Source organism: Mauremys mutica, chromosome 13 (assembly GCF_020497125.1).
Source record: "Mauremys mutica isolate MM-2020 ecotype Southern chromosome 13, ASM2049712v1, whole genome shotgun sequence".
In the NCBI taxonomy this organism is placed as follows: Eukaryota; Metazoa; Chordata; order Testudines; family Geoemydidae; genus Mauremys; species Mauremys mutica.
In genome coordinates, this window is record NC_059084.1 from 24,217,406 (window position 1) to 24,503,988 (window position 286,583).

At 47.3% G+C, this 286,583-nt stretch overlaps 8 protein-coding genes across 29 annotated transcripts; 2 read left to right on the plus strand and 6 right to left on the minus strand.

The window, feature by feature from the left end:
- Positions 1 to 13,706: 13,706 nt before the first annotated feature.
- Positions 13,707 to 54,346, minus strand: LOC123348907. Its single transcript, XM_044986608.1, has 2 exons — positions 54,307 to 54,346; positions 13,707 to 15,147 (listed from the first exon to the last, which is right to left on the minus strand). Exon 2 carries the CDS (start codon positions 15,094 to 15,096, stop codon positions 14,353 to 14,355), a length of 744 nt encoding a protein of 247 aa, XP_044842543.1. The 5' UTR covers positions 15,097 to 15,147; positions 54,307 to 54,346; the 3' UTR covers positions 13,707 to 14,352.
- Positions 44,119 to 48,344, plus strand: LOC123348905. Its single transcript, XM_044986607.1, has 2 exons — positions 44,119 to 44,267; positions 46,954 to 48,344. Exons 1-2 carry the CDS (start codon positions 44,247 to 44,249, stop codon positions 47,746 to 47,748), a joined length of 816 nt encoding a protein of 271 aa, XP_044842542.1. The 5' UTR covers positions 44,119 to 44,246; the 3' UTR covers positions 47,749 to 48,344.
- A 5,656-nt stretch (positions 54,347 to 60,002) lies between the features above and the next one.
- MYBL2 (MYB proto-oncogene like 2) lies at positions 60,003 to 99,382 on the minus strand. 5 transcript variants are annotated; one of them, XM_044986097.1, is made up of 16 exons: positions 99,146 to 99,382; positions 89,368 to 89,582; positions 85,062 to 85,155; positions 84,313 to 84,384; positions 82,051 to 82,143; positions 81,255 to 81,287; positions 80,024 to 80,244; positions 79,721 to 79,877; positions 78,527 to 78,799; positions 75,775 to 76,149; positions 72,237 to 72,376; positions 70,605 to 70,704; positions 69,640 to 69,753; positions 68,197 to 68,313; positions 66,175 to 66,330; positions 60,003 to 60,295 (listed from the first exon to the last, which is right to left on the minus strand). In XM_044986097.1, exons 2-16 carry the CDS (start codon positions 89,526 to 89,528, stop codon positions 60,167 to 60,169), a joined length of 2,235 nt encoding a protein of 744 aa, XP_044842032.1. In that variant the 5' UTR covers positions 89,529 to 89,582; positions 99,146 to 99,382; the 3' UTR covers positions 60,003 to 60,166. The 5 variants fall into 5 exon arrangements, with proteins under 5 accessions (XP_044842032.1, XP_044842034.1, XP_044842033.1 ...); XM_044986099.1 differs by lacking the exon at positions 89,368 to 89,582; XM_044986098.1 differs by lacking the exon at positions 81,255 to 81,287.
- On the plus strand, positions 90,310 to 95,329 carry LOC123348574. 4 transcript variants are annotated; one of them, XM_044986103.1, is made up of 2 exons: positions 90,310 to 90,431; positions 93,856 to 95,329. In XM_044986103.1, the coding sequence occupies exon 2, from the start codon at positions 93,894 to 93,896 to the stop codon at positions 94,743 to 94,745; it is 852 nt and encodes a 283-aa protein (XP_044842038.1). In that variant the 5' UTR covers positions 90,310 to 90,431; positions 93,856 to 93,893; the 3' UTR covers positions 94,746 to 95,329. The 4 variants fall into 4 exon arrangements, with proteins under 4 accessions (XP_044842038.1, XP_044842039.1, XP_044842041.1 ...); XM_044986104.1 differs by having other exon boundaries at positions 90,364 to 90,431; positions 93,821 to 95,329; XM_044986106.1 differs by having other exon boundaries at positions 90,389 to 90,431; positions 93,859 to 95,329.
- Positions 99,383 to 104,706: 5,324 nt separating the features above from the next.
- Positions 104,707 to 127,919, minus strand: IFT52 (intraflagellar transport 52). 3 transcript variants are annotated; one of them, XM_044986275.1, is made up of 15 exons: positions 127,767 to 127,919; positions 126,351 to 126,475; positions 125,484 to 125,571; positions 124,753 to 124,882; positions 123,943 to 124,018; positions 123,784 to 123,855; positions 122,686 to 122,812; positions 120,947 to 121,063; positions 116,013 to 116,099; positions 114,622 to 114,690; positions 112,119 to 112,273; positions 111,586 to 111,673; positions 107,880 to 107,988; positions 106,727 to 106,872; positions 104,707 to 104,860 (listed from the first exon to the last, which is right to left on the minus strand). In XM_044986275.1, the coding sequence occupies exons 1-15, from the start codon at positions 127,782 to 127,784 to the stop codon at positions 104,813 to 104,815; spliced, it is 1,455 nt and encodes a 484-aa protein (XP_044842210.1). In that variant the 5' UTR covers positions 127,785 to 127,919; the 3' UTR covers positions 104,707 to 104,812. The 3 variants fall into 3 exon arrangements, with proteins under 3 accessions (XP_044842210.1, XP_044842212.1, XP_044842211.1); XM_044986277.1 differs by lacking the exon at positions 127,767 to 127,919 and adding an exon at positions 126,057 to 126,096 and having other exon boundaries at positions 126,351 to 126,481; XM_044986276.1 differs by lacking the exon at positions 120,947 to 121,063.
- A 569-nt stretch (positions 127,920 to 128,488) lies between these two features.
- Positions 128,489 to 165,378, minus strand: SGK2 (serum/glucocorticoid regulated kinase 2). 8 transcript variants are annotated; one of them, XM_044985650.1, is made up of 16 exons: positions 165,105 to 165,371; positions 159,628 to 159,835; positions 157,548 to 157,634; positions 146,839 to 146,908; positions 144,831 to 144,888; positions 142,847 to 142,896; positions 142,011 to 142,068; positions 141,314 to 141,397; positions 140,390 to 140,521; positions 139,062 to 139,174; positions 138,284 to 138,320; positions 137,201 to 137,287; positions 132,142 to 132,237; positions 131,653 to 131,808; positions 130,802 to 130,891; positions 128,489 to 130,262 (listed from the first exon to the last, which is right to left on the minus strand). In XM_044985650.1, exons 2-16 carry the CDS (start codon positions 159,677 to 159,679, stop codon positions 130,095 to 130,097), a joined length of 1,338 nt encoding a protein of 445 aa, XP_044841585.1. In that variant the 5' UTR covers positions 159,680 to 159,835; positions 165,105 to 165,371; the 3' UTR covers positions 128,489 to 130,094. The 8 variants fall into 8 exon arrangements, with proteins under 8 accessions (XP_044841585.1, XP_044841586.1, XP_044841589.1 ...); XM_044985651.1 differs by lacking the exon at positions 165,105 to 165,371 and adding an exon at positions 160,065 to 160,425; XM_044985654.1 differs by lacking the exon at positions 132,142 to 132,237 and having other exon boundaries at positions 165,105 to 165,378.
- Positions 165,379 to 169,638: 4,260 nt separating this feature from the next.
- On the minus strand, positions 169,639 to 231,178 carry L3MBTL1 (L3MBTL histone methyl-lysine binding protein 1). Of its 6 annotated transcripts, none has more exons than XM_044986449.1 (23): positions 230,817 to 231,178; positions 228,070 to 228,157; positions 215,545 to 215,707; positions 211,063 to 211,286; positions 209,848 to 209,992; positions 208,874 to 209,012; positions 207,919 to 208,045; positions 207,110 to 207,197; positions 205,740 to 205,831; positions 205,011 to 205,115; positions 203,507 to 203,642; positions 202,728 to 202,828; positions 200,985 to 201,136; positions 194,320 to 194,396; positions 193,480 to 193,565; positions 191,322 to 191,432; positions 190,683 to 190,797; positions 189,502 to 189,601; positions 187,795 to 187,992; positions 179,904 to 179,950; positions 176,242 to 176,399; positions 175,167 to 175,229; positions 169,639 to 174,191 (listed from the first exon to the last, which is right to left on the minus strand). In XM_044986449.1, exons 3-23 carry the CDS (start codon positions 215,678 to 215,680, stop codon positions 174,057 to 174,059), a joined length of 2,535 nt encoding a protein of 844 aa, XP_044842384.1. In that variant the 5' UTR covers positions 215,681 to 215,707; positions 228,070 to 228,157; positions 230,817 to 231,178; the 3' UTR covers positions 169,639 to 174,056. The 6 variants fall into 6 exon arrangements, with proteins under 6 accessions (XP_044842384.1, XP_044842383.1, XP_044842382.1 ...); XM_044986448.1 differs by having other exon boundaries at positions 228,070 to 228,162; XM_044986447.1 differs by having other exon boundaries at positions 228,070 to 228,179.
- A 16,838-nt stretch (positions 231,179 to 248,016) lies between these two features.
- Positions 248,017 to 253,294, minus strand: SRSF6 (serine and arginine rich splicing factor 6). The gene is made up of 6 exons (XM_044985544.1): positions 253,057 to 253,294; positions 252,606 to 252,754; positions 250,670 to 250,803; positions 250,227 to 250,435; positions 249,710 to 249,793; positions 248,017 to 249,575 (listed from the first exon to the last, which is right to left on the minus strand). Exons 1-6 carry the CDS (start codon positions 253,161 to 253,163, stop codon positions 249,218 to 249,220), a joined length of 1,041 nt encoding a protein of 346 aa, XP_044841479.1. The 5' UTR covers positions 253,164 to 253,294; the 3' UTR covers positions 248,017 to 249,217.
- Between the last annotated feature and the right edge of the window lie 33,289 nt (positions 253,295 to 286,583).

Here is a 286,583-nt window from a genome sequence, read left to right on the forward strand (position 1 = left end):
ACTGATATTGGATGGTTAGTTTGGGCCCTAACAAAAGTAAGCTCCATAAATAATAACAGCACTTAGCATCTGTAGAGCTTAAAGCCTTTTATAAAAGACAGGTAAACATTGTTATCTCCATTTCACAGATAGGGAAACAGTGATATAAAGGTCAAATTTAGCTCAGCATTAGCTAACATGAGCTAAATACCCCAGCCTACACTCAACCATTTACCTAATGGCAGTGCCTCGGCACCTCTGGGCTTGGCAGTTCATAGCCCTGGCACCTCTGGGCTTGGCAGTTCATAGCCCGTGCACTTGCTGCGTCAGTTATAAAAGTTTAAAAAATTGCTTAAGTCCTAGCATCTAATTGCTTGAGCCCTGGCCCCTCTCATCACAAATTAAGCACTGCCTAAAGTAGATGCATGGGAATATCCTTAACTCAGTTTTACCATCTTGAGTTATCACTTATGCTCCTGCTAGTCAAGACAAGTCCTTTATTTTGTATAGGGGATGGAAGTTTGCTGGGGGGAAATCCTGCTTATTGGGTTGTGTTAGGCGTGAAGTTTCGGGGGAGATTTGTGCTGGTTTTGTTGTATTGTTGTTTGAAATAATGTTAAAGGCTCAGAGTAGAGTCACAGATTTTAAAGCCAGAAGGGACCATTGTGATTATGAGGGAGGGTTCTGTGTAAGCTCGAATGCTTGTCTCTCCCACCTATAGAACATGGCCCAATAAAAGATATTACCTCACCCACCTTGTCTCCTTATTCTGACAATACTGTGCCCTTCCTTAGCACTTTTCAGCCTTAGGTCTCAAAGTCCTGTACTGGGAAAATCTGCCTATCTAGGTGCAGAGTGTCAAACTCATTTTGTGGAGAGGAGTGAATTACATTTTTAGTTACGGCCATAGTAAGGTCTACCAAGTCCCCTTAAACCAAAGCAGGTCTCCTACTGATAGGGGGACATCTGAATCAAAGTTGAGAATAGCGTATGGCTCCTGCACAGTAGCTGCATTTTAGTTAGTAAAGTGACGGCTGAGCAAGTATCACTTACAGACAAGTACAAGCCATGTGACAAGTAGAGCTGGGCAGAATGTTTTCATCTAAATGGTTTTTGGATAAAATGATGCTTTTGTCAAAATCAACATGTTCTGAAAATGTGTCCATTTCAACACAATTTGCTTTAAAAAAATTAAAATTAAGCATAAGAATGAAATATCTTACTTTGACATTTCCCTAAAGGAACAGTTCAATGTTTCATTTTGAAATCTTCTGGAAATAATTTTTATATCTATAAAAAACATTTACAAACATTTTAAAATGTCAGCATTGGAACAAAATATTTTGATTGAACTGACCTGAAATTTGGGTCAATTGCAGACCCAAAACCAATTCTGGGGGGAAATAATGATGTTTTTTGTTTTCATTCCGCTTCAGAATGGGGGAAAAAAATCAAAATCATGCAGTTTCCTGCAAAACAGAAAATCCAGTCCCTGCCCAGCTAGGGGTCCCCTGACCTGGCTGTATTAGTAAGCCCTAACTGGGTTTGTTAACACTGTGAACTCCAATGACCAACGAGCATTTTGGAGAAAGTTTGTCTGAAGTAAAAATGAAACACACTGACTCAGGATCTTCCAGTCAAGGTTCAGAGGCTCACAATAGATATGCTCTGAGCACACATACTGACTCTAGCAAAACCAGAACACACCAGGCCTGAGATTTCTCAGGTAAACAATAAGCAGAAAGGAAAAAGAACTTTTTTTAAAAATTCCCAAACTTCTAAGCCTCCTTCTGTATCATAAAGCTCCAGAAAAGGGCACATGCCCTTTTTTTTCCCAGTTCTTTTCCATGTTAGCCTATTTCTCAAGAAGCACATTCTGTGCGCTTGCTGTGACAACACCCCCACTCAGTGGTGAAAGCCGAGAATGAGTGTGCACAAGTGAGATAATACTAATCAGCGGAGAAAAATAATCTCCTGTCTAACACAGGACCAGTCTGTAAATCGGTATGTTAATCTGTCTGTATCTCCATTCAGCACAGCCTTTTAAAGAAAGATTTGAAGATCAAGGGAATAAAACCCATTTTTATACTTTGAGGGGAGGAGGGGCATTACTTCCTTGATGTTTGAGTGTTTTCTTGGAAGAAGGTTAATAAGTGGTGCTACTGTGCAGGCAGCGGAATGGAGCTGATGGTTCTGATGCAGGAATCCCCCAAGCCACACACCCCTGAACTGTGGGAGAGTTCAGCTTGTGATCTGTGTCCAGATGCAAATACTACATAGAATCATAGAATGTCAGGGTTGGAAGGGACCTCAGGAGGTCATCTAGTCCAACCCCCTGCTCAAAGCAGGACCAGTCCCCAAATGGCTCCCTTAAGGATAATATTTTGTCCTATTTTTTTAAAATGGAGATATCCTATCTCCTAGAACTGGAAAGGACCTTGAATCCAGCCCTCTCCCTTCAGTAGTAGGACCAAGTCCTTAAGTGGATTCCCTCAAGGATTGAACTCACAATGCTGGGTTTAGCAGGCCAATGCTCAAACCACTGACCTATCCCTCCCCCCATGTGAAGCCCCTCTCAAAGATATGTCTGTTCTCTGCTGGTTTCTTGGTGGGTTGCTGTTTGAGGGTGACCTGCAATGCTGGTGTAACAGCTACACCCAACCAAAAAGCCTAACCAGTCACATGCCATCACTCAGAGGTGAAACAGATGCTGGGACAAGAGCAATGTTCAGGATTCCCTTATGCTGGCTGGCTGATGGGCCACTATAGATTTTGCCCAGCCACACCCACGTTACACCCAAGTTCCCTACACTCACTGACCATCAGTGGCTGTGACTGGTCAATTATCTACCCTCACACTGAATCCCTTTGTTCTGAGACTCTCTTACCAGGCTCTGGCTCCATGAATTCTTTCACAAGTATCTGGATCTTGGAGCTGCAGTGGTCTTCACCCACAATTGATAAGAACAGTCACTCCTGGGAAATAAAAACCACAGTGCTCAAGGAAGAACCCTGTAGTGGAGCCCGCTGCTGCTCCCAAATTGGTGCAGGTTACTTCTGTGCAGTAAGTGGCATCCAGAGACCTATTGCTGAGGGAAGTATTAGGCAGAAATTAGTCCGTAATAAAAATTTTACAGCAACAACAAAATTCATTGATTTTGTGTTCAGCTACTTCTATGAGGCCTGAGTTATGACAGATTTAGAAGTTAACTGCTGCAGTTTTGGCTTAGTTCAAAAAAACAATTTACGCCGTGGCTAGAAATAAACAAGTGCATCAGTGGAATTGAATCTAAAATTAATATATTTCCTTATCTGGTCCTTTTGGGCAGATCTGACATGGATTTTGGCATCCACTACCTGCTGCACAATTAAATTACAGATAACAGGGTTTAGTCTTACTGGGCTGTAGCTTCTAATGTGATATCAGACTTTTAATACTAAGAGTAGATGTAAGCAGAGTCTGAATGAGCTCTCCCCTGACATCTAGTGATGAGCTGTGGAAGAGGACTGCAGGAGCTCATCTCATTGCATAGGCACACCCACCCTGCCTAGGTGCTCAGCAGGATGGGATTGCTTGCCCAAATGATCCCTTTTGGCTGGTGTTGGATCCCTGGTGGAGAGGCATGGTGACTGGCTGGCAGGGAGGGGTGGCGAGTGAGTGCCCCAGCAGCAGAGTGCGTAAGGTGCCTCCTTACCCCCCTTCTACCCAGAGTGGGAGATGAACTCTGCAGATAAACCACTGAACTCTGAGGCTGCACTAACCAAAGACAGCAACTGTGAGTTGGGTGTAGTGAAGGGTTGGGCACGTTAAAGTGACTTTTGGGTTTGCTGGACTTAAAAACCTGAGGGGAAAAGGACACTGCCCAACTTACTTGGGGGTGGGTCTTTTGCTCATGGTTTGTGCTTATGAATTCTGTTTGCAGAGTTTTCTGAATGCTGAGTTACTTCCCTCCTTTTATTAAAAATGTTTTGCTACATTCAGACTGTGTGCTTGCGAGAGGGGACATATTGCCTCTTAGCCTTGGTCTACACTGCGGGTGGGCGGAATCGATCTAAGTTACGCAACTTCAGCTACGTGAATAATGTAACTGAAGTCAACATTCTTAGATCGATTTACTGTGGTGTCTGCTTGTGCCTCTTGCAGTACTGGAGTACAGGAGTCAACAGGAGAGCACTCGGGGGTCGATTTATTGCATCTAGACTAATCTGACACGAGCCCTGCTGGATTGATCACTACCCACTGATCCGGCAGGTAGTGAAGACATACCCTTAGAGGTGCCCAGGGGGTGGTGTATAATTGTCCTAGGTCACTGGGTGGGAGCTCGAGCCAGTTGTGTTGTATTGTTGAAAAGGAACCCCTAGATATTGAACCCAGCCCTTGTTGCTGCCACCTTTGACTGGCAGAAGGGTTACATATATTTGGAACTGAAATAACTCAGAGCATAGCTCACTAGACAAATTTATCAGACAGCACCCCCTGGTGTCTGGTACCTGCCTTGCTGTTCTGAGCCTTGCACACAACCCCTCAGTGTCTCTCTCTCACACACACACACACACACACACTCTCTCTCTCTCTCCTTCTGCCACTTGAAAAGACAAGAACAGTAATCTCCTACTTTACATGCAGCAAAGAATCCTGTGGCACCTTATAGACTTCGTCGGATGCATGTAGTGGAAATTTCTAGAGGCAGGTGTAAATGTGCAAGCAAGAGTGAGTCAGACTAGAGATAACAAAGTTAGTTAAATCAGGGAGGATGAGGCCCTCTTCTAGCAGTTGAGATGTGAACACCAAGGGAAGAGAAACTGCTTTTGTAGTTGGCAAGCCATTCACAGTCTTTGTTTAATCCTGAGCTGATGGTGTCAAATTTGCAGATGAACTGAAGCTCAGCAGTTTCTCTTTGAAGTCGTCTTGAAGTTTTTTTGCTGCAGGATGGCTACCTTTAGATCTGTTATTGTGTGTCCAGGGAGGTTGAAGTATTCTCCTACAGGTTTTTGTATATTGCCATTCCTAATATCTGATGTACATGACTCTCTTCATTCATAGACTCTAGGACTGGAAGGGACCCCGAGAGGTCATCGAGTCCAGTCCCCTGCCCTCATGGCAGGACCAAATACTGTCTAGACCATCCCTGATAGACATTTATCTAACCTACTCCTAAATATCTCCAGAGATGGAGATTCCACAACCTCCCTAGGCCATTTATTCCAATGTTTAACCACCCTGACAGTTAGGAACTTTTTCCTAAAGTCCAACCTAAACCTCCCTTGCTGCAGTTTAAGCCCATTGCTTCTTGTTCTATCCTTAGAGGCTAAGATGAACAAGTTTTCTCCCACCTCCTTATAGATACCTGAAAACTGCTATCATGTCCCCTCTCAGTCTCCTCTTTTCCAAACTAAACAAACCCAATTCTTTCAGCCTTCGTTCATAGATCATGTTCTCTAGACCTTTAATCATTCTTGTTGCTTTTCTCTTGACCCTCTCCAATTTCGCCACATCTTTCTTGAAATGCGGTGCCCAGAACTGGACACAATACTCCAGCTGAGGCCTAACCAGCGCAGAGTAGAGCGGAAGAATGACTTCTCGTGTCTTGCTCACAACACACCTGTTAATGCATCCCAGAATCACGTTTGCTTTTTTTGCAACAGCATCACACTGTTGACTCAGATTGAGCTTGTGGTCCACTATAACCCCTAGATCCCTTTCTGCCATACTCCTTCCTAGACAGTCTCTTCCCATTCTGTATGTGTGAAACTGATTGTTCCTTCCTAAGTGGAGCTCTTTGCATTTGTCTTTATTAAACTTCATCCTGTTCACCTCAGACCATTTCTCCAATTTGTCCAGATCATTTTGAATTTTGATCCTATCCTCCAAAGCAGTTGCAATCCCTCCCAGTTTGGTATCATCTGCAAACTTATTGGCATAGAAAGTATGCTTATTATCTGAGTCATTGATGAAGATATTGAACAGAGCCGGTCCCAAAACATTCTTGAGAGCAGCTGTCTCACATAGCCCTCCTCTGGTATACTCAGCGTTACTTTTGCAGTTTGGGACACCTGGGGATGTGGTATCCGCAGTCCCTCTGCCTTTCCACTGCCAAAAGCCCTGAGGCCCTTGGAGGCCATTCTGAGCTGAGGCCCATACAGCTGCCTTCTAATAAAGGAAGAACAGTTCTGTGGCTAATGCACATGATGGAGAGTCATTGGTCCTAACTCCGCCACAGACTCACAGGGCATAAGTGCAAGTCATGGCCATGCTGCACCTCAGTTTCCTCATCTATCAGATGACGCTAATACTTTCCCAGACTGTTAGGCGGGTTATGAAGTTAAATAAACATTTGGTTTAAGGGATACCCGAGATCCTCCAGTGAATAGGGTACAAGTACAAAACATTAAAGGAAGGCCCTGCTGTCTACTCTTCAAATGCAACCTGGTTACAGCTCAGCTGTCTCCTAACCTGGGCACCAATATGATTATGATTTGTACCATAGACTGGACCTTAGCTCTGGGTATGTCTACACTGCAGTCAGAGGTGTATAATTACTGCAACGCATGTAGTCATAGGAACTAGCTTTGAGCTAGTTGCAGCATGGACTGTTAAAATCCAACCCCCTCCTGGACCCTGGATAGATACCCTAGTGGTCAGCCCATGTTCCCACAGCATCACTGCTTTGTTCCTGGAGCTGGCTAGATCAAATTATCAGGGGAGGCTACATGTGCTGCAGTCACACCCCTTATTTTTCACAACCAAGCTAAAGTAAAGTATTCATCAGACCAAGCCTTAAAATGGATAAACTTGGATTTCAGGCTTGAGAAATCAAATTATTCATATTCCATAACCAGCAAAACCACACTACCCTGGTATTTCTCACAGAGTTTTCTATGGCATCTGTTAGCTGACACTTTTCTCCTTTGTAAAGCGCCAGGTTATTCCAGACTCGCAATCCCTCTGCATAGCTCTATACAAAAAAAATGTTACTCTGAAACTACTGGAGTCCACAGTATGGATTTCAGCCATCAGAGGCCAGCCAATGGTAACCTTACACCCATGCATACCACTGGTATAGGCGGGCAAAACCTCAGTAAGCCAGGATTTGGGCCAGTGCAGTTTATCCTGGTTTGAAGCCAGTGTAAGCTCCCCAGCACAAACATCAGCATTTCTATACATCATATCTACAGAATATAGTAGCATGACCAAGCTGTCCGCAGACACCCAAGGCATCTGGTCACCCCACCTGCATAGGGGTGGGAGATTCCACGCTGTGGGAAGCATACCACATACACAAGAGACCATTCAGTTGTGTACATTTTCTAATGTGCAGTTTTATTTCAAATGACTGGAACATCTACCCCCAGTAGCCGGCTGGATCTGCCAAGCCAAAGAACAATGTAATAGTTATTGATTTCAATCGCCATAAGGAGACATCTCCCTTAATACCCCACTGAGATGAGTGGGGCAGTTCACACCTCCTTGGCTCTTGAGGCAAAGCCAATTGAAGTTAAGTAGAAAGACTCCCAAACAGGTTTCAGAGTGGTAGCCCTGTTAATCTGTATAAGCAAAAAGAAAAAACAACAGGAGTACTTGTGGCACCTTGAGACTAACACATTTACTTGAGCATAAGCTTTCGTGGGCTAAAACCCACTTCATCGGATGCATGGAGTGGAAAATACAGTAGAAGGATATATACACACAGAGAACATGAAAAAATGGGTGTTGCCAAACAGTTTCACTTTCTCCAGAACTGTGAATGTCCTTTCAGAATGGATCATTGTAGTGATGCCTCCCAGCAGGAACTTGCTAAATGTAGGGGTTGAAATTCTGGCTTCATTAAAGTCAGTGGGAGTTTTACCATTGACTTCTTAAGATGGATAGAGTTTATTCTGTTATTTTTAAATAAACATTCCCCTGGGGCGACCTTTTATTGAAAGACAGAACGAAGTGAAAAGGACACAATTAAGAGAGTGACACTGAACAATCTGGTTTCACTCTTAACCTGAGTGAAAGTAAAGTAATAACAATGGCATAAATGCAGAGAACACAACGGAAGCTTTTCAATTGCTTCCTGGTTGCTGATGTTACCATTAATAACGAGTCAGAATTTTGTACAAATAGATTTTTTTTCATCTAACAGGTTATAGAAGATTGCAGGAGAGAAAGGAGCCATTGCAGGGAACACCTGTCTACAGATGTAACAACACTGAAACCACCACTGCCATCCAGTCACAACACAGGTGTCTAGTTAGCAAGCAAGGTTGGACAAGGATCACAGGAAGTTCTGGAGCCACTGCTGATCATCCCAGGTCTGCACAATGAGTTAGAGTATGTCTACGATACAGAGACATCGCCATAGCTATGCCGGCATAACCCCATGGTGTTGACGCAGCCCACACTGATGGAAGTGTTCTTTCCATTGGTGTTGGAAAATCACCTCCCCAAATGATGGTAGTACGTTGATGGAAGCAACATAGCTGCGTCTACTCTGGGAGTTAGGTGAATGTAACTGTGTGGGTCAGGAGTGTGCGTTTCACATCTCTGACCAATGTAGCTATGTTGGCCTAAATTTTAAGTGTAAACCAAGCCTTAGTCTCACCACTCTGTGTTTGTGGTCCTGCTCCAGAACTGCTGATCAGCACTGGGAGATACCAGAGCTATTCGAACCTGCATTAGCTCCAGTGCTCATGTCTGCAGGCAGACTGCATGACCTCATTATGGCCCGCCAATGTCTTTTCAGGGCAACAAGTTGCTGCCGAAATTCCCTCCATTGTGTCATGCCCAGCATCAGCCTCCTGGTTCTGACATGAGAGTTGCATTACAGCTAACAGCTGGAACAGGATCTAGCCCTGAGCTGGATCCATGCCTTGTTATGGGTTAGAAGGGAGCTTGTGGACAGAAATATAGAGCGTACCAAGCTGGAAATGGTTTGCTTTACTGAGTGGGTGGGCTAAGACCACTTCCATCCAGAGGCCCAAAAGGAATATACAGGTTCTCCCACAATGTACTGCAACATAATTCATAGAGCAGCACAGCATCATGCGGGCTATGAACCATAGGATACGCCCCCAGAAGTCTTGGCGCTTCACAGTAGAGAGTGCAGCACCAGGCTGGATGCAGCAATTCAGATTACTCTAGGATCACAATCCCGCTACACATCTCTCTACGAAAAAAGTGACCATGAAACTACTGGCATCTATGCTGTGGATTTCTGCCATCAGAGCCAGCCAGTAGTGAGTGTGAGTGTGTATACACACACCCCTCTACAACGCAACCCGATATAACACGAATTCGGATATAACGCGGTAAAGCAGTGCTCGGGGGCTGTGCGCTCCGAGGGATCAAAGCAAGTTCGATATAACGCGGTTTCACCCATAACGCGGTAAGATTCTTTTGGCTCCCAAGGACAGCGTTATATCGGGGTAGAGGTGTATATGTAAGTGGTCTGAACATTCTGGAAACACGGACCCACTCAAGCCTGAAACATTCCCTGTTATCCTCACAAATATAGTTCAAGCCACAGCACACCCCTAAAATGTACATACCCATGTTTCCCATTGGGCAGTCCAAGTGGGCTTGTAGACATCTGCACCTTGCCTTCAGCCCATGCTCTACCTCCATCCTGCACCTGCTTAGTGTAGAGCTGAACCACCTTCTACCAGCAATCTGCCCATCAGGGGATGCTTGCATAACCCATGGTAGGACAAGAGAGGCAGGGTCAACCAAAAGAGCAGTGGGCACAGAGACCATCCATAGCCAGGCCACGAGTACTGCACTTCCTGCAATAACTGTGTCTGAGCCTGCCCATGGGGAAAGGGATGCACAGACTCCAGTCCTGTAAGCCCCACACCATCCTTAGTCCTAGATGTCACCGGAACTGGGGTTGTTCTTCACACTTCCCATGAAAGGGTGGATACAGGCAAAAGCTTGGGGCTGTGGAAGGTAGTTTGACTAAAGGAATGACATCCGGACTGCCAGAGCACAGCCCTGTTCTCCTTCCCAGGTTGTACTTGTTGCATTAGCAGTGATTCAGGTCTCTAGTGTAGAGGCAAACACCCATTGGGGTACTGGTCCATAACTAAGGCTCCTATGTGCTATGGTAACAAATACATAATAATAATAATACAGCCTTGGTCCTTATCAGGGTTTGGGGCTGTAGCATAGTTTGTGCTTCAGTTAAATTGATAAGAGAGGGATCAATCAAAAGAAAAGCGTCATCACAGGATTTTGTATTGGGTCAACTAAATCAAACTAAAACCACAGCTTTACTTAAACTGGTACAACGTTGTGTGTGGAAACCTGCTAGATTTTCAACTGTCTTGTGGCCAGCTCTTCTGACCATTAATTTCCCACCGTGAACATAGAGAGGACCAAAGAAACTTTGGAAACAACTTTGGCTACAGTTCTTCTGGCAGTTGCATTACTGGGACTTTCCACTGAAAGACGATCAGCAGCAATTGAGGCTGTAGACACAATACTGCTTTGAATGGTCTGCAATTTATAATTGCAAAGCAGGTCTGCTAGTGAGGGTGCTCTACCCAGGACTAGCCACCCCAAACAATTCAAGGGTGTTTACCAACAGAGGAAACATTAGACATTCTAATGTCTACATATAATTCTAAAGAAGTATTATATAGTTATAGATAAAGATATATAAAAACAAAGGATATATGTTGTGTTCTTCTTTAGAATTTGATGTGTGTGTCTCTATATATTTTTAATTTAATATAGCATAATTAGCCATTAGAACTCAGGGAATAAAGCTCCCACTCAATGTATAGAGATCAAAATTGTTGTAAAGTAGCTTCTACCAAGTTTTGTTTAATTTAGCGATTTAGCTATCAATTAAGCAGTCTCTTTTAATTTAATGAAAATGTCCCCAACTTCAAGCTTATATCAAACAAATCAGTTTAAAAAAAACCCATAAAAGTAACTCCCTTACATCAGAAACTGAAATTACATTAAATACTGGAAGAAACAAAAGTGACTGTTCTGGAAATGAAAAATTCCTGCCATTGAAGACTGCCCACTCAATTTTCAGTTAAATTGCAGTATTTTACAGAAGCTTTAAATTTGATTACGTGAAAAGAAGAAGTGCATTAGTGCAGCTGCATTTTTCTAATAAATTACTGACAAACCTGCCACAACACAATGTATCATTACTATAATCACTACACACAGAAGAATAAATAGAACATAAATCTAGCAAATGCTCCACATTAGTGCTGCAATCTTAATATGCTTTCTGAAACCATCAGACAGTGGCAAGTTAAGCTAAAAATAGAACCTCCACACCACTATTAAACAATTATTCTTAGCTTTATGCGCTGCAATTTACTTTGCAACATGCAACTGCACTAATTACTGTGACATTGTGTGTGTTCGCAAAGCCAATGGGGTAATGCCTATGACATCTTAGTAGAGCCTGTTTCACATATGTGCGCTAAAATTACACATTGATCCTTTCCAGCCTCTGGTATTTTTACCCTACCCCGTGTCACTAATATATTCCCCTTGTCCAGGTTTCAGTTGAATAGAAAATTTGACTAATGCCATGAATGTAATTATGCAAAAAGACAAAATTCACCAGTTTCCGCTATCTAATGACCAGGGTCATAGGTGGAATTTCCATGGCTGCTGAGGGTTTAGTGTCTCTCATGGATTTTTTTGTGGGGGGGGGCGGGAAGGGGGAGTTTTTCATTTAAAGCCAAAATTAAATTTCCAGCCCTCCTCTTTGTGAGCATGAGGTTGTGAGAGCTGAGACAGCTGCTCCTGAGCTTCAAACAGACACACTCAGACAATACCGCTGAAAGGTGCTAACCAATGCATTCATCTCTGGAACTTGAGACTGAATTGTAACAAATTCAAATGCCAGCACTGTTAACTGTCACAGTTCGTCACGGTAGAGACTTCCGCTGTGGCTGGATGTCCAGGAAGCCCCAGAGGAACCAACCTTAAAATGTTAGCAAAATTCCAGTATCGCCAATCTCAAATGTTGAAAAAATAATGAGTTCAGTCCCCAAAATGCCATGAGATTTATAAACTAATTAGATAAATAACAATAATTACGTGTAGGGTTCAGTTCTTTGTTTTTTGGGAGCATTTGGATCACATTTTCATGCGTTACTAGGCTACCATGAGGGCTGGAAAAGCTTTTTTTTTTTTTAAATGGAAGCTGAGACTGTAACATGATCACTTGATTCCAGGAACTGGGGATTCAGGTATAACATAAAATATTGCAAAACTCACAGTAAAATGATGAGAGCGGGCAATGCTATGTCTTCAGTTCTCCAGTCTAAGAAACCTCTGGTTACCTGGCACGTGCACAGCCCAGATGCAGGCTGCACAGTGAAAAAAGACTTTGTGCTCAGGAACGGCCCTGGCTAGCTATCGGTTGCCAGCAATTGGGCTACTTGCCCCAGTCCTACAGCATCTAGACAAGAGCAAACATGGTTTGTCTTGATCACACTAAACCCTGATGAGCTCAGTTGGTGCAACCCTGGCATGCCTTTATCTTCACAGAGGGATCAGCACTGATTAAGCACCATGGATTGCTGGCTCCTGCTGGCTGCTAAAGGGCTACTCCTGTATAGAAAAGGCCAAATCCTTGGGTGCTGCCCCTGAATGCTAGAACAGCCCCAGATACTCTGTATTATTGCAAGAGGAAACAGTTACTGTAACTAAGCCAGGTCATATAAAAAAGACACAGCTAAGCAGTCTGTAAAATCTGCTCTCAGAGCAAGAGCAATATCCCAAACTATATGCATGTGTAGGCTGATGCTGGTAAGACCGGGCTTTTGGTATGTTCTGTATCACTGGTACAGAAATACCTGCTCCACTAAAACCCTCCCTTGCATAGACACAGCCCTGGGCTACCCTAGGCTTTTCCCCTTCCAATTCCTCTCTGGAGCAGCTCCACTGGTAACCCTATTGGGAGCCCTAGTAGAGACAAGGTGCTGCCATTCTAAGCACTATATCTTCTCTCTAGATCCTCCCTTGAGCAGGGTTATGTGCATGCTGGTTAAAAAGTGAGGAGTTTCCAGTCTACCTAAGTGCTAGCACCGGTGGAATTGCATGGCTGCTAGCAATGGTGGGAAATGCCTAGCGTGGATGGACACAGCCAAAATCAGAGGCAATGAAAGCACTGGTGAAGGTGACAGGTCAGAAAATGGAATGTGGCTGTAAATGGGTGTAATTTACAACCTAAGGACGCAGAAGCAAATTTTATAAAATCTCCTTAAGCACTTGCAAAGATGCTGGAGCGATTGGATTTCCCATTTCTCTGCCATGTAGGCTATGGTCCTTCAAAGGTACTGCACAAACTCCCCAGATCTAATAAGCCCCTGGATCAGTACATGGGGCTTTAGCAAGCCTGATGGAGGGTTGTGTGCATACGTGGCACACACTTTGGCAAGTGACAAATTCACCCCATAAGATCAGCAAACTATCTGGCATCAGACTGTGCTGAGGACCAGCGTAAGATCTATTTAACGCACTAGCAAAACGGATTGTGTGACTCATCAATAAAAAATGGGACTGATTTTGGATGCTTTGAGGATGAGGTTTGCAAGAAGGAAGAGTCTGAGGCCTAACAATGGTTCCCAAAAAAGTTTAGGTCAAATCCAATCAAAATGAATTTGCACAAAAATCTGAGAACTAATGTAAATGCCCCGTGTTTAGTTTTAATAACAATGACAAGCTTTTATACAATTCAGGCAAACACATTTCACTGGTAATAAAACCAGTCTGAATGCTTGAAAGCAGTTTGCACTTTTATTGAAGAATAGTTTCAACAAGGACTTTATCATAAAGCCAGAAGGAATGAGACAGTGGCACAGTGATCTTGCCTGCAGAACTTGCTCTAGTCACATTCATTGGACTCATTTTGAGGTCTCTCCAGCCTTTTGTTAGGATCAATGTTTTTTGTTTCGTGCCCTTATTACCAAAGTATGATTATATTTCTCTCAGCACACCAATAACAGTACTACAAGCTCTGTAGACCTGATTCCTAGTAATTTTTACCTGCACCAAGAAGATATCCGACATTAACATGCAAAAAAACCCTTCAACCATCTAATCTATTGAGACATGTATGTAATGCTCATCACCGCTGGCATGAAGGTCTTATCAATATTTGGAAAATATCTTTTGGCAGCACTGTTACAATTGACCCCTCCGTGTTGTAAGTGGGATAAATCTGTGGCCTCCCAAAGACCAAACACATGGGATTTGTACCACACTGACTGCCTGTTCCTGATGTCATAACTCAGGCACTGTTCCCATTGAAGCCATGGGGAGATTCCCAGTGCTGACTGGTTTCCTGGGATTTCCTCTACTCTTCTATCGGAAGGATCCAAAGCCTGGGTACCGGGGGAGCTGTGCTGTTACATCTGCCCTGTAGACACAGCCAGGCTTCTGCTCTTCCGGGATCGCATGAGGTTGTTGATCTGGATTTTGATGTTACTATAGTCTTTGCCTGCCAGCTTTGGCTTCCACCTCTTTGCTGCTTTGAACGCTGCATTCACCAGATTGGGTGACAGGGCGGCTTTCTGGTGTGTGCCAGACACATTGGCCTTTCCCCGCCACCGCTGGTAATAATCCTGCGGCATCGTGTGTCTGAACACTGCCAGTGCATACTTGGCAATGTCGCCTTCGGCCTCCTCAAACAGTCTCCTGTCCTCCTGGGGGGAGATGCGCAGGAGGGAGCTGTCAGGGATGCTGGCTGCTGCAGGAGGGTTATGGGGCAGGGATTGTCCCTCAGGAGTGGATGGAACCTCTCCCGATTCCACAGCCTCAGGGTGTCCAGCTGGCAAGTCAGTTCCAGTTCTCCCACAATCCATTACCCTCATTTCATCCATCTCTGCCAGGGGTATCTGGATCTCTCCCACCTTGGGAAGCAGGAGAGTGCCTGTGGAGTGGCCAGTCACATCTGGGAATGGGGCTTGCACGAGACCAGCCAGTCTGGACTCCATTGTGGACACTTTCTTTGTCAAATCCTGGACACACTCACCTAGACTCTGATTCTCTCTTATCACTTCCTGCAGTGCCTGGGTCAGTAAGCAGACAGTTGTATTCCCACGTGGCAGCGACGGTTTGACAAAGATGCCTGCAGGTGGTGATTCCTCCATCCTGGGCAAATCCTTCTGGGGGGCTCCACTCTCAGCAATAATTCTTTGCAACTGAAACGCATATAAATAATGTATCAGATTAGCGTGCAGCCCGTGTGAAGCGCTATAGTCCATACACCTTGTGTTTGGTGTGTTTAGGGTCCCAATAGGGGTGGGGTGGGTGACAGGAACACACAACATCTATTCACCCAGGCCAGTGTCCTGCAAGCACTTACACCTGTTCTTCACCTGATGCACATGCGCAGTCCCATTGTATATGCTTGCAGGATTGGGCCACAAGCTGATAGAGGACAGGCTCCCATTGCATTACTTGGTTTGCAAAGGGCCACACGGAGGAGCCAATGCTGTCTTAGTCTGTGATTTCAACACCAGCATCACTGCCTACCACTCACTCCCTGGTAGCACAAGTACTACTTAAGCTTGGCCTGTACTAGCCAAAGCCCCAGTTTCTAGCATGGGGGGGGCCAATAGAGGGAACAGCTGAACGCTGTCTGTCGACGGCTATGCTTGCGGTTAACCTGCCTCCAGCCCTGGTCTGGCTGCAGACACAGGTATAATTTGTGGAGCAGAGCAGCCCTGTAAAGTGGAGAGATCAAGTATAAGTAGGTGGGAGGGTAAAGGGACAGGTCGTCTGCCTCGTTATAGTTCTAAGAATAGCAACCACAGCCTCCCTGCAGAAGTCTTGGCCCATTCCCAACATGTGTGTGCACCTGTACGTATTCAGAGCCAGCACAGATCCACCATCATGGCATGGCCAGGAGTGCAGGGAGTCCTGTGTATGTGCACTCCACCGCCTCCACTCTCCAGTCATGGAGGGTTGCTCAGGGGTGTCTGCAGCACAAAAAGGTCAGCGGGAATCCCCACTGGTTGGTTTGGGTTTTAGTTTTGGAACATAATTTCCTCAAAGGAACGTTTCAGTCACTGCTGAATTACACATCAGATGTAAAAACCAACAACGATAGGGCTAGAATTATGACCCTAATTTAAACAATCTGGGTAAATTAACATGGTTGAATTTTTGCTTATCTGAACAGTGACAGTAGGCTGGTCAATTTCAGTAGTTTTAAGTCAATTTCATATCAATAGCATACAGCCCCAATTAACTTCTCCATTCGAACAATGATCCTTTCAAATAAGAAGAATATTTAAATAAAAAAAATAAAATAAAAATAAACTGCATTCATTCACTTAATGTCATGAAAACATTTCTATTTATATCAGGGATTTTTACCCAGAAATTGATACAGGCTTCTTTAAAAAAATAAATAAATAATAATTAAAAAAAAAACACACACACATGGGGCCAAATTAAAGATAACCCTAAAAAAAAATGAGGGTAGAGTGAGGCACGTCTATCTCCCCCTAAAAGTGAAAATATTCCATGATGATTTAAAGAATCGTTCCTCTGCAGTATTTACAACTCTAACATTACAAGGTCTTACTGGTGTGAGAGAACCAGGAGGAAAACTCACTACCGTTTTTTCTCTGGGCAAGCTAAGAGAAAGGCATACAGGAAACAGCATAAACAGCTAAAAGGAAACTAGTTTTTAAAGTTGTTTAACTGCTCTGTAATGAACAGCATAAGATTCATGTATAACATTTACTCCAAAGAAAAGTGCATTAAGAAAATATTTATAAATACACCAATAGGTACATCTGATTACAGATAGGAGGGAGTCATTGACAGAATGCCTGCAATATCACATAGGAAGCAGATAGTCTGGTAGAGTAGGACTTAAGGAAATGAAGCTCCAAACTGAATGCGTTAGAAAACAGAACTTTCACAGCTGTTTCAAAGTTGTAAACTAAATTATTTTAAAAGTCCTGTTAGCTGCAAATATCTCCTGCATTTCTTTGCAATCGAATAGACACAGCAATTTCTGATCCCTTACTCTACATCAGAGGTCAGCAACCTTTCAGAAGTGGTGTGCCAAGTCTTCATTTATTCACTCTAATTTAAGCTTTTGTGTGCCAGTAATACATTTTAACATTTTTAGAAGGTCTCTTTCTATAAGTCTATAATATATAAACTAAACTATTGTTGTATGTAAAATAAATTAGATTTTTATGATGTTTAAGCTTCATTTAAAATTAAATTAAAATGCAGAGCCTCCCCGGACCAGTGGCCAGGACCCAGGCAGCGTGAGTGCCACTGAAAATCAGTTTGTGTGCCGCCTTTGGCATGCGTGCCATAAGTTGCCTACCCCTGCTCTACATTATCAGGAAAAAAGTCCTGTTGGGGAGGAATCAATAAATCGGCTGCTTCTGAAAGACCTGAAGGAGAGCTCTGTGTAGCTTGAAAGCTTGTTTCTTTCACCAACAGAAGTTGGTCCAATAAAAGATATTACTTCACCCACCTTTTGTCTCTGAGACCATTCAGTTATGGAGAAGGTAACGCAGTAAAGCGTTTTGAGAAGGAATCATTTTAACATGCAGTGAAACCTACCTAAGATCATTTATACTGCAGTACTGCCCAAAAGCCATAACCAGTTTGGGCCTCATTGTGCAAGGGGCTGTATAAATTCATACAAAAGAGCAGTCTCTGCCCCAAAGGCAATAAACAGACTTTTCTTCGTGCCCTAGTGGCTGCTTAAGTTATGCTGTATATTCCAACTTCGTTTAGGATTCATCTGCCATTTTCATTTTTAAACAAAGGACACGTCAAATTTGTCCTGCTTGGTTTCAAAACGCCAGTGAAATGTATTGCTATGACAACCCCAAACCTGTACCATTAGGAAACAAAGTTAAACTGAATAGAAACAGAAGTGAGAGGCCTTTGCGCTTCGTTCACCTCAGACAGCTATACCCCGAAGGCAGCCAGTTTCCCCCAGTCCCTTGCCCAACCAAACTCACAGTGGGGTAAACAATACTGCAGAGAGACGATTACAGTATAGATATTGGAATAAAGAAATAGCTCATACCTTGCTCACCCAGAACAGGAGGGACAGCCACAGCAGCAAGACTAGCAACAGGACTCGAGTGCTTTGAGGCCACAGAGGAACTGACCAAGGTAGTTGTGCTTTATACAGGACCAGGCATTCTATGCTCCCATTCTGATGCAATCATGTCACCATTGGCTGGATTTGAATCCTGGGGGCAGGGCTTCCAGAAAGTAACCAACATGCCGGAAGCTAGAGTTTTTACCCTTTGATCTCAGTTCTGAGGTGCTTACTGAGACAAACTGCTATTGACAGTAGATTTGGCCTTCTTGGATAATAGGTTTGGGGGCTGAGTGGCTTGGAAAAGCCACTTTCACTTACGCCTCTAATGTAAGAGCCTGAGGGCTTGGCTACACTTGCAAGTTGCAGCGCTGGTATAGGCTTTCCAGCGCTGCGATTAGTAACCGTCCACACCTGCAAGGCACATCCAGCGCTGCAACTACCTGGCTGCAGCGCTGGCTGTACACCTGGCCAGGTTGGGGTGTAGCGATTGCAGCGCTGGTGATCCAGCACTGCTCATCAAGTGTGGACACACACCAGCGCTTTTATTGGCCTCCAGGGAATAAGGAGATATCCCAGAATGCTTTTAACTAAATTACTCCCTTTTTTTTGTTATGCAGCCTCTCTTTGTTTTGTTGTGAACCTCCGGAGCTCCGTTTCTACCGGAGCTGCTTATCAGCTCCTGTTTGCTGTGATCAATCTGTGAACAATCAAATGAGATCCTCCTCCCTGTTGTAAACGAGCTCTGTGGAGCTCCTCCGTTGCTGCTGCTGCTGCTATCTAAAAAACAAACAGAGCTCCTGTTTGCTGTGATCATCTGTACCTGGCTGTAAACAATCAAATGAGAGGCAGGCAGGGAAACAGCGGGGAGTCGTGTTGCCTGCAGGCTGTTTGCAATTAAGAGTTAAGACTAAGGGGTCGGAAAAATGTTCTGATTTTTCAAGTCAGGAAGCTAAACACACAGTGTTGGCTCCAAAAATCCACTCTCTCTCTCTCCCCCCACTCCGTCACACTAGACCCCACTCCACCCCCCTCTTTTGAAAAGCACGTTGCGGCCACTTGAACGCTGGGATAGCTGCCCATAATGCATCACTCCCAACAGTGCTGGAAATGCTGCAAATGTGGCCACACACCAGCGCTGGTAGCTGTGAGTGTGGCCACACACCAGCGCTGCTCCTACACAGCTGGACGACCAGCGCTGCAAACTACCAGCGCTGCAAACCGTAAATGTAGCCAAGCCCCAAGACAGTTATTTTTACTTGGACACTGTGACGGAGCGATTCTGGCAGGACCCAACTGAGAGTGCCAAATCAGGACCAATTGCTTAAACAGGGCAGTCACAGTGGGGTTTTTCCACCTCTAAGGCAAACCGAACCAGCCAGACAAAAAGGACTTTGGTCTCACCCCACTGGCTAACCACAAGTCATACAAGCAATTTCCTTAGACACTCCAGTCTCCCAGCATCACCACCAGTGCACTCGTCCTGGGGATGAATGGTTATGAAAACCAACACCCCAATAAAAGAAAAAGGTTCTCTCAATCCCAAAGGACCAAGCCCCAGACCCAGGTCAATATACACATCAGATCTTACCCACAAATCACGCTGTTGCCAATCCTTTAGAATCTAAAATCTAAAGGTTTATTTACAAAGGGAAAAAGGTAGAGATGAGAAGTAGAATTGGTTAAATTGAATCAATTACATACAGTAATGGCAAAGTTCTTAGTTCAGACTTGCAGCAGTGATGGAGTAAACTGCAGGTTCAAATTAAGTCTCCGGAATACATCCCCCGCTGGGATGGGTCTTTCAGTCCCTTGTGTAGAGCTTCAGTTTGTAGCAAAGTCCCTCCAGAGGTCAGAAGCAGGACTGAAGACCAGATGGAGATGAAGCATCAGCCTTATATAGGCTTTTCTAGGTGTAAGAATCTCTTTGTTCTCACTGTGGAAAATCACAGCAAAATGGAGTCTGCAGTCACATGGACAAGTCTCTGCATACCTTGCTGAGTCACAAGGCGTGTCTGCCTTCTCTCCATAGGTCAATTGTGTAGCTGATGGTCCTTAATGGGCCATCAAACAGGCTAGGCAGAGCTAACACCAGCTTGTCTGGGAGGCTTCCCCCAGAAGCACAGCACAAACTTGAAATACAGACAGCATAGAGCCAACATTCATAATTTCAACTAAAAATTATACAGACATACAGACAGCATAATTATAACCAGCAACCCATAATCTGGTCTTAGACACCTTAGATGACCCCCTTTATCTAAGATTTGGTGCCACTACAGGACCTTGGTTGCAACCCATGTTCTATATGGTCCCAATTTATATCAATAACATCACAGACACTTTGTGACTCCTTCAACCCATCCTTGTTTGCTCAATGTGCCACTCTATTTACAAACTTCCAGCAAGGCCATGTTCTCGCTGCTTTGCAATCCTTGCACAAAGTGACCATCCCATTAGCCACAGGGTTTGTTAATCACCGTATCTGTTATCCCTGCAAGAGACCTGGACATTCCCAAACTGTATTCAGCCCCGAAGATAAACAAGCAGTGGAGATCCTTTGTCCGAGCTTTAAGTCAAGTCCTTGGAGCAAGGATATGGAGCAAGAGTTTTGGCAGTCAGAATATTGCTTTGTCAGGGCTCCTTTGAGGAACATTAAACATGGGCTGGTTTTGCTGAGCCTGAAATTTTGCATTCTGAGAACGCAGTTAACAAGGGAACAAGCCCCAGAGTCCAATATTTTCTTATGGGAGTGAATGAACTGTTGGTGACCCAAGGGAGTGAGAGAAGCAGCCCGAATCTGAGAGTGGAGGTTGCTATCTGGGGATGGTAGTCCAATCTGACAGTGATTAGCAGGCCCTGGTACTACGGCCTGGCTTGAACCAGGCTGTCTTGCTGAGCCAGTGAATTGGAAGCAGGGGCGGCTCTAGACATTTTGCCGCCCCAAACACGGTGGCACTCTGCCGGTCGCCGGTCCCGTGGCTCCGGTGGACCTCCCACAGGCGTGCCTGCGGAGGGTCCGCTGGTCCCACGGCTCCACCGAGGGAGGTCCACTGGAGCCGCGGGACCAGCAGACCCTCTGCAGGCATGCCGTCGAAGGCACCCTGCCTGCCGCCCTCCCTGCGACTGGCAAAGTGCCCCCCGTGGCATGCCGCCCCAAGCACGTGCTTGGCTTGCTGGGGCCTGGAGCCGCCCCTGATTGGAAGTTGGGGATGAAAAGCCTGGGGCTCACCTCACTTTATGGGACGGCAGGGGAGCCAGAGTTGGGATGGGAGGCACGGATGTGGGTGAGGGACACAGCCTCCTCCCCCTGCATGCCCTTCCCCTGCCTGGTATCCCTGGGAATCCCCACAGCAGGTTGGGGCTTTTCAGGCCAGGTGGGGGCAGGCTGGGAGTAGGCAGTTTCCATGGCTTTCTCCTCTCCTAAGACATTGGGCATCTCAGTGCAAAGCTATTCTGGAGATAACACTGCTAGGAGCAGCAGTGACTCCTCTCCAGGCCTGCTGGCCTGCTTCAAGGAGAGGGGAATGAGGAGGGGTCCAGAAATGGGCAACTGTAGAAGTGGGGCAGGATTGAAGTTGGGGAAAACTCCTGAGGGATTCACTCTTTGCAGAGATGTGTCAAGATCTCAGCGGTACCGCGAGGTTTCCAGACTGCAGGCCCTACTCCTGCAGAGGGACCAGTGGAGAAACCCTGCCCCATGCCCAGAAGTGTCCCCTCTGACCTCTTCCCTGAAATGCAGAATGCCAGTCCCTGGTAATCCCCTTCACCACTACCATCTTCAAAGCCCTCCCCAGTCCTGGGACCTAGGCCCTGTCTGCCATCAAGGCCAGTCTTAACAAAAAACACACTTCTCCCATGATGCTGGTCAACAGCGAGAATGGCACAAACAGTCCCCTACCCATTTGCCAGCAAAGCCATCCCCCCTATATACTTCCTAATCCACCTAGGCCTGCCTATTAGGCTTCAGTCCTGCATGAGGAGCTCTAGTGCAGATTTGGAGCCTGTGAAGAATCTCATTAACATGGCTCCACACCACTCAATCTAGTAGCAAGATGGGCCCTTGGGCTGTAAGCTCTTTGGGCAGGCTTGGCTTTTACTTCCCTGCCTCATACAGCTCTGTGCACATTGCTGGTGCTAACCAAATAATAGATGCTGCAAAGTTTCCAGCTGACTTTCCCCTCTCCCCTGGGCGCTCTCAGGAGTGGAGACAACATGGCTCTAAGGAATGATGGCTGTCGTCTGCCAATTCAGGCAGAGGTTTTGAATCTCAGGGATGGTGGGATTTTCACAAGAAATACACTTCTGTCTGAAAACACACTTTCGATACTACTCCCAGTCACACCTCAGCTCACCAGGATAAGAAATCAAAATGAAATCTCTGCTTGGTCGGTGTCTTTACTCGGTCAATACAACGGCACTTTGTCTGTAGTCACTTTCACTCAGTCTCTCTCCTTTGTTGGGAAGGATATCAATGAGCAGTTTCCCTGTTGTGAAGTGGACTGTAGCCCATGAAAGCTTATGCTCAAATAAATTTGTTAGTCTCTAAGGTGCCACAAGTACTCCTGTTCTTTTTGCGGATACAGACTAACCCGGCTGCTACTTTGAAACCTGTTGTTCCTGTGAGTTTGTCACAGAAAAAGGGGAGAAAAACTTTATTTTTTATAAAACCACAAAAATTATAAGGGAGGATGAGGAGCAGGATGAGTCCCTGCAATTCATTTTAAATAATTATTTTACTCTGGTCAATTTCACTTTGGAAGCGTCATGTTAATAGATAGAATCCTGGTGTTGGCTGTTGTATTGAAAATTATCTTCTGAAATCCACCTCATCCAATTTTCTGTTGAATCAATTAATGCCCCTGGCCCTGCTGTGGATGTGAAGAGTTCTTATTTCCTGCTCTCCCCAGGGATTGCTACAGAAGGTAAGCCTCAATTTAAAACACATTTTATAATAATTTCTGAGCCCATCTGTTCATAAATAAATCCTTCAGTCTGTGACCCAAAGCAGGGCAAAAATAACTAACTGCCTCTACAGGACAATCAGCCTTAAACAGCTGAGAGGCCTGAGTTTGTACTGAAGTTAAAAGGAATCTTGTTATGGACTTCAGAGGGTGTTGGATCAGCTTCTAGCAGAGGTGTGAACTGCCCAATTCATCTCAATGGAGTGTTAACTGTGAAATTGTCAAGCAGCTGAGGTGGCCTCATTGATAACTTTTTCATGGCTGTTTGCTTTGGTGGCAATATCCAGGCTGCTGCTGAACTTTTTCCACTGGGGTTTCATTCATTTGAAAGGTTTTTGCAGTGTGAAGTGGGGATGATATTGACATCCTCTGGGCAGGAGGTTTGGGGAGGGGGTGGGATAAACGTCTCAGGATTAACAGGGGTTCTCAAAATTTCCCCCCCCAAAATTGAGAAGGTATTTTATTAGAGCTATGCACCGCAATGACAAGCTTTTATACAATTCAAGGGAATTCATTTCAGTGATGCACCAATGACAAAAAAAAAAATAGTACTCTGCTCCTAACATTACTTTTCTTGGAAAAAAAACAAAACAAAGAGACAAAAAAAACCCACCCTGTACACACGTAAGTTAGGATCCTTGGAGCTAGAGGGGTGCCAAGTAACAAATCTTAAAGCATTTCTGAATGCTGGAGAGCAGTTTGACAGAACTTTATTGAACAAGAAGAGTTTCGATAAGATGCCTAGGTACTGGAACTAGGGGTGCTGCCCCACCTCTGGCTTGAAGTGGATTCCATTATATACAGGCTTTACAGTACTTCAATGGCTCTCAGCACCACCCCCAGTATACAAGTTGTTCCAGTGCCTCTGATGAGACGTTTATCATAAAACAGCAAACCAGCAGGAATAAGACAGTGACACAGTGAGCTGAACTGCAGTTGCTCTGCACACATTCATTTGACTAATATTGATGTCTAAGGCCTGTTCTTCTTAAGATAATTTCTTGTGTGCTTATTGCCACACTATGATTCCATTTCTCCACACACATCAGTAACAATAAGAGGAGACGTTTTTAAAAAATCGTTCTTACACCCTATTAAAATGTGCAAAAACCCCTTCAGCTATCTAATCTATCTAAGGCACCATACTGTGCTCATCACCATGCAGAGTGAAGGTCTCACCAACATGTGGTAAATGTCTTTTGGCAGCACTGCTTGTCCCCTCCATGTTGTAAGTGGGTTAAAATTGTGGCCTGCCCAAGAGCAAACTCATGAGAGCTGCACAACTCGGAGTGACTGGTACCTCAGGCACAGTTCCCCTTGGAGAGATTCCCAGGGTTTTCTTAACTCTTCTATAGGAAGGATCCAAAGTCCAGGTACTAGGAGGAGCTGTGCTGTTACATCTACCCTGTAGACTCAACCAGGCTTCTGCTCTTCCGGGATCGCATGAGGTTGTTGATCTGGATTTTGATGTTACTATAGTCTTTACCTGCCAGCTTTGGCTTCCATCTCTTTGCCCCTTTGAACGCTGCGTTCACCAGATTGGGTGACAGGGCGGCTTTCTGGTGTGTGCCAGACACATTGGCCTTTCCCCGCCACTGCTGGTAATAATCGTGCGGCATCGTGTGTCTGAACACTGCCAGGGCATACTTGGCAATGTCGCCTTCGGCCTCCTCAAACAGTCTCCTGTCCTCCTGGGGGGAGATGCGCAGGAGGGAGCTGTCAGGGATGCTGGCTGCTGCAGGAGAGTTATGGGGCAGGGACTGTCCCTCAGGAGTGGATGGAACCTCTCCCGATTCCACAGCCTCAGGGTGTCCAGCTGGCAAGTCAGTTCCAGTTCTCCCACAATCCATTGCCCTCATTTCATCCATCTCTGCCAGGGGTATCTGGATCTCCTCTACCTTGGGAAGCAGGAGAGTGCCTGTGGGGTGGCCAGCAACAGCTGGGGCTTGCTTGAGAGCAGCCAGCCTGGACTCCATAGCAGACACTCTCTTGGTCAAGTCCTCAACACACTCCCCGAGACTCTGATTCTCTCTCCCCACTTGCTGCAGCTCCTGGCACAGCGTCCAGACAGCTGCATCCCAGGAGTGTAGTGTTGTTTTCAAGAGGACACTTGGAAGGGATGTTTGCTCTGGTGGGGATGGGTTACTCTGTGGATTCTTATTCTCGGTTCTCCGCTCAGCTGGGAGGCTTTGCACTTGCACCTGAAAGGCACAGAGTAAAGTGTCAGAATAGCATTCAGTCTGTGTGAAGTGCTGTCGACCTTCCACTCTGCTCACTGAGCACAGATTCCTAATACAGGTGGGGTGGACAATGGGAACACACAGCACCTATTAATCCACTAACACTCATGCTTTGCTTAACACATGTGAGCGGTCCCATTGTAAGCACTATTCAGGATTGGGCCCCAGGTCATGGGGGCAGGCTACCCCTGCATTACTTGATTGAACAGGGACCATACGGATGAGGCAAGGAGGTCTTACCTTATGATTTCAATACCAGCAGCGCTGCCTACAGCTCACTCCCTGGCACTCCAGATGCACCAAGAACAACCTAAGCTTGGCCTGGCCTGGCCTAGCCTAGCCTGCTATGGTTGTCAGCTATGGATGCAGGTGAACACTGTCCTTGTCTGCACTTGCAGATAAGCTGCCTCCAGCCATGGTCTGAATTCAATAGTTTAAAGATTTAGATGTAAATGATCAGGGTAAAAAATAATACGTCTGCATATAACTCAGCTCGAATAACGAAACTAGAGGGGTCAGTTTTAGGGAGCAGGGCTGCTAAAGTCAATTTCATATCAACATCATATACACCAAGTTCACTTGTTGATGCCAACAATAGGGTCAAATAATGCAAAGTTTTAAGTACATGAGAACCAGGGGAGAAACAAGCTACTGGGCAAGCAGTGAGAAAAGCAAAAAGAAAATAGCAGAAGAGTCAACTCATTTTTAAATTTTGTTCAAATACTCTGCTATTCCCAACATAAGATTAGTGTGTAACATGTACTACAACATTGTCTATTTAAAAGTGCACAACGAAAATATTTATATAACACCACTAATCACTGAAAGAGCAGCAAAGAGTCCTGTGGCACCTTTATAGGCTAACAGACGTTTTGGAGCATGAGCTTTCGTGGGTGAATACCCACTTCGTCAGATGCATGTAGTGGAAATTTCCAGGGGCAGGTATATATGCAAGCAAGAAGTAGTCTTGACTAATCACTGAGTCACTGACAGAGTGTCTGCAATAACAAATGCAGTCATTTGTAGGGAAATGCAGTTCCTCTCTGAATGCATTAAACAAAAAACAAAAAGAGAGAGGGAGAGACCTTTCAAAGCTTTTTCTTTTTTTAAACAAAAACAAAAAACACCTTGCTCTTACAACAGTTCAAAGTCCTGCTTTCTAACCACAGATCTCCTGCATTTCTGTGCAGTCAAAGAGGCACTGTAATTTCTAATCCCATCTCTGCATTATCAGGCAGAAGATCTTGTTGGGGGTGGCTCAATGAACTAGCTGCTTCCCAGGGCCCATTCAGTTAGGAAGAAAGCAATGCAGTAGAAGGTTTTGAAAAGGAAACATTTTAATGTGCAGCAAAGACCACAGCAGATCATTATTACTGCAGTATTGACCAAAGGCCATAACCAACTTGGGCCCCATTGTGCTCGGGCTGTACAATTCCCTAAATAACAGTCTTTCCCCCAGAGCATTAGGAAACAGAGTTTTCTCAGTCCCTCGAGTGTTAAATTACAGTGCCAATTCTGATTTAGTTTAGAATTCATCTGTAATTTGCTTTTTAAAAAGGACATGTCAGATTTGCCCTGCTTGATTTCAAAATGCCAGTGAAATCAGTTGCTATGACAACCCCAACCCTGCACCATTAGGAAACAAAGTTAAACTGATTAAAAACAGAACATATTTGTGCTTCACCTTAGCCATTCATGTCAGGAAGGAGGCCAGTTCTCCCCCTCCCCAAACCAAACTCACTTTGGGGTAAACAATCCTGCAGAAAGACAAACAGCAGCAAAGGCCTTGAAATCAGGAAATGACTGTACCTTATTCTTAGGAGGCATCCTGCAGCCAGAACAGGAGGGACAGCACCAGCAAAGAATGCAGCAACAGAACTAAAGTCTTTGGAGGCCGTAGAGGAACTGACCAAGGTAGCTGAGCTTTATACAGGACCAGGCTTTGTTTTCTTGAAGAGCCCATCCTGATGCAATCAAGTCAGCACTGGCTGGATTTGATTCCTGGGGCGTGACTCCCACACAGTTTTATACTCCAATATTATCAGTATTTCCTACATGCACTTTTCTTTTACATAGACAATACTGCAGCAAATTTTACCCATTCATCTTAACCTGTGTTGCTAAGACCTTGGCTACACTTGTGAGTTACAGTGCAATAAAGCCTCCCAGAGTGCTGTATCTCGCTCCCTGTCCACACTGGCAAGGCACGTACAGCGCCATGTCCCCATGGCTACAGCGGTGCTGGTACTCCACCTCCCCGAGAGGAATAACGTTTGCTGCGACTTGGCTACCCGGGTAACTTACTGCGCTGTGATAATCCCCTTATCAAGTGGCCACTCTTCTCATTGTTGTGATCTGCTGCAGGAATGCAGAAGTGCTGTTTCAAAGAGAAAAAGCAAACATTTTGCTGTTTGCTTTGCGAGAGAGAGAGGTGCAGGGGGGTCTGAACTTACAGGGCAGCCGGCTGACACACTCAGCACCCCAAAAACCTACTCTCCCCCACACACACATTCCCTGTCACACTCCACCCCACCCCTTTTGAGAAGCAGGTTGCAGCCACATGAATGCTGGGATAGCTGCCCATAATGCACTGCTTCCAATGCAGCCATGACAGTGCACTGGCAGCTGTCAGTGTGAACAGACTGCAGCGCTTTTTCTACTCAGCTGTACGAAGGCAGGTTTAAATCACAGCGCTGTACAGCTGCAAGTGTAGTCAAACCCTAAAGTACAGAGCATTTAAACTGATTTAAGAACTAGTTCAGGGTTTCCTTTTTGCCTTTCAGTTTGGCCAGTGAAAACCCAGTCGACAGTTTCTTTCCTGGGTCTCATGCACTAGCAAAATGCTGCAATGTTTGAGTTGTAAACACTGCAAGGGAATGACTATTTAAATCATCTGGGAAGAACCCCACCCTCCTCAACAAACATTATAGGCTTATCTTTAGTTAGACCCTGCCTGTACATACAATTTCTTTTAAAAGAAAGCCTACATCAACTTTTAGTTTAGAAACCCTTGCCATAAATAGAAATGTTTTCAATTAATATAACTGAATGAGTAACTGTCCTGTTATTTTTAAATTCAATTTAAAAAGGTACCCCCTAGTATTGTTAGAATCAAGAAGTTATTTCACATCAATATCATACAAACCTAGCTGATCTAAAAAATACTGAAACTGACCAGTCTACTTCTACTGTTCCAGCTGAGGAAAATACAAACATCTTTGTTGCCCAGATTGTTTATATTAGGACCTTAAAACTATTCATATTTTACTCAGTCCCTATCAGTAATGGGTCAGGGCTGGATTTATTTCATGTCTGAGGTTTAACAGGGACTGCAATGTCCCTATGAGAACCAGCTGGCAAGGGTCTCCACGGCCATTTTGTGCTGCAGGCATCCCTCAGCTGCCATCCCTCAGTGACTGGAGAAGGCTTACCCAGGAACCCGAGCTGTGTCCCTCTCCATGACAGGGCAGTGGGATCAGTGGTGGGCCTGAGATGCAAACACACAAGCAGGAAGCTGTTGGGAACAGGCCAAGATTTTTGCAGAGAGGCTGTCAGGGGTCAGCTTTCTAGGAGCTGTAGCAGGGTCAAGGAGTTAACCCTTTACCCTCTCCTCTACTTACATCTGATCTTTCCAGCCTCACAGGGCCTCATTACAAAGGCTACAGCCTGTGGGAGGGCTGTTGAGCAGGAACATTTCCATAGAGGAGGACGGAGTCTCTCCTGATTCCACAGCCTCAGGGACAGGTGGCCAGATTACAAGTTGGTCTCCGTCTCCCCACACTCCATTAGCCCTGTGACATCCCCACTACCACGGCCCCTGTGTGTGCAATGTCCTTCCCATCTCTGTGCTCCAAGGCCAAGAAACAAAATAAACACTGCCCTCCATGATGCCGACCAGAAATGACAATTGCACAGACAATTCCTAAACCCTAAGGCTTAAGCCTTCCCCCACAAGGCCATCACCCACCCCCCGGATTTCAACCTCTTAGTCTTTAGTCCTCAGTCCTGCAGGAAGAGCAGCTAGTACATACCCCTGCGCACGTGGAGAATCTCATTGACAGGACTCCACACCACCAGGATAGCTAGCTGCAAGCTGGGCCCTTTGACTGCAAGCCAGGCCCTTGGGCTGCAAGCCCTTTGGACAGGGTTAGTTTTTACTTTCGTGCCTTGCACAGCTCTGTGCACATTGGTGGTGCTAAACAAATAATAGATGCTGATAAGTGTCCAGCTGACTTTCCCCTCTCCCCTGGGCTCTCTCAGGAGAGGAGACAAAATGGCTCTAAGGAATAAAGGCTGCTTTAGGCTGACCTAGTCAGAGGTTTCAGATTTGTTGGGGTTTTCCACACTTAAAAAAAAAAATTAAAACACCACACACTTGTGTCTGAAAACTCACTTTTCTTACTACTCCCAGGCACAACTAAGGTCACCAGGATGGCAAGATATCCCGATGAAACCTCTGCTTGCTCAGTTGTTTACCGTGTTCATTATCAGAGGGGTAGCCGTGTTAGTCTGGATCTGTAAAAGCAGCAAAGAGTCTTGTGGCACCTTATAGACTAACAGACATATTGGAGCATGAGCTTTCATGGGTGAATACCCACTTCGTCGGATGCATCACCCACGAAAGCTCCAATACGTCTGTTAGTCTATAAGGTGCCACAGGACGCTTTGCTATGTTCATTGGCTGACACTTTGTCCATCATTTTCACCATTTCCCCTGAACTGTGAGTTACTTCTTTACTGGACAGGACTCTGGACAGCAGCAACCTGTTCCCCTGTTGTTCTGTGAGAGGGAGAAAAAACATCTTTTAGGGAGGAAATGTGATTGTATTTCCTGGTCTCCCCGGTGTTCTCTACAGAAGGTAGAGGGTTCAAAAAAGAATTAGATAAGTTTGTGGAGGATAGGTCCACCAATAGCTATTAGCCAGGATGGGCAGGGATGGTGGCCCTAGCCTCTGTTTGCCAGAAGCTGGGAATGGGTGACAGGGTATGGATTGTTTGAGGATGACCTGTTCTGATCATTCCCTCTGGGGCACCTGGCATTGGCCACTGTCAGAGACAGGATACTGGGCTAGATGGACCTTTGGTCTGACCCAGTATGGCCACTCTTATGTTTTTATGTTCAGCTGACACACATTTTATATTAATTTTCTAGCCCATCTGGCTGTAAACAGAGCCTTCAGTCTGTGACCCAATCAGGGCAATGGACAAACCTAACTAACCTTGCAGACAAACAACCCAACAACTGGAGAGGCCTGAGTCCACTGATGTCAAAAGGAGTCATTATGGACTTCAAAGGGCTTTGGTTCAGTTTCTAGCAGAGGTGTGAAAACTGGCCCATTCATCTCAACGGGGTATTCACTGTGAAACCCTCCTTCTGGCAGCTGAGGTGGCCCCATTGAGAACTCTTGCACTGCTGTTTGTGTTGGAGGCAATATCCAGGCACTGGGGTTTGCAAGTTTCATTCATTTGAAAGGTTCTTGCATGGGAATAAAGCTTGACATTAAATGTCAATGGTAGACTGTTCTATCCCACTTACCCCTCTGTCTGGGACTTCCCCATCCCCGCTGCTCTGGTCTCTGGGAAAGCCTTGTCATTACTGTTATTTGATAATGTCCATACCAGTGATGGAACAGCTGGTTTTGTGCTGGGTGCTCCGTTAGGGACTAAAAAACAATGCTTGATGTCCCTCTTGTTCTGGCCCCAGGATGCCTCATGAAATAGCAAGGTACTGTCATTTCCTGATTCCAAGGCCTTTGCTGTAATTGTTTCTCAGCAGGATTTTTTCAGTGTTCAGCTGCACCCACACCTGACACCCCGTGTTAGAAACTCAAGTGTTGGCTAGTGCAGGTTGTACGTATGCACCCGGAGCACCAGGGCATGAGCTGCAGGCTGTGATGCTGGTGTTGAGATCACACACTAAAATAGCACTGGCGTCTCTATATGAGCCCTGTTCCAACCAAGTAATGCAATGGGAGGCTGCCCTTTATCAACTCGGGGCACGATCCTGCAAGGACTTACAACGGGACCAGTCACATGCATCAAATGAAGCATGGATGTAAGCGCTTCCAGGATACAGGGCTGGATGAACAGGTGTTCTGTGTTCCCATTGCCCACACATTTTAGAAACCTACACACAGAATGAACAATGATAAGGCCTATCGTGTTTCACGCAGGCTGCACACTAACCTGCTTTTTTTTTTTAAATCGATGTGTTTCAGGTGCCAGGGCAAAGCCTCTTAGCTGAGCCTAGAGCCAAACCAAAAGAATCTGCAGAGTAACCCACTAACCCTGGGGGAAACGTTACTGACAGGTGTCACCTTAAGCCATTGCTGCTTTCTAGGGATGCTGCCATCTGGATGCCATGCCAGGAGCTGCAACAAGAGAGGAGAACCAGAGGCTAGAGGGGCATGCTGAGGAGTTGACAGAGAAAATGTCCACAGTGGAATCCAGACTGGCAGGTCTCAAGCAAGCCCCAACCCCAGATGAGGTGATACACACCACAGGTGTGGTCCTGATTCCCAAAGTGGCAGAGGTTGATGACACAAGGCCAGTGTACTGTGAGGGGACTGAGACATGTCAGCTATACACCCTGAGGATGTGAAATCAGGAGAGGCTCCATCTGCCTCTGACAAGCAATCCCTGCCCCATAACCCTCCTGCAGGAGCCAGCATACCTGACAGCTCCCTCCAGCGCATCTCCCTGGAGGAGGACAAGAGACTGTTTGAGGAGGCCAAGGGGGACATTGCCAAGTATGTCCTGGCAGTGTTCAGACACACAATGCAGCAGGATTATTACCAGTAGTGGCAGGGAAAGGCCCATGTGTCCAGCACGCACCAGAAAGCCCCTCTCGCCCAATCTGGTGAATGCAGTGTTCAAAGCAGCAGAAGCCAGAGCTGGCAGGCAAAGACTATAGTAACCTCAAAATCCGCATCAACAAGCTCATTCGATCCCAGAAGAGCAGAAGCCTGGTTGCATCTACAGAGCAGATGTAACAGCACAGCTTCCCCAAGTACCAGGGCTTTGGATCCTTCTCACAGCGGCATAAAGAAAATCCTGGGAAACCAGTCAGCTCTGGCAATCTCCCCGTGGCTCCAAGGGGAGCTGTGCTGGCAGGATCAGGCATCAGTGGGTTTGTTCTCTGGGAGGCCACAGCTTTATCCAAGTTAAACCGCAGAAGGGACAATTGTAGCAGTACTGCCAAAAGATATTTGCCAAGCCTTGGTAAGACCTTCACTCTACATGGTCATGAGCACAGTACAGGTGCCTTAAACAGATTAAATAGTTCAAGGGTTTTTGCGTGTTAATATTGGATACATTTCTGGTGGAGGTAAATATGATGAGTAGGAAGTATGGTTAGAAAATCTCCTGGTATTCTTATTGGTGTGCTCCAGAGAAATGTAAGGGTACTCTGGAAATTAGCAGTAGGGGCACAAAAAAGGATCCCAACAAGAAAAGGCTATAAAGACATGAACACGAGTCAAATGAATATTTGCAGAGCAAGTTCTGCTGCTCAGATCACGGTGTCATTCTCTCAGACCTGCTGGTATGATAGGTCTTATTAAGATTGTTCTGGTTTAGTCAAGATCTGTCAAACTGCCCTCTGGCACTGATAAATGTTTTCAGTGTGGTTACTAACCCCCAGCTTCCCTCTAGCTCAGAGGTGGGCAAACTACGACCCATGGGCCACATCTGGCCCGCGGGACTGTCCTGCCCAGTCCTTGAACTCCCGGCCGGAGGCTAGCCCCCGGCCCCACCCCTGCTGCCCCCCCTCCCCTGCAGCCTTAGCTTGCCCTGCTGCCAGTGCTCTGGGTGGCTGGGCTGTGAGCTCCTGCTGCTCTGAGTGGCATGGTAAGAGGGCAGGGAGCAGGGCATTGGATAAGGGTCAGGGGGTCCCGGGGTGCAGTCAGGGGACACGGAGGAGGGGGCGGTTGGATGGGGCAGAGGTTTGGGGCAGTCAGGGGACGGGGAGCAGGGAGGGTTGGCTAGGTATGGGAGTGGCCTCCCATGGGGTGGGGGTGTGGATGGGGTCAGGGCAGTCAGGGGGGGTTGGATCCTGGGCAGGGACAGTCAGGGGACAAGGAGTGGGGGGTTGCATGGGTCAGAGGTTCTGAGGGAGGCAGTCAGGGGGCAGGAAATGGGAGGGGACGGATACGGGGTGGGAGCCAGGCTGTTTGGGGAGGCACAGCTTTTCCTACCCAGCCCTCCATACAGTTTCAGAACCCCGATGTGGCCCTCAGGCCAAAAAGTTTGTCCAGTCCTGCTCTAAGTGGTCTCAGTGCCACTAGATGGGACACACACCCAGAAAAGTGTGAGAGTTACAGTTGCACCACTGAAAATTAATTCCCTTGCATTGAATAAAAGCTTGTCATTGTAAATGTGGTGTGTGTAGTTACAATAACTACACAATAATTTGATAAGGTATTTCCGTGGATTTGACCTAACATTTGGGGAACCACTGTTAATCCTCAAACATTTACCACCACCACCCACCCAGTCCTACCAACAAAGCATGTCAACATCATTCTCATCTTCATAGTGCAAAAAAAAACCTTTCAAAGAAATGAAACTTGCAAACCCCAGTGGAAAATCTCATTTGCAGCCTGGATATTGTCACCAAGGCAAACAGTAGTGAAAAAGTTATCAGTGAGGCCACCTCAGCTGCTAGGAGATTTGACAGTTAACACCTAATTGAGATGAATTGGGCAGTTGACACCTCTGTTAGAATTTGACCCAAAGCCCTCTGAAGTCCATAAGACTACTCCTCTGGACTTCAGTGGTTATAGACTCAGGCCCCTCACCTGTTTCAGGCTGATTAACTGTCTCTACAGTCAATTAGCCCTGCATTGGGTCACAGACTGGGATTTATTTATGAACAGATGGGCTAGAAATTATAAAATGTGTTTAAATTGAAATTTACCTTCTGTAGCAATCCCAGGGAAGGGCAGGAAATAAGACCTCTTCAAATCCACAGCAGGGCCAGGAACACTAATTGATTGAACAGAACATTGGATGAGGTGGATTTCAGAAGATATTTTTCAATACAACAGCCAACACCAGGATTCTACCTGTTAATGTGACCCTTCCAAAGTGAAACTGACCAGAGTAAAATAAGCATTTAAAAAGGACTTTCAGGGACTAATCCTGCTCCCCACCTCCACCCCACACCCCCGATTATTTTTATGGTTTTGCCAAAGCATGTTCTAGTCCATTTTTGCTGCGACCAATCCACAGGTTTGACTTATGTATAAAGGTAAAAAGTGACTACAGACAAAATGCCATTGTATTGACAGAGTAAAGAAATTGAGCAAGCAGAGATTCAATTTTGATTTCTTACCATCCTGGTGAGCTGAGGTGTGACTGGGAGTAGTAAGGAAAGTGTGTTTTCAGACAGAAGTGTATTTCTTGTGAAAATCCCACCATCCCTGAGATCCAAAACCTCTGCCTGAATTGGCAGACGACAGCCATCATTCCTTAGAGCCATGTTGCCTCCACTCCTGAGAGCGCCCAGGGGAGAGGGGAAAGTCAGCTGGAAACTTTGCAGCATCTATTATTTGGTTAGCACCAGCAATGTGCACAGAGCTGTATGAGGCAGGGAAGTAAAAGCCAAGCCTGCCCAAAGAGCTTACAGCCCAAGGGCCCATCTTGCAACTGCATTTCCCTACAAATGACTGCATTTGTTACTGCAGACACTCTGTCAGTGACTCGGTGATTTGTCAAGACTGCTTCTTGCTTGCATATATCTATCTATCTGCCCCTGGAAATTTTCCACTACATGCATCTGACGAAGTGGGTATTCACCCACGAAAGCTCATGCTCCAAAACGTCTGTTAGTCTATAAGGTGCCACAGGACTCTTTGCTGCTCTTTCAGTGATTAGTGGTGTTATATAAATATTTTCGTTGTGCACTTTTAAATAGACAATGTTGTAGTCCATGTTACACACTAATCTTATGTTGGGAATAGCAGAGTATTTGAACAAAATTTAAAAATGAGTTGACTCTTCTGCTATTTTCTTTTTGCTTTTCTCACTGCTTGCCCAGTAGCTTGTTTCTCCCCTGGTTCTCATGTACTTAAAACTTTGCATTATTTGACCCTATTGTTGGCATCAACAAGTGAACTTGGTGTATATGATGTTGATATGAAATTGGCTTTAGCAGCCCTGCTCCCTAAAACTGACCCCTCTAGTTTTGTTATTCGAGCTGAGTTATATGCAGACGTATTATTTTTTACCCTGATCATTTACATCTAAATCTTTAAACTATTGAATTCAGACCATGGCTGGAGGCAGCTTATCTGCAAGTGCAGACAAGGACAGTGTTCACCTGCATCCATAGCTGACAACCATAGCAGGCTAGGCTAGGCCAGGCCAAGCTTAGGTTGTTCTTGGTGCATCTGGAGTGCCAGGGAGTGAGCTGTAGGCAGCGCTGCTGGTATTGAAATCATAAGGTAAGACCTCCTTGCCTCATCCGTATGGTCCCTGTTCAATCAAGTAATGCAGGGGTAGCCTGCCCCCATGACCTGGGGCCCAATCCTGAATAGTGCTTACAATGGGACCGCTCACATGTGTTAAGCAAAGCATGAGTGTTAGTGGATTAATAGGTGCTGTGTGTTCCCATTGTCCACCCCACCTGTATTAGGAATCTGTGCTCAGTGAGCAGAGTGGAAGGTCGACAGCACTTCACACAGACTGAATGCTATTCTGACACTTTACTCTGTGCCTTTCAGGAGCAAGTGCAAAGCCTCCCAGCTGAGCGGAGAACCGAGAATAAGAATCCACAGAGTAACCCATCCCCACCAGAGCAAACATCCCTTCCAAGTGTCCTCTTGAAAACAACACTACACTCCTGGGATGCAGCTGTCTGGACGCTGTGCCAGGAGCTGCAGCAAGTGGGGAGAGAGAATCAGAGTCTCGGGGAGTGTGTTGAGGACTTGACCAAGAGAGTGTCTGCTATGGAGTCCAGGCTGGCTGCTCTCAAGCAAGCCCCAGCTGTTGCTGGCCACCCCACAGGCACTCTCCTGCTTCCCAAGGTAGAGGAGATGCAGATACCCCTGGCAGAGATGGATGAAATTAGGGCAATGGATTGTGGGAGAACTGGAACTGACTTGCCAGCTGGACACCCTGAGGCTGTGGAATCGGGAGAGGTTCCATCCACTCCTGAGGGACAGTCCCTGCCCCATAATCTTCCTGCAGCAGCCAGCATCCCTGACAGCTCCCTCCTGCGCATCTCCCCCCAGGAGGACAGGAGACTGTTTGAGGAGGCCGAAGGTGACATTGCCAAGTATGCCCTGGCAGTGTTCAGACACACGATGCCGCAGGATTATTACCAGCGGTGGCGGGGAAAGGCCAATGTGTCTGGCACACACCAGAAAGCCTCCCTGTCACCCAATCTGGTGAACGCAGCGTTCAAAGGGGCAAAGAGATGGAAGCCAAAGCTGGCAGGTAAAGACTATAGTAACATCAAAATCCAGATCAACAACCTCATGCGATCCCGGAAGAGCAGAAGCCTGGTTGCGTCTACAGGGTAGATGTAACAGCCCAACTCCTCGTAGTACCTGGACTTTGGATCCTTCCTATAGAAGAGTTAAGAAAACCCTGCGAAACCAATCACCTCTGGGAATCTCTCCAAGGGGAACTGTGCCTGAGGTACCAGTCACTCCGAGTTGTGCAGCTCTCATGAGTTTGCTCTTGGGCAGGCCACAATTTTATCCCACTTACAACATGGAGGGGACAAGCAGTGCTGCCAAAAGACATTTATCACATGTTGGTGAGACCTTCACTCTGCATGGTGATGAGCACAGTATGGTGCCTTAGATAGATTAGATAGCTGAAGGGGTTTTTGCACATTTTAATAGGGTGTAAGAACGATTTTTTAAAAAGTCTCCTCTTATTGTTACTGATGTGTGTGGAGAAATGGAATCATAGTGTGGCAATAAGCACACAAGAAATTATCCTAAGAAGAACAGGCCTTAGACATCAATATTAGTCAAATGAGTGTGTGCAGAGCAACTGCAGTTCAGCTCACTGTGTCACTGTCTTATTCCTGCTGGTTTGCTGCTTTATGATAAACGTCTCATCAGAGGCACTGGAACAACTTGTATACTGGGGGTGGTGCTGAGAGCCATTGAAGTACACTGTAAAGCCTGTATATAATGGAATCCACTTCAAGCCAGAGGTGGGGCAGCACCCCTAGTTCCAGTACCTAGGCATCTTATCGAAACTCTTCTTGTTCAATAAAGTTCTGTCAAACTGCTCTCCAGCATTCAGAAATGCTTTAAGATTTGTTACTTGGCACCCCTCTAGCTCCAAGGATCCTAACTTACATGTGTACAGGGTGGGTTTTTTGTCTTTTATCAGTATGGGGTTTTTTTTTTTTTTTTTTAGGAAAGTAATGTTAGGAGCAAAGTACTATTTTTGATCATTGGTGCATCACTGAAATGAATTCCCTTGAATTGTATAAAAGCTTGTCATTGCGGTGCATAGCTCTAATAAAATACCTTCTCAATTTTTTGTGGGGAAATTTTGGGAACCCCTGTTAATCCTGAGACGTTTATCCCACCCCCCTCCCCTAACCTCCTGCCCAGAGGATGTCAATATCATCCCCACTTCACACTGCAAAAACCTTTCAAATGAATGAAACCCCAGTGGAAAAAAGTTCAGCAGCAGCCTGGATATTCCCACCAAAGCAAACAGCAATGAGAAGAAGAGCACAAGAAGTAGAACTCCACATGGACTCCTCCTGAGGGTCGAAATGACAGTCTGGACCTATACATTGAATGCTTCTGCCGATGTGCACAGGCGGAGATTGTGGAAAAACAACATCGCTTGCCTCATAACCTAAGTTGTGCAGAACGCAATGCCATCCACAGCCTCAGAAACCATCCTGACATAACCAAAGAGGCTGATAAAGGAGGTGCTGTTGTCATCATGAACAGGTCTGACTACCAAAAGGAGGCCACCAGACAACTCTCCAATACCAAATTCTACAGGCCACTTCCCTCAGATCCCACTGAGGAATACACTAAGAAACTGCACCATCTACTCAGGATACTCCCTACACTAACACCGGAACAAATCAACATACCCTTAGAGCCCTGACCAGGGTTATTCTATCTACTACCCAAGATCCACAAACCCGGAAATCCTGGATGCCCCATCATCTCGGGCATTGGAACTCTCACTGAAGGACTGTCTGGATATGTGGACTCTCTACTCAGACCCTATGCCACCAGCACTCCCAGCTATCTCCGTGACACCACTGATTTCCTGAGGAAACTACAACGCATTGGTGACCTTCCAGAAAACACCATCCTAGCCGCCATGGATGTAGAGGCTCTCTACACAAACATCCCACACACTGATGGAATACAAGCTGTCAGGAACAATATCCCTGATGATGCCACAGCACAACTGGTTGCTGAGCTCTGTGCCTTTATCCTCACACACAACTATTTCAAATTTGATGACAATATATATCTCCATAGCGGTGCCACTGATCTGGGCACCCACATGGCCCCACAATATGCCAATATTTTTATGGCCGACCTGGAACAACGCTTCCTCAGCTCCCATCCACTCACGCCCCTTCTCTACCTACGCTACATTGATGACATCTTCATCATCTGGACCCATGGGAAGGAGACTCTGGAAAAATTCCACCACGATTTCAACAGCTTCCACCCCTCCATCAACCTCAGCCTGGACCAATCTACATGGGAGGTCCACTTCCTAGACACCACGGTGCAAATAGGTGATGGTCACATTAACACCACCCTATACCGAAAACCTACCGACCGCTATGCCTACCTTCATGCCTCCAGCTTCCATCCCGGACACACCACAAGATCCATTGTCTACAGGCAAGCACTGAGGTACAACCGTATATGCTCTAACCCCGCAGACAGAGACCAATACCTAGAAAATCTCCACCAAGCATTCTCAAGACTACAGTACCCACACGAGGAAATAAGGAAACAGATCAGCAGAGCCAGACGTGTACCCAGAAGCCTCCTACTGCAAGACAAACCCAAGAAAGAAACCAACAGGACTCCACTGGCCATCACATACAGTCCCCAGCTAAAACCCCTCCAACACATCATCAGGGATCTACAACCCATCCTGGACAATGATCCCACACTTTCACAGGCCTTGGGTGGCAGGCCAGTCCTCGCCACAGACAACCTGCCAACCTGAAGCATATTCTCACCAGCAACTGCACACCGCACCATAGTAACTCTAGCTCAGGAACCAATCCATGCAACAAACCTCGATGCCAACTCTGCCCACACATCTACACCAGCAACACCATCACAGGACCTAACCAGATCAGCCACACCATCACCGGTTCATTCACCTGCACGTCCACCAATGTAATATATGCCATCATATGCCAGCAATGCCCCTCTGCTATGTACATCGGCCAAACTGGACAGTCTCTAAGGAAAAGGATAAATGGACACAAATCAGACATTAGGAATGGCAATATACAAAAATCTGTAGGAGAACACTTCAACCTCCCTGGCCACACAGTAGCAGATCTTAAGGTGGCCATCCTACAGCAAAAAAACTTTAGGACCAGACTTCAAAGAGAAACTGCTGAGCTCCAGTTCATCTGCAAATTTGACACCATCAGCTCAGGATTAAACAAAGACTGTGAATGGCTTGCCAATTACAGAACCAGTTTCTCCTCCCTTGGTTTTCACACCTCAGCTGCTATAACAGGGCCTCATCCTCCCTGATTGATCTAACCTCATTATCTCTAGCTTGCTTCTTGCTTGCTTGTATATACCTGCCACTGGAAATTTCCACCACTTGCATCCGACGAAGTGGGTATTCACCCACGAAAGCTCATGCTGCAAAACGTCTGTTAGTCTATAAGGTGCCACAGGATTCATAGAATCTCAGGGTTGGAAGGGACCTCAGGAGGTCATCTAGTCCAACCCCCTGCTCAAAGCAGGACCAAACCCAACTAAATCATCCCAGCCAGGGCTTTGTCAAGCCTGACCTTAAAAACCTCTAAGGAAGGAGATTCCACCACCTCCCTAGGTAACCCATTCCAGTTCTTCACCACCCTACTAGTGAAAAAGTTTTTCCTAATATCCAGCCTAAACCTCCCCCTCTGCAACTTGAGACCATTACTCCTTGTTCTGTCATCTTCTACCACTGAGAACAGTCTAGATCCATCCTCTTTGGAACCCCCTTTCAGGTAGTTGAAAGCAGCTATCAAATCCCCCCTCATTCTTCTCTTCTGCAGACTAAACAATCCCAGTTCCCTCAGCCTCTCCTCATAAGTCATGTGCTCCAGCCCCCTAGTCATTTTTGTTGCCCTCTGCTGGACTCTCTCCAATTTATCCACATCCTTCTTGTAGTGTGGGGCCCAAAACTGGACACAGTACTCCAGATGAGGCCTCACCAGTGCTGAATAGAGGGGAATGATCACATCCCTCGATCTGCTGGAAATGCCCCTACTTATACAACCCAAAATGCCATTAGCCTTCTTGGCAACAAGGGCACACTGTTGACTCATATTCAGCTTTTCGTCCACTGTAACCCCTAGGTCCTTTTCTGCAGAACTGCTGCCCAGCCATTCGGTCCCTAGTCTGTAGCAGTCCATGGGATTCTTCCGTCCTAAGTGCAGGACCCTGCACTTGTCCTTGTTGAACCTCATCATATTTCTTTTGGCCCAATCCTCTAATTTGTCTAGGTCCCTCTGTATCCTAGCCCTACCTTCCAGCGTATCAACCACTCCTCCCAGTTTAGTGTCATCTGCAAACTTGCTAAGGGTGCAGTCCACACCATCCTCCAGATCGTTAATGAAGATATTGAACAAAACCGGCCCCAGCACCGACCCTTGGGGCACTCCACTTGATACCGGCTGCCAACTAGACATGGAACCATTGATCACTACCCGTTGAGCCCGACCATCTAGCCAGTTTTCTATCCACCTTACCGTCCATTCATCCAGCCCATACTTCTTTAACTTGCTGGCAAGAATACTGTGGGAGACTGTATCAAAAGCTTTGCTAAAGTCCAGATTCTTTGCTGCTTCTACAGAACCAGACTAACACGGTTACCCCTCTGATACAAGGTGCCACAGGATTCTTTGCTGCTTTTAGCAATGAAAAAAGTTATCAATGAGGCCACCACAGCTGCTTGGAGATTTGACAGTTAACGCTCCATTGAGATGAATTGGGCAGTTGACACCTCTGCTAGAAGTTGATCCAACACCCTCTGAAGTCCATAACAAGATTCCTTTTAACTTCAGTACATACTCAGGCCCCTCAGCTGTTTAAGGCTGATTGTCTTGTAGAGGCAGTTTTTGCCCTGCTTTGGGTCACAGACTGAAGGATTTATTTATGAACAGATGGGCTAGGAAATTATTATAAAATGTGTTTTAAATTGAAGCTTACCTTCTGTAGCAATCCCTGCGGAGAGCAAGAAATAAGAACTCTTCACATCCACAGCAGGGCCAGGGGCATTAAATGATTCAACAGAAAATTGGATGAGGTGGATTTCAGAAGATCATTTTCAATACAACAGCCAACACCAGGATTCTATCTATTAACATGACACTTCCAAAGTGAAATTGACCAGAGTAAAATAAATATTTAAAATGAATTGCAGGGACTCATCCTGCTCCTCCCCCTCCCTGATAATTTTTGTGGTTTTATAAAAAATAAAGTTTTTCTCCCCTTTTTCTGTGACAGACTCACAGGAACAACAGGTTTCAAAGTAGCAGCCGTGTTAGTCCGTATCCACAAAAAGAACATGTGTATTTGTGGCACCTTAAAGACTAAAATTTATTTGAGCATAAGCTTTCGTGGGCTACAGTCCACTTCACAACAGGGAAACTGCTCGTTGATATCCTTCCCAACAAAGGAGAGAGACTGAGTGAAAGTGACTACAGACAAAGTGCCGTTGTATTGACCGAGTAAAGACGCCGACCAAGCAGAGATTTCATTTTGATTTCTTATCCTGGTGAGCTGAGGTGTGACTGGGAGTAGTAAGGAAAGTGTGTTTTCAGACAGAAGTGTATTTCTTGTGAAAGTCCCACCATCCCTGAGATTCAAAACCTTTGCCTGAATTGGCAGACGACAGCCATCATTCCTTAGAGCCATGTTGTCTCCACTCCTGAGAGCGCCCAGGGGAGAGGGGAAAGTCAGCTGGAAACTTTGCAGCATCTATTATTTGGTTAGCACCAGCAATGTGCACAGAGCTGTATGAGGCAGGGAAGTAAAAGCCAAGCCTGCCCAAAGAGCTTACAGCCCAAGGGCCCATCTTGCTACTAGATTGAGTGGTGTGGAGCCATGTTAATGAGATTCTTCACAGGCTCCAAATTTGCACTAGAGCTCCTCATGCAAGACTGAAGCCTAATAGGCAGGCCTAGGTGGATTAGGAAGTATATGGGGGGGATGGCTTTGCTGGCAAATGGGTAGGGGACTGTTTGTGCCATTCTCGCTGTTGACCAGCATCATGGGAGAAGTGTGTTTTTTGTTAAGACTGGCCTTGATGGCAGACAGGGCCTAGGTCCCAGGACTGGGGAGGGCTTTGAAGATGGTAGTGGTGAAGGGGATTACCAGGGACTGGCAGTCAGGGAAGAGGTCAGAGGGGACACTTCTGGGCATGGGGCAGGGTTTCTCCACTGGTCCCTCTGCAGGAGTAGGGCCTGCAGTCTGGAAACCTTGTGGTACCTCTGAGATCTTGACACATCTCTGCAGAGAGCCAACCCCTCAGGGGTTTTCCCCAACTTCTATCCTGCCCCACTTCTACAGTTGCCCATTTCTGGACCCCTCCTCATTCCCCTCTCCTTGAAGCAGGCCAGCAGGCCTGGAGAGGAGTCACTGCTGCTCCTAGCAGTGTTATCTCCAGAATAGCTTTGCACCGAGATGCCCAATGTCTTAGGAGGGGAGATGGAAACTGCCTACTCCCAGCCTGCCCCCACCTGGCCTGAAAAACCCCAACCTGCTGTGGGGATTCCCAGGGATACCAGGCAGGGGAAGGGCAGGCAGGGGGAGGATGCGGTGTCCCTTACCCACATCCATGCCTCCCATCCCAACTCTGGCTCCCCTGCCGTCCCATAAAGTGAGGTGAGCCCCAGGCTCTTCATCCACAACTTCCAATTCACTGGCTCAGCAAGACAGCCTGGTTCGAGCCAGGTTGCAATATCAGGACCTACCAAATCACTGTCAGATTGAAATACCATCCCCACTTAGCAAAACCCACTCTCAGGTTCGGACTGATTTTCTCGCTCCCAGGAGTCACCAATGGATTGTTCACTCACCAAAGAGAATCGTGGCCTCTGGGGATCCTAAAATGCAAAATTCCAGGCTCAGCAAAAAACAAACCAAGCCAAACATGTATCATGTACTTCAAAAGTGGCCTGGCAAACTAATATCCTCCTGACCAGAACTGCTCCAAGGACATCATAATGCTCAGACAACAGAATTCCACTGCTCATCAAGTCTGAATACACACTGGGCATGACTGGTTCAGGAGTATCAGAAACAGATTCACCAAGCCTGTGGTTAATGGGACAGTCGCTTTGCATACGGATGGCAACGCACAGAGGACACGGCCTCGCTGGAGGTTGTTTTGGGTTTTTTTTAAACACATGGTGGCATGTTGAGCAAACAAGCTGAGGGAGCCACAAAGTGTCTTAGGCTAGAAAGAACAAATTTGGCCCCTTGCATTAAAAGGTGCTCAGCGTCAAGGCCTATGTCCTAGTGCTGTACAAACCCATAAAAACCCCAAACCTGTCTGTGTCAATGGCAGTTTTACTGAGTAAGACCCTCAGAACTGGGATCAAAGGGTATGTTGGTTAGTTTGTGGGAGAAACAACCCAGGGATTCAAATCCAGCCAATGACAACTTGATTGCATCAGAAAGGGCACTTTGAGAGAACAATGCCTGGTCCTGTATAAAGCACAGCTACCTTGGTCAGTTCCTCTACATCCCAGTGAGTCCTGTTACTGAAATTTGCTGCTGTCGCTGTCCCTCCTGGTCTGGCTCAGGATGCCTCATTGGCCTTACAAGGTACAGTGATTTCTTGATTCCAAGGCTTTTGCTGTAATTGTGTCTCTGCAGGATTGTTTATTCCACCATGAGTTTGGTTTGGGGAATACAGGGGAACCTGGCCTCCTTCAGGGCATGGATGTCAGCAGTGAAGCTCAAAGGCCTCTTGCATTCATTTCCAATCAGTTGTGTTAGTGTTGCAGGATTTGAGGTTGCAAACTCTGTTGGCCTTCAGCCTTTTTAAACTCTTGTTTGTAATTAACCCTTAATTGTAACCAAAGAGAATATCAGGTGGAGGTCACTGGGAAGGGGTTAGGATCCTGAGACATCAGATCATTCCATTCTTAACACATTTTCATTCCCTCAGAACTTTCTCAGGAAGATTCCCCAGAGGAATCTTATTTTGCTGATGCTGGGTTTCAGCCCAAAGGGAAAATGTGGGCAATTTCTCCCTATCCCCAACCAAGTTAAGTTGAAACCTTTGGAGTTCTCCAAGTAGGTTAAATCTGACGTGTCCTTTTGAAAGGAAAATGCAAATTTTGCTCAAATGCCTTATAAGTCATTCCGTTCTTAACATGTTTTCATTTCCTGTCTGACACTGCAGATGCTGACAGTGAATAACCACTGAAAGCAGATGATGCAATTAGTGTAGTACAGAGAATATTTTTCCCTCACATGCTTTTCTTTTAAAAAAAAATTATATATATATATATATATATATATATATATATATACACACACACACACACACAAATTTGAGGTAAAAGCTACTCAATTCATCTTTACTTATGTTGTCCATAGAACATTTAAACAAAAATTTTAAACTAGTTTCCTTTTAATTGCTTATGCGGTTTTGTATTTCTCTCTCAGTTTGCACCAAGAAAACACACTAGGGAGTTAAAGCACAAAAGTTTTTTGGGTGGTAGGTGGAGGCAGGAAGAAACACAGGTGTGAGAAAGGAAAGATACTATATATAAAACCTGCACAAATTAGATAAAACCATCTTAATAGAATTAGAAATGTTTCATGAATTTAGTTGAATGAATGAATGCAGTTTATCATCTTGGGTTTCAAAAAAAAAACAAAAAACTAAACATTCTCCTAATTTGCCTATGTTATGGTTAGAATCAAGTGAACTGGATCTAGGGCAGGGGTCTTAAACACACAGCCCGTGAGCCGCCCGCCCCTCTGCCTACCCGCGGGATTGCCCCCTGTGGCGCTGCGAGCCCCGCGCTGCTCTCTGAAGCAGCTGGCAGCACGCCCCTTCGGCCTGGGGGGGGGGGGAAGGAGGCAGAGGGCTCCTGCATTGCCTCCTTCCAGGCACTGCCCCCCGCAGCCCCCATTGGCCGGGAACAGGGAACCTGGGGACAGTGCTGGTGGTAGGGCAGCTGATGCAGACCCGGGACACAACAGTAGTCATCAGTCACACCTCCCTGTGGGCCTTTCCCCCTCCCCAGGGCTGGGAGCCAGGCCCTAGGTGGGTGGGATCTGGCAGGTGTGGCTGCAGGGAAGGGTCTAATCAGGCACTGAGACAGCGCTGTAAAAATCTGCTCTGCAAAAATCCCGGATATTGCCTCTGATTTGAAAAATCCACCCAGGCAGATGGTGGAGGATAAAAAAAAAAAAAAATCATGTCTGGGAAAACCCAATCTATGGTAACCCTAATGATCTAAATGATATTGATATGAAACTGACTAGAAAAAACACTGACACTGGCCCTTCTGCTTTCACTGTCCAGGCTGAGGAAAATTCAAACATTTTAATTTGTTTAAATTAGGATCTTAAAGCTATTCATGATTAATTCAATCCCTACTAGTAACAGAGCAGCGCTGGGTTTTTAAAAATCTGATCTTTAATCCAACAGTGACTGAGATGTGAGGAAGTGTTGTTCCAACGCAAACTCACACCAACAAGCAAGGGACCCCACTATCCCTTTTGTACCACAGACGTCCCTCAGCAGCCCTCTGTGACAGGGCAGCATACACAGCTGGAGTGTGCATACACAGAGACCCCTGCACCCTTTGTCCATTCCCCGACAGGGGGCTCTCTGCTGGCTCTGTGGCAGGCACGCATACACAGGGAATGGGCCAAGATCTTTGCAGAGAGGCTATGGTTGACATTCTAGAAGCTATAATGGGGCTGAGGAGCTGTCCCCTATCCATTACATATATTTGATCATCCCAAGTTTACCAGGTTGCTCTACACTACAAACGCTACTTGTGGCTGAAACCAAGCCAGGGCTGGATGCAGCTTAGCTGCAAGGTTAGACAAGAACAGCATCCATTCCAGCTGCACCCATAGCTGATGCTCGGTGTTAGAAACTGGGGCTCTGGCTAGTGCAGGCCACACTTTGGTTGTACTTGTGTATCCAGTGCACCAGGGGGTGAGCTGTAGGCAGCAATGCTGGCATTGAAGTCACAAGCTAAATAAAATTAGCTCCTCCATACCTGTGCAAAGCAAATAATGGGATGAGAACTTGTCCCTTATCAACTTAGGACCTGATCCTGCAAGCACTTACAGCAGGACCACTCATGTGTATCATGTGAAGCCTGGGTGTAAGTTCTTGCCTGCAAGGGGCCTGGGTCAGTCAGTGTTGTGTCCCGTTACCCATTCCTATTATGAATTCACAACCCTGAGGGCAGGGTGGTGTGGTTTATATGCTTCCCACAGACAGCACACTAATTGACACTTTTTACATGTGTTTCAGTTGCAGAGAATCATAGCTGAGAGTGTAGCCACTAAGAAGGATTCACCCGCCGCAGGAGAAACACAGCCTACAGGCATCCTATTCAGACCATCCCTGCCATCCGGAAACACAGTCATCTGGTTACTGACCCGGGAGCTGAAGCAAGTGATGAGAGAGAATCAGAGCCTACGTCAGCATGTTGAGGACTTGACAAAGAAAATGTCCGTGATGGAGTCCAGATTGGCCCATCTAGAGCAAACCCCAGCTCCATGTGTGACTGGACTCCCCACAGGCACTGTCCTGATTCCCAAGCTCGGGGAGATCCAGATACCCCTGGCAGAGATGGATGAAATGTGGCCAATGGACTGTGAAGGGACTGAGATTAATTTGCCAACTGGATACCCTGAGGCTGTGGAATCAGGAGAGGTTCCATCCACCTCTGAGAGACAGTCCCTGCCCCATAACCCTCCTGCAGCAGCCAGCATCCCTGACAGCTCCCTCCTGCGCATCTCCCGCAAGGAGGATAGGAGACTGTTTGAGGAGGCCGAGGGTGACATTGCCAAGTATGCCCTGGCAGTGTTCAAACACACAATGCCGCAGGATTATTACCAGCAGTGGCGGGGAAAGGCCAATGTGTCTGGCACACACCAGAAAGCCGCCCTGTCGCCCAATCTGGTAAATGCAGCGTTCAAAGCGGCAAAGAGGCGGAAGCCAAATCTGGCAGGCAAAGACTATAGTAACATCAAAATCCAAATCAACAACCTCATGCGATCCCGGAAGAGCAGAAGCCTGGCTGTGTCTACAGGGCAGATGTAACAGCACAGCTCCCCCGGTACCCAGGCTTTGGATTCTTCCTATAGAAGAGTAAAGGGAATCCTGCAATTGAGAAACCAGTCTGCACTTTGAATCTCCCCACGGCTCCCATGCAAGCTGGGCCTGCCTTACGCCTGCTGGAACAGCACAGTATGGACCCCAGGGGTTTGCTCTTTGGGAGCCATTGTTTTATCTTCCTTAAACCAAGGATGGGATCAATGAAGCAGTGCTGCCAAAGGACACTTACCAAATGTTGGTAGGACTTTCACTATACTGTGCTCATCGCCATGGATAATTGTCTTAAGTAGATTAGCTAGTCTAGAGTGTCCTTGCAGGTCATTGTGAGGTGTCTTGTAGATGTAGGTAAGAATTATTATCCCAAGCATTGGTAACCTCTTTCAGATTGCCAGGAGTTAGAAAACCCAGGCTTAATTAAGGTACAGCATTGGGATCCTTGGAGCTAGAAGGATGGTTTCCAACTTGTGGAATGTGTCCCCCTCCCCCATGTTTAATTTTTAGCAAATTGGTGGTCACTTGTTAAGAGCAAAGCAATGTTTTGATGTCAGTGAAATGTAGTATTCTCTTGATTTGTAATTCGAAAAATGCTGTGTGCAATTGTAATAAAATCTGTCATTTAATACAGGCTGTTCACCTTCTGGACTAGGTTCATTTAACTGGATGCAACCTAAAATGTTGAGAGAACTTGTTAAGCCTCATATTGTCCACCCCAACTCCCTGTCCAAGGCATGGTAACACTATTCCCATTTTATACCAATGGGCAAGGTGAATTCTCTTACCCTCCTGCAGAAATGGAGATCATTCACTCTGCGTAAAATTCACCCCTCTGCATAGGGCTAGTACAAGCCCCATGCACCCTATATGCCCTCAAAATAGAGCTTTACATATTCTGCTGGTCCTCTACCCAGGACTGTTCCATGTATGCACATGAACCCCCAGCAGGCTTGCTACAGCCCCAAGTACTGATCCAGAGGCTTGTTAGAGCCAGGGAGTTGGCTTGGTACTTCTAGAGGAACATAACTTAGATGGGAGGGGGAATGGGAAATGCAGAGGTGTTGGAGCAAAGGGGAGCATTTATGAAGGTGTGAAATATCCCCCTTTGTTCCTGCTTCCTTGGGATGGAAGGCCCAGACCCTCAGTTTTTATTTAAGCAAATTCAAACATCGACACTGATTTGGGAGTTAGGTGCTTAGTGCTTTAATACCTTTGAGGATCTGGGCCTAAGTTATTCCCCTTCTCAGCCACACAGCCTGCACTGGCGTGTCACCTGTACCAACCCTTTCACCAGCTCTGGTTTTCTTGGCCCTGTCCACCCTAGGCCTTTCCCACCACTCACATTGCCCACCATTGCTAGCAGCTGTGCACTGCCACCAGCATTTACTTAGACTGGGCACCGCTGGCCTTTTAACCAGCACATCACCAAACTCTGCTCAAAGGAGGGTCTAGACAGCAATGTTAGCATTCCCAAACAGGGCACCCGAGGAGCTGCTGCAGAGGGAGCTTGAGAGGGAAACCCGAGCGTAGGCCAGGACTGAGCACTATTTCTGGACCATTGATACAAAACACACCAGAGGAGCAGCATTATTACCATTAACCAGTATCTGCAGGACCTATGCACGTTGCTTGAGATATTGCCCTTGCTAGGAGAGCAGATTTTGCAGCTTACTTAGCTGTGTCTTTTACAATAATCGGCTTTGTTACACTACTTGTTTCCTTAAAGACTAACAGATTTATTCGGGCATGAGGTTTTTTTTTTTTACCTATGAAAGCTTATGCCCAAATAAATGTTAGTCTTTAAGGTGCCACCGGACTCCTTGTTGTTTTTGCGGATACAGACTAACATTGCTACCCCCTGATACTTGTTTCCCAGCTCAGTAGCAGAGAGACGGAGGCTGTTCTAGGTCTTGGGGCCAGCACTCAGGCTTTCGACATGGCCACACTTTGGCCTTTTCTATTCAGTAGCCATTTCTCCACCAGCAGGAGCCAGCAATCCATGTTGCTTAATCAGCACTGGCCCCTCGATGAAGATAAAGGCATGCAAGGGTTGCACCAACTGAGCTCATCAGTGTTTAGCCTGATCGGTACAAACCATGCTTGCCCTTGTCTAGATGCTGTACGACTGGGGCAAGTACCCCCATTGCTGGCAACCGATGGCTGGTCAGGGCCATTCCTGAGCATAGAGAAGGCCTTTGTTCACAATGTACCCAGGCTGTGTCCGTGCTAGGTAAGCGTGGGCTTCTTCGGATGGGGAACTGAAGTCACAGCATTGCCAGCTCCATCATTTTATTGCGAGTTTTGAAATATTTTATGTATATTTGAATCCTCAGTTCCTGGAATCAAGTGATCATGTGAGTCTCTGCTTCCATTAAAAAAAAAAGTTTCTAGCTCTTAGGGTTGCAGAGTAAAGTTTGAAAATGTGATTAAAGGCAAAGAACAAAAACTTGTATTTCACTGTTTTTAACAACTAATTAGTTTTTAAATCTCATGCCATTTTGGGGACTGGACTCATAATTTTTCAACATTTGAGGTTGGTGATACTGGAATTTTTGCTCTCGACTGTTTCAGGTTGGTTCCTCTGGGGCTTCCTGGACATCCAACCACAGCAGAAGTCTCTACTTTACTACAGTCAGTGACAAAGTTAACAGTGCTGGCATTTGAATTTGTTACAATTCAACCAGAGTTCTAGAGAGGAATGGATTGATTAGCACCTTTCAGCAGTATTGTCTGAGTGTGTCTGAAGCTCAGGAGCAGCTGTCTCAGGTCACACCACCTCACATTCACAAAGAGGAGGGCTGGAAATTTAATTTTGGTTTTAAATGAAAATCCATTTAAAAAAAGAATCAGCCGCCATGAGAGAGTCTAAACCCTAATCAGCCATGGAACTGCCACCTCTGGCCGGGTTCATTAAATAGCAGCAGAAGCTGGAGATTTTTGCATAATTACATTCATGGCATTAGTCAAATTTTCTATTCAGTCAAAAACAGGACAAGAGAAATTGATTAGTTTAACAGTGGGGGGGGGGGGGGGGTGAAAAAAGAAAAACTACCCCTGCCAGAGGCTGGAAAAGGTTCAATGTATTATCAAAGCATGCACACTGGAAGATAATTCCTAGAACCTCTTAGCAGAGCTGGTTGTAATTTCTAACCAGGACCAATTGCTAAAGAACAAATATACTGGGCAAGAAGAAAGCCAGCCTGTGAATCTTCACTGATAAAATAAGAGCAGCAAGGGAAAAGCAAAGAGACTCCTGCAGAGGGAGACTTTAATTCAGCTGTACTTATGCACAATGGTTTTAGCGCAAGTTATACATGGTCCTTGTATAACAGGAAGGGCTGACTTTTCACAAAGTGGCCTCCAGCTGAATGCATGGAGTCACTGGCACATGCAATACTGTTGCATGGCCACTCAGGGATAGTTACAACCATGAAGTTCACATCTTCTCAAGCAGCACTGGTTGAAATGGTGCAAATCCATATTGTAGACGAGCAAAGCAGGTATTCACCCAAGTGCCATTGACCCTTGCATGAAAGCAAGCTGGAAAAACAGGCCTTGCTTATCTACACTAGGGGTTACTGATGGCTAGAATCAGGCCCGAGAAGGTCTAAGCTCCCAAAGTCCTGCTCCATCGTGCACTGAGCTCACTGTAAATCCTGAGGCTGTAGAGGCTCCTCTTTGGATGTTCCAGCACCTTGGCCAGGCATCTGGCACAGTTGCCCCCAGGACATAAGCCTGGGCAATTGTCTTTCGCCAATAAGGCTTACTGCCATTTCCCCAACATCCCCTACCATCATGTCCCTAGTCACAATGGCCACCACCTCCCATTGTCCCCATGAATTTGAATCCAGGCTGCCTTCAGAGAAGATGGCAACCCACTGCACCTTCTGGCTTGGACATATAGCTCAGGGGGCAGATGCTTGTTGAGGACCAGAGGACTCTGGAGGAAAAGAGAGGGTGGCAGGGGAATGTGGAGGGAAACTGAGGGGAAAGAGACTGGGGCATAGAAAATAGAGGAGTAATTGGGGGCAGGACACACTGTGGGGAGCAGAGAGGGAGTTTGGGGACAGGACACTCCACTGGGGGGCAGGGGAGGGTGGTGGTAAGGGAAGGGAAGGGAGGAAGATTTAATGGTACGTTGCTCAGCCTCAGAGTTGGCAGGGAAAGAGGAGTGTCCTTTTTCAGAGCTCCAGGGATAGCCAGGGGGAGGGTTAAATTGGGATTTTCACTCTGAAATGATCTCACACAAACAGGGGGAGGGGAAGAACAGCCCCCTCCCCCAGGCTCAGAAATCAGCATGGCGAATAAGGGGATTCTTTGCCTTTAAAAGCTGGTGCTCCTTGAAGTCTAGCTTCCCAGGCTGCCACGTTCAGATTTCAGGAGGCTGCTGGAGATACAGGCAAAGGGGCCTTGTTGACAGAAAGAGCCGAGTACTATCTCTCTGGAAATCAGGCCCCTTTACAGTGACTCCCGTTGGGCACCCAGAGATTACTAGCCACTTGGTAAATCTTGGCCATCATGTTTAAATTCCTGGGACGATCACAGGTATCAATACTGGGAGCATTTCACACAACGGGCTGGTTTCTTTGAGGTCACCTTAGTCTCTCCCTGTCCACCCTTCAGTTCCCTCCTCCTGCCCACAGAAATCCACACCCAGCTGATCGTAACATTCATCAGTCAAGCTACACTACTTCCAAGAGAACAGGGGCTTGAGGTGCTCAAAAAGCCAGCCAAGCAGGTCAGCTCCTTCCAGCGTAGGCGAGGGCGGACTCAGGACGGTAGCGCCTGGTCTTGCGGCTGTCACTCCCGCAATTCCAGCTCAGAAGGCCAGGACGGTTTGGCAGGAAAGAAACTCCTTGATGACTGTGTGTGTATTTCATCGTTTACTTCTCTTTGTTTGAATTGTTTCTATGGAGGATTTATTTTAAGCTTGGCTCTGTGTTTGAGGGAACGGGATTGGTTTTATTTCACATTGCAGGCCAAAGAGTCAGCAATGGGTTTGCGTGTGGGGTTGGTTAATGGGGTTTTCTGGAATAAACAGGCACTTATACCTTGCCAGCATTAGGAATTTGCCCCAATTTCAGCCATTGGTGAGCTGGATTGGGATAAACCCTAGTGGAGGCCATGGTTTTGTCTACACAGAGGGATTTGACCTAATTATTGCCATTGCTGGACTGCTACCGGTGTGAACGCAAGCAGGCAAAACTGACATACACCACACTTTGACCAAGCAAGATCAGGGCCCTATTGTGCTAGGCGCTGTACGTACCCTTAGAAAGATTTTGCTCCTACCCTAAGTAGTTTACGATCTAAATTACCCAAAACAGCCATAGGGAGGGGGGGAAAGGAATTCTTCTTATCCCTCTGTTACAGATAGAGAAACAGGCACCGAGAGTTTAAGAGACTTGTCCGGGATGTCTGTGGCAAAGCTAGAAATTCAACTGAATTGCTATATCAGTGCAGGACAAGTTATCCCTTCTTGGGATGGAGGTAAATTAGGATTTGTCTACACAGAGACAGTTGGAAAAAATAATCTGGATTACCTTTAAAGTGCAAATTCAAAGTAGATTTGTTAAACTGCATTAAATCCCTGTGTGGGTGCTCTTAATGAATTAAAGTGGCTTTAATTCAGTTTAGTTTTGCTTCCAAAGTGACACAATGGTCACTGGACACGTACCCTGGTCTCTTATTTTGAGCTGAAATGTTCCATTTTCAGCCACAGGTGACTTTGGTAGCAGTGACAGTGTCCCAAGACTGGCATTATCAGTAAAATGACCAAAATGGTACCATTCACAAGACACAAGTGGTTCTGGATGCACTCTGGGCTATCTGGGATTGCAAATATTTGGGGTGGGAAATAGCCCTATCACAAACCATGTTTCCTTTTCAAACATGGAGCACAAGGCGCTACCATAAAAAAAAAAAACTGGCAAAACAGAGGGGAACTTTTCCATTACATTTCACACAAACAGTTTTCCTGTTCAATTGCTGTGTCTAAGCCTCCTGCAGCCCTGGCAGTCTGGGAAATGCTTGTGTTTCACTAGACAGAGGCTGGTTTTTGAGTGAAAGATTCAGTGGGTGAAATTCAGCCCTGTGCAGGAGGCATAGGTACCACTGAGGATGGCTGTGTTTGATAACTGTTCTAGTGGGCAATACTGCCACGCCCTCATGGAGCTGTAATAATGCAAAACAAACACAACCACAGAGACACTTTCCGTGCAACACAAGATTTCAAGCCACACAGCAACCGGCTTGCAATAGAATTGCTACAAGGTGCAGAGCAGCCATGGGAGCCCCTGGCTCAGATACCAGAGTGCTGCTAACAGCTCACACCTCAGTCCTGGGCATCCTCCCCTCACCACCAGGCATGGGGCTGAATCCTCCCAGACACACACTCCATGCCTCTCTGGTCACATTAAGTTCCTCACATCTTGCAGCTGGGGACCCAAACACACACATTGCAGGGGCCCCCAAACCTGCATAGAGCAATCTTGGTAAGAGGCCCAGTTTTCTCCCAAGCCCCTCTATTCCCTAGCATTGTTTACTGACCTGTACCTCTGCAGCAATAGCCACCTACAAGTGAGAAGCTAGGCCTGTATCGATCAGACTCCAGAAGCATCAGCTTGGAGCCAGAGCCCAGTGCTTATTAAACACAAGAGACAGCTCCACTATCCAATTAAAAGCTAATTGTCTTTTCATCATTAACCTGCCTGTGCTTGCTCATTTCCCCCTGAATTTGTCTGGCACTAGATCTTCTTTAATAAGCAATAAACACTTGGCAGCACACGGAGCTCCACAGGGATTGATGCTTTTAGAAATGCCATTTAATACTTTCCAGGCTCACAATCCTTTAAATGCAGGGCCAACCCCAAAACATGTAAGCCCAGATTCTGCACGGATTTACACTCCAGCCAATGGCTGCAGCCCCCGGGGAGAGCCCTTGGCTCATATCATTCTGGGAAAGGAAAAGCAATTCAGCATTTTGCTCTGCAGGTCATAGAATCATAGACTTTAAGGTCAGAAGAGACCATTATGATCATCTAGGCTGACCTCCTGCACACCAGCTAGGGGATCCTGGCACCAGAGACAGGCATTTGGAGAACACACTGTCTGTCTGCCTGTCCCCAACCCCCACTCTATGTGTTCCCATGAGCAGTTCAGCAATGCTTCTGTTTTCCCTTCCTGAGGCAACCTATCATACACAAGTGGCCTTTCACAAACAAAGTGAGGGGCCATCCAGTCCCCAGAGAGGGAGGATATGGTGGGGGCATTACCCCAATACATGACTCACCATCCCAGAGCATCTCCATGTAGCATGATGTGGCATTGCAGTTGCTCTGCCTCAGTTTCCCCACAGCAATCTTCAGCCTACTCCCACCATAGAGGCATCTTGCCCTCTGGCCAAACGCCTTCAAAGTCTTTTACCGCTTCTGGGTAACAGGCCCTGTTAGTCCAAGTCCAAAAACATCAACATGAAAGAGTCCTCTCCGCTGCTAGGCTCAGCCTTCAGCCCCCTTTCCAGCAGTCAGGCTCCCAGCAGGAACAGCCTGCACCATCAAAGGCCAACTCTTGCACATCCATCAACCCAACCATTCAGGGCAAGTCTGCCTTTCCACCAAGGGCACCAAGCAGGCCTCAGCCACTGAGCAGCACAAGCCAGCTTTTCACTTCACACTGAGATAGTCTACCCACACTCCTCCCCCACAGCCAGCCTGGATTGCTGGGCTTTCCTCCTCGTCAGCCAGCTCCCCCACAGCTGTTAATCCTTAGGCTAATTGCCCTCGGTGGCCACTCTCTCTCCTCAGGGTGGAGCAGAGGACACTTCCCCTGGCTCTGTTCCTCAGCTGGTCCATCCATCCATCCACTTCTAGCAGCTTTCCCTAGGTATTTCCCCTCCTGCGGCTTCTGTCCCACACCCTGCACAGGTGTAGCAAGGCCAGGTTAATTGGCTCCAGGGTCCCTGGCTCTTAAAGGGGCAGGCCACCTGTGGCTCCCAATGCTGGGAAAGTTTTCACCCTTCTTTTACTTGCTAGACAGAGCCAAAGCACCTTTAAATCAGCCACACACTCCAGAGGTTGGACTAAATTAAAAGCCAAGGGTGCGATCCAGTCCGTTGGGAGTTTTGCTGTTGGCTTACACAGAGCCGGGATGTCACTCAAAAAGATCCTGTCCCCTGGCTCCAACATCTTCTCCATTTTTCTTCCTCCTCTGCTGGTTTTCCTCACAACAGAGCAGAGACTGCCTGCCCTCCCTGCACCCATAGACCAAAGCCTCAGGCCAGGGACCCAGGTTAAATGATAATGCTGCTGCAACAGCAACTAACCTTCTGCAACAGGGATTTTTGGTCCCTCTTTGGGAAGTGGGATTCTGAGGAGATATGGTTTGTGTTTCAGCCAGACAGCTGCATGTGCAACACACACAGGTTTGGTCTCTCCCACGCCCACTGGGAGTTGCAGAAGCGGGCTCCTTGTCTCTCCAATGCCCTTTAGACTCTGCAGCAGAAGCTGGTCTTCCTCTTGGCTGCTGCCTAACCACATAGGCCCCTAAACTCACTCAGCACCTACATTTTCACTGTAAAAGTTTCCTAGATACCTATGTTTCCAACTCTGGGCAGGCACACTGCTGCCTCCGTTTAGACATCCAGCCCCCTCTCTCCTGCCTAATCCCCAGAGCAGTCCACAACCTGGAGGCAACAGGCAGAACACCTATCGCGCCAGCAGGCGTGCTCAGGGGCTGGCCAGCTCCACACAAAATGGCCCGAGGGGGAAGATGCTGACTCCCTCCTAACCTTTAGCTCTGTCGTTAGAGAGCCAGGTTCAGATCCCCGCTTTGCCTGACGAGAAGGCATTTGAACAGGGTGCTCCTGCCAGACTATGGGAGAGTGTCTCAATCTCTCTTGGTGAAACTGTTTCACTTCCGGCTGAATAATGAAATATTAATTGGGCCAGAGGAGCCAGCCTGAGACTCACGCTCCAGCCCAGGGGTTAGAACACTCCACTGAGCAGTGGCAGATCCCTGATCAAATCCCTTCAACTCATCAGGCAGAGGGAGGATCCGAGCCAGGGTTCCCATAGCCTGGGCGAGTAACCTAAGCACTGGCCTAAAGGTTCTGAGGGAGGCCTGTTCCCACCAGCAGCCATTTTGTGTGGCGTCAAACACCCACCTAACTCATTCGCTCTAGAACCAGCATAGCCGCCTAAGCCAACTGCCTCCATGCAGCGGGACTGGGAATCGTACGCAGATAGATAATTCCCTGCAGTGGGGACTTAGACCCCAAACTCAGTGTGGGTGAATCCCCCTCTCGCCGGCAGCTCCACTAGGATGCTGCCTTTTGTAGATTGCCTTGCCAGAAACCTCTCTCTCTCTCCCCATTAGCCTGGGCACCTAACTCAGGATCCCATTGTTGTTCCAGTGATTTTTTTGGGGGCCTCAAAATTAGGAATTGCGACACCCAAGTCCTGTTGTGAATGTGGGCCACTTAGACTAAGCAAAAGCCAACACATTTACACCCGTGCCCGGACGCTTTCACTGTGCTCCTAGTGTCATTTAAACCTTTAAATACGCGGCTAGCTAGCCACGGATGAGTGTGAAGAGGAAACCAGAATTATTCATGAGCAGCTAGCCCCTTTTTAAGGTGTACAACTGAATCTACACTGGGTGCAGAGTGGCGATTAGGGAATATTAATTAATACAGTCTCACACCCGACCTCTTGTTCTAGTGTCGAGGGCTTAGGACTGTTACTGGAAAGATGGGCCAGGTCTGAGGTCTGACTCAGAGTCTACATCAACTTGTACTTTCAACAGTATCTAGTTTTAGGTGTGGGGTAAAGGCTGCTACTCCAGCACAGCATCACTTGCTGAGTTACTGAGGCGCCGTAGATTAAAGCATAGCTGTGTTTTGGATTAGCCCACACAGCGCTGGTCATAGAGAGATTTCGAGCATCTTCTGTAAATAAGACCAACCTGGATTCAGTGTTACAGTGATTCTGTCAACTCATGTTTGGGCCAAAATTTAGATCAGGGATGGGTGTAAGTTATTTCCCTTCCTCGGGGTGGAATGAGGTTGCACTGCTTTAACTACGTTGGTATAGTTAGAGTGTAGACAAGGCTGAAGAGAAAATTCCCATTCTTCCTTGCCACCCTATCTTTTCAAGTGCATGGGTGTTGAGGGGGGCTGAACTGGTTCGCCTTGGAGACTAAAGTCTTCTACTTATTGACAGGACAGATACAGTAGAAGTGGTGACACACAGAAGCTTTCCCATGCCCTACAGCAAAGTCAAAACTGCACCACGGCATACGACATTAGGCCAGGGTAAACGAAGTGACCATCCAGAACCACAAGTTCAGGAGGGAGACAGAACTCCACTCTCCATTGCAAGGGGTCAATGCCGGATGCTCAAGACCAATAACACACCTCGTTGTGTCATACTATACCATGGAGGGGGAGTGGGTGGGTGTCTGTGGGTGTGTGGCTATTTCTTCCTGCCCAACACAGCAATCAGTTTATAAACTGGAGCTGGAGGGCTGAAGATCTTTGTAAATTTGACCCGTAATTGCAGATGCTGTTTTCATGCCTGTGGCTAATTTTGTACTAAACACACAAAGCTCGGGGCATGGATGTATCTATATTATTTCACAGTCACTGGGGGTAACTTTGCACCGCCACTAATGAAGTAGAGAGCTTTCTCCAGAAGCTCACGCACCTACTGTAGACAAAGCATTTTCTCAGCAATTAAATCTCCATGCTTGTGAAGCAGGAAGTGATCATCCCCCTTTATGTGGCTAGGAAAACTGAGGCAGAGAAGTCCACCAATTTGCCTACAAATCACACCAGACTATTGTGGATTCTGTTCTCACCTGTGCAAGATTTCCTGCCTCTTCGTCCTGCAGCTTAACACAAAGCTATCCTCACACTCCCGTCTCCACAAGGGATACCCCTTCCCTCATCTTCTGCAAGTGAGATATCAACACTGAGCTAAATCACTGGGGCCTTGATTCAGCAAAGCAATTAAGGCTCTGTTTATGTTCCATTGAAGTCAATGAGCCTTAAGAATGAGCTTAACTGCTTTGCTGAATCAGGGCCCCAGTGAGTATCTGGTGAGTCTGTGGACACCATTCGCTGCCCACCGTAGCTTGGTTCTTTCTAGATCTTGGTGCTGCAGCGTTCGGGCTGCAAACACAGAAAGCCCATGGCTACAGTGTATACCAGTTAATCCAGAAGCCTTAAGCAAAAGCAGTTCTCAGCATGAGAGGCCCAAGCTGCTGGATGGTGGAGAAAAGCAATCCTGACCCTCTCTGCTGGAGATGGGGCTGATCTATCCGCTGCACAGGAGCAGGGCGGGTGGAACACCAAAGCACAGAACCCCATGCAGTCCCTTGGGCTGCTGGCGTTTAAGGCCCCATCTTGCTCCAGTTTCACTGATCTCTTCCCTTCTATTTTGTTCCCATTCACTCTCTCTCTAGAGAAGCAGGACAACTCTTCACTTGTTCACAACAGGAGAAATGCTGGAACTAAACCCCTGCTCCGTTCAAGTCAGACAATCCTGTCAGTGGCTAGACCACCGTTAGGCAGCGCTGCCTTCCCTGGAAAGGCATAAGCACTCAAACCCAATACAGCATGTGGACACTCAGAGCATTGGACCATGTTTGAATAAAGTGGCAAAGTCAGGCTGATGAAGCCCGACAGGAGGCAGATTTATTAAAACATATAAAAGGAGAGGGCATTTCCCAGGGGAGAGGTTCTGGCCCAGCCCTCTCCTATATAATGTATGTATCACACGTCTGTGCAAATGATTCTCCTAGGGTCAGATGGGAAGAAAGCTGCTAGTTCAAAATTAAAATCAAACCGTCCTGAAGGACATGCCCCCTCCGACATCCTTTCTTCTGCTGGCCTCTATCACCCCATCACCTGTGACGATGCAGAACACTCTCATCCAAGGAAAGCCAGGAGGTGCAAGGTGAAATGTGCAAGGACCTTACACATTGCTCCCAAGAAGCCAGAGCAGAATCCAACTCAGTCCATTTTCTGCACAGCAACATCTCCACCTAGGTTAGGTAAATGCCTCGTGTCCACTTCAGAGGGCACGGCAGAAAGGGGTGGTGTGTGGACAGTTTATTTCTACCTCTGGAGAAGAATACAAGGAGGGGGTATCTTTCTCACAGGGGGGTATTTTCCTACCTCCCCTCCCCCCTCCCCGATTAAGTTTTCCACAAACTATTCAAAAATTTAGATCCCACTTATCATCCAGTATTTAGCACAATTTATTAAAATATGGATCTACCAGGGAACATGGAGTTCAGAGAAGGGAAAATAAACAGTGTCTTTGCCAAAGAGAATTCTTCTGTGTTCTTCCTCCCCCTCCTCTACTTAAAAAAAAAAATCGTAAAGCAGAGAAAAACCAACAATCCTTCATGATAAGATCAATGTCCTTGACGTGTGGCTCTGTTTTAATGCACCTAGGATCTGCCGAGCTTTCTCTTGCATGATAAGCTGGTCTCGGGTTCCGCCGCAAGCCACTACTTTCCATGCACTGGACATCTAGCGTGGATGGGAGAGAAGAGAGAGAGATTTTAAAACATGCTTGTAGATTAAGATTTGGATGGCTATGGATACCTGTAAATACCTCTGAACAAGAACCCAGCCCTTCAAAGCACTCTGCCCAAAGCTAACTGATTTAGCCTTACGACCCCCCAGGGGTAAAGGAATCCCATTATAATCCCCACTTTATGGAGGGGGAGCAGACATGGGAGTCAGCAGCCCGATTTTCAAAGGGCCCGAGGAGCTGAGCTCCCATGAGAGCAGTGCTGCTCTGCGCCTCGGAAGGAGCCAGGTTCAGCGACTGGCCCCAGATCACAGAGCAAGTTGGGGATCTGAGCACAGCGGCACCTGTGTTCCAGTCCCAGGCCCAGCCCAATGGCCCTCAGTAAGATTAGAGGATAGGGGCTCAGGGGAAGTCGTGCTTGCATCTCCCAAGTACACAGGCGCTGATTCTCCAGGGAGCTTGAACTTTGCTCAGTGCGGGACCCAAGGAGGAGAAGGGGAATGGGGCTTCACCTCCCCTACTCTTGGGCAATCCAAAGGCTGCAGCACATGTTAGAGGAGTCTGAGGGCTGCCCTACCTTGGGCTCAGCTGCCGACAGCCCCAGGGGGCTGTTGCAGCATCCAGAAACAGGCAGAGTGCAGAGGTGTCAGTCGTGCCCCTTACACAGATGCCTGCCAGTGAGTGGCGTGGAGCTAATATGTTTGCTCTGTGCTACACAGGGACTCTCCCTCTAGACCACAGGAATCCCCTGGTAGCTGAGCCATAAGCTTTACAGCCCCTTTACACTGGAAAAACCAACAAAGAATCAGGCCCCATGAGGACTGCATTTCTTAACAGCAAAGCAGCCACTGCAGCACCAAACAGCTGCTCATCATCCAGCTATAGCTCAGCTGTCAGTGCATTTATGTGGGGCTAATTTAGTTCCAGCAAGTTAATTTCCCAATCACATTTTCTCTTGCTGCTAGCGACTCCAAGGGGAGCACTGAGGTAACTCCCAAGAGCCCAATACTGCAGATGTCACCTCTCTCTTTGGGATTCCCCAGACGGGATTTCACAGCACACACACAATCTTGATCTAGTTCAGGATCGCAGGGGCTCACGCCTCCCTCCAGCCCTCCCATGCTTTCAAGACATTTTATTCCTTTCCGCACCTTCAAATCTTTAGCCAGAAGTTATTTATGCAGCTGTCAGTGGCGAGAGCAATGCACTCCCACGCCACACTGGGAGAAGTGGTTTATAAAACGGACAAATTAACTGCAAGTTGGGGTTTATTGGGGGCGGGGAGAGGGGGTTGCTTTGCTGTGATTAAGGACTGTTCATTCATCACACAAAAAAGCTTTTACAACGGACAGATCTAATCCAACTACAAACGTCCGAGAAGAAAGTTATCCCTTCTGGCCGATGTCTAGCTGGAGACAAAGAGTCAGAGGTAAGAAGCAGGGTTGAAAAATTAAATCGCTTGCGCTTCTGGGAGCTTTCAGGGGATCTCAAAGCACCTTAAACACTAAGCTGTGCTCCTGTGAGATGAGTCAATATTATAGCCCCACTGTAGAGATGGGAGAGGTTCAGTCACTTGCCCCAAGACCGACACTGACAGAATCATGACCTGAACCCAGAAGTCCTGGCTCCTGTCGCTAGATAAGGTCAAGCGGGCTTGCCAGGTTGTCTAATGAAACATGTCCAGGGATAGAAGTAAGTACCCTTCAGAGAGATGCCATCTAACGGGCACCCTCCAGAAAGGGGTAATTTGTTTAGAACTGATGTCAGCCAAATGTGTAGCCATTAACAGTCCCTCCAAAGCTGGCTGGGCACTGGCAGAAAAGGAAAAGGGGAGCAAGCAAAGGTCTTGAAACTCCCCTTGCTTGCTGTTAGCTAGACAAGAGCCCAGTCACCTCTGCAACCTGGGCACACGTTTGGTCACTCTGGCTGTGCATACGCTAGCAGCTTCCCACCATTGCACCTCCAACTGCGGGAGCCTTCATGCATCTTAAATCACTGAGTTATCCGGCTCTGCTCAGAACAGGTCTAGATGATACTTTGACTGGAAGCCCTTTGGGGCAGGGTCCCTCTTTTAGTTCTGTGTCTGTACAGCGCCTGGCACAGTGGGGGCCTGGATCCAGAAAGGCGGCTCCTGGGTGCTACGGGAACACAAGTAATGGTGGTCTGCTGCTGCCACCACTGGTGGGACTGCAGAGGTAGGGATGCAATGGTGGTAAAATTAAGTAAATTGCTGGCACAGGCAAGACTCCTGCTTCTCTCTCTCGCTAAAGAGCTGGGGCAAGATTCCAGCGTCCCCCTGGAAATGTAGTGCAGAGCATCAGAAAGTGATCATAAAGCTTAGTGTTTAAGGTGCTTTGAGATCCCCTGAAAGCTCCCAGACAGAGGAATTTCACCCTAAATTCCTGTGCTTTAGTCACACTACACTAGGGACAGCAGGGTACCTGCTTGCCCAGCATCGTCACTGATGAAGAGCCGACGTTTTGTGCCTACGTTTATTGTCAAATAAAGTTTCATAAAGAGAAAATGAAGCACAGAAATGGCAAACAATTGGGTCTAAGCAGTAAGAGTATGGCTGGCTGGCTGGCTGGCTGGCTGCCTGCCTCCACCACCGTCCGAGCACAGGAACAATTCCCACTTGGCTGCTTCCCCTCACCTGGGACTGTTTCCGCCTCTCACAACGCACAAGGGTCACCCCCTCGGCCCCACAACCTACTTCACAGCTCAGTTCACCCATGCCAGCAAATGGCTCAGCTCCTCTCCCTCCCCCACCCTGGAATAGTTAGCTAATACCTAGGGCCAGGAAAAACATGTAATGGACCATGAAATCTGGTCTCCCCCTGTGAAATCTGTATATCAGATTTCACGGGGAGACCTGAATTTCTCAAATTGGGTGCTCTGACCCAAAAGGGAGTTGCAGGGGGGGTCACAGGGTTATTTTGGGGGGTTGCGGTATTGACACCCTTACTTCTGTGCTGCCTTCAGAGCTGGGCAGTTGGAGAGCGGTGGTTGCTGGCCAGGATCCCAGTTCTGAAGGCAGAGCTGCCGGCAGCAGCACTGCAGAAGTAACGGTGGCATGGTATGGTATTGCCACCCTTACTTCTGTACTGCTGATGGCGGGGCACTGCCTTCAGAGCTGGGTGTCCAGCCAGCACCCACCACTCTCCAACTGCCCAGCTCTGAAGGCAGCACAGAAGTAAGGGTGTCAATACCGCAACCCCCCAAAATAACCCTGTGACCCCCCTGCAACTCCCTTTTGGGTCAGGATGCCCAATTTGAGAACTTCAGGGCTCCCCCCGTGAAATCTGCAGCAGCGCAGAACTACGGGTAGCAGTACCACAACCCGCCCTACAATAACCCTGAGACCCCTCCCCCAACAAACTCCTTTTTGTGTCAGGACCCCTACAATTACACCACCATGAAAATTCAGATTTAAATAGCTGAAATCATGAAATTTACAATTTTAAAAATCCTATGACTGTGAAATTGACCAAAATGGACTGTGAATTTGGTAGGCCCCACTAATACCCGCTTGGAAAACCCCTATCATGCTACTGGTGCTATGGAAACAATGTATGCTTAAAACTTCCTGAAGAGAGAACAGAACCCAGAACTCTTAAAGGTAATAAAGGTAATAATTGGAGATATACCCATCTCCTAGAACTGGAAGGGACCTTGAAAGGTCATCAGGTCCAGCCCCCTGCCTTCACTAGCAGGACCAATTACCTAACTCTTCCTTCAGGGCTTGCCTCCCACAAGCCGCGTGGCAGGCGGGAGGTGGGGGGACAGGGCAGGCTACGCTATCTGCTGCAGTGCTGCTCTCACAGTACTGCCATGCAGCCAGTTCCATGCATAGAGTTCCCTCCTAAAGTTTCCTGGTGTGGGACTCTCACTCGCGATCAGCACAGTCGTTAAAGCATCTCCTGCTATTCCCCGTACACTCACAGATCACTCAGAATTAAACCAAATATCTTTTAGAGATCACTAGAGGGCTGACATTTAAGCCTGCAGTTAGAACAGACCATAATATTCCCAACAAATGAACCTCCACTGCAATAGATGGATGGCCCATCTAGCTCTAGCCTAGCTCTGACAGAGGCCAATGGCTGTTTGCAGGAAGGTGGGAACTCTCTAGAGTGTACCTTGCTGTGCGAGACCAGCCAGTGGTGGGGAAGTTACCTTCCCCAGCCAGTGATCAGTTTAGGCCTCGAAGCACAAAGATCAAGAGCTCTTGCTACGGGATATGAAGTGCATCTCTCATGGCTATCGGCCTAATCCGTTTCTGAAGCTCACTAATCCATTTGCCTCAGTCTATCCCGAGTCTCCCACTGGAGAGAAATATCTGGGCCACAGATACAGGAAAATCGAGTTCCTGCAGAGGTGTCAGTAGCAACTCCAGGGTTAGGGGAGCATTGAGTTTTGCACTTACAAAGCAGGCTACGGCTGTGTCTTGGAAAACAGAACAAAAACCTCCATGGAAGTGGGGGTGCAGGGGGAAGCAAATTGCCCAGCAAATCAGTGGCAGAACCAGGAGCAGATTGCAGGACTCCAAATTGCCAATGCCCACATCTCACCCACTATAGCACAGCATCCCTACTGCTGCCCCAGGGAAGGTATTTTGGCTGAATTCTTTAAGAAGTATCCATTGATTTTGGATGCAAGGCTGAGATGCCCTGGGCCTGATGGTGAGAGCTGCTGAGCTGATAGCGTTTTGATGTGTACTTTGCAGTACACTGGTTTCCTAGGACCTTTTCCCCTTCCTTTCCTTGATCCCTCTTAGCATCATATCTCCAGCCACACATATCCCCCATCTACCATCAAACATCCTCATGCCCCACTAGCCAGGGCAGCCAGTCAGTGCATGAAAGCCAGGGCCTAGAGACTTTTTTTGGGGGGGGGGGGGGGGTAGTGTGTGACCAAACTTGCATCTTCCCAACAGCCTTGTTTTACATCCTTATGTAAGAACCTTTCACTGCTTTAATTCTCCTCTGGCACAGAGCTGCAGGGTCTCCAGCCTGGAAGCCTCAAGGGGATCACCAGCATAAGCATGGTGATTAGCCAGTTTGTACTCCCTATGTCTGTCTTTAAAGGCCAGAACCGGATCATGAATAGAGCTGGTTGGAAAACAGATTTTCCAACCCACAATAATTTTAGAGATTTTGAAAAAAACCCAACCCCAATCAATCCTGAATTGGGGCGAAAAGCCAAACTTCCAAAGACTTCAGGAAACAGAATTCTGGATTTTTGCTTGTTTCAGGTCAACCAAAATATTTTGTTTCAGTTTTGACTCTTGTGAACTCCTCTTCCCAGCCCTGAGATCCAGAGCAAGTGATTCTGGGAATGACTGTTCTGAGTGGCTGATTCGGAGCGTCACGGTAACAAGGAGGTAGAGAGTATCTTGGTTTAGAGGGAAGAATGGTGCTCCCTTCAGCTCCAAGTCCCAGCAGATGGCACTGCACAGCAATGCAAGCTAACTCTCCTCCCACAGGCCAGGTAGGGTCCCTGTTCCTATCCCCTGCCCTCTCAGGGGAAGAAAGGGTAGGTCTACACTGCACAGCACAACTGTGCCTGGCCCACATCATCTACACTGCAGTTTTATATCCCCGCAGCTTGAGCCCTGCGAGCCCGAGTCAGTGACCCAGGCGCTGAGACTCATTGCTGTGGGTTTTTAATCGCAGTGTACATACAGTGACCAAGGCAAAGCTCAGCATATGAAGCCTGGGCACTGAGTGGCACTAGCAATCTGAGCTGTTGTGTTGTTCTCCAGGGACAGTGCTCTCTGCTGACTCAAGCTACCATCTCCCTTTCCCCAGTACAGGAGGGACAGGGTTTCTGTAACCTCCATGCCTTTTGGGGGGATGGCGGTGCTGACATTTACCGGAGCAGGTGGTCTGAATTGGCTTGGGATCTTCCTGGAGGATGATGTCTTCTCAGTCTTCACCTGCACCTGCACGAACCCCCTATTGAGCAAACTGCTGTCATCCTTGCTGCTTGAGGAGGAAAGGTTTAGAGACCTCGAAAGGAAACTCACAGGCTGCAGAAAAAAAACAAAAACAAAAACCCATATGCACCAAGTTAATTTGCTCCCTTACACTGGAAGATGCCACTTAACTAGATCCATTCACTTGTGTTCCTGTATTCTCCTGTCCATGCATTTAAACTGCACTAGAAACAGCATGTAAGGATGCTAGCAAGGTGCTACATGTAGGGAAGTAATCACAGTGTCACCAGGCGATTACTTTTTCCAGACCTGACGCAGAGCTCTGTGCAGCTCGAAAGCTAGTCCCTTCCACCAGCACAAGTGGGTCTATTAAAACAGGGGTTCTCAAAAATTTTTTGCTGGGACCCCCTTTGAAAATATTTCAGGTTGTGATGCCATCTCCACCCCCAATACCATGCCACCCTTACTTCTGTGCTGCTGCTGGCGGTGGCGCTTCCTTCAGAGCTGGGCGCCTGGCCAGCAGCCGCCGCTCTTGAGAGCCCCAATACAATAGTCTTGCAACCCCCTTTTTGGTCAGGAATGCTGCATTAAAAGAAATTCCCTTGTCCACCTTGTCTGTGTACAAGGGTATGCCTATATTGCACCAGGGAGAGAGCCTCCCAGCCCAGCTCCATAGACTTGGGCAGCGGGGCTTGCGCCGGCATGCTAAAAACATCTGTGGAGACGGGGCTCTGATGCTGTGGCTTGGGCTCTAAAGCCTCCCTGTCCCAGGGTTCAGAATTTGAGCTCCAGCTCAAGCCACAACTATTTTTAAATGCGCTAGCAGCGAGCCCCCTACTGCGAGGCTATGGCCCGAGGCTGGGAGGCTAGTTCCCAGAGGTAGCACAGACAGACCCTAAGGCCTAGCGAGTGGAAATCTTTCCATTACGAGCATTTAACAAATTCAGTTAAGAGTCTGTGTAGATTTAAAAACTCCCCTGCTCCTTGTGCCATCCAAACAGGACAGCACTGGGCTAGCACATGGGAGCCAAAAAATGAAACCGGCTGATCTGTTTTCACGGTCCCAGCCCAGCGCAGTGAGAGGCAGCATGAGTTCGATTGATCCTTCTCCCTGTTGTAATGGTCAGCGGGTTGTTTGCTGTGTGCACTGTACTGTTGTGTTTTTAAAATACATGGGCCGAACTCATCCTTGCTGCAACTCCACTGACATTCATGGCGTTACACTAGGGGCTGAACGTGGACCTAAATCTGTAGCTTGGCAAATCTATTTCCCTTTAACAAACGTTGATCATTGCATCAAACTTAATGGGGCACAAGAACACCAACCTGAATAAGAACTTTACAAGTCTAATAAAATACACTAGAGAGCCAGACGTCTGACAGGCGCTCTCACCACAATGCTCCAGTTATTTTATATCTGATCCTGTGAATAACCAACACAGAATGGGCTCTTTTCGGTGCGTTTCGTTGTGTGTTGCATTTAGTGTTCCAGATATTCAGTTCTTCAGGGAGGAGAGGTTTACAGTGGGATCAGAAAGCACAATACGTAAAACATTAAGTTAAGGACACCCCTTCTTCATTACATTCAGCACCATGTGCAGGACCTAGCATAGAGGCAGGAAGTGGACAGCCAGGTTTATGCTGCACCGTCCATATGGGTGGAGAAAAGAGGAAAGGGGAGGCTGTTTTCCTAGTAGGTCCTTCCCTCTTATCGTCAGGTTTATCTCACTGGCCCACCTAAAGCCCCAGTTAATCCAGTATAGTCAATCAGATTTCATAGCCGTCCTCTGACATTTCTGATTGTTCCTGTGTTTCAGAGATGTTTGCAGGGGAATCCAACTCACAGCCAGTCTCAAGTCTTCCTCTACATTCACCCAGACATGTCTCATCATGCAAGCACACTTCTCACAGCATCTGGGTCCAGCCCTCCCTGCCCACCCTCATTTGAGCATCCCTGACCTGTGCTCTTTTGAAGCAGATGGACCTAGGCATGGCGCAGACAGTCAGCTTCACATCCTCATCCACAATGTCCAAGGCGAGAGACTTCCTGACCTTCTTGATGGGACTCCTGTGCAGCTGGGAAACACAAGAGAAGCAAAGCATGCAACCGTAAGCACTAGCCTGCAGGGGAGACAGAGCAATAGCAATGAGGGAAATGGGGCTCTGTGAGCATTTTATAGTTCCATACAGAGAGGGAAGGGTCACCATCACACATAACTGTTTGGGTGAGAGGGGCTGGGGACCATGGAGGCTCGGTGGCATTAAAACATTTCCTGTGAATGTCACTGCGGTGGAAGAGACCAGAGACTCACAACCCCTGGAGGTTGAACACCTGCCTTTACAGAGCAGGGAGAAACTCCCCAGCTCCATCTAACCATGGGGCCTCAGGCCTATTCCAAGGGTGCCACCTCTAGAGTGCTGAGTGGGGTGCTCCTTCCCTTTGTCCCATCCACTGCTTGGCCTCTCTGCCAAAAGGGTGGGGTGGCTCATGGTGGGACAGTTCATGGTGGGGCTGCCTGTCCACCAAGACCCACCAGCACGTTTCATGCAGGCCAGCCCCTTCACAGCAACACCTCTAGGGCTACAGTGGGACAGCAACCCAAAAGCAAAAGGCCCCCATGTCCCACTACCAGCCCCATCCATTCCGCTTGGAGGAGGACGTTTTGAATGAACAAATCTCTCTCTTGTGAGGGTATTTTAAACAGTCAAACCAATTGTCCCAGATGCAGAGTACAGATCCGGAGACGTAGGGCTCGCCATTGGCTGTGAGCAAGCTGAGGTACCTGGGCCGTGTGGGTGGCAGAAAGTCACATCACGTCTGGCATCGACAGACAGTGTAAATAACGCGTTGGGTCTTTACTGTGACCATCACAGCCCAAGTGAGGGCACCTGCTCTGCCATGGCTTTTATTGGTATGATTTCTAGCATGGAGAACAACCGATTTTAAAAAGAAATCCCAGCAAGGCAGGAAGGGAAAGCCAGCAGAACAGGACTGGCCAAGACAGAATTTGCCCAGGAGGCCTGGGCTAACGTTCCAAGCCCTAGAAGTGCCTGAGGATCTTTATTTTCCACAGTGCTCAGAACCTCCGTTCTAAGTCTGAGCTGAGAGGTGACACCTCCAGAAGCACATCATGCCCAGCCACAATCCAGAAGCACTCTAAGCACATGAGTAGCCCACTGACTCCAGCAGGACTGTTCATGTGCTAAAAGTTAGGCATGTGCTCCAGTGCGCTGCAGAATCAGGCCCTTAGCAGTAAGGGTGCGAGCAACTAAATCAGCAACTTCCTTGTAGCACCTGGACTTTCCTCTGACTCTACCACCCAGTACTGCCCTGGCCCAACCCTGCCCGAGGAACCGGGCAGGATCACGGCAGGTGCAGCAGCTGTAAGACGAGACACTCACTCCTTGTTTCCTTTTCTGTTTGTCAGGCTTCACATCATCCTCTATGATCAACTCGATGCCAGCTTCGCTCCGGAGCACTTCCTTCAAGTCTTCTTCCAGGTGAGGGGTCTGCGGCTGGGGTGAGGAACATAGCACAGGGTTTACAGTGCAGGCTACATTTACATGTCTGGATTTACGGTGCAGGTGAACCTGTGCTAATGCTGCAATTATATCAGCAGTGGAGACGTCTCCCCACTGCAACTCAGTCTGCAGGGCCATTGTTCATTTCTTGGTGTGAATGACACGAGAGCTCAGCCACCCCGGCCTCTGCACAGGCCCTTGATGCAGCGAGGATACAGGACCCCACAGCAGAAGCTTCAGGAGATCAAGTGCATCAAGAATCTCATATACTTGTTTGGCAGGCAAGGGGTGCCATACCCACAGCCTGACTTCCCAGCTGGTCTACACAGCATCGCTGGTTATTCTGGAATAGGCACCAGGTCTCCACTCGATGGGGAGTCCCAAACTGCTACATCCATAAGAAAAAAACCCATTTGGTCGGTTTCTCTTTAGGCTCACTAAGGAACCGAAAGCAGCAGCATGAACACAGGGGGTTTATAAAGTATCTCAGTCCAGTGGTCACGTATGGGAGCATATTCACCAGGCCATTTTAGGACAGTGTTCCCCACAGCCACCTCATCTCAGCCAAAGAATGTGCCAACACCCAAGCACCCTGGTAACGTTAACAACGCAAACAGAAATGCACAAAGATTGGCTGATGGGCCCTTTCACACCATATATCCAAGGGCCCTTTCACTGGCAGATCATGCCAGAATATTCAAGGGTGAATATGAGTTTGGGGTGAATGTTTAGACAGAAGCCAGGCAGGGGGTCTTTCCTGGCTCTGGTCATTGGGGGTCTACAGGAGTACAGCGAGCAGCACTGGACAGTGCTAGGCGGGGCATGCATGTTGGTTCAATACACACCAGTGGCCGCATGGCGCCGTACTTTTCCAGGGCGTTCTTAAAAGGCGTGGGCGTGTGGGGGGTGTTGTCTGCTACGTATTTCTGATCTGGGGTGACAAACCTGCCAGCAGAGAGGGAGAGAGAGGAGGTCAGGAGCAGAACATGACATGCAGGTGTCCCCGAGCATTCCCACCACAAGAGAGGATGCATGCTCTGGCCCTCCATCCCCAGGGCTGCACTGCCTACCCTAGCACATGCACTCCAGAAACACCCTGCCACTCCAGACACAGGAACTGGGTCTTACATCACAATAGCAAGGGCAGTGTGAACCTCCCTGGCTGGGTGTGCTGCAAGGGCTTGGGTGGGGGAGAAAAGCAGGTGCTAAAGAGCAATGGAATAGAAGACATGCCATCTAGCAGCACCACCCATGCTGCTCCGACAGAGCCAGAGGTTATTCAGTTATATCTCCATCAGATCACCTTGCAAATCACTCTTCAGTCCCTAGGGTGGGTGAAATACAGATCCCCACCCACAGCCCTTCCCTCCCCCCCCCCATTCCCCACTCTGGTCTTGGGCACACAACAATGCACGTTGCTGCAGGAAAGGTTCTGGCCCAGACACGGCAATTAATGCAGGCACGTCCCTGTCTATATGGGGGAAATTGACCAACACAGCTATTCGGCCATAATTCAACTATTCTGGAATAACTGCCCCGTGTGGATGCTCTTCTGGAATAAAAGTGATTTTATTGTGGTACGATTACTCTGCTTTGTGAGTGAAGTGATTATTCTGGGATAAAGTGACTTTTAATCTGGAATCGAGAGTCCATGTGGGAGAGTTACTCTGGAACAGCTATGCACATTGGTTTCCCTGGGTGGACATGGCTTAAGAGGGAAGCATGCTCCATGCACTCTGTCAGGCAGGGGATACACCTGTAGACACCACACAGTGGGGCAGAGTTACAGGGGTCTGGAGAGCCCTTTTGGCAGCCAGGTCCATAGTCCAGCAACATTCCCCAGACAGACATGTGCCCAGAAGCAAAAGTTCCAACCCCACATAGACAGAGCAGGTTCTGCCAGGCTTGCTAGCACCAGGACTGGGCACTCAGTCTAATCCACCAGCGTTCCTTGCCCGCAGCTGAGTGGCTCTGGAGAAGGGCTGAAATATTTCCCGGCCTTTGAAGATGAAGGGTAGAACATAACCCTAGAAATGGTTCCGACCTCACCATTCCAACTGAATGCCCTTCTGGTCAGTACGAGCAAGAGACACACTCAGCACCATTCAGAAGAAACTGCTCTGGGGTGAGGCACTTCATCGCTGTGAGCAGATCCCATTGCTTAATTGGTGGGACTTTCCCCTTCCAGACCCAGCCTGTACACATGTGCCTTGCTCACTTGAAATGCTCTAGCCCACTTTATAGTTGGACACCTTCATTCCAGCAGGTTCGGCCCACAATTCACTATTAAAATATGTTACAATACAGCAGCCCTCCAGAAAACCAGAATACCCTTGTGGGACTCGAAAACTAGATAAAGCCCACTATTTGCAGCCCCTTTCTTCCCGTGGGGGTGCCACAGCTACAGGACACCACTCCTGGGACGGTTCAATGTGATGCAAGCTGGGCTGAGGCTGGGAGAGTGGGGGATGACTTACGCTGAGTTTTTCTGGTGCAGCGGAGTCTTGTCCCTGTGCAGCGGGGTGGTCACTATCACCTTCTGACTGCACACAGGAGTGGAGGTCAGGGACGGGTTCTCCAACTCCAGTGTATCCTGTTTGGTCCAGAAGTTTAAGAACTGCCAAGCGAGGGAGAGAAAGAAACACAGAGAACACACTTCACATCCTGGGAAATTCAAGGCTGTCACTGACCATGGCTTAAGCCAGTTTTACTGAATTTAAAAGAGGATTGCTCACACTGACTGATTACATGTATTTTTGCTACCAATATGGCAGACAATATTCCCTCCACAGATCAGGAGATCCGGACTTTGCCCTGACCCACACACATTTTTTGAACCAGAATAACTATGTCAGTTCAGGGTGTGATTTTTTTTACCTCGTACGGATGTAGTTTTAACCAGTATAAATGTGCCTTATACCAGTGCAGCTTATTTCTCTTTGCTTAGGGGATAGATATGCCAATATAAGTGTACCAATACAGCTGCGTCCATTCATGTATCGCTTTGACTATACTGATGCCATTCAAGCTGTATGTGTGTGTTTAGCAAGGCTCCAGTGGGTGCATCTTCACCACAGGAAAAAGAGTGTTGGCTAACATGAGTTAGAACAAGGTAAGTCCTAGTGAAGACGAGGCAGTTTGTAGTTTTCACGAGTTAGCAGGTCAAGTAAAGCTTGTGCTCTGCCATAGTCTAACTCAGCCTGTTAACTCGTATTAAAACCACACACTGCCTCCTCTTCATGACAATTTTAACCTATGCTCGTAATTTCCTAGGGAAGACAAGGGCAGCAAGGAGAATGCCTTCCAGGTGACCCCCACGCTCTTACCCAACTCGAGGCAAGAGTTATTTTTGTTACATTCATCGCCTTGTGGTTGGAGGAAGAGCCCGGGAGTCGGGAGAGCAGCTTTCTGTCTCAGCTCTGCCGCAGATTCACTGTGAGACAGCAGCTTGTGATCTCTGTGCCTGTGAAAATGGGCGATACCGAACTACCTCCCAGGAGGGCTCTGAGGTTACCGGCTCTAACATTGCCACAGTACTGTACAGAGAGGAGGAGAACGAACCCATCAGGGCCATCAGAGGGGAGAGATCATGAGACGTTTTGCACCAAAATCCACATAAGCTAAAAGGAGTAACTGGCTCTTATCCTCTATGCTGGTCACAGACCAGAGGGAGGCGTGATCACACAAGGTGTGCATGGGGAGGTTAAACATGGAAAGTGTGGTAGTGCCTGAAGGCCAATTGTCCCCTGCATTCCTCTTTAAAACTCTCCTTTGCTGTGATGCCTCCAAAAATACAACCCAACAACAGTTAGGCAGCTGGTGTGCCGAGACCACTGCCTGCCATGCTACCCAGTACTGTCTCAGGCCTGGTCTACTCTACTGCGTCAGATCAACGCAAGGCAATTTACATTGACCTAGCTATGGATGTATCTACCCTTGAATTTCACTCCCACTGATGTAACTGCCCAGCTACACTTCATAACTCCACATCCACGAGTGGCGCAGAGTCAAGGTCGATATAGTTAGGTCAACGCAGTGTCAGTGTAGACACTGTGTTCCTTATGTTGACTCTTACTGGCTTTCAGGAACCATCCCACAATGCCCCACACTGATAGTACAATGGACACAAGCGCTCCTGGGAGGATGCGCACTGCCGACACAGGTAGCAAAGCGTAGACACGCACAAGCAATGTAATTACTGCAGCGGCTGGTTGCCAACGTAAGTCAGGTCAACTTAATTTTGTAGTACAGACCTGGCCTCGTCGTTCCCTGGTACTCCCCCATCTGTTGTCTCTCGTCTTACCCTGCAAGGTCTGTGGGGCAGGGACTGTCTTGTTGTTCAGTGTGCACACAGCACCGAGCACTAGAGGGTCCCGCTCTATCACTGGGACTCCTCGGTGCTATGATAACATACAATTGTGCTAATCCCTGTAGAAACACAGAATAAGCAACAGTCCTTGCCTCAAAGAACTCACAGCCTAAGGGAATGTCTTCACTGCAAAATTAACTCAGGGGGTTGCATCACAGAAATGTAGACTTCAGGTCCTGGCCTTGAACTCATGACTCATGCTGGCCGCACAGCAGAGGTCCACCAGGAGCATGGGTCAGCCTCTGGCCAGCTGGCAGCATGCTGGGAAGATCTTCTGGCCAAAGTTTCTCCTGTTCAAGTGCTGTGGACACGCAATAGAAATATGGAAGTGTTGCAAGCACAGCAAGACGCGAGCAAATGTATGGTTCAGACACCACGCCAGGCTGTATGAACTCGTAGGTGACCTCTGGTTCACAAGCAGAGAGTAGGTAACATGGCCCAGGGAACTGTGGGAAGGCACTGGAGGACTCTGCACTCCAGCTGCTCATGCCTGCGTACACACTGCTGAGCGGCTGTGTTAGCAGCACGAGTGCTGGCTGAACTCCGGGTCAGCTCGCCTGGGTAAAAGGGGACCACACTCAAGTAAGCGTGTGGGCAGGAGTCAGGGTAGGGCCAACATTCAAGGAAGAACCTGAGTTAGGGCTTGTCCTCACTGCACACAGCATTCTCCTTACCGCAGCATCTGGTGAGGAGAGGGCTTGGATTACAACACCGGCCCAAAGCTTTTGCCCCTAAACCTGCCTGGGTGACAAGCATATGGATTGAACAGAAGCAGTTTCTTTGATGGTTTCGGCCCTCAGGGTACCCCCCTCCCCGTCGGGATGAGACACATTGCGTACACCACAATGATGCTGTGCGGGCGGTCCCGCTGTCTAGCAATACCCCGGGTAGTTAGAGAGAGAGAGAGAGAGAGAAACAAGAGCTGGATGTGTGCGCCTCCACCTACCTAATTGCAGGCACGTGCTGTGCCCCTCATACAGGGAGGCTGGGCTTCAGTTTAGCTGAACGTGTACCCCATTATTCACAGGCCCCATCTCCCACCGCATATCTAATCACCACAAGTGACCAGAGAACCCCAGTTCTGTGGCTCAGCAGGGGAAAGACAGGCACCCTACACAAATTGCAGTGAGACTGGCCAGCATCCTCCGGGGGCTGGTCCAAGCCTGTGGAATGAACTCCCCCCAAAACCAAGGATCATCTCAAACTTCTCCATTTCCCAATCCAAGGGTATTTCTCTGACCTTGCCTTCTCTAACAAAAAGCAACAGATTTTTTTTTTTTTTTAAAATCTAAATATAACACCCACAGCCTACCAAAGCAAGACACTGCTCTTCACCCGCTTCTCCCCTGGGGAGAGGATGAGAGAAGAAACATGTGCCCGATGTCTAGTCACGTAGCCTAATGGGCTCCTGGAAGGTGCTCAGATACGACTGCAATGAGCAGAGAACAGAATTCCACCGCCATCCTACACACTGGCAGTGCCCATTTCAAGGCAAGTGGCATGATACATATTAAGCAAGCAGAGCTGATCAGTATCGACTGCATTATGGCCATTAAAGAACCAGCACAGACCCTCTAATTCACTCGCGGTGCCCCAAGCAGACAGCAACAGAACGAGCTTCTCCTGATTCCCATCTAGCTACGTACCTGGGAGGGGGAGAAAGGCAGCGTCTTGACCGGGGTGCTCTTGGGCGTCATGCTGTTACAGGAGTCTAGGAAGGAGTAGCTGGTGTTCTCCGTGACAGGCGAGAGGGAGATCTTCCTCTTCTTCTGCCTCTTGAGCACCGAGGGCGGCGTGCCAGAGCTCACCTCTGAGCGGGGAGAGATGGGGATCAGCTCACCCTTGCTGCTTTTGCTCAGGTCTGAAATGGTGTGGCCATCCAGGCGATACTCTGTCACATGGGGTACAGGAGCTGGGGGCTTCCTGGGGGCCTGCCTGACCGGGCTGTTGCTGCTGCTGTCGCCAGCGGCTGGATCCTCGGGCAAGTCGAAGTGACTCAGGTCACACCACCCGTCTGGGTCCTGCCAGACATGAGAGATGGTTAGGAATGGCCAAGAACGAGCAGCGTCCTGAGCCGCCACAGGACACGACCTCACAGACCAGTGCAAAGGCAAGGCCCAGCAAAGGGCTCCAGCGACCCGCAAAGGCTGAACATATGATCTATAAAAGAGGTGGAGCCTGAGTCTGTCTTCCACACCCTATGCAGCCCTTTACACCAGTGCAAATCAGTACGGCAGCATTTTACATCCACTTCGCACTGCTCGACGCAATTGAGCTAAGAGAATGGAGACTCTGACCCTTGGAGTCCCCAGGGCCAGCACTGCACCCTCTGTTGCCTGCAGGGACATTTCATTTACATGCTGTCTAAGGCCAGTGCTACACTACAAACTTCTGCTGGCAGAGCTGTCGGCCCGGGCACGAGGCGGCGTGATCCCTGACCAACACAGCTGGGCCAGCAAAAGCCCCGAGTGTAATCACAGTTATATTGGCCAAGCTGTCTTTTGGCCCGGATAGTTTGTTTCCCTCAGGGGCATGGGTGGTATAAGCTAAATCGATATCAGCTGCGTTCACACGAGGAGCACTTTGCTGGTATTCCTGCATTGGTAAAGAGCTCCTCCTGTAGACACTGACCTTTCTGAAGGCAGCGGCATCCTGCAATACAGTTTAAGATCAGCAAGGCCAAGAAACTCAAAAATTAATTCAAATTAATCCCCCACAACTGACTTCAGTTTGGGGCTGCATTTAGCGTTCATGAGAGTAACAGACTTAGCAGCACTAGAGACATGAGGTACGTCTACACTATGGAGACTATACTGGCATAGCTACGTCGCCAGAGCTACACCAGCATAACCCCATAGCGTAGACCAGTGGTCCCCAAACTTTTTACCTCGTGCCCCCCCACTTCCCCGAGCTGAGTGGGAGAGGGGCCACAGCTCTGGGGGAGGAGGGAAGGACACAGGCAGGGGTATGGGGGTGGAGGTTGGAGCCATAGCTGAGGACAGAGGCGAGAGCGGAGCTTTGGCCAGGGTCGGCAACCGGGCCAGCAGCCAGGGCCCTGGGGCGCAGAGCTGGGGGCGCTCCCTCCCCACCCCCCATGGGGGCTGGCTCCAGCCCCACCTTCCTAAAGGTTCTTCCGTGTCCCCCAAGGGGACCTCTGGAGTAGACACAGCCTATGCAGACAGAAGGGGTTTTCCCACTGGTGTAGGAACACCATCTCCCCGAACGACGGTAGCTACGCCAACGGAGGCATTCTTCTGTTGACAACACTGAGTCTAAACTGGTTGGGGGTGGCAGCTATGTCAACCGAACTGTTAAGTATAGACCAAGCCGAGGAAAATGCAGTTTCTCTACAAGGCTGAGATTTTCAAAGCTGTGTAAGAGATCTGGAAGCCCAATTCCCATTCAATGTAATGGGAATGGACTCCCAAACTCCCCAGGCACTTGGACAGTCTCAGCCCAAGCTTCTTCCACAAAGTTCAGTCAACGCTCCTCTATTCTGCCTCGCTTCCTCCCTGCTACTTCAGTCCTGGTCCCCACACAGCTTTGCCAATGGAAAGGACAGTCCTGATTCAGTCCTTCACTTCTTGCCCAACATCTGTATGGATCCAAATGGAGCCACGTTCCCCCCAGTCTAACATTCTCCGTGAACGGGAAGGTCAGTCAGAGAAGCCAGCTGCCTGGAAAACCGAATAGGGGCCATTTTAAACAAGATGGCTGAGTCCCATTGATATTTTTAACCTGACCCCTCTGTGACATGCTCTGTGCAGCGGCTGTGAGGCAGGCTGGCCAGTCAGTCACACTCCTGTGGGAAGGTTTATGCTTTTGCTGTGTAACTGACGTCAGGTTGAAACAAACGGAGGACTAGATTGGGACTTGGAAGCATTCCAGGAGGCAATGGGTCTCGGAGACACCCCTCACAGTCATAATTCCTCCCTGCTCCTGGACGGTAGTGATTTACTGCTGGCCTGTGCCAGCAGGAAGTATTGCCCCCTATGCTGGCTCAGCGGCTCTGACTAGGAAACAGGGACAGAGCTACAGCTCTGTCTACTGCCCACTATGCCCTACCCTGCCCCAGCCCGTCACGCCAGGGGGAGAGCGCCCTGCCTCGCTGGTTCCCGTGAGCCTGGGCCCTAACGACAGGTAACCCCTGCAGGAGAGCAGGTGGGGGTTCTTCTTTGCTGGTGCAGGCACGGAGTCCCATCTTGGGATTTAAAGCAGGCGGTGAGGACCCACAACGAATTGCCAGAGAGCCCAAGCCTGGAGCCTTTAATCACGCAAGCAGCCCCACTGAAATCAACGCATCAGCAAGGATCGCTCGGGGGCTGCGGGACTGGACCTCACCATTTGCCTCCCTCTCAGAGGTGCGTATTAGGAGACGAGACATCGCTCCCCTCTTACCGATTCCATCATGTCCAGAGCTTCCGTAAAGGCTGGTCCTGAAGTCAGGCTCAAGTAGTTGGCAGTGTCAGCTGCCCATTTGTATGGAAAGGTGCCGTCCGGCGATGCGTCTTCAGGTGCCACGTCCTTTGGGGCCCCCTCGGCATTGTCCTCCGCCAGCGTTGCAGCTGCTTGCTCAGAGGGCAGCTCCTGGAAGCCAGTTGCTTCCTCCTCACTGGCTTCTTCCTCCTTTATTTCCAAGGTATCGGCAGGCCAGCTAGCATGTAGGTTTTTCTTTGAAAACAGAAACACAAAAGCCACATAAAAGAACGCTAAGGTTGAAAAGTCAAGCGCCAAGGTTAGGGAGTGCCAGGACTGAGGTCCCCCATGCGACCTTAGTTCAGCCCCCTCGTGCGCATGCATTGTGCTGGAGTCTTGTTAGCACCACATGGGAAATCTTGGCAGAGCCAGAAATATAACCCAGCTCCCTGGGCCCCAGTCCAGTGTCTTAATCACAATAGAATTATCCTTGTTCTTCTTACAGTCCTCTTCACCAAATGGAGGAGTCTTGTAAAACAATCAGTATGTGATCATGTAATTAAAGACTATGCCATATTGTGCGCACACACACACACACACACACACAGTCACTGAATTAAGGTTACACAGGCACCCTTACGTCAGGCATTTCCTAACTTCAGAGAGCATGACTTAATGTTCTTTTAATGTAGATTTTTGTATGTAATTTCCTAGGTTTCAAAAAACAAAACAAAACAAAAAAACAAAAACAAAAAAAAACCCACGATCACCCCTTGACCCACGCAAACATACATCATCATCAGGGTTTGCACCCAGGATCTTCAGATCCACATATCAGACCCCTCCCACTTGAGCTCAAAGAACCAGCCTGTTATCCTCTATATGGACCAGCACCAAAGGATGGAACATGCACTGCGCCAGTGGCTTACACAACTACTTTCTAGACAGGAGAGGAGTTTTGGGAATCTATTCCTGGTTGAGAGCGTGGCAAGCTAGTGGGTACAGACAGCACAGCCAGGCACACAGCTTTGGCACATTCATTCTGAAGGGCAGCATTGCTGTGGATGAATGTCTCTGATCTGCATTAACAGAATAACGCACACCTCACCATCAACCAAAATGCAAGATCTTCCACTGCAAGGTTTTATCAGCCAGCTGATTTGTTTTGTGCTCTACCTGGTTCCCGGCACTCTGGACACTTTGGCTTTCTTCGCCCTCCACCTCCACCAACAAGTACAGGGACTCAGGGTCTTTTGTTTCACTGAGGAAACCTCCTGTGTCCACTTTCCGTTTGATGGTGGAGTTCCAGTGGTTCTTCACAGCATTGTCAGTCCTGGAGAGAAAAGCCAAAGTCAACAGGCATTTTAGAGCTGATGGCTCCCGATGAAATTAAGAATCCATATTCTCAGCATCCCTCCATACAGACATCTCAACAGCCTATCTGACTCTTAAGGCACTAACAACAGGCAAGGGCCCTACCTCCCAGGCAGCAGCTTGGCAATCTCAGCCCAGCGGTTCCCCAGAACTTTGTGAGCCTCGAAAATGATTCGGTCCTCCTCCTCCGTCCATGAGGACTTCTTCACCTCGGGGTTCAGGTGGTTGTGCCAGCGTTCCCGGCACTGCTTCCCCAGCCTGCCTTTCAGGTACTTTGCTATCAGTGTCCATTGCTTTGTGCCAAATTTTTTAACCAATTCAATTACCTTTAAACAAAAGGAAAATGAAGTGAATGAATGGATGGGTATCGGGTGCACTTGTTTCCATGTTTGCTTTTTCCACCTTCAGTGTCTTTTACAGGGACCCATGGATGTCACAGTGAGAAGAGTTCTGTCTAGAGGAGAGTCTGCATGAACCCATCACTCAGACCCCTGGGCACGAGTCTCCTTTACTCGGCACCTTGTGTTGTTATTCACACCGGTGCCACATGTGTGTAAAATGTGGCCATTCTGTATGGGCATAAGTGACTATGCCGGGGGCAAGGCAGCAGAGAATTAAGCTCTGGATGTGGCAGAACTCTTCACGGTACAAATGTGGGTGATAGATTTTAAACCATGTGCCTATTTCTGATCAGGTGACAAGCTGTCACATGTCCTGAGGCTCCCCTTCCATCTGTACCATGGGGAACTTGACTGCACTGACAAACTCCATCCTCTTTCTAGCTCTCACCCTGGTCCAGTGAGACTTTATCTGCAGCATGTGAATCACGTGAGCATATTTAAAACTCTGCACCCAGCTACAGTGCTAGTGTGGGCAGCCTGAGCTCTAATCACAATTCAATTATGTTAACTTAAAACAAACCAACGCAGACACCCATGCTAGCCCCAAGTGATCATGCAATCTTGTTTTTCCTCATCTTCATTCCACCCTGCCCTGTGTTATATCTGTCTGTTTTGATCCTCCCTTAGATTCTATGCACTTTGGGGCAAGGAATCAGTCTTTACTGCCTCTGTGAAGTGCTGTGCAAGCTGAGAGCACTATATACATAATAATAATGTAGGCTACTCTCTGTATTTCTCCCCGGAGACCCACTTGGCTGATTAAGAAGCAGGACTGATGAGCACCCAAATGAGACCCCATCCCATCCAATTTTCCTTGGCTGACAGATTGTTGGCAGATTTTTATTTTTATACTGCCAAGCAAGGAGCTTTATAGACATCAGATGACCAAGTCCCTGCCCCAAATCGCTTACAATCTTGTATAGACAGCAACACACCTTGCACAAGCAGTCACAACTCCCACAGATCAGCTGCAATGTAAAAGGGGGTAGAAGAAGATGAGAAAGCAGGTATACATGGTGAAGCAGCTTCATTTACCCAGTCTGGCAGAGACAACAGCGGAAGGAGCCAAAGGGAACGTCATGGTAAGTGAAGACGGCAGCGTCTAGGACACACCAAGGGTCACAGCCAAAGAGGAAAGAAGAGCTGCTGGCAGCAGTGGAGTAGTGGAGGGCCCTAGCAGTGAGGAGGAGGAGTTGTAATGCAATGTAATGTGAAGGGACCTGGTCACAGATGCAGGAAAGACAGCAGATTTTCAGAGTGACATGCAGGAGGAGCGTACAGGCCAGCACCAGGGTGCACAGAAAGGAGGAAGCAGCAGTAATCAGTGTGAGGTGAGAAAGGCACAGACAATGGGTTAGCAGGGGAGTTGGACAGGAAAGGGTAGATCAGAAGATACTGAGGCAGAAAAAAATGACACGAGGTAGCAACCGTCAAATACGTCCTTTTCTCCCACTGCTAGCCCCCAGTCCACACCTTGCTGGATCACTGCTCAAGCAGTGTGGTATGGGGAGAGTGGCGGTCTTTCAGATGAGCAAATCCCAGGGCATTTAGAACTTTACAGGTCAAAAAAAATGCCTTATTATGCAGCTTAGAAGCAGTTCACTGAGTGCACAGAAGGGTATCAAGTGCTGCTTTTTTGGGCTATCTGTAAAAGGACTTCCAGACTGCAAACCCAGCGCCTTTCATGTCCTCCACACAGAGCAACGAACCATGACGCTGCCACCAAGTTACCTTCTGATCCTCTTCCTTGGTCCAAGGCCCTTTAACCAAGTCTGGATTCAACACCCTCAGCCACCGGTATTGGCATTGCTGATCGGTGCGGTTCTGCGCCAGGGAATTAAGAGCCATGAGTTAGAACAGAGGCCACAACTACAAGAGCAACACAGAGCAACTGGAGGGAAACCTTCCATATTGGACTGGCTGTTTTATTTTCAAAAGATAACCAGGCTAGGAGTGGACAGCTCAGGAGAGGAACGGGAAGGGGACCCTGCCACCATTCACCTCACATCAGTGGTCAAGGGTGGTGATGATGTGATGGCTGAGATTGTGAGAAATGAGATTAGCAAAATTCTCAGCCCCATTCCCAATGGAGGTGTTCACACCACAAACACACACACTGGCTCCCTTTTCAGCCAGGTCAGTAGAGATGGGCCCTAGAGACCAAACTCCTCTCTCAACCTTACAGACGGTCCCTGCTGGGCATGCCTGGGGCACAGCGGCAAATGCATGGGCGGGGGAAGCCTGCTCTGTCACTGCTGTCCTTGTCAGGGGGATAAACAGAAGACTCCAGTCTCAAGAGCAGAGGTTCTCAAACTCTTTTTTTGCTGGGACTGCCTTTGAAAATATTTCAGGCTGTGACACCAGCCCCTCGCCCCACCCCACCAACCATGACGCCTTTACTTCTGCACTGCCACCAGCAGCAGTGCAGGCTTCAGAGCTGGGAGCCCGGCCAGCAGTCAACACTCTCCTGACCCCCCTACAATAGTCTTGCGACCCTCTTTTGGGTTGGGACCCCCAGTTTGAGAAACTCTGCTAGAGCCACCAGCCAGCATTGAAATCCCATAAACGCAGCCTCACTCACTGCCTCTGCCACTCTGGGGCACGGAATAAGATTACAAACAACTCCCTGCACAAAGAGATTCTCTCGAAACGTGTCAACTGTGTCCTTAGCATCAACCCTTCAGAGCTTGCCCTTCCAGTTCCCAGAGCTTCAGCCATATGCTCCCAGCTCCTCTCTCCCCAGCACACACTGTGCCAGGGGTGCTCCCATCCCATGTCATGTTGGTGACTGGAAACTACTCTGCCAGCTACTAGTCACAAACGATGCCCATGAAAGTAGTCCCCTCCTAGCTTAGCACCTCCCAGTCTTGAAGGGTGAACCAGACTAGTCTGTGTGGGCAAGAATCAGAGGAGACAAGCAGTTGGGAGAGGAAAGTTGCGTGAGCTCAGATCCACCCTCCCCACAACCCATCTTGCAGAGGACTCTGCCTGCTGCAGGTAAGGAGGTTCTCTACCAGCCAACCTCCTTCCCTTCCAGCCTGTGGTGCCCCACAGTATAGCTGTTGCTATGGACAAGGCTGCTGGCTCAGCCTGCCATCCCAAGCTTCTCTGCCCAGCCAGGAGGGCGCTTAGGGACATCCCTCACCAATGCTTCCCTCCATGTGGCCGCCTGACACATTCAGACTGGAAATAAAGTGTACAGTGAGAGTGAATAACTTTTGGAACACTGTGTCAAGGGTTGCGGTGGATTCTCCAGCACTGAGTTTTTAAATGGGATGTTCTTCTAAAAGCTCTGCTCTGGGAATTATTTTGGGGCCGTTCTCTGGCCTGTGTCATACAGGGGGTCAGACTAGATGATCACAATGGTCCCTTCTGGCCTTGGAATCTAGGAATCTGTGATGAGCAGGTGGCCAGGAAAGAAGCTGGGAGCCAGCACTTCAAGAAAATGAGAGACACCCAGCATGGGGCTGGCTGACTACTGACAGGGCCCCATGCCACGTGCTACCACCTCTACAGGAGGGAACGAGGTTTGCACATAGAACCCACCAATACACAGAACTCGAGCACGTGGGCTATACACACACCTTTGCCTTATGCAGTCAGAACAGGATCTGTAGCCTAGTGCACCAAGCATGGGAAACTGCGACAGACACCCCTGAGTTCTTGTCCCAGCTCCTCCCCATTTCAGGCGGGTTAGTTATTCTCGCACCCTGCAGGGCTGCTCCGAGGGGTCATTATTATTCTATGCATCCGAAGAAGTGAGCTGTAGCTCACGAAAGTTCATGCTGAAATAAATGTGTTAGTCTCTAATGTGCCACAAGTACTCCTGTTATTATTTGTGTTAGCAGAGCACTTCGGAGCCCCCGTCAGGGACCAGGCCCCATTGTGCTAGGTGCTGTACAAACACAACGCTAGCTCACAGTTGCAAGCGCTTTGGGTATAAGAAGTGCCAAGTATCCTAACTCGCCCCGTCCCGCCTGCAGCTCCACTTACGGGAAAGTGACTTGCCAGGAACTTCCAGTCGCTCTGTCCAAACTGCTTCACTAGCGTCTTCAGCCATTCATCCTGCGAAGAGCAAAGGGGTCAGCTTTCACCCGCACAAGATGCTACAGCCACGCTGTTGTACAAGGGACATGTCACTAAGTATTGCAGCTGGAGAGATAAGGCCTTGAACCTTTGTCCTGCCATTTATCATCATGTCCAAAAAAACCCCAAAAAACCAGCCCAAACCCAGCATCACCCCAGCTGCCTGTAGCAACACCCGGTAGGCAGGATTTCTAACCTGGGCCGTAAATGGTTGGCATCAATTTTTAAGCAAACAGGCCCAGGCTACTCATTGAAAACAAGCGTTCAACTGCTGTAATTAAATACTGCGTTGGCCCACCTACGTTCTAACATGGTTTGAGTCAAACTGCATGGACAGGGCCAAACTGTGCTCCAGTCGGTGTGTTTTAGGCCCAGTAGAGATGTAGGCTGAGAGCCGATCTATGCTGCTGGATTACAACCCGGTAGGCCCTTGACATGGCTGGGCAGAGAGGACTAATCCCCCGTACCATGCTGCAGCCCTGCCCCTGGGGCACAGCACAGCTCGGGGAGAGCTGTTGTAGAACAGACAGTTCACCTCACAGCTTCTCCGCACAGGAAGTCCTGAGGTGCCCTAGAGAGCAGGCCTTACTCCTCCCTCCTGCCACTCTATCCACACCCCCTCGAAGAGACAACACGCTTTCCCTGTTGTCACCTACCTCTTCATGAGTCCACTTGACCTTGCACCTGTTCTCCCGCTGCTCTGGCACGTCTGAGTCCGTGTCCTGGTAATGCAGCTCATCTTGCTCCTCACTACACAAAACCAAGAGGGTTCGTTTTGTTTTATGAGAGATGCGGCAGCTGGAACAAATACCCCAGTGCAACCCAGAGCTCTGCCTCTGCTCCTGGGCCTTTTCACAAAGTTTTGGCCAAATTTCCCAAACACAGCTAGCTCACCTCAACAATCTAGGTATCAAGTAACTGCCTGCCAATAGGGGTTGCACTCTCTGCTTAGGAGAGCATCTTTGCAAATCTGGCTCTGTTATTGGCAAACAGCATCAAGGAGCACAGCTCAACTCCCCTGTGATGCAAGCAGCTCTTGATGCCAACTGGCAAAGGCCACAGGGATGCATATGAGTTACAGAGATCCCTGGGTCTGGTATTTACATATCAGTTCACCAAAGAGTATCATGTAAAGTCTCTACTGAAAGCTGGTGTCACACTGGTTGTGTTGCCTGTAGTTGGTAGAGGTGGGGAGCTGACCCCTGGCAGGCCCTGGCACAGCTTCTTCTCAGTAAAGACAGGTGGAAGTGAGGCACCTCACAACCCTGGGAAGTGTCACATCCCCATCCACTGCAGGGACAAAGACCCTTTAAAAACTAAAAGAAGATATGCAGCTTTTTTAACTTTAGAGAGGAAGGTTGGCCAAGTGGTTAGGTACTAACCTAGTATTTGGGAGACCTAGATTCTCTCTGCCACAGACTTCCTGTGTGACCATGGGCAAGTCACTTAGCTTCTCTAGGTATGTCTACACTTCAGCTGGGAGCATGCCGCCCAAGCCAGGTAAAATAGCTGTGTGGACACTGCAGCGGAGGCTTGGGCTAGCCACCTGAGCTTGGACCCAGGGGGTTGGGTAGGCTTGGATTCAGCTCGCCTATGATGGAACATCCAGAGTCCATGCCCCTGCATTTGAGCTCAAATCACTAGCTTGAGCTGTTGCAGTTTCCACACTGCTATTTTGAACATGCTAGCTTGGCTCAAGTCTTTCTACCTGGGCTGGGAGGCAGGCTCCCAGCTGCAATAGATATACTCTCTGTGCCTCAGTTCCCCACCTTCACAACAGGGAACAGCACTGCTCTACCTCATGGGTAAACACATTAAAGACTGTGAAACACATAGATACTACCATAATGGGGGCCATATTAAGTACCCAAGGGAGCTAGGCCACCAGTTCAAACCCAGCCAAGGTGACAGTGAGGTGCTTAGGATCAGTGAGATAAGTAGCAGTTACAGCACATCAGCTGTCTAGTCACAGTCAAGTACTCCATAGGCACTGACCACTTCTTCATGAGCTGCTCACATTGCCTCCATGACTGCAGCCCACCTCCCCTTCTCTCAAGCTGGCGAGTACATGCCATCGATCTCCAGAACAACTTCACAGTCACATCCAAATAACATTAGGGAAGTATTTAATATGATTGACTAGCTAAGGAGGAGCAGCCACCAGCACCATGTGACCAGGCAGCTCTTCACAGCTCAGTTTGAGAGCCACTAGCCCAGTGCAAGCCTTTTGCTTTATTTTGTACCCATGTCCAAACCCATGACCCAGCCCAGCCTCCAGCTCCCTTATCCAGATAGGTAGAGCAACTGGACTTGATCCGATAGGCTTAAGAGCTGTAATTTTTATTGAAAGAGGGAGGAAACAAACTGAACTTTTGATTCCTTCTCAATATTTAGGGAGCAAGAAGCTTTCATCTAAGCACACAACCTCAGACTGAATATGGGTAAAAAAAGGGCAAGATATTGGGTAGGTTTGATCCTTACACCCGGAGCATAATCTTTTTTGATAAACCACTTAGTCTGTGTTATAGTTTAGCTTGGTTTGCCTATATACTATTGTCTTTATCACAGTAACACACCCACGGGCTAGAAAGAAGAGCAGGGCCTCACTGGGCTTGGTGCTGCTCCTACCATCTGATCAGCAACTGTTCTTGCCCCAAAGACTTTATAATCAAACTGGCACCTTTCACCAGCCCCAAACTGACCTGATCACTTGAGAGTCAAAAAAACTTTTTTCCTCATGCCAGACATGGCTGCTCCTCTCCCCACCCTCACATTTTGCAAGCAGGCCATTTTAAAGCAGCACTTTAACCCAGATCCCAGGCTGCCCCCCACTCTCTGATCGTATCCCCTTCCTAGCCAGTCGTGGGGAGAATAATTCTGTGCATTATAGATTCCCCTGCGTGCCGAGCAAGATCCCCCATATAGGGGAAGGGAAATGGAGGGAGTGGATTCTCTCCCCTGAAATACCAGGGAGAGGGGGGAATGGGGAAGGGGGGTGCAATGCAACAAACCCAGCTTACCCCCCAGGGCGGGCACGAAGCTCGCCCCATTGCATGAGACTCACCCGCGGGTCCTGCGAGCCATCCTGCCCTTTGTGCATTAAAAACATCAATCGCGAGAAAATCACAGCGGCTCGCCAGGGGGATGCCGCATCCCTTGGCCCCGGAGCCGGCCTCTGCCGGGGGTGCAACCCCGGCGCCCCCCGGTTAGCGCGCGCGGCGGGCTGGACGCGGGGGGAAGCTCGCGCCTGCCCGGCGTACAGCACAGGAGGCAACTTTCCTATCTCGCGCCAACTCCACCCCGGGGTCCAGCCGAGCCTGCGCGAGAGCGACGAGAAGCGCAAAAATAAAAGGAGGGAGAGGGAGGAACAAAAAAAGCGGGGGGAGGAAAAGAGGCGCGCGCGGGCCGCTTGCAAAAACTCCTTCCCTTTCTCCTCCTCTCCCGCCCCCGACTCTTATTAAAGCGAGAAATAATGGATGTGAAATACAGACATGCAAAGGACGGGTGCAAAATAGAGGCATGCATGTCCAGCTAGGCGTGCAAAAAGAAATGCATGCATCAATGCCTCCGAACGGCAGGCACCCTGCATGGGTGCATCGGGTCTGCAAACCCAACTTCTGTTTGTTTGTTCCTTAAAACTGGGTGCGCTCGTGGGGGTCACGGTCTCCTTGGCAGACCTGAATGTACTTGGCATGGTAAGGCACCAATCCCGAAAGCTGACCTACAGAGATAGATCTCTGCTCCCAAGCAGAAGCCCCACTGATTTCGGGGGCTTTCATGGGTCTCCTCTCTCCCTGTTGTGGCCAGGCTCATCATGCCTCCATGACACAGCCTTTAAATTCAGTCAGGCCACTAAGACTGAATTCACGCAGGGTGCCAATCCCATTGAAGTGGACAGCCCACTGGGCTACAAGTCAGGAGACCTGGGCTCTGTTCCTGGCTATGTCATTGACTCACTCTGTGACCTTGACCAAGTCACTTAACTCTGTGCCTCAGTTTCCCCATCTGTAAAACAGGGATAATGATGCCTAATCACGTTTGTTAAGGGCTTTGAGATCTACGTGTGAGAAGTGCTACATATGTGCTAAATTACGGTTATTCCAGGGCTGAATATGGCCCTTGTTCTTTGAGTAAAAAAAAAAAAGCGGCTTTCTATGCCAGGCAACAGAAGATTTTCTCCATTTGTTTAGAGGGACGCTGGGAGGATTAATGTTTGCACAGTGTTTGAAGACTAGAAGTCATATAGAAGAGCTATTATTTCTATTATTACTGTTATCGGCATATGTTATTTGGGATTTACAGAGGGAAGACCACTCAAGGGAAGTGATTTTATCTTCAGAGGCCCATGCCTGCAGAGGAGCATATGCAGAGATGTTTACCTGTATTTTGCAGGGCAGCACTGAAGAAAGAAGGGTGAAGAATTGCACTCTTCTACATACAATGTCCTACGTGTACCCTGAATGACTATTTAATCAGAGCAGTCACATTTGTAGCCATTCCAACAATACAATAACAAAGACAGCACTGGTGTAAATGTCTGTACAGATAAGTTCACAGACAATGGCTTTGATTCAGCAAAAGACTTAAGCACATGCTTAAAGTTAAACGTGTTTAAGCACTTTGCTGAATCGTGGCTAAGTGATCAAACAATGGAACCTCCACATTCCAGATTTGCAGCATGATGGGTGAATAAGGTTTAAAAGGAGAACCATCACACAGCCATATATAAAAGCAGACCATCATACCCCAGCCTTCTCTGCCATCTCTTAACACCTATTCACAACCTCTGACAGCAGTCCCCACCACCTCCAAACAACCTGCTCGAAAGAGAGAAGTTCATAAGACATGTTAAAGACCCCAATGGCACAGTCAAAACACAAGGTGGAAGAGTCAGAAAGAAAAGCGCCTTAAATCCATGCAAGCAGACTAAAAAACACCCATACGTGTAAAAGGGAGAGGTACCTTGAGTGCTCAGGTATGCAGGACACTGGTTTGTTTAATGGGTACCCAGGATAAAATAATTGAGGAGAGGATTCACATTCATCACTGATGTAATTGCAGCAGCTCCCAAACTCTTGTCCATGGACCACTTTCTGGTGACCTTTGGAGAGCTGGCTGGTCATATGCTGCTGCCTCCTCCTCTTTGTTTCCAAGCCGCTACATCACACTGAAGACAGCTAAAAACACATCAAAATACTTTCCCCATGTTGCTTTTCCATGTAAACAGCTGCCGAAGTTCTATGGGGATGCTACAGGATTGCGAATGGAAGGGAACTGGTCTGCACCTTTCCAAAGGCGAGAAGAGGTGTTCACAAGACAATCTCTCTATTGAGATGTGGGCTCCCCAATGAAAACGTTTGAGCGGCCTGGTGCTGTAGGTTTATCTCCTTGGGAGCACATACTTACACAGAACTCACCATTGCCAGCAGATGGCACTGTTGCTCCTCACAAAAAGAATTGCATGGGCACATTTATCTGGTTCAGAGCTACTCCAGCAGCTGTGTGTGTGTTGGGGTTATTTCTATTTTTTTGTGCACAGCACTCAGGAGTTCGCTACCAACCAGCTCTCGCAATCTTATTTCTTATTTCTGATGCTTAATTTCTGTGAATTAATGTCTCCCCAAGAAGTCTATAACAGCTCTAAGTGGACAGGCTACATATAAACCCTGCAAATATATTGCATTATTGATGCAATTCTGATATAGGTTTCCCTCTGCTTACAGGCCCTGGTCCTGCAGAGACTTATGTTTAACTTTAAGCACCCCCAATGGGACTCTTAACTGACATGCATAAAGCTAAGCATGTGTGCAGGTCTCTGCAGGACTGATGGATAACCTCCCCGTAAAGCAGCTTCAGGTTGGTCGTTGACAGTATCATCACCCTCAAGCTGAAAATCCATCTCCTCCCAAATTAGCTTAATAGGAAATGACAAGGGCCTGCTAGCTAATTACCAGTGCTATAAAAGCAGCATCATTGCATAGCAGAATAGGAGTAGGGGGTGGTAAGAATTTCTGCAGAAATAAGAGGTGAGTTGTTCCTAGAAGGGACTCTTCTCCCCTTCTGTTATTTTTCAAATATTAGTGGTTTGTTTTAATTACATTTTGCCTTAAAAGAATTCTAGGCTTCCAAAAACTGCCTGTACAGTCATTTACCATTACATAATTTTAATGGCTTTTACTCACTCTCTCTCATGTTCAAGGGGCTCTTCAAACCTCATGTCAAAAGCAAATTAAAAGTAATCTCAGGATCTGGTCATGTACCTGCTGCCTCCCTACCCCCATTTCTGTGTCTTGTGCTCCTTTCCTGCTGCTTCTTAAAAGCACTTCTCTTCTCTTCCCCCCACCCCCCATTACTGTGTAAGACCCACCTATATGTGGGTGTATGAGGTAGAAGAAATATGGAAACAAACTAGTGTTGTTAAAAGTAAGGCTAATGATGTTACTGCGATTGGGTGTATGGCTCTACTGACTAGAGTGAGCTTCTCTGTAAGCACAGCAGTATTGCTGTAACCCACTAGCCTGTGGACTGAGTACAGGGAGACTATATAATATGCTGATTAGTGAGACTTATCTGGCCCCAATCACTTGCAAGATTAGGGACTAAAAAAAAGGCTTGTTCTATAAGGTGTCAGAAAGTGATCCAAATTCAGAGACTTTTTAGTGTCCTCTTTTAACAGGAATAATAGCTGTCTAGTGTGTGATTTTTAATGTGCTCCTGATTTCATGATGGGGGGGGGGGAGGAGAATGTCTTAATACAGTTCTTTCTTCTTCCTTGCCCTGTCATGATCTGTTTCAACAGCAGTCTCAGGTGCGCATGTATGCTACATCTTGGTTTAATAGTCTTAGTGGACTTATCGCTAGGACTAAAGCCCAACCCTGGACTATCTGAAGCAGGGCTTTGGCTGTGCTAAAGATCCAACATAGAATCACAGACTGTAAAGCGAGAAGGGACCATCGTGATCATCCAGTCTGACCTGCCACATAACACAGGCCAGAGAACCCAGCCAGTAACTTCTGCATCAAGCCCATAATGTCTGCTTGAGCTCGACCACCTTTTAGCAAGACCACCCTGGAGGCCAGGATAGTGCAACGCTTCTGGGGAACAGCACTGAGCTCTTCCGTGAGTGACTTCTCCCAAGTCCCCACTGAGCAGCAGTTCACTTGACTGCCTTTTCCCATGTATTCTGCCCCTCCATCCCACTGGAGGACTTCAGCTTTGTCATCTAAGCTGATATGTTGAATACTGAGCTGCCCTTAAAGGGACACTGTCCACTGAATGTGGGGTGTGTGTGTGTTTTGAAGCTTGCCTATTTAAAAAAAAAAAAAAATCCAGTTCCTGCTATGGAACCTTTGGTACATTGTGACTTGAGGTTTTAATCTTAACCTCTTTAGAAGGGATTTTTCTGCTCCCCTATCCAAAGGCCTCTTTGGTAACAGATGTGCCTGACAGACAAAGCCATGTGCTAGTCAATGCCAAGGGAATAGAAAGCTTCTTTCTAGCTGAAGGAAGCTGGTCATCTTAGGTGTTGCATGTAAACTATTGTTAGTACAAAGCTTCCAGACAAATGTTATCTTAAAGTTGACTTGGTCCCTCCAAGGGACATACTGTCCCTAAAATACACATGGCCAGATGAAAAGCCCTAGCCAGCACATGGGAATTCCTGGTTTACTCTCTAGTCTAGAGTGGTGGGAGAAGAGCTACAAATGTTTCTGCTTGAAGGGTAACCATGTAGCAAGCAGCCCCAGTGGTGTAGGAGGCGCTCACAGTATGAAGCACAGGGAACTGCTAAATGGTCTCTAGCACCAGACCCCAAATGACAAAGTGGGCTCTCCTCTGTAGGTGTTCTGAAAAGTCCCCTCTCCTTAGTCTGACTTTGCTTATAAGAATGGTGGGACACGAGGACTGGAGCCATTCAAAGCCAACCCTTAAAGAGGAACCAAAGCAGTATGAGTTTGTGGGGTAAAAAGCATTTTCAGGTGAGCTTTGCCAGCTACAGCTGATGCTCCTGAACCAAATGCTAGAAATAGCCAGCTGGCAGGACAGTGGTACCACTTGTTTACATTCTTCACACCTCACAAGCTTCCAACCTGTTAACAACCTCTACCTCTCTACTATCGAGTACTATCTGTGTAAATCTTAAGGCATTCTACAAACACTAATTAGTCCCACCTAATGACACCCCTGGGAAACGAGTCTTGCTCCCATATTACAGATGAGGATTAATGCTCTTGTCCAAGTTCAATGAGGAAGTTTGTGAGAGAGCCAAGATTATCCCTTTGCTCTCCTGGCTTCTAGTCCTCTAATCGGATGACCTCTGTCTGCCAGTGCTGCAAGGATTGGCAATGGGTGCTGTTTCAAAACCAACCGAAACCTTTTAAATGCTGGTTGGAAATATAAATGAGGAAGGTGGGTTTATAGCGGGGTGGGCAAACTTTTTGGCCTGAGGGCCACATCGGGTTTCTGAAATTATATGGAGGGCCTGTTAGGGGAGGCTGTGCCTCCTCAAACAGCTAGGCGTGGCCCAGCCCTTGCCCCCTATCTGACCCCCCTGCTTCTCATCCCCTAATGGCCCCCCAGGACTCCTGCCCATCCAACCACCCCTTCTCCCTGTCCCCTGACCACCCTGGAACCCCTGCCCCTGACTGCCCCCCCAGGACCCCTGCTCCCATTCAACCCCCCCTGTTCCCTGCCCTCCAGCTGCCCCAACCCCTATCCACACCCCTTTCCCCCAACCACCACCCTGAACTCCTCTGCCCTCTATCCAACCCCTTTCCCCCTTACGGCACTGCCTGGAGCACTGGTGGACTAGAGCCAGCCACGCCACCATGCAGCACAAGGTCAGGCCACGGCTCTGCAGCTGTGCTGCTGCCCAGACCATTGCGCCAAGGGCACAGTGAGTGAGGCTGCAGGGGAGAGGGAACAGCAAGGGAGGGGTTGGGGGCTCAGGCTGGGCAGGAGGGCCCCATTGGCCAGATGTGGTCTGTGGGCCATAGTTTGCCCACCTCTGGCTTATCGTAACCTAGTTCATGTCCAATGCCTGCCTCATCCTTGAGCTTACATCTTTAAAGATGGAAAAGCTACTGTAAGGCCTGGTCTATACTATGGTTCTACTGGTGTCATGGGTGTGCAGGTTTCTAACGAGTACAGTTATACTGGTATAACGACAGTGTGGGTGCAGCTATATTGGTATAAAGGTGCCTTCTATCAGTAGAGCTTATTTTGTTTCCTGAACCAGAAACAGGCCTACTAGTGTACAGTCCTTGGTATAACTACATCCATATTGTGGGGTGGCTGCTTTAATGATACATGGGGATAGTTTAAAGTAGTCAGAATCTCTCTACTCTAGACAAGCCCAGAGTTAGGGCTCTGGAAAAGGGAGCCCTGTGAAGGATAACTTCTTTTCCCTCTGTCAAGGCTTCCTTTACTCACAAGGTGTCTGTTGGATGCAGCAGGACAAGACTGAGTGCCATAGTTTGGAGATCCTGTGATGTCTTCCACCCAGAGGAGCAGTACCAACCTTGTGACATTAAAGGAGATCTTGGAACATGGGTTTGTGGCAGGAGCTTCCAGCTGCATCAACTTTTCTCCTGGCATCAGCTACTACTTGGAGACCGACAGTACCTCTAAACCAGATGCCTGGGATGGCATCCTTGACTTGGAGAACACAACAAAAGGCAGTTCTCAGCTTGTCCTCAAGTGGCCAGAGTCTCTGAGCAGTTGTGTGAAGGGTGACTTGAATTGTGTGACCCAGGGCCTTTGTGATGGTGGTCTTGCTTACTTCTGCAAGACCCCCAGTGTTCCAGTTACCTTTGACTTGTCCAGTGTGGTTTCTGAATCCAATAGCAGAGCCAACTCTATAATAGATGTATTTTGTGATGCCAAGTCCTCCACACCATGTAAGGAAGAAAAGCACCCCAAATCAATGGAGAACTTGCTCTCTAAAAGCTCTGAGATAACAACTGAATTCTCCAGTCTCAGGAAGCCACCTCCACCCATCTGGGAGATCTCTGAGATACAAGCCCCTCTGGACAACACTCTTTCTCTGGATGCAAGTGTAGAAGAGCTGAGGTCACTGGGATCTCTGAAACCAGATACCCCATCTCTGGAGAAATCTGTCTTTGCTATTGCTTTGGCTTGGCCTGGTGCCGCTACCAAGAGATCTTATGCTCCTGCCTTCAGGTCTCTCAGTTATGATACCCAGGGGAGTGAGCCAGAGCCCTTAACTACTGCTCACTGCATGAAGCCATTTGACTTTGCTATCCCCTCTCTGACAGATGGGCTGACAAGCCAAATGGGCCACAAAAATCAAAACTGCTCAAATGAGAGAGGAAAGGAGTGAGCTTAGCTCAGTGGTCGATGGCCAAAGCCATCGCACTAAGTTCTCCGGTGACATTACTTGGGACACTCTCTGGTAGTGCATGTGCTCTGCATCATGCAAACATAAGTGATGCATGGGCCAGGGTGTCTGCTGCACAAGAGGCCAGTGTATAAAGCCTGACTACAGTTGAGGGTGTTCATCTGTGTTGGAAACTAGCTCACCTGATGGCAAATCTCTGAAGTCTTTTTTAACAAATAGTTTCAGCTGCAAATGGTGGGAACCATCCTGGGTGAGGCTCTGTTGCTGCAAGCACAATGCCTTTCTCCACCTGGGGAAGGGCTTTTTACCCTCCTTCCCTCTATTCTTCTCTTCCTCCCACCCCCCCAAAAAAAATCTAGTGTGGAAACTTGGTAGGGACACTATTGGGTGGAGGAAGCTGTTCTGAATTCCTAGATCACCTTGGTGTGTCTTTTAAATCAACTGGATGTTGACTCTTGCTCAATAGCCCTGAACTTAATCTGTGACCTTCATAGTAAGCTGACTGCCTTGTAAAACTCTCCTGTCTTAATTGTGTTTGTAGTGTGCAAATAAAGAGAAGAACTCCATCTTGTGCATAGCTATTATTACTGGTCAGCTGTCATGCCTCAAGATAGTGAGACCCTCTGCTCCTTTTGCTCAGGGAACATAATGCTATTACTCTCCTTCAGCTCAGGTGTAGGTGCATATTCTCATTGGTAATATTTATGGGGGAAAAGCAGCCAGCTGTTAAACCAATAGGTACACTTAACCTACAAATGACTCTATCCTGCAAGAAGCTTAAAAAATAAAAGTACATGAACTAGAATACGTGACCATGCAAGATCCTAACTTAATTGACCATGGGGAGGGGGGGGGGGGGAAATGGTGAAATGACCAGTCAACTGGCTACTCTAACAGCTACATAAAACTACACAGGAACAATGGATTAGGTCAGAGAGTAGTGCTATACCTCCATTCATAGCAGAGTGGCGCATACAGCACACACTGAAAGCATACATATTCTTGTGAGTTTCTGCATGGGAGCCCAAGTAGGGATCTAAATCTAAAACCAGTAATTATAGGTAACTAAGTGTAGGTGAAATATCCCAACAAGACAATACTTAGTAACTGTTTTTGGGGAAGAGAACAGCTCATTTGAAACATGAGCCTATTTTCAACCTTGCCTAAACTAATTGGCTGGGTCATGATGAGGAGGGGGGAGAATTAAGGGATTTAGGCCTTGTGACTCACTGTTGTAACACTTCACTTCTTAGATGCTTGGGAAAACTGCAGGAACAACACTGATCCATAAAGCCAACTCGGCCCCTAGCCTCCCTATACAATGAATGCAGAGAGAGGGGCACCTAAGAATAAGCCCCCACAGGCCCGTGTACTAGGTATGGAGGTGCCAGAATTAGCCAGGGGGAGAGACTGATATGAGGTGTAAGTGCTGGAACTAGGGGTGCTGCAGCACCCCTGGCCTGAAGTGGTTTCCCTTATATACAGGGTTTACAGTTTGGTTATATGGCTCTCAGCACCACCACCCCCATACAAATTGTTCCAGCACCTGTGATGAGGGCTATATACTAAACCCTTCTTTCTCTCAGAAATGCATAGATACCTATCTCTGCTTCCCAGGTGTGAGGGGGTTTAGACAGCTAGGGCATTTTTGGTGGGAATAAGTTAATCACATGCCTTGCTCCACCCAATAGCTGGAGGAGGAAGTGATGCCACCTTGGCACCTAGCTTGCTAGGTAGAGCACTCAAGGGGATAGAGGAGATTTGGGTTCAAGTCCACTCTTGGCCTGGGGGAGAAAAATTTGAAGGGGAGGGGGTGTCCTCAGGAGGATGCTCTAACTACTGAGCTATGGGATATTCTGATGCAGGATGCTCTTAATCTTTCCTATTGTTCCACTGTGGATTTAAAAGAAAACAGTGACTGGAGCAGGAGTACTGGACCTTGGCTCTCCTGCCTCCCATGCAGGTGCCTGAACCACTGGGCTATAGTCATTCTCTCTGGCCCAAGGACTGTTCCATTGTGAATGAATATTTAAATAACCATTAGGTGTGTGAGAGAGAATGAATGCTCTGAGCAAAAAGCCATAAAGGGGATCACCACCACCTCCAAATAAAGGTTGATTGGTTCTGAATGGGATGTGATCCTGTAGACATGCTCACAGACTGCCTACAGGATTGGGTCCTGCCTGTGGCCAAATGCCTGTCTTCCCCAGTTTGTGCAGTGTTCTGGGGCTTTGATGGGAGATAGGCAGCTAGCTGCCTAGAAACAGTGGTTCTCAACCAGGGGTACATGTACCCCCCTGGAAGACCTCTACGTACTCCCAGGGGTACATCAGCTCATCTAGATCTTTGCCTAGTTTTACAACAGGCTACATAAAAAGCACTAGTGAAGTTAGTACAAACTAAAATGTCATATGACTTGTTTATATTGCTCTATATACTCCACTGAAACAATTATATTCTAATTGATTTATTATATGGTAAAAATGAAAGTGTGCAATTTCAGTAACTGTGCTGTAACACTTGGTTGGTTTGGTTTTTTTGGTAAGCAAGTAGTTTTATGTGAGATTACACTTGGAGATATGCAAGACAAATCAGATTCCTGAAAGGGATACAGTAATCTGGAAAAGTTGAGAAGCACTAGTCTAAAGGAAGACAGTGGTGCATGTGCTCAGAGGTGGCAGAAATATATAGGTTTAGTTAATTCATACCCTGAAAACATAGGTGCTTAGTGAGTTTAGGTGCCCCCTGTGGTCAGCAGCAGTTCTTTGCCATCAAAACTGCATTAAGTATCAAAGTACCTTTGTGGACTTGGGCCTAAGTGTCAAATTAAGCTCCACATCCTTTGAACCAGTATTTAAACTACCATTGATCCAAAAACTTTGATAAGGGAAATTTAATAAGTCCTTGAAACTACAGTGAACAGAAGCGCACGGCAGTAGGGGACAGATCACACTTATACAACAGATGGGATGGAAGGGCAGGTTAGTACCTGAAACTACTTTAACCCAGTTTAATAGATGACAAAGTGATTGCCCCTCTAAAATGGGAAATACTTATTTCTTTCTTCATTTCATCTTTAAATTAGTGTATGATATTTCAGAATCTACAGCGCTTTGTCCATTTATTTCAAGGTAGCAACTAGGTAACGTCATTAATGCTACACTCCACTTTGGGACAGGAGGTAAAACACTCTCTGGCCATTGAAATGACATTTCTAGATGGGCAACCTGTAGGCACCTGAACTGGAATCTGGGCTACACTGAGCAAGGCCAGCAGGTGGAATAACTTCCCATCTCTGCAAAATGTAGGTGAACAGTGAGTTCTTTTGTGCAATGGTTTTGCATCCTAGATATTTGAAACCGGAGCCAGGAGGGTTGCAAATAATTCCATTCAGTGGGGTTGTACATGTACATTGGGGGAAGAAGACTCCCCCGCCCCTTTGTCTATATCACTAAGTGAACTGTTACCCCCAAAGCTGTAACTTGGCAGATGAAACCAGCCCTGCCAAGTCTCACTCTTGCTAAAGGAATCTCTCCTGGGTTGATTTTTAAGGCAGAATTTAGGGTCTCTCTCTGTCTTACGAGACATTTAAGTCTTAGCTGGACTCCTGGCATCTCTTCCCCTACTTAGTCCCTGCTCACCTGCCCTGAGTACAGCCCATCAGGGCGGTGTGCCCAGCTAAGTAACTGTCCTAACATCAAGACTGGCCCGTCCTTAAGGCGGGACTACGGCATCCTGGGAGACACAAGCCCTTTACACACAGCAGCGAGATGGCTGACCTCACAAAAGAGGATCACCCCGGGGTCAAGCTTAGGGGGGCTGCCTGGTTTGTGAACTCAAAGAGCCACGACGTGCCAGGGGCCGGGAGGCTAGTGCACCAGCTGAGCACACAAGCAGCCTGAGCAGGGCCCGGCTGGGTCCAGGTACAGGACACGCAGGAGGGGCTGAAGAGCGGGGTGAGCGATGGCAGGAGCCGAGGAGGAAACCCTGAAGTTGGCTTGTGCCCGCTGGGAGAGAACGCAGCGGCTCAGGGTCAGGGGTGGGAAGTGTGTTTACACGAGCATCCCGCTGTATCTCTGCGGCGGGGAGACGGAGAAAAACGTTTATACCTAATGGAATCCACCCCCTCGGCGGAGCCCGTCCCCACCGTCCCTCCCGGCCTCATCCTCCAGGAACCCGGCGCGGCTGGGGTTAGGGGCTGCACGTTCCACGCATGACAGCGGGGCTGGCCCAAGCCCGGACCCGCCTCTGGAGACACTGGTGGCGGCTGGGGCTGGTGTGTGTGTGAGAGACTCTCTCCGCTCTGGCACGAGTGACACAACACCCGCCCTCCCCTGGCAGCTGGAAGGCGGGGGGGTTTACACAAAAAGAAACGCAGTTACCTCAGCAGCGTCCCGGGCAAGGTGCGAGTGGCGGGGCGCCGCGGGAGAGCAGCCATGTCCCGTTCAGCATCCTGCAGGCTGCCGTGCTGGGAGCCCGCGTCTGTGCGTTAGCTCAGCCCAGAGCAAAGCCCGGCTCGCAGGCGGCACGGCCGTGGCATGCCGAGGAAACGGGCCCGGCGCCCCCACCCGCACGTGGGCAAGGGCCATCAGCCCGGCTGCGGGGCTGGCCGCGGCGGATCCCTCTGCAGGCAGGAAGCAAAACAGGCTGAGCTCTATGGGAGCCTGGCGAGGACAAAAGAGCAGCTCTGCTCTCTAAAGGAGGCTGCGTTGACGACGGCTCGTTTCCCTCGTCGCAAATCACTGCATTGGCGAGGGGTCCCCCCTGGAGAGAGCGCAGGGCCTCACTGCGGTGGGCAGCCCACGCGCCCAGGGAAGACAGGCCGAGAAGTAACAGGCTTGATCTGCAGCACGCGCGGGAGCTGGGTTAGCTACTGGGGAAAGAGGCCTTGCTGTAAGGGAGGTTAAGCTCTGGAGTAGGCTGCTAAGGGTAGCTGTGGAATCCTGGTAATTCCATGGAATAACACAGATAGCCCCGGAAGAAGTTACGATCTACATAAAGAAGCCGGGCTGGAGATGTGGCGTATCATTATCCCCATTTTACAGATGGGGAAGTGACTAGCTCAAGGGTATGCAACCCCCAGAAAAGGTTTCAGGTCCCACTTAAAATCTCCATTTTACAGAGTGGACAAGTCGCTTCTCTTAGTTTTCCTAACTCACGCAGCCAGGAACAGATCTTGGATCCCATGACTCAGAGGCCTGTCCTTTAACACTTAGCACAGTGGTTCTCAACTCACACTATGGGTCAGAACCCCATTTTAATGGGGCCCTAAGGCTGAAGGGCTCAGGCTACAGGCCTCCTGCCTGCAACTTAAGTCTTTGAGCTCGGGTTTTGCCCCCCTCCAGACAAGGTGGTGGAGCTTTGGCTGCCCCATACGGGGTGGCGGGGCTCAGGCTTCGGTCCCCGCTCCTGGGGTCACACAGTAATTTTTGTTGTAAGAAGGGGGGTCACGGTGCAATGAAGTTTAAGAACCCCTGGCTTAGAAGTCAGAGCATCTTCTAAGTGTTTATAAAGCAGCTGAAGCCTTTTCTCATGGGGCAGTTTTTAGTCACATTGTCTTGTGAAGTAGGGTTTTGTAATGTAGGAAGGCGCTGGAGCATACAGAGTTGAAGTAGCTTCGTGTATTATTTCTGTAATCACTTTATATGGCCCTCATGGAAGGAAGTGGGTTTCTTAGGCCTGGTCTACACTGGGGGGGGGGGTCGAACTATGGTACACAAGTTCAGCTACGCTATTCGTAGCTGAACTCGAACTACCTTAGTTTGAACTACTCACCCGTCCAGACGCCGTGGGATCGAAGTCCGCAGCTCCCCTGTTGACTCCGCCACCGCCGTTCGCGGTGGTGGAGTTCTGGAGTCGACGGGAGTACGTTCGGAGTTTGACATATCGCGTCTAGATGAGACATGATATGTCGAACTCCGAGAAGTCGAACGCTACCCGCCGACCCGGGCGGGTAGTGTAGATGTACCCTTAGGAACTTCTCACATGATCTGTGTTTTCAGGGGCACCTCTCATCCTACTTTTAAAGCTCCTTTCATTCCATACTGGTCTAGTATCCTCTCACTTTTATTGATGAAAATTATTTACAATTGACATAGATACAAGAAACAGAGTACAAAGTCACTTACATTGATAGAGAGAAACCCCTGCCCTATTTTAAGGTTTGTGCAAGAATAATTTTGGTGTCCCTTATTATGGATGAATTCAGCATTCTCTGGATCCTATATTTGGGCCTTGACAGATGAAGAGGTATGAGAAAAGGGTGGAGGTTTGGCAAACTGGCAACGGGAGGAGGTTCCACACAGAGGCACTTAGTCTTGCTTGTGGATGGCTTTAGGGATAATACATTATATGGTAGTTTATTCATAACCATGGAGTTCTTTAGCAGGTGTGAGCTTGAACAGTATCTTTGTTCTCTGCCACCACTCCCTGGATGACTCCAAGTATAAGATCTCTTTAAATAGTCTATTAATCTGCAGTAGGTTTTACCAATGTCAAACCTCCAACACTCACTTTAGTCAGAATCATGGCTAGGGTAGATGGAGCCTGACTGAAAAGAGAGAGAGCCTCTGATCAGTTTAACTTCTGGAGCAAACAGCTGAACAAAAGCATACCTTTTGCTAACTGAACAGTCAATCTCCTGCTTAGGTCCCTAAAGAGAGGTGGGAACATATGAAGAAGAAAATACACTCCTTCAGGCTAATGTAATTGGCTGTGATGCAATAGGCCCCACAAGAGTAGAGATGAGAAGTCTGTTTCTGAAAGCAGCACTCATTTTAATTTCCTTCTGGGTGTGATGCAGGTTATTCTGCCATGCTGCTTCGCTTGTAAAGCAAACCTGCATCAGGCTGGGGTGCAGTAACTGACTCACAACAGCACCACAGCAATTAGGCATTTTCTTATTCTGTGCTTATGTTTACACAGGCATATATCACATCCATCACACATGACTATGAGGGCCTGAGTGTACACAGGGCTCAGGTACTTGAGGAGGGTTAAAGACAAAGTAGAAATACATCTACATTCTGTCTACGTAGTAATCTCTCCTTGTGCAGAATTATAGGCTGATTTTTGCAAGTATAAGAGACAAAGCCTGTTACTAATCACGGACAGGCTTCAGTGTATCTACCAAATAGGGAATTGCATGTTGTAGAGTTAGTGAAAATCAAAGCTACAGTAGTTACAGCAGTTCTACTACTACAAATCCCTGCCCTCGGATTGGCTACTGCTCTTAAACCACCATCCACGAGGCAAAACAGCTATAATGGTTTCAACTTCTATTAGGTGAATGAAATGAGAAGGAAGAACTATATAATCATGAAATTTCAGTGTAAGTGGAGGGATTCCTGGTAGAGGTGGCCAGGAGCCACTGTCCCTTCATTGATGCTAGTTCTTTTTTTAAAGGAGAGAAGTACATTATTATCCCTATCTACATATCAGCCTAGGAAGCTTAATTTGCAAGTTATAACAATTTAGTGAAAATGCCTCCATCTATTTAAATGCTCACTACAGTAGGCCCATGAGCAATGCAAACAGGGACACCAGAAATACTGAAGGATAAACCCTAGCTCTTGGGTTGGTCACACACTGCTTATTATGCATTCTCAGAGTGCCCTGCTGACTATTATTTCTAAAATATATTATTGCAAAAACAAGCACAGGTGGCAAAACACCTTTTAAAAGCTTTCTAAAGGAAGCATTTGTTTACGGTCTGAAGTATAAACACAGAAGAACAGCACAGGCTGGAGCTATCCATCACTCCCTAAATACCAGTAGGATTGGACAAAAGTTTAGTTCAGCTGGAGCCTGTGATGCTTTGGTGAATGGTATTGGATACATTCTTGGAAAGATTAAGGTGGTTGTGTAAATCTTCAGCTGGATTGTACCAACCAGTGTTTTGGGTGAACGGGGTAACAAGTTTATAAAAACAAAGCACAGCAGCCTTTTTTTAAAAATGTGATTTCTGATCAATCATGATTATCTTCCACCACAACAGAATTATTAGGGCAGACTGGGACACGGTGGAATTTAAAAGTTCTACACTTGTGTAAATACACCTCTACCCCATATAACGCTGTCCTCAGGAGTCAAAAACATCTTACCACATTCTAGGTGAAACCGTGTTATATCGAACTTGCTTTGATCCACCGGAGTGCGCAGCCCCACCCCCCCGGAGCACTGCTCTACCACGTTATATCGGGTCGCATTATATCAGGGTAGAGGTGTAGTAAAGGATGCTGGGGACCATATTCATAGCTGGCATAAGTAAGCAAAAGTCTGTGAAGTCAATGGAATTGCCACTTCTGCCAGCAGCATATGGTGCATATTTGTATAGTGTCAACAGCATGCTAGGCAGGAAAGAATGCTAGCTTCTCTTCCTGACAAGCAATGCAAGTTGATGTTTTAGCACCCATGGTGGGGGGAGGGGGCACAGGGCAGCAGCAGCAAGAATAGGATTTTCACTCATCTTCACTACTCCACTAAAAGAGGACAATGATGAAAAGGCCTTTCAGAAGAAGCAACTTTGAAGGTAGTGATAGGGCAGACCAGGACTACGAGCAGGTGCCAGGGATCGAGGACTGCATGGCAGACAGGAGGGGAGAAAGGAGGTGGTTACTTGTGTGGGTTTGAGCCTCAGATGCATAATACACAGTTACATAAATGAGGAAGGGGTGCTCTCATGCAGTGCCAATTACAGGTTTTAAAACAATTAAGAAAAATAGATGTCCTTGCCCCTCTTTACACAAGTAGCTGGTTATTAACATTCGAAGAATGCTAAACCTTTTCACCATTTATGTTCTTGGTTTTCTTGTTTGCTTTACACTCAGCTTGTACAATTAAAGATCAATCACTTCCACTTTAATTTCAGTTTATATGCAGTAACTCAGGGCTTGTCTGCACTTACCCAGGATCCATGAGCAGCAATTGATGCATCCGCGGTCGACCTAGACCCACTAAATCGACCACAGATCACTCTCCCGTCAACTCCTGTACTCCACTGGATCGAGAAGTGTGGGGGAGTCGACGGGAGAGTGTCTCCTGTCGACATCGCGTAGTGAGAACCCTGTGGTAAGTAAATCTAAGCTACACTGATTTGAGTTACACTATTCATGTAACTCAAATTGTGTAGCTTAGATCGAATTTCCCCTGTAGTGTAGACAAAGCCTCACTGTTGCATTAAGCAGGTGGTAAATAGCCCACGGATAGAATCAATCTGTGCAAAAAGTATGGTGTGGCTTTTTGGTTTTGAAAAACACCTTAAATTGTAGACATTAACTGTGTGAAAATGTTCCTTTTAAATTCTATGTAGTCTTCCACATGGCTGCCCCTTCTAAATTTACATGGTGTCTTACACTTTAAAAACACTGATCCAGAAAGAATCTTATCTTTGCCTAAGTATATTTCTTCCCCTCTGTTTGGAAACTCATATTTTCCTCTGTAGTGACAAACCTACTTCTTATTTTCATTCTGGTTGACAGCCAAGAGGAGGCAGCCGCAGGGTGAGAGATTAGCATATGAATTCTATGAGTTTCAGTCCCAATTCTACTTATGGCTACATATTCTGCTCTCCAGCTCACAAAATAAACAATGACCGCTGAGTGGCCTGTCTTCTACAGTGCAATTAAAAAACTGCAAGCATCTGTAAAAACAAACATTTTATACTAAAACAAATTCTGCAAGCAGGCATTAGACACAGAAAAATAAATACCAGAGACCAAAGTAGGGTTTGGAATGAAATATTTTCTTAACATAAGAATATTTCACAGATTACAGAATTATAGCTCCAATAAAAAAATAGAAAAGATTAAATACAGAATGTTTGTTACATAAAAAGCTTTTGAAAATTGCCACTTACAACACCCTAATTTGGCATTTAAAAAAAGTTCCAGTTTAAGACTTTATACATATTTACAACACCCAAAGGTTCAAAGAAGAATGCCTCAATCAATATATTGAATAAACAAATAGAAAAAATTTACACTGAGGGAGGTAAATATTTTTGCCAAGAAGGTCAGTTGGTCTCTCTCTCTGACAGGAAAAGCCCGTGCTCAGTAACCATTCTGGAATCCAGCTTCACTTGTGTCAATATCATGTTCCTTTACAGGGGTTGGGGGGAAGAAAGGACATTTAATATAAAGTAAAGTAAATACACTTTAAAGGTGGAGTGAGTTTGTTTTTTTATACTTTTACTGATGTAGACCTGGAAGCCCTATTAATGAAGCAGCTGATCAGAAGGGGAGACATTCACAATTAACCCAGCAGCCCTGAACTTTGTTTGTAGCACCATCAGGAATGCTCTATTCCCAGTTACTGAGATTCAGAGCCTCAAAAGTATTTAGGCTCCTAACTCCCATTGAAATCAAAAGCAGTTAGGAGCCTAAATACCTTTGAAGATCTGGTTCTAACATCGTTGGTATGAAATCTGCATTACCATAGTATTATCAGACTGTGTAAATATTTACCCAGGACGACTCTGTTACCTGCACAAAGAACACAATTGATAGTATTTCACTGAAATCACCTGAACTGTGTATCTATTGGTCTAATTGCTTAATGCCTCTATCAGCACAACAGCTCCACAAATGAGGCTCTTGCCTTAAGCCAACAATTTTAGAAAAGGAAAGCTTGCCTTACACATCTGTGTACATTGGGTTTATCTATCAAGTCAATAAGGTAACTCATTCTTACAGACACATCAGAGGAGTAAAAGCTTATGAACAGTGCAGGTGACTTCAGCCATGTTATTGTGCAGTCTGAGTTCTACAAAATTTGCTGACAGGACCTCCATGCATCAGTACTCAAGTGTCTATAAACTCCTGCACCATCCTAGTGTACAAAGCAAAGCAACCACCAATGAAATGAAGTAATTCTAAAATAGGAGACTGTGTTAGTTAAGCAATACACATAGTAGTTTCTGTACTTGGTTATCAGTAGTCAGGATCACACTTCAGTCATCAGCACATGCCCAGCTGCTCACCATAGGACAAAAGCCTCAATGTAGCAACATCACTGGACCTCTTGTAATGGAGGCCAGATGGGCCAATTAACCTATTAGGCTGCCAGCTGGGGGAATTAAGGCTGAGGAAAGCCTAATGAGGGGTAGCTCACCAGTGCAGAAATAGGCAGGGCTTCTATAAAGCCAGGGAGCTGATAGCAGACAGGGGCTCAGGGAAATGACTTGCAGTCATTCCCTGGGAGTAGGGAAGTGTGTTTGGGGCTACAGTGGCAGATTGCCTGCAGTTACGCCCTGGAAGGAGGGAGTTTGGGCTGGTAAACACGAGGGGAGGTGGGAAGCCAGAGAGTAGAGCTGAGAAGTAGAAAGATGTAGGAAGGAGTCCAGGGGTAGGGTCCCTGTACTGGAACCCGGAGCAGTGGGCTGTCCGGGGTTCCCCTACCAGCCATTGGGGAAGTGGCACCATCAGGGCAGTGCATGAGAAGACTGTCTAGGTCATTGGTATGGAAAAAACTTTGGGTATGTCTACACAGCAAAAGAAAAACTAGTGGCTAGTCTGTGCCAGCTGACTTGGGCTCGCAGGGCTGTTTCATTGCTGTTTAGACTTCTGGGCTCGGGCTGGAGCCTGACCTCTGGGACCCTTCCATCTCAAAGGTCCCAGCCTGACCCCAGATGTCTACACAGCAATGAAACAGCCTCCCAGTCCAAGCATGAGTTGGCTGGCATAGGCCACCCAACGGTGTTTCGTTGCTGTGTAGACATCCCCTTTTGGGGTATCTTAGGGTAAGACTATAGTGACCTGGCTGGAGGACCCAGCCACAAAGGCAGAGTACTTTGAGTTGCAAGGAGTGAGAGAGAAGCAGTAGGGGGCATCAGACCTGAATGAAGCTAATCCCCAGACACAGCCACAAAGAGGCACCCTTAGTTGTGAGCAGAGCACCCCGTGACAGAGTCATACCTAATATCATACTCTCCATTCATTAGCTATTCTGTTATTAAAACAATGTACCTGATTCAACTTCTTGAACTCCACCACTTGGAAGAAGATGTGCTCCAAGATATGCTTGGCATCTTGCTGCTCCTTTGGGAGTTTGTTTGTTACCCCTAAGATATCACCACATTTTCTGACATAAAACTCCAGGTCGTCTTCAGTACCTAACAAGGACCCACAGAGTGAAGAAAAGTATCAGAGGTGTAGCCGTGTTAGTCTGGTTCTGTAGAAGCAGCAAAGAATCCTGTGGCACCTTATAGACTAACAGACGTTTTGCAGCATGAGCTTTCGTGGGTGAATACCCACTTCTTGCATCTGATTCTTTGCTGCTTCTACAGAGTGAAGAAAAATCACACACACATGGTTTGTGTGGTTGAAGTTACGCTGCTGATTTCTACTTGCAATTAAGCACTTGGGGAATTAGCCCCTTTAAAAAAAAATTATTCAGGAGGACAATAGACTGCATCTTTGAGGCAAACAGCTGGCACTTTATGGCAGTCTTCAGTTATTGAGATGTGTGTAAAAGCTTGATAACCTGTGACACAGGCTTATCATTTCTACTTGAAAATGCAGAAGGATGTTGAAATCATTCATGCATAAAGACATGGACCAAAAAGCAGAAGCAAAATGAGAGATTCATTAATATCAAATCAGCTGCAGTCCCACCACGGAGATTCACAGCAGGATCAGGGATTCTGCCTGGCCCTAGTAGATCCTGATATTGACCACTTTAAAGTATTTTTTTAAGAGTAATTTCCATCAAAAATTAGTGAGAGGACTTTAGGATCCTTTAACTTTTATGGCTCCAAGAATCATATCCTAGCTACCACAACTCTGGAAGTCATTCTGGACAATGATTGGGAGAGGAAGGCAGGAGATACAGAAAAAGAAGAGTCATGCTGCTGTTAACATTTTGATCTGCAACAGTGCACTATGCCATGAATGTGAGGAGGATATTTTCTATGGACTTGATTTCCAGAGATACTGAGAACCTCTAACCCTAGATGAAATCAATGTGAAGATGTAGGTGCACCGTACATCTGAAAATCAGGCCCTATGTTCCTACTGCGGCTAAAATGTCTCAAGTTATTTTGCTAAAGTTTTCCTCAAAAGAATGGGACTTCTGTATAAATATGAATGTAATCCAACTTCAGAAGTTTGCCTTGCTTACATTTGTTCGTAATCTGCGCAAGACGAGCTTTCTCAGAGGAGAATGTTTCATCTAAGTCAAACAGGTCCAGACTGGGAGGAGGTAATTCTCTGAAAGCAGGTGGGAAAACCTACAAGAGAAGATTTAATGTAATTGACTGTCAAGTGTTTTTCTTACATGCTGTAGAAAACTAGGAGACAGTTTTCAGCTTGGATATCAGTAGAGCCTCTTGAAAATTTACAATAAGCCAAAATTCCACAATAAATTGAACACATTTCAAAACTTCATTTGTATTCCATATAGGGCTGTTGATTAATCGCAGTTAACTCAGACAATTTTTTTTTGAGTTAATCACAATTAATCACAGTTTTAATCACACTGTTAAACAATAGAATACCAATTTAAATTTATTAAATATTTTTGGATGTTTTTCTACATTTTTAAATACATTGATTTCAATTACAATACCGAACACAAAGTATATAGTTCTCCCTTTATATTATTTATTACAAATATTCACTGTAAAAATAATAGTATTTTGCAATTCACCTCATACAAGTACTGTAGTGCAGTCTCTATCGTGAAAGTGCAACTTATAAATGTAGATTTTTTTTTTGTTACCGAACTGCACTCAAAAACAAAGCAATTATAAAACTTTAGAGCCTACAAGTCCACTCAGTCCTACTTCTTGTTCACCCAATTACTCAGACAAACAAGTCTGTTTATATCTGCAGGAGATAAGGTTGCCTGTTTTTTGTTTACACTGTCACCTGAAAGTGAGAACAGGAATTTGCATGGTACTGTTGTAGCTGGCATCACAAGATATTTACATGCCAGATGCGCTAAAGATTCATACGTTCCTTTATGCTTCAATCACCATTCCAGAGGATGTGTCCAAGCTGATGATGGATTGTGCTCAATAATGATCCAAAACAGTACGAACCAACACATGTTCCTTTTCATCTGAGTCAGATGCCACCAGCAGAAGGTTGATTTTCTTTTTTGGTGGTTGGTTTCCGCATCAGAGTGTTGCTCTTTTAAGATTTCTGGAAGCATGCGCCACACCTCATCCCTCTAGATTTTGGAAGGCACTTCAGATTCTTAAACCTTGCGTCCAGTGCTGTAGCTATCTTTAGAAATCTCACATTGGTACCCTCTGTGTTTTGTCAAATCTGCAGTGAAAGTGTTCTTGAAACAAACTACATGTGCTGGGTCATCATCTGAGATTGTTATAATATGAAATATATGGCAAAATGCGGGTAAAACAGCAGGAGACATACAATTCTCCCCCAAGGAGTTCAGTCACAAATTTAATTAACACATTAATTTTTTTAATGAATATCATCAGCATGGAAGCATGTCCTCTGGATTGGTGGCCAAAGCATGAAGGGGCATACGAATGTTTAGCATATTTGGCATGTAAATACCTTGCAATGCCAGCTACAAAAGTGCTATGCGCACACCTGTTCTCACTTCACTGTAAACAAGAAGCTGGAAGCATTATCTCCTGCAAATGTAAACAAACTTGTTTGAGCGATTGGCTGAAGAAGTAGGACCGAGTGGACTTGTAGGCTCTAAAGTTTTACATTGTTTTATTTTTGAAAGCAGTTATTTTTTGTACATAATTCTACATTTGTAAGTTCAACTTTCATGACAAAGAGATTGCACTACAGTACTTGTATTAGGTGAATTGAAAAATACTATTTCTTTTGTTTTTTTTACAGTGCAAATATTTGTAATAAATATAAAGTGAGCACTGTACACATTGTATTCTGTATTGTAATTGAAATCAATATATATGAAAACGTAGAAAACATCCAAAAATATTTAAATAAATTGTATTCTATTATTGTTTAACTTAGTATTAGTATTATTGTTTTTAAAAAAATAAAAATTAATTGCACGGTTAATCATGGTTAATTTTTTTTAATCGCTTGACAGCTCTAATTTTGTAAAAATAACTAGATATTCTACATATTGCCTAGGCACAAGCATGCCAGCACCTCTCCTTTTTCCCATTTCATTTTATTAACTCGGTTATTTTCTTTTTAAACCAATAACCAAGGACAAGAACTAGATCCTCTTCTGGCCTGGTTATTCCTATATTGGGGCCAAGAAACAGCTAGAGTCTGAATTTGCAGTTTATCGCATTCTTCTGCTCAAGGCTGGGACAAAATATGTGTCTGCCCACCTCCACCCCCTTTCTACAGTCAAAGTAGCAAGGGGTTCAGTCTCTAAAGCCTGTGATTCCTCAGAAAATGAATGATGCCAAGGTCTGCAATGCAGGGCTCGCCTCTGCAGAAGCTGTGATCCCATTGGCTGCTCTCCTGACCACTGTTCCCCAGTGAAGAGTTTACTACCAGAAAGCATTCACTTACAGACAAATCTCCACAGGATTGATGGGTGGTCAAATATTGAGCCTCAGCCCCCCGTCTGCCACATAACATCTGTCACAGTGAACCCCATGGAGTCAGCCAGTACTCCCTATTCTCTCAGCCAAGATCCACTGGGGGTCTTGAAACCATTTACTCACAGAAATAAAGGGCAACATAGGACCCAAGAATATGGACTGTTATGGGCAAGACTTTAAATTCCCAACTGTCAAGCAAGTCACTTTGGTTGCTGTGGGAACCCTTTATTCAGCCACACTGCTCATACACACTAAGGCATAAACACTAATGCCATATGCAGTATTTTGTATTACTGAGTATATGTGCAATAGGCAACGTTAGTGAGGTTGACATGGGATTCAACTTTGAACTGCGTGACTTTTATGCCACTTGGCATCACAACCAGAACCACTGCATTAATACTGATTGCTCTTCATTCATGTCTCACATGACAATAAAACCATTTGGACAATATGAATGTTTGAAATTTAGACTGAAATATTCCAGAAAGGAAGGTTGGTGGTTTAATTGATCTGATTTGGAAAGCTGTTCTTATGAGACCTTGTAAAGATTGTCTGGAAAGAGACTAGGAACACTACTCAAAATCGCTAAAAGTTACGGTGTCCAACCTGCAGCCTTATGTCCCTCAAAGGCCACTGTGTAAAAAAGGAAATATGTATTTTGTTACAAACTGAGAACGTGTTCCCTAAGCCACGCCTTGTGATTTTTAAGGAATGAGAATAGGGGACACTTTTCCCAAACACCTCCTACAACCTGCCTCACAGCTGCAGGAACAGCGCTGATGTGAGCTCAGCAAGGAAGGGAGAAAGGAGAGAGTAGCTCTGGCTGCTCCGCTGCCTCCTTGTGGGAGCCCTAACGAGAGCAGGATGGGAACCTGACTGCCTCTGCCTGAACCTAGGAAAACAGTTAAGATACGGACTGTGGCCCCAGGACCTTTCTGAAATAACATTTGGCCTTCACATTGGGCACTGCTCTCAGAGCAATATAAAGCAACTAGGGAGACCTGTGGAAATACTAGATGTACAGAGCATTTTAACACCTTCAGGACATAGCGGGTTCTGCTGGCACCGGTCTCGGTTTGCCTACCCCATGTGCACTTAAGGGGTTTCATTGTTTTCAATCACATGATCCGACTGAACACACATTGATAGGACCATAAAGAGTGCTACTTCATAAAAGACATGTACTAAGGTATTCAATGGTTAATGCTCTCCTGTTTCTCTATCTCTTCCACATAGTTCTTTATAACAAAGAGAGGTTCCCATTACAAGGTGGATTCTATGCATCTCAGGGCTCAGTCATGTAAGATTACTCACAGCTGGCTGGAGTGCAGGTAGTGGAGTCTCAAACTGAGGCTGAATGAGCTGGAGAGGTTCATGTTTCACATTCAGCTGTTCATAAGATCTACAATCAAGAAAAAGGCAAAGTCTGAGGGAGAAGATGATAATACATTTTCTGTTTACATTTGCATGTGTAAGATACAGACTGTGAATTTGAATTTGCCCAGGACACCAAGGTTAACACCCTATTTGTGAAAATGTGTCATGGGTTCTTTAATTACCACGACACAGTGACTGATCTCTGCAACAACTACAACGCAATTGCTTCTAAAAAATGGACAAGCACCCATCCAAAAATGGACAATGCAGATAGATTGCTCAGCTTTTCTATTTGTAACCTATGGCATGTTTAAATGCAAGGTGAAAGTTCAGGACATTCATCTAATCAGCATCTTACAATAATACATTAAGGAAGTGAAAGTGTTTCCTTCAGTATACGTATGCTTAAAAACACACCAAGAGGAAATGCAGAATAAGACCAAACACACAAACACTTCATAGGTACTAACTTGATAACTTTAGGGAGGGAGGTTGTATCCAACTGATAAATTGACATATCAAAGAGCGTTGTGAAATCTCGTGGGTTCTCGTCTCCCTCCTGTAGACACACTCGTAGTCGCTCAGACAGCGTGGCTATATCCGGAAGCATTGTATAGTCTGAAATCTGAACACAATGACACTGCTATGAGTAAGGGGAACTACATGAAATAAGCTCCTCCTACCTTGTACTTCACTTAAAAAAAAATCATGTTTTTTACATGAGATAACTTCAGTTTACACCTTTTCCCTCCCAAGACTCTTCACAATGCAGGCCGCTATATTTCACTTAGGAATGTCACAGAGAACTATTTAGTTTTATGTGAAAAGAAAGTGAACATGAGCACCGGCTTGCCCCGCTGCAGGTGGAAGCTAGGGTGCCAGGCCAGTCAGTTGGCTGTCCTTGTGGCCCTGTCTAGGCACACGGGCGATCAGAGAAGCTCTGAGTCCGCATGTACCTACCCCCACCCGCAGGTGCCGCCCCTGCAGCTCCCACCGGTCAGGAACCACAGCCAATGGGAACTGCATAGCCACCTGGCCACACCGTGGCCACTTCTGGGAGTGGCATGGGGCCAGGGTGGGGGAGGAGCCTGCCTTAGCCCTGCTGCACAGTTGACTGGGACCCGCCTGAGGTAAGCGGCGCCCGGCCAAAGCCCACACCCCTCACCCCCTCCTGCACCCTAACCTCCTGCCCAAGCCCTGAGCTTGCTCCCGCACTCCGAACACCTCAGCCCCAGCCCGGATCCCCCTCCCTGAACCCCTCATTTCTGGACCCACCCCTGAACCTAGGGGAAGCCCCGAGCCACCTTCCTCCCCACCCCCCGCAGAGCTGTGTGTGGCCCACAACTGATTTTTCCTTGGGTCAGTGGGCCCCGGTAGAAAAAAGGTTCCCCATCCCTGCATTAAAACATAGATGTTGAAATCAACTGAACTACATTATCAGCAACAAATATTTTCAAACCAATGTGTACATTTTATTTTACAGTAATGGGTGTCTTACATCAAGGCAGACATGAATCTTTGTATGCCCAAGACATATGAACTGTGATCTCACATGTCCTGTCCATGTATTGCTGCATCAGTTGCAGAAGGGATGCTACATTTGAATTTCCTTGTCTTTCACTTAAGAGGAGCTGAAGGCAGCTCCCACCATAGTGCTCTGAAGTCAATGGGCAAAGACCGCTGTTCCACACTCTTGTGCTTCAGGAACTAGTAAGAGTGCCAAGTGTGCCAATTCTGCTGCTAATTAATGTATTGCAAGCTTGTCAAATTGAAGTTCAGACTAACTTGTGTGAGTTATTTATAGAGCAATCCCCCCTTCCCTGTGTGTGTAAGGTATTTTCAAGTAAAAGAAAATATATTCATATGCAACATTTTTCAAAAGTTGTCCCAAAATTGACAAGTTGGGTGGTCCCCACTCAGCTACAGAAATGTTCTATTTGCTACATGTTTGCCCCTGAAGTGTGAGGGCTCAGGGCAGAAATGCAAAAGTATCAGACTTGAAAAGTGGTCTCCACAATAAAAGTTTAATTTAAACTAAAAATCTGGCAAAAAAGGAACGGTAACCAGTGGCAAATAGGATGCCAACACCTCCATGACTGACATTTTATGATGAATAACTATACTGCAGAGAATCCTAATCTACATGTGGCAAAAATGCCAGGGATATCTCCAAAATTGCCCTCAACAGTTTCAGTTTTTGAGACCTTGAAGTTCATTCACTATAACATTTGGATGCAATACCAACAACAAAAGACACATTGGAAGCTACATTAAAATAGTGTTTGTTGTTACATATATCTCTAAAATCTTGAACATTCAAGTCCAGGATCCAAACTCAAATATCTAGGTAAAAGCTTGACCAAAACATCAGGGTTACTATCCATGCTGATGTCTCAAAGAGCATAGATAATGAGGCCTGAATCTTGATCTGTGAGACTCCAGATTATGGGGGTTTAAGTAAGACTGTAACTGTATTTTAATGTCTTCTTGTTATCTTCATTCAGTGGCAATTGACAGATTATTACTCATTTGATTTTCATTTATTATAATTTTTTTTAAAGTGCAACAAATTAACCTGCTAGAGAGAGATCTGATTTGCCAAGTTTCTGTCTGAAGAGAATTTTTAAACCTGAAAATTAAACAAAACTCTTAAGGCTGGGGTAGTCAATTATTTTTTGTCAATGTCCAAATTTCTTGGTCAAGGTATAATCATGGTCCAGACTCCAGAGAAAATAATAAAATAAAAATAATGATAATGATAATATGTAAATGAAAAGATTTAGGGGTCCACTCAAAAGCATCTAGTGTTAGGGATTTGGCCTGCGGTCCGCCTATTTACTACCCCATCCTAAGGGATCCGTAATAAGAACATGGATACAGCCTTGAACTATGGGGTGCTAGGCAGGTACTTCTGTAATTCTGGTCCTAGTGGATTAAAAGATTATTAGCTATCACATGATGAATGTCTCTTACCTCAGGGTCCTCTGCATCAATCTGATTTAAATGGATGTCCGTGGTTGTGAGCCACTGGAAAAGCACATCCTGTGGAACCACACATGCATTTAAGTTTTTGGAGTGTCAAATAATTTACTGTAATGCTAAAACATTTAAAAACTCCTTGTCAAATCCACCCGACGGACGAGATGGCATAAATGTGAAAGAGCCGGATAAAACAATAAAGAATATCGGGGGGAGAAAACCAGTAATATTAAGAGTATTTGTATTACTTACCAAAGCAACAAAACATGACAAAGAGTGCACTTTATACTGGATGCAGGTGAATTGCAAGGCAGGAGGATGAAAACCAATTCAGTTCATCCGCCTGAAAAATGTGGGCTGTCTGAAGTTCATAAGTGCTCTTGAAAAATGCAATAATGGATAAATGATTGCTGAATTTTACTTTTAAATAAGGAATACTTGAATAGTAGACATTGCCAGCTACCGTACTTGGGCAAGGACTATGGGGACAACTTCACCGACTTCAACTGAGTTGCATTAATTTAGAGAGGTTAATGTGGCCTTATGTTTTTAACGTGTATTTGTGTAGCAATGCAAATCATGACAGTCCATCAGCCAACCAATCAGAATACTCCTTTCTTTATATTTGTTTTAAAAGGACAATGCATAGAGAGGTGCACGAAGCTCAAGATGCAGTTACAAATGCGCCTACAAAAGAAGTCATGTTACAAAGAAACACATACAGAAACTGAAAGAACATGTTGACACAAACTGCCTAATAATCTGGATCAAGTAGAACAGTGTTATCTAGTGGCTAGAACAAGGGAATGATTGTAATACCAAAATTCTCTTCCAAGATCTACCCCTGAATCTTTGCATAAACAATGGCATGTTATTTAATTGCTCTGTGAATGCCTATGTCACTTAACATGATGCTTCCTTTAAAAAAAAAATAATAATAAAAAAAGACAAGGATGGTAATACATACCAACCTTTGTGAAGCACTTTGTGATGTTTAAACAAAAGGAGCTGTAAGTGCAAATTATTATTAATAATTGTGTTGCCACATTTCTAGCTGTGACAAATTTCAACTATTTAATGACCAAAAAACCCTACTGCATATTTTAAACACACACACACAAACATAATCACGGTCGAGAGAGCAGAAGCAGCAAAAACTTTCCAGAGTTCCGCTTTGCAACATACACAATTAGGAGCTCAACTGCTATCAGTGCTTTTGAAAATCTTCCTCACTATTTCAATGCCAAGTCTGGTTCTCCATCCCCCAACTACGTCATAGCGATGCTAGTATCTGTGCTCTAGGAACAAACTACAAGGATTTGGGTGTGCTTGTGAATGCTATGAAAAGACTAATGATAATTTTAAAATATATTTTAAAAGTCTACCATGATCTTGCTGTTTTCTTCTTTATCCAAATATTGGTCACTGAACATGTGGCAAGATCCCAACACTGCCATCTTTCCACCTTGGTTCTGTCAACAAAGTTAACATATAACAAAAAGTCAGATCACAAATATTCAGGGGATTCATACCACACTCTAAACTATTACATTATTTTAATTAGAGGGAAATGGGAACTTAGGAACAAGAAGTTGGTATGACAACTTGTAAGAGGACAATCTCTTGACTGTATAGCATTAGTATAAAATAAATGCATTATTTTAGCAGGTTTATTATTTTATTAACATTACCTTAGAAGTAGTGCTCTGTATTTGTGGGATTAGAGAGCTATTTCATGGGCATTCCACAAAGTAGAGCAGCAAATATTACATCAACAATAAGCAAATTGTATGTATTTTATTGTAGTTTTTGTCTCCTTAAAAAAAACCTACTCATCAATAGAGCAAGAAAGAATAAGATCTTAACTGAGATTAATACATAGCTAATCTCATGCGCACCTTTCTTGAGTAATTCAGAGTCAGTACCTGCAAAAGTGAGGCATGCATGCAAGTCAACATAGCTTTCAAAGCCCCAGGCTAGCTAACAAAGCAAAGGCATAGCTCTTTATAAGTAGAGTTACAAAAAATGCAGACAAGTATATTTTAATTAGCTGAATTTAAAATGTCATATAAAGAATTATGTAGATGGACACCCCCCCTCCCCCCGAAATAGTGAGTTTTCAAGACAGCACAACAACCAGTAATATTTCTTGTGGGCACCAAGATTAAAATTCATAGCAAATAATGTAACCATAAAAACTGTTGTCATAAAGAACTTGCTTCAAACAGGGTTCCAGTTTATTTGTATTGAACAAAGGATAAACATAATGGTAAATTTCTGAGTATGAACGGAATGCTTGTACTTTCTATTTAGCTTCTACTTAGTAAATGACCCCAGGAAAGGAAACAATCTAAAGAAAGTGACTTTTATCCCCTAACAGTGATTCTCAAAGCCAGTCCACTGCTTGTTCAGGGAAAGCTCCTGGTGGGCCGGGCCAATTTGTTTACCTGCTGCATCGGCAGGTTCGGCCGATCGCAGCTCCCACTGGCTGCGCTACTTCCCTCAGCCCCCATTGGCCTGGAGCAGCAAACTGCAGCCAGTGGGAGCCGCGATCGTCCGAACCTGCGGACGCGGCAGGTAAAGAAACCAGCCCAGCCCGCCAGGGGCTTGCCCTGAACAAGCGGTGGACCGACTTTGAGAACCACTGCCCGAACACATCCTCAGCTATTACTGTTTCATAGAATCATAGAAATGTAGGGCTGGAAGGAACTTTGAGAGGTCATCTAGTCCAACCCTTTGTGCAGGACCAAGTACACTAGATCATTGTGACAGACTGTACCCCATGTACATTCTTTTTACAAAACCATGATACATTTTGTACAAAATATACCTTGTGAGGTATCACTTGAAAACTCAATCTGCTGAACATTATTGTCCTGGTAAAATATGTGTGGCAACACTGTATGTAAATCTGTAAGATTCTACTGTATAATATTGCTGTGCCAAGTTCCAAAGTTAGAAAAACAGGCCCAAACCAGTTTTTCAGAGACAAAAGACATACTGACACCCCGGCCAAGTATCAGCATAATCAAATGGACTATCATGGGCTATCACCTGGTTAAGAGGCCATTCTCTGGTAGGAAGAAGGGTAAGAGTGAGAACTTTACATATTGGCAATGGGACAGCTGAGGGGTTTCTGTATAAACAGACTGACTGTAACCTGAACCCCAGCTGGAGGTAATCCTCAAAGCGGGGAGAAGGGTATAAGAATGAGAAACAGAGGCTCCCAAATCACCTCTTTCTACTCCACTCATCTCTGCTCACAGCAGCAACAGCACCTGAAGAAACACTGAACTGTGGGAGGGGTCCTGGTCTGGAGGCTTCCAGCCAGGAAAGACTGAAGAACACAGGGTGAGAAAAACCTTTGCTTTGAATCCATTTAGTTTGCTAAATTAGATACCAGTCTGCATTTTATCTTATTTTATTTGTAACCAATTCTGACTTTTATGCCTCATTACTTGTAATCACTAAAAATCTATTTTCTGTGCTTGTTAAACTTGTTTTATTATTTTATCTAAACCAGTGTGTTTGGATTGAAGTGTTGAGAATCTTCACTTGAGATAGCAAGGTTTGTGAATATCATTTTCCATTAATGAAATGACAGACTTTATACGAGTTTGCATAGTCCAGTAGAGAGCTGGGCAGTACAAGATGCACCTTTCTGGGAGAAGATCTGGGACTGAGAAGTTGCTGGCATCACCCTGTATGTAATTAATGAGTGACTGGCCACAGCATTCATGTAATTCAGCTGGAACAGATTTTACATGTTAGAGGCTGTGCGCGTGAGCAGGAGCAGTTGCTCTACCAGCAAAACAGTGTAAAGGGCATGCCAGGTTGGAGATCTGAGGGGACACAACTGTTCAACAGTTCAGATTGTACCCTTGGGAATGTCACAATCTTCCATGACAGGTGTTGGTCTAACCTGTTCTTTAAAATCTATAATGAGGAGGATTCTACAGCCTCTCTTGGAAGTCTATTCTAGTGCTTAACTATCTTTATATTTAGAAAGATTTTCCAAATATGTAACCTAAATCTCCCTTGAGACAGATTAGGCCAGGGGTGGGCAAACTACAGCCCACAGGCTGTATCCGGCCTGCAGGATTGCTCCCTGTGACACCACAGGCCCCGCGCCGCTCTCAGAAGCAGCCGGCACCACTTCCCTGCGGCCCCCAGGAGGGGGGGCAGAGGGCTCTATACATTGCCCTTGCCTCCAGGCACTGCTCCCTGCAGCTCCCATTGGCCAGGAACAGGGAATCGCGGCCAGTGAGAGCTTCGGGGGAAGTACCTGGAGGCGTGGCAAGGGCAGCGCACATGGAGCCCTGTGCGCCCCCCAGTGGCCACCGCACTTCCTGGAGTGGAGTGGCATGGGGCCAGAACAGGCATGCAGGGAGTCTGCCCTGGCCGCGTGCCGCAGCCACCCCGGAACCACTTTAGGTAAGCGGCATTGAGCTGGAGCCCAAACTCCACCTGCACCCTGTCCCCCAACTCCCTCCCCTAAGCCCCCTGCCTGCACCTCGCACGCCAACTCCCTGCCCTGAGCCCCCTCATACAACCCGCACCCGTGTGCACCCCAACCCCTGCCCTGAGCTCCCTGCTGCACCCCACACCCCTCCTGCATGCCAACCCCCTGCCCTGATCCCCCTCCTGCAGTCCGCACCCTCCTGCACTCCCCACCCCTCCTGCACCCAAACCCCCTTCCCTGAGCCCCCTCATGCACCCCACACCCCTCCTCTGCCCCAATCCCTTGCCCTGAGCCCCTTCCTGCACAGCGCACCCCCGACACACACCCCACACTCCCTCCCGCCACAACCCCCTGCCCCAGCCCTGCATACAATTTCCCCACCCAGATGTGGCCCTGGGCCCAAAAAGTTTGCCCACCCCTGGATTAGGAAGATGTCTTCTTGTGCTACCTTCAGTGGACATGGAAAACAATTGATCACCATCCTTTTTATAACAGCCCTTAACATATATGAAGACTTATCAGGTCCCCACTCAGTCTTCTTTTCTCAAAACTAAACATGCTCAGGTTTTTTAACCTTTTCAAATAGGTCAGGTTTTCTAAACCTTTTATCATTTTGGTTACTCTTCTCTGGACTCCCTCCACTTTGTCCACATCTTTCTTGAAGTGTGGCGCTCAGAATTAGATAGAGTACTCCAGCTAATGCCTCATCAGTGCCAAATAGCACGGGACAGTTACCTCCCATGTCTTACATACGACACTTCTGTTAATACACCTCAGATTGATATTAGCCTTTTTTGAAACTGCTTCATATTGTTGACTCATTCAATTTGTGATCCACTATATCCCCAGATCCTTTTCAGCAGTACTACTGCTGTTATTCCCCATTTTGTACTTGTGCATTTGATTTTTCCTTCCTGAGTGTAGTACTTTACACTTATCTTTATTGAATTTCATCTCATTGAATTCAGACCAATTCTCCAATTTTCAAGGTCATTTTGAATTCTAATCCTGTCCTCCAAAGTGCTTGCAACCCCTCCCCGCTTGAGGTCATCTTCAAAGTTTATAAGCATATGCTCCATTCCACAATCCAAGTCACTAATGAACATACTGAATAGTACCAGACCCAGGACTGACCCTTGTGGGACTCCACTAGATACATCCTCCCAGTTTGACGGCAAACTATTGATAACTACTCTTTGAATACAGTCTTTCAACCAGTTATGCACCCATCCTATAGCAATTTCATCTAGACCCCATCTCCCTAATTTAATTATGAAATCAAGATACATCGTGTCTATTGCTTCCTCCCTATCCACTAGGCCAGTAACCTTCTCAAAGAAGGAAATTAGGTTGGTTTGGAATTATACGTTTTTGACAAATCCAAGGGACTATTCCTTATAACCCTATTATCCTCCAGGTGCTTACAAACTGATTGTACAGTAATTTGTGCCAGTACCTTTCTAGGTATCAAAGTTAGGCTGATTGGTCTATAATTTCCTGGTCCTCTTTGTTCCCCTTTTCAAAGATAGGTAATATGTTTGCCCGTCTCCAGTTCTCTGGGACCTCACTGGTTCTCCATGTGGTCTCAAAGACAGTCCCTAATGGTTCCAAAATTGCTTCAACTAGTTCCTTAACAACTAGTCCCCAATTCATTCCAAGAACTTATTGGAAATTTTGAATTTTGCTGTATTACTTTTCCAACAGAGGCAATGGTAATTAAAGTCCCCCATTACTACCGGGTCTGTGTTTTGGATATTTCTGTTATTTGTTCTCAAAATGCCTCATTTACCTCTTCCTCCTGATTTCCCTATCAAGTTTATCTACTGTTCTATTATTTATTGCTATTCTTTTCCCTACCTCACTTCTCTCAAACAGATTATATATTTTCTTTCTAATCCTTTTCTCTGCCCTGACAGAGATTCTACCATTGTCTTCAGCTTCATCTTCCAGCATTTTGTCTATAATTTCCTCCAGCTAAATAGAAAAAAAGAAAGCCTAATTAAAGATCAGTTCTACTTCCTTGACTTTCATGCTAATTTTCTTATATCAAAAGGGAGATTGCCAGGGAGCGTAAGTGATGAGAACTCTGATGGAAACAACATTTTCTTACCTCCCTTGAGGAAAGAAGCAGAATCTTTAGAAGATCATTAGTAATTTTGTTGAGAATCAAGGGCCAAATTTCCATATAGTCGAGGCATGCTATTGTGCTCACAAAATATACAAGCCCTTTCACTTGTGCAGTGAAATCAGATCACACACACCAATTATGAATTAGATGGACAGGCATACACAGTTATCTGATTTGCACATGCAATTGTGTGCCTAAATCAATTTAAAAGACTGGCTTCAGATTATCAGGTTCTCATCTCACAGACAAGTTTTAATTTAATTTTCTCACTATATCAAAACCAAAGAAAACTTACACATTCAGAAATTTAAGGAAGATAACATTCACTAAATTTAATTAAAGAGCTTTTAAAAATACATTACACACTTATGCCCTGTCTCCTTTGTGACAAACCTCCTAGCAGCAACTGTGTTTAAATTCACATTTCTGATCCAGTTTCCTTGGCCTGTATGGTCTAGAATTTTTTTCATCTGACAACCCTGTTACAGTTCAGTTATTAACTGATGCAACAGGCTACCTGGGGGTTGGGATAAGCACTTTATAGTTTAGTCCATAGCACAGTTAAGTTATTATGGTTCTCAGATAAAATATTCCTGTTCAAGGAAAGAGTGCTAGAACCCAGCTAAACAACAGCACTGTTGAAACGCAATTCGAACTGGCAAGGTTCTGATCCAAGGTGGATCAAGGCTTTATATGACTTGATGATTAACATATTACAGAAATGTATGTCTGTGCATGTGATTTCAAAATGACTACCTGTATAAACACTTGCTCCATAAATGTAAGTAGGAGTGGTGGGTGAGAAAACTGTTCCATCTTTGATTGCCATGGAAGTAGGCAGGCTGTGATTTGGCAAGTGCTGCCCCAGTCTCCTCTGTCTTAAATGGGCTGGCAACCTTCTAATAATAGGACTTCATGCATTTTTATTGCCTCTGATGCTTTATGGGGTCTATTTTACCCATAAACATGCATGTGTAACTTTGTACACATTTAGGGGAGGAGTCCCTACATCACTAAGATACCAAATATAAAATTTCATTGAAACATATTAACCATAAAATTTAAGCATCATTTACTACTTATTATGGAGAAAGTACCAAACCAAAGCCAATGGCTAAGATCATGGATACAAAATCTTTTAATTTCCAAGAGTCCCTAACTCAAAATTGTCTACATGCAGCTGAACTGATAATCTCACTTCCTAGATGGTTACTACAATGGTGGAAAGAGAGTAAAACTGGAAATAAAAAACAAAATCTAAAAGTACATAATCTTTGGTGATCAAACTTTTTTCCTCTTTGAACTCTGTGCAATAGAGCTTAACACAAAAAAGAATCAAGAATTGTCAAGCAGGTTCAAGGGTTTGTAGGTGCATTGGGAGTAGAAACAGACATATGTAGATCTGCCATACCATACCGTTGCATTTCTTTACTGGGGGATGGATAGTTTATTTTATGGCGTTTTGTACCTTATAATGGTAAAAAGCCAAAATGGGTCTGTTGAGTGGAAAGCAGACAGATCCTGTGGACAGAACAGCCACGGCTGGTTTCATCACATTCAGTGTGGCACCAAATGGATACACAAAAGTGAGAGCCCTGAAGAAAATACAAACATTTTATTAGTGCCTGCTAAATTTCAGAGACTAGATTTGTTAACTTTAGATTTGTCGATGATATTCCTGATGTTCAATCCTGCATTGTTTGTTTGTAGTTAGAGGCATTAGCAATATTAACCAAGCTGAGACTCAGATTTTCATATGCATAAGTTGGCACATGTACAAGTCATGGTCTGAGTGCATAAATCTTGACTTGCGTCAGGGACAGTGCAGGCTCACAAAAGTACACTTTTGAAATCTTGCTGACTAGAATAAGATCTGGGACTCTTTCTAGAGTTTTTTATGGTTGGAATGTTCAATAAGTTTAAGTGGAACCTTTTGGTTATCTTTCAGATATTCCTAGATATGAGAGACAAGTAGGGGTAATTAGCTCTCAAACAAATAAATGCTTCGGAACAAAACTATACTAAATCTTTCTAAACTTAAATTCTTCCCTGTGATGAGGACCATAATCAGTACAGCCCCAAAATAAACCATAAGAAAGAACATAATTAGCTACAGTTTTTATGGAAAGGCTGATGGTTCTTCAGTATTCTTCTGCCCCACAGCAAACTAAAGGAACTACAAGGGGAAGGAAAGAGGGAAAAACCACCAAATTTTTCAAGTGTATGAGTTTCTCTGGACTAGCACCTTCCTCCCCCACCGCACCCCCCTTGTACTGAACTCCTCTTGCCTATGCCTAACCCACTCAATTCTACAAGTCTGCAGGGTACTAAGGTACTTATGTCCTTTAAGCCTTTTCAAATCCACATACAAGGTTGATTTAATCACCACAGATCTGGACAGTAGGAATAGATGGGACTCCCTTCAGAACCCATCATTGTTACTCTTAGACTGGCTGGCAAGCGTTGCTAAAGAATTCACCCATTTAGGCTTGAAACTAGAGAAGCAAGAAGCAGAGACTGTACTAAATTTTTCCTTTTAAGACGCTGGTGAGGAAAATACACTTACTGTGAGTCATTTCCACTGTTGTCTTCATCTATTATCCTGGGCACTGCTTTCCCTGCAGCTCTGCTGATTTCCCTAGAAGAGGTGGAAACACAAACCTGATTAAAGTTGCATGGATTTGCAATAATGTTACTCACAGGTCTATATCCCCAAAACAATTACCTATTCAAAACTCCATTGGAGACCAAGGCTTCCTTAGGATGAAAGTACTTATAATATACATTTCTCACCACAGCATCTTAAAGAAAAAAGAAGAAATTTAAGTATTTTATGGAGGCAGTTTGTCTAGTTCTTAGGACATGAGATTGAGAGTAAGGCGATGTGGGTTTGATTCCTATTTCTAATGCTATAACCCTGGGGATTATTTAGTTCCCATCATAATTTGGAACAGCCTTACCCTATGGCCCCTTTTTGGACCTGCAGCTTCAGGCATCAAAAGACAGTGGGAACACTTATTTCAAAATTCAGGTGAAGATATGCAGACTAATCACCTAAAATGCAGGCACAATCATGTGTCTACCTGCTTCACTTGAACCTGCAATTATTTGCAAATGCAGACAGAGAGGCTAGGTTTAAAACAAAAAAATCTGGTTCAACAAGTTCAATCTTTTATTATGTGTCTTAGAGGTTTCCAAAACTATGATGAACTCAATACCACTCTGGTGCAATAAAAAGTGAACCCACTATCCAACTGACACTAAAACATCTGAAAAATGTCTTATTTGGTGAGGACACACTGCTTATTTATATTTGGATATTGCAAGAACAGCTGATGGAATTTTACTAGGCTGCAAAAGAATTCACTGCTGGGTTGAGAATGAGTATGGAATAACTCAGCTCACAGAGTATTTTTTGCTCCCCTAATAGATATAAACACTTGAGGAAAAAGAAGACTTATAATGGAAGTAGCTTTGAAACCCTAATTTCTAAAAAGAACCATACATGGTTTGCATCTACAAAAGTTCAAGTTACCATTATTGACCATGATTCCATACTCTTCTAACAAGAAGTTAATATTGGTGTCGTATCGGGATTCACCACCTTCTCCCAGCATCACCAGGATATCCCCACCCTCTTCTAGATATTTCTTCAGAACCTCAAACTAAAACAATAAGATAGAAAAAACACAAGAACACAATCAGGCCTAAGAGCCTCTGGTCTACACTAAGGGGGGGTGGGGGGGGTGTCGAACTAAGGTACGCAAGTTCAGCTACGCGAATAGCGTAGCTGAACTCGAACTACCTTAGTTCGAAGTACTCACCCGTCCAGACGCCGCGGGATCGAAGTCCGCGGCTCCCCCGTCGACTCCGCCACCGCCATTCATGGTGGTGGAGTTCCGGAGTCGACGGGAGCACGTTCGGAGTTCGATATATCGCGTCTAGATTAGACGCGATATATCGAACTCCGAGAAGTCGAACGCTAGCCGCCGACCCGGACGGTAAGTATAGACGTACCCTTAGTACAGAACTCCAAAGAACTGTATGGAAATGAGGCATAAGTGGTTTCAGCTACTTGCAACCAACTTGACCCTAGAAGATCAAGAAGCATTAAATCTAAATGTATGTAAAATAGGCTTTCCAAACTACAGTGCTATTACAGAATGTTTTGGGTCACCTTTCTTCTGTGTTCCTAGACTAATCTGGAAACATAACTAATCTGCAAACCATTACTGGCTTTTTTTCTTCTTTATGAATATTTCTTACCTCAGCTGCAGTGAACTTCTCTCTGGGCCCTGCTGTAATCCACAATTTTACCCCAGCTAGCTTCTCGGATGTGATCTCATCTTTTAAACTATGAATAAGTTAATAAAGAGACACATTACATTTTAATTGTAGATACAGTCCACAACTGAATCCTGGGCTGCCTTTACATAAAGAACTAGGCAGAGGAACACAAAGCAAGTCATTTCAGTCAGTCACTTTACATCTGTTTACTCTGGTTTTAAATGTGATATTTTATTATCCCAAATAAATAACTACAAATTTGAACTGATGATGAAGGAAAATAAGTATTCTAGAAAGACACTGTGGCAGATCCACAGTTGATGTAAATTGTTGCAGCTCAGTTGACTTTACTAGAGCTATGGCAATTTACATCATCTGACAATCAGCCCCACTCTTTTATTTTTCTGTATTTTAATTCTGATTACAGCAGGTGGGTGACCAATACCATAAACTTGATGTACAAAAGCTAGGGTTCAAATTATCTTGATGCTTTTGCCTATCAATAGATATTCCATGCAATGCAGACTAGTACACACACATTTGGAACCTCACCATTATCAGCTAAGCTCTGTCCTCTCCATTGCCGCAGTATCTGAAAGTTCAAAATAAAAAAGTCCTCCAACACCATGCAACAGCAGAGCTACAGCTAATGTCACTGGGTAGAACCAAAGGAAATAATCCTTTTAATTTTCTATTAACATTTCCAAACATTTCTATATTATGAATTACCCCCCAAAGTCATTAAAATGGTCCCACCTCCAATTAGCTTAGATGTAATTACTTGTTGATGTCTGTTTCACTCTTGTGCTATAAGCATGAAAATGAAAGCTGAAGAAAATCCCTCACCTCTGTATCTTCCATTTACTACGAAGCCTCTTCTGTAAGGATTTGTAACCACTGTTGACAGTGAAAATCTCCTTTTTGGATGCATTGAAGACTATGGTGTTCCGAAGCTCTGTCTCCATAGTGACCTCAAGAATGAAAGGAAAGGAGAGAAGCAAAATCAGAAAGGAAGAGCAAAAAAGGTACCATTTCAGACCAGTCTCTGAATAAGGAACACATGCATGCAGGTTGCTAGCTGGCAGGGAATGTGTTGGTGCAGGAATGGAACTCATCTGAACTAGAGAAATTAGGCCTAAAATCTCTTTGTTGTTGTTATTTAAAGCCTTTACTGCAATTTTAAACAACATATGGACCGAAATATGAAATAAAACTAAAACCTACAAGAAGAAACATCCCTAAGCAATAAAAAGGAGACAACATCCCAAGAAGCACCCAAGCTTTCTCATTTTGTTTCCACAATATACATAATCAGAAAGTTTTATTAGATTCGCTAACATTTTGTATTGAAAAAAAAATCACAAAAAAATAACATTAAAATGAGAGCTGCAATCTTTTATGGTTTTCAAAGAACAAATATGACACCCTTGAGCAAAGCTATTTGGGACAAGGACCTTGTCTACTTGCTGTAAAGTAGCTACCACACTGTTGGAATTCTATAAATAAAATTAATAACCGCTACCTCTGGCCCCTCATAGTTGTAGTAGTCTCTTGGAAGCCAGGGTTGAAGCATAATCGCAGAGAATCAGATGGTTAGCTGGTTAAACTTAGACTATGTTGACACTAGCATTTTCTGACAAGTTTCTCACCATTGCACTATTACCTGTTGCAGCAAAGGCATTTTTACCACTGAGTCACCTAACCCAGTTCAACGCAGGTCTGAACATAGAGCTAAATCTTTGGGACAACAGGGACTGTCTTTTCGCCCTGTATTTGTACAGTGCCTAGCACAATGGGGTCCGGATTCTGGGCTGAGGCGCCTAAGTGCTATTGCGATATAAATAACAAAGCTATCTCCATACTAGAGGGTAGCACGATGCATGGGGTAGAGGGGAAGGGCACAGAGCATGGGGGTGGTGCACCTTCACCTACTGTCTCCATGGGCAGGGTAGCGCAGTGCATGGTGGGAGCTACCCCGACCCACTATCTCCACGGGAGGGGGCAGCAGGCTGACGCTACATGAGCGATGGGGGAGCTGTACTGTGACCTGCTCTCTCTATGGGACGGGGTGGCACCGTGCATGGGGGTGGTCAGCTGGGGCTACCCCTTGAGCTGCTGTCTCCATCCATGGGCCTCCCAGCCCCCTCCTCTGAGTGCCCCTCACAGTCCTACCCTCCGCCGCCCCGGGGAGGAGGGGGACGCGAGGGCGGAGGAGCCCGCTGGGCCCCACACGGGAGGGAGGAGTGAACGCCCAGGCCTTACCCGCGGAGTCGCCACCATCTTCCCGCGCCCCGCCGCCGACCTCGGAGCGGTAACTAAGGGCCGCTCCTTGCCTAGCAACCGCCCTTGTGCGCACGCGCAGGGAACGTATTCAAGGAAAGACTCCCGCAACCAACGCGGCGGCGGCAGGCATCACGTGATGACATCACGCCGGCTCCCCTCACCGTTCCGGGGGACGGGAAAGTGGTACCTACTATTCCCGGGCACGGGGGTGGAGATGGACTCTACCATTGTAGAGAGGAGGGTGACGTGTGCCAGTCTGCAGAGGACCGGGTGGCTCCTTCCCCCGCTCTGAGCATCAGCTGCTGCGCGCAGCGCTGCTACCGGCACCCTGCTCCCCGGGCGGGGGCTGCTGGCGTGGCGGGCTCGGGAGCGGGCACCGGGCCAGCGCAGGATGGGCTCCCACCCCAGGCGATTAGCCACATCATGCCCTTCTCACTCGGCGTGCAGCTGCTGTCCGTCCCCCCGCTCTCGGGGGGCGGCAGTAAGCCAGCACTAGGCGGTGATCGTCTCCGAGCCACGGCTGCAAGTGAGAGTGTTAAGTTGGTCACACAGTTGGGGGTGGGGGGGAGACGGACATCAGTTGATGCTCCAGCAAATGGACAGCTAGATAGCTCACTGGAAACCCTGGGTTTTTCCTCCCCCTCCCCAGAATTGCAGACAAGCTGTGGAGGTGAATAAGTTAGAGAGCATTCACTTTAAAATAGGACTTTTTATTAATAACTTCAGTATGTACAATAAAGGTAAAATTGAGCGAGATAAAAAAAAAGTTCCCATTCTCTTTTCAAGGCAAGTATCACAAGTGCTCCAGCATGTCAACAGAGCTTCTAGAGCAGAAGACAAGGTGCTCATTTGGACCAGTCTTTAGAAATCCAGGTTTTTCATGCTAACAGTGTCCTTGTGTGGACCAGTACAGGAGATTCTCCTAACACTATCAGACCTTATTCCCCTTTCTCCTCCCCACAGAGACAGAATAATGAATAATGTTTTAAAAAAACAACAACAACCCAGACACCAGCATATAAATTAAGGCAGAATGAATAAATTAGCCTTTAACACACACACATTCAGAACAACATCAGGTTCCATTTAAATTTGGGAGCCTTTTTCAAAACACCTCCCACCTACATCATCTGGGCACTCAGATTGGTAGTTGCCCATGTATTCAGTAGGTACTAGTACATGTAGGATTTGGAGCAGTTTCATACTTGGGAGATCTGAATTCTTCCTAATGCTGGTGGGAAACTGCCTCTCATTACTAGGGTGCAGAGCTTCCAGCCTGGAAGAGTGGAATGTAGTTTAGTCCAACACAGATTATGCACAAACTTGTCAAGTGATAGCTTGACTGAAGTGGCTACATCAGAAAGACTCCAAACCAGATCCTTAGCTGGTGTAAATTACTGTAGCTCCACTGTAGTCAGCAGAGCTATGCTGATTTACATCAGCCAAGGATCTTGCCCTTCCTTTAAAAAGAAGGGAGGGAAGATATAACTAAACACACATCCATTACCCTTTGGCTTGCTGTTAACAGATGTTACTGAGGAAAGTCCAGGGAGTTTTGCTTGATGTGTATATTTAAGTAAAAAATCCAATGCCATCTTCCCATCACAGTGACTCGTCACAGCATAAGGACAGGCCTGATCTACACCTAAACCTTAGGTTGACCTAGCTATGTCACCCCTGAGAGACGTAGTTAAGTCCGTAGACCTAAGCCCCAGTGTAGACAGCCCTAGGTCAACGGAAGACATCTTCCATTGACCTAGCTCCTCCCCCTCAGAGAGGTGGATTTACTACAGCTACAGAAGAACTCCTTCCATTCTGTGATTACACTACAGTGATGTAACTGCAGTGCTCCAGCTGTGCCACTGTAGCGTTTCTACCGTAGACATACCCGTAGTGCGAACAAATTTCCTCCTCCCCATTGATAGAGCAATCAGACAAGAGGGAGGAGACAGACTAGCTATGTGTATGAAGCACAGTTACATAGACACGTCCAAAATAAGTAGGCCAGTTGTTATTGAGTAAGTGACTTGCAGTGTACTGAGATGTGGTTTTGGCATGAATGATGGCACTAAGCTTCTAAACATAAATAAGACCATGGAGTTAACTTCAATTCTGTAGGAATAAAATCTCTAACTAGGACGATCAGCAGCCTCCCTGCCAGAGGAAGGAAAAAGCTTGTGCATCACAGTGAAAGAGTTCAGGTCCATTCCAGTTAGTGTGCTAGTCCGAATTTCTTTAACAGTCATGAGCAGAGGACAGTGCCATTTTAAAATCAAGACCATCAGTTAAAATTAGGTTTCCCAAGTCCTATTTAAAAACCTGAAAGTCCTCATCAGTCGGTGCATAAGAAAACCCTAAAAAAGCATCTGAGGCACTGGAGCAGCTGGCTGCTAAGTCAGGTGTCCGGGTGATGGAATTCGAGACCGCTTCTTGTGTGAACTCTGGGTCAAAATGTCGCAGATCAGCAGGACCAGACTAAAAAACAAACAACCAACCATGTATAACATCATTTCAGATGAACAGGCCTAAGCTTTCAGATAAGTTATTTCTTTAGACAGAACTGTTTTAGACAGCTGTGACCAAACCTTTATTTTATGATCCCACAAAAGAGACATTAGCTTACAGTTCAGGAAGTATACTTAAACAGCACTAAAGAAGAAGACGTCATCAACTAAGACAACTAGCAGTGGGGCAGGGGAAGAGGGGGAATTTTGCAACACACACAGTTTCTCCCCCCATCCTCTGTCACAGAACTTGCCGACTGCATCCCCCGATAAGTGGAGCAACTAGAAGCGGTGATGTACTATGGGAAGTTGAGGAGGAACAGACAGGCAGAAGATGCAAGTTACTTTTAAGTTTCCAGAGGATGATGATTTCTCCCCTTCCTCCCTCCAACCCCCCCACATCTAGAAGCAGCTAGAACATTTGAACAAGGGACTTTTGACCACTGCAGTCTCAGTTCCCTTCCCATTAAAGTTATGCAGGGAAAACCGGCATCAGCCACCACCACTTACCACATTGGGGTTGAAGGGAGGAGTGATCCTCTTGTGATACAAGTCATCCCAGTTTATTGGGCTGAAGAACACATGATTCTTTATCTCAAGCTGCAAAGAAGGGGGGGGGAATAATCACTCTCCTGCCACCTTCCTCCTCAACCATCCCTTTTCCAACAGTCACTAAATAGGCACAGGCTCCCCGATAGTGGATGGTTGTAGCTCTACAGCTACATACAGCATATTGGAAAAAAACAAGCTGTTTTTTGTTCCTCATCTTGGCAGACTGGAATATCCCCAACACAAAAGACTTCATGAGTTTACTGTATCCTGTTTATGGTACAGGGACACTACATGCTGGCAACCCAGCCCTTCCTCACACCTTTAACCATGACAGCATAAAGTCCCCTCTGCAGGTCTTAACATCCTGTGCCCAGTTCTGAACCACAGCTTCCTGTTGTGTTGCTAACATGGAGCTTAACTCCCCCCACCCCGCCCTGCCCCCCTCCCACAAACACATACACACACACACACTCCCAACGCCCCACCTCAAAGTTGTATTTAGATACACCCCTGAAGAGATTGCAATTCACAAGTCGCACACAAGCAATATCATGGTGCTTTGAAAAGTAGCCAAGCCAAGCCTTATGGGACACTGCAAGGTAGCTAGGTCCAGGGCTTGAATAATGAACGTTTACCCAGAGGGAGCTTTCTTTCTGCTATGGAGAGCTGTCATTCCACTTGACACTGAAGTCTTCCTAAGACTAAGATCAACCAATGTAGAACAGATATGAAAGAGGAGTGGGGCTCGGAGGAGGGGTGGGGTTGGCTGTGTATGAAGAGAATAGGTTAGGATGGGAAACAGCACGTACAAAGTCCATCTTGGCCCCCAGCCTCCTCTTCTGGTCCTTGTGAAGCAGTCCCTGTAAGATATCACAAGCTGCCATGGTCTTGGTTCCTTGGATCTGGAGTGGCTTGTGTAGAATATTGTCATACATCTGAGACACATCCCGGCTGTAAAAGGGAGGCTGATAGGGAAGAGAGGAGAAAATCAGCTACATAAGACATGAGATACCATAATGAAGCATGCAAACAATTTCAGAGCTGTGGGAGACAATTCATCAGATTCCATTTCTACAGTGTGCGCGAGGGAGATAGAGAGGCTAAATGCTTTCATCTCAGTAACATTAGGATGACTATTTCAACTAGTACTTCCATTTATGTTGGGATCGTCCATGTCATGGTACCCTATACATGGAACTACTGCTTTAGTGGCCCACAGCCTTCAAAAGGTCATTGCTTTCTTTAAGGAGCATCTCTTTGCTCTCCAACAAGCTGCAGTGCATGATTTTAAGACTCACCAACCCAAACAGCATCTCATAGAGGACAGCTCCCAGACACCACCAGTCTACTGTTCTGTCATAGGGTTGTTTTCTTAGCACTTCTGGGGCCAAGTACTGTGAAGAGTCAGAGAGCTTTGTTTGAGACAAATTACAAAGGCTTCCATGACTACATATTCCAGGTTGCAGTTAATTAATCTCTAAATCAGGGGTTGGCAACCTTTCAAAAGCCGTGTGCCAACTCTTCGTCTAGTCACTCTAATTTAAGGTTTCGCGTGCCAGTAATACATTTTAACGTTTTTAGAAGATCTTTTTCTATAAGTCTATAATATATAACTAAACTATTGTTGTATGTAAAATAAATAAGGTTTTTAAAATGTTTAAGAAGCTTCATTTAAAATTAAATTAAAATGCAGGGCCTCCCGGACCAGTGGCCAGGACCCAGGCAGTGTGAGTGCCACTGAAAATCAGCTCGCATGCCGCCTTTGGTGCGTGTGCCATAGGTTGCCTACCCCTGCTCTAAATAAAAGCATTAGGGAGGTTCGGGGCTGTGATTTCCATCAGCTTTTTTTTTTTTAAATAGAACTTCCCCCTGCCACAAGACTGGATTTAGAGCTAAACTTTTCCTAAAGTTTGAGAAGCTCCCATCTTCCTATATGCAACTTGAGGAAGGGAGTTTTAGCAGAACTCTAACCAGTGGTGTGGCTCTTTGCCCTAGATGTACAGCTATTTCCAAAATCATGAGTGGCTGACTAATAGAGTTCAACTAACCTGGGAAGTTGCAGATTTCCCATCCCTGTATCTAGCATGAAGACACCTGTTATGTCAAGAGGTACTGGTGACTGCCTCTTTGAGACTGGGTGTGAATGTACCCTTCCATAAACATAACTGTCAGGATAAGTTAATCAGAAGCCCCCTCATCTAAGATCAAAGTGGTTGTGAACCTGCCCAGGAGTTTGGACTGAGTGGGTGGAGGGGGTTTGCTGAGTAAGGGGGAAGAGGTAGAACACACAGAAACTAAGAAGAGACAGAAGAGAGAGAGCAGAAGCATAAAACGAGAAACCCCGGCAGGAGCTGGTGAGGACAGCATGACCCTGGAGAAAGCCAGGGAGAGTTTTTGGGTGTGTTGGCTAACGAGGCTTGGGGCTATAAGCTAAGGGCTTGGCTACACTTGCAAGTTAGAGCACATTAAAGCAGCCCCAGGCACCCTAGCTCACTCCCTGTCCACACTGGGAAGGCATGTAGAGTGCTCTGACTCCAGGGCTAGAGCGCTCCTGGTACTCCACCTCGGCGAGAAGATTAACACTTGGCGCGCCTTTGGCTGAAATGCCCCGGCGTCACTATGAACGAGGTGTTGCATTACTGCGCTCTGATCAGCCTCCAGAAACATCCCATAATCCCCTTAAGTCAAGTGGCCACTCTTGTCATTGTTTTAGAATCGCTGCAGGAATGCGGATATGCCCTTTGAAAGCTCTATTTCTGACAGCCAGCTGCTTATCTGCTCCGGGACAAAGCAACCATTACTGTGGAATGCTGTGTGTGAGAGAGAGGCAGGGGGAGGGGGGTCTGCTGCTGTCTGAACTTACAAGACAGCATGCTGACATGCTCTCTCCCCCCACATACTTACTACACATTCCCTGTCACACTCCACCCACCCCCCCATCTGAAAAGCACGTTGCAGCCACTTGCATGCTGGGATAGCTACCACAATGCATTGCTCTCTGTGGCCGTTGCAAGAGCTGCTAATGTGGCCACGCCAGTGCACTTGCAGCTGTCAGTGTGGACAGATTGCAGCGCTTTCCCTACTGTGCTCTACAAAAGCTGGTTTAACTCAAAGCACTCGACATCTGCAAGTGTAGCCATGCTCTAAGAAACTGCTTCATTTGTTCTTGGTCCCTCTTGTGTTCAGAGAAGCAGAACTTTGACACACTTGTATTTATTTACAAAGCAAAACCTGATTATTGCCAGTTTCTACTCCCATCTGGAACATTCCTAGGGCCCCAAACTTTGACTAACTACTTGGTTCAAAAAGAGGCAACAACACCCTTAAGGGAAAGCTGGGTTCATTTTACGGGGGGGAGTAGTGAGTTAACAAGAGATATTTGATGAATGACCGAACTGGGAGCAGAAACGCACATCAGGGAAGTTACAGAAGCGTCTGCGAGTGGCCTTAGCCAGCTCCACAGACTGTACTGGTTAACACCGCCCAGCAGGGGAGTTTTATGCCTTCAGTGCTGCTACTGGGGGGCATAGATCAGCATTCACGTCGCAGTCCCCATCAGTACCCGACCCAAGCTGGGAATGCTAATGATCCAGCCAGCAGGCCAAATTCAGTGACGAATCCTGATCACAGGCCAACTGAGGCACGTTGCACAAGCGCTAAGAAGAAGTGCTGCTACTTACATATTGTAAGAACCACATGCAAGATTTCAATAGTGCTTTACAAAGACAACAGCACACCAGGCACATTGGCATGTAGCTATTTTACATGCTAGCAATCTCAGCATAGAGTAAGAAGGAAGAGTCAATACATCTAAGCTTCCACAGAACTTTTACTGAATTCATATCACATGGCTCAGTTTGTGGGCCTCAGCAGTAAAACAGGTGCAGCCTTATACGCATATCCTCAATCACTGTCCTGAGTTTATGCACAGCAGAGGGAGTTGAATGGAGCGTGCCTGTAACATGGCAATGGACCAGCACTAGATTCAGGTGCATAAGCAGCTTTGTGTTGTTTGTATTCTATTTCTCACAGAAAATTCTGCAAGGAGGAGAATGGGACTGGAGTAGCAGCAAATACACCGTAAGTCTCCCTTCCCGTTGCCTTCAGGGAGTTTCATCTCTACCCAACACTTTAGTGAACCAAATCCAGGCTGGAGAGTTACTTAAATCTGGCCTGCTAGTGTTAAGGAACCAGAAGAGAACCCACCTATTGAATGCAGCCCCCTGCAGTCAGTCTGAGAAGCAGCAATGCTTCTGGCATTTCAGCTGCATTGGGGTGAGTGGGACAGAAAAGTCAGGTGAGTGGCAGGAAGCATTCCCTCTCCTATCCCAAGCAAAAAGTACACCTCTATCCCGACATAACGCTGTCCTCGAGAGCCAAAAAAATCTTACCGCGTTATACATGAAACGTGTTATATCAAACTTGCTTTGATCCGCCAGAGCACGCAGGCCCCCCCCGGAGCACTGCTTTACCGCGTTATATCTGAATTCGTGTTATATCGGGTTGCGTTATATCAGGGTAAAGGTGTATTTTAAATTGTGTCCTTCCCCCACAGGGGACACATTTTACCTTGCCACCATTTACAGCTGTGCTGGAAACAAAACTTCCTATTCTTGGTAGCATTTTACAGCCACTTTGCAGTGGCGATGTCACAAGGTGCAAGGCAGCAGAGAGGGTCATAACCTGCGTCATCAGGAGACGCTAATGACAATGTGACTATTAACTTGGTGTTCTGTGAATTAAGGGGCAGCAGCAAGTAAATATCTGGAACATTGTGCTCATAGCTACAGGAGTAAGTATTATAATCAAGGAGCGTAGCTAGAGAAGGTCCTGGCTTCCAGGGTCAAAGTTGTCACCATGGCTACTGGAAGTCTTGCCAGGTTCTGCAAGAACTCCCATTCCAGAATCAGCAGGATTCCCCCCTCCCCCAAAAGGTTGCAACATTTTAAAAGCAAGTTTATTCAACGTACTAATCAGTTTAGTAAAAGCCATCCTGTCACAAGTTAAAATAAGGCCTTGTCTACATGCAAAAATTGTAATGCTTTAACTATAATAATGTAGTGAAAACAGTACAGCCCTGTTCCTCCCTCTCCTCCGCCGCCCCCCCAGTGTGGATAGTTTTATCAGTGTAAAGTTATACTGGTGTAAGCACCTTTATACTTGTATCAGAGGGGTAGCCGTGTTAGTCTGGATCTGTAAAAGCAGCAAAGAGTCCTGTGGCACCTTATAGACTAACAGACGTATTGGAGCATGAGCTTTCGTGGGTGAATACCCACTTCGTCAGATGCACGTCACCTTTATATTGCATCCATACTAAAATATTTATACCAGTACAAAAGAGATGTGTGTGTAGACCAGGCCTATCTCCTGTTAATTGAATGCCCTGGTGAATTTCTCCTATTTGGATGTTTAAATCTGAAACCTGATACCTGTGGAGCAAAGTTTAAAATGAAAACAAACAAAAAACGGTAAGGATATAAGAGTCAGTCAGCAGTTTCTGCAAGGGTGACATTTGAAAAAAAATCATCATTATTAGGTTTCAGAGAGGACACCGAGTTGACACAAGTAAGCTTTTTAGAGGCAATGGTTCACAGTCCATTAGTCCAATCTAAACTTGGGCCCTGCTACTGACAATGGTCATCAGCAATGGATCCTCCTCAATGCTTCTAAACCCCATGTCAAGAACACACATGTTTTCAGCACCATTCCAGGGAATAGAGACTAGGCCCTCCTCAAACACACCCTATTAAACTCAGGCCTTGTCTTCACTTCTAAAACCATGGGGTAATTAACACATGCAAGCTATCCTGAGGTAAAAACCACAGGGAAGACATGTTAGTGCAGACCTCAGCTAGTTTACCTTGTGGTAAAACCAAAGTGCCTTGTCTTCACTGTGTTTTTACCTCAGGATACCTCGGACACATTAGTTGCCCCAAGGTAAAGGCTGTTTTTCAGCAGTTTACCCCTCTCCCACCAGTTGCAGTAGGAATGCAAGTGGAGGGGAGGAAGGGGAAGAAATGGGGGATGGCAGTGTTACATTGCTAAGGGAATAATGCTTTTGTAAAAGGGTATAAGAATTCAGTGGGACCCAAACTAGTATGCCAGCAATAGGGAACAAACAGAACGTTTTAGCCTCCTTGGTTCCTTTCATGCAACATGCCAGCATATTCAGCACCATGCACGTCAAAAAAGAGGCTGAGACCGTCTCAGATCTTGGTCTCCGATTTTTCAGTGATGCTGAATACACACAGCTCCGATTGACACCTCTGTGAGGAGCTGAGCACCTGCAGCTCTGATGTGTCAGGCAGTTAGTGCCTAAGTAATTCCCAGTTAACAAGAAAGTTGACCATACTGTACCTCTGGGGTGCCACAAAAAGTAGAGGTCGTTTCCTCTGGCTCCATTCCTTCTTTGCAAAGTCCGAAGTCTGTCAGTACTATGTGTCCCTAAAGAGGAGAAGGGATTTCAGCCTAATCAAGCTCTCCCTACTGGGAGTGCATGGATTTCTAGCCCCCTTTGCTGTTTTCATGTGCATCTTTCAGCTTCGCAACTGCTGGGCATTTATACATACAAACAGATTGAACAGGAAATCTGACGGGAGACTTCTCACAAATATATGGTTTAAATGTAGGCTTGTAAGGATTTGATTTTTATCAGTAAACGTCAATTTCACTGTACCCACAAACAGATGTAAAAATATACATTTCTATCCGTAATAATAAACTGTACACTTTTTTCAGTTTTAGAAAAATGCTGCTTGAGAACTTTTTAGAGTTTAAGGATATTTACAGGTACTTTGTATATTTTGACGTGATACTGACAATCTGCATTTTAAAATAGTTATAAAGCTTTAACTTTTTGAATCTCAATGTCAGCTATAATTAAATAATTATCTGATCTCCCCCCAGTGTCTGACACCCCCCCCCCCATAATTTCCTGCAACTGTGAAAATTTAAAAATTTATGTCAACATCATTTAAAAAAAAATTGAAATAAAATTCTGCCACGCCTATGTATAAGTATCTATTAAACTGGCCAGACTGACCAGCATAGCCCTGTGATCAGTTGAACAATTCGTCCTCCGTCAGTCCAGGGAATTGCTTGGTTAGTGGAGCTTTACAATGCTCAAGTCTAGACCTGCCATCTGGGATATTTAAAATGCTTTTCCATGGGTTAGTGCTCGGATATAACAAAAATGCTAACATCTGAGCTCTGGGAAACTACTGAGTAGCAAGAGGGAGTATGTGTACACAGAGTTTTACAAGTCAGTGTGGTGGCTCCCCCTACTGACTGGATGTGGGGTATACCAGGTTATTTGGGTGATGGGGGGGGAAGGGAGGCAGTAATTACTCATGGTTCCTCTGTCATACCCAAGCTAGCGTGCGCAAAAAATTGTGAAGAGAATGCAGGAAGCAAGCGTGTTTGCAAGAGAGCCGAACATACCTGGCAGTCCAGGAGGATGTTTTCAGGTTTTAAGTCCCTAGAAGAAAAGAAAGATGTGATGCTGAACCAGATTTTCCGAAAAGCTCAACACACAACAGCTCCAGTTGAAAAGAATGGGGACTGCAGGGGACTGAGAAATGTTGACAGTCTGGTGCACTGAGGTCTATGAGAACCCCATGGCCATCAGGAACTCTAGAGTTATAGCTCCCGCAGCAACCATGAATCAGCACAGCATGTGTTTGATATACAAATATTAGTGTTTTTGTAAGGCTAGAGAGGCTGCTAGGCATATGCTATAGTATCTGGTCGCACAGTGTGGCAGTTACAGCTGCTGTGGGAAACATCTTTAATTTCCTGACCTGGGACGTTGCCTCTCATGCGTTGTACTAAACTACCTTCTCCTCCCATTCAAAACAAGCCAAGCTAACTTCACCCCCTCCTTCCCAAAGCCAAAGCCCCATTCAAGGACTGAAAGAGGGAAATCAGGGGAAGGGGCTCAGGGAGGTGCTACCTGAGAAGTTCTGAAACACACAGGAGATCCTGGATCAAGAGCATAGTTCTGAAGCCTAGTTTAGGAGGACAACGCAGCCCTGCCCAGTAGTTCTGCACTTTGCTTTTAGGAGTGCCCCTTGTAACATGCCTGCACGGTTACAGTATCAAGTAGTTTCCTGTCCCTCCTCAATAATTTTACACACACTTAGGTGCAGCCAAGGGGGGGGGGAACAGGGAAGAGGGAGTTACTAGTGCCTGCTATACTTACCAGGGACATGCACCCTACCTGTAGATTATGTTCAAGGAATGCAGGTACCCTACCGCACTGGCTACTTCAGCTGCGTAAAAGCAGGCACGAGGTTCACGGAAACAGCGCTCTCGCTGCAGGTGGAAGAAGAGCTGAACAGAGACGAAACAGCCTGTTGGTTACTTGGGAGCAGCCCTCTCCCGTCATCCCGTCCCCCCTCCCCACAGTGTTGCTGCCATGTGCAGGGACATTCTGAACAGCCCCTTTTCTACCTTCTGTTCACTCCCATTGAAAGCTAACCCCTCTCCCCAGCACTAACACCTCTTTCCCAAGAAGGAGAGCTCTGGAGGCAGCTGGGCTGCTAATCTCAAGCCTTTGCTTGTTGAGAAAGAAGTCTCCTCCTACAAAGAGGCGAAGCTATTTGAATGCCAGCCACCGAGTGACCACTGCGGTTTACAGAGAATAAACTGTGCCAGCCTTACTGAATTAGCTAGAGCCAAGCTGCCTTATTTAGCACCCTGGATGGGTGCAGTCATGCCCCCCCAACATCACCATTACAGTCAACCTGGTCACAACATAGTCATGCCTCCACCTCACTACAACTTGTAGTGTAGACTGGACCTCAAGTGCAGTCTGTAAACAGGCTAATCATCAGAGACAATGTCTGGCAATGACACATCTAAGATCCCCTCCCTTCTATGAACTGTAGCTGGGCAGGGAACAGTCAGGTTCAGCCTTTGCTGCTTCAACATTTGCTTTCAGTTGAGGTTCAGGAATGGGAGAGCAAGTGGTGCCACCCAGCAGCTTCCATACGCTAGAACAGGATGGACGAGAGGGACTCACACTAGAGTTTTGGCAGCCAGCTATAGTCAGATTTGACCCCCAGTGGTTTGAGACACTGCCATTCCCCTCCCTCACCATCCTTGCCTCAGATCTTCCTTCACTGACGGGCAGCCCGACCTCTGCTGTGCACCTATAGGAGAAGGCCCACATGTGACAGATTGCAGCTGAAGCCACAAGACAAGCAAGAAAGTTAAGTGAGGGGTGTGTGGGTTATTTTACAATCTAGATCAAAGAGTGCCTATGGGGCCAGGCTACTGCATGTGGAAGATTTTGCCAGATGTTATTTCTAAGGTGCTTGGCACCAGAGTCTCATTCAAAAAGCAGTGTTCCTAAGATAGGTCTCTGACTCAACTGATGAATGCCACAGTAGTGTGTGTCCAGTCTGAACAAGGTCATTTCAGAAACAGACATGACGCTGCTTTAGCACAAACATCTACAGCTTGGTTCCTGATGGAAGACAAATAGAGCCAGGACTGTTAACGTACAGTGAGAGTCTAAAATGACAGCTGTACACTTGCACTCACCTCTCCTCCATTGACATAGTCTAGCACAAAGTAGAGCTTCTCGGAGGTCTGGAAAGAGTAGTGGAGGCCCACCAGGAAAGGATGTTTCACGTTTTTCAGCAGCACGTTGCGTTCCGCCATAATGTGGGTTTGCTGCGCAGAACCAGGCAAAGATGTGTTAGTAGGTCAGTTAGTGCCGTTCCAGAGTCTGGCAGGCGAGTGGCCACCTAGTGCTGAGAGATCTTCAGATGGAAGGTTCTCAACAAGTTCCCAATATTGTTATTCATTCTGAGGCCAGCTGGCCGTTCCTGGAGGTGACTAGGTTTAGTATCCGAAAGGTCAATACCCAGTCCCTCTGAAGGATGCCCTGGAGCTAGCAAGCAAAGGCTTGTTGAGCAGGATTCCTCCAGAACCACGTTTGACAATTCCTCCCCCTCCTACCTCCCTGTGGCACTTCACAACACACGCATACTCCATGCTGTGATATGCACTAGCAGCCATAGTCTACAGCCCAGGGCCTCCTCCTGGGAACACAAGACACAGTGCCTACAACTGTGAGTACTCATCAGTGAAGTTAATGGGGCTACTCACAGCTGTAAGCGCTATGCTTGCTAGTAAGTATTTGCAGGATCAGGCCCAGGGTTTGGTGTGGATGCAGAAATACTGTTAACAGTTATAGTGCAGACATAGGGGCTGGGTGGGCAAGGACTGAGCAGTGGCAGAGTTTGTTTGCACCATGCTCAAGCCATTGCTGTTCAGCTTTCCTTTCAGCTGCACCACAATCCTCCTGAAAAAGTGAGGATCAGTCAGGGTGCACACCAGCAGTGACTAGAGCAAGCAGCACAGACACACTAGTATGATGCCTTGCATTTATCATGAAGAAAAAGCACCAAGAAGAGAAGTAAAACTCTCCTCCCCTCCCCAGAGGGCTTGTCTGTAACGTACCTCCTTTTTCTTCAGGATGGATTTCTTCTGCAAGACTTTCACAGCATAAGACATCCCATCAGACTTCCGTTTGGCCAGGAGAACCTACAGCAGAAGGGCGAGGTGAGGGGCGTGGGTCTCTGGTGCTCTACACCTTTCCAATTTATTTCCTTAGTGTTTCACACCACCTTTGCGACTAGTGTAGGTGACTGCACAAGGGGCCAGGCTATGATTTTAGAGCATGAGAAGCCAGCCAGGTGTTTTCTCCTTCCATCCCTTGACAAGGGCACACAGCAAACTAAGCTTCCCCTCAATTCCCCAGCTACTTTCCCCTCACTCCACCCAGTATCCAGCTAGAGCAGTTTCAGAGCACGGACAGAGAGAATCCCCTTTCTAGAGGATCACTGTCATCTCACAAAGCACAGACATGCCCAGGGACCCTCTCCTAGTTGTGTGAGAATGTGCCAAGATGAGCAGTATTTCAAGTGCTGCTCTTATACCCTCCCTCCTACCACCTTTGGGGTAGTAAGATACCACTCGCCTTCTTCCATGCCTCTTTGTTCCCAGGCCCGTTTCAGCACTGGTGACGGGCTACTCAAGGAGGGGTACATGAAGCCCACTCCGCTGCTGCTGGAAACTAGTTCAGCAAGGGGAAAGAGGAGACCATGCAAGGAGGCCTTCAGAAACCCACGATCGACCCCAAGCTACACCCACTTACTTTTCCAAAGCTTCCTTTCCCAATAACTTTCAAAAAATCAAAGTCCGTTGGCTTGGCACTGTTGGACAAGGAGACAGCGGGTTACCACCCATTCCACGGGCTAAATGTTAAGTAAGGGTTTTTTTCAAAAGTTCACGAGGAGGGTCAGCCCTGGAAGATGGGTGGAAGACATAATCTTCATTCACTAGATAAGCTTCCTTCCCTCCTCCAGCCACACATGCAGCAATCCGGCAGGTAAAGATTTTGTATGGTGCAATACAGACACACCAGGGCAGCAGTAGGGCGGAATCCCTAGCCAAGTATGCCAGTCACCTGGAGAATCTGCTCTCCTGAATATGACAGTGGCAGAGAAAGCCGTTAAATCCTCAAAGGTTAAATCCGTTAAAGCCATTAAATCCTGAAGGTTAGGTGCAAATGAAGCTCTTTGCTTTCTCTCGAAGGGGCTCTGGCTGATAAAGCAGACAGCAGGGAGATGCAATAGAATCAAAATAAGGAAGAGTCTCCCTCTCCCACCTAACAGGGAACCAAAGTACCAGGTGGAAGTAGCAAAAGACAAGGGGCTGGGGGGGCATTAGCGTGCAGGCAGGAGATGAGGATCGTGACCTCAGTCAAAGTGACAAAGCAGAAACCTGAACGTGTGACTAGCTAAGGCTGAGCCCCCAGAGAGCTGACCTTTGAGATACGCGCTATATGGGAGTCCGCCTGGGCCATTTGCTAGTTATGATTTCTTTGCTCAGATGGAGCAAATCAGATGGGAAACCAAACAGTTATTTCACTGCAAGGTTCACTTGGTGCACCAGGTTCAATACTCTCCCATGTAAACGCAGGCTACTTACTTCGGATTAGCAGAAGGGCCAAGGTTGATGATGTCAGTCGGTGTCGGAGGCTGGAGGGGACACAGACATTAAGCAATTAGTCAGCATTTCCCTGAGAAGGAACATGGGGGTCCAGTGAAGAGTTTCAAAGCAGACATGTTTTCACTTGCTGCAGGAAGTCATGTGTCACAACCCCAAACAGCCTATTTTTGAGTCAGAATCTCAGTCAACAGTGGCCCTTAGACTGGAGCAGTTGGCTTTATCCCCACCCCCTAGCCGCCTACTCACACCAGTCCCCAACTCCTCCAAGTGCACCAGTGAGAGTGGAACAAATCTTCTGGCACCTGGCTGGATAAGTCCCTCCAGAAGGAGGAGGTCCATCCCTGGACACTGACACAGGAAATGGGGGCAAGGAGGGTTCGGGGGGAGGGAGAGTCTCATTTCTCTTCCTCACCTAAGCTCTACTCATGTCCTAACGCACTGGCATCAGTCAAATCCCATGCACCCGCCAGGCAGGCCCCACATCTGCCTGACTTAGCCCTTCGGAAGGCAGCTACTCTTGTGAGGGAGTGATAGGAGGCGGTTTAGCTGCTGGCACGGTTCGTGTGAGACGAGCACCCTGGGCGTCAGGAAAAGCGACGTGTGGCATTACACTCGCTGGGCCCTCTTTGCACACGAGTCACACAGGCCGCAGGAACGCATGGGTGATTTCCACCGTCTGCGCTGAGCAATGGACGCATATGCAAGCACACATGGGGAGAGCTCCCCATTTCTGTGGCACTTACAGACCCCATTGCTAGAGAGACTGCAGGGACCCTAGACACCTGCCAAGCACAGCCAGGGCTGGAATTCAGAGCCAGGAAATTAATCTTCCTACAGCCTGACAACAGCACTAATCCAGCCCATGGCTCAGGCACCACTCAGAACTGAAAGCTTTGCTAAAGCTCTGGAATTTCGCTTTTCTCTGGTGACACAGGACAGGGCTGGGAGTGGGGGTGGGGAATAGAGCCCATTCTCTTCCTGCCCATCCCCCATACACACAGGTCCTTTCCCTCCTCTTCCCCACCTCTAGCCACAGGGGGATTTTCCCTGTCCCTACACTTTACAGGAAACAAGCCCTCTCTGCCAGGCCTTCATGCTCCTTGCACTCCTGCTTCCCGCAGTGACTCCTGGTCAGAATCAGAGCAGCTCCCTCCCTCCCTCCTCTCCATCCAGCATCACCCATCAGTGACCACAGGGACAAGGCAGTGCTAGAAGGAAGCAATCCCAGAGGCTGCCAAGGCCAACATGGGGAGTGTACTGGTTTTATAGGGTAGAGTCCGCAAGGACCAAAGCCTGGGGACACCCCGCACCCCGCCAAAACACTCTTTGCAGTGAGAGATTGTCAGGTGGGAAGAGACACACACACACAGGCACTCCGAGCATGGGGTGGAGCTAAAGAATCCCCACCTATGGAGGCCTGCGATTGACCAGCCCAGCTCCAGGGGAAGTGAGGAGGATCTACAGCCCTGCCAGGGGATCAGCTGGAGGGACAGTCACAGGTGAAGCACAAGGACCCTGATCAGCATGGACGCACTGCAGCCCTGCAGGATTCTCGTGGCAGGAATGAATCAAATATGCAGGTGTGGGGGTAAGAGTGCCCTGCCTGATGCGGTTTTTTGGGCACCGTGTCATGGCTCAAGATCTGCAGTCAACTTGATGGTGATGCTCCCAGTATGGCTGAGGAATCCTGCAATAACCGGAGCTGGCTCAAGGAGAGTGGGGTGTCGTGAGTCACCTCCCACCTATGGCAAGACAAGGATCATCTCTCCCCCATACCTGGAACAGAACGATTCCAAACAAACTGCTCTTTGCCTGCAGAGACCCCCCAACCTCCTCCCTCTTTTCTGAGAGGGGAGAAGGATTAAGGCTAAGTTCTCCAGCTCACATTTCTCCTACAAATGTCTCCTTCCTCCGTTACAATTAACAGTAATGCTGCATAGGAGCCAGCAAGCCGGAACCTTACCTGGGGGCTGTCATCCGGGTTTTTGGAACGGTCCATTAAGAAGGCAACTCTTTCAGCACTTGAAAGAAAAAGATAATGATAATATAATGAACCAGCAAAGAGACTGTTCGTCAGCACTTAGCCCTTAGCCCCCAGCCTGCCAGGATTCAGAGCCAGCCTTCAGCACACGGAAAGCAGCCACCCAGTAAGGGGACCTGCATGATCTTCCCAGATGACAATGGATAGAGCAGGAAAAAGGATTTCACCACCCAGTAACTTGGGGCCTCATAGATCATACTTCCAGCACAACGTTTGGAGCCATGAGACCTGATTCTTCATTGCCCAGCAGCTTGTATAGCTGCTTCCACTGGTGCAGAGCGGGGTACAGAAAGCGCTCTCATTGGGTAGCAGTTAGTGCCCTCACTCTGCACCCATGTAAGTGACAGCACAAGGTGCAGGCCCAAGAAGAATCAGGCCCAAGGTATTTAAGTGCCCAGGAGCAGCCACAAGACTATCTAAAACTCAATTGTCAGGCCAAACTTTTCAGGAATGGCCACTGATTCTGACACTCTGAGTTTGGGTGTTTCGCATGTGACGCCTTGCACCCCATTTTCCCAGCTGTTGAGCACCTGAACCTTCCACTGGCTTCAACTGAAAGTCAGGCCCTCGGGGCCTCAGATTGGGTGCCCCTCCCCCCAAAAGGCACCTCCAAAAAAGTGGCCCCTTTTGAAAAGAGGCCTCCCACACTTCTACTGAGCTCCGAGTGCAGACGTTGCTGCTGCAACAGACCCAGCCAGAATTCCAGCACAGCCAGTGTCTCCTCAGAGCAACTCCGGTTTGGCCAATTGCTGCAGAGAGAGCTGGCCCTGGGGTAGTGTGACCCTTTCACACAGTCATGCTCCACAGCCTCTTGAGAGGGGGGACCTTACTGCCTAACAAAAACCGCGACCATCTAGTGCAGCGGCCCAGGTGAGGACTCTTCCTAGCCCACCTTATAGAAGTTCAAGCAGGTGCTGAGAACAGCGGGGATGCTACACACCCCACGCTTCCAGTCTCGTGATGTGCTGGGGCTCAATCCCCCTCTCCAGACCCAGATGGTCCTTTTGGCTCTGCAGGGAAGCCAAGATAACACAAGCTGGGTTGGACCACCCGGCTTTTCCCAGTTTTGATGCCGTTTCCCAAGCCAGCGTAGACCAGGTCCACACGCCTGACACAGTTTTACAGACTTTACTAGCCCAGGTAGCAAAGCAGGCGTGGCCCTGGGGGAGCTCTGGGCTGCAGGAGCCAAGCCAGCGTTAGCAGGGGCACCTTTTAGGAAAGAGCCGTGCTCAGCGGTGGTTCCAAGCCACCAGCTCCAAATGCCGCTTTGGATCGACAGGCGCAGGAAGGAACCAAAAGAGACACTTTGTAGCTTGGCCCTCTCTAGTTCCCGGGAGCTGGTTTTCTGTGGTTGGGGGTCATGTAGATGAGAACAAAGGGAGCCAGCCCCAGCCCCACTTCCCTTTCTAAGCCCTCACACCTCACCTTTAGCTAAGGTTAAATAATATCAAAACCAAGCTCCTCCCACCAACCCCCCGAAAGCTTCACATATTGTCTTGGAGGAAGCTCTGCAGACATATGGGTGGGTCCATCCATCTCTGGAGCATTATCCAGGCCCATGAAAACCCCCACCCCTCTGCACCCCTTGTAACCAGCCAGCCAAACCGCACACTGAACACCCCCCAGGTCTCCCCACACACACTCACACATCCAGTGTGATCTCTCACAGCAAGACGTTCCCTCTCTGCAAGAAACACGGGCCACCTGGACTCCCAGCAGCTAGAGAAAGCCCCTCCTCCAAAGCAGAATCAGTGCCATGGCAGGGGACGCTCCCTGGCTGTGCCTGTTTGTGCTGGAGGCAGCTCCCAGAGCCCTGCCCACAATTCTGGCCCGTGCCAGCCCACTCTGCACACCAATTATTGTCTAGAGCAGAGGTTAGCAGGCTGCGTTTTAAAGAGCTAGTGTCCCATTGAGAGGCTTTTATACTCACTAGGAGCACAGCCTGGAGCCCGAGGCCTTGATGGTCTGTTCTATCCTCTCGCACCCGTGCTTTATAAGATCTGCGGGAAAGAAAAGTTAGAAAACTAAGCTGATTAGCTAGTGGCAAGAGCACAAGAACACAGAGGCCTGTTTGTTCCTAGCTGACCTTGCCCTGCTCTTCAACCTCCTTCCCCTCTCCACCGACACACCAGGCATTTATAGGGGTCAGGACAGCTTCCTCCACCTCCATCAGGGACCTTTTCTCAGTTTACAAGCTAACCAATGAGTGCTGATAGCTGGGGAGCCCCCAGAGGTCTGGTTTGCATAAGCCTCCCCCACAAATCACCTCTCAGAAAAATTCCCTGGGTCTTAGTCTCCCAGCAAGGAAAAAAAATCACAAGACAGATGTGTTTACACTGGCATACATCATACTTGGCACTAGCATCCCCCCTTTCATCCAGGGCTCTCCTAGCACTTCAAAGCATGAATCAGGCCTCACAACATCCTCAAGCAAGCCTTGTTATTCCCCACACCCAGTCATGGCACTGAAGTGACTTGCACAACAACATACAGCAAGCCAGGGTCAGTCAGGATTAAACCCTAAGGGGGCCAGATTTTGTTGTCCTGCATCTTGTGTCATCAGTCGCACCATCACAAAGCACATGTCAAATGTTGCCTTTCTGATTCGGTGGCATTTTACCATCACTTTGCAATAAGTGCAGGACAATGGAAGAGTCGGGCCCAGAAATCCTGTCTCCTGATCCCCCATCCTACAGGATCCAAAAATGGGAGCATTTCTGAACACACACATACATGTACATACACACAAACACACATATACATACACAAGGTATAAAAACATCGCAGGTTTCAAAGAGGAATGATTTTTTTTGGTTAGCTAATAAATATTTTCACACAATTTCCAGGCCTTCAACTTCAACCCCCGCCCCTGCTTTGCCACAAAAAATAGTGGGGGAGGAAAAGAAAAGAAAGCAAAATCAAAACATTTTTATTTAAAAACAATCATTAAAAAAACCAAAAACAAAACAGAAGATTCCTTTTTTCAAAGGAAAAAAAGGAGAAGGTATTTCTATGAAAAATAGTGTTTCATTCAAAAGGTGTTGCACAGCTGTACTACAGGACAAACTCAGCAGCACTGGCTGCAGATGTACAAGCCCTCCTAAGCTGGCAGTTCCTTTCACTTAGGTAATATGTTTGGTGATAAACATGAACAAATGACACTTTGCAGAAGATGTTTCCATATTGGCCTAAACACCCGGCTGGGAATTTGGCAGGGGAGCCAAATCCCTGAACAGACAGACGTCGTTGTGAGCTGAATAGTTGTTAACAGGGCACAGTCTGCTGGTCTGGGACCTAAGATTTAGATTCGGTGATGCGATAACAGACTTTACAAGCTCCTACTATAGATTCGGGGCGGGGGAAGTGGAATGAACCTTTATATAGTCATTTCCCTGCAGCATTATGAGCCCAGTAAGAGAGCAGCATTGTGCTGTTGCATGAGAACGAGAAAGCCATGCTAGGTGTGCCTCCTGTTGCAGTGAGGGCTGCATGAACATCTTCCCAGGTGCCCAAGGACCATACTCCGTTTGCATACAGACCCTCCCACCCCGCCCCCGACATAAGTGCACTGGGCTGTAACATTTACCTGGACTTTTCTCTCCCCTGATAAGCTAAGAGAAGTTTGTTCGATTCCACTACCAATAGTGCATTAGAGTTTGTTTGCCCTCCCCTGAGGTTACCGGGATATCAGAGGGCTGCATTTTATGATGACATGGACCAGGCTGCTCACTGGAAGAGAACCACATAAACCGGCCAGATATCACTGTCAAAATGGAGAGCAACATGAAGAGTAAACCAGTTTTGCAATGGATAACATGGTGACCACTGGCTTTGAGAGCACACTGGCAGCCCCTGAATAGCAGAACACCTTAACCCAAGCCACAGGGATTGGCGGAATGAGAGGCAGCTCAAGAAGCAGCCATCCTTAAAGGGCAGGGAGGAATTATAAGGATGCAATAGTCTTTCATCTCTGGGGCCTATGGACTTGCCTATGCGGTAACTGGGACAGAAATAGTTGGCTGTAGTTGGCTGATGCTAGTCTGGGCATGGATGCTCTTACCATGAAATAAAAGACCCCTATTCTGATATAACTTAAGCCAGCAAAAAAAAAAAATCAATTAAAGTTATCAGAACTGTGTTACCTTACCCTGCAGTAAGAGCATCTATGCTGACTAGTATCAAAACCAAAGGAGTTTGCACAAGTGGTTTAAGTATTTCTGTTCCAGTGACCACTGCAAGCCACAGCAGCCAGCTTTTGAAGACAGCTCAGCACATTGGGTATGGAGCTTTCCTGAAATTCTGGCCCATGAGCCCGCTTCTCCTCTCATGCACATCAGTTTCACACCCATGTAAGCTCATTGATTTTACTGCTGATTTACACGGATATAACTGAGAGCTAGGTTCAAATTCCAGACTCTGGTCATAACGGAGAAGGAAGTGGTAGCTCCTAGCTTAACCCCTAGAAGGCAGACTAGAGGGTCTCTCCAGGTACCTAAGGGTAAAGGGTTCTCAGGACAAATTTTTTTGGTGGCCTAAGAGTGCGGCCACCAACTCTTCCTGGTGGATGCTCTCACACTTTAGGAAAATTAGCTTTAAGAAAAACAAATAAACATGCACATATACAGGTCCAAATCATTGTAATTTATTTATTGCTAGCTAGTATCTGCTGTAAAAAGTGATATTAACAAAGTATCACTTTTCACAGCAGACTTACTCAGCCCTGGCAAGCCTGGGGACAAATTGGATGGGGGGTCAGGGTAGGCAGTAGGGGCCAGAGGCAATGGAGTTGGAGGGGCAAAGGAGATAGTGGGGTGCCAGAGTCTGAAGTCCTGTAGCCAGAGCCCAAAGTCCCATAGCCAGGGGACAGGGATGGAGCCTGAAGCCAGGCAGCCGGAGCCTGCCACCCCACCACTCTAGGGGTGAAGCCCAAAGCCTGAGCCCCACCACCCCTAGGAAGGTGGAGAATTCACCAGCTGCCTGCTCCTCCTGCATTGTGCCCCAGCTGTCTCCAGAGGGGGGCAGGGCCCAACCCCTGCTTGCAGCCCCAGCAGCCATCACTAAGGCGGTGCATCCAGGAGCAACTGGGACGGGGAAGGGCTGCTGTTTTGCCTCTCCTCCCCCCAATCACAGCCCAGGAGGCTGTGGCCACAAGAAAAGCCACTGGTGGCCGCATTTGAGAAAGACTGGACTCTACACTATGTTAAACCCAGAGCACCAGGTCTCAGAACCCAAATCAGCTCAGCTGACTTAGGCTTGTGAGGCTCAGGCTGCAGGGCTATAAAATTGCAGTGTAGACAACCAGGCTTGGGCAGGAGCCTGGGCTTTGAGACCCCGTGAGGGTGGAGGGTCTCAGAGCCCAGGATCCACCCAAGCCCAAACATCTACATTGCAATTTTATAGCCCTGCAGCCCGAGCCTGCTGATCCAGGTCAGCTGTGCTGTGCCGCAGGTCTTTTGCCGCAGTGTAGACATACCTGTACCACAAGAGAGCTACTCTCCTCTAGAGCTGGCCAAAAGTTTTCAACAAACTTTTTCCCCCCTGCAGATTAGGTTCTCCCCATGCATTCCGTGAGCGTGCGTTGATTTCAGCAAACTGTTTTGTTCAAACAACCTAAAAAGTTTTTCAACTCTTTCGGAAGTTTTTCATGTTGATGTTTTCAAAGTGAAACGTTGAGACTTCGATTTGAAACAGCTTTTCTTCATTTCGAAGTTAAACAGTTTAAAATAAAACTAAAAGTAAGAAAAAAAAACCCCTCAAGATCTAAACAAAACATTTTGTTTGACCCAAAACATACATGTTTGGATTTTTTACTTTTCTCAACGGCCAGCATGCCAAAAAGACACTCGGCTCTAGTCTCCTCCTCCGAGGCAAGGCACAGGACGAGGCTAGTGAAGGTTGGCTGGGTCAACACAGAACAGTATTGGCAGTGTGTTGGGAGTGCAGGGCAGAGTCTGCACAGCTTCTGCCCACTTTAAGGTCCTCTCCAGTAGTTTCTTGCTGGAATCAGTGAAACTACTTGACAAGTCGCTATGGGAGAACAGCAGCGCTTGCTTTGTATCTATCAAATGGGCCACTCAGGGACCAGGACCTCACCTTCTTATGCATTTGAGTAACACTATGCAGGTCTTAGTTCGAGGTCATCCCTGGGCACATAGTACCATTTTCAAGGCACCTATTGATATGGCTGTGATCAGAGCCAGGCCTGCCATCCCTCCCCGCTTGGTCCACATACATCCCTTTTCTACGAGGTTTGCCTTCTCTTAAGTCAAGGCAGCTTCTGCCCCTCCAGGGGATTCAAACCCAACAGCAGGTACGCAGGCAGTCACAGATCCTCCTGGCCCTAAAGCCTGGAGATCTTCCCAGCACACTTAAAAACTAAAAATAAGCTCAGAAATAGGTCACAAAGATACACGAGAGATCGGTTCGAAAAGGAGAAAGGCTGCCACGTTCTTGCCTCTCTTGGGGCTGCAAGGAAGCTCGAGGCATAGCAAGAGCCCCAGATGGATAAGGCACACGAATCCCAACAAGTTCACTTACATAACAGGAGCGCTGTACTGGTGGGAGACTGGCTGCTGAACCACCCACCTGTCCATCTTCCCCTGCCCCCCTCCAGCCTATTGCTGAGAGAGTCACCTTCCACAACAGACCAGAGGCACTTCAGAGGTGGCCAGCACCCATTCTCACAGCAGCCATGCCACTGCACAAGTTGAAGCAGTCACTGTAGCTAATAACAGCCCCTGCAAAAATACACTCTGTTCAGAGCACAGTGCAAGCAGCTGCCTCCTCAAAACCCTCTTTCCACAATTTCACCAGCAGTGACCCACATTCCTGTGCCAGTCTATTATTTAATACTCTCCCTACATATAGATCAGAAACATGATTCTTACCTTGCAAGAAGAGGCAATCTCCTCATAGCCTTGTTTTGTGCGAGCCCCACTCCCCACCTCTCTTCTCTGATGTCATTTCTCCCTCCTCATGTCCGATCTAACCTCATTGTAAACTCCTTGGAGCAGGGACCTTGGCCTTATGCTTGCCAGGAAGTGGTAGTAAGGACGGGGAAGCTGTAATTGTGCAGGCAGTTTGTATTGTGGAAGAAACATCAGGTTTAAGAGCCTGAAGGTCTGAATTAAAGAGGGGTGTGGCAAGTCACCAAGCTCCTGCAGCTAACCAGAGCGAGGTGTGATTACTGACAGAGAAAGCACTGAGGGTATGGCTACACTTGCAGCCGTACAGCTCCCGTGGCAGCGCTTTGAAGTGCAAGTGTGGTCTCGGCGCCAGCGCTGGGAGAGAGCTCTCCCAGCACTGCAGGTACTCCACCTCCCCGTGGGGATTAGCTTGCAGCGCTGGGAGCCGCGCTCCCAGCACTGGGGCACTGTTTACACTGGTGCTTTGCAGCGCTGTAACTTGCTGCGCTCAGGGGGGTGTTTTTTCACTCCCCTGAGCGAGAAAGTTGCAGCGCAGTAAAGCGCCAGTGTAGCCAAGGCCTGTGATGCGTAAGGCCAATCCACAGCTTTCCCAGAACACTGGTTCTCAGCCAGGGTATGTGTTAAACAGAGATCTTCCAGGGGGGACATCAGCTCATCTAGATATTTACCTAGTTTTACAACAGGCTACATAAAAAGCACTAGCAAAATCAGCACAAACTGAAATTTCATAGAGTGAATGCTCTATCGAATATACACTGACATGTAGGCACAGTATTTATACTCCAATTGATTTATTTTATAATTATAGGGTAAAATGAGGAAGTCAGCAATTGTTCAGTAATAGTGTGTGGTGACACTCTTGTATTTTTATGTCTGATTTCATAAGCAGGTCGTTTTTAAGTGAGGTGAAACTTGGGGTACGCCAGACAAATCAGACTCCTGACAGGGGGACAGTCGTCGGGAAAGGCTGAGAGCTGCTGCCCTAGAATACTGAGAGAGACAGTCTGAGCACAGAGTTGTTCCCCAGCTAAGGTTTCATTGTACAAGTGCTCGGGGATGACCAGCCAGTCCTCCAATGTTTGCTTTAGCTGTCCAAACAAGGCTCCAACTTCCCCTGCCACATATCTAAGAGATAGAGACACCCAAGGCCAGACAGCTCAGTTACACTTTCACCTCCCCAGAGTTGAGGGGGGTTTGCAGAGCTCAGAGCTAGGAACTGGCCAACCGCATGAGGAAAGGCTATAAGCAGAGGGAGAGAGCTTCCCTTTTCATTGGTTAGTTACCCGTCCCACAGATCCTGGCCTATCCCCATTTGCATGGAGCTTTGTTCTGAGCGAGCGCCCCCCAGAATAAAACACAACCCTTGTGTTCTGATTCCTCGACAAAAAGGTCACAGCTGCAGGGCAAGCTCTAGCTCCATGCTTTGCACAGGGCACCTCGTTCCCATGAGGGTCAGCACACAGACAGGCAGCCAAGCTCACCCGCATCTTAGAACAGCGAGACAAATACATCCGACAAGCCAGAACAACAGCCAGGTGTTTAAAATCTCCAGCAGTTTGCAAAAAAACCCATGAGAACAGGAAAGGAAGCATCAAGAGCGCGCACACACCTGTCATCACTTCTACCAGCAGAGCCAGCATCCTGGAGTAAGGGAAGCAATCCACAGCAGGCTGGTTCAAAGACATCTCAGCAGCCAGCTTTACCATCCTCTCTGGCACTCACACCACAGTCAGCTGCCCTCCCTGAGCATGTGCCTTTTAAAGGCTGTAGAGAAACAGCAAATGCTGCTACAAGGGTCAGGCCTGCCCCAGGATAGTAACACATCCTCCTTCCTGCCAGGGCTGCTGTCTCTATTGCAGCCCCAAGGGGAGGAAGCTAAGAAAGGAGTGCAAGAGAGAGCTGATCTGCTGCTAAGACACCCATGCTGGAAGAAATAAGGCAGAGCAAGGTTTGAGACCGGCATGTAGGTGATGAAGAGGCAGGGAGGTTTTAATGGAGGATAGGCCTATTTGGTAGGAACCAATGAAATGCCTGGCAGGCATCCGAATTCAGCTGGCCAGTATGGGACAGTGCAAGAGAGAAGCTGTCTCCCACTCCCCCACCTCCCCTTCAGAACACACAAACCACCCACAGCCCCTGATTTTCTGCTTATTGTGTCATTTAACCCCTTCACTGCTGGATTACCTGCCACATGTTCCTACCCACGTTTGCAAGCTTGTTCTGAGTTCCCACCACCACCACCACCACTGTGGCCAGAGTTCAGCCATATCAAAATGGTGCCCCAGTATTAGCTCCTAGTATCGCTACTGCCAGGCAAACCCCTAGCGCAGCTAGGCAAGGCTGCTCTAAGGCACACCTGTACCGGTGCAGCTTACTCTGCGCTCAAGGAGTACTGTGCCAAAAATGGGTTTTCCACTTTGCTGGCAGTTCTGAAAACCTGGAGGGGGAGTAGTTTCAGGTTGACCTGAAAACAAACATTTTTGGAATTAACAAACATTTGTTTTAAGGTCAAATGAAGCATTTTATTCACCACAAAATGAAATGTTTCCTTTAGATTTCAAGTGTTTTTCATGTTTTCACCTTTCAAAAAAAAAAAAAAGAAGTAAAAGAAAATTCAAAAACGTCCAGTCATTTTGACCCCCCAAAATCAAATCATTTCAATTTGGGGGGATTTGTTTGTTTGTTTTTCAACATGAACAATTCAGTGAAACATGTGAATTCACAGAACATTTTGGTGCTGCTGAATCAGCCTTTTTTGTCAAAAAAAGTTTCGTCTGAAAAATTTCACTCGGGGCTTGTCTGCACATACAGTGCAACAGTGGCGCAGTGGCCTTGGTAGTGCTTTAGGCCACGTCTACACTGCCACTTATGTCAGCAAAACTTACTTCAGTCACTATGCTTCTCCCACTGACATAGCTACCGCCGCTCATTGGGGTGGTTTACTTATGCTGACTGAAGAGCTCTCTCCTGCCGGCATAGGGCAGCTACACAGGAGATCTTATTGGTACAGCTGTGTCGCTGTAAGGTCTCTAGTGTGGACATAGTCTAAGGCTATGGCTACACTTGCACTTCAAAGCGCTGCCGCGGCAGCGCTTTGAAGCGCTAAGTGTAGTCAAAGCGCCAGCGCTGGGAGAGAGCTCTCCCAGCGCTGTCCGTACTCCACCTCCCTGTGGGGAATAACATACAGCGCTGGGAGCCGCGCTCCCAGCGCTGGGGCTTTGACCACACTGGCGCTTTGCAGCGCTGCAATTTGCAGCGCTGGAGAGGGTGTGTTTTCACACCCTGCTGCAGCGCTGCAAATTTGCAAGTGTAGCCAAGGCCTTAGTGAAACTCTCCTATTGGCATAGGAATGTCTTCTCCTGTTCCTGTAGTTAATCTACCTCCCCAAGAGGCGATAGCTATATTGGTGGGAGAAGCTCCCCCATTGACATAGCACTGTCTACACGGGGGGTTAAGTCAGTGTAAGTACGTTGCTCAGGGGGTGGCTTTTTCACACCCTTGTGTGACGTCTTTATTCCGATGTAGATCTGTAGTGTAAACCTAGCCTGAGCTCCAGTCTCAGGAAGGGTTCACCTACACCACCGCAGACTGTGGCTGCTAGCTGCTTTGCTTGTCTACCGGAGGGGTTTGCTCTGGTGTAGCTCCACCATTGACTGGCAACTTATGGCTGAAGTCCTCATTATGACAAGGCCTTAGATCTGAGCGGGCTTCCTGATACTCTTATAAATGAACGGCTATTCTCTTAAAGTTGCAGATGGACCATATAGGTCACTAGGTCAACTGTGTAAGAGACTGAGCTGCTATTTGCAGATGGCTGTTTGGTGGCATGTATGAAATGAGTTTGCTGGACCTCAGTGGCAAGTGCCCACATCACAAAAACAGACACGTTCGCAGCTAGCACCCTGGGAGAGGGTAAGTGCTGCAGGGGCCATTGGGGACTAACCTACCCTAGGGGATATGGCTGCACCACAATTGCTAATGCTGTTGGGTCACACATCAACTAAAAACTATACATTGTAGTACAGACAGAGCCCTAGAAGCAATGCTTCCAGCTCAGGTTGGAGGTGCATTGGAGGGACAGTTCACACACACGGTTACTACCTTTGCTGTTACCCAAGTTCTGCAAAAAGGAAAGATTTCAATTTCTAGGGTTATCAATCTGGCACTTTTCACCTGAAGTAAATTCATACACATGCACACCCACAGAGAGAGAGAGAAACTGCTGCCAGAAGCATGCAGTGAAGGAGTTAATAATCTTCTGATGTAACAGAAACAAAGCAGAAGCGGAGGGAGGAAATACCCATTATCAAGGGGCTACCATCTCCCATTTCATTAAAAATAAACATCTTCCCTTTGATTCCACTCTCATTGCCAGTAAAATCCACTACTCTCAGGTGACAGAGAATGTCATCCTAAAATGTGCTTTGCATTGTTTTTAAGGTAAAATGCTAAGTGAGCACTGGGGACATCAAAGCATCGAGGGTGTGTGATACTATGCCCATAAACTCAATGGGAGTAGGATCACACCTTATGAGACAAAGTAGGACACATCACACACACACACCCCCGAGGGTGTAAAGGTCTAACTGGGGTGGGGGCAAGGACAGAATTATGATTTTTTTTCCTCCAGAGTTTCAGCTTTCATTAGAAAAAAAAATCTGAGTCAGTCATGGTTACCAAGAAAACCTTCCATAAGTGACCCAAGTATAACTGATACAGCCACCTTTTCCTGAGTTTGAAGAGTGGCTGACACAATAGCTTTCAGCTCCCTTCATTTCAAAGGTGGATAGCTCAGATACTTTAAAATGTCAACATTGTTAACTATTTTGCTGCTTATCATGTAAGAAGCAAAAGGCAGTATCAAAGTGCTTGAACCTTTCTTATTCCCATGAGATCAAATCCTGAAGGTCTTAACTAAAAATCTACTGCAATTAGAGCCGATCAGAAAATGATTATTTTTTCCCATGAAAATTTTTGACAAACATAATTTTTGTCTAAATTTTGATTCAGAACAATTCTGGTTTTTAATCACAAAACTGTAAGCCAAACATTTTCAGGTTTTCAGCAACCAAAAAACAAAAATGTTTTGTTTTCAAATAAAAAATTTCTGCTTCTCCCCGCCCCATGAAAACCTCAATATTGTTGATAAAAACATCTTTTTTTCCCCACAAAAAAATCTCTTTTGTCAAAAAGCCACTTTCTGTCAAAAAATGTTTTGGAGAGAAAAATTTCAGCCCATGCTAATTGCAAGGTGTAATGGTGTAAACATATAACAGTCTGGAAAATGTTGATTCTACTCCTGTGCCTTCTCCCTCATTGACTCTCTGGTCTATTTAGATTGTAAGTGCTTTGACGCAGGGGCTGACACTCCATTCGTACAGCACCAAGCACAAGGGGACCCTACTCTAGGGTAGATGCCTCTTGGTGCAATCATAATTCTGGTCTTAAACACTTTAAGTATGACTAATCCAAAAGGGATAAACACAAAGGCACTGCCACTGCATCCGATTTTAGGAAATTAATCAGTCAAAAGCCTTTACATTACATATTTTTTATTGTGTTTTTTTCCCCTTCTATCTGAAAACATACATTTATGCTCTTCTGATTTTTTCCCTTTGACTCCAGTTCCCCTGCTCTAAGTACTAGGCCATGTCAAACCCCTTGTAAAGGCGTGCTCCTTTTGCACATGCACACACACCATTTTTGTGCTCACCTTGTAGGCGCAAATGAGGCACAGATGCCTGAAACTGTGACTCCAGATGAGCAAAGGCTGGGGAGGCAGGATGAGCCTCTCCCAAAGCTGAGGAAGGAAATGAGCACAAGAAAGGATTGGGGTAAAAGAGGAGAAAGCCAGAGGGTTCCTAAAACCATGGGCAAGTGGGGAGTTTTGGCTCTTTAGGAACTAACGGGAACTCAGGACTCTAAGAAAATAGTCTCCTGCCAGCGAGTGAGATAAAGGAAGCAGGAAAGTTGTGCATAAGGGAGAATTAATGGGACTAAAAGAACTCTGCCCCGTGACTCAGGGCATGTCTACACTACAAAAATCAGTTAACTTAAGGTAAGTTGACGTACAGCCACTGCAGCAATTACAGTGGTGGTTCATGTCCACACTGTGCTCCTGCTGTTGGCGGTGCTTGTCCTCAGCAGAGCGCATCCATTGACTTAACTGTGTGGGGCACTGACAGCTGGAGCCCCACTGCCAGGGGCTGACAGCCCCAGGGCTGGGGGGTCCAGCTGTGGTGGGGGCTCTCCCAGGCAGCGGGGTTCTAGCGTGAGCCCTGCGTAGGGCTGGCAGCCAACAGGCGATGTAAGCAACACAGTGTGTAGAGGGACACTGCATAGCCCTGACATCGACCTTAACGCTACGCCTCTCATGGAGGTGGAGTTATTAGGTCGGTGTAGTGGGCAACTCACATTGGCAGGCGCATCATTATAGTGTAGACGCTTACAGAGTTAGGGTGATGTAAGCTGCCTTGTGTTGATCTAACTCTGTCGTGTAGACCTCAGGGTCTGTGTCAGCTGCCTCCAGAAATCCTATCAAGAGAGCTCTCTTCCTCCTTCCCAATGAAGAGGAGGAGAGGCATTGCCAGTCTGACCCCAGGGGAGGTTTCACTAGGTCCTTAACACTAAGGCTATGGCTACACTTTGAGGCTTTTACAACCGTGCCATTAAAAGCTGCGCAGTGTAGCTGCTGTTTGTCAGCAGGAGAGAGCTCTCCTGGAGACAAAAAACTTCCACCCCTCACCAGTGGCAGCAGCTTTGTCAGCAGGATAGCTGTTCACACTGGCACTTTTCATCAGTAAAACTTTTGTCATTCAGGGCGTGTGTGTGTGTTTTTAACACCCCTGAATGACAAAAGTTTTGCAATGAAGTGCCAGTGTAGACAAACCCTTAGTCTTGGTCTACTCTTGAAAGTTATATCGGCACAGGAGCATGAAAAGCTACACCCCTGGCCTCTGTAGTGATGCCAGCATAACCCCGAGTAGACACAGCTAGGTCAACGGACGTATGCTTCATCATTCGGGATGATTGCGTCCTTACCCTGATGGAATCCCCTGTTCTGTCAGCGTAGGCCATGTCTACACTACAGGGTGGTGCTTGCAGATCTATGCCAGTATAGTCTCCATAATCTATGCCAGTATAGTCTCCACACCCTGGGGTTCAGGGCCACAGGCTTCCAGCTCAGAGAGAGCTGAGGCACACTCAAGGCCGTTGCTGCTGTCATTTAAGGTCATGGCCTCAGAGAGCCGTAGGACCTGACTGACAGGCCTTGGCTGCAGTTCATCCCAGGCTGTAGGCATTATAAAGCTACAGCCCACACACTGTGCAGCACAGCCCTGCTTGCAGAGTCACCCAGTACAGCTGTGAGGTTACTGTCCAGACGCATTGTCTAGCAATATTACAACTCTCCCTCTGGTCTACATTATGTCAGGCCACAGAAAAACTGCAGGGCTGGGCTTAAAGCCAGTCAAGTGACTGCCTAGAACCGCTGAGCTTTGGAGAAGTTAGGGGGCTCCCGCTGACGTCAATGGCCTTGGGGTCAGAGGGTGGTGGGGGCAGTGGGTTGTGAGTTGCTAAGGTTAATGCAAGGCCCCTAAAAGCAACTCACATCATGGCCCAATTCCTGTCATCACCTGTTTTCTAGCCCCGATACTGAAGTGGGAGGCAACCCCCAGCCTCATTCCCCCCTCCACTCCCTCCCACCCACCCTGCAGCTTGGGGCCCCACAGCTCCCACAGCCAGGCCCGGAGAGTCACTTGACTTTTGAGATATGTACCAGTCAAGTTCATTACCCTTAGTCTTCCCCAGTGCTGTGGAGGGGGCCTCTGGCCAGGGCATGGGCATAAAGTCAGCCCAGAGAGATGTACGCTGCCTGGGAAACTCTGCTAGCAATTCAGCAATCGGCACCAGGCGAGTAGGCTCCACTTCCTCAGGGCCCAGGAGGCAGGTAGACGTCCGGCAGGGAGACTCGCAGAAGCTGTGCAATTTCTTGGCCTTCCCCTGTGAAGATGAAGGTCAGGTCACACAGGCTGGAAGCCAGCAGAGCACATGCCCAGAGGTGCGCTAGCATGCTCAGAACATTAGCTCCTGGTCTCAGGAACATGCCTCAAGAGGCTGCCTTTACTACACACCATCCCCTAGCATCACAGTGGGTATTGATTGATTCCCAGACAAGGTAAGAGGTTCACAATGTGTTCAGTAAATCCATAGGGTTGGGCTTTTCTGTTACCTGGCAAGGATTTGATGATTTAATTGATCTGATTAGTCAATAGGCCAAATTAATCCTTGGTGCAACTGCGCTAACTTCAGTGGGACTGCACCAAGGATCAGGCCGGCACCTTTTTGTACAGCCTGGTGGAAATGAAAAGAATGGTGTAAGTACAATGTACAATTAGTGAATCATTAGTAACTGTTTTTGTGTATTGATTATAAGGACTGGTTCCCTTCTGTAGTCAGCCTGGAGCTGGGAACCGGCCACACGCCTGATGAGGCAGCACTCTCCTGAGACAGCAGCCAGCCAGCCAGCCACAGAGGGCTGCTAACCTACATGACTGAAAGGCTGCCATGCAGGTGTGTCTGCAACCTGTCCCTGCCTGGGAGCTGTAAGGTAAGAAAGAAGACAGCTCGCATCTGTCCCCCTACTGGCTTTGTCCCCAGGTGCCCCTTTGTGCCAGGTAGGGCCGGGCCATAGGGCAGACATAACGCCCAGGGCTCGGGTCCTCTGTGCCTGGTGCACAGTCAACTCTGCCAGCTCAGGGTAAATTCCAGGGCAGAGTGGAGGTGGAGCAGGGGCAGGCCCGGGGTCGGTAAGAAGTTTGAGGAAGTGTGACTGGGGCAGACCTGCTCCCTGGCAGTGTTGTACTCTCACAAAATCACATAGAGGCCCTTGAAGCAGCCCTAGCCTGTGCCGTGGGGCCGTACTGGCCCCAACAGTCACTGACTAGGCAAGGCATGAGCTGCCTCTCCTCTCTGGGTTAGCACCTTCGCCAGCCCAGGGGTGAACCTGTCTGTTAATTCAGAGGGATCTCACTAGGGGCCAATACAGCCCTCGGTCATGTTACAAAGTGCAGGCCACTGAATAGCATTGACCTTTCCATTTCCAGTGCGATGTACACACACAACTGGGCCACTCTGATCCTTGCTACAGCCCCACCAATTCAGTGCATTGCACTAAGGATGAGTTAGGCCTATTAACTAATCAGATTAATTCAGAGTCTTTAATAGGTGCAGTCCTTTTGATTTCCACTTACCCCAAGAGGGACTCTGGCCCTGAGCTCCCATTTCCCAGCCCAGTATCAGGAAAGGCCCCATGATGGCGCAAGGCCTAATCAGCAGGAGTGAGCTATAAACTGTGTCTGCACAGACAGGCCTTCTTGCTGAGGAACTGTATTGTTGGTGCCATGCCTGCAGCGGGGAAGGTGAGAGAATGTGCAATGCCTTCTTCCCCTTCGATATCGACTTAATTGTCAGAAGAGGAACAAGGCTCTTTAATGATTAAACATTGCAATTAAATATTAAACAGCCAACTTCTTCTTCTGACGTTAAGGCAGCAGCTGACCTAGATGGGAGTTGCTTTACAGCTTCTGACAGTGGGCCCCTCTTGTGCCCGGGCTATAAACCAGGCCATGTTTCAGACAGCAGCTGCTAGCACCCAGTGCCTTTAAAGCGCCATGTGACTCCGTCCGAGCCAGCGGTGTTCCCCTGATGTAACTGGCAGCGTGATCCTTAAAAGATTTTAACCTCCTCACCTTTCCCTGATTATTAAATGACTGGCATGTGGTATCAGCGAGCACTGGGACACAGCTTTGGCACATACAAGAGTGAGCTCTGGACCCCCTTGGGCATTTATTAACCGCAACACATGGGTCTTCAATGGGCTGTTATTAGCTCATAACACAGGGTGAGTATTTTGTCAGATGAAGGGCATATTTGGGAACTTGAATCTCTTTGCTGCTTCCGTGTTTGACCCACATTTACTCCTGCTGTTGTATTCATTTGAGACCCCCCTTGAAATGATTAGACCTGCCTAGCAGGTAGGGAAGATAGCCATGAAGAGATTAATTTGTAAGCACTGCCATCTGAGGCCCTGTGTGTACTAGGAACGCTTACCTCTCCACTGCAAGACGAGGCAACATCTGTTCCTATACAGCCCAGTCCAGCCCACCCCCTGCCCCCCACAGAGAAGTACTCACATACATAAACAACTCATGCGCTTAAAAGCAAGGTCAACACATAGCTACTTCGGTGAGAGGTCTTTAAAAACCACACCCCTGACCAGCATAGCTCTGATGACCCAACTCCCAGTGTAGCCACAGCTATGTCAATGGGAGAATGTTTCCACCAATGTAGCTACCGTTGTTCAGGCACCAGGTGTTCCTACATGGAAAAACTGCTTCCATCAGGGTCGGCTGCAATCACTACAGGGTTATGCCGGCATAGCTATGCCAACATGGCTATGTTGGTGTAGTCTCTGTAGTGTACACATACCCGAACATAGAAACGGGCACGCACTCACTCACACACATCTGCTTCCAAATATTGTGCCCACTCCTTCAGAGGCTGTTTTATAGAGAACCACATTCTGTAGACATCCACTTATATAGTAATAATATTAACGGTCGTCATTAAGAGGAACAACACTGCCCACATGAACCAGAATCTACATGGTCCAAACAAGATTAATACACGGCTGCTACTCTGAAACAACACATTTCTTTAGCATACAAAATTAGTTACTTGCAGCCAGCCATGAAAAGATGTCCTACAAATGCTTAATGTGCTTCTGGAAGGTGCTCAGATACTACGGTGCTCAGGGTGGTATAAGAACCTATATGGAATAGAATAGCAAGGTAATTTCTTAAAAATGGGATATTGCCTATTTTTGCCTCTATGAGGAATAAGAATGATTGAGTGGATTTTGTTGATGGTTGGGGTTTTTTAAAGGATTATTTTCTATTTTGTTTTACCTTAAAAATATCAGGAATATAAAAAATCTGGTGCCCCTTGTTTTTTTCCAGGAGGACTTGCTGGAGGTCTCACATTAATACTGGGAGATTTCTCAAACCTTAATTAAAGGAGTGCGGTTGACAATTTCACAAAGACTTTCTTTCTTCCAAGTGTTTATTAGGTGTTTGGCTTAATGTTAATATTAACAAAAGTAAGCAAACAAAGAGTTTTAAACAATCTGCCTCCCTCCTGCACAGTTGTTTGACCTTAATCAATAGCTTTCCATTTCTCTATAGAGTTTCAGGGTAGATAAGAGCTGAACTGCTAATGTAAAATGCAGGAGATTTTCTAACAAAGCTTCTAGGTCTTCATTCAGCAGAAAAATGTAAAATAGGGGCACCCAGCGGTAATGTTTCCCTCGTGTGGGACACCTTTTTAAATAACAGGTTTCAGAGTAGCAGCTGTGTTAGTCTGTATCCGCAAAAAGAACAGGAGTACTTGTGGCACCTTAGAGACTAACACATTTATTTGAGCATAAGCTTTCGTGGGCTACAGCCCACTTCATTGGATGCATGGAATAAATAATCTAACTCAAAGGGCCACTGCAATCACAGTAATAAAGAAAAGGACCTGGGGGCAGCCTTTCAGCAGCACTCAGGATCTGATTTCCAAGTGCTCAGCACCCACCATACAGACCAGATTTTCCAAAAGGGCTCAGCACCCAGAGGTTGCTACAGTGATACTTATGGGCAAATATTCAAAAAAGCACAGCACCTGATGTGCTAAAACCTGGCCCAGCTGAGGGGGCCGAGCCCCTCTCAAAATTCCAGCTGGGCCTACTCCCTTCCCTTTGTACTAAACCCCATGGTCCTTCTCACATGCAGCAGAGCAGACCTAGGGGATCTGCCATTTTACTGGCCACATCCCTTCCCCCTGCTGCACGGGCGCCAACTCCTCCATGAGAGGGGAGGATGTTAGTCTGACTCTGCCAGTTCTACCTCACAAGGCATGGAGGGGGGGATGTTTTAATGCCCTCTCTGCCCCCCAAAGATCTATCACTCTGGGAAGCAGCTAGTGATGGTCGCTGTCAGCAGGAGCATGCTGAGCTAGATGGACTGGGGGGCTGCTGCAGGCTGGCGTTGCCCACCTTCCTATGTCTATAGGGATCAGCCTTGGGCTGACCAGTCCAGATTGGACCAAGCAATGCTTAAGCTGTCCATGAAAGCCATTATCCCAAGGGCAGAGTAAGCCCCAGTAGGGGCTAAACCCCCAATCCTGACGGCTTGCTGCCCTTCTGCTAGCTGTTGAAACAAAGTAGAATACTTGTCTGTGCTTCAATCCCTCGCTGTGCTTAACACGTGTCCCCCTTATCCTCCAATGGGCTGGTGCTGAACTCACTCGTGGTGCCAGTGTTAGAATGAGGCTGTGCTGTTAAAACTGGGGGGGACGGGGGTGTTGAACTCCGCTCACCCTGCACACACCAGTGGGACAACCAGTTGAGCCCCCGTTCCCGAGGGGCTGAGAGGGAGCCAGCTGAAAACACAGCTGAAAATCCTAGTGCAGACACAGCCCTGGCTGTCATGGCTTAGGGCTTGTTTTCTCGGCCCTGGCTGGCTTGGATTGCCCTGGGGGTTTAGCTTTGTATCCAGGCATCCCTGCCCTTTCTGGTTTTTAAATAGGAATTTACACATATCATATAAAATGCCTCTTGCTGCTTCTTATTGAAAATGGATCCTGGAAAAATCAGCTCTGAGGAGCACACAAAACAACGAGGGTAATGGGGGGACGTGACAGGAAACCTCTACTCTGAACACACAGTGGCTCTTCCCTTCTGGGAGAGAGAACACACGACACCACTCCAAAACAAGAGAAACCGTCCCTCCCAAAGCAGCTTTCCCCACCTCTGTTCAATGTTGCTGAGAGTTTGATCATTTTGAAGAGGGGAACAAGAACGCTTCTGAAATCAGCCTCTCCTGCCTGCTGCTGCCACCCCTGTAGCAACAAGTCTGTGGCCAAGGACCAGCCCTCCCCAAAGTCAATTCTCTGGCCCTAGATTCCGACACCCATAAATGCTGGAACTAAGGGTGCTGTAGGTGCTTCAGCACACCCTGGCTTGAAGTGGTTTCCATTATATACAGGGTTTACAGTTTGGTTCAATGGCTCTCAGCACCCCCACTCTATAAATTGTTCCAGCATGCCTGCTGACACCCCTTTATGGGACGGTCCATGATCGAGGACCAGGCTTCCCTCAAACCAGCTCCTTTGTGCGCCCCAGAATGAGGGACCATCAGGGAATAAATAAGTAGATAAACCAAAACATTACCTGCCAAAAGGAGAAAGTCAACCAGGCAGGGTTGTCCGGTCACGCAGCACTGGAGAAAGCCGAGTGTGTAACTAGTACCAGTTGCATAAGGGTGTTATTTACACACACCCCCTCTCTGTTTTTGTTTTGGTGAATTAGTCTGAAGGTCAAAGGAATATTCTCAAGGAGTGGCTTATGCCAGGAAGTAAATTATTACCCTGCCATTGCTCTGAGGGGACACAGAGGTCCTGGAGATCCACTCAGGGGGTGGGGTGGTGAGGACAAATCTCCTGCTGAAGAATTAGAGGGCAGCTCACCACAGAGAAATGAAGTGAAAAAGGTCTGAACAAAGTGCTCTGTTTTCCGAAGGCAGGTCACATGCTGGGCACTAGCTGAGGTAATTAAGCATGTGTCACCTGCTAAACGCTGGCAGCAAGAGAGGCAGGGGAATGTCAGGAGTCCTGAATCCAGACACAATCCATCGGCTAACAGCTAGAGCAGGAGTCGGCAACCTTTCAGAAGTGCTGTGCCGAGTCTTCATTTATTCACTCTAATTTAAGTTTTCGTGTGCCAGTCATACATTTTAACGTTTTTAGAAGGTCTCTTTCTGTAAGTCTATAATATATAACCAAACTATTGTTGTATGTAAAGTAAATAAGGATTTTTAAATGTTTAAGAAGCTCCCTTTAAAATTAAATTAAAATGCAGAGCCCCCGGACCGGTGGCCAGGACCCGGGCAGTGTGAGTGCCACTGAAAATCAGCTCACATGCCACCTTTGGCACGTGTGCCATAGGTTGCCTACCCCTGAGCTAGAGGATGGAAGTGGGATGACATCAGTGAAAGGTCCCCATTAAATGCTGGATTCTCCTCTTCTCATGGCTCCCTAATAGCCTTGCGATTTAGAGCCTCCTACAAGCCTCCTGCAGCCCTGTATGGAATCGTCACAGGTGTATGAAGAACCATGAAAAAGTGAGAGTTTGGTGTTGTTTCTATGGAGATAAAGAGACTCCTGAATGGGAACATAAAAGGCTTTCCCACCAGAAAGGTTGATGTGTCCAGCTCCTGGCTGTATGTTACAATTACAGCTTGGCAGGAAATGCCTTTCCCGTGTAGGGAATATTTTTGAGATGTCAAAAAAAGTTCCCATCTTGAATTGGGACAAAAACTGACCGCAAAAATGGCTGCAAAAATTCCGTCTGGGTCAATCAAAACATTTTGCTTTGATCATGTTTGATACATTTCGTTTTGATTTTGAGCTTGTTCCTTTTAAAAAAAAAAATACTGACATTTCAAAACAAAAAGTTGTTTCAACTAGAAAAAGTCCCCAAAACTTTTCCGCGTGAACATGTCAAAACAGGACTTTTCAACAACCTTGAAACTTTTTTCTCAAAAGTTATACAAGTCAGGAGACTCATCAAAACCCCTGTTTCACAAACAGTTTAGGTTTCGATTAATCTGCATTTTTCAGCAAAAACAATGGTTAATCAAAAAATTCCTGACCAACTCTTGTTATAATACGCTGCAAGGATACAGTGCTTTGTGGGGGCAGCATACAGTGAGGAGCCGATGGATTGAGGGACACAGGTTACAGCTGGGGAAGGTTGGACTTTGCAGGTAGTCCCCAAACTCTCTGATGCACTGAATCAAGGTGCTGGATCCCAGCATCCCGAACTCTGGGACAGCTTAAGCTCCTCTCAGAGATGGATTGTACATGCTTTGTTTTACAAGGCTTGGAATTGGTCAAACTTGGCTGTATTCCCTGCTGCCACAGATTACTGGGGAATAGAAACTCCCCTTTGGTAAGAAAGCCTGATGCCCAGGAGTTTCGCCTTCACAGAGTGAATCAGTGGTTGCCTTGACCCTTAGGGCACTGTTCAACCTTGCACCAATATTTCTGTCTGCGCCTCTTGAACATGGCAGCAGATGCTGGTATGCAAAGGAGATCTTATCATGTCAGACAGCTCAGCAGTTGCTTAAAGGTCTCTCATGCCCCACGCCTGTGCTGGGGGCGTTAAGAGGCTGGTACGAATCATGGTATCATGGCTTTGGAGGCAGAGTGGAATTTTCCAGTCGTATCGAGGCCCTTCACAGCAGCTGAGACACCACAAGAACTCTGGCCTGAAGGGGAAACGCCCCCAGCTGGTCATGCGGCGTAGTTGTAGCCGTATCAGTCCCAGGATATTAGAGAGCCAAGCAGACTCACAGGGTCAAACGGAGAGGGAGCCGCAGAGCACACTGATGGAAGATGAGGCTCCTCGGGAGCAGTCGGATTTGCAGTCTCTCCACCAGGCCTGTCTTTCCTTGGCCCCTTTGGCAGTTGTGCCAACTACAGCATTCTTGGCACCTCTGAGATTTCTGAGCTGGTCCAAGAAATTTCCCCTTTCTCTCCTCCAAACAGTCCCAGGCCAAAAGCCTGAGGTGAGGCAGGGTAGGCAGAGAGCCCAGGAGAAGCAAGAGTAACCAAAGGGCAGGGTGATTGTGTAGTGTTGCTTCTCCTCTGGCTCTGCTGCTGAGGAGACAGAGCCCTGAGCTACCAGCCCCTCTGGCTGTGCTATTGTAGGGGCAGGGGGACAGGGTCAGATGGGGAACTTCATTCCTCTCTGCTCCCATTGTGGCTTTCTCCCTTTCTTGTCCTTGCACCATCTCATGGGCTCCTCTAGGCTTGAAGCACCCGCTCTCTCCTTGGGCATGGATCAGCCACCCCCTCTGCAGTCAAGCCTCCCCTTACCCTACAGGACTTCTGCACAGCCTTCCAATGGGCATCTGCCCCAGCCAGAAAGGGTGAAGAGAGACTGCCCCCCATGGAGACCAATTCTGCTGTATTCCAATGGTGCAAATCCAGAGCAACTCCATGTCCTTCAGTGCCATAACCGAGATCAGCTTCTGGCCCTGGACTTCATCTACCATTGTCCTCCATATGGGATGTGCCTGGTCTTTGTACTCCTGGCTTAATTTTAATTGGTGGCTGGGGCTGTGCAATATTCTGTCTTAAACAGCACCTTGTGCAGCAAGAGGTGGTGTGGGCCAGTAGACAGAATACTATGCTGAGAGTCATGAGACCTGGTTTCTATTCCTAGCTCTGTTATATGACCTTGGGCAAATCACTTTTCCTCTTTGTACCTCAGTTTCCCTTTCTGCAAAATGGGGATAAAGACACTTACCTTCCTTTGTAGAGCACTTGGAGAGGTCTGGCTGAAAAGGGCAACACGTGGGCTAAGAATTAATAACCAGGCACCAGCTTTGTATAATTCCATCGCTCACATTGATTTATTGTATTTTAAAACACTGACAAAAACACATCACATCTTGATTTGTTTGTTTGTTAATCCTCTGTATACTCAGGACACAAAGTTCCAGAATAGCTGCACCAGCGACGACGAGAATATTTTCGTCATGAAAACACAAAAAAAGGTGCCAATCCCCAAAAAACAAAAACAGAAATTAAACGAGTGCAAAATGAATGAAAGTGCAAAAAAGCTTTGTTGTCATAAACACGCGCCTTCCAAAACACAAGCCCCTTTCCCCCCAACCAAACAACAGCAAACCCCACTCCCCAAAATAAAGGGGTGGGGGGCTGGGCAGAGCTGGGCTGCAGGCTTCTACTAGTACCCTTTCCTTGGCACCGAGGGATAAACCGTCAGCCCAAGAAATTATGACGACAGGAAGAAGAAAAGCCAGCCAAGTAATGACTTCCAAAGGCTCCCTCCTCCTCTTTCTGATTTCCACCATTGCACTCAAGTCCAAAGGTTCTCCTTGAGTTCTCCTAGCTACCTAACCTCCTGGACAATTTGGATTTATTTTCTTTTTAAAAAGTGCTTGAAGTCGGTGCAGAAATAGCTTGGATATCATAGTTCTGGAAAGAAGCAAGAGATGGGACACCCCAATCTTTCCCCCCATGAGTTCCTAGCTAGTCTGTTTCCCACCCTCCCCTCCCCCCACAAAGTTTCTGACTAGCAAAATGCTGCCCCATTACCAGTGTGTGATTGAGAAGGAATAAATCCCTCCCTGACAGCTGAAAGCTGCTCTGCTCAATCCCCTGATCTGCAGAACCACTACCCAACCCATCAAGAGACACCGCCACTTTTGGGAACAGACCCGAATTGGACATGGGACTGTGTTGCCTTACAGGGCCCTGAACCAAACCCCACTGAGGTCCATGGTCCTGTGTGCTCCAACTGGCCCTGCCTTAGACTGTCCATGTGGTGATAGGGCTGCTGCTATCTCCAGGCTAGCCAAGGGAAGAGCGATGGGCTGTCTAGCTGACAGGTTGTCATTAAAGAATCAGGCATCAGACCTTCTGTCTGCTATGGGAATCTGGGAAAAGGGTCTGCTGCTTCCTTCTCCATCCCCTCACATGGGAGGGGCGGGGAGGGCAAGAATAAATGGAGGAAAAGGGATGGGGAGGAAATGGGGGAAGAGACTGTGTCTCCCAAAAATCCTATAGTCAGCCCTGCTGACTTGGAAAATTCCTCATGACACTGGGCAGACACTTTTTGCACAGGACCAGAACACCCCTCACCCCACCCCACCCCGGCCCATGTTCTCCCAGGCTGCTCCAGAAGCAAGAGTTGCTCCCAGGGACACTTTGTATCTGGTAAAAGTCATACAAATCCTAGAAGTGTGGGGACTGTGCTCTTCTCCCGTCCCATGGGCCTGGCTGCTGGGCTGGCACGGGGATTATAGGAATGGGAATGAGAACCAGAGCAGGGGCCAGCCCCACCGCCTGGCTGAGCTCACACATAATGCTGGCAGCCTTCGCAGGGCAGCAGAGTGTCACAATCACAGTCAACGTAGCTGTTGTCAGCACCCGATGGCAACCGTCACTGGGGGCGGTAACGTGAGAGGGGAATTTGCTGCCGTCACGGGGCGAAGGACTGGCTGATGGTCCTGCCTGGCCCCAGCAGATAATTCTGTGCCACCTCTGCCCCACTAGGTCCCAGTCCCACCAACTTCCCTACGCTTCCCTCAGGATGGGCAGGCATAGTCAGAGGCTGCAACTCAGAAGTCCATTTGAGACATTTTTAGCTGCTCTAGCCTCCCCCAAAAGGAGCGCTGAGAAGACTCCTGGGCCAAGCTCATCCCTGGTGAAACTCTATTGATTCTGAGAGTGCCACCAGTGAGACATTTGGTCTGTTGGGAGATTAAGGACTGAGACCTTCAGTGGGGGCATTAGCTTTTCCTATGCAGGGGCCTCAAGGCTCCCTCCGCTGGTGGGGCTTCTAACTAGTTTAAAACAGGGAGGAGATCTTGGCACGAACGCACCGCAGAGACTGACACTGATTTTGACGAGGCGTTCATAACAGAGGATAAAACTCCTCCTTCTCAGCCTTCCCATCGGGGTCAGGGAGAAAGCTGGGCAGGGAACGTTTTTCCCATCCAGTTTTTAAGATTTAAAAAAATGTTCTGGTCTGCACTGGGACAAAACTGAGAGCTTTCAGAGCTTCTAAAAAAAAAAGAAAATAAAAAAAAGAAAAAGAGAGAGCCCCACCCCCAGATTACACCATAGCCTCATGGCAAGGGAACTCAGCTGGGCTATGGGAGATCCAGGGTCAAGTCCATGTGTATCCTAGCTATGGAGGTTATGAGGAATTCTGGGATCTCTCTCTGGTTTTGACCAGAAATTATATCCTGGACCTGAGGAACCTTCCCGCCAAAAGTTTATTCAGAACCGGTATGTTCCCACCAAAAGTTTCAATTTTGATGAGTCAACGTTTTCTGACAAAAAACCATCTAGACAGATAATTCCCAACCAGTTCCAATCAGGAAAGAGCTGTCCTTCTGCTCCCACACAAGTGCTGCCACATCTCAAGAACCACATCCCTTCAGGGAAGAGAGCGTGCCACAGAAAACAGAGTTGGACAAACAGTAGAGGAAATAGCATCAATAGATTTTCTTGCTCTCTCTCACACATACACACACTGCTTTGGGTTTTTGTTTTTTTTAAGAAAATAACATTACAAGCTTTAACAGTACATAGCCCTTGGCCGTCTACAAAATCTGTATTTCTCTCACCCAGACCAATTCAGAAGCTTCATACCTCAAATAGTCAACCCAAGAGGGGAATGGACTCATGGTTGAGGCAGCAGCTAAGCGAGTGTGATATAAGAACACTGTCAAACACACACACACAGACATACACTCTATCTCACTTCATATTTCCAGTGAGGATTATCTTTCTGGAGAGCTCTGACCCAAGAGAATTCCCTCCGAGAGACCATTCCTACAGGTGGGCATACCAGTCGAGTCCAGTCCGGTCTGTGTCCAAGGTTACACTGCAAGGAGCTGAGAAAGCCGTTCAGGTCAATCTCCTAGAAACTGTATGCAAGGGTTGGATAGGCACAGTTTGGCCGTGGAGCTCTCAGGTGGCTATAACCTACAGTCTCACCAGTAATCAGGAAGTTAGTTTCACAGGAGCCCAGAAATCCATCTGAAAGTCTGTCAGGTAGCCAGAGAACAGGTCACCCAGTGTTTCAGTAATAGAACAGGAGATTTAATCCCATTGGCCACTGAGATTCTAGGGAGACAATCCTGGGCGGACATTTACAGCTCCCGTTCCCTTCAAAATGGGCCCATTTATTGGAACAGCCTCCACAGCAACCAACCACTCGATCTTTTATCGTAGCTTCAAATGCAGAGCACAACTCAGGCATCCGACACTCCACTCCAGTGCCGAACCCAGAGTGCCCCTCCAGCATCCGGCCAGCATGATGCCTGCTTAGCTCACCTTTAGCTAAAAGAGGAATGTAGTCACTTAGCAGGTTGAGATGCAGCTGATGAGAACAGGAGACTTCTTCCTTTCTTTCTCTGCAGTAGATGCTTCCTATAAAGACACTGACTGAGCCTTGTGCAAGGATATAATGAGCTAACCAGGAGACTTGCTTGCATTCAGGATGAAGTTTGGAAATATTTCAGGGGAGGTTGACATGGAGAGTCCCAAAGCTGAAGCCATATTTGTATCCCAAGGCCGCTCCTCATCTTCTTCTCCTCCCAACCAACAGCAAACCAGGAGAAGAGCTCCTCTTTGGACGTGGAGGCCGGTTTGGCACCATTTGCTGAGGATCAGGCTGCATCTATGGAAGGATTGGGTCCAGAGCCCACAACTCCTCTCCTCCCATTTCGCTTCTCCCCACAGACGAACATATGGCAGCATTTGAACAGATGGAAGAAAATGAAAGGGAAGGAAAGAGAACTTGCAAAACAAACCCAAACGCTTACCAAAAAAACCCACAAATTGTGTAAAGTCTCTCATGAATAGCAAGCAGCAAATACTGGAATGGCAGGTCAAATGTGACCCCAAAGAGTCAATAATAAAAAGAGTCAAATGCTGCATTTCCATGGGAAGCCTAGCATGAATTTGACCCATATGTACATGAAAGTGAACTTCATATGCCATGTTGCTATGAGACATGTTGCTGGTGCATATGGTAGGAGCTCTCATCCCTGTCTTCAATGACTGTGGGGAGGGGAGGGAAGCAAAGGAAAAGGTCGATTCCTTTAAGGAATTGCAGACCTTGGGAATGCAAATATTTCTAACCTGACAGAGCGCGGATTGGGGACTGTGGTCCCTCTCCCCAGCCTACACCTCTTCTGATTGGTCCTTCAGGAAGCTTTTACATGGCTGAAGTAAAGGCAATTGGTCGCACGCCATCACACACGCTGCACTGACCTTTTCTTAGACAATCCCAAGAGACTGTCTAGTTAATAACCAGCAGGTGATTGTCATTTGAAAAAGCAGTTTCCAAGCCTTGTCCCTGGGGGACGTGTGTCAAGTAGCAAAGGACAAAAATTTGGCCCACCTTGACTTTCTTACAGTTTGATGGCAAAGGGCTGCTGAGATCTGAAAATAAAAAACCCACCACTGAGACAGAAAGGAAAAGGCCACTCTGCCTCTGCAACGGATGTCTGTGCTGCAGAGCAGCCACCTGCCCAGCAGAGGGGGCACAACTTAATTGACTACCCTTATTCCCAGAGCTGTGCTGACATGGCTGGTATATTTATACTTAGACTGTAAGATCTTTGGGGCAGGGACTGTTGTATTCTGTGTCTGTACAGCACCTAGCACAGTGGGGTCCTGGTCCACGACTTGGGCTCCTAGCTGCTACTGCAGCACAAATAATAAATAGCAATAAAACACTGACCCCTTTCTCCCCCCCCCACCCGCAGCAGCAAAGAGATCTGCAGCATAAATAGCACTATGGGCTCATTCCCCATGAGAAACAGAAGGAAATCGAAGAAAATTCAAGTTGGCCTCATGGCGAAGGTCAACCAGGGCGGGGGCAAAGCAAAGTTACTGCCCAGCTTCAAAGGGAGAGTCACAAACTGGAGAGAAAACAAATGGAATGTTATCAAAAGCTACTTGAGAATGTCCCTTCGAAAGAGTGTTAAATACCCGCCCCAACGCAGTGAAATATGCTGGGAAAATCCTCTTCAATTGCTAAGAAAAGGGAAAATGAGTCATCCCTCTAAACGAGCGTGTGTGCACTCACATGTGTGAGAGAAGGGTGTGTGGAGGCAGTTTATTTCTTATGAGATCACCAAAATTTCTGATCTTGGTTTCTTGAGCAGCAACACTATCCCTCAACCCCCACACCTTCTCCCCGGTACCTCATCAGTCCTGAAATACACACACGTCATCCTATGGAAGAGGGTCAGTCAGAAGTGCTTGAAGGGTAGGGGGTCATCCCGTCTCAAATCCGTGTTCTGTCTCTTTAAAAGCATCTGGGAGAGAGCACTGGTCAGTGGTACCCCGACTAGAGCTCCCCCACCAGGCCAGAGGAGAAGTGTAACAGGGCAGGGGAAGAGAAAGACAGAGAGAGATGGGTTTGGTGCAAGGACAGAGAAGGTGACTCAGAGAGAGAAGGAGCGTGCAGGATTTTACAGCTGCTACAGTGGGGAAGGTCTCCGCTCCAGTGAGCCAGACAGACAGCTTAGCAGCTGCAGTGCTGAGGGCAGTCCCGGGCTGTGGGGTGTGGTCACTTTAAGGTGTCGTCGGCGTTTTTGAACATGAGGATGGCGTTGTAGATCTTGAGTGCTGGGCCCAGTTTGACGCTCATGATCTTGACGATGTCGGCCTGCGTCAGCAGAAGGAACGCCTCCCCGTCAATCATCTGCAGGAGAGAGGGGGGTGGGTCTGGTGGCTCACGGGAAATCTGGGCTCCAGAGCTGCCCATCCCCACCCCCTCCCCTCAGGGCCGTGTGTTCAAACAAGCACGCCCTTCAAAGCGGGTGGTGGAGGGGGGGAGACGAGATGCACAGTTGCGGATGTGTGAGCGTGGCCAGCAAGGTGGCTCTTGGGATGGACTAGCCAGGGATGCTACAAACAGGGGACATATGATCCTGCCTCCTTCTCAGTGAAAAGCCTAACCTCCTCCCCAGCCCCATCACACTAGGAGGCTGGTAAGTGGCAATGGAAAATGGTGCCACAGCAGGTAAAAATGCAGGCCATCTACTGGACAGGCTGGGATGCTTCTAGCAACCAAAGCACCCTGAGTCAGCTCTGAACGAGCATCCGAGTGATTCTCTCTGCCAACGAGTCCAGGTCAGATGTGCTCTGTGTGTGGGTCAAAATCTCTGCAACCACTGGAGCTGCAAACACAGCCTGGGTCTGGGACTCCAGCTAGGCACATCATCCCTAGTAACAGAGATCCAGCAACAGGAACTGAGGGGTGGGGGGCGGACCTGGGACTAAGCAGACCCATGGGCCATTTGGGAGAAGGCTGCAGCACTGTCTACAGCGCAGCTCTGCTTCTGCTCCCCCGCTGACCCCTTGGAGCTCTCCTACCTCAAGCCCCTGCTCACAGGGGACCGGGCTTGCCCCATACAGAGAGTGTCACCGTATCTATTGACTATATCTGGATGGATCCATGCAGTCCGAGGTCACTATCAGTGGGTTCTGCTCTCATTGCCGCCGGTGCTATCCCAAACAAATGCTCTCAAGGACTGTTGCTTTAGCAGCAACAGGGCAGAGTCCTAGAGGCTGGTGGCAGGAAACCATGTAGGCAGCCTGTTCTCCCATCCTCCTCCAACTGCAAATGGGCTTCCTTTGCTCCCCTCACCCACGCACTGAGCCCCATTCCCCCTACCTCATCCTTGAAGAGTTTGGCTTGGTCCTCGCAACCCGTTAGCGTCTGAACAAAGCTAAAGACCTTTGGAAGAGACAAGGAGGGAAACACAGAATCAGGGAATTAGCCTGCCTGAAATCCCACTGCCAGAGCTCCCTTTTCAGGGTCTAAGAAGACAAGCCACAGAGCTGGGAGTCTCCGGAATTCTGCATGTCCTGCTCCAGCCAAGATCTGCTGCTTTCTGTATAAGCCGTGGGTCGAACGGGATGCAAAGAGTCTTTTATTCTACCATACTTGAGTGCAGATGCCTGCTGTCCACAGAAAGGCAACAGGTCATCAGGTACCTCACAAATATACTCACCAAACAATGGGCCCTGGAGCATTAGGGGCCGAGGCCTTAGATCTCTGAGAAGAGTGCAGTGCGAGGCAGCGTGGCGGGAGCGTCCGAGAGTGGCTGGGTGGGGGAGTACAGCAGTGTTTGTCAGCAGCAGCAGGCGTTAATAAGGAGCTCAGGTAGAACTGTGGCTAGGGAGGGGTTGGGATTGACTTTTGTCTCTTTCTCTGCGATTTGAGGTTTACATTTCAACTTTAAGTTGTCACTTACCAAAAAAAAAAAAAAACACCCAAAAAAACAGATTTATTGGAAAATGTGTAATAAAATAAATAAGTAAATAGCTGATTGCTGGCCATGTCCTTGCACAGCCTCAAGCGATGGGTTCCAGCCAAGCTGGAAACTGCTAATCACATGAGAAGAGCGGTACCCGTCAATCAGACCAGTGGCTGGGATGAGTGGGGGCACTGAGACCGAGTCTGTGAGATGAGTGGTTCACAGGGAGCAGAGAGCTGGGAGGAATCGGAGAGGCTGTGGAACCTGTACAGCTCCCGCTGGCAACCCTCGCTGATTCCCCCTGGGGGAAAGGACACCCTCGCTGTTTCCTAACCCTGACATGAACCACAGCGTGTGAGCATGCCAGGGAGGGCATGTGCACACAGTCAGCCATGTGCACTGGGGGATTTGCACATGTGCCTTTAGAAATCTGACCCTTTATTTCTTTCATCCTGGTCTACATTCCAGCCGTCTCTGAAACCCCCTCACCTCATCAATGGTCCACTTGGCCACAGTAGCTGCTGTGATGCCAGCCACCCCTGGCAGGAGTTTGCAGTGTTGCTCCCAGCAGAGGGACAGGGAGCGGTCAGGGTGAGCAGATAAGGCTGACATGAAGAGGGACTGGTGCATATTGTCCGAGGAAATAGCTGGCAAAGAAATTCAAAACGTTACTCAAGGCGGAGGGCCAAGGAAATCCAGTCTCATCCTGAAGGCCCTGAAATGCCTGAAAGAAGGGCTGAGGAGGCATGGGGGCTGAAGGCAGAAGCTGGAGGGGTTTCAGGTATCAGATAAGAACAGTTTGTGCTGTGCTAACTATTGCTAAACAGATGGCATTCTTCTCCAATACAATGGAACCTCAACCGTGTCAGAACAAAGGGATACGATCAAGATTTCTATCGTGATGGTGTCTTTTTTTATTAGAGAGATAAAGTGGGTGAGGTAATATCTTTTATTGAACCAACTTCTGTTGGTGAAAGAAACACATTTTTGAGCTTACACAGAGCTCTTCTTCAGGGCTCAAAAATGTGTTTCTTTCACCAGCAGAAGTTGGTTCAATAAAAGATATTAACTCACCCACTTTGTCTCTCTAATATCCTGAGACCACTATGGCTACAGTAATGCTGCAAATCTCTTTATCATGACATGACTGATGTTACGCTGTATCAGAGAAAAAAAATGGTCAATTAGCAATAGTTAATGCAGAACAGACTGCGCTTATTTAACTTGATCGTGTCTCTCTATTACAATAGGTTCATATATTTTATAAGTACATATGTAAGGACAATTATATATATCTCCTTACTTGGGTTACCAGTAGTTAAACTGTGAAGAATTTAAAGATCTGAACTTTCTGTTTATAGATGGTGTCACTTTCTGCTTCTTCTGCCCTAGCCCCTGGCTGCTGTGTTGTAGGTTCCCAGTGCTATGAGGCGGGGGCATGTTTACATTCAAAAAGCCTGATTTCATGATTTTTTGTTGTTGTTAATTATGAAAACACTTCTGTTCAACAGTCCGTTTTGCAAACACCCACCCACCAACTTTCATTTCAAATCAAAGCTGAATTTCAGGCCGAACTCTGTCCCTTTAATTTTTTACCAAGGTTGGTCTCTTCTCTCACTAAATGAGTTTAGTAAGGACTTTCCTGAGTTCATTATCAGTGATCTCATTTGTTTCACTCATTCAGAATTCTGGAGGAGGGCTCTAGGCATGGCCACTATCAGATCAGCTCTTCCTGTAAAAGCTGCTATTGTCCCCTAGTGGCCACTCAGCAGCTCATTCTGCTCACAGTGATAATGCACAAAGGGATGGCATGGAATTAGCTTTCAGGTTGTGGCATGAAAGATTAAAAACCATTCCAATACATTTGGCTACATTGGTCACATGCTGAAGTATCAGCGAACCCTCTGGTGGTAAGAGGGGGGATTGCAGGGCAGAAAGAGGGAAAGAAAAGACTGGTCTGGGGATCTATTCAAAGATGCCCGTAAGCATTCATGCCAGCCAGCTACAGTGAAGGGGCACCGCTACAGGGTGGGGGGTTGCAGTTTACAATCAGTATACATGCAGCAGGGGACAGACCCTGCCCCAGCATAGCAGCAGCAGAGAGGAGTCTGTTCTGCTGTGAGATGAGGCATAGCTTGTGGGTTGTGGAGCTCAGCTCTCCAGCAGCTCCCCCGACTAGTCGCAGGGCTTTCAGACCAGGGAAGAAACAGGGGCAGGGCTGGTGGATCTGCCGGTGCAGATTCCTTAGGTGTTCTGTGCTCAGGACCAGAGTGGCCTGGGAGAGGCAGAGAAGTCCAGCACTAAGTCTTAGCTTGGCGCTGTCTGTAGCACGGCTTTCCCAGAAAGCACACACTGCACAAAGGGACATCTCCTGGGGCAGTACACAGCCCAGAATATTAATACACGATGCTTCCTTTGGATCCATAAGTGTTAATAACACTCTGCCTTTTATCTAATGGTCTCCAGTTCTGGGGGGGGGGTTATTAAGAAGCCCAATGACAATGTGTAAGGCTGCGAGTCTGTCACAGAGGTCACGGAATCCATGACTTTCCGTGACCTCTGTGATTTCCACAGCTGCAGCGGCCAGTGCGGTTGACCCCAGGGCCACCCAAGCAGCAGTCCCAGGGTGGCCCCGGAGGCAGCCGGAGGCAATCAGCCTCCACCGCCGGAGCAGCGGTGCCCCGGGTACCCCCCCAGAGCAGCAGCACCCTAGGAGCAGGTAAGATTTAGTCAGGGGTATTTTTAGTAGAAGTCATGGACAGGTCAGGGACCATGAATTTTTGTTTATTGTCCTTGACCACTACATGACTTTTACTAAAAATGCCCCTGATTAAATCTTAGCCTTAACAATCTGGACCTCAACATTCAAGCTGGGCATTACGTGAGGGATAAAAGACAGGCTGAGGACAGGGGTTTTACAGTCAGACCTAAATATTAAACAACTTTAAATGGAAAGATGAAGGAGGGAGAGAAATTACGCAGGCTGGTACTTTAGGGCTGGGAGAGTCACTTCCCATCCCAAACATCCCTGGGGTCAAGCTGGCAGTTGTGCACGTTTGGCTGGAGGAGTTCATAGCTCAGTCTGCGTATGTCTCACGTGTTTCAGTAAAGCTGGGTCCAGCTTGAGGCCCTGATACAGCAAAGCCCTTAAGCACGTGCACTGCAAACGTGTGCTTAAATCCCACCCGCGTTGGCTCTCGTAGGCAGTGCATGGGGAAGTTATGGTACCTTTAATTTCTGAGGTCAGACAAGAGAGTCACAAGGGTCTCTTCTGTCCTTAAAGCCTGTGCATCTCTGAAGCACGTGCTTACGAGGTTTGCTGAGTCAGGGCCTTCATGGGCCCCACTATGGGGAGCCCAGCCTCTATACACAATCAAGTCACATTACAGGGGCCAGATCCTCCATTGGTAGAAATCAGGGTAGCCCCAATGAAGTCATGGGCAGCTATGTCCATTTACACCACCTGAGGACCTGGCCCCACATCCTGATCTTCACTTCGGTCTCTATTTCCAATCTCAGGGCAGTTCAGCCAAGGCAGACCAGCCGTTCCAAAGCCACACCCCCGGGTTCAGCACAGGATCCTTCCCAGTCTCTCTCCTGCTGATTTGGAGTGAACATACTGCCTGGGCAACAAGCGCCTGGGGATTGGTCCTGCTTTGAGCAGGGGGTTGGACTAGAGGATCTCTTGAGGTCCCTTCCAACCCTAATATTCCATGACTTTCCATGATTTTCCATGACAGCCCTGCAGAGCAGGGCTTTCTGCATCTACAGAACAGGGATAGCAGGAGCCGCACCAGTGGCAGCATCTCCAGACCGCTTTGCCAATGTGCCTCGCTCAGCCCTGCCGCCCGGGCTCTAGCCATGAGGATGGCTCATTCTTTGGCCTCCCTGCTGAGATTAAGCGAACTGTGCTGGATTTTTTGTTGGTGGTTGTTATGCAACCTGCCCACCAGGAAATAGACCAACGCTCGCCAACTCCTTGCACAGAGGACACCAAAGAGCCGTCAGCGTTGGGGCTTGCTGCTGACATGGGCCAGGTCCAATCTGGTGATACTGGGGTCAAAATCTTTCTATCCCCTTCCCAAGCCCTTGGGCCACCCTGACCCTCCTCCCTCCATGAAAAGACAGCAGCGTAGGGACAAGGTGCTTACTTTGGAAGTCTTCCTGCTGGATCTTCCGATACTTTGGAGGTCGCCCTCTAGAGAGACGAGAGAGGATTTATTTGCAAGCTGTCTGCTTTAGCATTTCAGAGGTGCTGTAGGAACCAGCGTGTGTTCATTAACTGCACCGCCTGTCGGCACAGCGAGGACTGCACCGTCAAATGACCGACAGAGGTAACAATCCTTTAGCAGGGATTGAACCAAGGACCTCTAAGGCTACGCCTACACTTGTGATTATAACGGTTATATGTGCCTTGTTGTGCCATAACCCCCCTATTGTCCACATCTAAAGCAGGTTCCTGAAGGACAGTGTAGTACAGGAAATCTAATACGCATGGGGAATCTGGGTACGTACATGACAGTGCTGTGGCATGGCCCCAGACCTGTTCTACAGCCCATTGAGGACATGGACAAAGGGTGTGTACCAAGTCCACCAGCCCCATTCCCACCTTGCATTGATACCTTTCCTGCTTCACCCTTACCCAAATCTAAAGTTCGCTAACCCCCCCTTGCCAGCGATAGTAGCAACCTGCGCTGAGGTCTTAAGATCCAGTCTCACATTAACTGTATTAATCAGCACCAGCCATCACGGCTTATGCTCCAAGAGCTGCTGTATGGTCTGAAGAGCACACGCGGGTGCTGATCGATGTGTGGTCAGAGGACACCACCCTTCACAACTTCACCCGTATCAGCAAGAACACACAGCTCTACCGGGAGGTTTCATGGAGGAAGCATTCACCAGAGTCCATCCCAGTGCCAGGAGCACATGAAGCCCCTCAGGCTCCTGTACTGAAGGGTGAAGGACTCCAGCAACTGCTCTGGGAGAGGCCCTAGCACATGACTCTGCTACGATGAGCTGGACCGGGTGCTATCTGGGTCTGTGAGTAGTGATCCTGAAGTGAATCATGACCCCTCCTCAGCCCTGCTGGTCTCATCAGACAACGGGACGCTGATGAGGGGCAAGGCAACGAGGCAGCAGGGACCATGGGGGAAGTCCCAGAGACCTGGAGGAACAGGAGTGTGTGATTCTGCACCTTGACCCCTGAGCAGCCTGTGGGGGACCCCGAGCCATGGCAGGAACCAGAATCTGAGGCTGGTAAGTTACAATAAATCCCCACACTCCCTGGAAATATCTCCTCTTGCTCCAGAAACACGTGCCTGAAGGCAGCCCTCCCCCCCATCTGCCCCACTGCACCCCAATATGGTCCCCGAACGAGGCACAGCTGCAAATCAATGATTTTACAGAAATGCCATGAACCAGTGCAAAGCATGTCAGGGGAGCTATAACAGATTATTAACAAGCAGTCATTGTGCCCCGTGTCTGTGCATTTCTCAGCCAGCACTCTGAACAGCGATAGTCCCTGGGCCACATGGACTGAGGGGGAAGGGAAGGAGGGAACAGAACAGTCTTATGACATTTATGATTGCTTAAAGACCCCCAAAACACCCCTTCCCTCCCTCTTTCCTTCTCCTTGCAAACGGGTGCCATGCAGAAAGGGGTGCGGTGGTTGATGGCTTGCGTGGTGGCCCGCCTAGGTCTGGGAAGGGAAAAGGAACCATTTGTCTGTCCAAGTAAAGTCAAAGCAGTCCATTCCCCCTGTATCCACTGCAAATATTTATTACTGTTCCCAGTCCTTGCTGCTGGTCTCTCCCCACGCAAAGTCTCTCTGAAGTAGCCAGAAGAAGCATGGGTGGGTGAAGCCTCTGCTCTGGTGGTTCCACAAACTCAGCGCCCTGTCCCTTAGCAGTGGAGAGGCGACTGGCGTGCAGTGTTAATCCAAAAGTTTAGGGAAGAATATACACTTGGGACTGTTTCCCTGCACTTTTCAATGGTGTTTACTGGACACAGGGGCCGGACTTGCCGGCAAGGTGAGAAGGTTAGGGGTTGGATGGATGTTTTCTGTGGTTCTCTATTCCTCTTCCATGGGAGCTCAATCTGCTAGCTGATAATACAGTCAGTCAATTGCCTCCCAGACCTTTAGCATAATTCAGAAAAATTCTGGTGTAGCAGAAATTCAAGGTGGTTCTTCAGATTTAATGGCAGGACAAATGTTCTTGGTCCACCTTCGTAGCTCACCAGACCCCTACATTCAGCAATATGTAGAGGAGTGACCATTAACAGAAGCATCTCTCGTTCACAGATGGCCGGGTCTCCTCCACTGGACTGGAAAGCCACTTCTCTCTTTTCCATTCCAGTGTTTTGAATGCTGCTAAGTTCTCCAGATGATGGCCAGCCATTAAAGAAGAAATAGGCAACTAGGAACGTAACCCCTGAAAGGAACTCAACCCCACCCCAACCAGCCCCTTGCTGCACTCTCAATTTGAACAACAGTACTGCAGGTATCTTACCATTTCTGCCCTCGGCTCCTTCCTCGTGGGCTGCAAACGCTGTCTGATGGAAGGGGGCTGTGATAGTCGCGTTTCTGGGATCCTGACAAGTATCAATATTGTGGCCTTCGGCAGCAGAGTTTCATGATGTGGGGGAATTCTGGAGGCTCCTTCGAAAGAATAAATGAAATGGGACACTGGCCTTGTCTTCGATGTCCCAGGATTCCATAGGGAACCCGTTCTGGCAGGAAGACAGGAGCAGCAGAAGCAAGGAGAGAAGGACCCTGAAGGACCTGCTTTATTGGCACTGACAGAACAACACAACAGGATTCAAGGGCAATGAGCTAAGCTGTGAAATAACTGTTGCTGTCCAAAGCACCGGAATGAAAACCAGAAGAGAAGTTAACAGCCATAAAAGGAGTTTTAGTTAATGATTTAATAAGAAATGAACAGTGAAGATACATGATACTAAACAGAGCTTTTACCACCCTCCAACAAATCGTCACCACTGGCAGCCATGTGTGTATTTGTGCATAGCACTGGATAAGCACTGTGAAGAAGGAATGTGTAAAACCCCTCCCAAAACCCGTGCAGAACTGCTTTCAAATTACTTTAACAATGCTTAATTACTCCCCATAAAACACCGGGACATAGAACAAAACATTGCTCAATGATTACACTCTCTGCAGCACAAAACCACAGCCAGAGGTGTTAATCTTGAGGGCCCTTACCCAATTTTCTGCTTTCAGTTAGTCACTCTCAGCTGCAGGGGATCCCAATCCACCAAGGTATGTCACAATACCGGTAATGTGGCATTGCTCTACTGAGCTTTTCCAGGAGCGCCACAGCATCACAAAAGTGCCCTTCAGTCCAGTCCCAAGTCACCTTCTGGCTCCATGTTGATCCACAATGTACGAGTAAACAGCATCACGAATTTCCCTTGCCTGCCAGGAACTAGGAACAGTGTGCGCACAGGTGGGCACCTGCAGCCTGTGTAGGCTTTGTAAGCCAGATCTGTCCTGTGCCCACTTGTTCTGGAAGTATTCACCTTTGGCCTCACATGTTATGCTAGGCACAGCACTCCACGATAATGCAAACTGTGTTGGCTTCACTGGCATCCAAACAGGTTTGCAGGCATCGCCAACGAGCTTTCAGCTGTCCAAGGGTGCACCCCACCATCATTCTACAGCTACTCCGTCTATAGTTGAATTCCCTTTTTCTTGGATTGGCAACGTTCAGTTACAGCTTCCTGAACCACATTAGAAGCAGGTACGTGAGGAATGTGGGGAAAGAACCACATTGTTTCAGGGGAATAGAGTCCCTTCTCCTCCCTGTGGTACAATTCCGATCTCCGGAGCATCCTTGTGTCGTGAACCTTTCCCATGAGTCCAACACTGGGCTTCCACTAAGCCTTGAAGAACTGTGAATAGTAACCTTTATGGTTCACGTATTCACTGACCCTTTTTGGTGGTCAAAGGACTGGGATGTGTTCCATTAATGGCTCTTGCACATTTCAGAAACCTCCTCCTCTGAAATCCCACTATAATTTCAGGGACTTTGGTTATGGCAACTGCCTGTGTATAGATTAGAGTATTGCTCTCTTGGCAAACTTGTAAAATCACCACCCTGACAGTTGACTTCCCAACTCCAGACTGTTTTGCAACTGAACAGTAGCTGGCAGGTGTTGTCAGCTTACAAAAGGGCAAGGCAATAGCCACCCGCTTCTGTACTGGTATGATTTTCCGAAAATGAGAGATCTGGCAGTGGAAGGTGGGTGCGAGCTGCTTATACAACTCCATGAAGCTCTGCTTCTTCATTCAGAAGTTCTGCAGCCACTGGTCGTCATCCCAGGTTTCCAAAACGATGTGGTCCCACCAACCTGTGCTGGTTCTTTGGGACCAGAAGCAGCGCCCCACTCATGAGCATACCATTGCTATCCTGCCATTCAACTGTTCTATGGGACCAAGTGGATTTTCCTTCGCCCTCTCATCTATCTATCTGCTGACTTCAATTTTTCTGGACTTATTCTGTCCAATAGCCAGTACTGGACTACATGAACTTTTGTCAGCAGGAGCAGAACAATATCTTCATAGACTTGGTTCATTTCTTCAATGCAGTTAGGCAGAAGGGAGAGATAACCAGGAGCCGCTGATACCAAATGTGTGAAGGCAGCATACAGTACCAGCAAGGTGGTTTCCCAGAATGTCTCCTCTGATGCACCCCTGCAATAGTAGTGCTATCATCGCATACTGAAAAAGTGTGGATACCAGTATATGTGGATGCCAGTATATGCTTGTGCACAGAATACACTCGTGCTCAGCACAGCATATATGGTCACTCGGTGTGGGTACGTGTGCTAGCGGTACCTGGACTATTATCCAGGGAGGCATGCAAATGTAGACATACCCTAATTCCAAATCACAGACTTAAACTTCTACCCCCTGAGCTAAAAGGACTAACTCCATTAGTCAGGAGCAGCATTACAATAGCTCCCTCAAGCCCCACCTGAGGTCAGGACCCCACAGAATCTGTACAAACGCTCTGCAGGAGGGAGTCCCTGCCCAAAAGAGTTGCCAGTCAAAGCAGATGAGACAAACAAAGAGCAGGAGGAGAAACTGAAGCACAAAGAGGTGCCCAAAGTCACCAGCAGAGCCAGGGACAGAACCCATCTCTCAGCCCAGTGCCTTGTCCAGTGGGCTGTGCTGCCTCTCATAGGAGCAACATAAGAACGGCCACACTGGGTCAGAACAAAGGTCCATCTAGCCCAGTATCCTGTCTTCCGACAGTGGCCAATGCCAGGTGCCCCAGAGAGAATGAACAGAACAGGTCATCATCAAGTAATCCATTCCCTGTTGCCCATTCCCAGCTTCAGACAAACAGATGCTACCATCCCTGCCCATCTTGGCTAATAGCCATTGATGGACCTATCCTCCATGAATTCATCTAGTTCTTTTTTTAACCCTGTTATAGTCTTGGCCTTCACAACATCCTCTGGCAAGGAGTTCCACAAGTTGACTATGCGTTGTGTGAAGAAATATTTCCTTTTGTTTGTTTTAAAACAAACTGCTGCCTATTAATTTCATTGGGTGACCCCTAATTCGTGTGTTATGAGAAGGAGTAAATAACACTTCCTTATTTACTTTCTCCATGCCAGTCATGATTTTATAGACCTCTAGCATATCCCCCCTTAGTCATCTCTTTTCCAAGCTGAAAAGTCCCAGTCTTATTAATCTCTTCTCATACAGCAGCCGTTTCATACCCCTAATCATTTTTGTTGCCCTTTTCTGAATCTTTTCCAATTCCAATACATCTTTTTTGAGATGGGGTGACCACATCTGCACTGAATTTTCAAGATGTGGGGTACCATGGATTTATATAGCGGCAATATAATATTTTCTGTCATATTATTCATCCCTTTTTTAATGATGCCCAACATTATGTTCACTTTTTTGACTGCCATTGCACATTGAGTGGATATTTTCAGAGAACTATCCACAATAACCCCAAGATCTCTTTCTTGAGTGGTAACAGCCACTTTAGACCCCATCATTTTACATGTATAGTTGGGATTATGCTTTCCAATGTGCATTACTTTGCATTTATCAACTTTGAATTTCATCTGCCATTTTGTTGCTCAGTCACCCAGTTTTGAGAGATCCTTTTGTAGCTCTTCGCAGTCTGCCTGGGATTTAACTATCTTGAGTAGTTTTGTATCATCTGCAAATTTTGCCACCTTACTGTTTACCTCTTTTCCCAGATCATTTATGAATATGTTGAATAAGACTGGGCCAAATGCAGATTGCTGGGGGACACTACTATTTACCTCTCTCCATTCTGTAAACTGACCATTTATTCCTACCCTTTATTTCCTATCTTTTAACCAGTTACCAATCCATGAGAGCACCTTCCCTCTTATCCCATGACAGCCTACTTTGCTTCAGAGCTTTGGTGAGGGACCTTGTCAAGGCTTCCTGAAAATCTAAGTACACTATATCCACTGGATCCCCCTTGTCGTCCACATGCTTGTTGACCACCTCAAAGAATTCTAATAGATTGGTGAGGCATGATTTCCCTTTACAACAAACATGCTGACTATTCCCCAACAAATTATGTTCATCTATGTGTCTGACAATTTTGTTTTTTATTGTAGTTTCAACCAGTTTGCCCGGTACTGAAGTCAAGCTTACCGGCCTGTAATTGCCAGGATCACCTCTGGAGCCCTTTTTAAAAATTGGCATCACATTATCTATCCTCCAGTCATTTGATACAGAAGCTGATTTAAATGATAGGTTACAAACAACAGTTAATAGTTCTGAAATTTCACATCTGAGTTCCTTCAGAACTCTTGGGTGAATACCATCTGGTTATTACTGGTTAGTTCATTCATTTGTTCCAAAACCTGCTCTAATGACACCCCAATCTGTCACCTAAAAAGAATGGCTCAGGTTTGGGAATCTCCCTCAAATTCTCAACCGTGAGACTGATGCAAAGAATTCATTTAGTCTCTCTGCAATGGCTTTATTGTCCTTGAGTGCTTCTTTAGCATCTCGATCGTCCAGTGGCCCCAATGGTTGTTTAGCAGGCTTCCTGCTTCTGATGTAGTGAAAAAACTTTTTGCTATTACTTTTTGAGTCTTTGGCTAGCTGTTCTTCAAATTATTTTTTGGCTTCCTAATTATATTTTTACACTTCATTTGCCAGAGTTTATGCTCCTTTCTATTAACTTTCACTTTTTAAAGGATGCCTTTTTCCCTCTCACTGCTTCTTTTACTTTGTTGTTTAGCCACGGTGGCTCTTTTTTGGTTCTCTTACTATGTTTTTTAATTTGGGGTATACATTTAAGTTACGTTGCTATTATGGTGTCTTTAAAAAATTTCCATGAAGCTGGCAGGGATTTTACTTTTGGTGCTGTACCTTTTAATTTCTGTTTAACTAACCTCCTCGTTTTTGTGTAGTTTCCCTTTCTGAAATTAAATGCTACAGTTTTGGGTCACTGTGGTTGTTTTCCCCGCCACAAGGATGTTAAATTTAATTATATTATGGTCACTATTATCAAGCGGTCCAGGTATATTCATCTCTTGGACTTGATCCTGTGCTCCACTTAGGACTAAATCAAGAATTGCCTCTCCTCTTGTGGGTTCCAGGACAAGCTGCTCCAAGATGCAGTCATTTAAGGTGTCAAGAAACTTTATCTCTGCATCTCATCCTGAGGTGACATGCACCCAGTTAATATGGGGATAGTAGTAATGGGGGATTTCAACTGAGTTTTTTATTTTAATAGCCTCTCTAAACTCCCTGAGCATTTCACAGTCACTATTACCATCCTTGTCAGGTGCTCAGTAATATATCCCTACTGCTATATTCTTAGTATTCGAGCATTAAATTATTATCCATAGAGATTCTATGTTACAGTTTGGTTCAGGCAGGTGGCCATTCTCTGTTGGCCAGCCACAGAGCAGGACAAAGTCCCACTAAGCCAGGGCGTCACACAGACGCTCCTCTGTGTGAGGCTGTCTGCTCCGCTGGGCCAGGCTTCTTTCCCGCGCTCTCCCTACCTCCCGTGATGTCGGGATTTCTTTCGCTGAGAGAAGCCGATCAGGTTCCTCTTGCGGGCCGAGGCCTCAGTGTCTGAGAGATCGGCCTTCAGCCTCCCCTGGTTCTTCTCTGCCAAGGGGCACCCTGAGAGGCAGTAGTGAGCCGTGAATCTCCCCGTCACATGTCCGGAGCCATCACAGCCTGGTGTTGGGCACTTCCTGGAGAACAGAGGGGAAGCGGAGAGTTACACCAGGAAGAGACACTTTAAATGGGTACCAGCCCTGGAGAGAGATGGGCAGGAGCCCTGCTGCTGCCCAAGCTACTCATTACCCTATCTCTGCCCCTATCTCTGGGGGAAGGGATAGCTCAGTGGTTTGAGCATTGGCCTGCTAAACCCAGGGTTGTGAGTTCAATCCTTGAGGAGGCCACTTAGAGATCTGGGGCAAAAATTGGTCCTGCTAGTGAAGGCAGGGGGCTGGACTTGATGACCTTTCAAGGTCCCTTCCAGTTCTAGGAGATTGGTATATCTCCTATTATTACCTTTTTTTTTGCCCCACCAAACAGCCTCAGCCCTGGGCACTCAGAGTGCTTGACGGATAGGAAGGACAAAGTTCCCTGCACAAATCCCACAGGATTCCAGTCACATGGGCATGCTGCTTAACTGACAGGTCCCCTGTAGCCTGCACAGGCTGAAATACCCCCATGCCTCATTAACAGCATCACTCTTCCCATGGGAATACCCTGGCACTGCGTGGCACTTGCTGAGCAGGTCACAGGCACCAGGGGTCATATTATCACTACTCTTTCCCACTACCCAGACGACTCTTTAGGCCCCGAAGCCAGGGGAGGAGGGGCGAGGTCTCAGGGGATCAGCTAATGGGCTGGGGCTAGAGAAATCCTCAGGGGCTGGAAAATCTGAGTTTCTCATGACTTGTGGCTTTGCAGCATACATCTCCCACTGCTCCGGTTCTATGCTGCAGTGCAGGGGCCTGGCTCCTACCATTCCTGATTCAACGGGATCCTCTTAGAAGTCCCAGGAGAATGGGCCAGAAAAGCATCTGGAAGGGCACAGGGAAGTTTATTGCTACATCTCATTAAACCTACAGTGCTTTATAGCGCTCACTGATTTCAGCTTCTAAACAGAGGGCTAAGCTCCCCCAGTCCTGCCTCATCAGCCATGCCACAGATACTGTAGGGTTGCCTGGCAGGGTGCAGGACCATGAGGCCACCACTGGGGGGATTCCTGGTGCACACGGGGCTTTTCCAGCCCCACCAGGCTTCTCCGCTGTGCGTGAGCTTCCGGCAGCAGAGGGGGCAGGTCCAGAGCAGGGATTACACACCCGGTGGGCGTTAATTTAGCACATGCTACCCCTGCTCCCTGCAGCTACGGGGTCTCCCTGCTCTCGCTTCTCCAGGCCCGGGGGGAGGAGAGAAGGGGTTGCCTTGGGCTGGGGAAGCACTGAGAGGGACGGAGGGGAGGGCTGCCAGCTGGGTGGAAGGAGCCTGAGGGGTCAGGTTGATCTGTGGGCTGGGGTGTGTGAGCCCAGGGGACCCATAGCCAGGTGGGGACTTCTGAGCTGTGGGAGTCTCCATGGGGCAACGGTCAGCAGCTGCACAGGAGAGCCCCCATTTGCTGCCCTCACTGCCGGCCCGGCAGGGCTGCAGCCTCCTGCAGCAGCAGAACAGGAGGCCTGGACTAACCCCTGGGCTGCCTGTGGGGAGCTCACCTGTGGTGAAAGCTGTACTTGGAGCCTTTGGTATGAGGGATGCTCTTGCAGCCCAAGGTTGGGCAGCCCCCGTGGGCAGAAGCAGCTGGTTCCTTTGGCCCTAGAGCAAATGAGAGATGTAGTCATGGGTTCGGAGCCACAATGACCCGCCTGATACCTCAGGCTAGCAACGAAGCAGCCGGGTGCCGGCACTTCCCACCACAGGTGCTTGGTGAACACGTTGATTTTAAAGACTGCTGGCTCTGCAAGTTGGAGCGCTCCTCTGGAACTCCAGCCAGGGCTTTCCCTGCTTCTGGCACCAGCCTGCAGCTGAGACAGCTCTTAGCGCTGCAAAAGATCCCAGGCCTCACAGTCCTTAGTGCTGCTAGCTGTGTAGTGCTGACAGTACTGAACCCCCGTTTGGGCCCAATCCTTCGCTCCCTCCTCTCCTGGAACTCACACCGAGCTCAGGGAGCTGTGCCCAGGGTCTGCCCCAGAGCCAACTGACAGGTTGCAGGCACATGGGGAGCAGATCTGCTGACTGTGAAGGTGCCATTTCAGCAGAGTCACTTTGCAAACCATCCCACAGCCTAATGCTGGGAGTCGCCACATACCTGGGACTGCCCCAGAAAGGAAAGCGGAAGCGGTTCCATGGAAGAACCACCAAAGGTTGTTACTGCTACTGGCGGTAAAGAATAAAAACCTGCTGGGATCAGCGCAGGGACCAGTACACACCGAGGGCTTGATCCTGCTTCCATTGGAGTGAATGGTCCAAATTCTGCTCTCACTGACACTGGTATAAAGCTGGAGTAAGTCCACTGACTTCAATGGCACCACTGCAGATTCAGTTCATTGACAAAACGCCCACTGCCGTAACAGGGCAGTGCGGGGCTATGAGATTTGCTGGGTGGAGTGCTGGTGCCAGCTCCCATTGAGAGAGGTGCACAGTGGGTGCAGTTGGAATCTGTTCGGATACCAGCACCGCTCTGACGGCGTTGCACTGGGGAGTGGGTATTCCTGCACTGCTCATGGTGTCAATGTGCTCACTGGCCCGGGGGGCAGTGACAGCACAGGGTTGCTATAGGTTCTAGCACTTACTGGCCAGGCGATGTCAGAGCAAACGCTCCCAGCGTGAGGCCTCGGGCACAGCGCCGTCAGGATGGGCCTGCAGTGACAGCACTGGCATCGGCACCGGTACTTACTGAGAGGAGGCTGCAGCGGGTGTCCAGTTTTTAAGCACCATCCCACGGGGTGGATATCCGGATGATCCGCATCAATCCAGAAATCGTAGACATGACTCCAGCCATCAAAATGGACCTGAGGAGACGAGGTGATAGGTCACTGCTTAACCGTCATAGTCCCTCTCTAATGAGTATTAAACCCACGTGGGCTTCTTGGCATTAAACAGAGGCACTGGAGGTCTGTGCTCCGGGCCCCAGCTCCTGGAGTCATGTGAGAATATCAGAATCTCAGCTTTCATTTCTAGCCTCATGGATGATGACCCAGTGTAACAGATGCACACCAGAGTCTGCAGACAGCCTGAAACAATCACTCCAAGAGGTGTGAACTGCCCCCATTCATCCTAAACTTGCTGCCACACCAAGGAGGGGTGGGAGCAGGGTCACAGAGGTTCTCATGTGGCGGTGCCTTAATTTGGGTCTGCTCCTAGGAAGAGAAAAGCCTGAGATTCCCTACGGGGGTGTGCAAGCCGGCTGGCTGGCGCACACACACACACACACACATGTATTTTGCACTCAAATCTTTCCATCAGTCACTATAAGATGGGGGTGAGCAGGAGGAGCAAGCTACAGGGGCAGTTAAGCAGAAAGCGGGAAACCCACCTTTATCCGGTAATCCTCCACGTCTTCCACGCTGGCCACGCGGATGAGGGAGGGAGTCCGCCTGTCCACCGCCTCCAGTTTCATGTTCACCAGAAAGTTGTGGGGCGGCCGCTGGGGCAGAGAATGCAGAGGGTCAGAGGGCAGCCCACAAGCTCCTATTGCCTTTACTATCCCTCTCTGTATACCTCCCCCAGCCCCTCCCTCTTTGTGGGCTGGGTCTGCCACATCCAGCATGGAGCTTTGAACACACCCAGCTTCTCTCCAACACACTTGCCATCAAAGACTATGTCTACACTTAAAAAAACTACAGTGTCACAGCCGAATAGGTACTGGGGTTGCAGGGGGCAGCCCAAAAGGGGTAGACAGAAGCAGCAGGTCCAAACCCAACCTTGCCTGTGATGAGTGGCTTATACTGCAGTCTGCCTCAGTGAATGGGGCTAGATGGAGACTGGGCAGTAGCCAAAGACTGAGGTGAGGTGAGGATACGGGGTGGGGGTTCCCCAAGGAGGAGAGACCCCAAGACTGAGGGGCATACTGCCAGGGGGGAAGCACCCCAGATAATGGGGCACCGGGTCCAGGAAGGACACGGGGGCCCAGTGGCAGGATACACCAGCCTGCAGAGGGTGCTCCGGAGGCTGGATGAGCTAATTCCCAGAAGCAACCAGCAGGAGGTGCTGCAGGGGTGAGTCCCACTGGCTTACAGGGTGACACAGTGCCACACAGTTTTGAGAACCTCAGCAGGGTGTCACAGTATCATTATGGGACAGTGATAGTCTGTAATTCCATGGAGGAGGGGGACCACAGTCCTCCAGGAACTAACAATAGAGGGGGGTGATTGGGCCAATTCACTCAGGTTGTTACACCTTCAGAGAGCTGCCACCACCTGGAGATGATCACATATACTGGGTCAAAGTGGAATGTCCAGAGACCAACAGAGAAAGGACTTGGATAAATGCAGGTTATTTATCCAAGACTCAGGGCCTTCTTTCTGATCCAGCGAATGAACAGGACCCTCTGTCCAAGCGGGCCCCAATCCTTCCTAGCAGGAGTTGGATGGACTTTGGCCTCCTGAGTCTCCATAAGACTGATGGGTGATCTCTGGTAAGCTTTTATATAGGAACTTCTATTGTTTTCTCTATAATGCTCCCACGTTAAGAATAAATGGGCTTGCTTAGAAAAAGCTGGGTGGTAACTTGTGACTGCTGGCAGTTACATTGTTCATAGCCTTTGGAGAGCAAGCAAAGCCCAAACACTGGCCTGGTTAGGCAGCCTGGCTTGCAGGGGATATCACACTGCAGGTGGGGAACCATGCAGCCTGTAGAAAAAACCCATCAGAAGGGAGAGCGACACAGGTCTGTCACCAAGAGGTGATGACTGAGGGCTTGGGAGCCCAGAGTGGGTCTCTGGAGTTCAATGAGTTGAACAGGCATGGTGGGAGCAGGCAGGGCTACAGGCACCAGTGGAGGAAGCACGTGCCTGGGGCAGCACATGCTAAGGGGTGGCATAGTCTGGGCAGCTTTTTTTTTTTTTTTTTTACTTGGGGCAGCAAAAATGGTAGAGCCGGCCCTGGGAGCAGGATTAAGCCAATGAGAGGCCCAGACCAGAGCTGTGCTGATGCATGATGAAAACACTTTGCTCAGGGTGAGGGGCCTTTTGGGCTGGTTGGATGCGCTATTGTCTGTCTGAAGGCAGCTTTCAGTGCATTGTGGTTATCTCCCATCATCCCTGGTCCTAACAAACCAGGCTGACAATCTGGTTTCCTGGTATCACGCCCCAAAGCCCAGGAGAGAGGGATTCTACACAACTGCAGTTTCCTTCCCCAATGCAGGGGGTGGCACTGCCCAGCAATGATCTCCCAGGCTAGGGACAATATGTGGCAATGGTTTCTGTGGCTCAACCCACGAGGCAAACCCCACAAGGCACAGGCACAGTTTCCAAATACGAGATCTAGAGCGTGAATTCAAATCCAATGTCTGCAGAGGGCACGAGCCCAGCACCCCTGCTTTAACGGTCCATGCCAGCCCTGCTGCGACTCTATATGAGGGAGTGGCTATGTCAGACACCACTTTAAAGACCCACATCAGAACAGTGGAGTCTCCAGAGGCCCAGTGCTCACCAGCCCGTGACTGCACCGGCAGAGCCAGGCACCAGCACTCACCACTTTAAAGGCCCAAGCTGGCACTGCAGATGCTCCAGTTTCCATCAGGTATTTTTCCCAGTTGAAACTGTCAGGGTCGGGATAGTCTGGACATGAAAACAATGGGCATATTGAGTAGCTTCTCCTCTGGGGGTGTCCCACAATTCCCTGCTCCCCCACTGGACCAATGCAGCATTAGGTCTGCACTGGGACTGGAGGGAACTCTGGAAACTCCTGGATGTGTGTCAATTCCTTCTGTGCCCCAAGTCCACTCCTGGGAGGGGACGTATTAGTGAGTGACACCTGTGCCCATGTCCGACAGCTTGGGCTCTCCCTTAACTCACTAACTAGCCTGTCCGAACCAACATATTGCACATGGATGACCACGGCTAAATCCAGAGCAGGGTTTTTTCAGCTCTTCCCCTTCCCCTTAACATTGGTCCCAGCTGGCGGTGGCATGAGGGTAAAACATGGTATTTTGAGTGCCCTCTAGCGGTAGTTCTCATTATAGTACTTCAGTACAGGAAATGCCTGTTGGACTACACTACCCAGAATCCTTCGCAAGGAGCTGGGTGTGTGCTGTGTTGGGAAAAGTGAGAAATAGCACATGGGGGATTGCTGGCAGCAACCTCAAGGCCTGTCCTTATTTTAAAAAAAACAACAACAAAAAACCAAAACCCTCCCATGGGTAAAAATCCGGAGTTCCTTATTACTCAAGCAAAACTCCCCCTGCCTTCAGCTAAGTCAGGGTCAGGGCATTAGCGCATGGTCCCAAGTGTGTTCAATACACCACAGTGGGAGTTCTCTACGGTTCAGCTCATGGAAGCCAGACGGGGATACAGCCTCTGGCTGCGTACTCACCTTGAGGAGGTGTGAGGGGTTTCCCATGCGCTTGACACCAGCCGACTGGGTGGATGTATGGACTGCTGGGGTCACACCTGCAGCACACACATACACGTTCATAGGGGATGCAGGTACAGTCACACCCAGGGCATGCACATGATTTCTCCATGGCAGTGCACAGGACCTCAGAGCCAGGGCAGGTGTCCTGCCACAGGGATGGCACCAGCTGGGAGAGCACAGCACATTGGTGGCCGGAGCACGGCCTAATAGCCATGTGCCAACCTAAGCATTCTACAACACAGCCTGTGGCTGCCCTCCTCCTCAGAGAGGAGTGGCCCCTATGACCGCAAGTCCTGGCAGGGTCAATGCTACAACATGTGGGGCCCCAAATTTCCAAGGGGGAAATAAACGAAGGCCAGAATTTCACAATGGGCCTGTGTGCAAGTCAGATCTCGCTACTCCTATGGACCCACTGCTGGGAGAGGCAAAGGAGTGAATTATTCCCTGCCCCTTTACTACTGGAGAGGAAGACAGGGCCAGCCCGTGAAGTTTCAGATGGAGGTGATCCACGGGGCTAAGCGGTGTGTGGAGCTTGAGGCCAGTCCTGGATCGTTCACTCAGATGCCGGTGGAGCACAGCACGCTGGGACCTAGAGCCTCCACAGGTCCCACCTCCGTATTACGGACAAGGGTGGCGGGAAATCTGTTTCATTGTCTGTTCTGTAGGGGCAGCTCCTAGCCCCCTAGAATAGGCCTCAGCTGGACAAAATTGTGGCGCTGTTGGCCTGAAGCTCTGCAGAGAAACACAACCCAAACCATGGAAAAACTGAGTTTTTTAAAATGAAGGACAGCAACCTTTCCTTCTCCCACAGACAGGGCACGAACAGACTACGCCCTTGCTAACGGGGCCACGCCCTGGACATCTTCTGGAGAAGAGATGAGAGGTGGGCGTAATGGCTGAGCATTCCTTCTCAGTGCTTTGAAACAAAGAAATTGGTGTAACCATAAGAACGTAAGAATGGCCCTACTGGATCAGGCCAATAGTCCATCTGGCCCAGTATCCTGTCTTTTGACAGCGATCCGTGCCAGATGCTTCAGAGGGAGTGAACAGAACATGGCAATTATCGAGTGATGCGTCCAGGGGTGAGCTGGAGCCGGTTCGCACCGGTTCGCGCGAACCCGTTGTTAAATTTAGAAGCGGTTTTAGAACCGCTTGTTAACTAGCTTCCCTGCGAGGGAAGCTTTGATGGGCTCTGCCTGGGAAGCCTGTAATTCCTCCTCCCGGCCACCGGGGGGCGCTGCGCTGTGCTGCGAGAGCCATGTGAGCTGCCTCCTGGCCCTGTTGCTGCTCCTGCTCTTTGGACCTCTGGCCCTGGGGCTCCTGCTGCTGCCCCGTGAGTCCCCTGCTGCGTCCTGCTGCTCCCAGCCCCCCCCCGTGTGAGTATCTGCGCCCCTCCCCCGCCCTCCCTGCCCACAGCCACCCCCTGCCCCCAGCCACCCACAGCCAGCAGCCAGCCCCTGCCCCCAGCCACCCGCAGCCACCCCCTGCCCCACCCCCTGCCCCCAGCCACCCCCTGCCCCCAGCCACCCACAGCCCCCAGCCAGCCCCTGCCCACAGCCAGCCCCTGCCCCCAGCCACCCCCTGCCCCACCCCCTGCCCCCAGCCACCCCCTGCCCCACCCCCTGCCCCCAGCCACCCCCTGCCCCCAGCCAGCCCCCTGCCAGCCCCTGCCCGCCCCTGCCCGCAGCCAGCCCCTGCCCCCAGCCACCCCCTGCCCCACCCCCTGCCCACAGCCACCCCCTGCCCCACCCCCACCCCCTGCCCCCAGCCACCCGCAGCCACCCCCTGCCCCCAGCCAGCCCCTGCCCACAGCCGCCCCCTGCCCCACCCCCAGTCAGCCCCTGCCCCCAGCCACCCCCCTGCCCGCAGCCAGCCCCTGCCCACAGCCGCCCTCTGCCCGCAGCCAGCCCTTGCCACAGCCACCCTCTGCCCGCAGCCAGCCTCTGCCTGCAGCCCCTGCCACAGCCACCCCCTGCCTGCAGCCAGCCTCTGCCCACAGCCGCCCGCAGCCACCCCCTGCCCACAGCCACCCGCAGCCCGCCCATCTGCATCACCTGCCCACAGCCAGCCCGTGTCACTCCCTGCCTCCAGCTAGCCCTGCCCCACGCCCCTATCTGCAGCCAGCCCCACATCCACTGGTGCCCTGCAGTTCCCAGGGCAGTAACCCTGCACACCTGCTTTAATGAGGGGGGGGCAGGGAGCAGCTGGGACCCACACATGTGCACACCCTAGAGTGACCAGACAGCAAGTGTGAAAAATCGGGACGGGGGTGAGGGGTAATAGGAGCCTATATAAGAAAAAGACCCAAAAATTGAGACTGTCCCTGATCACCACCCACACATGTGAAACGGAGCTCATTTCTAGTTCAGCCCCATCTTTTTAAAAAAGAACTTTAGGTAGGGTTAAAATACATCTGTATTTTCCTGGACATGTCAGGCTTTTCGGTTCTTAATCACCTCCTGGGAAAATATGGACGTATGGTAACCCTATTGGTACAAAAAATACATGCTGTCGCACATCCCTTAAATCAGAACTTTTTATAGGGAACCCGTTGTTAAATCAGAACTTTTTATAGGGAACCCGTTGTTAAGATTTTGGCAGCTCATCACTGGATGCGTCCCCTCTCATCCAGGCCCAGCTTCTGGCAGTCAGAGGTTTAGGGACACCCAGAGGATGGGGTCATGTCCGTGACCATCCTGGCTAATAGCTCTTGATGGACCCATCCTCCATGAACTTATCTAGTTCTTTTTTGAACCCTCCTATGCTTTTTGGCCTTCACAACATCCCCTGGCAATGAGTTCCACAGATTGACTATGCATTGTGTGAAGAAATACTTATGTTGTTTTAAATCTGCTGCCTATTAATTTCATTGGGTGACCCCTAGTTCATGTGTTATGAGAAGGAATAAATAACACTTCCTTATTTACTTTCTCCACACCATTTATGATTTTATAGACTTCTATCACACACCCCCTTTACTAATCTCTTTTCTAAACTGAAAAGTACCAGTCTTATTAATCTTTCCTCATGTGGAAGCTGTTCCATACCCCTCATCATTTTTTGTTGCCCTTCTCTGTTCCTTTTCCAATTCCAATATATCTTTTTTGAGATGAGGTGACCAGAACTGCACGCAGTATTCAAGGTGTGGGCGTACCATGGATTTATATAATGGCATCATATTTTCTGTCTTATTATCTATCCCTTTCCTAATGGTTCCTAACATTGTTAGCTTTCCTGAGTTGTAACAGCTGTTTTAGACCCCATCATTTTATATTTATAGTTGGGATCATGTTTTCCAGTGTGCACCGTTTTGCACTTATTAACAGTGAATTTCATCTGCCTCTTTTGTTGCCCAGTCACCCAATTTTGTGAGATCCCTCTCTAATTCTTTTCAGTCAGCTTTAGACTTAACTAATTTGGGTAATTTTGTATTGTCCACACATTTTGCCACCTGTTTACCCCTTTTTTCAGATACACCTCTACCCCGATGTAACGCGGTCCTCAGGAGCCAAAAAATCTCACCGCCTTATAGGTGAGACCGCGTTATATCGGGTTTGGTCTGGTACAGCGTACGTGCCGGACTGGACCAGCTTCCCTGGCGGTGATTTAAAGGGCCTGGTGCTCCAGCCGCTGTGGGGAGCCCCAGGCCCTTTAAATCACCACTGGGGCTACAGCAGTGGGGCTCAGGTGGGGATTTAAAGGGCCTGGGACTCCCCATAGTGGCTGGAGCCTCTGGCCCTTTAAATCATCGCCCGAGCCTGGTTGCCAGAGCCCGGCTGGGGATTTAAAGGACCTGGGGCTCCAGCTGCTGTGGGGAGCCCCAGGCCCTTTAAATCACCGCCGGAGCTCTACCAGTGGGGCTCGGGTGGGGATTTAAAGGGCCTGGGGCGCCACACGAATTCGGATATAACACGGTAAAGCAGCGGGGCTCGGGTGGCGCTTTAAAGGGCCTGGGGCTGCTTTACCGTGTTATATCTGAATTCGTGTTATATCGGGTCATGTTCTATCGGGGTAGAGGTGTAATTTATGAATATGTTGAACAGCACTAGTCCCAGTACTGATCTTTGGGGGAACCTGCTATTGACCTCTCTCCACTGTGAAAACTGACCATTTTTTCCTATCTTTTAACCAATTATTAACCCATGAAAGGACCTTCCCTCTTATCCCATGACAGCTTACTTTGCTTAAGAGCATTTGGTGTGGGACCTTATCAAAGGCTTTCTGAAAGTCCAAGTATATTATATCCACCGAATCACCCTTGCTCACATGTTTGTTGACTCCCTCAAAGAATTCTAATAGATTGGTGAGGCATGATTTCCCTTTACAAAAGCTGTGTTGACTCTTCCCCAGCCTACTGTGTTCATCTATGTGTGTTTGTTCTTTCCTATAGATTCAACCAATTTGCCTGGTACTGAAGTTAGGCTTATTATCCTAACATTGCCAGGATCGCCTTTAAAAAAAAAAAAAAAATCAGCATTACATTAGCTATCCTCCAGTCATCTGGTACAGAGGCTGATTTAAATGATAGGTTACATACCACAGTCAGTAATTCTGCAATTTCATATTTGAGTTCCGTCAGAACTCTTGGATGAATACCATCTGGTCCTGGTGACTTATTAGTGTTTTATTTAATCAATTCGTTCCAAAACTTCCTCTACTGACACCTCAATCTGGGACAATGCCTCAGATTTGTTACCTAAAAGAATGGCTCAGGTATGGGACTCTCCCTCACATCCTCTGCAGTGAAGACGGATGCAAAGAATTCATTTAGCTTCTCCGCAATGGCCTTGTCTTCCTTGAGTGCTCCTTTAGCACCTCGATTGTCCAGTGGCCCCACTCTTTGTTTGGCAGAGTTCCTGCTTCTGATGTACTTAAAAAAAATTGCTGTTAGTTTTTGTATCTTTTGTTAGTTGCCCTTCACATTATTTTTTGGCCTTCCTAATTATATTTGTACACTGGACTTGCCAGAGTTTATGCTCCTTTCTATTTTCCTAAATAGGATTTGACTTCCAATTTTTAAAGGGTGTCTTTTTGTTTCTAACTGTATCTTCTACTGTGTTGTTTAGCCATGGGGCACTTGTATGGTCCTCTTACTGTTTGTTTGTTTTTTAATTTGGGTATATATTTAGTTTGAGCCTCTAGTATGGTGCTTTTAAATAATTTCATGCTGCTTGCAGGCATTTCACTCATGATTATTTCTTTTAATTTTCATTTAACTAGCTTCCTCCTTTTTGCATAGTTCCCCTTTTTCAAGTTAAATGCTACTGTGTTGTATAGGGACTGGGAGTGGCTGGCTCACTACAAAAGCAACTTTCCCTCTCTGGGTACTGACACTTCCCTCCTCAGTTATTGGGAGTGGACCACACCCATCCTGACTGAACTGACCTTGTTCACACTGGTTCTCCACTTGGAAGGTAACTCCCTTCTCTTCATGTGTCAGTATATTTATGCCTGCATCTGTCATTTTCATGCCATGCATCTGAAGAAGTGGGTTTTTTAATCCATGAAATCTTATGCCCAAATAAATCTGTTAGTCTTTAAGGTGCCACCGGACTCCTCATTGCTACTGTGGTTGGTTTCTTTGGTATTTTGCCCCTATCAAGGATGTTAAATTTAATTGCATTACAGGCACTATTACTGAGTGGATCAGCTACATTCACCTCTTGGACCAGATCCTGTGCACCACTTAGGACTAAATCAAGAATTGCCTCTCCCATTGTGGGTTCCAGGACTAGTTGCTCCAAGAAGCAGTTATTTATGGTGTCTAGAGATTTTATCTCTGCATCCTGTCCTGAGGGGACGTGTATCCAATCAATATGGGATAGTTGAAATCCCCCATTATTATTGGGTTTTCTGCTTTGGTAGCCTCTCTAATCTCCCTGAGCATTTCAGTCACAGTCACCATACTGGTCAGATGGTCAGTGATTCCCATTGCTATACTCATTATGAATTTCTATCCATAGAGATTCTATGGGACCGTTTGAATCATTTTAAGATTTTTACTATATTTAACACTGTGCTTTCTTTCACATACAGTGCCACTCCCCTACCAGCACAACCTACTCTGTCATTCCTATATATTTTGCACATTTCTATACATTTTGAACCCTGGTATTACTGTGTCCCATAGATATTCATCATTCCACCAAGTTTCTGTGATGCTGCCACTCTCCAGGTGTGTGGTGAGAGGGTCAGACATTGCTGGTTATGAGGTTGGACTTAGAGATTCTGCATTTGTAGCAGAGTTTAACTGTGCAGAATTAATCCACAATGGGCCTGAGCTCAGCTGCAAATTTTGGCTCGAGGTGTGAACTTTCTCCAAGTTCAGATGGGCTCAGAACCAGGGTTTGGTTCAGGCCTGTCTTTAGAGTTATTTTAATAAGAGACATAGAATCATGGACTAAAAGGGACTGCAGTGGGGAACGAGAACACTTAGGCCTGCTTGGTCCCTCTAAGGGTTGATGTTTCCTCATGCTTGCAGGAAGAAATTCACTTCCTCAGGACAGTACCAGACAATCAGCCAAGACAAGAGCATTATCCACATCCCGGGAAGCATCCAGTATCAGTCACTGCAGGAGGCAGCACGGTGAGGCAGTGCTGGCAGGTCATGCCCGTGTTCTTACCAGTAGTCGTAAGTATCATCCCAGTTGTCAAAGTGCACCAGAAAACGATTGTCCACCACGTCCGTCACCGTGGCAACGCATATCAAGGAAGGGTTCATGCGGTCCACGGCTTCTAGTTTCGTGCCCACCTGGAATCCCGTGGGAACGGCATTCTGGGGAAAGGAGAGAAACAGGGTAGGTGCATCTGGGCACCAGTCAGTTTGCTCTGATGGCTATGTCCCCACCATGCCCTGAGCAGCTGCTGGCTGGCACCATATGGAATGCTTGAGAGGTAACCCTGTGCCCTTCATCTGAGGGGCTCGGAGTGCTTTTAACATTAGTGAATTTAGCCTCACAGCACCCCTGGGAAGCAGGCAGAGGTAAGGAAACTGAGGCACAGGACATTTACATGACATGGCTTAGGTCGCAGGGCAAGTTGCTCACAGATCTGGGAAAATAGAGATGAATCAAGACTGCCAGGCCCCTGCTAGATGCTGCGGTCCTAGACAAGAACAGCTTCCCTTAGAATTAGGATCTATAAGAAGTCACTTGTTTCCACTGTTGCTTTCCAGTCTCTAGCACCAATCTTTATTACTAGGGGTTGACATGAGGAAAGACAGAGGTAGTATTCTCATCCTAAATCTCCCTCACCTGCACTCCCCTCCCATCTGGTCCACAATTCCTGCACTCCCCTCTCATCATGCCCACCTGGTCCGGTCTTCTCAGATATAACATTTACATAAAACCCTGTGTCATAAATACTGCACTGACAAAGCTGAGTGAGAAATTATTGCAATAATCACACATCATTTGTTGGTATTGAATTTATCAGTGAGACAATGATGGATTGTTATTTATTGTTTAAGAGCTGATAAGGTTTTTTTCCAAACATTTTGAAAATGTCAAAGTATATTTTGTTCAGGGTTTTTTGTAAAAATATTCCAGGTCTCACCCCCCACACCTCTTTCTCTCCCTTTTCCATTCCATTTTGCCTCTGAAAAAAGGAGAGAACATGGAAGAAAGAGGGAGAAAGGTGAAAAACTGACCTTTTTTTGGTTTGAAAAAAAAAATCCAGAACATTTAAAAAAAAAAAAAAAGTTTTCCGGGAAATATTTTTAAACAAATACTTTTGACCAGCTCTGTCTGTGGCAACATCTACATTTATGGCGGCAGATAGAGTATGGGCACTGCACATCCTACTAGCACGGGTATAAGTAGCAGTGTAGGCGGTGAGGGACAGATTAGGTGAGTAGAGTGGAGTAAGCGCGCTACATGCGTGAACCCCCTGGTTTAAATCCTACACAGTTCTCTACACACCCAGGCAGTGCCTCCCCTGTCTACACTGCTGCCTCCATGCTGCCAGAGCCTTTCCCCACTGCTGGAGCCTTTCACTGCGGCGTGTAGCTACACACGTAATGCCTGTACTCCACACGGCACCTTAAGTGTAGACACTGGCTGTATTAGAGATGGGTCCGAACAAACCTCCCTTATCTGAACAACCCCCAACACTGGTGACGCTGGTGACACAGTCACTAACTTACAGTGTTCTTTGTGTGCACGGTGCATGAACAGGTCGATCCTGTTCTCTGTGGGTCGACCCCCATTTCAGGAGCAGCATTACTGTTGGGATTGGGAGGAGATTGCGGGGGATGTTGGGAGGAAGAGGCCAAAGCAAAACTGGTGGGGAGATCCCCTCTGTGGGGAAATGCATGTGAACGTAGAGGCGTTCGCTTGGAAGGAGGAAGAAGAGGATCTGCCACTCACATTGTTTGGGGTCACAAAGAGGTGCCTGGGAGCTGCCTGAGCCTTCGTTATCCTCAGATAGTTCGTCCAGCTGAACTCCTCCTCCTTGTAACCTAAACACCCTCAGGAAAAGAAAAGACAGAAGCAAACGTACAGAGAGAGCAGCAGCTCCTCCACAGGCCAGCAGGACCCACGAGGACAGGCATGGAGCCTTTGTGCTGTGCTTCAAAGCACTGCCTAGGCGTCAGACTGGGGAGCCAACATCCGGCCACTGCCTCCTGCCCAGCATCTACCCTTCTACCATCCTGCAACCATCATCGCTCCCAAATGGGTGCGCATGGCAGCGTAGTGGTTGTGGCACCTCCTATGCTCAGAATGGGGACTGCTGAAGTACTGATACCAGCCACAGGGGCAAAGGGCGACAAGCAATCTTAACTCCCATTGGTGTGTGTGCTCAGCCCCTTGCCGGGTCAGGCCCTACACATCTGCTTTTCAGTGCTGCCCACCATACTCCCGGCTGGGACCATGACACCTGGGACTAAAAGGCTCAGCATCTGATCAGGATTCGAACCCAGACCTCCAGAGGGGACAGACGCCTACTTTAACATACTGTGCCATGCCCTCCCATATGGGAGAATTTGACTCCTCCCCCTGTAGCAACTCTGTCTCCTCTTCTCCCCACAGGCCTCCACCCTCGGCTTTCAGGGGTCCCACAGGCTCCACGCATCCTGACTGACTGCACATCAGGGGAAGGCCCATCTGGAGCAGCGTCCACAGTCCTGAGGTCACCAACCTCTTACCTTTGGGGGGCTGCAGTTTGTGCCCCGTCTCCTCAGACCAGCCGGCAGGATGAATGTTGGGGGAGTCGGCGTTCAGCCAGAAATCATGGCATTCGGAGTAGCCATCAAAGTGCAGGCGCATCCGATAACCACACACCTGCAGCGAGGAGGGGATGGGAACTGAAGGATGAGCGCACCCCCAGAGGCACTGCCCCGTGTGTGCTCTAACCCCCTTCAAGCAACATGTGCCTAAAAAGTCTGTCCGGCAGCCCACGCACAAGCACCATCACTTACCTTCTTCACAGCTTGCTGAGAAGGCCGGGGAGCCATATTGACACACTGGTGTCAGGAATCAGGAAGTGCATTTGAAGTCTGGGAGATCTGTGCATTTAACATAGGAACAGGGCAGGCGCTGAGCCACTGGCCCCAGTACTTCTACTCTCAGCAACAGCCACAGAAAGATTCCGACTTTACCGCCAGCCTTTCTTGTCGGGGCACAGGGTGAAATGGTGACGCAGTCAGCACTGGCGTGGATCCAGGGCTATAAAGACCTCACAGGGGCAGGTTCCCCCCTCTCCTTCTCTCAAGCGTTTTGCAAGAGGTTGTTGCCCTGGCAAAAATATGCCAGCAGCAACAAACAAACAAATCGGCTGCTTTGTGGAATTTCTCACCTTGAAGAAGGATTGAGTAGACTTCAGCTGCTGGCCCATGTGTGCCGTAGGTCACGGACTGTGCACCTTACATGAATGTAGTGCAGATGGAAGGGTGTGGCCTGACCGCCTAGAGACTGAAGGCCTCTGTTTATCCACAGAACGGGTGCAGAATGGACAGTGGAAGAACAAGCTCCTACTCACTGCCTCACCAACGTGGCTCAGACTGTCCAAGAGTGAGCAAATCAAGGGGCCATAGGGCGCTTCCGTCTCCATGGTCTACTCACTCCTGGGTTCCTCTGATGACCGTGCTAACATGGCCACCAACCGAGATGGTGATTCTGCGATGTGGCCACCCGTCCTCTACCAACCTGACTGACACTCCCAACTCACTTGACCTACACCACCAAACCACCAGTGCATTTCACAACCAGCAGCTTGGCCAGGCAATGGTCTAGGTGACTGCCAGCCAACCCTGAGTTTGAACGGATGGCCTAACGGTGTGACCCATGAGTGGCCTGCTGAGCCACCTCCTGCACAGCATTTCCTTTCTCCCCCTGGAAACCCTCACACAACACGGCTGTGAGCATGCGAGGGGAAAGGGCAACGGAGGAGCTGAGAAAGGCAGGCAGGAGCTGTCAGCCTGTAGCTGCGGCTGCACAGGAGGACACGGAATGGCAGTGTCACACTGAAGACCATCAGAGGAGGGAGGTTCTGGAACAGCCTCCCAGTAGGAGGAATGGGGACAAACCACGCAACTAGTGTCAAGTTGGAGCTAGATACGTTTAACGACAGGATCACGTGACCGGGTTCCCTGCAATAGCAGGAGACTGGACTTGACAAGCCAGGAGGTCCCTTTCAGTCGCACGTCTTACCTCAGCCACAGTCAGGATGAAGTACATCGAAGGGTGCTGGGGATCGATCCCCTCCAGCTTCATCCCCACCTTGAAGCCGTTCTTGTGCTGGGCGACTGACTGGTACTGAAAACGAGAGAGAAACAGACGTGCTCCAGTCACCCATCACAGCCCATTGGAGGACAGAGTCCTGGGGTCACCCAATGGGTTTTTTGTTTTTTAAAGCCGTTTTCTGTGGTTTGTTTTTCTCATTGCCGACAGGACAGGAAACACGACAGCGCTGGCTTGCCATGCACGCTCCCCTGAGCGCTTTCTATTGCTCAGCCTAGAGATGAGCCTCCCCTAAGTACAGGGGTGTTTGCAGCTGGAGCTGTGGGCTCATCTCTTACCCAGACAAGGGCAGGAGAGAGCAGTTCATCGAGTGAATTAGACTCACCTTTTCCCATCCAGAGGGAAGCTGGCTAAGGTTGGGGTGGAGTAGAATCAAGGGGATGGAGGAGAAGGGCATTGACAGGGCCATCACGCTATAGGGCACTTGCTGATCAAACAGACTTCGAGTGGGGGGCAAAGGTCACAAAGGGGAGGGCTAGAGGAAAGGTGGAGAGCAGCGGAGGAAGACAATTGGTTACCCCAGGACGAAGGACTGGGCATTGTCCACAGCTAGGAAAACAGGAACAAGATGGAGAGGAGATGAGGAGAAGAGGAAAAAGGAAAGAAGACGAGGAATCGGAAAAGAAAATCCCAACTCACTTCTTGGAACAGATTTAAAGGGGCAGCGATGGCTTTCTGCTCCTCCAGGTAGGATGCCCAGGACCAGCCTTCTTTCTTCTCCTCGATGGCACCTGAGCTCGGCAGAAACGCACACACAAGCCACTCAGAGACGCGGCTGAAGATCTGGTTAGTTTGCTTTGGAACTGACCCTTTAACTGGTCCAGGCTAGGGGAAAGGCAGACCAGCTCCCCTCACCTCACCCCAGCGTGCAGTCCGCAGGGTCCTTCACCAGCCTCCAACCACTTTCACCCATGTTCGGAGATGGGGGAAGGCAGAGGTGGGCTGCCCAGTGAGTGATGCACCTTGACAAAAAGGGCTGTATCCTGCTCTCCGTGACCTGCTCCCATCCCCAGTGACCTCAGGCACCGCCCTCCAGGCGTAACACTGGGCCAAAGCCCTGTCTGTTCAGCTGGAAGGGGGGAGATGAAAAGCCATCTCCCATGCAAGCATTCTTTCTATCCCTCTACATGGTGTCACTGCCTATAGTGGGGGTCCAGGGTCATGCAATAAAAGAATCATACTGTATACAGCGCAGAAACCCCTGAGGAGAACCCAGATACATTCTGCAGCCAGCCAGCATCGACGGCTGAGACTTTCAAAGCCTCCAGTAGGAGAGAAATACCCAAGTCCCATTCCTTTTAATCCAAGCAAAGGTTCAGGAACAGCTGTAAAAACAAGAGGGAGTCCCCAAAGCAGCCAGAGACAGGCCAGCTCCATTAGCACAGGGACTAACCAATTGGCAAGGCAGAGTGTGAGCTGCTGTATTTGTACTGGTATGTGCCTAGCTGAGATGTTTACCTGGCTCCCCTCACCATGGATGCTGAGCACCTTGCAATTTTTAACACATTAAAGACCTCTGGGAGGAAGGCAAGTGCTACTAGCCCCATTGCACAATGGGGGAACTGAGGCACAGAAAAACAAATTGACTTGCCCAAGGTCACAGGAAGTCTATGGCAAAAAAGGGATTGAACCCAGGTCTACCTAACCATTGACCCAGCACCCTAACCCCTGGGCCATCCATCCTCTCCTCACTGGGGGAGATCTCTGGTGGAAAAGGGCTATAGGAACCCAAATCTTAATCCTATAAGTAGACGCATTCAGAGAGCGGACACGGGACTAGACGGATCTTGGGTCTGAACCAATCTGGTAGCTCCTATGGCTAATCATCCATGTGATACAAGGTAACATCACTTCATTGTGGGGACTCCGGTGGCATCATGAGCTACAGGAGCGCCACCGAGATGTTGTCGCCTGGATGGTGAGCAGGTCACTGTAGCTGACTTTTACCTGCCTGTAGCTGCTGCTGCATGGGAAGCAGCCACCAGAGACTGCCCTGCCACACCCCTTACCGTGCTGGTTCATGCTCCACTCTTCGCTCTCCGTGTTGCTGATGGTGGGGTCTCCCTCCAAGTTCTTTCTCTCTTCCTGCTTCTCCTCCTAACCGTGAAAGTAGAGAGAACTGATGTCAGTCACTCACCACCCTTGTAATGTCTCAGACCTTCTTTGATTATGACAGTGCTCAAGAATTTTTGGGTACCCAAATCCAAAAAACGGACAGCCAAGAGGATCTGGCTTGTGAGTAGACCGAAGCTGTTGGAGAGGGATTTGAAAGGACCTCACTAAAGATGAATTTATTGTGGGCGGTGCCGTCTTATTTTTTCAGCCAGTGGGTGCTTTATGCCCCAGAACGCAGCATCTGGATCACTGAGGCAGATGCGCTCTGGTTTGTAAGTGTAGTTCCTCAGTGTTTCATGCTCACGAGGCCAGGGTTCTCACAGAGCTCAGGGCTGGGGGTTGAAGTGTTCAGCATCCACCATCGTGGCTCAGTTTTCAAAAGTGCTCAGCACCCAACCTCCACCCAGGCGCTGAGACCTCTGAAAATGTGGCCCAAGACATCTACAGGACTTGAGGGTCCGTCCCTTTGGATGTCTATTTCCTCCTCTCTCTTTCTGCTCTTTGGAGTTAAGTTGTCAGTTTCTGATTAATACTTCGACATATAATGGATACAGCACTGACAATTATAGAGGAAAAAAAAGAGGGGGAGGGGGACGGACACACACACACACACACACACACACGATGGCGGGGTACCCTAGCCTCTCCACTGACAAGTATCTGTGTGTGATCTTGTCCCCTCCTTGCTGGCCCTCTCCCCTACCATTTGCTCTGATTCATACTCCTCCTCCTCTGAAGGGCTCTGGTAATCCTTTCTTTTCCGTTTTTTCACTGGCTTGAGGATTTCGGTGGCGTTAGTGCTGCCGGCAGAGTTCTCCACTATGACAGACCTGCAGGGGAGAAGGGACCGTAATGCCTATCAGCAGAGAGGAGCCATAATGCACATTGGCAAGAGATGGGATGTCAGCAAACTTGGTTCGAATAGGCCTGGCACAGAGGGAGGTTGTGTGGCCAACACCAGTCTGAGAAGCAACCACCTTTTCAATCCCTCCTCCAGTGCCCGCACGCGCACACACACACACACATGATTAAAATGAGCAATCTGCCAAGAACATGTGTCTTGATGAGGTCAAAATTAAGAGATAAGCCTGAACCAAAATCCTGCATCCAAGTATCCCCGAACGCTGGGGTGTCTGAAATCCAAATCTGAATCCAGATCCAAATAGACTGATCTTTATAACGGTCTGGACCAAATGCCTGGATCCAAGCAACCCAGAATGACAGGGCACTGGAAATCCAGATCCACATGTGGTGGTCTGCCCTCATCTATGAGCTGGGAAATCAGATGAGGGAAAACGTGTCCTTCGGGGACCAATGTGAGGACGCCTTTCCCTGGGGAAGCTTCTCATAGCGCCAAGCGGAGCCCACTCCTGCACTGAGACCACAAACAATCTGAGTGAAAGCTTGGCCCCGCTGCAATCAACAGCAAAACCCACCCTGACTTCAGTGGGCTCACGGGGCATCCTGCGAGTTTGCTTGAAGAATAACCTGCCCGCAGGAACAAGAGAGGGGTCTCCCAGCCCACGGAGACACACGCCTGTATCCCCCTCTCCTCTAGAGAACCATGGCTGGTCTGAGAAAGACAGGGTTTGGTTCAGCACATTTCCCCCTGAAGGTGCAGGTTCTTCTTCCCCGAACCGAAGGAGCATCTCCATTACCTTTCCTTGAACTGCCGATGACAGTGTTCGCTGCAGAACCCCCTGCCCTCCCGGGCCCCCTCCGACACATGTCTCCGGCCACAGGTATCGCAGTGGCACATGCTCTCTGCTGTCAGCAGCTTGGGCTGCTCGGGCACGTCTGTGGCAGGAGAGAGTGAAAGGGACATGAACTCCAACGGGCGAGAGCCGCCGGGGAAAGAGAACAGCACAGGTCAGGAGACACCTGCCTCCCATATGGCTCGAGGGTGGGCGTAGGCACCACACACATACCCTGGGGGAGGCTGAAGCTCTGGGGCAGGATTGAGGGAGGCACTTTGGAAGCAGGCCCTGTGGTCAGCAGGGTCTAGTGGACAGCTGCTTGCTGGGCTGGGCTTGGACAGGATGGACCGTCTCACTCCTTGGCAAGAAGATCATGTGGAGAAAGCCTCATGGAAACTCTGCCTGAAATGATGCATTGGTTCCAGCCGGCCACTGGGGTTTTGGGACAGGCCAACATGTCTGTTGGGCTACTGGCCCTCCAGAAGACATCAACAACAAGTGGATAAAGGAGCCTTCTGGATTTCCCACTAGGAAAAGCCAAACGCCGGTCTATAGGGGCAGGAGTGCGGATCTTTCTGGAAGGGTTGGGGAGGCAGAGCTGCAGTGGCTCCAGAGCCCATTGTGACTTAGCCCACCCCCACCCTCCCTTTAGGGTCTGAGATCACCTCAGAGGAGAGGCACCAGCAGAAACCCACCTTCCCCATGGCCCAGTGTGACAAAGATATTAACAACACCACCGACGTGAATACCATTTCCACATGCTTAAAGACATTGGAGCCAAAGAGAGCCGGCGCAAGCAAGTGGGACTCCCTCGAAAGCTCCCAAGCCCTGGGCCCACCCACCAAGCCACAGGTACAAGGAAGTGCCGGCTCTTCCCAGCACTCCGCAAGTCATGGTGTCCAGCAGGGCGCCTAGAGCCAAGCTAGCATCCTTACCCTGAGCAGCAGCTGGATTGTCTCTGCTGGTAGGCACCACCTCCGACTCCCCATCTCTCTCCGCATGACCCTCCTTTAGGGGCTCCACTGGGGGGATCTTATCAGCACTCACCACTTTCAGCGTCCCATATTCATTTATCCGAAACTGGGTTATTAACGCAAACACAAAAGGGAAGAAAGATAAAAGCGTAACCCACTGGTCCCTCTTTGGGCCCACCCACAAGGGATGGGAGTCTAGCACAGCCCCACCTGGAAGCCTTAGCTCAGGCTGTAGCAGCTTGTGGTTTTTAGATGTGAAGGTTCCTAGTTCAATCCCCGGTGTGTCAGCCAAGATGGTGGCCATCGCAAAAACATAAGGCTAAAAGGACTAATGGACTCAGACGTAACATTGTTGACCTGTCTCCCCCATGAAGGTCAACCCTTCCCCTGGTGCTGGACATGCCAGGTCAGCCCTACCAGGTGAGAGAGGGGCAAAGAACAGGATGGGGGTATGGGAGCTGTGGGGTCTCCACCCAGCCCTTTCACCGACCCGCTGTTCAACCTCAGGGAAAGCTTTTCATTGCCATGGAGAGGGCAGGGGTTGGCCTGGTGGCTGACATATCAGGGAAGGGCAGAATGCTGTCTGGAGGCTGGAACAGCCCGGAGGAGGCAGGGTGCGGGATGAGGTAGTGGAGGGGATGGGGTACACTGGTTACTGTAACAGTCTAGGCACGGCAGCTGTGTGTTGTGCATGGATCACTAGCACTAAGCTACTGAGCCAGCCCCAGTGAGCGCTTAGCATAAACACCAGCCAAACTACCTCTAAAGACAGTCCTGATCAGATACCTTTAGGGCCAGCCTTTCAATGGTGGATGCCATAGTTTGGCCTTCAAAAGCGTACATGCACTGGCACCACAGCTGTGCTCTGAAAGGCCACTGAGGTCTGCTCCTGAGGTCAGCATGTGCAGTTACCTGTTTGTGGGCACACCTGCAGCATCCTCCATCCAAAGGCTGGCCAGCGATTTAAAGGGCTCCCTCTCATTCTCTGCTAATGAGGAACAGGCTCAGAAGGTGGAATCCTAAGGATGAACCTGGAGGGCAGGAGCCCAAGAAGATGCTCTTATTGCCCTCGTAGGAAAGCAGCTGCATAACCTGCCAGTTCATAATTCTCCATGGACGCGCCCAGCCAGGGTTAAGGGTGCTAGTGTACAGGGGTCTGGCTTCCCCCACACTTACTCTTAAGTTGCTGCCAGGCAGAGTGGCCACCCCATCTTTCCACTCCAGTACCCGGACGGTGTTGCAGGTCTGCACCCCGCTGATCTGGGGGATGACGGTCGCAGTGATCGGCTCGTTCCCTGCCCCCCTCTCCAGTCTCTCGGCGCCTGCGCTTCTCTGCGGCTCCCGGGGAAATCGCTGGATCTCTAAGGTGCTGGCGGGGAGGCTGATGGTGGCTGTGTTTGCTGGAGAAGGGTGAAAAGGTAAAGAGGGACAAACACTTCATCTACATGCAGCAGGCTTGGGGAGGGGCAGCAGCCAAATACAGCACAAGGGGGTGAGGGATGCCAGGCACACGGCCTGCGCTCACTCTGTTTGCACACCCGACTCGTAGGTTTGCGCCAGGGGTTTCCTGGAAAGGTGTCAATCCGCCGGGTCTGACCTGCCTTACAGCAGCAGCTACTTGTTCTGTCCCCTACAGAATCAAGCCCCAATTCTGAGCTCAACACACCTCAGTGGGCGGGGGAGGGAGCTGCATGCCACCTCTGCAGCCCCCCGTTGAATTCTGGAGGGACAGGGCAGGAGCTGCAATGGGAGAGGAGCAGAGAGGATGACTGAGGCCAGGTGGGAGAAGGGAGCGGAGGGGCTGAGCACTGAACTGTTCATTGGGTTCCAGTTAGGAATAACTACAGGAATAATAGGGCCTGATTCTCCTTTACATTCACACTCTGGACCTTAATGCGGGTGCCAGTTCCGGCTACACCTGGAACGCCAGCACAGTGTAAAGGGCCACAGTGCAAATGAGAATCTGGCCCAGGACATTTTAAACTTCATCTACACCAGTTAGAAGCAGCTGGATGAGCACCATGCCTCTGTCCCCTCCAGCCCTCTGAGTCTGCTCAGCACCCCCATGAGGGCCACGGCTGGAGCTGCGCTCCTGGAAAGGTGTCTGACTCGCTGGGCTATGGAGCACACTGGGCACAGGCCTGTGCCTGAGCAGCTGCAATGGTTGGGAACAGTAAATGACTCCCTAGCTAGTGAAAAAACAGCAGCTGCTCCTCACAGACAAAGGTCTGGTCACAGCAACCCAGGTTTTGGTTCCTTCATGGCAGGACTGCTGCAATGGAAGCCACCCGGAGGGCCAGATTCCCTGATCTGCCCCAGCTGCTCTGCATTGCTCAGATGGTGGAAAGTGACAGTATTCAGGCTGGAGGCAGCCAGCGGAGAATTCCTCCTGCGCAGGGTAACTTGTGCAGGTGTAAAGCTGGCAAAAGTGGTGCAGCCACCTCCAGCAAAAGGGGATTGAGGTAGTGTGCTGCGGGCCATAGAATCATAGAAATGTAGGACTGAAGGGACCTCGAGCGGTCATCTAGTCCAGGCCCCTGAACTGAGGCAGAACTAAGTATTATCTAGACCATTCATGACAGGTGCTTGTCTAACCTGCTCTTAAAAACCTCCAATGACAGCAATTCCACAATCTCCCTGGGTAATTTGTTCTAGTGTTTAACCACCCTGTCACTTAGGAAGTTTTCCTAATGTCTAACCTAGATCTCCTTTGCTGCAATTTAAGCCCATTATTTCTTGTGCTGTCCTCTGTGGATAAAGAGCACAATTTATCACCCTCTTCTTTATGACAACTTTTTACATACTTGAAGACTGTTCTCATGTCCCCCCTCAGTATTCCTTCCTCCAGAAAAAAGAAACCACATTTTTTCAATCTTTCCTCCTAGGTCGTGTTTTCTAGCCCTTTAATCATTTTTGTTGCTCTCCTCTAGACTTTTTCCAATTTGTCCACCCCTTTTTCCTGAAGTGTGTCATGCAGAGCTGGACACAAATGCTGAGTAGAACAGAAACATTATTTCTAGTGTCTTACTTCCAACACGCCTGCTAATACATCCCAGAATTATGTTTGCTTTCTTTGCGACAGTGTAACACTCTTGACTCGTATTTAGCTTTCTTTTTTTACATCATTTTGTATAAATGCAACTGATTGTTCTTTCCTACGTGGAGTACTTGGCATTTGTCCTTATTGAATTTCATCCTATTTATTTCAGACCATTTCTCCAGTTTGTCAAGATCATTTTGAATTGAATTCTAATCAAAGTGCTTGCAGCTTTGTACGATCCACAAACTGTATAAGTGTACTCCCTATGCCATTATCCAAATAATTTAGGAAGATATTGAATAGAACTGGAGGGACTTCACTCAATATGTACTGTGAACCATTGATAACTACTTTCTGAGTAAGCTTTTCCATCCAGTTTTGGACCCACCTTATAACTGGTTTGTCTAGGCTATGTTTCCCTAGTCTGTTTATGAGAAGGTCATGTGAGACAGTACCAAAAGCCTTACTAAAGACAAGATATATCACATCTATCGCTTCTCCTCTATCCACAAGGCTTGTTACCCTGTAAAAGAAGGATGTTATGTTGGTTTGACATGATTTGTTCTTGACAAATCCATGTTGACTGTTAGTAGTTATCACCTTATCTTCCAGGTGTTTACAAATTGATTGTTTGATTCTTTGCGCCATTATCTTACTGAGTACTGAAGTTAAGCTGACTGGTCTATAATTCCCTGGGTTGTCCTTATTCCCCTCTTTACAGATAGGAATATATTTGCCCTTTTCCAGTCCTCTGGGATCTCTCCCATCCTCCATGAGTTCTCAAAGATAATTGCTAATGGCTCAGCAATCTCTTCAGCCAATTCCTTAAGTATTCCCGGATGTATTTTGTCAGGCCCTGCCGATTTGAAGACATCTAACTTGTCTAAGTAATTCTTAACTTGCTCTTTCCCTATTTTAGCGCCAGATCCTACCCCGATGTTCATTGTCCAATCACAGTTAACAGTTTTGGTGAAAAACAAACAAAAAAGGCATCAAACACTTTGGCCATTGCGGTATTTTCTGTTATCGCTTTTCCCTCCCTCATTGAGTAATGGGCCTGCTGCGTCCTTGGTCTTCCTCTTGTTTCTCAGAGGTTTGTAAAATATATTTGTACGGTGGAGCAGAGCTCTCCTGCGTCTCTCCTTCCCTGGGGTGAGTTAGAGCAAGACTTCAGCTGCTCTAACGTCCACCAGGGCTTCCAGGCAGCTCTTCCCTGCCCCTCCATTTCATGCACCAAAGCTTGGGCTGCACATTCAGCCCAGCTGCTGGCCCAGAACGCAATGGCCCAGCTGCTAAATCAAAGTCTGTGAGAACGCCCCACTGCTCTGTATACCCCGTCCTGGCTCCCTGGTCCTCATCTTGAAACCCCTCAACAGGCTCCATGCCAGCTTCCTACTGGAAATCCTCACCCGGTCTTTCTGCTCCACTCCAAAGTACTGCAATCAACAGGCATCAGGCTACTACTTGCGCCCAGGACGTACATTGACAGGGATGAGCAGAGCTGCCCATCGTCCTGCCTGGCCGGTGAGTGTTAGCAGCATGTGGGAACCACGCTGGATCATCCCCCCCAGGTGCTAGTTAACATCTATTTTACCCCTGGGAACTGTGCTGGGAATCACTTTGACGCAGGAATCCTGGGAGAAGCACCAGCTCTCCAATGGCCAGGAACGTCTTCAAGGAAGCACAAGTCACCCCCTTGGCCAAGAGACAGAGAAAACCTAAGGAAGCACCTTGAAAGTCTTCCTAGCAGGGGTCACTCTCAGGGTTTATGTTGCACAGCTGGGTACAGAAAGGAGGGAGGAAGTGAAAGAAAGACGGGATGGGAGTGAGAGTTAAAGGGGAGGGAGAGAGTGTGCGAAGGGGCTGTGGGGGAGGATATGGCCTACATAACTGAGCTGCAGAGTTACGTGCACCCATATCCAAGGGCTCTGATCCCCGTTGGTAGCCCTGACAGTGAACCCTAGGTGCTGTTACCCTGCCAGCACCCTGAGATGTGGGGACAGGCCTGGCTTCAGCTCCCCTGGCTTGCAGTATATCGGTTGGATGGATCAACACAAGATCTTAAACAAGACTAACACTTACAGCACAAGCATGCCCAGAACACTATCCCAGCCCCAAGCCGACGCATGTCCCATGGGGGAGAATCTGCTATGCAGATATTTCCTACAGTTTACAAGCCTATTATTGTAAGTTGCCTTCCCCTCCCATAGCTGGTCCACATAGACGATAACAGCCTACTGCTGCTGTCTAATGGGGGTGCTCTCGAGGCTCAAGTGGTAGAGATCTAGCCCCGAAGGAGGGGATGACTCCATGAACAGAGGAAACATCCCAAGCTATTTGGAGAAAGGTTACAGTTACGGCACTAGCCTAGGTCTTGGGAGACCTGAGTTCAAGTCCCAGCTCTGCAACAGACTTCCTGAGTGGCCTTGGGCAAATCACTTAGGCAGCTGTGGCAGAGAGACTTTCTGTGAAATAGGGATAATGGCACTGCCCTGCCTCACAGGAGCGTTGTGAGGATGAACACATTTGAGATCGTGAGGCACTCCAATACTGTGGTGATGGAGGCTGTCTAATGTACCACTGATAAATACTTAACCGCTGGCGTCTGGAACACCTACCTGGGATGATGAAGGCAGTCGCAGGCAGGTGTGTGTTCTGCATTGTGTTCTCGTTGGCGACCAGATGGACGCTGACCTCCCCGGCGGCATTCCCCTTGGTGCTTCTCATGACCTCCATTTCCGCTCTGCCATCCATCACCCCCTCTGGGCAGGTGGCATAAACCTGGAATCCAACCAGCAGGCATGGAGGCCAGTTAGAGCCTGAGTGGTATGAACTCAGGGAAGGAACAAAGACAGAAGGAGTTGGAGCAGGACTCAGTCTGATGAACACTAACTATGGGTGGCTCATAGTGCCACCAGTCCCACTCTCCCCCAGCAGGAGCTCACACGACAGACAACAGCATGAAAGTCATGACTTTTCCTCAACCATCGCTCAATATATTGTAGCCAAGGCCCTGCTGTCAGACCAGGAGAGGGCCTGGCTTTTCCTGGCATTAGGGACAACGTTTTTTAAACAACTTGATTCTTTTAATTAATATTCGTGTGAATGGTTAGGAAGACTGAACTTTGCTCCGATGCCTGATTTAAACCAGGGTCCACAAAGAGTCCCTAGTCATGGGCTACATTCCCGCTAAGCTGTGTGGACGCACAGCAGGCTATCAAGGGCCACACAGGCGGGGAGAGGCACCTCTCCCCCGGTGTCAGTCCTGGAGCTGCCACAGCCAGGGAGAGGCACCTCTCCCCCAGGCCGGAGCTGCCGCGGCCGGGGAGATGCACCTCTCCCCTGGCCCCAGGCTGCTGCAGTGAGAGAGGGCTGCAGGGAGTCCTCTCTCCCCACTGTAGCCCTGGGACAGCCTGCACCCCAAACCCCTCATCCCCGGCCCCACCCCAGAGCCCTCACTCCCAGCCGGAACCCTCTGCCCCAGCTCCAGCCCAGAACCCACACCTCTAGCCAGAGCCTGAAGCCCCCGAACCTCCTACTCTCTGCCCCATCCCTGAGCCCCCTTCCACACTCCAAACCCCTCAGCCCCACCCCTGCCACACATCACCTCCAAACCAGTGCACATAACAAAATTCATTCTGCACATGGATGTAAAAAATTAGAGGGAACATTGGTTCCTGGGAGAGAGGCCTGTATTTCAGTGACATTATCAAGTTTCTGACTGGTCCAGCATGATCAGGCTTATTTAGTTTAAGAATTTCAGAGAGGATGACAGACAGGGAGGGTGATATTAGCCAAAGGCTACATGCCAGTCAGGTCTCATCTACAAAATGGAGATAATAATAGGCCAGGAGTACGGGGAGGGTAAACTAATTAGTGTAATTAAAGAATGTTCCTATTCAAATGAAAGGTGCAATGGAAGTGCAAAGATAAAATAATAAAGAGCAGGAATAGTATAAGGGAACAGAGATCTGCAACAGGGCATCCTCTAGAAAGCAGAGATTCCGCAGAGCAGAGATGTGTGTGAAACAGACATGGGTCAGCAGCAACATTTTGTCAACATGATGCTCTGTTAACTAAGGCCTTGTCTACCTTACAAAAGGTTTGCCAGTATAGCTATACTGGTGTAGTAATACCACGAAAAAATAAAATAATAACCTAGTGTAGCTAAAGCTTGTACCGGCAAAAGAATTATTTTGCTTGTATAGCTTAAACCAGTTCCACAAACGGGTGAGGTAACACAGCATCAACACTGGTGCTGTACTGGTAAAACAGTGCCAGCAGATGGCATAGGTCATATGGGCAGGTGGTTTTGGGCTACTGAGAGGAAGGGTTTTATCGACAGGACTCAAAACTGAGTATGGACTCATGCGGAGATATGCCAGACTAAGGCATGTTCACTGGTAAAGCTTTCTAGCACAGAGCAGACCTGAAAAAGCTAGTCCAGCAAAAGGATTTTTCTGCCAGTATAACCATGTCTACATAGGAAGTATCCCAGCATGGCTATATAAATTAGGGGGGTGTTTTTTTCCAAACACAGTTATGCCAGAGAAATTCACTAGTATAGACCCAGGCCTAAGAACAGAAAAGATACCCACTGTCAGGTCATCCAACTGATAACGATGACCTGGAAAATGTGCTGAGATGAGGGAACATCAGTTCAGGGATGGGGCACCTGAGAAAGCGAAGATGGGACAAGGCTACCTGTTTTCACACTTGGTTACGGGGGGTGCTTCATATTCCCTTAGAAGGCTCGTCGGATCACAGCTGTTCAGAGCTGGACTCAGGACATTTGCACTACATAACGATTACAACTTCATTGACCCTACCACATCATGAACATCTTCCTCTTTGCCAGTAGAGGATGCTCTTTATATTAACAAACTACACACACAAACATAAATAGATCTATTTATCTTATTACACTGAACTCTCACATCAACTTTCTTCCGATAATGGATTTGAACAATCTCAGTTAACAATATAGCCTGGCCACTATGAGTCAACTTTACTATAGGAGCTCTGGGTTCGGATCCCACCTCTTACACCATGTTACATCTAAAATATATGCTATAGAGCTCAAACAGAAGGTGGGGGCTTAATGTAAAAATTATTCAGTGAGGTTCTCTGGCCTGTGCCATGCAGGAAGTTGGGCCAGATGATCACAACAGAATCTTCCGCCTTTAAAAAAATAAATAAATAAATCTATGAACAGCCTGATTCTGGAACCTATTTGCAGAGCATAACAACAACTTCACTAACATAAAAGCGTCTGAACAATAATGCATAGTCTTGTGTGCCAGCAGGTGGTTTTTGTACGTTAACTAGCTGTGTATCTTTTATATGCAACAGCAATGCACCTGGTTCTTTGCAGAACAAATGGCCCTTGCAGCTAGGCAATACAGCCAGTTAGCGCCACTGCAGGGCTTGGGATTTTATTCTCTCTCATTTCCCAAGGTCTGAAGGTGTATTTGTGACCGCTGCAAGAAGAATGTAAAAGATAAGACTGGACGGTGCACTCTTTTATCCCTTTAACCTGAAGATTTGCTCTAGGAGTGAGGAAGGAAAATATCCAGCTGCAAGGATGCAGCTCAGTTCCTGGATCAAAACATATAGTTCCCACCCAATGGAAGATAAAGCCTCTAAAATATTTAATGGACACTATCAAGCACCAGGGGCCAGATTTTACAAAAACTCCTAAGTGAGTTAGGCACCCAACTCCCATTGAATGTCAATGGGAGTTAGGCACCTACCTGCTTAGGTGCTTTTGTAAACCCCACTGGGCACCTATCTGCATCATCAGGCAACTTTGTGAATCTGTCCCCAGATCAGCTACTTAGGTTTTGTGAATGGGATGGGTTTTACAAAACCTAATCCAGATCCACTATTTTTAATGGCTGTGAAAAGTATGAGGTTTCTTTATTACTATTATTGAAACAATCCCCCCGGAGGAGAGTCAGGTCACCAGACCACAACAAAATCTTATGCTAGTGCAGGGGAAGTCCAAAGGAAAAGGACTACAAAGAGAAAGCAAAATAGACCAGTCTAGTTTCAGTATCCAAGCCAAGCGATATGCAGGCCGCAGGAGTGCAACTCACCTCCCCCTGGTGCAGAGGGCCAGCATGTACATACAAAATCTTTTTTTTTTAAAGTAATATTATCGTAAGAAATATCTTACAAAACCCTGACGGGCTGCAGTGGGACTGAAGTGATGCATGGACACTGGCTGGCTCGCTGCAGGGGGTGTGTTTTGCCCTCAACAACCAGAACTCATTTTGATTAGGAACTCTCATCATTGATGTTTTTCCCTTTTAAACACCTAATAATAAATTTAGATTTAGATTTTATTTCTCCCCCACAAAATCATTAAAATAGAGTTCAAGTCGTATCAGTCCATTGTGTTTCCCGTTAGGACAGCGAAGTTATAAATAAAAGATACGAAAGTCAGGACATGTGGAGTGAAAGTTCTGCAAACAACCATCCCAAGTGTTGCCTTCACCCCACCCCGTGCCACTCACCTAACAGGGACACAGATCTGCAGCAAACGTGCAGCTAAATCTTGAGATTACAAAAAGCTCAGATGACACTCAACAGCTTCCTAGATTTGGGGGAGGATATAAAATCCAGGAGAACAGGACAGGACAGGCTGGGAGACAAAGTCACTTCACACCTAAGAGAGGGTCATTACAGTCAAATTTGTAAAACTGGGGTTCAGTGTTGCCAACGCTCACAATTTTATCACAAGACTAACAATAATTGGTGTTTTTTGTAAATCCCCAACTAATGGAGTCACGTGAAAATACAGTAGAACCTCAGAGTTACAAACACCAGAGTTATGAATGGACCAGTTAACCACATGCCTCATTTGGAACCGAAAGCATGCAGTCAGGCAGCAGCAAAGACCAAAAAAAAAAAAAAAAAAAGCAAATACCATACAGTACTGTGTTAAACATAAACTACTAAAAAAAAAATAAAGAGAAAGCAGCATTTTTCTTCTGCATAGTAAAGCTTCAAAGCTGTATTAAGTCAATGTTCAGTTGCAAACTTTTGAAAGAACCACCATAACATTTTGTTAAGAGTTATGAACAACCTCCGTTTGTTCCCGAGGTGTTCATAACTCTGAGGCTGTACTGTATGACAATCTCAGCTTCCATTTCAAAATAAAAGTTTCCAATGGTGGTGGAGAAAAGCTGGAAATTCATGGACCCTAAAGGCTCAAAAACCCCTATATTAACTTATTTTTAAAAGTCTCCTGATTTTTGAATGCTTGCTAAAGTCCTAGCAATGCAGCCTTATCCCTAGCCGCATCTCTTCATTTCACTGCAAATGAGTTCTCCACACCCACATCGCCATGTGGGCCATGAGGGTAAAGGTCCGTCTCAGGCCTGTTTCCAATGCATGGGATCATAATCCCATTTGGAAGGATGGGGGAGGTCGATATTTTGGGGTGTACAGCCTGAGCATAGAAGGCAGATGAAGCAGACAGGTTGCTCAGGCTGACAGCACAAGGTGAATGGAAAGTGTGTGTTCTGGTGCTATATAAATTGTGACAGAACGTATCAATGGCCTGGAAAGATGGATGGTAGGGCTGATATGAGACCAGTGAGAAATGGCACTTGGATCCAGCTGTATCAGATGAGAAGGGAGGATTTGTGGGCTCTACTGGAAATGCACAGGAGTTTATGCCAGGGCTGCAAATGATCGCCAGGACAACTCTCCATCTTAGCTGTCAGTTTGTATTTTCATACCTGCGTCAAGTGAAGCTAGAAACTTACTTATAGTACATGAAAGCTCAGATTAGCACTGATGTGCAGTGGGTGACCATCCAAATTCATCAGCTAAGGCCCCACTTCAGCAAGGTATTTAAATACCTGCCTCACTTTCTGTTGCCAACTCTTGTGATTTTATTGTGAGTCTCACGCTATTTAGGGCTTTTCTTAGAGACCCAGCTCCTGGAGCCAGGTGACTCTGTGACAGTCTCAGCTTTATTTATTTTTTTTAAGGGAGTTTCTGGCCTCATGGTTGTGGAGAAAATGTGACTCCTAAAGACTCAGATCCTGAAAGGTAAATATAAAGAACCGAGCATTTTTTATTTTGTTTTTTAAATCATCTCATGATTGTGGGGCCCGGATCATGATTTTTGAACACTTGCGGTTAACAACACCACTTTAAAAATGTGAGTAGCAGCAAAGATTTCAATGGGGTGACTCATGCTTAAAGTTAGACACCTACAAGTCACTTGCTGGTTCAAGGACGAAGCGTGCACTTGGCAGAGTTGTTTTTGTTCAGCGTTTCATAGCAAATAGCTCTATAATAATCCACACAATCTTCCCCCTCCACCCAAAAATAACTGAAGCACCCACATTTGGGCGGAAATCATAGAATCGTAGGACTGGCTGGGACCTCGAGAGAGGTCATCTAGTCCAGTCCCCTGCCCTCATGGCAGGACTAAGTATTATCTAGGTCAGTGGTTCTCAAACTTTTGTACTGGTGACCCCTTTTCACACAGCAAACCTCTGAGTGCAACTTCCCCCCACCCCATTAAAAACACATTTATATTTAACACTATTATAAATGCTACAGGCAAAGCAGGGTTTGAGGTGGAGGCTGACAGCTCGTGACCCCCCATGTAATAACCTCATGACCCCCTGAAGGGTCCCAACTCCCAGTTTGAGAACCCCTGATCTAGACCATCCTTGACAAGTGTTTGACAGGCCTCACTGGCTTCAGCAGAGCCAGGATTTCACACTGCATGTGTCTAAACAAAGCCATATTAGATAAAACGTGGCCCCAAATCAGCCAGATGTTTCCAAAACCAAAAGAGCTCTCCCATCTCCATCTCTAATTCAAGGGCCCCAGCTGACTTACATTTAGGTAACAATTTAAATAAACTTTTCTAGAGCCTCAGACCAACGGGCAATTCTCCAAATCGCCTTTAAAATAGCCCACCAAAGCCAGTTGTTTTCAAATACACGGACTCAGCCCCCTGCAGTGCTAACCCGGCAGCAGGAAGTACCTGCAAAAGTGGAAATGACTCTAAACAAATGTGAAAGTGACTTTCTGGAGTTCTACCCTCCAGACTGAAATAAATGCAGGAAGTAAACAAACAATTACACATAAATTAGGTTTTCAAAATTCTTCCCCATTTAGTAACATAAGGACTGGAATTATTAATGCCATTGGTCACGATATTGTTTACAAACACACGGGTTTCACAGGGACCGTAAATTTCTCATGGCAGATGTTTGTTTGAGGTGGAAAGTGGCATTCTGAGGAAGGTGGCAGGGCAAGTGGGAACAGCAAGAGGAAAGCAAGTGACAACAGTAAGACCCAACCCCACAGAAACACTTACTCGAGTATAATGCTCACTGCTGTTACTCCAATACTCCACATGGTGTGAAGCCAGCAGGACTGTCTGTTCCTGCGAGCAGCTGTGCAATCAAGCCTTTAGGGAACCCATCATGTGTATTAGTCAGGGCGTGTGACTCCAAAGGAACTACTTGTGGGTGGCTGGATGTGGGGGGAGGGGGAAGGGAATCCTGTTTTCACTGAAGCCAGTGGCAAAACATAAATTCAATGGGTGCAGGATTGGGCCCTAAACCCTTGATTATTATAGAAGTTCCACTTTGATTCAGTACTATTAACCATGATGCATTGTTGTTGTTGTTACTAAGCTCATTGAGCTGAGAGGATGTGGCATATTCTAGGCTATTATTTAGCACTGTATTTCTCTGAGGTTTGCACTGAGGATGCACAGAAAATGGAAGGTCTTTTGTTTTTGTTTTTAAACTTTCCACATCATTGCTAAAGCTTTGCACAAAACAGGCAGGGTTTTCAAAAACATGGATTTTTTGTTTCTGACAATCCTATACTGTATACAGCACCTGCAGTGAGTGCATGAAAACTGGCTCTTTGGATCACACAGGTGGCATTTGCTCTCCCCTCCGGTCAGCCATGGATTTGCTGACCCCACATAGCCCCCATGCAGAGTAGAGCTCCCCCAATTGGTACTGAGTGTTGTGAGAAAGCATAGACAATCTGACAGACAAACAAAAAGCCAATCCAGCAAGAACCACCAGAATAACAATTAGCACTACACCTCTTAAATCACTGGCCTAATGTAAGCTACAGGTACTCCTATCTTGACCACTCAAGAGACCAAGAAAACATGGTTGGTGGAATGAGGAAACCTGCTAAGGAACCAGCGTTGGGCCTGATGTTACCATGAGAGTGAGTGAAAGATAGGGGGGAAAATGTCCATGAAAGTTTTCACCTCCAAAGGTTTCCATTTTTCATTTAAAAAATTTTTTTTTGAAATAAATTTTCCACTGAGCTTTAGCTACTCCAGCACCTTGGGCCATTGCTAGCTGCAGGGTTCTCCCAGTAAACATCTGTATTGTTGATACACGGACTGGCCCAAATTCTGTCGTAATTCACACACCCCCAACCACAGTGAAGTCTGGAGGAAATTTGCAAAGTACAAATATATCCCTGAAATGTCTTGTTGCTTAGAGCCTCCGGGAGGACGAAGCGAAATAGCCAACCTAGGAGAACGGCAAGTACGAAGTGTTTTGTGGAGGTGCTAGAAGCTGCCATTTTGCTGAGAAGAAATGCTACCTATGACCCAGCCTGAGACCAAAAATTAATTTCCAATGGGCTTTAATAGTCAATCATCAGGAATAAAGCTCTGCAGAAAGTGTGAACTCTTTGTATAGCTACCACAGTGTCACAGGCATGCCTGCAGCTGTTGTGGCCCCTGCCAGCCAAGTGGGACACTGCACATACACCTTACCCTAATTTCCCCCCTCCTAGGTGTGCCCCCTCAACCCCATACAGGTGGGAGCTGGTGGCACGGCTTAGCCCCAGCTAAAATGTAACCCCTTCCAGGATAACAAGAGTCCTGTTCAGCCCTCTGGGCTCCCTTTATGCCTCTCTGCCCTGGGACAGAGGGCTGACCCCCAGGCTGCTTCTGTCATCCACTTTCTCTGCGTCTTCCAGGCCCTGCTTCCCTGTGGTTCCTCCTGCGAACTTCTCTGCCCTTTGATGAGGCCCAAGTGTTTATCCATCTGCCATCTGACCCCAGTTTGTCCTGCCCCTTTAGGCCAGGAGGTAGCTAATTATGGCTGACTGAACAGGGCTGGCTAGCCCAAGGCCTCCTCGCCCTTGAAGGCACAGGCTGCCCGGTCCCACACGGCTATTGCCAACCCCAAGCTTTCCAAAAAAAATCAAGAATCTGGCCGCAAATAAATGATGAGATTGTCTTAAAAATCATGAGGTTTCTTTTCATTTGCCTCCTGATTCCTGAGCCTTTAGGGTGCTCTTTGGTGACATTTTACTCCATAACCATGGGGCTGGAACCCTCCATTGTTTTAAATGGAAGCTGAGATTATCACATAATCAGTTGCCTCCAGGAGCTGGGGCTTTATGAAAAGCACCAAACAGCAGAAGATTCATGATAAAATTACAAGGATTGGCAACGCATGATTGATGAGATAGAGCTGATTAGGAGCTGGTTCCTGCACTGCCACGGCCAGACTGCTGAAGAACAGGGTCCACTCACAAAAATGCATAAGCAGTTGCAGATGCTGCAGCTTCATATATGAACTGGCAGCTTAGACCTTGAGACACCCCTTTGCATACGCAGATGCCCAATGGCAGTAATTGCAGGGCTGTGTGTAATCATGCAAGTGCAGGTGGATCTCTGGCTTCTCTCTGCCTTTTCAAATCTGGCCTTGAGTTTCACAAGTGTGGAATTTACTCCCTCTTTGGATCAGACATGGATTTGCTAATCTTGGGGCTCCCACCAAACCCCCCCTGTTTTCCCCAGGCTTTTAGGGAAGGGGAGGGCTGGCGTGTGTTGGGTTTATTTCTGTCATCTTTGTTATATTTACATCTCAAAGACCTTTATTATACTGGACTGTTATTTGCATTGTATATTTTAATTTATCTAATGGGGGCCAGAGCACAGGACCCGGTGGGAGACAGACAAGCAGAAAGACAGCTACCTTCAGCACTAGCTTCAGAAGAGCCACTAATGAAACAAATGCATGAACGGAACAAAAGAAACAAAACCAGTAAATTCTGGGTCAGAAACACTTCTTACCCTGTGGACTTCCTAGCACGACACCTCTGGATAGGACTTTGGCATCACACCTTGAACTCAGACTTGTAGCTCTATAGACACGAACTTCTGTACCGTCTGAGCTAAAGGACCCGGCTATGCTAGCTGTAGCAGACTCAATGTGGGTCAGCCACTAACAGGGACAGAGCGCCATGCTGAGCTAGCATGGGTTACTTCTACATACTCATGAGCTGTGCAAACTGTGGGTTAAGTTTTCAGTGTAACTGATGTAATATTCCAGTGGGTCACTCCGGCCAACTGATCTGGGGTGTCCTACAGGGGCACACCCCAGCTTATGAACATCAACAACTCTGCTTTTTACTTTTTAATTGCTCTCACCTCTGCCAAGATGCTCACTGTTTGGGGGAATTCTTAACATCCCAGTGCAGGCTGCATGACACAGGCAGGGCTGCTGTTTGGCTCAGGTGTTTTTCTGACAACAAGCTCATCCGCTTGCAATAAGAGTCACTTTAGGGACTGGTATAAAAGGGCTGGTTGTAGGGGAGCTCACTGCTACTGCAGTCTCAGCATCTCCCAGCAGGAGCTGCTGTATGGAGCAGGGCAGGAGCACTGGTTGTGGGTAAGCTCGCAGCTACTCCAGATCCAGCCTCTGCCAGCAGGAGGCGCTGTAGCACACAGCACAGGTCACAGTCATTCTGCAGGGTACTTTGCCAAAAAAGTACATTCCCCTGACTTTAACATGGAATTAAAACATACACCGACTCCCTGGGTAGATACATCAAAGCGGATGGGAAACACTGTCCACAAATGTTCCAAAAAATGTTCACATTTTCCAGGGTTCACCTATTATTTTTCTATTAAACAGCTGAGAAATAAATCCAAAATCTGCCCTAAACTCACGGCCCCTTTTCCTGCAGCCTGGGCTATGCCTTCGCAGGATGGATGAAGACGAAGGCTGAACTGGTTTCCTGGATTCCGCGTGGCACTTGTTGTGTCACTCGGGCTGTGCAGTGCCACAGCGTTCAAGCACCGTACAGTGGGGTTTCACACGAGATTTGAAAACCGCCAGTAAAGAGGGAAATTGCAAAGCTGTACAGCAGCACTGGAGGGACTCTTTGGCCACTCCGGCCTCAGAGCATCCCTGAGGAATCACTACAGCGGCACAGGACACAGGGAAGCTCCCGTTTTGGCCTCTCCCAGCAGCAGTGACTGAAGGGAACAATGCAGGAAGGCAAAGTGTATTGGTTCTCCAGTTCCAGCATCTTCCTGCAGGAGTCACTATCTAGAATAAGGCAGGAGCATCAATTGACTGTGCAAACCACTGCTCCCGTGGCCCCAAAACCCACAACTGAAGTCACTACAGGGAATTGGGGAGAAGCAAGGAGCCCACAATTTCATAGACCCCCCCAGCCTCTTCCAGCAGGAGTCACTGTGAGGATACCTGGCAGACTTACATTCTCCATATAACCACAGGAGGAAATAGTGCAGGAGCACTTCCATAAAAAACAATACACCCTGACATATGCTTTTGTTTTTAATGCACTTGTATCATATCCCCCCCCTCCCCTCCCATGCTTGGTGTAATGGTTTGTGCAGGAAAAATGCCTTTATTACACATAAATGTCAGTCATAAAATGGTCCAAAGCAAGCTCTATACTCCACCTTCTGATTTACTAGGGGCTCCATGTCTGATATTTTATAATAATAGTTGTGTGATCTAGTGTGAAGCACATCTCTGACTCGGTTCTAATCTAGGCTCACTCCTCCAGAAGGAAGGGCTCTCCACTTGTTCACAGCAAATGCCTAGCCCACCAGTATCTTCAGTACAGCACACAGACATATTTTCCCCCTTGCCTTGCACAAATATATAGCCTGCCAGGCACACATTTCCAAGGATGCTAGCACAGCAGCCTTTCACCCCGCCCCTCTCCTGCCAGCCAGCTGAGAATCAAAATGTGAGCAAGTGCAACAATCCTTTTACACACTGAACCTGTCCCTCCATATTAACGGCACTTAGACAAAATGCTAAGTTGGGGGGTGGGGACCAAAAAGGTTACGAATCCTCTGCTACAACAGGGGAGAGAAAAAGCCAAGTCTGACTGCCCAGAACTGACCTTTCCCACACTTGAACGAGATTATAGTAACACACCTCCCTCCCAAAAAACAACCTTGGGACCTTTCATGAAGGACCTACACACGCTGCTGCTTCTCTAGTGCCTTGATGCAGCCACATGCCACCTGATTTGCAGAGTTGTTCCTAGAGAATCTTCACTTCAAGAATCTCCACCAAAAAAATAAACAAGGGGGGGTATCATTCCTTGCCCCTCCCCCGTTGCTCAGCCTGCTGCTCTCAGTCTTGCCTGCATTTGCCCCCACATCTAGGCGCTTGGGCTAGCACCGGGTTGCCCATCAGCCCTTCATTCCGAAAAGCCTTTAATATTTTTTTAAACATCAAAATGGCGGAATTCCCTCTTTCTTTTTTAAAAAAAAATCTCTTGCACAAACAGAAATTCCTCTAATTTGGGGAGTGGAAATTGCACGAAGGAGAAAGTTTGCAAAAATGACCCATTTTCTCCCCTCCGAGCTCATCGCAAACCTTCCCCTGTCCTCTCTCCCTCTCCCTCGCTTCCTTTCAAACTCTTCAACTCATTCGCCTATCTTGGGGGGTGGGAAGGGGGTTAAAAAAAGAAACCCTCCCTCAGTTTAAACATGGAATAGAAAAAGCATCCCGGGGTTGCAAGCACTTGCATTGTCCCTGCCAGCCCCCCTTTGCCTCCTGATTTCCTCTGTTCTTCAGTTGTTCTATTGCTCTGCCCCTTGCAAAAGGAAAAATCAAATAAAAATCTAGAGAATTTGGTTCCCAAAAGATACAGTACCAAAAAATAGACCAAAAGGCTGGTAAGAAGAGCTAGTTGCAAAGGCAGGCAAGTGCAATTTTCAAAGCAATGCGTTGCATGCAAACCGGGCGCACAGGTGGGCAGAGCACGGCGCACACCCTTTCCCGGGTGCATTCTGATGATTTAAAGAGGTTTATAAATTACTTTCTTATCTGATTCCTTACCTACAATAATCAGCCTGTGGTCACTGAATGCTGAGCCTGCGGGAACCTGGGCTGCTGCGCGCCTGCGCACACGGGGGGGCGGGGCCGCCTGCCCTGCAGAAATGCACTGGCTAAGAAATTGACAAGCAAAGCATATTTAATATACAGCGAGCGAGCGAGCGCGGGGTGGGCTGGGGGGAGGGAGACGTGTGTTATCCACGCTGCAATCCCCGTTTTATATAAATAAATAATTAAACCAGCTATTAACCCCTCCGAGGCTGCCGTGCAGCAGGGTTTTCTCTGCCAGGGGGGCTGCTGCTGCTCGGCACATCCATATTTTGATGGTTTTCTTGTTGTTGGGTTTTTTTTAAAGATCAGGGTTAAATGTAGAACTAATTAATTAGTTAGTTAATTAGAATTATAAATGTATCAGCTCCATCCCCCTTTCTTCTTTTTTTAAAGTGCATGTTTCATATAAAAGGTACCCTAGCCTCTGTCTGTTTGCTCCGTGGTCGTCAGCAGTGTATTTTGTGTTACTATTGAGGGTGATAGTTTGCAACAAGGAGACAGGAGAGTCAAAATATGCTGCCTAAAACGTGCAGGTTGTTATAGCCAGGAGCCTATGGCGCCTGCATTTAAAATAACCCCACCCGGGCCAAACCCATTCTGGATCCATCACAACAGCCTTACTGGGTCAGACCAATGACCCATCTGGCTGATGTCCTGTTTTCTGACAGTTGCCAGTGCTAAATAGATGTTTCAGAGGGAGTGAACAGGACAATTATCCACTGAGCCAGTCCCAGCTTCTGGCTGTCAGAGGTTTAGGGACACCCAGAGCATAAAGTTGCATCCCTGACCATCTAGGCTAATAGCCACTGATAGACCTATCCTACCTGAATGTATCTAGTTCTTTTTTTGAACCCAGTTATACTTTTGACCTTCAATCTATTTGGTCTCTGATTGACATGGGAGGGCTATCTCATATGGACTGCTCTTCCATGGCAAAGTAGAGAGTACCATCTCAATCAGGGGTGGGCAAACTTTTTGGTCCAAGGGCCACATCTGGGTATGGAAATTGTGTGTCAAGCCCTGAATACTCACAAAATTGGAGGCTGGGGTGCAGGAGGGGGTGAGGGCTCCAGCTCAGGGTGCAGGCTCTGGGGTGGGGCTGGGGATGAGGGGGCGCAGGAGGGTGCTCCGGGCTGGGACCGAAGGGTTCTGAAGGTGGAAGGGGGATCAGGGCTGGGGCAGGAGGTTGAGGTGCAGGAGGGGATCAGGGATGCAGGCTCCAGGCGACACTTACCTCAAGCAGCTCCCGGAAGCAGTGGCATGTCCCCTCTCCGGTTCCTATGCAGAGGTGCAGCCAGGTGGCTCTGGGCACTGCCCCATCTGCAGGTGCCATCCCTGCAGCTCCCATTGGCCCTGGTTCCTGGCCAATGAGAGCTGCAGGGGTGGTGCTTGGGGCAGGGGCAGCATGCAAAGCCCCCTGACTGCCCCTACGCATAGGAGCCAGAGGGGGGACACGCTGCTGCTTCCGGGAGCTGCGCAGAGCCACAGCATGCAGGGAGTGGGGCAAGCCCCTGACCCCACTCCCTGGCTGGAGCACCAGAGCAGAGCAAGCCCCTGACCCCACTCCCTGGCTGGAGCTCAAGGGCTGTCTGAAGGGCTGGAGGTGGCCCCCGGGCCTTAGTTTGCCCACCCCGATCTAGATGTATCCAGCAAGCCACCACTTGGTGAACTCCATTATATTAACTTATCTGATGGCAGTGGGCAGCAGGATTTCTAACTCTTCTAGAACCCTTTGGAAGCTGCAGGGAACTTGTGAGAGGTAACTGGGTGGTGAGTGCCAGCCACAGAGGTTAGCCACTGAAAAAGGGGATTGGGTTTATAAATATTTATCTGCATTTTAAGTGTGACAGACAGTCTTGCATTGACTGTGGGTATGTGTCTTGTACATCAGGTATCTGGGGGGGTCACGGTTTGCTCTTAGATACACCAGGCAAAGCTCACTGACGCTAGTGGGGTTAGACTGACATATCTAAGAGCAAAGTTTGGCCCCTTGAATTGGATGGCAAGTGGAGATAATTTTCCAGAATCCCTCCCCACCTTTTGAAAAGAATAAATGTCCAGAGTGGGAGAGTAAACACTGTCCTGGCTGGCTTCTTGCTCGAGTCCATGCCAACAGGCAGCCATCCTGGCCCCACAGGAACATGGTATTAAAAAACAGCTTGTCTAACTAGCCAAGAGGAGCATAGGACATGGGGGAATTTCTCGCTCTGAGCGAAGTGTGACATGCAGCCGATGTCACATTTGCAGCCAGGGCGGTGAGGTCACCACTGAAGTTCTGTTGTTTTCAAAACAATGCCCACGCTGACTCCCCGGGTGTGAGCGACTGGCCAACAGCCGCCTTGGGTGGAAGGGGAAGAAAGATGTCTCCAATTGTCACAGCGAGTAAAGAGCTCCGACCCTTTGAACTGCAAGGATTGCTGCGTTCAAGCATCACACGCACTCTGCCCTGACCCTGCCCTCTGTATAACGGCGGGATGCTGCAGGATCATGCTGCAGGATCATCATGGATGGGATCCTGGAGTGTTTGCTAGGAATGGGCTTGGCACAGGGGCGGTGGAGCGTCTGAGAGACAGAGGCAGCCTCTGGGCTTTACAGGCTTGGCGTCCATCGCACCAAAACCAGCCCTTTCCTGTGTCCTTCTGCTGTCTCGTCTGCTTCCCCTCCCCTTCGGAAGCAGCGGTAGAGAGAAATGTACGAACCCCTATAGCTTATGTAGGGGCAGGAACATCAGGGGGCGAGGCTGAAAGGCAGCGATGAAGGAAATGCAAATCCGCAACTGTCCCTGCCCGAATCCGGTCTGCACTGGAAAGCGGAGTGTAATCAGAATAATGAGGCTGAGTAGGTTTACACGGCAAACGAGAAAGCGATTCGACCGTTAATTTTGCTGCTGGCTTTTCACTAAATAGACACCGGTGCGGAGGTTAATCCCCATGGCCATGTTAGCAAATTCTCCAGATTTTTCAGATAATTTGGCAGATTTAAATTGAAGCAGGCAGAATTTAACTCTTCCGGTTGCCATAACAACGCAATACGTTTATTCTTCGACGCGGCCGTGTCAATTTTTAATCACATCACATTATTTTGGAATGTGATTGCATCGGTTTAGAACTTTGGTTGCTATAACAACTGTGGAGATAAAAATACATATGGAATCCAGTTTACATTTGGGTTTGGATCAGGGATTTTTTCCCCCTTGAACCGAGGTCAGGGGAATATTCGGAAAATTAGAGTGAAATGGCGAGATAATCTCTTCACAGAAACATAAGACACACACTAATCACTAGCGATCTCAGACTTTTAAGATCCGCTTGAATATTTCAACATGAATGCTTAAGTGGTTGTCCTGTATTAATAATATCCTTTACATACGAATTCAAAAGACACTATTCCAAATAAGCTTGTCTATTGAAAAAAAACCCGTTAGTTTTACTCATTTAGTGACGTGATTGTTTTAAACTGAAGTGGGGGAAAACTGGAAGCACTAGGAACGTGTTTTAAAATCAAATCAACCTGTCAAAAATCATTGACTGTTGTACTCTGCATGTGTAAGAGAAAATATCAACCTGGTCTCTCAATTTGGAGTGGGTCTTGTTTGGGGTATCTTGGGAACTTAGACAAAGGCAGCAACTAAGATTTTTGTTTTGTTTTTTTAGATCTTGTGTTTGGTGTAGGTAGGTGTCTTTAAATAATAGGAATATGTTGCACAGTAGTGGTCAAAAACAGCAAACAAAATGTTAGGGTGCATAAGGAGTGAGATGAAAAATATATGACTGAAAATATTATAATGGTATATATCAATCAATGGTGCATCCTTACCTAGAATAATGTGTCCAGTCTTGGGCACACTCTAATATTAGATAGAAACTCACATTTTTACACCCCTCCAACACCTTTTGTTTTGAAATTAGTAACAAAGAATCAAATTTTTCAAAATGTTTAATGAAAATTTCAACTAATTCTATTGTTGGTTTTAAAAAAGGGGGGGGGGGGCTTTTCACCAGCAATTTTCCTAGTGTTTCAGATATTGCAATAAAATGTTGACATTTTAAATTTTTATTCAGATTTTAGTCACACCTAGCCATGAGAGAAGAGAAGAATGAGTGGAGACACAATAACAGTGTTCAAATATGTAAAAGGTTGCTAAAAAGAGGACAGCGATCAGTTGTTCTCCATCCACCAATGGTAGGGCAAAAAGCAATTTGCTTAATTTGCAGCAGGGGAGATTTAGGTCAGATATTAGGGAAAACATTCTAACTATAAGGCTAGCTAAGCATTGAAATAGGCTTCCAAGGGAGGTTGTGGAATCCCCGACATTGTAGGTTTTTAAGAACACGTTAGATAAACATCTGCCAGGGTTGATCTGGGCACACTTAATCCTACCTCAGCATGGGCAGGGATGAACTAAATGACCTCTTAAGGTCTCTTCCAGTCCTACCTTGCTATGAGATATTAGAAGGAGTCCAGAAATGGAAGATAAAAATTGAGAGACATGAAGATACTTTCATATGAAGAAAGACTGAAAAAATAGCGACAGTTTAATGTAGTCAGGAAACAATTAAGAAGGGGCATTATGGAAACATATAGAGTAATGAAATGGTACAGAGAAGGTGAATAAGATGCTCCTGTTTACCCTTTCCTATAATACAGGAAGAAAGCAAAGCACATTGAAAATGAAATTAAAAATTGAGGGAAAGAAATACTACACAACACTTAATTAACCTGTGGAACTCACTGCCACAAGGCATCAAAGCCAAGGGCTCTGTGGGATTCACAAAAGGATTAGCTCAAAGCTAGGAAATGTCCATCTATGTGAGCTGGAAATTACACTTTTGTTGCAGAACATAACAGCAAAGCTCAGACCCAGTGACCTAGATATATTCATCCACCAAGGGACATCCTAGTAACAGGATCCCTCTGCTAAAAAATGGTCACTGCCTTCATGCTTACCTAAAAGTCATTGGGGAACAGCACTGAGTGATAAGGACTGTGGCCCATTTTTGTACCAAAATGGAATGCAATAACCAGTTTCCCTGTGTTCTTTGACAATGTGTTACAAAAATATCGAAACCCAGGCTTACGTGCTTTGCTTTTTTTCCTTTTGCCCTATGTGCAATAGCATGGAGAGATTCCCTCTTTCATGTACTTGCACAGACTCCAGAGCCAGTCTGCTCTGCCTGCCTTGCTGCTGCTGCTGAAAGATGTGGCTGAAACTGATGTGCTTGAAAGTCATCGTAAAGGACAAGGAACAAACACATCTTCCTAGCTGCCAAGCCATGAAGCTTCTGCATTGATCATGCAGCTCTCTAGTGCTGGACCTTTGGTTGGTATAGGTCTCACCTACTTAAGCAAAGCTATATGAAGTAATCCGGGAGTTCTGTATGCTTCATACACTGCAAGTGTCCCTGTGACAAATAAAATATTTACTCTTTAAATCTCCTCAGACTCAGGCTCAAATGTGACTTAGTTGAAGAAGTGGGTGGCAAAAGGGCTTGAAGAACACAATGTTTAACCTCTAGGTCACCAGTTCAAATCCAGCCCAGGTCATAGTAACTGGAAGTCATTCTTATCTGGTGGTGTCAGTGCAGTTCCTCTTGGGCAAGTGCATTACAGAAAGCAGCCGCTCAAGGGGACAGAGAATATCTTATTGCCCTTATATAAATCCATGATATGCCCACATCTTGCATACTGCATACAGATGTGGTCTCTTTGTCTCAAAAAAGATATACTGGCATTAGAAAAGGTTCAGAGAAGGGCAACTAAAATGATTAGGGGTTTGGAATGGGTCCCATATGAGGAGAGATTAAAGAGGCTAGGACTTTTCAGCTTAGTCTCCACTTTTCCAAGGAGGGATATGACAGAGGTATATAAAATCATGAGTGATGTGGAGAAAGTGAATAAGTTATTTGCTTGTTCCCATAAGAACTAGGGGCCACCAAATGAAATTAATGGGCAGCAGGTTTAAAACAAATAAAAGGAAGTTCTTCTTCACACAGCGCACAGTCAACTTGTGGAACTCATTGCCTGAGGAGGTTGTGAAAGCTAGAACTATAACAGGGTTTAAAAGAGAACTGGATAAATTCATGGAGGTTAAGTCCATTAATGGCTATTAGCCAGGATGGGTAAGGAATGGTGTCCCTAGCCTCTGTTTGTCAGAGGGTGGTGATGGATGGCAGGCGAGAGATCACTTGAGCATAACCGGTTAGGTTCACTCCCTCTGGGGCACCTGGCATTGGTCACTGTCAGTAGACAGGATACTGGGCTGGATGGACCTTTGGTCTGACCCAGTATGGCTGTTCTTATGTTCATTGGACACTCAGGTTGGCAGCTGAATGGGAAAAGACGGAATGGGCCATGGACATTGAACTTCAGATGTGGTCACTCCAGGTCCAGGCTGAAGCAAACAGACCATATTGCTTCTGTTTCCTGTGCTGGGAAAGGGAAGAGAGAGAGGACTCCACTCTCTGGGGCTGCCAAGCGGACACCTTGAAGCAGCTCTCCAATCACTTCAAATTTTTAAAATAAACATGTAATAATCCTGGGGGAGATTGGGTGGCAGGAGTCTGTTAGGCTTAATTCACTTGTGGGAGGAATTTGGGGCCTGACTTGTGACGTGCTGAGTATGCTGGTCCCGATCCAGCACATGCTTTAACTTCCAGCGCTCCAGCATTATGGGACTGCTCAGAGCACTGTGCAGGAGCAAGTCCTTGGTTGGTACCATTATAAAACACTGACACCAATTACTTAGGCAGAACTGGAAGTCCACCTGGGAAAGACCCCAGACTGGAGTAGCAGGGCCCAAGGTGCTTTGGCAAGCCTGTCTGGGAGACCAGGCCTGGCACAGAGACCAGCACTGAGGTGCCTTCACCGAACAAGAGAGGAGAATTCCCCCATGCTGGGCCAGATCCTGCTCCATTGAAGTCGGTGGCAACATTTCCACTCACTTCAAGGAGAGCAGAACCAAGCCCTTGGCTCTGGTAATCCTGTCAGTCTTGCATCCCCAGGAGCACAGAATCACACAGCTCCTCCTACACACCCCAACATCTTCATCTGTTCATAAAAAGAACAAGAGACCCAGTTCAGGGATTTTGATGAACTAATCAGAGCTGATCATTGCGGTTGGCTTAATGCACTCAGGGCTTTAAATAGGCTCTTCCTCTTCCCTTTTTTTCTTCTTCAGTGTCACATGGGGAAATTATTTGTAGCAATGGCTGCTTGTTCTGCCAGCTTTACTGTACTGGGGGATTCACATGTAGCTTCAACTCGGGGAGAAAGAGTCGACTCAGTCACTTTGAGAGAAGCTGACTCATGAATAGACAGAACATTCCACCCTCACTGCTAGCAAGACACGTGCAAAAAGCATCATGTTCCTGGAATGCAGTTTACCATGAAGGATCATGATTTCAGACACTTAAGAACGGGAAGCAGTGAGGCCTCAGTAGGCCTAGCGAATACAGCACAGGACTCAGGAGACCAGAGGTCTAGTCCTTGCTCTGCCACTGGCCTGCTGGATTACCTTGGGCAAGTTACTTCACCTTGGTAAGTGCTTGTTTCCCTGTCTTTAAAATAGAGATAATCATATTGACTCCCTTGGTAAAATGCCTTGGGATTTACTGATCAAAAACAGTCTACAAGATTTCTAGGGGCTTTTGCTTGTTTATATACATACACATACTCCCACACACTCCCACACCCCGACTCAGTGCTACTGGACTTAATTGGGCAGACCAATCTGCAAGCAGTCGGGGCAATGTTTAGTAAGAATTCCTCTGGGATGGGCCACGACATTAACTTCAATGCATTCTTCTGTTATTGACATGGATGTAACACACAATTCTAGAGCGGATGTTTTAATTTAACATGATGACCCCAAATAGGACCTGAGCCTGCTGCCACTGAAGACAAGGGCACAAATCTCATTGACTGAAGTGGGAGTGGCACAGGGCCCTCAGAGCCTTCTGAATGGCTAAGGACTGACTGTACAGTAGGGGATATTTTCACATAAGATGCAAAACTAAATATAATATTCATATTTACAATTTGGTTGCCCTCCAGCCACCCTCTGAAGAGACAAATTGTTTTCATCCTTATTCCAAGGCTCTATTTCAATCATATTTCATTTCTCAGCTTACCTGAGCCTTGGAAAACTTGTTAAACTGTTGGTAAATACAGTGAAGGTTAGCCTTTTCATGGGCTTTTAAGAACATTGCATTTGCCGCTAGACATTCATATGATATTGACTGCAGTGTCTGAGCAGCTGTACATAGTGATGTGATCATGGTGAACAGAAGTCAGTTATATTTGGGACAGAAGTGCTAAAAAATCGTTGACTAGGGCCACTCAAACATGCTAAGCCTAGTTCTCTCTGGCCTTGTCTCACCAGGAAAACAGGCATGTTCTCACCTCACGCTAGCTAACATGAGATGGCAAAATCCTAGCAAAGACCAGGATGTTGTAGTTTAAACAAGGAAAACCCTAGACTCCCCCACACTCCTTATTTCCACCTGCTAACACATGGTAAGAACACACCCTCTCTATGTAGACTGTCCAACTTCTATGGATACAGCCATTGATCTATCAGATACAAAGCTGCTGGTCAGCTACTACCCCAGACCAGAAAGCTCTGCGTGGGATAGCTTTCCTTCTTCTCTTCTCTCTGGGGGCAGCAGCATGCCCTGCGCGTTCATTCCTCCCCGCCAGTGAAGACACTTGTTTGATCACTCCTCCTGTTAGCCACCAAGTCTGGGACTCCATTCCAATTAGCTGCTCCCATGCTGTTTCCCTTCTGCCCACAAGCTGCTGGGAGACAGAGGGAGAGATGACCTATGGCAAAATGTTGGTGGCACAGGCAGAGTGTAAAACTGAACATTCCACCCCCTAAGTGTCTGCCTTTGACACGCTCTCCCCCCTGCCCCGGCCAGTCACTTCCTCTCTTGCTAGAGAACGAGGGATGGCATAGAGCTGTATGAGAGGTGAAGCAATGTGATTCTGGTCTGGAGGGGGACTCAAGAGTCCTAGGTTCTATTCCTGGCTCTGCCACTGACTCACTAGGTGACTTTTCCCACCAGCCGCCTGAGTTTCCCCAGATGTAAAATGAGGATGATGCTACTGCCCTCTATTGGAAAGCGCTTTGAGAACTATGGATGAAAAAGCTCTAGCTAAGAGTCAGGCATATTACTGAGTCATCTCACTCTGTACCTCAGTTTCCCCATCTGTAAAACAGGGATAACAATACTTCCTTTGCAAAGCGCTGAGCTATATGGGTAAAAAGTTATATGTAAGACAGATGTTATTACAAAATCTCTTCCCTCTTGGGTATCAAAATGGTGGAATATGATGTCCAAAATTTTTACACATTGCAATTACACTGTCAACCCAAGAGGAAGCATTACCAACTAACAGATCCAGGCTTCCATTACCAACTAGCAGATCCAGGCTACATGTTTTATTAGGCTCTTTCATATTGCTTTGTTCTAAATTTCCTGCATGGTCCATTGATGTTTCCCTAGTTTAGTTCAGAAGGGGAGCAGTGAGAGCTGGGCAAACACAATACTAACAGTAACTATCATTATCAGGCAACTATACATCTGTAAGTCTTTACTCCTGGGGGAATTCTGTGGCACCAGACAGGTGCAGAATTTGTGTCCCCCTACAGATTTTTTTTTCATCTGTAGAATATAGATTCTGCAGGAGAAGCACTGCAGTTACACCTTTCACCCACCAGGAGCTGCTGTGGTGCCAGAAGAGAGGGCAACCAGCCAGGTGAGGCAAGGGACAGACAGATTGGGGCACATGGGGCTGACGGGCGGGTCACAGACTGGGGTGTGGGCTCCGGAGCTAGTGAGGTGACAGCATTGAGCCCAGGGACTGAATGGGAGGTGGGCTGCAGCACCCTCAGCTCCTCTGTTATCCCGACTCCCCCAAGCCTTTACATTGCTTCTGAAGGGTATGGGAAATATGCTTCAGTATTAAATTAATTACTGAAAGTTATGTATTAATACACCTAGTAAGGAATCTGTCAAAAAGCATTTCCTGAGGGGTTTTTTTTTGGTATTGTTACAAACATGCTTGCTGACAGCTATTTTGAAATAAATTACCAAAATAACTGAAACTGGCGTGATTATACTGTGATATTCTGACAAATAAAATATGCAGAATTTCCCATTGAGCACAGATTTTTAATTTGTGGTGCAGAATTCCCCTAGGAGTATGTAAGTGAATATTGCCCCTCACACTCATTGAGCAATTTTTCACTGAGTTCACTGCTCAGCACACTTGGGAGTGACTATTTGCTACACCCTTTTCTCTTCATTTTGACATTACACAGTGTCGCTGAGGAGTATGAAATACACAGAAGACTGAGGAACACAAATGTAGTACAAAATGTAGCACTGTTTTTTCACCTTACATCACATCTTTATACAACCACCTCATTTTCAGTAGCAAAAAAACTGCCCGGCTAGGAGTTCAATAATGCAAAACTGTATCAGAGCACAACTCAACCAACCTGGTGCAATTATATGTTGTTACTACTACACCAATTGGATGAGCCATGATCCTATTGCATTCCTACCTGCTCAATAGTGCACGCGTGCACACACATACACACAATTCTACCCTCCCATTCATAGGAGAAATCAGAATTGCATGCATTTGAGGCCAGAATTGGGATACTAATGTGTCTTACTAAATTTGCCCCACTCCTCGCCAGAAGTCTTCACTCACCCCGCACACTTATGATCATCTTTTCACTTGCTCAGAACTTTCCAATAACTAATTTTGGGCTGAAATCCTCTGCGCTTGAGTCCTGCCCAAAGGGAAATGTTTGAGAAATGTTTAAGCCTATTTCATGAAGTAATTAAAAATTTCCTATTGCAAATAATTATTTACATTACAGTAGCACCAATATGTAAAACCACTTTCCATGAAGAGATGATGATAAAGTCCTTGGCTTGAAGAGAGACATACATATAACTGAATAATGGCTGCATTTCAAAACCTTGTGTGTAAGTGGACCGAGTTATGGAGTACATCCATAAAAGCCATAGACATCTTCATACTGCCATTGTATACACACAACCCATCCACAATGCATCAACCACACACAACCTTTTTGGGTGATACATATTGTTCTGATTGCTATGGTCTACCACCTCTTAGATAGGTCAGTGCACCTAGCTTGCTTACACCAGATTGTTTACAAACAAAACCAGTGCAAACTGATTTCAGTTTAAAAGGGTATTGTTGTTAGGCTTACCCTCTTATTTGACTGGATTAAGCTAAATCCAAATGAGCCATGCAACTGAAATGAAAGTGTCCACACACAAACTTGCACCCCCTCAATCTAATCCATTTAAGCAAACACCTTTAGTTAAAACAATGCAAATGTGTGTGTGTAGACATGGCCTTCTTTAAGAGTTAAGAACTGCTAAACTCTGCTCTGATCATTTTTATTCATCTCCCTCTCTTCAAAGAAAAAGAGAAAAAAGTTTGTGATCGCAATGTTAACAGGTATAATAATAATAATAATAATAATAATAAAAAAATCACAAGTCAGGCAATGGAAAAATTCCCACAGCACGATTAACTCATAGCACTACACATAGTAATATTTATTCTCTGGTTTTTCCCCTAAATGTGCAGCTTAACATATTCCTGTTATTAAATATACACCATAAACCAGACAGGAAATGCAACATGGTTAAATTGGCTTTGTGGTGGGAGCCTGACCTTTCGTGTTGCTCAGTGAATTGTAATTTCAACTGCACCCATGCCATTTTATTACCATAGCTTTCTGTATTTATTAACACCATAACTTTCCCCTCAAGGACATCCCGAATGTAAGGACTTCTGACTTTTGAGTGCTTCTAGACCACTGAGCCAAACTCCCACTTTTTCATCTTTAGCTCTTTGATTTATAAGCATGCAGAGATTTCATGAATGTTGGCAATGCCAGACCAATAACAATTGGACTTTGGAGAAGCAGAAGCTGGAAACAGTTCAACAAAAAGCTACTCTGTGTATGAAATATTAATTCAAGTAGGTACCTCACACACATCCCGTCTCCATTCGGGATTCAAGGACGCTTGCAAGGACTGGGTAGCAGCTGACTTCCATTCAGAAATGAAGTCTTCATATGCAAAGTTTGTAGATGGGTCTTTTTTCATAAACTGTTTATATATTTCTGTCCATTAGATTTTCAAGCTACTCCCTGTTCCATTCCAGTTGTAATACCATGGCTTCGTGTTCCCTGTGTGAAATACTTTGATGTGTGCAAAATAAGAAGCTACAGCAGCATATCTAGATGTTTTTTAAAAAACTGATTTGTAATAAATGTACCAATATGGTAGAGTTATAATGTAAACAGCACTTTAAAACAGTAGACATTTGCTTTAGAGTAGCAGAATTCGCTCTGGCCCAGTACATCTTTCTGCAGAACATTCAGATAGTCATTGTTCAGTTTGGTGGTAACCCAGCAGCATGCTCAGTCCGCCATATGCTTCATAAATCAATTCACCAGTGTGCGCCTAGAGCAGGATATTATTCAGCCTGGCACAGATTGTTGATCGCTTCCACAGCCTTAATTTGACATACTACCCCATCCATCCATAGTGGAACTTTTAGGACTTGTATTGGAGTGTTTTGGAATTATTTACATGAGGTTAGCACTTGGTTAAGAGGGGCTTTCTTGCAGTAGGCACTGCACACATGTAAAAAAGAAACCCTGCCCCAAAGAGCTTACAAAGCATTTATATTATTCTTACTCCCAAAATGACTACAAGTCTTAAATACACAGCTGAGAATCAGGATTGGAAGCTCCCTGTAATGGGGTTGGCTCCTGCCTCTCATGAGCGCACCCCTTCTCTGGTCGATAGTGCCTGCACACAGTTCTTTTTCACAGGGCGGCACACACCTCTTGTTGACAGCCCCCTTTTCTCAGTTGGGTGTGAGCTTTTGTTTTTGGGTCATATACACCTCTACCCCGATATAACGTGGTCATGGGGAGCCAAAAATCCCTACTGCGTTATAGGTGAAACGCCGTTATATTGGGGTAGTGGTGGCAGGGCTGCAGCGGTGATTTAAAGAGCCTGGGGCTCCAGCTGCGGGGAGCTCCAGGACCTTTAAGTTGCCGGTGGAGCCGCACTGCCGCAGCCCCGGGGTAGCGGCAGCAGGGCTCCAGCGGTGATTTAAAGGGCCTGTGGCTCCTTGCAGCAGCCAGAGCCCTGGGCCTTTTAAATTGCCGGCGAGCCCCACTGCCGCAGCCCCGGGGTAGCAGCAGCAGGGCTCTGGCGGTGATTTAAAGAGCTCCAGGCTCTGGCCGCTGCGGGGAGCCCAGGACCCTTTAAAGCACCGCCAGAGGCCCGCTGCTACCGCGCTATATGTGAACCTGTGTTATATTGGGTCGCGTTATAGCAGGGTAGCGGTGTATCATAGAATCAAACAACTGGAAGGGACCTTGAGAGGTCATCTAGTCCAGTCCCCTGCACTCAAGACAGGACTAAGTATTATCTAGACCAGGCCTGCACAACTCGTAAAGCGGCGAGGGCCACATTACTGCAAAGAAAACAGCTGAGGGGCGAACCCCCCCCAGCCCGGCGGAAACACCCCCCCCCAGCACCTCCTGGCCCCGCGAAAACACCCCACTCCAGCACCGCCCAGCCCTGCAGAAACAAACCCTCCTTCCCCAGCGCCGCCCCACCAAACCAGCTGTGGGCAAAAAAGGAAGGTTGGGGGTGGGGAAGTGATACTTGATTTTAAATCAACCAGGGGCTCCCAGCTGAAGAGGTGGCTGGGAGCCCTCAAGGGCAAATTAAAGGGCCTGGGGCTCCGGTGGCTGGGGGAACCCGGAGCTTTCCGGGGCTAGGGCAGGGATTTAAAGGGCCCAGAGCTCCTGCTGCTGAGGGGAGCCCAAGCCCTTTAAATCCCAGCCCCGGCCCATCCGCTGGAGCAGCGGCCGGGATTCAAAGGGCTCTGGGCAGCTTGCAGCGGTGGGGAGCCCTGAGCCCTTTAAATCCCAGGCGCGGCTGGGAATCTCTGCGGGCAGCCCAGAGCCCTTTGAATCCTGGCTGCGGCTGAGATTTAAAGGGCTCAGGGCTCCCTGCGGCTGCGGGCAGCCCAGAGCCTTTGACTCCCGGCTGCGGCTGAGATTTAAAGGGCTCTGGGCTACCCGCAGAGCGCCGTGTGCGGGGGATTTACAATTTCCCCGCGGGCCACACAGTGAGTCTCTGTGGGCCGCATGTGGCCCGCATGTTGTGCAGGCCTGATCTAGACCATCTGCAACAGGTGTTTGTCCAATCTGCTCTTAAAAATACCCACTTATGGAGATTCCACAACCATGAGCGCACTCCTCCCCCCAGCCGTTCTTTGGCAGGTCTTCAGCAGCTCCGACTTCTGGCCAAGCCTCCCACACTGTCCCCCGTTCTGGTGTATACAGGACAAGTTCTTATTACAGCCCTGGTATGGGGCCGTCGCTCTAAGGCTTCTCCCAGAGGCACTGCCTTCAAGCACCCAGCTAGGGTCCATCTCGGTAACCGCGGCTGGTTATTTCAGGCCTCCCTGGGCTCAGTCTGCAACCAGACCAGCAGGACCCATCTTGGTACCCTCGCTGGCCCGGCCAGGTTCTGTGCCCAGTCCCCTTGGGCCTCAGCCTGCCTGCACTGACCTTCTGCTGGTCCTGCTGCTCTTCCCATCAGCCAGGCACCCGGTTTTCAGCAGCCTTCCCTGGGCTTCAGTCCTACTTGCAGTGAGCTCTTCAGTCAGCTGTTCATGGTACTGCGGCTCTTCCCACCAGCCAGTCCCCTAGTCTTCACTCCTCAAGCTCCACACAGCAACTGAGTTCCCAGCTGTCCTCTGCTTACCTTATATAGGGCCTTTCTGGACTCGGATCAACCTCTCCAGCAGCCTGATTGGCTGTTCCTCTGCAGCCACTCTAGGCTGCCTGGACGACTTCTTGCTGCTCTTATTCTTGGTCAGGGTGAGGCAGGGCTGTAAGGCCCCCAGCAGAAGGACTCCGGACCTAGTCCACTGTGCCACACTCCCAAACGGGTTTGTGCCTTACATACAATTAACTCATCTTGATTAGGAGCACTCTAGGACAACTTTCACCAGGTCGGGAGGGAGGGCAGGGGAAGGAGAGAAGATAGCCTCACATGTAGAAATGTAAGGTTGATTTAATGTTTCCCCCTCCACGCATTTGACTGCACTTTTCCATCAGCATTATATCACCTGACAAATAGGGTTTACCTAAAACATAATTCTTTAAAACTCATGAACTCACATTTATCTTGTTTGGAGGCAAGGTGAAATTTTTACATCAGAGCAGCAAGCGTAGCTTTAGCTAGGCCAGAAAAATTCAAGTACAAGCTTCTTCAACTTTTAACATGTTCAAGTTACACTTCCTCAAAATCTGTGCTACCGATATGGTATAGCTCTAGTTCTCTTCCCATGAACTGGAAAGGCAACACACGTGACAACCTACTGAAGATGGCCCTCAAACAGGATTTCTAATATAAGAATAATTTCTAGGAAAACTCATTTAATTGGGTTACCAGTAATGTTAAAATCAAGCAGCTTGAAGTACTTTATTTTCTTAACTTCTTTTAGGCAGTTGTAAACCTTAAGAGCCTGAAGAATTCTTCTGTTTATTTACAGAACAAGTAAGATACAAAAGAAGTAGCTTCCCCACTACATTTCCTTCTATCTATCTACATAGTATATGGTAAAATTCAGTCTCTTGAGCTAGGCTCTCTGTAGAAATGGTGAAGGTAGTGATTCTCTAACAGTAGGACAGCCACCTTCATTTTGCACAAGCCACTAAAGAGGCATATGCTGTTAAGAACTGTCAGTAACCAAGGTAAGAAGTGAGAGGTTGGCTGTTTGATCAGCTACTAAGACCAAGTTGCAATGGTCTCAGGCAGACATTCCAAAGAATAATTCCAAGAGCAAACTGCTAACAGCATCTGGCTGGTACCTATACTAAAAGAAGAGATTAAAAATAATATTGCCTTAGTACCTAAATGCAATGGGCAAATAACGTAAAGGCAGGCTCGTGACAATGTTAGCCACTTTTACAATTCACAAAGAAAGCCTGGCTTTTTGTTTGCAAAAAATCAGGAATTTTAAGGCTGTTTTGCTGAAGGACATCTTGGCAATATAGAAAGAATATCACGACCCTAACAACCTATGTGAAGGGTCAGAGAAGTATTCATTCTTTAACAAAAGATCTCTCTTCTCCAAAATGCTAAATATTAAAGTTCTATAGCTAAAAATTTGAATATTCTCCAGTTGCCACAGCATTGCAAAATAAATGTAATGAAACTTGAAAAACAATTCAGTGCTGCTGTATACAAAGACAGGACATCAGACGGATGCCTCTCCCCAAAGTATCACCTTTGAGAAAAAGCCTTTTACAAATGCAACAATTGCTACCTCCAGCACATGAGAAGCATGGAACTACTACATCCCTCCACTTACCCATTAGCATTAACAATGTAATGTTTGTGTAAGGCTTATGTAGCTATTTCAACATGAAGAACCAGTTGTAAACAAGGCTTTCAATACTCTCAGACAACCCAATTCTACAGGTGAGCTGTTTACATAACAAAAATCAAAAGGCAACGAGTGTAGTAATTGTGTTACCCTCCCATTTAGCATCTGGACACCCTGGTTATGGGGTGATGGAGGGAGGCAGGGGCTATAGAAATACCTATATCCAAAGATCACTGAATTTATAGTCTCCCTCAGGTGGCCTGCAATACCAGTAACAACTTAAACAGCAAACACCATGGGATTTTTTTAAATACTAAAAAGTTCATAGGAAGATCGAGGAGGTCCCTTCCAGTCCTGTCATCAAGTCCAGGGTCCCTGCTATTGCAGGCAACCTCAATTGGTTAATCTCGGAGATTTACAATATTTTGAATTCAATTTTGTTTCATTCATGAGGGTTATTCTCTCCTGACTATCCCAACAGAGAAACAGTGTGAGATGATTCCATAAGAGATTTCAACCTAGAATTGGCATACCAAACTATTTCAAGCGTTTGTTAATGAAGTGTGCTTGCAACTCATGTTTCCTTAGTTGTGTGAATTCCAAATACATCAAAGCTAAGACAACCCTTCAAAAAAAGGCATAGATTTCTGCTATTTGATCATCTTCAACTCAACTTTTGAAGTCCAAATACACATATGAAAAATCACTTATTTTCTGGCATGTATTAGAGGGGAAAATTTATCTTAATCAGTTACCAAAAACTTGCTTTAAGACACTAATTACAATGCTATAGTACAATTCACAATTGAGGTGACAATTTCAGTAGGAATGAGAAATTTCCACTAAATTAAAATAAAGAGGAGGGATAGCTCAATGGTTTGAGCATTGGCCTGCTAAACCTAGGGTTGTGAGTTCAATCCTTAAGGGGGCCATTTAGGGATCTGGGGCAAAAATCTGTCTGGGGATTGGTCCTGCTTTGAGCAGCAGCTTGGACTAGATGACCTCCTGAGGTCCCTTCGAACCCTGATACTCTGAGATTCTAAAACACCAGCATAACTTTATGCAGTCACATATCAAGGCCTTCACAGCATTCTATGGCAAGGACTCTGGATTCTGCACAGTTCAGAAGGGAAGTTCCACAGCAGCTTCACTGATATTAAAAAATGGAAAATTTAACTGAATTAAATATTCAGTACTATAGCCTTTGGATTATTCTTTGAGATCACATTTAACCGCATGGTTCTCACTTTGTGTGACGTGTGTTCATATTGAGGGTGCATAAGCTGAGTTGAATTCCGTGGGAAACTAGGGTTGGCAGCTAGATGGCTGGGGGATGTGTGGGACTGTTTGTGGGACAAGCACACTACGTGGATGTTTCTGCCAAATATTGAGCTGTTAAAGTTCATGTGTGTGTGTCATCTTCAGGGTCTACCATGAACACTCAAGTGTCAGGCTGTTAGCAGACAAAGGACTTATCTACACAATCGGAGCAATGTGCTGATAGTCTGAGGGTAGCTGCAGTGGCTAGTGAAATGGCAGGAATGCTAGCATACAGCACCCATTAACATTTTTAGACTTTCTCTCTCCAATACTCTCCTTACAACCAAAAGGAGGAAAAACACATGTTCATTACAAGTTGAGATCATGGAACAATTCTGTGAGAGGGATGAATGTAGCAGCAAATTCTGCTGTATCCCAAAGTAACTTGGGGTACTGCTTACAGCCAAATTGAACTAGTCTGTTACCTCTGCCAAAGGCATGAGGCAACATTATATTAGAACAGGGGTTCTCAATCCCACCCCCCGAACTTGAGCTATACTCAGCCCCTTACAAAATGAGCCTTTCCAATGTTATCTAGATGGAACTGGGGCCATGGTTTCCAATAAAGGGGATTCTACTTTAAATCAATCAGTCCTTTGACCCTGCTGTCTACTGTACATACGCTGACAGTGTCCCCCAAATGCAGCCCCTAGGGGCTTTTCTTGAGGCCACAGCATCCTGGGCAGTGACTAGACTAGGGGGTTGAAGTAGCACTTCTCCCCCAGGGCTGCCAGTAGGGGCTGGTCCCTGACCCCTTCTGGAGCCACAAACACTGTAGGAGCAGGCACCCAGTGTGAGTTCCCCACCTTCCATGGGGTGGTGGGAGACAGGTTACCTTCCTGGGGTGATAGGGAGCAGGATCCTTCCCCCAGCTGTAGGGCTTTGGGTTCTGGCCCCAGGGACATGGCCCTTAGCTCACCCCCCGCACATCATCCCTAGCCCCCACTGGCTCCCCCAGTCCCCAACTCGTGAAGCGGAACCCCAGGCTCCAGCCCTGGTCTCACCCACCCCATCACCCCTGTCTCCTGCTGCTTTCCTTTAGCCTCCCATTGTCCCTAGCAAGTCTGCTGTGAAACGTGATATTAAATATACAGTCACTTTTCACAGTAGCAGACTTGCTAGCTAGCAAGTCTTAAAAAAAGCAACCAAAAAACAAAACATACAAAGCACCTTGTGTTTCTATTCTGTTTTAAGTCCAGTAAAGAACAGAGACAACTGCACATTTTTATTACTGAGTCTGCAAAAAAACCCTACATAAATAAATTACAATGATTTGGACATGTATCTGTGCATTTTTTTTGTTTTTCCTGAAGTAAATTAAGTATTTTAGGAAAAACAGTCAGAGTGGCCACAAGCAAGAGCTGGTGGCTACACTCTGAGGCCATCCAAAAATTTGTTGAGCACCCATGGGCCTCTTAAAAGCACATCCCTTAACCACAAAGGTCCAAAGTTTTCAGAGCAATCTCTCTCATTTTCAGCAGCAAATGCTAGCAAGCACTGAAAACTGATGCTCCTGGTTGCAATACCATTAACTGAAACTTGGCCCAGCCACCCCACCATTGCGACCCTGTGAGCAAGGAGCCTCAACACCCCTCCCCACTTGAAAGTCTCACACCTCAGCTGAGATTCAATGCACTAGAAGAAATAATTTGCCTGACATACACTGGTGTCGTACTAAAGAATGGAAATACTATTTCAAGATTGATCAAGCAAATGGTTTTGTTTAAGGGATATACTTTCAACCAGGCTGAAATCCACCTGGTTTGCAGGTGTCGCTTATGCCTACAAAATAAACACCAGGGACAGATACACAGATGCAAGATGCACCCAACATAAGGGAAGCTTTCTGAATGCTTATCCCTGCCCACAATTAAAATATTCCCAATCAAGGAATTTAGAGACCATATGTTACATTGGTGTAAGATCAATACCATGTGTAATAAACTGAAGTATTTCCTACCACATCTCATTTGTTTTATCAAGAGACCTGATGAGTTCTCTACATAGTAAGCATCTACCCCAGAAGAAGCCACAGTTTGTCATGGAGGTGGATCCAACACAATATAGCCAGAAAAGAATTAAGCTATACTGTAATAAATGCACAAGAGTTTGAGTCACTGATTTAATTTTATACAAGTAAAACTACACATTGTATAAAGATTACAAGGCAGTTCTAATGTTTGCTATTGCATGTTACAAAAATCAATTTAGCTATAAAGGGGGCTTTTGGGATGGATTCTACTCCACAATTTAAGTGAATTGGCAACTCTGGTTTAGCAAAGCCTTCTGTTAAGACTAGAACTCTAGCTCCAATACATTAAGATCCCATAGGTTTAGATTCATACACAACAGGATTGTGGTTCTCATATTTTGAAGTGGGTGTTAAATGAATCATAGGGGAAGAAAGGCAGCTTTACTCAGTTTTACATACCCAATAGGTAAATATTTAGAGGTCTGCAAACAATACAAGACACTAATGACATGGACCACATCCAGAAAGACACCATTGTGTCTGAGAATTGGAGTGTCTCCTGGAATTCAAGCAAACTAAAAAAAGTCACGTTACTTCCATTATGTGAACTTGGTTACTCATGAGTGTAGGCAATACTGCATCATGTCAAGCTACAAAATAGTACCTTTATTAGCTTTTTAATACAATCATTATGGGGAAGGGGAAAAGAAGAAACTTTTGGCAAGCTGAATTAAGATACAGCACAACTGAACTGCTCCAAATTGAGTTTATTGCTGGTCTGAAATTTGCCTAGTTTTATGTCAACCATATGTCCAGTTCACATTCTACTTCCACAAATTAAGATAGCCACATCATCTATACTGACCTGTTCAACAAGGCTGTCTGTCATGCCTCTGGTAGCAAGCCATAACCCATTAAACTACTAAAATCCATAATTTTAAAACAGTGAAAAAATTAGGAAAAATAATGTTCTCAAAATGCCTGAACTTAAACCTCATACTCAAGAGTATTTTTAATATAAAAAACCACTTTCCACCCAACAGCAGCTAAGTTATTCCTGCTGAAATGCTATAAAATTAAAAGTTTAGCTTAATCTCTACAAAAAGGGGGGCTTTTTCCTGCTTTGTACATTTCTGTACAACCTCATCTTTTCATCAAATTTAGATACGAATCAAACCTTTATGCCTCATTACTTGGTTCTCAGGCCATTCCCTTCTGCAAGAGAAGAAACCAACTTCTTAAGTACTAACATAAAAGATTAATGGCCTGGCAAGTAGGAAAATGTTCCATAATAGTGTGCAAAGTAAGAGAAGAGTTCTAGTCTTAATCTCTTGAACTAGATCTTGATCGTGAGCGAGATTTTGAACGAGATCTGGAGCGGGACCGTGATGCAGCTCTTTTGGGCGGTGACTCAGAGCGAGCCTTGGCAGGTGGTTGCTGCTGTGGTGATTTGGAACGAGACCTACTCCTTGACCTGGATTTAGACTTAGCCTCTCCTTTACCATTCTCTTTGGGAGAGCGAGACATGGACCTAGACCTGCTGCGAGACTTCTCAGATTTCTCCTTGGATCTGCTGCGGGAGCCCCGGTCAGACTTGGGTTTAGATTTGCTCTTTGATCTAGACTTCCTGCTTTTAGATCTGGAACGTGAACGATCTTTGCTTCGTGACCTGGATTTAGATCTTTAAAAGAACACAATCTTTATTCGACATGAACTGATATGTACCCATGACAGTTCCATATACAAACAGTTACCAACTAAAGGTAATAATTGATGGATTAGCAGAAAGCACCATTAAACACACAAATTACTCACCGCGAGCGGCTTTTTGAGGCACTACGGGATCTGCTGCGGCTACTCCTACGACTTCTGCTTCGTGACCTTCTTCTAGATCGTGACCTGGTGACATTTCAAAAGTTATCTATGACATTCTATACCAATTTGAGATATTTTTTTTTTAGCCTGGTATGTCCTGCTCCCCCCTTACTTTAGCACAGCCAAAGTGTCTTACAATGAAGAATTTTTAGCAACAGGAGTGGCCATACCAGAGCAGATCATTGGTCCATCTAGGTCCAGAATACCATCTGTCAGTAGCCTATACTTGATGTTTCAGAGGAAGGTGAAACGTCCTCCCCATAATGCACCTGGTCAACTATGCAATGTTACATCATGGAAAAACATTCCTTCCAGACCCCTGGGAGTCATCTTATCCCTGAAGTATCAACAAATTATAAAGGTAATGATTACTCTTAACGTTAAGAGTACACATAATAGGCCCTCTCTCATTAGAGCTAATAGTCTCTGCTATAAAGCTCAAGAGTTTCAAATTTACCTTGACCTGCTGCCAGAGTAAGATCGCCTATGGCTTGTCCGTGGCTTGTCTTCAACCAGACGGATTTTCCTGCCATTTATCTCTGTGCCATCCAATTTGTCCAGAGCACGCTTCATGTCAGAGTAAGATCGGAATTCAATTACCCCTTCATTTGTGCGTTCTTTGTGAGCATCCGCATAGGTTACCTCCCCAGCTTGCCTCATGAAATCCTTAGAAAGCAGATGAAGAGTTACATAACCATTTCATGTTTATGCAGTGCAACCAAGTCACTGCAAGTCAAACCTGAAGAGATGCAAAGAACTAACAGTGTAAACAGCCATGCCTGAGTACATTTCAAAACAGTTCTGCTAAATAATGCAGAATGTTCAAATTAAAATGAAATCTTGTATTGCTTTCTGCTAGTCACAAGCGGCTCTATTAAGAGATTTCACATTAATACATACTTTCAAATCCTGCCAACTACAACGACTGGAAAGGTTTTCAACAATCAGTCTGTATTCTGTACGAACAGGCGGTCCATATTTATCTCTTCCTGATTGTCTCCGACTGCTATATCCACCGCCTCCACCACCCCCACCTTTATTGTGCAAAGAAAGAAAGTTAGATTGTCTCATAATGTGAAGGCAGCTAAATGTTCTGAAAAAGTTAGTTAAACACAGATTATATTTACTGCAGTAGGACTTTATCTTTCTAAACCTCCAACAAAGATGCAATTTTGCCATGATCTATATTAATGGCAAATCAAACAGACTAAAATCCTACAAGTCTGTGCTCCTAAGATCTGTTAGAGAGTGACTGCTCCTTTATTAGATTTACCTTGCTAAGTTTTATTTTACAGAACATTGTAAAATATAAAACTTAACTGATTACATGCATTTCTACATTTTACAAAAACGTTTACTAGTTACGCTAAGTACTTACATCACAGTATGAGGTTTTTGGTGGTTGGCCACAAAACACGCAAGGTAACAGTCACCTAGTTCAGTTTAACCAGTTTTGTCTAACCCTTGGAATCCTCACCATCACCCTGCGTCTAATGGCAAAAGGCTGCTGTCGTCATGGCTTCCGGTAAGGTCAGCCAAAGGGTCATAGGGCAAGGGTCACACAATGTATGGAAAAGCCATGGCCAATCAGGAAAGGCAGTCATCTTAGCCTCAGTGGACACAGCCTCAGCCCCACTGGTCACTTTTAAATTGAAACATCAAGGACTTGTTAAAAAGTTTGAATTGGACATGCAACAATTTTAAACAACATACATTTGAATTTTTAAAAACTTGTAAAAGACAGACTCCCACCCACCCAATAACACAAGCATCTAGAGCAGTGATACTCAGACTGATGCTCAGGAGCCCGTCTCTTGCAGCTGTTTGCAGCACATGATATTAAAACACCGTGTGATTTCATTAGCAGCCAATCTGGATACTTTTACTATGTTATAAACCAATTGTAGTTGTTAGAAATAATGATACTTGGTCAGTCACTTTGCTGAGAGAATAATATATACACACACACACACACACACACAAAAACTAAATATTTCCCATCATACTGTTTAAATATGAATAGTACTATAGTAAATGAAACAATGAATTCACACTACTGTGGCTCTTTTGGCTAATGCTGATCACTAATTTGGCTCCTGAACCACTGAGGTCTGAGTATCATTGATCTAGAGTTTACTCAAAGATATATCACGCTTACTATTCTTAAATTGCAATACCATGCCAATTAAGCTAGTCAGTTGAATTACTCATGCTGTATAGCAAGAACTACACAAAATGAGTTTTTCCCTTTTTACGATACTTCCCACTTCCCATATTTCCTACAATCTGTCTCAAGTAAACCCTCTCCTCCCCCACCACTAAGTTCTGTATATTCAATTGAAACACATTACAGTGCACAGCTGAGTGCTTCCACCATACCCAGATATGTAACTTTTCACTTAAAAGCTTCCATATATTTAAGTTAATATAATCAATCTCTTCTAATGAAGAGCAGGGAATCCTTACTAGATTAAGACTACACTTACGCTTTGCAAATAAAATTGTCCCCCTAGTCTGCTTCATATGCCATTACAGGTACCAATGAGTGCAGTTCTATTCTAGGGTACTAAAGCACAAGGCGTGTGCTAGCAAAGAAGCTTGTAAAGCAAAGCTTGGCAGGTCATCCTGCAGCCAACGTTGCACAAGGGGTACCCGCAATAGCCAAGCACACCATGCCTGGTGAGATGGTCAGTGTCATCCCTCCCATACCCCAGGGGACCGGTCCCACGCACCCAGCAGCCCTCTGCCGAAGGGATACGCGGCCAATGCAGCAGCGGCTGGCCGAACACCGCCCCCACCCCCAAGGCTGAGAGCCGGGGCAAGGAGCTGTACTCACTGCGGCTACTGTAGCTGTACCCGTCCCTGTCCCGGCGGGGGCCCCGGGCGTGCTCCACTATCACCCGCTCCCCGCACAGGTCTTTGCCGTTCAGCTCGTAAACGGCATCGTCGGCGTCGCGGGAGTCCTCGAACTCCACGAACCCGTAGCTGCGGGGTCAGAGATGGGCCGTCAGGGAGCGAGGCCCGGTCGCCACGGAAACTAACCAGCCCCGGGGCTCCGCGCGGCGGGACAATGGAGCCAGCCCCGCCGCAGAGCCCCCACTCCCCGCCCCCACCGCCGCCATTTTGAACGCGGCGCCACGCGGCAGCCGCGGGCCCCACCGCTGGCCTGCGAAGGGCCTGGCCATTGCCCCCTCCCCGCCAGGGGCCTGCTCAGGACGGGGCCGCGCTCTGCCCCCCAGTCCCCCCGCGCGCCGACCCGACTGCCCAGTGCGCCCCCGCCGCCTCACCCGTTCTTGAGATCGACCTCGAGCAGGCGGCCATAGCCGCTAAAGAAGCGCTGGATGTCCTTCTCCCGGACGTGGTAGCTGAGGCGCCCGATGTAGACGCGCGGCATCTCCGCAGGGCAGAGATCAGGCAGGAAGAGGAGAGCTCGGTGCTGCGGGGCCCGCACCGTCCCAGACGCGCGGCCTGCTCCACAGCACAATGGCGCCCGCCGCCCGCGCACGCTTTTATATCGGGGGCGGGGCGTAGACCACTACGTCACCACGGAAAACGTGCTGTGCGCCGAGGCGCGTCCGGAGGTGGCGGAGAAGGGAAGCGCTTTCCCTCTGCACATGCGCCTAGCGCTTGCACATTTTCCATAGCTCGGGGAGCGACTCTTCTGCGCATCATTTCCCCGCGCAAACCGAGCCATGTTCCTAGGCGCATGCGCAGAGCTGTCCCCTCAGCCCATGTTGGGGTGGGGCTGCAGTAGCAGGGTTGTCACTAGTGCCTGTGAAGCGTGCGCCGTTCTTCCTATGACAGGCTGCGCCCGCAACGGGGGGGCGGGCGCCGTTCTTCCTGTGGCAGGCTGCGTCCGCAACCGCCCTGCGCGCGCCGTTCTGCCTGTGACAGGCCGCGTCCGCAACCGCGGGGCGCGCGCCGTCCCTGTGACAGGTTGCGTCCGCACTTGCGAGGCGCGCGCCGTTCTGCCTGTGACCGGCTGCGTCCGCAACCGCGGGGCGCGCGCCGTCCCTGTGACAGGCTGCGTCCGCACTTGCGAGGCGCGCGCGTTGTCCCTGTCACAGGCTGCGTCCGCACTTCAAACACTAGAGCGCTGTAGCTACAGCGCTTCTATGTAGACACTCAAACTACAGCAATGAGTGGGGTTCTCCCATCCCTGGTGCCAGGGCTACTCTACAAAGTTAGGTAGATGGAAGCTGCCTTGCATCGACTTAGGGGGGGCACGTGTCCACACTTAAATTTGTCTCCCATCACTGTAAGTGCCCTGTTATGTCGACATAGTAACAGCAGGGCCCTGAGTGTCGTTGAGCCATGGTCAGTGATGGACTGAGTTTGACTAAGCGAAAGTGTAGACCCCAGTTACCTATGTCGATCCTAAGCGTATGTCTACACTATGAAATTACTCCGATTATACAAAAGTCGATTTTTGGGAACAGATTGTATAAAGTAGAGTGCATGCGTCCACACTAAGCACATTAATTCAGCGGTGTGCGTGGCGATAGCCCTCTGGAAGCTTGCAATGCCAGACAGCTACTGGTCAGTCGGGAATCAATTTGGAGTGGGCAAATCTATTGTAGGGGTTGCTGTCATGAAAGTAGCCAACGCAATCACTCAGCTGCTGCTATTAAAAGTAGTGACTCTGGGAAATGTGCCGGTCATATCAGATGGCTTTGCTCAATGGGATTCCCTAACTGTGGTGGGGTGATAGACGGAACCCATATCCCTATCTTGGGACGGACCACCAAAGCAGCCAGTAAATAAACCGCAAGGGGTACTTTTCAATGGTGCTGCAAGCAGTGGTAGATCACAAGGGACATTTCACCAACATCAATGTGGGATGGCCGGGAAAGGTTCATGATGCTTGCATCTTCAGGAACTCTGGTCTGTTTAAATGGCTGCAGGAAGGGATTTACTTCCCAGACCAGAAAATAACAGTTGGGGATGTTGAAATGCCTATAGTTATCCTTGGGGACTCAGCCAACTTCTTAATGCCCTGGCTCATGAAACCATACACAGGCACCCTGGACAGTAGTAAGGAGCTGTTCAACTATAGGTTGAGCAAATGCAGAATGGTGGTAGAGTGTGCATTTGGACGTTTGAAGGATCGCTGGCGCAGTTTACTGACTCGCTCAGACCTCAGCAAAACCAATATCCCCATTGTTATTGCTGCTTGCTGTGTGCTCCACAATCTCTGTGAGAGTAAGGGGGAGACGTTTATAGCAGCATGGGAGGTTGATGCAAATCGCCTGGCCGCTGATTACGCGCAGCCAGACACCAGGGCGATTAGAAGAGCACATCAGGAAGCACTGCGCATCAGAGAAGCTTTGAAAACCAGTTTCATGACTGGCCAGGGTACCGAGTGACAGTTTTATTTGTTTCTCCTTGATGAAAACCTGCCCCCTTGGTTGACTAATTCCCTGTAAGCTCTCCTCCCTTCGATACAGCTTGGAAATAAAGTCACTATCATTTAAAAACCATGTATTCTTTATTAATTGATTATAAAAAATAGGGAGATAACTCACAAGGTAGCCTGGGTGGGGTGTGGGAGGAGGGAAGGAAAAGGCCACTTCAATACTTGTTGAATGACAGCCTTCTGTCCACTGGGGTGGAGTGGTTGGGTGCCTGGAGGCCCCCCCCCCCACGTTCTTGGGCATCTGGGTGAGGAGATGGCTATGGAACTTGGGGTGGAGGAAGGGCGGTTAAACGGACTGCAGTGGCAGTCACCCCATCTGACATTCCTGAACTCCACCAAACGCCGGATCATGTCCGTTTGTTCCCGCAGTAGCCCCAGCATTGCATCCTGCCTCCTCTGATCTTCCTGCCGTCACTTCTCCTCACGTTCACTGGCCGCTTTCCTGTCCTGTGCTATTGTGTCCCTCCACACTTTTTGCTGAGCTCTTTCAGTGTGGGACACCTGCATCGCTCAGAGAACATTTAATCACTTGCGTGTTTTTTTTGCCACCTTATCTGAGATGCCTTTAGGACGGAGAAGGAAGGCTTGAAACATTTGCAGCTGCAGGAGGGAAAAAAGGGAGAGAAGTATTTTAAAAGATACATTTTACAGAACAATGGGTATACTCTTTCATGGTGAACAACACTATTCACATTACATAGCACATGTGATTTTGGTACAAGGTCATTTTTTGCATCTTATATTGAGTGCCTGCAGCTTTGGCATTGGAGATCAAAAACACCGGGCAACAGAATTCGACTTGTAGGCGGCCATGGTAAGCCATAGTCTTTCGGCTTCTGCAACCTTCATAACAGCAGCGCACTCCTTTCCCATACCAAGCAAAGCCCATTGAGTTGTCCATTTAGGGCTGAGGTTTTCGTGTTAACGTGCAGCAGCAGAAACCAAACTAACCCCCCACCAATCCTTTTCTCTGAGATGACCACTTTAACTCTTCCCCTACCGCACCACGTGGCTGAAGATCCCTGCTAGCCAAATGCGAACAGCTCAGCGTGAAGCCCTCCCTCCCCCCGTTTTTTTTTCTCTGCGATGATCGCTTTAACCCTTCCCCAACTGCATGGCTGGTATCAGGGAAGATCCCTCCTAACCAAAGGTGAACAGCTCAGCGCCAACGGCTCTCCTCCCCCCCCCCACCACTTGGCTAACTGCGGGGAGGATTTCTTTTCAGCCACAGGCAAACAGCCCAGTAGGAACGGCCGCTTATGAATGTACCCTTAATTAAATTCCCATATTTCAACCAGGTTACATGAATGATATCACTCTCCTGAGGATAACACAGAGAGATAAAGAACGGATGTTGCTTGAATGCCAGCAAACATCGGGACCATACGCTGCTAGGCTGTGTCATGCAATGATACCAGATTACTTGCTACTAGCATGGCGTGGTCAAGTGTCCTATCATGGAGGACGGAATAAGGCTGCTCTCCCCAGAAACCTTCTGCAAAGGCTTTTAGAGTACCTCCAGGAGAGCTTCATGGAGATGTCCCTGGAGGATTTCTGCTCCATCCCCAGACATGTTAACAGACTTTTCCAGTAACTGTACTGGCCACGAATGCATCCCAAGTCCTCAGGGAAAATTAATCATTAAAAAACGCTTGCTTTTAAACCATGTTTTATAGTTACAAAGGTACACTCACCAGAGGTCCCTTCTACGGCTTCGTGGTCCAGGATACCGCCTTGGGAGGGCTGGGAGGGTATTTCAGTCAGGGTGAGAAAAAGATCCTGGCTGTCGGGGAGAACAGTGTGCTGTGTGCTCTCCTCAACCTCGTCCCCCTCCTCCTCCTCCTCATCTTCCCTGTCTGCAGAATCCTCAGGCATGGCAACTGAGAGTACCCCATTATTGGAGTCCATGGAAGGGGTGGGGTAGTGGTGGTGGCTCCCCCTCCCCCAGAATTGCCTGCAGCTCAGTATAGAAGCGGCATGTCTGCGGCTCTGTCCTGGAGCGTCCGTTTGATTCTTTGGCTCTCTGGTACGCTTGTCTCAGCTCCTTAAGTTTCATGCGGCACTGTGTTGAGTCCCTGTTTTGGCCTCTGTCCATCATGACCTTAGAGATTTTTTCAAATGTTTTGGCATTCCTTTTTGGAATGGAGTTCTGCTAGCACAGGTTCATCTCCCCATTCAGCGATGAGATCCAGTACTCCCGTATGGTCCATGCTGGAGCTCTTTTTCGATTCTGGGACTGCATGGTTACCTGTGCTGATGAGCTCTGCATGCTGGGCAAACAGGAAAAGAAATTCAAAAGTTCACGGGGCTTTTCCTGTCTATCTGGCCAGTGCATCCGAGTTCAGATTGCTGTCCAGAGCGGTCACAATGGTGCACTGCGGGATAGCTCCCGGAGGCCAATACCATCTAATTGCATCCACACTAACCCTAATTCAAACTGGCAATGTCAATTTCAGTGATACTCCCCTCATCGGGGAGGAGTAAAAAAAAAATCAATTTTAAGAGCCCTTTATGTCCACAAAAATGGCTTCGTTGTGTGGACAGGTGCAGGGTTAATTTGATTTAATGCTGCTAAATTCGACCTAAATTCGTAGTGTAGACCAGGCCTAACAGTCCTCTGGCAGCTGTCCCACAATGCTCCACACTGACCATGTGGTCACAATTGTGAACTCCCCTGCCCCGAGGTCACTGAGACCGGAAGTCCCCATCCCCCTTAAAATCCCGCACATTTTTAAAATGCTTTTTTCTGGATTGTCTACCTACGTGACAGCAAGCACACCTTAGCAGCAGCTCTCTGGTGTGAGCGGCTGCCCAGCTGCCCAGCATGCTCCTGATGTGCTCTGGCCTGGAGTTCACAGGAAATATTGGATCGCCTGGGCTTGTGGAAAGACAAGGCTGTGTGGACCAGACATAGAAATGTCAACATCTCCAAGCAAAGGGCCTTAGAGACCAAGAACTGGCTTATTATTCCTGAGGAATTTCTCAGTCTGGTGGCCCTTCCCCATTCTTGCATGTTCCTGGTTTCATTGCTCCAGCCCTTTTTCTGTCATTAGCTCTTTTGCCTCCACAAGAGGGTGTTCTCACACATTTTACTCAGCTCCCAAGTCACTGATTGATCCAGATTCCCTGACTCTTTCCTCCCCTCTGGGGCATTGCTGCTTTCACTACACTTCCTTAAATAATTTCCTGTGCTCTCTCATTGACCCATAATCCACTGCCCCTGATCAATAACCAACTGTCACTCTCAACTGCACCATAACCAACTGCCCATTCCCAACTGTCACCCCTGCAACACAGCAGCTGCTTACCCAACCTCAAATGCCCACTCTTAAGTTCCCAAGTCCCAACTGTAATTCTCAACTGCTTGATCCCAATTGTCACTTCTAGCTGCTACAGAAATGGCTGGAATCCCATATTCTGCACCTTCCCCTGTTCATTACATACAGCCCAAAGTTCACTGCTCCAAATAGCTTATAGAAAAGATAAGAAGATCTTATGCGAAGGCACAAGAGTGCAACTTATGGGAGTTTTTCCCACTCTTTCTGCTGATCTGCTGCGTGGACCGTGGGCAAGTCAGCTTTCTGCGTCTTAGTTTCCACATCTAAAATGGTGATGATAATAAATACCTACCTCACAGGGATGTTGTGAGATTAAATACATTAATAGTTGTTACGCTCTGAGCAACTATGGTGATGAGAGCCATAAAACAATCTAGGTAGAAGTACATTTTTTCCTGTGCCCCCCATTACCAGATACAGGAGAAGGGGGTGATTTTTCATTGCATGTGGTACTGGAGTGAACCAAAAATTCTTGTGAGGTTTGAAGGAAAGTTCCAGGCTTTCTTTACAGGGACAGCCATTTATTAACATTACAAATTCATCAGAGCAGGGACCTCATTTTTTAATTTGTCTGTAAAGCACCTACCAGCTCTGGGTGCTATTGGGCTCCTGTTGTGTTAGGTGCTGTACAAACACAAAAGTAGTCATTGTGTCTGCCCCGAAGAACGTGTAGTTATCACATTCCCTCTCCCAATTTCCCCTTATCATCTATTTGAAATAACAACAACACTCTTTTCCCGACATTATAACCCCAGTACATCAACCTGCCTTCCTCTTCCCAGCAGTGTTGTCTCATAATACCAAGTGTCACTGTCATTGCCCCATGTCCCTCTGCCTCTGTGTTCCAAAAATTCAATAAAGAGAAACATATATGCCCTTTTTCCAGAAAATATTAAAATATTGAAAAAACAACCTATTTGCTCCTATGCTGAGATTTACTAGTTTTATCCACATGAAATGTAAGCCTCATATGCTTCTAATTCTTCCTTATGACTCTCCTGAGAGCATTAACACCACAAATATAACCAGCTAGAGGCGCCAACAATTGCCTTCAAATCTTCACAGTGCTCAGTTAATCTGTACCAAACTAATTGCTGAGCTTGTTTTGGAGAGGCAGAATTCTCCAAGACTAATTTTTTCTGATTCAAGAAAGTGCCTGATTCGTATACTCTAATATGCAACATCTGAATCATCCCTCTCCCACTTAATGGAAAATTTAGCATTGGGAGATTTTATCAATGCTACGAATATTTTTCACTCTGTTGTAGAAAGACTTGTGACTATGCAGATCTGTCTGTTAGCGTACAGCCTTGTTGTCTTTTTTCATACATTGTCACTTGGAATCATATTTATTTATGGGATAATTTAGCCACCAAGCTTAGTAGGGGGAGTTGTGCAGCCACCTATAGAGAACTCGGAGAGGCACAATCTATTCCCAAGCCATCCAGCACTCAGGGAGACTGCACATGATGCCCTGCGCGATCCTGCAGCCCTTTGAAGTTTAACGCGTTTCATTAGATTACCAGATCAGCCCTAGAAAGGACATGTATTTAGATGTCTAGCTGGATCATGTGCTACAGAACTCCACAGCCCTCCTCAAAGTCCTTACATATAGTATTCTACATAATAGTGTGGCTCTTGAGAGAATTCACCCCTGAGCAGCAAACACTTTGTATCAACTTAATTTGCACAAAGTAGCAACCAAGGGACCATATAGCAGTGTGTCAGGTCTGCTCTGCATCTGCTGAACCACTTTTCCCCTGCCCTCACCACTCAGGTTGTTAGGTGTCCGCTTTTTAACCGAAATGCCTGGTCGAAAAGGGACCATGGTGGCTCCAGTCAGCGCTGCTGACCAGGCCATTAAAAGTCTGGTTGGCGCGGGGCTGGCAGGCTCCCTACCTGGCTCTGCGCAGCTCCCTGGAAGCGGCAATAAGTCCCTCGGCTACTAGACAGAGGGATGGCCATGGAGGCTTCTTGTGCTGCCCCCACCCTGCCCCAAGCGCTGGTTCTGCATTTCCCATCGGCCAGGAACCGCGGCCAATAGGAGCTGCGGGGGTGGCACCTGCGGACTGAGGCAGCACACAGAGCTTCCTGCCATGGCTACACCTCTGTCTAGGAGCAGAGGGACACGTCACCACTTGTGGGGAGCCACCTGAGATGAGTGCCGCCCAGAGCCTGAACCCCAAAACCCCTCCCACACCCAAACTGCCTTCCGGAGCCCATACCCCCTCTCACGCCCCAACCCCCTGCTCCCCAACCCCCCTCTCACGCCCCAACCCTCCAGCACCCAAACTCCCTCCCAGAGCCCGCAACCCTCACCCCAACACCAGCCCTGAGCCCCCTCCTGCACCCAAACTCTCTCCCGGATCCCGCAACCCAAACGCCTTCCAGCGCCCCAACCTTCTGCCCCAGCTTGGAAACCCCTCCTTCACTCCAACCCCCTTGGCCCCAGCTGGGAGCCCCGTCCTGCATCCCAAACCCCTCATACCCGATCCCACCCCAGAGGCCACACCCCAAGCCAATGCCATCACCCCCTCCCACACCCCAACCCCCTGCCCCAGCCCGGTGAAAATGAGCCAGTGAGGGAGGGGGATGGAGTGAGTGGGGAGGGGGAGCCTTGGAGAAGGGGCAGGGCCTTGGGGAAGGGGTGGGGTGGGGCACTGGGGTTTGGTTTTGTGCAATTAGAAAGTTGGCAACCCTACCCCCTGCAAACACCCAGAGCAAGTGACCTTCCAAGGCAATTGGAGGGGGGCAATGTTAGAAGCGGGCTGGAGGAGGGGAGAACACCAAGGCGAGAAGTGGTGTGACCAGGGCAATCGTGTGTCCTGGCAATTCTGCTCCCTGCAGTGGCTCATCAGCAGCCCTAAGGGCTTTCCTGGCATATTTTTGAAAATGAACTGTTCCCCAGCAACCCCAGAATATGGGAGGTGCAAGCTGCCTTGCCTCCCCGCCCCTACAGCACCATCACAGGGATGTATCTGTCCCTATATATGGAGATGGAGGAGAATGAATACATGAGATCTAGTGGCAGCTGAAGTGGCAGCATCTCCTCTCTCATTAGAAGCATGAGAAATGAGGCACGGAATAGTGGCAGATAATTGTTCAGGAAAATCCTCATTCTAATGTTTATTGGGCAGCACAAATTTGGACCTTGCTCATTTGCAGTAATTGAAGTCTGTAGCAGCTCAGGAAACAAAATAAACGTAAGCTCATCAAAATAACCCAAAACACAAGCTGGCACAGTGGACCGTCTAGGTGGAGCATCTTGTCAGAGGCTCAAATAACCAAAAAGGCAGAGTCCTATTTAAACTTGCATTTTAAAAAAGCATCCATGGATGTATTTGTGATCTCTCTTATACCAATGTAAATAAGGAATAACTACTGAAATCAGTGGAATTGTGCTGGTGTGAGGCCCTGTTACTCTAATGCTGTTACTGAAATAAAGTTCTTTCCAAGTAGTAGATGATTCCCTCCAAGCATGCACAACTGGTCTTTTGTCTTATGTCTGTGCACAGTCATATAGGCATCGTGTCTGGACAGCAAGCTATGAAATAATTTCTGTTGATCAGAAAAGGGAATTGGGCAAAGTATTATTGTTACTATTTATTATTTGTACCGTGGTAATAGCTTGTAGGAGCCCCAGTCATGGACCAGGGACCCATTGTGCTTGGCAACTTATAAAAACAACAAAAAGATGGTCCCTGCCCCACAGAGTTTACAGTCTACAGAAATTCTATTTAAGTCATTCGTGTTCTCTTTTAGATCTCTACCTTCAGCAAGCAGATCATCATGTATAACAACTATCTTAAGTAAAGGGTGCGTTCACACATCAGTTTTAATGAGGTTGTAACTCAACCCATAACATGGTTTCACCTCATAAGATCCATTTCACCAGCTATACTCAATAAGAGGGGATGGCTCACTGGTTTCAACATCAGAATTAAAATTTATGAATGTTTATCTGAAATTGTCTGTGCCGGTGACTAGAGCATAGAAAGGGCACATTCTAAAGATAAAAGGACAGTTCAATTAAATACCTCCGGCTGTAGCTTCCATGGGCCCCAGTTCAAGAAAGCCTTCGAATGGAACGTTAAGCATTCACTCAAAGGCTTTCCTGAATGTGAATGCTCTCAGGATCACAGACTCAGATTTTAAAATGAGAAGGGACCCATCATGATCATCTAGTCTGACTTCCTGCACATCGCAGACCACAGAACCTCACCCAGCCATTCCTGTAACAGACCCTTAATCTCTGGCTGAGTTACTGAAATCCTCAATTCTTGATTTAAAGATTAAGTTACAGAAAATCCACCATTTGCTCTAGTTCAAACCTTCTGCAAAAGAGGTTAAAAAAAAAATCACCAGGGTCTCTGCCAATCTGACCTGGGAGAAAATTCCTTCCTGATCCCAAACATGGTGATCAGTTAGACCCTGAGCGTGTGGGCAAGACCCACCAGCCAGACACATGAGGAGAATTCGCTGTAGTAACTCAGAGCCCTCCCCACCCATCTAGTGTCCCATCTCTGGCTATAGGAGATATTTGCTAGTACCAGTCGCAGATGAGCTATATTCCATTGTAGGCAATCTCATCATGCCATCCACTCCATAAACTTATCAAACTCAGTCTTGAAACAAGTTAGTTTTTTCCCCTCACTACTCCCTTTGGAAGGCTGTTTAAAATCTTCACTTCTCTCAGGGCTAGAAACCTTTGTCTAATTTCAAGCCTAAACATATTGATGAACAGTTTAGATCCATTTGTTCTTGTGCCAACAGTGGTCCTTAACTTAAATAACTTCTTTTCCTTCCTGGTGTTTATACCTCTGATGTATTTATAGAGAGCAATCATATCTCTCCTCAGCCTTTGTTTTGCTAGGTTAAACAAGCCAACCTCTTTGAGTATCCTCTCGTAAGGCAGGTTTTCCATTCCTCGGATCATCCTAGTAGCCCTTCTCTGCACCTGTTCCAGTTTGAATTAATCTGTTTTAAACATGGGAGACCAGAATTGCACACAATATTTCAGACGAGGTCTCACCTGTCTCTTGTGTAATGGTAATAACACCTCCTGTCTCTACTGGAAATACCTTGCCTGATGCATTCTACGACTGTATTAGCCTTTTTTGCAGCTGCATCACATTGGCGGCTCATAGTCAATCTGTGATTGATCAATACATCCAGGTCTTTCTCCTCCTCTGTCATTTCCAACTGTTTCATCCCCAGCTTATAGCAAAAATTCTTGTTGTTAGACCCTAAGTGCATGACCGTGCACTTTGCACTATTAAATTTCATCCTCTTTCTATTACTCCAGTTTTTAAGGTCATCCAAATCTTCTTGTATGATATTCTGGTCCTCCTCCGTATTGGCAATACCTCCCAACTTCATGTTAGCTGCAAATTTTATTAGCACACTCTCACTTTTTGTGCCAAGATCATTACTGAATTGGTCCCAAGACCAGTCAATGAGGAAATCTACTAGTAATCTCTCTCCATCCTGACAGCACACCTTTCAATATGACCCACTGTAGTCTCTCCTTTAATTAGTTCCCTACCCACCTTTGAATTCTCATATTAATCCCCATAGTCTCCAATTTAACTAATAATTTCCCATGTGGAACTGTATCCGATACCTCAGATCCAATAATGCAAGCATGCAAGTATACAGTAATCAGTGCAAGGAAATACAAGATGCATTTCGTTTAGAAAATCAGTTATCTTCTCAAAAGCTATTTGAGTTTGACTTCCACCTCAGATGTGGTGATTTCTATCTTCATAGCCTTCTTCCCATTAGCTGTCCTGCCACTATTCACAAACTCCTCATTACTCTTATTAAAAACTGAGGGAAAGTATTTGTCCAGTTGTTGGGCCACACTTTAATCTCCACCCCATCCTCGGTATTTAATGGTCCCACATTTTCTTTACCTGTTTTCTTTTTAGTTATATAGCTAAAGAACATGTTACGAGTGGTTTTGATTTTATTTGCAGTGTTCAGCTCTGCTTAGCTATTCCCAGTTCTCACTTTATCCCTACACTTTCTGGCCTCCAAGAGGTAGCTTTCCTTGCTGATCCGTCCCATCTTCCATTCCGTGTAGGCTTTCTGCTTTCTCTTAATAACCTGTTTAAGATGCTTGTTCATCCAGTTTGGTCTGCAACCCTTCCCTTGTGAATTTTTCCCCTTGCTTGGGATGCAGGCTTCAAATAGTTTCTGCAACTTCAATGTAGAGTCATTCCAAGCCTCCTCCACATTCAGATCTTTGAGTTCTTCGGTCCAGTCCATTTCCCTAATTAATTCCCCTAATTTTTTTAAAGTTTCCCCTTTGAAAATTAAGGATCCTATTTATTTTTGTTTATCCTTCCATTTAGTTTAAATTGAATTAACTCATGATCGGGGCAATAATTATCACTCCCCACACTCCCAGACCTGCCTGTGATTCCTTCACGGGATTCCTTGCTTTCTTCAGAAAGATCTCTGCAGGCTATCTACAGGATCTCTGGTGAGTAAGGATGCTCATTTCAGTCTCTGAAGAATTATAAGCCCCTGACACATAGAATTTCCTTCCAGATTTCCACAAGAAGATGAATTCTGAATGGAAAAGACTCTCTGGCCATGAGCTTTCTGGGCTATCAGCTGCTGTTATGTCTTCTCTTTCTGGCTTGGTTTTTGGGAGGATGTCCCAGAAGATTCTTTTGAAAGAAAGAAAAAACAATGGTCCATTAAGGTAATGATCCATAACTATATTGGCAGCAAGTGAACACAGACAATTACAATATTTTCCAGCCTCTCTATTTTTGTGCATGCAAAAAAGTGCACTGGGTCCTGTGAAATAATATTGGGATATTCAGGACCAGATCCTTGTCTCTGTCAGGACAGTGACAGTTATAACACACCTGGAAGTAAACAAATAAAAGAGAAGAGGGGCCAAGGCAGGAAAAGACAGAGTGAACAGCAGATCAGTAGTCTTGTTATGCTTGTCTTAAGCATGATAATGTCAATCAATGGCAAACTAAAGCGGATAAACCAAAGTCACCTCTCCTGTGATATGACTGAGAGATTAAACAAATCTCACCACCCAAAGGAGAAGCATTCATGGCCACCAAAAGGAGGATCAGGGAGAAGAGGAGAGAAGAGGGAGAGGGAGGGCAGAACAACACAGAAAATGCTTTTTGTGGGTCAGGCTATCAGCTAGGGAAGAACAAGTGGGAGATCAGCACCGATCGAACCTGTCCTGAGCGTGGTCTTCAGCCCTCTGGGGTGTCTGTGTCCCCCCCCACCCCCATTAGTAATAACCATGCTTTGCTCTCCTTCAGCACCTTCCAGCAGGAGATCTCAAGCACTTTGTCGTCACCATCAATAATGAAGCTCAGAGAGGCTGATTGATTTGCTCAAGATCACAGAGCTAGGAATAGAACTGAGAGGCCTCATTCTCAGTTAATATAAGTGCACATCAGCCAGGGAGGGTAAGGTGGCTTTAAGCTACCTTTGAACTCCCCTTATTCTGAGGTCATGCAGGAGCCTGCATGGCCCCCAGTGTTAGAACAGCCTCAGGGCTTCTCTAACATATACTCTGCTTTCTATAGTCCCCTATAGAATTGGGAAGCAGACAATAGCTGTAGAGCAGTGGACTCTGGCCACATCTCAGACATATCCCTGGTCTGTCCCACTGCTTTTACATCTGTCTCATTCCCTTGACTTTGATGGAGTTACTACTGGTTTACCCTGGTGCAAGTGAAATTGGAATCAGACCCCATGAATCAATAGTCCTTCTCCAGGGGGACATGTGCATCTCCCCATGGGGAATGCCACAGAGAATTACACAAGCACATTAGTTAGTTATATAACCCTAGCTGCCATTCTTATTCACTGAATATTAGCGGCTGCTCTGTCCAACTATAAATTGCAGACCTGTAGTGCAAACCTTTGGTGCATGTCGCATGGGTACTTAAAACTCACAGAGAAAAAGATAAGAATTACTGTGTCTGAACACAGTTTGCACATTGGAAGGTATGAGGAGGATCATAAAAAAAAATTACAGTCAATCTTTCCTTTCCTCCTTAAGGGTGAAAAGCTCTAATATCCTGCTCTAAGGGCTCAGAAGTCTGTAATAAATCATAATCTGCTAGATACAAAATCAGTGGCCTGGTAACCTTTTATTAGATCCTTTATTGTTAGTCCAATAAAAGATATCACATCATCTAATTTGTCTGTTCTGCTGCAAACTAATATTTGGAAAGTGATTATTCCTTATAATCTGTTGTCGAAGGAGCCTTCTTTGTGAAATTGATGGTCTTGTCCCAGACCTTGCCAGCAGTGGAAATAACCATATGTGAGTGTCTCATGCAAACAATATAAAATATGCATATCATGCATTTATTATGCACTAGCTGTTTGTAGAGAGACTGGAGTCTCAAGGAGTCATTTGTGCAGCTACAGTTACTAGCTGGACAGTATTTCTGCCATGCTTCTCCCACACATACGCTTTCCAGTTATGTTTCCACTAAGGTCATTACAGAAAGCCAGATTCTGACCCAGCAATTGACTCAAGTACATTACAGGCTGAATCATGGTATACTAGCTGTCAGCTGGCTTGTAATGGTTGTAATGAATGGCATATGCGATGACATTGTAGAGGGACTTTAGATCAATAGGCAAAATGGAATCAATGACCTAGGCTGGAGATTTTGTCCAGGTCACTGGAGTTGATAGTATCTACCTAGGTGCTTCTCTGGCCCCTGTAACACCTGAGTCCATCATTGTCCCTAAAGTATTTATTATCCTCACAGCACCCTGCTGTGATGGGAAAGTGTCAATGCCTTCATTTTACACATGGGGAACTGAGAGCCAGTGATCTGAGAGACACAAGGTAACACGGTGAGGCTCTGGCCGACCCTAGCTGTTAGCTCAACCTACTTCTCATACCTAGGAGAGTCATCTGCAGTAAGGATCACTTCCTCAGTGGGGGTGGGGGAACAAATGACCCAGCCAAGCAATAGTAGTGTTTTAGAAATGGGTTACTGCACATACGTATGTTTTAAATTGATTATTTTCTCAGGATTTTTAGTCCAGTGGCCACATGACTCAGTAAAGCACAAAGCTCCAAAAGTTATCTTCACTAAGTCAATGATGTACAAACTAAAAGCTGTCTCAAAGCAAACCATGGCGCAATAGACATTAACAGCTCCCAAGTGTTGTTGCCAATGGAACTCATTCATCTGATGTACTAGAACTGTTCCTTTGGAGCCATCAAACTCTGTTAGATCAGCGATCTACTAACACGTGTCTAAAGCCTGGGATTTGGACCAGATCCTGCCCTCCTTACTTATGTGTGAGAAGCTATTGAAGTGAATAGGACTACTCATGTGAGTAAGATAGATAAGGTATGTTCTTTTCTCCTGGTCTTTTGAGAGTGTGTCATCAAATGCTGTGTACATCAAATGGATGTAATCTCAGAGGTCCCCAATTCAAGAACATATTTAAACACATACCTTCATCTCATTGATTTCAGTGGGACTTAATGACATGCTTAAAGTTAAACAGACGTTTGAGTGCTTTCCCAAATAGGGATTCAATTTTTCCCTGGGAACACTCCAGCTAAGAGGGAGCATAAAGGTTTCTAGTAGAGATTTGAGTGGCTGCATGTAAGGCTGGGAATTCCAAATATGGTCGGAAGATTCCCTTATCTTGTGGCTAAATAAGACAGGAGTGTAAATTCTGAGATCCCAACTTTCTTGTATTGTATAACTCATGGATGATACATATTGACCTGGATCTATTTCAGTGCATCCCACATAAACACCTTTCGTAATGTCAATTTAATAGGAAGTTTCACAACATGCAACTGAGGCATGTAGCTAATACCCATTGCCCAAGATTAAAAAAAAAACTGATTAGAGGTGTTTCCATTTTGGATGCCCAACTCAGGACGTTAGGGAGCGGTGCTTAGCATTTTCTGAAAATCAGGCCCCTGTAACGCATCTTGAGTTCAGCACTCTATAGCACTAGTAGAGCTGGTCAAAATTTCCTATTTTTCCCCCCAATTTCTTTTTTGTCAATTTTTAAAATTTTGATCCAACACCTCCCCACTTTCTGCCCCCCCCCAGATGAATTGTTTGCAAAAAGAGAGAAAATATTTCGTTCTGTTTTTGACCTTATAGAAAGCTGGTAGAAATTTTCCAAACTTTGACAAAAAGGGACACGTTTTCACAAAAATGTCCATGAAAAATATTCCCATTTTTCAACCAGCTCTAATCACTTGTCACTTTTGAGAATCTTTGCCATCTTGTACAGCATTTTGCTGTTGCTAATCTATTGAGTGCCCAGCAGAGTGTGCTGAAGCCAATACACAGTCCCGCAAGTTCAGTCTCATTTGTCCTGTGACCTTTCATCTCAAGTCAGGCCACCTTATGGCTATTCAGCAGTAAACTCTGACAGTTTCCACTTGCAGTGTTGTTCCTCATTTTAGGAGTCATGTTAGCCCCAGGAGCGATTCTACCAAATTTCTGTGATCTGCACAGAAGCTGCAGGGCTAGGCTCTGAGCCCTCTATGTGCACTTGATGCATCACACATGGTACCACAAGATGTATTCTGTATTGTGATAGGGAGCTGTTTCATACTAATGCCACTAGGTGTCAGTATATATAAAAGAAACCACCCAGCCTTCATCCTTGTAGACACTAGGATTTCATCATCAGAACACTAGGTAAGAGATTTGACATGTAAACATCTTCAAACATTCCAGAAGAGCCCAGCCATTGCATAGGATCAGCCCACGCTATTCTAGGCAGCTACAAAAAATCCAGGCCAAAGTTATTCCTTTTCCCAGTGACTGATGGAACTGAGAGACAACTGAACCTTGCTGATTGTAACACAAACCAGAGTTGTTAATGCTTGTTACCTGGCAGAAACACAGGGAAATTCCAGGCCTGATTTTTTTTGTAATCCACTTGAAACAGAATTGCCATGTTCCTTCAGTGACTGGAAGAAAGTGCTAGTTCAGAGCTGGGGAGCCCAAGGTAATTTGGGTGCCAGTCCTTGATGGTCTGGTTCTTTACAATACCTTGCACTTTGTTCCAAACTCCACTGCAGTATTCTCACATCAGTATATCAACCTGGATCCCAAGTCCATAGGACTGGAATACTGTTGTGGGTTTAGGAGTCTGCAAACCAGTTGAATGGCCATGTTGCTTCCCCTGGTTGTTGACTTGCTTGTGTTACCAGTTTGATCATTCTGCCTTTCATGTGGGCTACCTCTCAAATATGCCTTTTTATGAGGGACTCAGGGGCCTTCATTTTAGACCCAAATTTACTTCTGGCCATTTGAGTCCTGCTTTCAGGCCTCTCTGATCATTGTAATATCTTAAGTCATTGGTTCAAATCCAGTCCAGAGCAGTCATGGCTGAAATTTGTTACCAAGTGATGGCTATTTGGAGGACTATGTGAAATAAGCTTATTGGGTCTCAGGCAAGTTCCCAGAGGACAAGTGCACCTAGAGATAACCCTCCCTCCCCCACCATTACACCTGGCACTAAATGACAGTCCCATTGACCACCTCAGCAGAAAGGCCAAGGGTTGAGGGCATGGAGTCTGAGCTTCTAGAGATGCAGATCAGGATTGGGTGATGCTGGCAAGATGGTGCTGGGAAAGCTGCACTCATTGCATGTGCTGAGCCTTTCTGTGAACAGAGGCTGCCAGTGTCTAGTTTGCCTTCAGAACAGTATAGCCAAGTGGCCAGAGCCCCAGAGTAGGAGCCAAGAGGTCAGGGTACTATTTCTAGCTCTGCCACTTGCCTAGTGGGTGATCTTGGGCGAGTTGCCTCTCAGTTTCCCCATCTATAAAGTCAGGATAATGATACTGATCTCCATTGTAAAGTGCCTTGAAATCTACCACTGAAAAGTGGTAAAAGTGCTAGCTAATTGTCTAGGGCTATCAGCACTGAACAGAAGCATTACTGCCAACCGCAGGCATTCAGAAATCATGAGTCAGAACCAAAACAATGAGATTGTCTTTAAAAAAAAATCACCAGGTCTTTACACAATGAGGTCCTTTTACTTTGCTGGTTTTGAGCTTTCAAGTTATGCTCAAGTTCCATTTTCCAGTTTCTTTCCATAATCATGTGGCTGTAAACTTCCTTTTTTTTTGTTTAATGAAAGCTGAAATTCTTATGACTCCCGGAGCTGGAGTTTTCAATAAAGTTGCCAAGGTTGGCAGCACAGCAGAAGAAATGCTGACTCCAACTGACATCCCAGAAAATGCTGTTTATATTAAGTCAATTAATCTCAGTTCTTGTTAAGCCTCCTCAGCTTTTGTTTACCTTGCAAAGCTCCTTTTGAATCTTCATTTTCCATGAAGTCCCAGAGCCTCGGGCCCCGTCAGGCTACGTGCTGTGCTCACTGGTATGGGTCACAACTCATTTAGCAATTTTTAAGAAATCCTAGAGTTTTAAGCAGAAAAAAACCCTTCTGGGCTAGAAACACAAGGGAGGCCATCTCCCTGAGAGAGCCAAGCTGCCAGGGGCTCCATCAAACCACAGGGAAGGAACTGTGCTTGCCATTTAATTACAATAGTTCTAGGAGGGAAAGAGAGTTTAGCCCTGTGCAGCCTCTTTGTACTGAACCACAACCCCTCCTCTAGTTGCCAGGTCCAGCTTCCTCCTTATCCTTGCAGCTAATAGGGAGATCTACTGAGATTGGTCCACATGTCACATTTTGCTCTGATGTAATTTAAGACTTGAGCCACCTCCCTCTGAACTGAATGGGAGTCTTTCCTTTGACTTCAGCAGGGATGATGATGATGCTTATGCTAGCGTCTAGAGAGGCCCTATATGAGACCAGTGTCCCATTGTGGCCAGGCGCTATAAGAATACAGAGTGAAAGAGTCCCAGCCCCAAATTGCTTACAGTTACAATAAGCAAGACAAGCAAATGATGGGAGGGGAAAGAGGCACAGAGAGGCGCAAGGCCTTGCCCACCTCAGTGGCAGAGCTAGAAGCAGAGATCAGGTTTCCTGATTCCTAATTTAGTGCCCTAGAGATGGACGGGCCCCAGCGAAGGGAATGTTCACAATAGTTCTTTTCCATTCATTGAATGGCGCAGTGATTCATTCATTGGGAGAATCTGAGTGGCATTTCCATGCAGCCCAGAAACTAGCAGACGGCAGCTATCAATATATTCGATTATTCTAAAAGCCAAATGCATAATGAAGGATAAGAGACTTTCCTACATGTTGCAAGGATGAATACCAGACCATTTATTCTTAGATTGTTACACATGAGCACAACAAGGCTGACGGCCTTACATGGTTGATCTTCTGGCTATATCTTTGGACAGAGGTCAGCAGTGTTGGCTTTATTTATCTCTGTCTCAGACTAAAGTGCCCAGATTTCAAAAGTAACCTGGTGAATCCAATGGAACATCACTGGGTTATGCCAAATGTATAAAGGGACAAAGGACTGGGAGGGTCCTCCTGGGTCATCATATCTAGTAGCCTGATATCACAGGAAACCCTCTCGTATAATCTCATCCATAAATTTGTCAAGCTCCATTTTAAAAGGAGTTAGATTGTTTGCCCCCACACCTCCGATTGGAAGGCTGTTCCAAAACCTCCCTCCATAGAGATAATTATATTTAATATTATGTATGGGCCCAATCCTGCAAACAGATAAACACATGGATGGTTTTGCTTATGGGGATGGGGCCCTATATTTGTATTGTGCTTACAGATCTCTAAGTGGAACGTGCTACAGCAATGGGATATATTATACCTCTTAAAAGGCTTTAATAGTTTAACAGAGCTGGTCAAAATATTTTTGCATTTTGACATTTCAACATTTCTAAAATGGTTCCCTTTTAAATGAACATTTTCACTACCTTTCCTTCTCCCCCCATTAGTTTGAGCCATCTACAGAGACCATCATCTTGCATCTTACCCCTGCACTCCGGCACCACAACATGCTGGTATAAAGGCAAGGTAGAACCTGGCCTAAATAACGTGCCATTTCCTACCCATCCATGAGATAAGACACCCCCAATATAGGCCTGGAGCTGAAGTCCAGCCAAAGGGATGTTATTTTTGCAAGCTGAAAATGCAGCCAGCAAGGCTCCTGCTGTATTATGAGATCCAAACCAAACACAAGACCATCCCTCCTCCCTCAAAGCTCATCCATCCTTCAGACACTCTCCCATCCCTGCTGGAAGCAGCAGAGTAAAGCTCACAGGATGGCTTTTTTGAAACTTTTTTTTGGTAAATACAAAAAAAACCCCACCATTTTTAACAAAATCAGAAAAGGTGTTCGTTTTGACAAATTCTCACAGGGAAAAAACCCCATGTTTCAAAACACAATTTTTCTGAAAGAGTAATTTTTCAAAAATTCCATTTTGTGAAAAATTTGGAAAATACTTGGGTTTGTTCCAATTTAGAATGAAAACAAATATCAAAATTTCCTATTAAAACAACTCCAAGTTCCAACCAGCTCCACTGCAGAATCTCCTTCAAATATGTTAAGGGCTGTTATAAAGAGGACATTGATTAATTGTTCTCCATGTCCACTGAAGATAGGTCAAGAAGCAATGGCTTTAATCTGCAGCAAGGGAGATTTTGGTTAGATATTAGAAAAAAAAACCTAACTAACTATAAGGATAGTTAAGCTCTGGAACAGGCTTCCAAGGGAGGTCATGGACTCCCCATCACTGGAGGTTTTTAAGAACATTGGACAAATCTGTCAGGAATGCTCCAGGTTTGTTTGGTCCTGCCTCAGCGCAGGGGGCTGGACTTGATGACCTCTGGAGGCATCTTCCAGCCTGACATTTCTAGGGGCTGGTCTACATGGGGTGGGGAGGGGATATCGACCTAAGATACGCAACTTCAGTTACGCGAAGTCGAAGTATCTTAGTTCGACTTACTTGGCCGTCCTCACGGCGGTGAGTTGACTGCCGCGGCTCCCCTGTCGATGCTGCTTACTCCTCCTGCCGAGGTGGAGTACGGGCATCGATTCGCAGATCGATTGATCACATCTAGACGAGACGCGATAAATCAATCCCCGATAGATCGATTACTACCCGCTGATCCGGCAGGTAGTATAGATGTACCCTACGATTCTATGATTTCCCTAACTTAGGGCTTCTGTGGGAGCTCTCTGCTCTTTACAGTTCTGCCCACAGGCTTCTGTCTGTAGCCTGGCACTCCCCAGCCCTCCATGTGGGAACTAAGAAGAGTCACCATGTAGAGCAGTGAACACAACCCCGCCTGACCCCCTAGCATGTCAGCCTTGGCTGGGAGGCAGCTGATTATGTAACAGGTGAGCTAGACCCACCTCCCCTTTAAGGAGTCCAGCTCACCTGCTGTAACCCCATTGTCTTGAAGAGTTTACACTAGGAATCCACATGCTGTCTGTTGTAGCATTATGGGTGGCAATCAAGTAATTAAAGGTGAAAGAGCTATATGAATAATTCATTCCTAATAATGGGCCTCATGCAATCCCCACTGGAGTCAATGAAAAGAATCCCATTGGTCCAGTCCCAGCCCTCTATACTTCAGAGTCTTGGCATGTATTTTTCCCCCTCAGCTAAATAATTATTTGCTAGTGAATTTGTCTCTTATTTGACCATCTGTATTAATGCCACATATTATCCCCTAGTTACAGGGTTAGAGAAGCAGTGATGGGTATTTCCACAAAGTATTTTAAAATTTTTCCTACGAGGTGTCTATACAGGGGGCAAAGTTTGCAAGCATTAGCACCCTGATTTTTCAGAGGAGCTGTGTATACACAGCTCCCATTGACTGCAAATGGAGTAACAGGTGCCCAGAATCTCTAGTCATCTGCCCCAAGGTAATTTTATAGGGTTTTTTTTTATCAGTTTTGCCAATAAAGAATGGGACATTTTTTTCCAGAAGTCCCACAATTTTCTGTGAAAAATGACCAAAACCTATTTTTTTTAAAATGTTCTTGTCCCCCACTTTTTCTCCCACTTCCCATTCTTCTCCAGTTGCGGCATGAAAAAGGGCAATAGGAAAAAAGGAAAGAAAGGGAGCAACAAATAAAAAGAAATTGAGTTTTGCTTTTTTAATAAAAAACCTGGGAAATTTGTTTCATTTGAAACTTCCCTTGAACATTTTTGTTTAGAACCCCCCCCTGCCCAATTTTCCATCAAAAGGGCTTTCTGAATGAAAAAAAATTGACCATTTCTACTTACCAAAATTGTTAGAGGCTAATTCTGAAGAAATAAATATTGGCTGCAGTTTAGCCAAATGCTTAAGCAACCTAGTGGCTAGAGCACTGCATGAGCACGTAAAAAAACTGGGTACTGTTCCCACTGGCATCTGTGTGACACTGTGCAAATCACTTTACATTAGTGTCCCTCAATTTCTCCATCTATAAAATAGGGATAATGTTATCTACCTCTTTTGTAAAGCACTTTGAGATCTCCTGATGGAAAGTGCTCTATAAAAGTTATTATTAAGCTCGTGTTTAACTTTACTTCAGTGGGTTTTGGGCATCTGGTTACCTGCTTTGGTGAATCGGGGTCAGAACTGGGGTTGGGGAGATATTTAAGGAAAGTAGGGAATTTGGTAGAAAATTGTGCTGCCTGGTTATTTCATGAGATTGCAGTTTCTTTTTTATTTTCTTAAGTCTTGGCCAGAGGCATCTAGCGTGCTCAGAAAGGCGCCTTTGGCTATTTTAGAAATCTAAATTGTTATTGGGATGAATGCTGGGGGAAGGCTTCCTCTTCTCAAGCTCACAGAGAGGCTGGTTTTCCCCATGATGGAGGATGGGATGGAGGAAACTCAACACAGCCTGAAAGCAGCCCCTCCATGAGTGGTATGACAGAAGGAGCTGGGCACATGTGGATTCTCTAGCCCTAGCCTAGTTCTGTCCATGGCATTTGCCCACACAACAAGGCCCATGGAGCAGAGCTCTGTGCAGTGTAAGGGCTGTAATCCAGTCTACTCCCTTGTGCAGCAGAACCACAGCATGGGGGCCTCTGCAGTGGTTGAGGCTGCATGTGACCCTATGTGACTCAGTGTCAAGAGTGGAACCCAGAATATGTGACTCCCATACCTGTGCTCTAACCACTAACCCAAATTGCCTAAAAAAAAAAAGCAGAAGTAATAATGCTGTGAAATAATAAGGCAATGAGCACCACAGAAATGCCCAGGGCACTTTGAAAGTCAAACATTATTAAAAGCCCCATCAAATATGAGCTCCTTACATTTTGATTTGAAAGCTCCAAGAGAAATTTGGCTTTCAACAGCAGCATGGAAGGCTTTCGTCCTAAATGCAGCTTCCACATAGGACAAAGGGTTGGATTAGCAGCTTCAGATCTCAGAAAGTAACTGGGAAAATTAAAAAGTAGGCAAATGTGGGTGGAGGAGGACATGTGGGAGCAGAGTTACTAAGGAGCTCAGGGGAAGCCAAGGTACTTTGAATCAGCACAACCCCTGCAAAGGGATTTCACACCCTGAGTAATATGATCAGTTTTTCTCCCCCCCAGTAAGAACTTCAGAAAGCAGCATAAAAATTAAATACCCAAAACATCATCAGTACAGAGTTAAGGCTGCCCAGAAGCCTTCCAGAATGGGGGAGTGGCTAAACTGAAAACGGAAAACCGGAAAGCAAAGCATTACAGTAATACAAAAGAAAAACTCTAAAAATCAGGAAATATAAAGTTAAGGTACAGACCAGCTTCACAATGCAACCTTACCTCTGAGCCTTGACAGGGCCGCCCAGAGGGGGGGCAAGTGGCACAATTTGCCCTAAGCCCCAGGCCCCGCAGGGGCCCCCATGAGAATATAGTATTCTATGTTACTGCAACTTTTTTTTATGGAAGGGGCCCCTGAAATTGCTTTGCCCCAGGCCCCCTGAATCCTCTGGGCGGCCCTGAGACTTGAACTGGTGGCCATGGCCACTAGGAATGCTTCAGGAAGGGGCATGCCCTAATGAGAAGGATGAGATGTTCTATGAGAACATGTTTGTGCTGTGCTCCGCAGATCTGTGTCACCGCATTTGTCTGCATGCACTCCTGCTGCCTTTCCTGCCTGAGGCGGAGCAGGACAGTGAATTGAATGGTGGAGGGATGAGTTGGCGCATCTTGGCAGAGCTGTAACCGTGATATGATGAGAGGGGCATGTGTACTTCATATGATCAGATTCAAGTTTTGTAGGCTGGGTCTCCAGAAGTGCACGCGGATATCTGCGTGCCCTGGGGATTGCCAGCAGCCTGGTGGCAGACATGGCTGTGGACTCTGGGGCTTAGGGAGGGTGTGAGAAGACAACGTCTCAGGAGGAATCCTCAGGACAAGGCTGAATGGGTGGTCCCAGTTAGCAAGCCTGGGGAGGTTTGTGTGGAGCAACTCCTGTTCACTGTGCCACAGCTAAACCTGACTTCAGCCATAGCCAAGAGAAGGTGTTAGATCTTGTCCTGTGGCACTCGTGTGCTCTGTTCCCCAAGTGTTCTGTAGCATCTATATGGGGAGAATGCTAGTGTGTGTTACTAGTGCGCTGGGGTATTGCTCAAAGAGGGCATGACAGCTGCATTGCCAGGGTGGCACGGACCTTAACTTCATTTCCTGGTTTTCAGAGGTTTAAGCGTAGGGGAAGGCATGAGGCACCACAGGGCAACCTGAACTTTGCATCAACAGAGGTTGGGGGCATTTAATGGAGTTGGTCTTTAAAGAAAAAAACCAACCAAACAATTGTCTCTGGTAGCACTGTGAGGAGTGCATGTACCAGCTGGAGGCAAGAGAGTGGAGTTGCAGAGTCCTTAGGCCTACCATATAGCTGGGGAATGGGATCTACCCGTGGCCCATTCCTCTTAAATGAGATGTTCTTAGCTGAATGTGAATGCTGCCTGTAGATGAACACAGCCTGAGACATAGGAACTGCTCCCTTCATTTCAGTGGGTTCACTCATTCCCCTCATGTGTCAGTGCTTGGGGGCTTGTGCCGTGCACCAGGCATGCCCATCCTCAACTCCTCACCCTGGTCTCAGCACTGTGTGCTTGGTGCATGCTCCGAGCAGGCCAGTTTTCAGCTCCCCAGCCAGCGGGGGCAGGGCTTCCCCAAATGTTGGTTCACATGGAAAGAAGCAGAAGGTCCACCAGACCTCAACACAGGAGGACAGACAGAGTGGCTCAGATCCCTCCAGAGGGGGTGGGCCCCCAGATCCTGGCACACACATGGGGAATAGGGAGAGGGGCTCAGATCCCTGCATCCCAGCACATGCATGGAGTAGAGAATATGGGGATAACAGGTCCCCTGACAGGCTCCTCCCAGTACCTCTGCCTGCCACCCCTCAACACATCCCCTCCATCTCTGTTTTCTGCTCTCTCACTCCTACCCTCCTCTCTGGCCTGAGGGCCACATCCCTCTTCCCTACCCTGCCACCCACCCCCAAATATCCTCCTTCGCTTGCCACAGCCCCAAACTCCTCTCTCTCTATTCCCCCACTGCTTCCTGCACTCTCTCAACCCCCACTAACACAGCACGGCTCATCCCCCCGCCCCCCGTTCCTCCTTACTGCTCCAAGGACCCCACCCTTGGTCCCCATCTCTGCACCACAAAAGGTTTTAAGAATCTAAAAATGTTACGAGCACTTCACGTGCTGTGCAGCAGGAGCCAACTGCTCTTTAGATCACAGTGAGCTCCATTGTTCAGGACGGTGATTATTTTATCCAAATTGTCGTTCATCTTCCTCCTAGTGAACCAATACTAATTGATTAGCCAGTGCGAGCACTCTGCTATGATAATCCCCCAGGTGAAAAAGTAGCAACACGCCCAGCAGTCCCACTCACATATGGGCACAGACCATGTGTCATTTATTAGCTTTCAGAAAAGAGTTAGAGCCCCTTCTAAATTAGCTGTTCAAATTAGCAGGTCTCATTTGCCAAAAGTACAAAACAAAAAAACCCCAACAACCCTTGATCTGTAGCAACATGTTTACAGATCATTTGCAGATTCCTGCCAAGGCCAGGGTTCAGACTCAGTGCATGGGCGTAGCTTAAGTTCAATGACTTTGTTGAACCCCCTTCAACCACCCAGCTACTGTGACAATAGGCTGCCAGGAAAAATCCTTGCCTAGACTTGCTGCAAATGTGCATTTCAATCTCTGGCTCATGAGGTTTAGCATGAACCATTGTAGAGAGCTAATCTCTTCCTTTAGTAATGCTGTGGTCTGGTTAAAACTCATTGCTGTGGATTGGATGTAACAATGATCTTTCATGCCAGATAAACATAAAGAAGTGACTGAAACAATAGCACTAGTACTCAAAACACAGGCACATGGAAAAGCTTGAGTAGAAGCTGAACTTTGTGGCCCAAGGGGTTTCGAATGTAGGGGCTAGGGCTTGGATTAGTAGAACTGTTTTTGTGGGAGAAGCAGCAAAAAAGCCAAGCAGACAATGACAGATGTGCTGCTAATGCAGCCGTGAGAGAAAGCTATTTGGGCACAGAGTACTGCCTGGAAAGGTAGGCGTGGAACAGTGAGCAAAGGACAACAATAGCTGTTTCAGTATTGTTTCCCCAAAGAGGCAGCAGGGGCCATGCACTAGCTGAGATAAATGTTGACCAACTGAGATCAGTTGTGAGACAATTAGAACCAGACATGCATCTGACGAAGTGGGTATTCACCCACGAAAGCTCATGCTCCAATACGTCTGTTAGTCTATAAGCTGCCACAGGACTCTTTGCTGCTTTTACAGATCCAGACTAACACGGCTCCCACTCTGATAATTGGAACCAGAGTTTGAGCCCCAGCATAAGAACCAGTTGAGTGTAAAATGCTGAGGTTTTTTGGAGTGGGGGGCCTATATCTCAGGAAGGGCCTATATCCCAGGCTCAGTTGACCCCATATTTGGACCACTAACATGGCTCAGTACCCCCATGAGGCAGAGCAAATTTCAGGACAATCTAAGCAAGGGGATTTTAGTGCACTTAGAAGAGTCAGCCTTGAAACAGGAAACACTGAACAACCTCAATACTGTAACTACAGTGGCGCTAGTATTCTACTACAGCGTATCAAGCCCCAAAGAACCAAACAGGATAAACCAATTTCAGTCACTAAAGACAAAGGCAAATAGAGTAACAAGGCAAAGCCCAGATATATACAGGCAACTCTGACACAGAGGGCAAAAGCCTGCACCCCCAAGGGCCAAATGGCGCTTGCATTATAAATATTTATCATTTCAATGAGGATAGTTAAAGCGGTACAACCCCCTACTGTGGATACAATTATATCGTTACTTAGATGCTTTAAACTGATACTGCTAATCACATAAGGGAAGGGGAATAACTACCCCAATATAAGGCACCTTTATACAGGTATAACTATGTCCACACTAGGGATTGTACTGGTATAACTATATTGGTTAAAAAAAAATCACACCCCTAACCAAGATATTTATATGAGTAAAACTTAAGTGTAGACCAGCCCAAAATCTGCAATATCTCCACATCCCCAAAATCGCTCTCCCAAAGGAGCAGATAAAACAGAGCCATCTCACGCTGCCCTAGTATTGCCAAACCCAAGTATTACCAAAGTCATGAGTCAGGCTGCAAAAATCATGAGATTGGCTTAAAAGTCAGGAGATTTACAAAATTAATACATTGAGTGTTTTATTTGCCTTGGGTTTCTCAGACTTTAGGGTGCACTTGGGTCACATTTTCAAGATTTTCGCTGCAACCATAAGGGCTAGAAGTTTACTTTTTCTTTCTAGTGAAAGTTGAGGCTAAATACATTAATAATTGTAGGGTGCTCAGATTCCGTGGTGATGGGAGCCACATAATTAACATTGACAGAATCTGCAAGTCCTTTTGCTCTGCTGCCTGCTGCTCAGCACAATGTAATTTGTAGGTGTTTTGACCCTTGAGCGATCAGTCATTAGCTCAGCCTTATTTAGATTTTTATAGAGCTCTTCTCCAAAGGCTGAGGCCTACGTAAAAATCATTTGTAACACATGCAAATCTCCAATCAGCTCATTGCCAGTTTGAACGATCCTTCCCTCTCCATCAGCCCAGGTCGACCCAATAGGTCACAGTCGGTAGCACCTCACTTCACCACAGTTCTGACTTTAATGGGATCACCTGTGGAGCAAGGTGCTCCTCAGTGTGAGTCAGGGTGGGAGAATTTGGCCCAGTGTCATTATTCTTGTAAAAAGTAAAAAATGATTAATATAAATGTGCAAAATTTGCCAACATATGCCCCTAGTTTATGCCTGCAGATTATGTACAGGACGTACATACAGGAGATTACACGTATGTAACACCCAGGGTCCTGTATTGTCTTGTACGGAGCAGGACACTGGAAAATACTAAAGATTGCCATTGTTATAGGCTGGGTTAAACCTCATTGAAACTGGTGGATGTAATCTTTGCTCTTCATTTAAGGTAGTTGTAAGAAGCCATTAGCTCGTTTTTGGAACCAGAAAACTGAAACAATAGCAGATTCCACCCAAGACACAGGCACGTGCAAGACACATGTGGACAAAAGGGTTTTACGGGAGTGTGTGTGTGAGAGAGAAGCAGTGAGAAAAGATCACAGAAACAGACTGAAAGAGAAGGAACAAAAAGCCAAGGACGCAGTCAGAGCAAGAACTGGGAGCGTGAACCTGAGAAAGAGTCTAGAGAGAGCTTTTGTGGTTGAGTGCTGGCTGAAAGAGACTTGGAACTATGATAAAGAAACTATTTCCTGTTGTTCCATCCCTGTGTGTTCAGGAAAACATGACTTTTTACATTCTCTGTAAATTATCAGGATTGCATCAAAGATACCTGGCTCCATCCTCAATTTCCCTTCCCAACCGAAACAATCCGCAGAACCTTGAATATTGGCTATAACCTGCAGGACCCTGAATTCTGAGTTCAGATAAAAAAAGGGAACAGTATAGTAGGCTGTTCTTTGAGGCTCATCCCCTTATTAGACAGTGTCTCACAAATTTCCATGCACTGAACCTCTCAAAGGCCCAAGGAAGTGTTATGATGTCCATCTGACAGATGGGGAACTGAGACTTGGAGAGATCAATTATAGGTGCTGAGCTCTTTTGAAAATCTGGCCCTAAGTCAGTTACCCAAGGTCACTTGAGGAATCTGTGGCAGAGCTTGAGGGCAGAAATCAGCTCTCCTAAAGTCCATTCCAGTGCCTTAACCTAACCACAGGACTATCTTATCACCAATAAGGCCAACAAGTGGACTATACAGTTCCCCTGGGGTGTTAATATCTGTCCTTTTCCCGGTGCCAGTTGAGTGCCTCTGAGTGGGGCTGGTGCTCTTCCATAACTGCCAGGAGACAGTCAGATGCCAGATGTTTTCTCTCTCTCCCTATGAAGGGTCTCCAGGTGCTTGTTCATCTTATCCTCAGCTACCAAGAGCTGAACTAGATACTACACCCCCACTTAACTCACTGGAACGATAAAACCACATTTACAAAAACAGGCATCCAAAGGCTTTTTATTTTCATATCTCCCTGCTTCTCTAAATCTTTCAGAGCCCTGCCAGTCCCTTCAGCATGCTTTCTGAAGTGTGCTGAGCTCTCACTTCAACGACCCCCAACCGATGTCACAGACTTCGTTCCGACTTTGGCTTGTTCCTGTATCATTTCCATTTTCTTTAATTTCTTCACATCGCTACTCTTTTCCTCCCTGATCGCTGCTGATAAAGGAGAGAAATGAAATATTGATTCCCACGCAGAGCTCATAACATTTCTAAGGAGAGGCTCTCTCCAATTCCTTACAGCTAGCAGAAGTAATCAGGCTTAAATGATGTGATTGACAATGAGCATGTGGGGCACGTCTGGAACGGGGATCATTTAGGCTGAGCAGCAGTTTCCCCATCATGCTTGTTTGAGTCTGTTCTGTAGTCTGAGTCCGCATATTCATTCCAGAATCTGGAAGTGTGCTAAACTACTCCAGGGAGAATTAGGGAACTCAAGGGAGGCAAGAACAGTCAAGCAACTTGTCCAAAATCTATGCTTTAACCATTAGACAAAACACCCTCTGCTGCCCTTTTGCCAAAATCTCTCCAATTTGTCAGTATCTTCCAAAAAGTGTGGTACCCAAAAATCAATCCAGTGGTCTAGGGACCCAATCCAGAACCTTGGGAGTCTTTCCACTGACTTCAGTGGGCTTTGGGTCAGGCATTAGGAATGGTCTCAGTGAGGCCGTATAGAAAGAAACCTCGTTGCTCCATGATACGGTGCCTCTCCATACTCATTCCCCAAATTGCATTAGCTATTTGCTCCCGCATTACATTGCAGACATATGTATAATTTGCTCTCCACTGTGACCAAAAATGCTGGCACCGCTGCTTGCTGCATTCCTTACTCCCATAGATTATCTGGTTGAGATGTCCAAAGCCATGCAGAGAATTTGGCCACATCTCTTCTGTCACAGGGTAGCCAGCCCCTTTTGAAATCCAGATGCAGTGTTTGACTCAGTGACCTCCTGCTGGAGGGAGTTCCACAGGTTGACTCTATGCTGTGCAAATAAGCATTTCCCTTGATTGTTTCTGTGTTTCCCAGCCATTAGTTTCACGTAGTGTCAGTCTCCCCATCTTTGTTCTCGTAGTATGAGACGAGGTCTCCCTCCATGAACACTGCTGGTTCATCCCTCACTCAAATCTCTTCTCTTCCCCATTGGTTATTCTCCGGCTGAAGTGTTTCTTTCCTTCTCACCAAGACAAGCTCTATCCAGACAGCTGCTCACTTAATAAATAGCCTATAATTTCTGTGTCAAAAATAACTATATTGCAGAGGCATGAAAGTGATGTGTCTGTCTCTGGAGCCATGACTATCAGCACTTCGTGAATGGCACAGCCTCACTCAGTGGGGCAGCTGGCATGACTGAGTGATGCAGGAGGGAATTAAGGGCCTCTCGGTGCACTTTGGGGCATGTTTATGATTCCCATTGGCAAACTGAGAGGAGAAAGCTCAGCTCCCCTGAGTCTTCACTTGCACCCTGCTCCCATTAACATGAATGTAGGGATCCAGCCTGGGTCGGCAGTCACCAGACATACCACTCTTGCCACTGGGCTGACAGCTGCTGTTAGCTGAGATGGTGCTTTGGTGACATGGGCAGAGGTGCAATAGAAAGCAGGAGGCCACCCACTTATTTCCCACAGGCCACTGAAGAGCCACAGGATTGGGACAAGGCTAATGTAGAGGTGAAGGACTTGATCTCCCATCCCCAGTCCTGAGACCCTCACCCACATGAAGGGCTGTCCTTTGCCTACCCTACACAGACCTCACAGCATCACCCCACTGTCCCTTTGCGATGGGGCGGCGTTGCTCCTGCCTGTACTGTACAGGAGAATTTGTCCTACAGAGTGTGTGGGACCACAGCTCACTTGAAAGGAACAGGAGAATTGTCTTGGGACTGCAATGGGGGACTGGGAGTCAGGACTCCTGGGTTCTCACTCCTGCCCCGCCAGCTTGGGTAGGTAAGTCATTTTGCCTTCCCTGTGCCTCATTTTGGCCAGTTGTTAAATGAGGATGATAGTACTGACCTGTGGGACCTCCTTGGGGGTTGTGAGGCTATGTTCGCTCTGCCATAAGAACATAAAAACAGCCATAGTGGGTCAGACTAATGGTCCACGTAGCCCAATGTCCTGTCTTCCGACAGTGGCCAGTGTGAGGTGCTTTAGAGGGAATGAACAGAACAGTCAATCATCAAGTGATCCATCCCCTGTGCAGTATGAGTTCCAAGGTCCACAGTGCTTGGAGATTCTCAGAGGAAGGTGTCAGAGGAGCAGAGTTTTCTCTTTATGGGCTGAGGCTGGGAAGCCACAGTAAATACCTTCCATTATCTTCACCCTTTTATAGCTGCTGCCCGAGTCGCTGTATTCAGATATACATTCAAGTTTCCATTGGCTCTCGCCCCCACTCCTTTTAATTTGCTTGTGTGATGATTTATAATTTTTAAGTTCTTTTCATTTTTTCTGTGTAATTAGGCAGAGAAGCAGCTTTTGTCCTGCAGTCAAAAAGCATTTAGCTGGGCTTTTTGCCTCATGGATGTTGTTTAATTAGTGCTTTGTTGCTGGCTTTTGTCTTCCACAGAAAACAGAGTAGGGACCGAGCCTTGTGCGGCACCTGCCACCGAGCTGCTTAGGAATGAGAGCAAAGGCCCCGCATTTTCTCCCTCATTCCGCCTTGTGCGGATGCACCCCTGGCTGCAGCTGCCATGTCCCGTTGGGATGCATGGTCGCTGCGGATGCTCTTGTTCCCAGATGTACGCTTGTCAATGGTGCCACATTCCGTATCTTGCATTGTCTGTCTGATACACAGACCCCCTTTGAGAACCTCTACACTACAGAATTCTGGGGCCTTTCGCACCCAGCCTATTTTAAAGGTGACTTCCAAAAGCTTTAAAAAAACCTGGTTGCACCCTGCTTTGCTTCTTTAGGATAGACTTAAAGAGACCTGAAAAAGGGTTTTATTCTTTCAAAACAGTTTGGGTTTTTTTTAACATACAAGTATCAGCAATAACAAGTCTCTTTTTTTTTTTTAATGGACATCGCCTTGGAGACCACAAAAGTGGATGGGGAGATTTCTCAGCCTATTGCTGAAGGTGGGGGTACTGCCTCTTTAACAAAGAGACCTTTCTTTTCCATTGTTTCTTGGGTGTTTGAGTTAAGTAAGTGTTAATGAAAACAAAGAGCTTTAAAGAGACTATGTCTAGATTACGGACCTTACAGCAGCACAGCTGGGTCACTGTAAGGGCTCCTGTGTAGCCACTCTATATCAGCAAGATAGAGCTTTCCCGCTGGCATAATTAAACCACCTCCAATGAGCGGCAGTAGCTATTTTGGTGGGAGACACTCTCCTGCCAATGTAGTGCTGTCCACACCGGCGCTTTTGTCAGTGAAATTTATGTTGGTCAGGGTGTGGTTTTTTTCACATCCCTGAGTGACATAAGTTTTGCTGACCAAAGTACTAGTATAGACAAAGCCTAGAAATCTCTTCCTTCTCCCAGCTGCTTCGGTTTCTTTTCTTTGGTGTGTGCGATGTCATAGCCCTAGCAGTTCTCCAGTTGTCCAAGGAGTCTTGCTGGAAGCATGAGGCAGACATGAATTTCTAATGTAAAAAATAGGCAGAGAATAAACCTTTTTAAAATACAAATTTTTAGGCCTTTTTATCCCTCATCAAGCAGACAAAAAAAGAAGAAAAACAAAAGGCACAACTCCAATATTATTTTCTTGTAAGTCACTTTTAAGGTCTGTAGCAGAGGGGGCACCCTCTCCGGCCCTGGAGGGGTTGGAAAAGCCCTGCAGAGGGCTGGGGCTGGGCATGGTAAAACCCTGGCTGACTGAGGCAAGTGGCTGCAGCTGGGGCCATGCCCCAAACTAAGCAACTGGGCCTTATAAGAAGGCCAGGGAAGCCAGAGGGAGCAGGCTCTCTCTGACTGTAGAGGGAGACAGGCCTGGCTGCTGGGGAACCTAGAGTGAGGCAGGGCTGGGGAAAGGCCTTAGGAGCTGGGAAGCCCTAGGCCAGCAGCTCCCCAGGCTGCAGGGCCTAGTTCTAGGCCCACCTAGGCATTGGGCTTGCAGAGGGGCAGCAGGAGGTGGGGTAAAAGCAGCCAGTCCAAACCCCTTTGCCTATGATGATTGGCTGATAGACTGCAGTCTGCCCCAGGGTGTGGGGGCTAAACAGAGACTGGCAGTAGCCATGGCTGAGGTGATGTGGGGATAGGGAGTGGGGGTTCCCTGGGGTGGGGAAACCCAGTAAGACTGTGGGGTACTGCAGGAGGCAGAACCCTGGGATAAGGGCATGGGGGCCCTAGGAGGCACATGGGGGCAAGTGGATCACTGGCCTGCAGAGGGTGCTCCTGGGTCAAAGAGCTAATTCCCAAGGATGACCAGCAGGAGGTGCTGCAGGGGTGAGTGTGTGCTGTGCTACAAGGTCCTTTCTACATCGGGGAAACTTGCACTGATGTAACTACACTTATGCAAGCCCAAAATTAACCTCCATGATCTCCTGCACCAATGTAAAGTATGGCTTACTCCAGCAAGTTACTGAATTGTACTTACATGGGTGCAGATTGTCACCCTTCTCCTAATGTGCCTGGTGGCCAAGTCCATTCTCCGTAACTGGAGCT

Bases quoted from the DNA above. Each gene is read 5' to 3' on its own strand.
- SGK2 (XM_044985650.1), bottom strand. From the start codon at position 159,679: ATGCCCATGCCCTGGCCAGAGGCCCCCTCCACAGCACTGGGGAAGACT. The intron at 142,897-144,830 runs GTAAGGTTCCGG...TGTCCCCTCCAG, and splicing joins ACCCGGATGACAGCCCCCAG to CCTCCGACACCGACTGACAT. The intron at 140,522-141,313 runs GTACGTTACAGA...GGTTCTGCGCAG, and splicing joins CCATCCTGAAGAAAAAGGAG to CAAACCCACATTATGGCGGA.
- IFT52 (XM_044986275.1), bottom strand. The intron at 112,274-114,621 runs GTAAGAGACATT...CATTGTGTTCAG, and splicing joins TTGATGCAGAGGACCCTGAG to ATTTCAGACTATACAATGCT. The intron at 111,674-112,118 runs GTTAGTACCTAT...TCTTGATTGTAG, and splicing joins TCCCTCCCTAAAGTTATCAA to ATCTTATGAACAGCTGAATG.
- L3MBTL1 (XM_044986449.1), bottom strand. From the start codon at position 215,680: ATGGATGGCAGAGCGGAAATGGAGGTCATGAGAAGCACCAAGGGGAAT. The intron at 209,993-211,062 runs GTAAGTGTGGGG...TTAATAACCCAG, and splicing joins TGCCTGGCAGCAACTTAAGA to TTTCGGATAAATGAATATGG. The intron at 205,832-207,109 runs GTAAGGGGTGTG...TGCCGAGCTCAG, and splicing joins GTGGAGCATGAACCAGCACG to GTGCCATCGAGGAGAAGAAA.
- LOC123348905 (XM_044986607.1), top strand. From the start codon at position 44,247: ATGCCTCATTGGCCTTACAAG. The intron at 44,268-46,953 runs GTACAGTGATTT...CATGTGTTTCAG, and splicing joins TGCCTCATTGGCCTTACAAG to TTGCAGAGAATCATAGCTGA.
- SRSF6 (XM_044985544.1), bottom strand. From the start codon at position 253,163: ATGCCGCGCGTCTACATCGGGCGCCTCAGCTACCACGTCCGGGAGAAG. The intron at 252,755-253,056 runs GTGAGGCGGCGG...CTGACCCCGCAG, and splicing joins GAGGTCGATCTCAAGAACGG to CTACGGGTTCGTGGAGTTCG. The intron at 249,576-249,709 runs GTGAGTAATTTG...GTTCTTTTAAAG, and splicing joins GCCTCAAAAAGCCGCTCGCG to ATCTAAATCCAGGTCACGAA.
- LOC123348574 (XM_044986103.1), top strand. From the start codon at position 93,894: ATGTCTTCCACCCAGAGGAGCAGTACCAACCTTGTGACATTAAAGGAG.
- MYBL2 (XM_044986097.1), bottom strand. From the start codon at position 89,528: ATGACCAGCCAGCTCTCCAAAGGTCACCAGAAAGTGGTCCATGGACAA. The intron at 82,144-84,312 runs GTAAGTGGAGCT...TCCCTGGCGCAG, and splicing joins TCCTGGCAAGTCACTTTCCC to AACCGCACCGATCAGCAATG. The intron at 70,705-72,236 runs GTAAGTCATCCC...CTCTGCTGGCAG, and splicing joins CTGCACCAGAAAAACTCAGC to GTTTGTCACCCCAGATCAGA.
- LOC123348907 (XM_044986608.1), bottom strand. From the start codon at position 15,096: ATGGAGGAATCACCACCTGCAGGCATCTTTGTCAAACCGTCGCTGCCA.